Here is a 288,358-nt window from a genome sequence, read left to right as displayed (position 1 = left end):
AATAGTGTGAAGGGGAAGAATTTCTGAAGTGTGTTCAGGAGAACTTTCTTGATCAGTATGTTTCCGGCCCGACGAGGAAGTAGGCATTGCTGGATCTGGTTCTGGGGAATGAGGTAGGTCAAGTGGAGCAAGTGTCAGTAGGTGAACATTTAGGGAACAGTGATCATAGTATCATAAGGTTTAGATTAGCTATAGAAAAGGACAGGGAGCAATCTAGAGTAAAAATGTTTAACTGGGGGAAGGCCAATTTCAGTGGGATGAGAACGGATCTGGCCCGGGTAAACTGGAATCAAAGATTGGCACGCAAAACTGTAATGGAACAATGGGCTGCCTTTAAAGGGGAAATAGTTCAGGTACAGTTGAGGTACATTCCCACTAGGGGGAAAGGCAGGGCAACTAAAGTCAGGGCTCCCTGGATGACAAAAGAGATAGAGAATATGATGAAGCAGAAAAAGAGTGCGTATGACAGATGTCAGGTTGCAAATACATCTGAGAATCAGGCTATATATAGAAAGGTCAGAGGAGAAGTGAAAAATAAAATAAAAGGGGAAAAGAGAAGTTATGAGAATAGATTGGCAGCCAACATAAAAGGTAATCCAAAAGTCTTCTACAGGCATATCAATAGTAAAAGGGTAGTAAGAGGAGGGGTGGGGCTGATTAGGGACCATATAGGAGACCTATGCATGGAGGTAGAGGGTATGGCTGAGGTACTAAACGAGTATTTTGCATCTGTCTTCACCAAGAGGATGCTGCCATAGACATAGTAAAGGAGGAAGTAGTGGAGATACTTGATAGGATAAATTGATAAAGAGGAAGTATTAGAAAAGTGGGCTGTACTTAAAGTAGGGAGCATGGAATGCTTGAGGCCGGGACCATTGTATCTTAGAAGTATTATGTCCGTGTATAACTGAGACATGGACTGCAGGAGTTGATTGTAACAAGTCTTTACTGAATGGAGACAACCTGGAAACTGAAACTACAGAAGCCTGCTAGGGCCTTTTATACAGGGGTGGTCACTGCCGGTACTGCAGTCTGAGACCAGTTATTCCCTTAAAGGTACATACACAACAATTCCTCCCCTTTTAGATAAACAGTACATAACATTCATTTAACAACTAAATAATAACTAATTACAATTACAATTACGGTTGCTAGATACATTGGTTGAAGTTAAGCAATTATAAGTTCAGTCTTTGAGGAGGCTTCCTGATTCTGTCTGGATAACGCCTCTTTGGGATATCAGGTTCTTCTGGCAAGGTTGAGTCGGGATCAATGTCGTTGTTTGGTTCGTCTGCTTCCAATATCACCGATTCTGCGGTAGATGCAATTGGTACTTCGGTTTCATAGAAACATAGAAGATAGGAGCAGGAGTAGGCCATTCGACCCTTCGAGCCTGCTCCGCCATTCAACGAGATCATGGCTGATCATCCAAACCCTAGCACCTGGTCCCTACACCGACAGCCATCCCACCCAAGCCCTATCCACGTAACCCCGTAACCCCACGTATTTAATCCCCCCTAACACTAAGGGCCAATTTTTTATCATGGCCAATCAACCTAACCCACACATCTTTGGACTGTGGGAGGAAACCAGAGCACCCGGAGGAAACCCACGCAAACACGGGGAGAATGTGCAAACTCCTCACAGACAGTCACCTGAGGCCGGATTTGAACCCGGGTCCTGGCGCTGTGAGGCAACAGAGCCAGGTGTATCAGATCGTGGTGTGGAGTTGACGTTTTCCAGTGACTCTAGAATCTGGTCAGCATGGCGTCTTACAATGCTCTCTCCAACGTCCACGGCATACATTAGAGGTCCTTGCCGTGTACAGATCGTTCCTGGCTGCCATTTCTCTGTGCGGTAGTCCCGGGCCAAAACTGGTTGACCTATCTTAAAACTCCTGGTTGGCCTTTCATTCATATTCTGAAACTGCCTGTTCTCCACATCTCTTCTGACGCTTGGCTTAACCAAATCCAAGCGGCATCGTAGTCTTCGATTGAAGAACATCATGGCTGGAGTTTGGTTGGTAACCGCATGTGTCGCATTCCGGTAGGCAAACAAGAAGTTATCCACCTTGTGTTGTAGGGGTATATCTTCATTACACATTGCCTTGATAGCCTTCTTGAATGTTTGAACAAACCTCTCGGCCAATCCATTAGTGGCTGGATGATATGGGGCGGATGTGTAATGCTTAACACCATTGTTCTTTAAGAACCTCCGGAACTCTTCAGACACAAACTGTGGCCATTGTCAGAGCAAATCTGTTCAGGCAGCCCATTCCTGGCGAATATGGTTCGTAAGACTGTGATAGTTTTTTCTGTGGTGGTTGAGGACATTTTTATTACCTCTGGCCACTTTGAATGTGCATCCACTGCAATTAAAAACATCGAGTCCATAAAGGAACCAGCAAAATCAATGTGCACCCTTTGCCATGGAGATGAGGGCCACTCCCATGGATGTAGAGGGGCTTGTGGTGGGGCGATTTGGACCTTCTGGCATCCTGTACAGCTCTTGGTCATCTCTTTGATTTCTCTATCGATTCCTGGCCACCACACAAACGCTCTGGCTAAGTTCTTCATTTTTACCCCTCCCAGATGACCCTCATGAAGCTCATTGAGCACTCTATCCTTCAATTTGGGTGGAATTACTACTCTGGATCCACACATCAAGGTTCCCAGGGCACACTGACAGCTGTTCTCTTCTCGGCGAGAATGCTGGCAACAGTGGTTCGCCATGTGCTGGCCATCCCTTCACCGTTAAATCATAGACCCAGGAGAGTGTCAGGTCATTTCGTGTTTCCTTTTCTATGTTTGCATTCGTCACAGGGAGACATTCGACTATAGTCGAGTGGAATAGCTCCACTGGATCCCCTGCCAGTTCTTCTTCCACCGTCAGCAACGGTAGGCGCGACAATCCATCAGCATTCCCATGCTGTTTAGTTCCTTTGTACTCGATGTCATATTGGTGTGCCCCTAGGAAAAGGGACCACCTCTGTAGCCGTTGTGCCGTCATTATCGGTACGCCCTTCTGAGGGTTGAAAATGGAGACGAGAGGCTGATGATCAGTTAGTAGAGTAAATTTCTGACTGTGCAGGTAGTGATTGAACTTCTTCACCCCCCACACCAGGCTGAGGGCCTCTCTGTCAATCTGGACGTAGTTACGCTCGGCTGAAGTTAACGAGCGTGACGCAAAAGCTATCGGCCTCTCTGAACCATCAAGGAATTTATGTGACAGTACCGCTCTAATGCCGTAGGGAGACGCATCACACGCCAGTCTTATCGGTAGTGATGGGTTGTAGTGAGCCAATACTTCTCTTGAAGTGATTAGGTCCTTACTCTTCTGAAAGGCCCGCTTACATTCATCGCTCCATTTCCATGCTACTCCCGTTCGTAGTAGGGCGTTCAGTGGATGTAGAATTGTGGACAAATTCGGCAAAAACTTATGGTAGTAATTCACCAATCCGAGGAATGACCTCAGTTGCGACACATTTTCAGGCGCTGGAGCCTTAACTACCGCTTCAATTTTGTCAGGGGACTTATGCAACCCCTCTTCATCAATCACGTGGCCACAATACGATATCCGTTTCTTAAAAAACTCGCACTTGGGACGGTTGGCTCGTAGCCCATGTTCACGTAGTCTAGTGAGCACCTGCTCTAGGTTGGCAAGGTGTTCACTGTCATCTTCACCTGTCACTAGGATGTCGTCCAAGTAACACTGAGTCCCCGGAATCCCTTGCAGGACTTGTTCCATCGCTCTTTGCCATATCGCCAGAGCTGATGCTACTCTGAATACCAGTCGATTATACTGGTAAAGACCTTTGTGAGTGTTTATCGTGAGATACTTCCTAGAGGATTCTTCAACCTCCATCTGCAAATATGCTTGTGCTAGGTCAATTTTTGTAAAACGCTTCCCTCCAGATAGTGAGGCGAAGATATCTTCTATCCTTGGAAGAGGATATTGTGCTGTGTGAAGGACTGGGTTCACTGTCACCTTGAAGTCCCCACAGATGCGAACCTTCCTTGGCTCCTCAGACTTACTGTTTAACGTTTTCTTCATGACAGGAACGATGGGTGTCACCCACTCGCTCCAGTCTACCTTAGATAACACGCCTGCATTCTCCAGATTCTCCAGCTCTGCCTTGACGGCTGGGCGAATTGCATATGGTACCGGTCTTGCTTTGAAAAACTTGGGAATTGCATTCTCCTCTATTTTTATCGAGGCGGTTATGCCTTTAAGAGTGCCCAGTTCTTGTTGAAATACCTCTTTGGCGTCAGCTAAGATTGTTGACAATCGTCCAGGAGTGACGTCGTCATCCTTTTTACCAGCCACCGTCAGTGCCTGAATGGAGTGCCAGTCTAAACTTATCTTTCTGATCCATTCACGTCCCAATAACGGTGGTCCACCATCTTGCAGAATGTAGAGATACAATTTCCGTATTTTCTTGCCACTGTATTCGACAGGCACCCTTATTTTTCCTCTGGGGTATACTTTTTGCCCCGTATACATCCTCAAGACAATGGATGTCTCTCTCAAGGGTATGTGTGAGAATAGCCACTCGTAGTCTCGTCGATTCATGACGGTTAGAGCTGATCCTGTATCCAATTCCATTTTGACTTGGGACCCTGCTATCGTGAGGGTGACCCAAATGGTTTGGTGATCCTCTTTTGCGATTACGTTGTGAAGTTTGAGACAGCTTAGTCTCTTGTTCCCGGATTCACTATCGCTCATCTGGTCTTCAGAACGACTGTCCGTCATCTTTTGTACTTTCCTGTACGGTTCCTTAGTAGCCTTTTTGTTGTCGTCGGTCTTCTTCCCAGACCTGCAAACTCGTGCAATGTGTCCCATCTTTCCGCATTGCCTGCGTATTTTGTCCTTGGACCAGCAGTCCTTCTGGTCATGGTTTGTTCTGCCGCAGCGATAACATTTTGCAAATCCCCGTGTCATTTCGTGGGTGCCGTATTTCTGTGGCTTTTGTTGTATTTCCGCAGCTCCCCTTGCTGCTGCTTTGTACGATACTGCCACGCTGAAAGCCTTATCTAGCGTCAGCTCTTTCTCTGAGAGTAACCTCTTCTGGGTTCCTTCACTCAGGAGTCCACAGACAAATTTGTCCCGTAAGGTATCTGCCAGTCCTGCTCCGAACTGGCAGTGCTTTGATAGCTTGCGTAGTTCCGTAAGGTAATCAGCATTGCTCTCATTTTTATGCTGATTTCTCCTGTGGAATTTAAATCTTTCTGCTATCAGCAGCAGTGTAGGATTTAGGTGTTCCTGTAGGATAGCAACAATTTCGTTAAAACTCTTCGCCTTCGGTTTGGCTGGAGTAATCAGGTCCCGCAATAGGCCGTACGTTCTTGCGCCCATTAAATTTAGCAATACCGATGCCTTTTTCTCATAGGCTACTTCGGTTGCCTCGCAATATACCGCGACTCTTTCCGCATACGTGTTCCAGTCTTCTATTGCATTATCGAAGGCAGTGATATCGCCAGTCTTTGGCATCTTGAAAATCTAAGATGGCGCCTCCCGCGCTTTTCCTTCGTCCCCGATGGATCAAAATGGCGCCTCCCGCGCTTTTCCTTCTTCCCCGCCGAGTTAAGATGGCGCCTCCCGCTCTTTCCCGCCGCTGCCGCTGCTGCCAACGCTGTTGCTGGCGATTATATTTATTTTACTATCCTGTAATGGCAACGCCCTATGGTCTTCGCGCCTCCCCGATCGCTGCTGCCAACGCCGATCTCCGCGGTATTTTTATTTTTCTATCGCGCTTCAATATTTGCTCCGTTAATTGAAGAACCGTTCCCGTCGTGGCGCGGACCCTCTGAGACACTTCCTTCCCTCTTCTTAGGTCCGAACGCTGCCCGGCTTCGAAGCACCGGCCGCGCCCTGTGTGCTCCACCCTCTCTCTCTCTCTTTGCTTCCCGACTCACTGCCCGGCCCCGTTGCAGAGCCACCCGATCGAGCTCTAGCCCGCCGCAGCCCAGGAAGGATCAGTGCACTACCTGCCACCAGCCCGATTAGCTGGGAAACCACAGACTGGAGAACCAAGCCTGGCTCTCGACAGTCTCTCCTGCAACTTTTCAATTCGATGATTTGGAGGGCGGTTGCCCACGGTCGACGCCCGTTTCTCGAGTTCCTTTGGATTATTTTTTTTTCTTTCTTCTGGCTTCGACCTTCAATAACGTCGTCTGAGGTGCTGCCGAGTTGCAGGTAAGTTCGTTTCTTACTCGTCGCCAGTATTATGTCCGTGTATAATTGAGACATGGACTGCAGGAGTTGATTATAACAAGTCTTTACTGAATGGAGACAACCTGGAAACTGAAACTACAGAAGCCTGCTAGGGCCTTTTATACAGGGGTGGTCACTGCCGGTACTGCAGTCTGAGACCAGTTATTCCCTTAAAGGTACATACACAACGAGGAGCACTCTTATCTCAAGCCATCAGGAGAGGATTGGATACATCCTAGGATGCTGAGGGAACTGAGGGAGGAAATCGCGAAGGTGCTGGCCATAATATTCCAATTCTCCTTTGATATGGGGGTGGTGAGAGAGGACTGGAGTGGGACTTGAACCCACAACCTTCTGACTGTAGTGAGGGTGCTACCCACTGAGCCACAGCTGACACTAAGGAGAACAACCCCAGCTTCTCCAGTCTATCCATGTAACTGAAGTCTCTTGTCCCTGGAACCATTCTTGTAAATCTTTTCTGCACCCTCTCTAAGGCCTTCACATCCTTCCTAAAGTGCAGTGCCCAGAACTGGACACAATACTCCAGTTGAGGCCGAACCAGTGTTTTATACAGGTTCATCATAACTTCCTTGCTTTTGTACTCTATGCCTCTATTTATGAATTTAAAGAAAGTGAGGAGAGAGGTTAGGGGAAATTTATTTACGCAGAAGATTGTTGGGAGCATGGAATGCTTTGCTACATGGAATGCTTGAGGCTGGGACCATTGTATCTTAGAAGCAATCTTATCTCAAACCCGCAACCTCTACCACCTAGAAGGACAAGGGCAGCAGGCGCATGGGAACACCACTACCTCCAAGTTGCCCCTCCAAGTCACACACCATCCTGACTTGGAATTAAATCGACGATCCTTCATCGTCGCTGGGTCAAAATCCTGGAACTCTCTTCCTAACAGAACTGTGGGAGTATCTTCACCACACGGACTGCAGTGGTTCAAGAAAGAGGCTCACCACTACCTTCTCAAGGGCAAGTAAGGATGGGCAATAAATGCTGGCCTTGCCAGAGACACCCGCATCCCGTGAATGAATAAAAAAAAAAGGGAAAAGTGGATAAATATTTGAAGCAGAAGAGCAGCACTGGGGGGAGAGCAGACCAGTGTAATTAGTTTGGGACTCCTCCAGCAAAAGGCTGGCCCATACATGATGGGCCAAGTGGCCTCCTTCTATGCTGTAAACATTTATGGTCCTATGTTTTTACCTTCCCCCTCCTATGGTCTGATATCCAACTGTGAAATGTTTACTGTAAAAGTGCTATATACATGCAAGTTGTTATTAACTGCCTGACGTCCACAGAGACTACAGTAGTGGTCTAGGAAAAGGCAGTTAGTATAGAATGTGTTTCAGTCAGTGACATTGCCAGGGTACAATTTGTCCGAGGCTGGTGCTCTAAATTCTCTTTTAGCCTTCACACATTTAGTTATTAAACATAAATGTATGCTGTCAGACCAATCAGTATAATAAATGCAACACCCAAAAATTCTGAGGGTTTTTTGTTTCCATAATACAAGTGTCTTTATCGGCAAATAACCCGTCGCCAAAACAATGTCAAAATGGCAGTCATTCACCTGCTGCTTTGCCATTTTACTTTTTTGCAGGCAATATTTTGTTAGTGGCATTGCATTATGCCACAATTGCACTCGTGCAAAATAGCATGAACACACAAAGAGAGCACCAGTGCCTGTCAGTGAAATAGATCATATACAGGTTAAACAATGAAGCACATCACAATCTGCACTGGAACAGGACGCATTACCCAAAATTATTTTTGTACTTCAGTACAGAATCCAGCCTTGTATGCTCTACATGTTACTCTCTTGCTATGTATCTATCAGCCTATTTGTGTGAGTGAGTAGCTGAGTAGTGGCATAGCTTCCCTTGCACAAATATACAAAACAACATGCAGATACAGGATCTATTGTTGTTTAGAAATTTACATATGTATACATATACACACACACACATTAAATATTTCAGGTATTCTCACAGCATGATGGGAAACTAGTGAGTGAGGAAATAATGTGTAAATTCTGTATTAAATGACTTCATGTCAACTATTATATTTATGCCTCAAGAATGTTAATATGACATTGATTTAAAAAAAAAATTATTTATGTTTATTGTAAGAATGAAAAGGTGGCATTTCTGGACTAAAATATGTTAGTTCATATCCCTCTTTAAAGGCAATGTCTCGGGGATGTCATTTTATCTTCCTATGCATTCTTCCCAAAAGGAGAGCCCAAGACACTGTGGAATCGCTGTCTCACACATTACAGCAGGTCACATCAAGAAAATCCCTCCTCAGCACTGCAGTGACATCTGAGGTGTCGGACATTCTCAGACAAGTGCTGCATGATGCTCATAGCAGACACCAAGGTTGAATCTAATGCCAAGCACCCAGCCCCAGTCCAGCTAAGACTACCCCAAAAGTGGGAAATTAATGATTTTAAGAAAGGGGCAAGGGGTGAAGAAATATTCACAATTGTGGAGAAGAGTAACAGAAGAGGAATATCACAGATTGGAACAAGCTACAGGTCCATGCCACGGGAAAGTATCCTACTGCAGTGGTTCTCAAACTTTTTTGGTTGAAGGACCCCTTTTCAAATGGATTAGAAATCGCAGACCCCCCCTCCCACCTAAATTAAAATACGATATAATACTCATAATATGAAAGTGCTGCATGTAAAGAGTGCTTTAATAATGCTTTTAAGAAAGCAGGTATTTACTTACAGATATCAGTGAGATGGGTGGGCCTGCTTCTCACTGCGGGTCTACCTGGCGATCTTCGTGCCACTCTCAGCGCTCCTCCATGCGTGTTCCCCATCTATGTGAGACAGCCAGCCCACTCTGCCCTGCACATGTGGCCGCTGCACTCCGCTCCCGCCTCGCACCAAACCCGCCTTTTTTTGGCCACCATCTCCTCGGCCTGGCTGCACATATGTAGTGGTAAATGCAACAGCAGTAATGTCGCTGGTGTTTGTCTGATTGTAAGTGAATGAATGGCGGCCGGAGGCGGGCTTGGTGCGAGTCAGGAGGTGGGAGCAGAGTGCGGCCACCACATATCCCCTAAGACCAGCCGTGCTTGGTACTCACATTATCTCGCGGATCCCCTGGAAAGTTCCCACGGACCCCCAGGGATCCGTAGAACCCAGCTTGAGAACCACTGTCATACTGGACCTGGATTTCATTGAAAGTTGATGCAAGAGCACAAGGCATTAGCTTCAACCTTGGAGTATGCCATGAGCAGTGTAGGGCATCACAGCTGTGTGTGGGAGGAATTTGCCCAAATGTAAATTCTCATGAAGCATGTGGTATCTTAATGGTCATTGGCAGGGGATTCTCAAAGTAGCGAGAAACCAAGAGCAGAACAGCATTCTTTCAGGATCAGTGTGACTGGTGCCATTGAGACTGTGGACACACACTTCCTGGAGTCTGTTGCTGCTGGGTTGCAAATACTTGGAAACTGTTTGGAAAGAGCACTGATGACAAGATGGACCCACATTGGAGATATACTGTGGGCTGTTCCGATGCAGTTCAGAAGCAGATCTAGCACACCTTATACAGTCACCAAGGGATAGCACGGGTGTAGAAAATAGATATGGTTGGTTTTGTGCAGGCACATCAATAAATGATGACACTTTATTTTCCCCTTCACTTGGTGTTTCAATACTGTTTGAGGGGAACGATGAGCAACCTGCCAGGTCAGCATGAGAACAGGGGATGTATTATTTGTGGAGCCTCCATTATGTGGGAGATAATTGTTGAACAAATTATGGTAGAGTGCTTACTGAAAATAGTTCTGAATCAATGTGTTTCAGGCCACTCTCTCTGCTTGAACATCATGAACCTCCATCACTCCCTTCTCCTCTTCCTCCCCCTCATTGTGTAGGCCTGCTTCTCCATTGACCTCACCTTCTTTGAATTGCACAATTATGCAGTCTCCAAGCAGTCAGTGATGATTCTGTACACCTTTGAAGGACAAAACAAACTGTGCCCAACCAATTGGTCTAAGCAAGGGAATAATGCTCCTCTGACAATGAGCCACTCCCTCAGTACTTCACTGAAGGGTCTGCCCGGAGTGGGTCCTGAACCCATGAACTGACTCACAGGCTGGAGTGCGATTAATGAACCAAGCTGACACTTTGAAAGAAAGTTGTGTGGGCTCCGTTACGGACTTCCACGCCAACACCTGCCAGATTCACTACCTGGCCGGCAGACAGGAACAGGAATTTGGCCGCAGAAGGCCACAGCCAGGGACTGTTATCTTCATGCTAAGGTTGCTGACAAGCTGGGCATTCAGCAAGTGAAATTTCTTTTCATTAAGGAATGCGGCCAGCTTATGGAGAGTGCCCAGATGGCCACATGTGTGCATTCTGTTACCGCTTGCACTTGGGGGAAACCAGCAATTCCTCTCATGTTGGCTCCTCCTGTTCGTGGGGAACGATATGGTCTTTCAAAATAAGGCATCTGTCACATGCCAAATACAGGAATCGATAGCAGATTAGTTAATATGCACCTGATGTAGTTGAAAGATCCCAGAGGCAAAGAAGTTGAGGCCATTGTAACTTAGACAGCCACTGGCAAGGCATACAAACACTCCTCGTATGTTGGGCTTCAGGTCAGACTGCAGCAGGAGACACAATGCAGTTACAGCCTCATAGCTAAATCACAGCCTTCACAGGCATTGCTCATCTGAGAAGTTGAGGAATTGTGACTGTGGTCTAATAAACCCTCTGAACTGGGGCCTTCTTGTTCCTCCTCACTTCTTTGCAAGATTCCTGCAGCCTCCTCAGCAGTTTTGCCCCTCCATGTTGTAGGGTAGACAAATTCTCTCCTATTTTAATCAGACCTTTTACTTTCAAATTGGCTTCTCAAGTCCAGCAAAAGCCTCCAACAATTTCTCCCATTAAAAGACAGCACTCTGGAGAAGCCCATAATTCCTGCCAGAATAGAACCTATGATCCAGCTGCTTACCTGTGAATGCCCCTTTAAATAGCGCTCAAAACACATTCCCAACTTCCTGCGATACCCAGTTTCCTGCGATGCCCAGTTTCCTGCGATGCCCAGTTTTCCTGTGCAGGTCCTGCACTCAGATAGAATCCCTATTTAGATAACGCTGGTGCCAATACAGGCAGGCAGGCATCTGGGCCACCAGGGTCCTAATATAAGTCAAGATGGCAACAACCACCATGCAAGAGCAAGCAGGAAGATAAATAATGCACCACCATGTTAACTCGGTTACCACTCTGTTTGCACCCGTTGGAATGGCCCCAAATACAGATGTTTCATATAGAAGGATTGGAGGTGGTATAAACACTGGTGAAAAGGAGAGCTACTGAAGACAGTGAAGAAGAAAGTATAAAGTAAATGGAGGCAGCCACGTGAGAACATAGAAATATAGGAATTGCTAGATGGAAATAGACTAAGGACTATCTAGTTGGCCTTCTACCATCCTGGTAGTGGCATGATACAATGATAATGGAGTTGTTGGCAAATCATAGCAATCATTCACCATTAGTTAGTCTACAACAGACCCACACATGACTCGAGGAAAACCCCAATGGTGGAGAGCTTTGTGAACCATAGGTCCAAAGACACCTATTCCTCCCAAGCATGCTACACCTACCATAGACATGTCTCAAATTACTCATATACTGCATCCCAAAATGTTATTTTCTGACAGAAATCTATCTAATTTGCATTTGAATGAATCAATACTAACTGCTTCCACCATCTCCCTAGGGAACTTGGTCCATAGATTAACCACTTCCTCACTGAAATAGATTAGTTTTGAATTTACACCCCCACCCAACCCTTTCAAGCGGAGGCCGTGTCCTCTGGTTCTAGCTTATCATTGTCTAAACTATCTAGTCCCTTCAGAATCCTAAAAGCAGCAATCATAGCACCTCTCAATCTTCTCTTTTCCATTGAGAACATACCTAATTTACATAATTGCTCCTCCTAATCCAATCCCTCCATTCCCTCAATCATTCTGGTTGCTCTCTTCTGTGTCTTTTCAACAGCTTCAATATTCTTTTTGGACTGTGGCAACCAGAATTATACACAATATTCTAAGTGCGATCGCACTAATGATTTATAAAGTGGTAGGACTCCCTCACTATTTCAGCTCAGTATTTACCTTTTAGTAAATCCCAGTATCTGATTCGAGAAGGTTTTCAGTTTTCAAAAAAAGGAGAAAGTAGATAGTTAGGGCTAGATTTTCGGGGAGCCGTCAGGCGGGGTTTCAGGCATGTGGGGGGGGGGGGAAATCCCGAATTTGGGGGTCCCAACACCATCCCGCCCAAAACCCCGCCCCACGTAAGTTTCAGGGGCGGCGGGTACCCGCCCGCACTGGGACCCACCGAAACCAGGCGGGAAGGGATTAGTGCCAATTAACTGCCTGTTAACAGGTAGTTAACAGGCAGTTTTTAGCCTAATCCCTATTTTGAGGGGTTTTGTGTGGGTTTCCCGACGGCTCCAAACCACGCCAGGTAGAGCAGGCGGGCCGTCGGGTTGAAGGAGTTGGAGGGGTCGCGATGTCGGCGCTCAGGTGAGTGATGGGCGCATGAGTGCAAAGGTAAGTATGTTTGGTGTGTCTAAAGTGTGTAAAGAACTTTTACTTACCTGTACTTACCTTAACAGCCTTTCTTCCTGTAGCCGTCGGGAGTGCATCACTCAGCCGGAACTGAAAGCTGAACGGCTGCAATCTGTCAAAAGTGACAGCCTTCAGCTTTGAGTGCCAGTGAGAGTTCTAACTGAGTCTGTGCAGAATGACTCTGCTTAGAACTCAGAGTGTCAGTGTTTCACAGCTTCAAACAGCTGTGAGACACTGATATTTCATCTGTCAAGAACTCTTGACAGATTAAATTTCAGTCTGTGACGTCACCTGTTGCCGGGTGGCCCTTAATTGGCCTGCTGAGCCCGCTGGGCGGGCTCAACAAGGTCAATCAAGGGAAAATCGCGCGGATTGGCCGGACGTCGAAGTAGGCGGCTCAAAAACCCAAAAGGGAAGTCCCGCCTTCTTCCCGACAGGTTCAGCAAAATCTACCCCTTAAAGTCTACAATGTACACATTCTTGGTTAGAATTCCAACTTATTGTTCTGTCATTGTACAAGAATGCCAGTCATATTAGTGATAGTACTTGCAGCAAAAGTGGAAATCTCAAGAGGCATATTGATTTACACCATACACTATTGTGTTAGATAATGAACATACTAATGTACTAAACTTTACTGTAGCATTTGCGTGGCCATTACTATCAACACAAAGCACAATTCCATGCTCTGCGATACAAAAAAATCCATTATATTCAGCACACGAAACCTTGGCCAGTTTAAGAGAACAGATAAGCAACCCGTACAGAGCACCAGAGAAGAAATACAACAACAAAAATTTAAAAGATCATGGGGGAAAAATTGACGGCGCCCCGAAAAAGTTAGCGCCCCCGCTAAATTGAATGGTAGTGCCCCAGGCAGGAGGCGGGGGGAAGCGCTCCCCCTCCCTCTTGGGGCGCTCCAGTTCAATATCGTGGCACTACGTGCCACAGTGTCACGTTCGCCGGCACGTATTAAAGGGGAGGGGCCTTGTGCAGCGCAAACCGGGGTCCTGCTGGGCCAGCAGGGAGTGGGGTGCCGGCACCCCGCAGGAGGAGGGCAGAGGGGGCAGGTGCTGGCAGGCGGCCCACAAAAAAAATGGCCGACCGGCACCTCCCCTTTAAATATCACTGCTCCGGTCGCAAGTACGCCTCTCCTGACCCTGTTGGACATAGCGTCCGCCGGTATGTCAGGGGACGCAACCCAAGTTTGTGGCCAAGGCGCTAGCGGGGCGCTGCACATGCAATGACGCATTGCCGCAGGCACAGCACCGCGGGGCGCAACCGGCTACCGCCGCCACTAACCTCCCGCTGAATTTCGCAGGAGGCGTTAGCGGCACCGCGCCCGGGTGCTAGTTGCTTTGCACCCCCCATTATAACGGGAGGTGCAAAGCAACCGAATTTTGCTCCGGTTCCAAAATTCCTGCGACGTGATCCTGGTGGTTATGCCAGGATCACACCCATTGGTACCCTTCAACACTGACCCCACCATAGTTTACGGCATCAGTTGAGGGAACCTAATTTGCATGGGGCAGGTGACCGCAATTCAGGCACATCTGCCCATGTCCACAGAAACTTTGCCTTTCATCTGCCTGTGGTGAGGGGGTTTGCTTACAGCACCTCAACCCTGCCGATATCCCTGAGCAATTGGGCCAATCTGGGTGAATTCTTAAAAGACAAATTTTGGAATATTCAGGGATCCAGCCTGCTTACCCGAGCATACAGAGTTTGGAGAGTTTGAATAGTGATTACTGCAGCTGGGAATTACTTTTTGGAACAATTTGTAGCATTCTTGCTAGACAGCCTTGAACTTCCTTCTCACTACTGCTAGAAATCTGAGACCGCTGCAAAATGTGTACACCCCATCCTCTACCCACAATTAGGACATCTCATAAGCAAGGTATGGCATTCCTTATGGACATATCACTCTATGCCATTATAATGGAGGAGGAGCAATAGGGGGTGGAGGAAAGGAGAGTGAGCCAGCAGTTAAGGAGGATGCACCCCACCAGCTACTATTACAGGCAACACAGGTCCAATGAGGACTTTAGTGAGGAGAGTGCGATTCACCAAAGAGGCAATAGGGGAGCTCTGCCACTTACTGCACAAGGAACTGCCACACTCATCTGCTCTGTCTGTGGCTATCAAGCTGACAAGATCATTTCAGGCAGTTGCGGGGGAACTCTGTAGTATCAGCCAAGGTGCAGTATGGGCATGTATTTGTCAAGTGGCTAACGCACTTTACAGGAGACCTAGGGAATTCATCAACTTTGGCAACACAGCAAGGCAGTGAGATACGGCCATCGAATTTTATGTGGTTCTTGGCTTTCCCAAGATCCAATATGCAATGGACGGCACCCACATTTCTTTACAAGTCACTGCAGACAATTTCCTCTACAGAAGGGGGTTCTGTCCCTGAATGTACAGATTGCATATAACAGCATGCAAAGGATCCTGCATGTCAATGAGAGATATCCTGGATGTTGTCATGATGCATTTAGCCGTTGAAATATGGCCCTCCCTGACCTCTTCAAGAAATAAAATCAGCAGTTGTCAGCTTGATAGCCACAGACAGAGCAGTGGATGACAAGCCCTACCCACTACATCCATAGATAGTGACCCCACTCAGAGTTGCCCAAACAGCAAAGAGGAGCACGACAATGAACCACATGCCACTACAAGAGTTTTCATCAAGAAAAAAAAGGAAGATTTGCATTTACAGATCATCTATAGACATTCACTAGATCAGCAAAGGTAACAGGGTTTTCAGATGAGTAACAGGGCAGATAACTGAATCACAGAGAAGCACGTATACTCCCTGGAACAATAGTCAAGCATTGCCCTTTAGTGTATTAAATGGCACCATGTCCCATGTCCCAGAAGCAAAGTCACTTGGCAGCACTCATTTTCAGTATTTCACATACTGTAATGCATGCTTGCACACTGGAGTTTCACAACCTAGGTCCTTGCTCCCGGACACATACCTTACTACCGTCTGTTTTACAAATCTTGACAGCTTGTGACTGCCTGATCTGGAGACTACATCAGCCAATTAATAGTATTTATTCCTCTTGCAGGAGAAGCCAGCACACAATGCCATGGAACACCAGCCTACTGGAGGAAAACATGCCAACATCTTGGATTTGACACCATATGAAGAGGGAGCAAAGGCCAAAATTGGCTTTGATTCTGTCCTGGCAGTTGAGAATAGAGATGTGGATGTCTTTGTGCCTTCAGTGGGTTTGTGGGAATGTATACATTCTGGGGTAAAAATTTGAGTGCGACACAAAAGCTGTTGATGCCATTGCAGTTGCAGGTTAATGGCCGCCGAATATGGTGGCGCTGGTAGGACAGAAAAATTGGCACTTGGGACCAATGATTATTAGCCGAGTGCTAAACTCACCATGTAACGCCCTCCTGGTGGCATTCGTCCTGGCATCAGGCCCCAATGTGGCGTCCACAAACAGGGTTGCAGCTTCCAAAGCCTCTGAAAGCAAGGCTGTGAATTTTGCAAAGCATTGTGGGATCTTAAAAGGGTAATGTATTGTCGTTTTCTTAAAGGGGCAATGCCTTCTGAAATAATAAAAATTAAAATGACATAAAAATAGGCAGTTTTTAGCCATTACAGCTCAACTGCCTTCTGAAAAAAAAATTAACATTAAAAAGAATTCCCAAATGGGAGTCCTCAACTCTTAAAGCTGAATTCCCTACTGCACCTAAAAAAATGGGAAAAGTGCTTCAGCACTAACGCAAATGGCTCAGCAAGCCAGGGAAGGGGCACCCAGGGTCTTGCACGCAGCACTCCAGCTTTGTGCAGGGGGTCAACACTGCAAGAGAGGTCCTCTACCCACAGAGGCCAGGAGGCCCTCCAGAAAGAATGGTGTGGAACTAGATCACCGAGGCCATCACTGCCAGCAGTGTCACCCCCACCACCTGGCTCCAGTGCCCAAAGAAGCTTCATGACCTCAGACCAGTAGTCAAGGTCAATGAATGCATCTTCAAAAGCCGTCTCCTACCAACTTATCACTAACCTCACACACTGCTCAATGCACGACTCCCCTCCCGCAATCACTCATCTACCAACAGTCTGTACCAAGTACGAGGCACTCCTCCCATTCCTAGATTCACCTCTCCCCCTTGGAGGAGACGGTGCTGGCCTTTCTTGGCAGGGGCATGGCCGAGCCCTTGGCCGGCGGCGGAAGATGCTGGTATCCTCATACGTTATCCTCCTTCGTGCATGCACCTCTTGCTTTCCTGCCCTCCCCTCACCACAATTCCACTCTGTGCCTTCCTCATTTCACACACCCAAAAAATGCAGCCAGTGATTGACCAAGAAGAGGGAGAGAAGAAGAAAAAGAAGAAGAAGAAGAAACACAGTCATTCAATTTGACACTCCCAGCCACCAGCTCCTCAAGTTCAACCTGCAAGGCCATTTACAGTTGTCCCCCACTGAAAGTCAGCAGCCTTCCACCAGCCATGCTGCAGTCACTGGACATGATGCGTGACATCAATAGGATAGGCAAAGGCACACACAAGACAGTCACTACAGGGAATGCATAAGGGTGACGAGTTGATTTCTTGATGTCATATTGGATGGATAGATGTATAATGTTGTATTGGAAAGTTTGCTTTGTGGTGGTTTTTATTCAGCATCATGGCCAAGAGGATGCTGTGATGGTCAGTAACAGAGGGAAGGTAGGGTGTGGGACTAATGTTAAAAGGGGAATTGGGGTTGCGGTCACTGGTACCGCAGGTGGATGATTCCATCCCGGATATTCCGGCCAGAAAGGGGCTGTCTGTGTTGCATCCTTACGCCTGCTTCCTCTTCTTTTGCTTCCTCCTCCTCTGCTTCCACCCTTTCTGTGCCTTCCTCTTTGTAAGGGGTCGTTTTAACGAGCTTGTGGTGTGCGAGATCGGTTTTTGATTTTGCACTGCTCGTGAGCAGTTCCGAAGCGCTCCCCACTCACCGGTTCTAGACACTGGGCTTATTGCCAGACAACCTTGATGTGTGGCCCAACTTGTGACTCGGAAGACAAATGGATCAGGTGAGACAAGGTGAGTTTTAAATCAGAAATATCTTTATTTTCAAGGAGAATAAACACAGAGAATGCAAGAATCAATTTAGACAAAAATCATTAGCACGTCTCCCAATGGGAACTAAAATTTAACACACAAGGAATAACTTTGACTATCTTAAATCATACAACAATTCTTAATCAGCGGTATACTAAAACGGGGGTGGGTAAAGCGCATGGACACATCGAGGGATAAATCACACTCCTGAATTACAAACCCTTAATGTTACAAACCCTCCCGTTGCTAAAATATACCTCAACAACTATGTCAGTTAGGTAGAGTTGGGCCTTTATGCTCACCAGAGTTTTAAAACCGTCCTTAATCTTGGTACTCCTGTGACGTCCGGGATCTCCGATCTTCCTCATGAGACCGGCTCCTGAACCTGCTCTCCTGCACAATCTTGAAAGTCCTCCGAACTCCTCGAACCGTCTCCTTTCCACTCGGCCTTCGAACTCCTGATGGTCTTGGATCTGGACTGAACTTCTGAATCTGCTCTCCTGCACAATCTTGAAAGTCCTCCGAACTCCTCGAACCGTCTCCTCTCCACTCGGCCTTCGAACTCCTGATGGTCTCTGGACTTGGACTTCACTGCTTCTGGTGAATCTTGTGGATCTGTCTGAGTCTGGCTGAATCTCTCTCCTCCTGCACAATCTTGTGGGTCCTCCTCGCTCTGTCCTTGACCTTGTGTCTGTGTGAATCTGTGATGGATCTGTCTGAATCTCACTGAATGAAAAAAAGGTCTTGCTGTCGATTCTCCCTCCACAGTTATACTGTTTCCTTGTCCTTATCTCGGCGCCAAATCAGGGGTTTTCTTTTGTCAAGGTAATGGGCAGGCTGCTTTGACAAAAGCAAGTACTTTATTTTACTGTCTTGCAAATGAAACTGATGGGATCTGTCCTGTGTCCCTCTGAGTTTGGTACAGATAATGTTTTTTTTTCTGTGCTCAGCGATTTCAGAGATGGGTTTGCATTTTGCTAGCAATTAGCGCACCTCCAGGTGCAAATACTTTTGTTTACGAGTTCGTTACTGCTGTAACCATATTATCATATCAATAGCAGTAAGTTCTGGAATCTTCTAATCGGTGATGACTCAGGCTGCTGTAAGATACTGCTGGTGTGTCCTTTTGAACTGAGCCATGAGAACTGCCAACTCCATCTTGTGTTCTCACAATGTGGCCATTTCAGAGGTTTTACCAATCTAGACTGTATTTTCTGGATTTTGCGAATCCTACAGTCCCCCCTGTGATACAATGAACATCTCAAATCGTCTTTGTATCATGTTTCTTTGGGTGAGCATAAATCCGTCCCCCCCCCAACTGACCTTCCCCGTAGTTTACCTGACTATGGAGTGTACCTCGCCCACGCACTTTCCTCATTCCGACAATGAAGTTGAGTAAACATCTCCTATCGGAGAAAACATTCAAACAATGTACAGACTCGCCAAGAGTCGTAACATAATCTTATTTCAATAATACAAAACCATCCAATGTACAAAACAATCCAATGGAATACCTTATACATTCATTCTAAAATAACAATAACTAAGCCTTATTCTCCAAAACTATATATATCTATGTACATCTGCCGCCCGTCTCCGGACGGCCAGCTTATAATCTGCGGGGACTGTCGCAGGCCTCCCCCTGCGGCGTTCCCACATCAGTCTCAGCTGCTAGTCCCTGGCAGCCTATGGCTGCTGGCTGTGGACTGTTTAAATTTCCCGCAGCTTTCTTACGGGGGTTTCTTTTTGCGAAAACAGGCGACCAGACTTTGTCGGTTGTGGTTTTCTCTCTGACCGTCTGACGGTCACCACATATGAGGTTTCCTCACGGGTCGGACCCTTGGCTGGAGTTTTGGCCCTGGCTGCAGTTCGTGGCTTCCCCACGACTGCCGGCTGTGGGCTTCCTCCCGCAGGCTCCGCCTCCCTAGGCTCTGGGTTAGCGGCAGGCACCTCTTTGCTACCTGGGACTCCAGGTTGAGAGTCCCCGCCCCCAGACGCCACCTCTCTAATGCTACACTCAGGGGCAAGACCTAAAAACTCCGGCTCCTCCCCTTCGCCGCAGTCGGGGGCGGGACCTTCGTCCTCCGACTCGGCTTCATTATGACCAGGGACAGGACCTGGGACCTCCGGCTCCTCCCCTTCTGGCTAACCAGGGACAGGACCTAAGACCTCCGGCTCCTCCCCTCCTGGGTCCCAGAACAATGGGGGAGTCTCCCGTTTAGATGAGACCACTCCTCCCCTCACGCAGGCTGCACGTCCAGCCTGTGTGACCTGTGGCTGCAGCTCCCCTACAGCGTTTAACTCTTTACTGGCCTTTTCAGCCCCTGCTGTCTGTTTCCCTGCCTCCGGCTTAAACAGCTTGCACTGTTTAATATACCTGGCAGCTAGCCAGTAATCTAGTTTTATCTCCTCTTCCCTACCCACTCCTGTACTGGGGGCAGGTATCCCCTCACCACCCACTGCTGGTGGCTGAAAATCTTCATGAACCATTTTAAAAACCTTTAGCTGACCCTCTAAACTGCCAGCCCTCGCTGTTAACCTAGCGTTCTCCTCCCTTAAAGCCTGCTCAACTAACTTAGCCTCCGCAACCTGGCACCGCAGGTATTCCTCCATTTTACTGGAGGTCTTTTCCTGTGCATGTCTTTCTGGGGGACACAGGTCGACAGGCTGCGCTGGCTCTAGTCATTGTGGGGGGGCAGAGGTGGGGGAGGGAACTACAGCAGCTGTACTTCCCTGGCCAGTCAGAAGAGACCGCATGGCCTTTAAAAATGACTCGATCCCGGCGGGAGCAATTTCTGTCTCTACCTTTTGGACTGGGGCTGTGGGAACCTTTTCCCTTGTGTCCTTCCAGGGATTCTTACAGTCCCTGCGCCAATGCCCCTCCTTCCCGCAACCGTAGCATGTTTGCCTGCTTTGGTTGGGACGGCTCCCTTCCTGGCGCCACTCTTTACGGGGCTGGTCACCAGGCCTGACCTCACAAACCTCCCCTTTTTGCTGGGGTGTCTCACTATCCCTCCCGTTTCTAAAGGTGACAGTGAGTTGGCGGATTACCGTCGCCCCCGTGGTCAGAGGGTTTCGGGGGTCGAACCAGGCCATTGCCTGCATTCGAACGCGGGGCAGGGAGTTGTTCATAAGGCACCTTAGCCAGTGAACTAACTGTTCCCCGTTCAGGCGCGCTCGCGCCGGCATTCCCAGGCACGCATCCTGATAGACTGGCCACAGCCTGTCCGCGAATGCCTGCGGGAATTCCCCGGGGAGCTGGACTGTTTTCTCTACCCGGGAGAACGGACTCCCCTCATTCATCCCCATGGCCTCCAGGATCTCTTCCTTGAGCTTGCCATAATTCTCCTGACCCCTCTTACACTCATCGGGTAGCGTCTGGAGGAGATCGCTACCCAGGGAGAACAGCATCATTTTGGCCTTTTCTGCCTCGTCGCAGTCATTCACACAGGCCGCCTGCTCTATCTCCCTAAAGTGCAGAGAAGGGTCCCCCTTCATGGTGAGCTTGGGGATGTAGCTCACCATGGAACGCAATTGTTGCGTACCGGGTGGCACCAGGAATTGGTTCTGGATGTCCCCAGGTTCCCCGTCGTCACCGGGTGGTCCGTACCTCTGTTGTGTCACGGGGTACACCGGTCCCGGTCCCTGATTCCCTCTCGGGCTACCCTGGTCTACCTTGGGTTCTTCATCCTCCACCCCCTCCTGATCCCAGACCTCTGGAAAACTAGGGGCTAGGGGTGGTGGCTGTGAAAACTCTGGTTCCCTAACCCGTTTTGTTCTGGGGGCTGCCTGCGGGACTTCCCTGCTTGGGTTACTGTTGAACTCAGCCTGGCCAACCTTGGGGCTAATGAGGCATATCATCCCCTTTGCCCTGGCCAATGCCAGATTCAGGCTTTCTATTTCCTGCCTACAGGGGCCGTGGTCTGCCTCCTCAAACCCTTGAGCGCAGGCCAGCTTATAGGCTGCTTTTACTTCACCTACCTTTTCCTCCTGTGCCTTCAGTTCCCCTGTAAGGCGGCTAATCTCTGTTTTTAATCGCCTCTCTTTCTCCCTGGATTCTCTTGCCTGATACTCTACGTATTCTACCCTGAACCTAGCGCTCCCCTCCAGCTCAGCTATCTTGCCCTCCAACCTTTCTACCTTCCCCTGATGGTCCCGGACCATCGCTGCCCTCTCTTGGCTTATGGCCTCTAGAGCCACTAACACTTTCCCTTCCGCTGCAACCTTTTCCTTCAGCTCTTGGGACAAATGCTTAATCTTGGTTTCTTTACCAGCCACCGCGTGGTCCAGTACCAGAACCTGCTTTTTATAGCACATAAGCCACACCGCTTTCTCAATGCCCTTGCGGTGCTCTTTACTAGCCATCCACTGGGCAGCTGCCTTTAGGGGACGCTCGGCTCCTAACAGGTCATACACCCATTTTTTCGCTACATTTACTTTACCACACATGTAGGAGGCTAACCTATCTTCCATAACATCTGTCACACCCGAGTCTTTGTCCACCACACAAGGTTTCTGTAGCCAGTGTCCTGCCGCGGTCGCCATTCTGTAAGGGGTCGTTTTAACGAGCTTGTGGTGTGCGAGATCGGTTTTTGATTTCGCACTGCTCATGAGCGGTTCCGAAGCGCTTCCCCCCTCACTGGTTCTAGACACTGGGCTTATTGCCAGTCAACCTTGATGTGTGGCCCAACTTGTGACTCGGAAGACAAATGGATCAGGTGAGACAAGGTGAGTTTAAAATCAGAAATATCTTTATTTTCAAGGAGAATAAACACAGAGAATGCAAGAATCAATTTAGACAAAAATCATTAGCACGTCTCCCGATGGGAACTAAAATTTAACACACAAGGAATAACTTTGACTATCTTAAATCATACAACAATTCTTAATCAGCGGTATACTAAAACGGGGGTGGGAAAAGCGCATGGACACATCGAGGGATAAATCACACTCCTGAATTACAAACCCTTAATGTTACAAACCCTCCCATTGCTAAAATATACCTCAACAACTATGTCAGTTAGGTAGAGTTGGGCCTTTATGCTCACCAGAGTTTTAAAACCGTCCTTAATCTTGGTACTCCTGTGACGTCCGGGATCTCCGATCTTCCTCATGGGACCGGCTCCTGAACCCGCTCTCCTGCACAATCTTGAAAGTCCTCCGAACTCCTCGAACCGTCTCCTCTCCACTCGGCCTTCGAACTCCTGATGGTCTTGGATCTGGACTGAACTTCTGAATCTGCTCTCCTGCACAATCTTGAAAGTCCTCCGAACTCCTCGAACCGTCTCCTCTCCACTCGGCCTTCGAACTCCTGATGGTCTCTGGACTTGGACTTCACTGCTTCTGGTGAATCTTGTGGATCTGTCTGAGTCTGGCTGAATCTCTCTCCTCCTGCACAATCTTGTGGGTCCTCCTCGCTCTGTCCTTGACCTTGTGTCTGTGTGAATCTGTGATGGATCTGTCTGAATCTCACTGAATGAAAAAAAGGTCTTGCTGTCGATTCTCCCTCCACAGTTATACTGTTTCCTTGTCCTTATCTCGGCGCCAAATCAGGGGTTTTCTTTTGTCAAGGTAATGGGCAGGCTGCTTTGACAAAAGCAAGTACTTTATTTTAATGTCTTGTAAATGAAACTGATGGGATCTGTCCTGTGTCCCTCTGAGTTTGGTACAGATAATGTTTTTTTTTCTGTGCTCAGCGATTTCAGAGATGGGTTTGCATTTTGCTAGCAATTAGCGCACCTCCAGGTGCAAATACTTTTGTTTACGAGTTCGTTACTGCTGTAACCATATTATCATATCAATAGCAGTAAGTTCTGGAATCTTCTAATCGGTGATGACTCAGGCTGCGGTAAGATACTGCTGGTGTGTCCTTTTGAACTGAGCCATGAGAACTGCCAACTCCATCTTGTGTTCTCACAATGTGGCCATTTCAGGGGTTTTACCAATCTAGACTGTATTTTCTGGATTTTGCGAATCCTACATCTTCTGCATCTTCCTCTTTAGCTTCTTCCTCTTCCCCCGTGAGCAGGTGCTGTAAATCTGAAATAAAAGCATAAAATGCTGGAAATACTCGGCAGGTCAGGCAGAACCTCAACCGGAGACGTGAACTCTGTTTCTCTCTCCACAGATGTTGCCTGACCTACTGAGTATTTGCAGCATTTTCTGTCATCTCAGAGGCCTTTCCTTACCATCTGAGGTCTTGCAAGCATCCAGCAGCACTCCCTGCACACCTAAAAAACTTTTAGCATGTATTTCAGCAAGCCACTACTTCAATAAAATGAAAAAATCCAGCCCAAAAGCTTAAATGCAAACTTACCTGAAAGGTGTGCGTCCCTGTAAGAGGTGCTGACAGTGCCTCTGTCAGTCTGCGGAATGTTGGATTTTCATGGCGAGCTTAGGACACAGTGCTGAACTGAGCGCTAAGGTCCAAGTGGTGCTAAGGTCGGCGCGACGTCACCCTCTCCCCATTTGCATTTCCAGGGCCAGCACTTTTATCAGCAGCGCTGCCAGCCCTCGCGAAAAGACAGCCGCCGCGGGACTCACCACCAACTAGCGGAAGAGTGGCGGCTGCCGTTTTGTCGCCTTATTATGCCAGTAACGGGTGGCGTTAAACACCCACATTATTAGCCCTAAGTGGTTTAATGTTTTGATAAATTCTTCAATTTCTTTACCAGCTACCACCCCCTTTCCTTACAGGACCACTCTACCGAGGAGCCCATGGCAAAGAGTTAACCTGTCCCTTCTCCATCCCAGGGCTTGGGGAGCCTGAGAGAATTGGTGTGCTGACTAGCTCTGAGGAGCAAGTATTTTACATAGACCATTGAGAGTTTGGTGAGAGAAAGCAGATCTTTGATGAGCTGAGATTTCCAAATAATAGTGCTCTACTCATCTGTGACGGTGTGCCAAATTAGTCTATCATGGCCCTACTCTTCATGGCCCTACTCTTCATGGGCCTACTTTTCATGGGCCAGATCAACAGCATCAGCAATGTCATCATCAGACAATCTGGCATCCTTTGGGACATCTACCATCAGTCCTTTCTAGATTAGAAAGTTGTGAAGCACACAACATTCTACCACAATTCACAAGACAGTGCTGGGGATATACTGCAAGGCACCCCCAACTTATGCAGACACTAGAACTTTCCTTTGAGCATCTCAGTTATGTGGATAGACTGGAGAAGCTGGGGTTGTTCTCCTTAGAGCAGATAAGGCTAAGAGGAGATTTAATAGAGATGTTTCAAATCATGAAGGGTTTAGATAGAGAAACTGTTTCCAATGGCTGAAGGGTCGATAAACAGAGGGCACAGGTTTAAGGTGATTCGCAAAAGAACCAGAGGCGACATGAGGAAAAACCTTTACGCAATGAGTGGTTAGGATTTGGAATGCACTGCCTGATTGGGTAGTGGATACAGATTCAATAGTAGTCTTCAAAAGGGAATTGGATAAATACTTGAAGGAGAAAAAAATTGCAGGGATATGGGGAAAGAGCAGGGGAATGGGACTAGCTGGATTGCTCTTCGAAAGAGCCAGCGCAGACTCAATGGGCCGAATGGCCTGCTTCTGTGCTGTACTATTCTATGATCTCAATCACTTGCTCAATTGTTATCCTTGTCTTCATGTTTGCAGGAAAAACAGAAAGGCAGAGTATTATTTAAATGGTGATAGATTGGGAAATGTTGATGTACAAAGGGACCTGGGTGTCCTTGTACACCAGTCACTGAAAGCAAACACGCAGGTGCAGCAAGCAGTTAGGAAGGCAAATGGCATGTTGGCCTTCATTGCAAGAGAATTTGAGTACAGGAACAAGGATGTCTTACTACAGTTATACAGGGCCTTGGTGAGACCACACCTGGAGTACTGTGTGCAGTTTTGGTTTTCTTACCTAAGAAAGGCTATACTTGCCATAGAGGGAGTGCAGTGAAGGTTCACCAGACTGATTCCTGGGATGGCAGGACTGTCGTATGAGGAGAGATTAGGTCGACTAGGCCTGTATTCACTAGAGTTTAGAAGAATGAGAGGGGATCTCATTGAAATGTATAAAATTCTGACAGAACTAGACAGACTGGATGCAAGGAGGATGTTTCCCCTAGCTGGGGGGTCAAGAACGAGGGGGTCACAGTCTCAGGATGGGTAGGACATTTAGGACTGAGATGAGGAGAAATTTCTTCACTCAGAGCGCGGTGAAATTCTCTACCACAGAAGGCTGTGGAAGCCAAGTCAGTGAATATATTTAAGAAGGAGATAGATAGATTTCTAGACACAACAGGCATCAAGGGGTATGGGGAGAGAGCGGGAATATGGTATTGTGATAGAGGGTCAGCCATGATCATATTGAATGGCGGAGCAGGCTCGAAGGGCTGAATGGCCTACTCCTGCTCCTATTTTTCTGTGTTTTCTATGCATCATTGTAGCGCTCCTGTGCAGCACTGGTGGTCCTAAGAAGAAGCTTCATGGGCCATGGGAGTACAATGGGTATCTCTTGTCACACGGCAGCCATCCTGGCCTTTGCCTCTGGCGTTGAAAAAGAGCTAAGACACTAGACTGATGAAGTATAAAAGCATCATGACAGCTTCCAGCATGTTGTGAATTCACGTGCAAGAAGCTATGCCTGTCATCTTAATTAAGCTGCAGATTTAGGGAATGGAAGCCTCTGTCGTTGATATAAATGTGGGGGTTTATATTTGGGACACGCAATGTCACCTGCATACAATAAATAGCCCTGACAATCTTAGGGAATCCAGCAATTCTGAAAAATTTGGTGAACCACCCAGTCATCTGTGTGGGAGCACTGTCAAATTGTATAAATTGAGCTGCTCTGGCAAAGAAGCATTGGTGACTTAACCGATAAATAAGTGCACAACAAATTGGCTGATCTGACAAATGTCCCCTGTGGCTCCCTAGAGTGAGCCTGTGACATAAAACTTGAGAGCTGTGATCACTTTCTGTGCCACAGTCAGAGCTGTCCATGCTGTGGATCTTGGTTGCAGATCTGACTGCAGCAGCGAACAGAGCTCCTCCAAAGCTTCACGATGATGAGCAGCCTCCTAAGAGAATGGGTGACGTCATTTCATCCTAACTCCCTCATTTGCATGTGGCTGCCACTGTGATGGGCAGGCGCTTCTTCAGCCCACCCTGAAACTGAACAGAATTTCTACCAGAGCACTTCTGTCCTATTGGAGGTTCCTGGCCCTGCAAAAGCATAAAACTTGACTTGTTGCTTCAAGCGAATCTTTAGTGTGTCTTTGGAGTGCTTTTGTTATTCACCCTGTTTTCTTCTGCCATCCATCAGTTCTCCATAAAACACCTGCTTCAGCAGTTGTACGTCGTCACCCTAACAACATGTCCAGCCCAATCAAGCTGAGCATTGATTATGATAGCATCATTGATGATGATGTCAGTGTGTTCCAGTACTTCGTTGTTAGTGATCCAGCCCTGCCATCTAATACGAAGTAAGGTGCGGCGGTATCTTTGGTCAAACATTTCCAGCTGTTGAGTGTGCCTCTTATAGCATGTCCATGTTTCGCATCTATACAGGAGATTGCTAAGAGCAACTGCCTTATCATCCTTTATTTTAGTGGTAACCTTGATACCGTACTAATTCCAAACAGGCTTGCACAGTCTACCAAAGGCCACGCTTCCTCTCTTTATATAAAGTCATCATTTCCTTACTGATCCCTGCATCATCAGATAGAACTCCTTGACTGTATTCGATTCAGTTTCACCAATAGTGACCAATGGTCTAACATATGGCTTCCCAGGAGCTGGTTGACATATTCAGGCGAGTAGTAAGCCTGTAGCTACTAGCAGAAGCTGTCAGGGTTGGGGAGCCACGGGGCCGTGTAGATACGGGGCCGTGCTCGCTGGGCAAGGTAGGTTCTGGACCCAAGTGCAGAAACCAGGCTAGAGGCAGGTATACAATCTTAAGGAACAGTACTTTATTCATTACTTAACTAGATTCATACAAGGAACACAACAATAAACATAGAACTCGAGACAGGAACACCACATCATACATAGAACTCGAGAGAAGAACAATATACATAGAACTCGAGACAAGTTACAAAACGGCTAGTCAAGAATAGGAACTCAGGACAGCTTCCATGAGGCAACATACTTGTCCATACTGAGCTGGGATAAGCTTACCACAAGCGCAACCAGCTTGCCGAGACGAGACTCGAGACAAGCTATCACGAGGGGCTGCCGCAGGGGTAACAGGCTTCTCAATAGAGCTCAAGACAAGCGCCAGCATGGCAACACGCCAGTCCAGTCCAGCACCTTATCAAGACTAAGAAACAAGGACACAGACTTAGTTACATCTTAAATACAGAACTCAAGAGAACCATGGCAACCAGCTAGTCAAAGCCAGGAGCCACAGAACGGCGGCTAGTCCCCGGATTCCCCGGTTAGGACTGAGCACAGAGAGAAGAAACCACAGAACTTATATACCAAGAAAACCAGGTGAAACCCATGAACAGCTAACAGGCCGTTAAGAATTAACACAGGAGGCTAGGAACAATTAACCAAGGACTAGAAACAATTAACAAGGACTACAAACAAGTGAAGGTGCCATCTAGAGGTTACAGAGGGAACCGACTGGCACCCTCACAGAAGCTGGCTGTGAATCTACCCATCAGCAGCTCAAGGTCCTCTTCAGAGTGCACCACAAATGCGCAGCATACAAAAGTTCTTTTGTAATTTGATTGGAGACTTTAGTTGATGCTCACGCTATTAATAGATCAAACAGTTTTCTTGTTGTACAGATTTGTGACCCAACTCCTACTTGAAGGTTTGTTGTTGCATCATCCAGCAGAACTGCATTGTGGTATCTTGAGCGGGCCATAGATGGAGACAGACACAGGTTAACTTCATAACATGGTTTAATCAACTCTTGCACATAAAAGCTTCTGCCATGAGGCAGCATAAACAAAGAGTACAACAGTACAGATCAGCCTTAACTCAGGAGAGCAATTGCCACAGCACCACCTGGTGGATCAGGTTACTCATAACCTCCCAGGTTACTACACTCCTCCCCCCTTAAGATTGCTGTATGCAATTCTTAAACAATAACCCTTACTAGGTACTACGTTTTAATTAACCAGTATGCTCTAACCATGGTTAACCCCTGACTAATTTAACAGGTTTGTATAAGTCTTTCTGGTTGCTTGCGAATCCTTTGTGAACGTCTTAATTCCACTTGTGGTGGATTCTCAGATTCATTCGCACTTGAGATTGGAGTAGTCTCTGATGTTGGTTTTACTCTGTCCCGCTGTGGCCTGGCAGTACCAGTGTCCACTGGCACCTTATAAGCCGTGCTGGGTCCTGGAACAGCCTCCTCTACTGCCCTTTGTTCCATCTGAGGCAGTTCCCCCTGCTGCCGGCTGAAAAGCTGATCCACATGCTGACGAACCCCTCGACCATCCCCTAGTAACACGGAGTACGACACAGGTCCTGTAATGTCCTGGATTAGTCCTGGTATCCATTTAGGTCCATAACCGAAGTTCCGGGTGTACACAGAGTCCCCTATGGCGAAATGGCGAGCTTTAGTATGTTTGTCATGGTACGCTTTTTGGTTTGTTTGTTTTGTCTCAACCTTGCTTTTGAGATCTGGGTGTATCAGGTCTAACGTGCACCGCAACTTTCTCCCCATCATCAACTCAGCCGGAGAAAGCCCCGTGGTAGCTTGGGGTGTTATACGATAACTAAACAAGGCTCTATTGAGCTTGGTCTCCAGGGTGTCACCTGAGCTCTTCCTCATGAGCTCCTTAAAAGTCTGCACAGCTCGCTCGGCTAACCCATTTGAGGCTGGGTGATATGGAGCCGAGGTGACATGTGTGATTCCATTCCTTACCATGAATTCTTTGCTCCCTTCACTAACAAAACACTGTGCATTGTCGGATACAATCATTTCTGGAATACCATGTGTGCTGAAGCTGTTCCTGAGACAATTCAGTGTGGCATCAGTCGTTGCAGAGCTCACTGGATAAACGTCGATCCACTTTGAGTGAGCGTCAACCAGCACCAAAAACATTTTGCCCCTAAAAGGTCCCGCATAGTCTATGTGAATTCTCCTCCAGGGTTTGCTGGGCCACTCCCAGGGATGGAGTGGTGCCCCGGCAGGCGCTTTCCTCTGTTCCTGACATATAGTGCATGACTTTACCTTTGACTCAATTTCAGCATCCAAGTTAGGCCACCACAGGTAGCTCCTAGCCAGTCCTTTCATTCTAGTCATTCCTGGGTGCGATTGATGCAACTGTTCCATCAAAGTAGCGTGTCCCCGCTCTGGGACTATGATGCGTGCTCCCCATAGCCCACATCCATCTTGGACACTGAGCTCGTGCTGTCTCTGTCTGTACGGCGCGAACTCCGGTCCCTCACGGTGATCTGGCCAGCCTTTCAACACATACTCACGGACCCTTGACAGAACGGGGTCCTTGGCTGTCCAGCCCTGGATTTGCGCTGAAGTCATCAGGGGACTGATCTCCTGATCCAGCATCAGGACGTGCTCCTCAGGGGAAGTACTGCAAGGAGATTTTGAGAGGGGCAGACGGCTGAGAGCATCCGCGTTCCCGTTTTCCTTGCCGGCTCTGTACGTGATCACATATTCATAGGCTCTTAGTATTACTGCCCATCTCATTATTCTCTGTGATGCCATTTGAGGCACCGCTTTCATCTCATTCAGTAAGCTAATAAGAGGCTTGTGGTCAGTACTGATTACAAACTTCCTCCCATATATGTACTTACGGAATTTCTTTACTCCAAATATAATGGCCAACCCCTCTTTATCAAGCTGTGAATAGTTCTTTTCCGCAGCTGTGAGCGTGCGTGAAACAAACCCGATCGGCCTTTCTGCTCCATCTGGCATGCGGTGGGCCAACACTGCCCCCACTCCATATGGTGATGCGTCGCAGGACATTATCAGCTCCTTCTTCTCGTCGTAATGCACCAACACCCTGCTGGACTGAAGTAGCTCCTTTGACTGCTGAAACGCTTTCGCTTGCTCTGGCCCCCAACGCCATGGCTCCTCCTTTCTCAGCAGTTTGTGCAGGGATGCCAGCAGCATCGATAAGTTTGGAAGAAACCGGTTATAATAATTCAGGAGCCCTAGATAGGCTTTCAGTTCAGTCACTGAGGTGGGTGCAGGTGCATCCTGCACTGCCCGCACTTTCCCTGGTAATGGATGGAGGCCTGTGGCATCCACCCGATGTCCCAGGAATGTAACTTCCTTCTCCATGAAACTACACTTACTCCATTTCAGGCATAGCCCCGCCTCTTCCAGTCGCTGTAGCACTTTGTCCAGTGTTTTTAAGTGATCCTGACCGTCACTTCCTGTTAGCAGAATATCATCTAAGTACACGGCCACCTTTGGAATGCCCTGCAGAATGCCCTCCATAGTCCGTTGGAATATTGCTGGGCTAGAACTGACACCAAATGGTAACCTGGCATATGTGAACAGCCCCTTGTGCGTGTTCACTGCGACAAACTTTTTTGATTCTTCATCTAGCAATATCTGCTGATACGCATGACTCATGTCCAGTTTGCTGAATCTTTCTCCCCCAGCGAGCGATGTTAACATGTCCTCCATTCTCAGAATAGGGTACTGTTCCAGTGATGATACTCTGTTCACTGTTAACTTATAGTCACCACACACCCTTACGTTACCGTCGGGCTTCAATACCGGGACTATTGGTGCCGCCCAGTCTGAAAATTTCACTGGTTCTATTACTTTGTCCCTTAGCAGGCGATCTAGTTCCGCCTCAACCTTGGTTTTCATTGCAAAAGGTACCGACCTTGGTTTAAAGAAACGAGACGTGGCATCACTGGCTACATGAATCTTGGCTGTGGCTCCCCTTAAGGTGCCCAGTTCGTCCTTGAACACTAACTCATGCTTCATCAGCACTTCTTGCAGTGCCTCTGTACTGTCCTCCATTTTATTCATTGCCTGCCAGTACACACTCAACTCACTGATCCACCCTCGCCCAACAGGTTTGGCCCTGACCCTGCTATCACTACCACCGTAAGCTCTTTGGTGACTCCTTTGTGTTCCACTTGTACTTCAGCCGCCCCCAAAATGTCCACCTTCTGTCCTGTGTAGGTTTTGAGACTAATGGGGCATGTACCTAGCTCTGGTACTTTTGCTTCCCCCCATAGCTTGGCGTACTCAGTCTGCGACATTATGGTTACACTACATCCGGTGTCAGTCTCAAACTTTACTTGACCTCCGTTCACTATCAAATACTGAGTGAGAGGGGGTACGTTGGGCCTTGAAGTGTCTATACTGTATACAGTGAAAACCTCCTCACTAGACTCTTCCTCTTGTATGTAATTTGCCCGCTTTGTGTACTTCTCCCTCCCCCCTTTAGCATGCTTTGCCCCTTTAGCACTGCTTCTCTCACTCCCTGCCCTTTTACAGACTTTCTTTAAGTGCCCTATTTTTCCACAATTGTGGCACTTTGCCTTTGCAAACCTGCAGTCCTTCGCATAATGACTCGTCCCGCCACATCGGTAGCAATCCCCAACCCCGACTGGTGGACTTTTCGCGCCAGCTTCCATCTTGAAAACAGCTCCTCCCACTGGTTTACTCCATTTCTCCTTGCTCATACTGTTTAAGTCCTTAATGTCCTTGTTAGCCATCTCCATGGCTTGTGCTTTTTTAAGTGCCGTCTCAAACGTTAATCCTTCTTCTGACAGCAACCTTTGCTGTATACTGTCGTCGTTAACTCCGCATACTAGTCTGTCCCTTAACATGACTGTGAGCGTATTTCAAAAATTACAGTCCTGTGCGAGCTTCCGAAGCTCCTCCACATATTCAGTAACGCTTTCTTCCGGCCTCCTAATCCTCAAATTGAATTTCCATCTCTGTACTATTTCACTAGGTTTCGGATTGAAATGATTCTTTAGTAGACTCACCAACTCGTCAAAAGATTTTTCTCCTGGCCGCTCCGGGCTCAGCAGATTCCTCATCCGTGTATAGGTTTGCGCTCCCACACAACTCAGTAAAATGGCCCTTTTCTTTTCAGCACTGTCCACCTCGTTTGCCATAAAGAAATGGCTCAGTATTTCAATATACTCCTCCCAAGACTGCGACTTGCTGTCAAAAGGTGCCATGGAGCCTACCGTTCCTGCCATCCTTGGAGTCCGGTCACTTCAGCCAAAAAATCAAACTCTGTTTCGACTCCCGCGGCCTAGCCTCGTGCTTTTCTGACCAGTTTGCTAACCAACCCGAGCACCTCTTCCGAATACTCCAAAACTTTTCCGTCCTTTATTCTCGTCGCCATATGTGGTATCTTGAGCGGGCCATAGATGGAGACAGACACAGGTTAACTTCATAACATGGTTTAATCAACTCTTGCACATAAAAGCTTCTGCCATGAGGCAGCATAAACAAAGAGTACAACAGTACAGATCAGCCTTAACTCAGGAGAGCAATTGCCACAGCATCACCTGGTGGATCAGGTTACTCATAACCTCCCAGGTTACTACAGCATAAAAAAGTGTGAATAGAGCAGGGCAGGGTCCAGTACACACCCTTGCTACACACCATTCAAAACAGGGGAAAGTTTAGACAGGGTACCATCAATACACACTCTACCATGCATTCCATCATTGAGTGGTTTCAGAACCGAAAAGAACTTCTCCAGACAACTGCATTTCCTCATAAGTCTCCAAAGTCCGATCCAACTGATGGTGTCAAAAGCTTTGATCAAGTCAACAAATGCCATACACAGATCTTGATTTTGCTCCCCGCACCTCTCCTAAATTTGGCGAGCAATCAAGATCATGTCTGTGGTCCCTTGGCTGGCCCTGAAGCTGTATTGTGGTTCCAGAAGCGTCCTCTCCACTATATTCCGGAGTAGGTGACCAAGAAAAGAGATGAATCTCTTTTCGAACAGCAATCAGCACAGCTTTAGACAGGGAAGATCCTGCCTGACCAACCTCCTTGACTTTTTTGAGGAGGTGACAATCCAAATTGACTGTGGTAAACCCAAAATGTTGTGTAGTTAGATTTCCAAAAGGCATTAACAGCTCAACACAAAAGGTTACTGATTAAGTTCAAATCTGTGGGGATTTAGGGAAAAACCTGGGTATGAATAAGAAACTGGATTTAAAAGAAAAAAAAGTCTTGCATTTATCTAGCGCCTTTCAATTTCAATTTCAATTTCAATTTTATTGGTCACATAACTAAATACAAGAAGTGTAATCTAGTCAGTGAAATGCTTTTTTCTTGACGAGCCGAGAGCACCAAGCAGCGAGAACACTTAGCTGCCTGGTACGCACGGAGCTCGCAAGGACAGCAGCCATCTTCATCGGCGCCATCACAAAAAACCACATACCGACATATGCACGCATACATACTTTAAATATAAATAAAGCAGACATAAAATAAATAAAAGACATAAAAAAGACAGCACATAAAATGAACAAGCAATAATGTAAAAAAAGTAATTTCTACAGTAATTACATTGATATTTCTACCCAGGCTTCTAGAATAATCTCTGGTTACAGGGTGGCCGCACTGGGAGAGCATCGTGAGGAACTCACAACTTATAATTAAATAAATTTAATTAATTAATAATTAATTAATTAAATTAAATAAATAAAGTGCCCCCTCAGTCTTTCTCGATGTTTCCATCTTGGTCTCTCTGGATGTTTCCCCTCTCTCTCTCTCGATGTTTCCTCTGTCTTTCTCGATGTTTTCCCAGTTTTTTTTCTCGATGTTTCCCCTCGGTTTCTTCCACACACCTGGCTTGCACATTACCCCTGGCTGTCCAACTTGGCGTCCTGGTAACCGGGTTCCGTTCCAGCTCTCGACCTTCAAACTGTCACTCCAGCTCTCGTCCTTCAAACTACCTGCTCCAGCTCTCGTCCTTCAAACTGTCTCTCCAGCTCTCGACCTTCAAACTGTCTCTCCAGCTCTCATCCTTCAAACTGTCTCTCCAGCTCTCGCTCCTTCAAACTGTCTCTCCAGCTCCCGACCTTCAAACTGTCTCTCCAGCTCTCGTCCTTCAAACTGTCTCTCCAGCTCTCGACCTTCAAACTGTCGCTCCAGCTCTCGACCTTCAAACTGTCACTCAATCTCTCGTCCTTCAAACTGTCTCTCCAGCTCTGATCCTTCAAACTGTCTCTCCAGCTCTCGACCTTCAAACGGTCACTCCAGCTCTTGACCTTCAAACTGTCTCTCCAGCTCTCGACCTTCAAACTGTCACTCCAGCTCTCATCCTTCAAACTGTCTCTCCAGCTCTCGACCTTCAAACTGTCTCTCCAGCTCTCGACCTTCACGGCCTCAGGACGTCCCAAAGCACTTTACAGCCAATTACGTACTTTTGAAGTGTAGTCCCTGTTGTAATGTAGGAAACGCGGCAGCCAACCTGCTCACAGCAAGCTCCCACAAACACCAATATGATAATGACCAGATAATCTGTTTTAGTAATGTTGATTGAATGATTCCATTCTCCCAGTTTCTCCATCTCCGTCGCATCCATTCTGATGATGCCATCTTCCATACCAGTGCTTCTGATATGTCTTCCTTTTTCCTCAACCAAGCATTCCTCTCTACCATGGTTGGCATGGCCCTCGACTGTGTCCGTCCTATTTCCTGCACTTCTGCTCTCACCCCTTCCCCTCCTTCCCAGAACCACTATAGAGTTTCCTTGTCCTCACCTTCCACCCCACCAGTCTTCATATTCAATGAGTAGAGTTGGGCCTATAAGCTCTGGAGTTTAGAAGAATGAGAGGTGATCTCATTGAAACATATAGGATTCTGAGGGGGATTGACAGGGTAGATGCTGAAGGATTGTTTCCCCTAGCTGGAGAGTCTCGAACTAGGGGGCACAGTCTCAGGGTAAGGGGTCGGCCTTTTAAGACTGAGGTGAGGAGGAATTTCTTCACTCAGAGGCTTGTGAATCTTTGCAATTCTCTGCCCCAAAGGGTTGTGAATGCTCAGTCATTGAGTATAAGGGAACGGTAGCATAGTGGTAATGCCACGGGGCTAGTAATCCAGTAGATCTGGACTAACGATCCATAGACGTGAATTCAAAACCCAACCACGGCAGCTGGGGAATTTAAATTCAGTTAATTAAATAAATCTGGAATAAAAAGCTAGTAACTATAAAACTATCGGATTGTCGTAAAAATCAATCTGGTTCACTAATGTCTTTTCGGGAAGGAAATCTGCTGTCTTTACCTGGTCTGGCCTATATGTGACTCCAGACCCACAGCAATGTGGTTGACTCTTAACTGCCCTCTGAAATGGCCGAGCAAGCCACTCAGTTGTACACAACCATTACGAAAAACCATAATAAGAATGAAACCGGATGGACCACCCGGCATCGACCTCGGCACGGACTATGGACATGGCAACAGCTCACCCAGCCCAGTTGACCCTGCAAACTCCTCCTCACCAGCATCTGGGGACTTGTGCCAAAATTGGGAGAGCTGTCCCATAGACTAGTCAAGCAACAGCCTGACAGAGTCATACCTTTCAGCCAATGTCCCAAATTCCCCCATCACCATCCCTGGGTATGTTCTGTCCCACCGGCAGGACAGGGGTGGCTATACATTCGGGAAGGAGTGGTCCCGGGAGTCCTCAACATTGACTCCGGACCCCATGAAGTCTCATGGCTTCAGGTCAAGCATGGACAAGGAAACCTCCTGCTGATTACCACCTACCACCCTCCCTCAGCTGATGAATCAGTACACCTCCATGATGAAGAAGCACTGAGGGCAAGGGCACAGAATGTACTCTGGGTGGGGGACTTCAATGTCCATCGCCAAGAGTGGCTCGATAGTACCACTACTGGCTGAGTCCTGAAGGACATAGCTGCCAGTCTGGGCTGGTGAGAGAACCAACACGAGGGGAAAAACCTACTTGACCTCGTCCTCACCAATCTACCTGTCGTAGATGCATCTGTCCATGACAGTATTGGTAGCAGTGACCACCGCACAGCCATTGTGGAGATGAAGTCCCATCTTCAGACAGAGGACACCCTCCATCGTGTTGTGTGGCACTACCACCGTCTAAATGGGATAGATTCAGAACAGATCTAGCAGCTCAAAACTGGGCATCCATGAGGTGCTATGGGCCATCAGCAGCAGAATTGTATTCCACAACAATCTGTAACCTCATGGCCTGGCATATCCCTCACTCTACCATTACCATCAAGCCAGGGGACTAACCCTGGTTCAATAAGGAGTGCAGAAGAGCATGCCAGGAGCAGCACCAGGTGTACCTAAAAATGAGGTGCAAACCTGGGGAAGCTGTAACACAGGATTACATGCATGCTAAAAAGCGGAAGCAGCATGCTATAGACAGAGCTAAGCGATCCCACAATCAATGGATCAAATCAAAGCTCTGCAGTCCTGCCACATCCAGTCATGAATGGTGGTGGACCATTAAACAACTAACGGGAGGAGGAGACTCTGTGAATATCCCCATCCTCATGATGGTGGAGCCCAGCACTTGAGTGCAAAAGACAAGGCTGAAGCATTTGCAACCTCTTCAGCCAGAAGTGCCAAGTGGATGATCCATATCAGCCCACTCTTGAGGTCCCCACCATCACAGAAGCCAGTCTCCAGCCAATTCGATTCACACCAAGTGATATCAAGAAACGGCTGAGCGCACTGGATACAGCAAAGGCTATGGGCCACGACAACATCCCGGCTATCGTGCTGAAGACTTGTGCTCCAGAACTAGCCACGCCTCTAGCCAGTACAGCTACAACACTGGCATCTATCCGACAATGTGGAAAACTGCCCAGGTATGTCCTGTCCACAGAAAGCAGGACAAATCCAATCCGGCCAATTACCACCCCATCAGTCTACTCTCAATCATCAGCAAAGTGATGGAAGGTGTCATCGACAGTGCTATCATGCGGCACTTACTCACCAATAACCTGCTCACTGATGCCCAGTTTGGGTTCCACCAAGACCACTCTGCTCCCGGCCTCATTACAGCCTTGGTTCAAACATGGGCAAAGGAGCTGAATTCCAGAGGTGAGGTGAGAGTGACTGCCCTTGACATCAAGGCAGCATTTGACCGAGCGTGGCATCAAGGAGTCCTAGTAAAACTGAAGTCAATGGGAATCGGGGGGGAAACTCTCCACTGGCTGGAGTCATACCTAGCACAAAGGAAGATGGTTGTGGTGGTTGAAGGTCAATCATCACAGCCCCAGGTCATCGCTGCAGGAGTTCCTCAGGGCAGTGTCCTAGGCCCAACCATCTTCAGCTGCATCATCAATGACCTTCACTCCAACATAAGGTCAGAAATGGGGATGTTCGCTGATGACTGCACAGTATTCAGCGTCATTCACAACTCCTCAGATAATGAAGCGGTCCATACCCGCATGCAGCAAGACCTGGATGACATTCAGGCTTGGAATGATAAGTGGCAGGTAACATTCGCGCCACAGAAGTGCCTGGCAATGACTATCTCCAACAAGCGAGAGTCTAACCACCAACCCTTGACATTCAACGGCATTACCATCGCCGAATCCCCCACCATCAACATCCTGGGGTCACCATTGACCAGAAACTTAACTTGACCAGCCACATAAATACTGTGGCAACAAGAGCAGGTCAGAGACTAGGTATTCTGTGGTGAGTGTCTCACCTCCTGACTCCCCAAAGCCTTTTCGCCATCTACAAGGCACAAGTAAGGAGTGTGATGGAATACTCTCCACTTGCCTGGATGAGTGCAGCTCCAACAACACTCAAGAAGTTCAACACCATCCAGGACAAAGCAGCCCGCTTGATTGGCACCCCAACCACCACGTTAAACATTCACTCCCTCCACCACCGACGTACCGTGGCTGCAGTGTGTACCATCTAGAAGATGCACTGCAGCAACTCGCCAAGTCTTCTTCAGCGGCACCTCCCAAACCCGCGACCTCTTCCACCTAGAAGAACAAGGGCAGCAGGCGCATTGGAACACCACCACCTCCAAGTTCCCGTCCAAGTCACACACCAGCCTGAATTGGAAAAATATTGCCAATCCTTCGTCGCTGGGTCAAAATCCTGGAACTCCCTACCTAATAGCACTGTGGGAGTACCTTCACCACACGGACTGCAAGAAGACGGCTCACCACCACCTTCTCAAGGGCAATTAGGGATGGGCATTAAATGCTGGCCTTGCCAGCGATGCCCACATCCAATACACGAATAAAAAAAATCTGTATAGTCGGCCAAATCATTGCAACTGATGAAAACTTTGGCTCTCCCGCAGTAAGTACACTGTTAAATTCCCCAGTAAAAGTTAGACCCAAAGGGATTAGGTGTAACTGGGGTTCTGACAGTGTTATTACTGTTAAACAAATGGACCTGGAAAACTAATTTTAATTTTGTGCAGTGTGAAATTTATCCGTTTGAATAAAAATGTAATTTAAGAAACTGTTTTAAAAAAATTTACATTTTTTTTTAAAGTTTGTCCATCTTTATTTCAGGTTTGCCTTTTCCCCATGTGAGAGCCACAATCTTTCTTTTGCTCGCTCCAACTATTTAAAAAAGTTAGAATTTTAAGAGCTTACTCAATTCTTTGTTCGCTGTCTGTGAGAATTCTGTCTTTTGAATGGCTGCTTAGACAGCCTATTGACGTCACAGCAGTTCGCACAAGGGGATCCCCACTACAGTTGATTTGAATTGAAGTTCGGAAAACCTGAAGTTCTCAACACAGGGATTGCGAGATCCTTGTGCAAAGTGTATTTCAGGGCCAATAGCGAACGCCTTCGCTTCGCTGCTGACTTCAAATTCCAGGCCATTATGCATCACATATTGCTCCACCTTTAACATTGAAAATACCTATTACAGCTCCACCTACAGGAGTACCTGCAAATAGTTATACTGGGCCAGATTTTGCTCTGAGTTTGTTAGACTTGCACTTGCCCATAGACTTTCGATGGGGTTTTGCTTGGCAAGTTACTGTCAGCCAAATATCCAAATAGCACAGCGCCCTCTACAGAACATCTGGGACCTGTGTGAACAGGGAAAGCAACTGTGTGTCTCTTTAACCAATCAGATTGAAGAATCGTTAATGAGCAGTGCAAAATCTGAACCAGGAAGTGTCAGTTAGACTATTTAATTCAATATCAAATCAGGTACAGAAAGTGAAATAAAGAGAGCGAAAGAACGATTGGATTAAGAGAGAGAGATAAAAGGGACAGAAAGAAAAAGTAAAATTTTTTCTTAAACAATAGTTAAAAGCTGAAGGAATGAGACTCCGCACTTGTAAAAGTTAATTTTCAGATCCAGAGAGGTTGTTTGGCAATAATTAAGACTTACCGCACCATTAAAAGGGTATTTAGAGTGGAATGGACAAGCTCTAACCTTTTTTTGGCAAGTTTAGTCCATATCTATGAGGTAAGTACAGCAACTTCATGCCATTCAATACATTTGAATGGTGAGTCAGATGGTGAGATACTGTTTTTGGGAAGCTTTTGGAGGATGAGGGCGTCTCGGATAACAACGTTCGGACTTCTGCGTTTAACTGCGCATGTGCGGTCGCCGGGAGTTGCTGTCCGATTTGTACATAAATAATGGTGAGCGTTGTTAACCTCACCATTATTTTTACAGCAAAATCTGGCCCAATGGATTTTCAATGAAGCGCACACCCCATATACTGAATTTAATATATATGATAGATAAATAGATATATATTTGCACATTTTTAAATGCTTTATATTTGTTTTAATATTGTAACTACAGTTCAGTGAAATAATGGTAACTTATAGAATATTACAGTTTGTTGTTATCGGAACAGAACTAGGCCATTCAGCCCCTCAGCCTGTTCTGCCATTCTATTAAATCATAGCTGATCTGTACCTCAACTCCATTCACCTGCCTTTTCTCCATATCACTTGATATAGTTACCTAACAGAAATCTATCAATCTCAGTCATGAAAATTTCAGTTGATCCAGTATCCACACCCTTTTGGGGATAAGAGCTCTAAATTTCCACTACCCTTTAGTGAAAAAGTGCTTCTTCATTTCACTCCTAACTGGCCTAGCTCTAATTTTAAGATTATGCTGCCTTGTTTTGGATTCCCCCACCAGAGGAAATAATTTCTCTGTATCTATCGTATCGAATCCCTTTATCATTTTAAACACCTCAATCAGATCACCCCTCACCCTTTTAAACTTAAGGGGATACAAACCAAGTTTATGCAACTTGTCCTCATAATTTAACCCTTTCAGTCCCGGTATCATTCTGGTGAATCTATGCTGTATTCCCTCCAAGACCAATATATCTTTCCTGAGGTGTGGTGCCCAAAACTGAATGCAGTATTCCAGATGGGATCTGACCAAGGCTCTGTACAACTAAAACATCACTTTCTCACTTTTATATTCCAACCCCCTTGAGGTAAAGGCCAACATTCCATTAGCCTTTTTAATTGCTTTCTCTACCCATTCCCTAGCCTTTAATGGTTTGTGTACACGGACACCTAAATCCCTTTGCTCCTTCGCAGCTCCTAGTCTCTCACCATTAAGAAAATATTCTGATTTGTCCTTCTCAGATCCAAAGGAGATGACCTCACACTTTCCCACATTGAACTCCATTTGCTATAGTTTTGCCCATTCACTTAGTCTGCCTATGTCCGATTTTAACTTCTTTCTGCCATCCACACAATTTACTCTGTCTTTTAACATACTGTAATCTCAAACTTGGATAAATAACTCTTTATTCTTGCACCTTAGTCATTTATATATATGGTGAAAAGCTAAGGCCTCAGTACAGATCCACTTGTTGCGCTCTGCCAATTAGACAATGTTCTCTTCATCCCTACCTTCCGCCTCCTACCGCCCAACCAATTACAAAATCTATGTCACAAGGTTACCCTCAATTCTGTGCACTTTCATTTTTGATAATAATCTCTTGTGTGGAACCTTATCAAATGCATTCTGAAAGTTTATATAGACAACATCCACAGACACTCCCCTATCCACCATGAGAGAGGCCTGTTCAAAACATTCAATTAAATTAGTCAGACATGACCTATCTTTCACAAATCCATGTTAACTATCTTTGATCAGTTCATGCTGGACCAAATTTATGTTGGTTATTTTTATTAGCAGACAGTTATCCAGTTTTTTAGGTTCTCTTCCAGGCCGGTCTTGGCCCTTGCCTCAGCTCATCTACTGCTGACACCCTCATCCATGCCTTTGTTACCTCTAGACTTGACTATTCCAACGCACTCCTGGCTGGCCTCCCACGTTCTACCCTACGTAAACTTGAGGTCATCCAAAACTCGGCAGCCTGTGTCCTAACTCGCACCAAGTCCCGTTCACCCATCACCCCTGTGCTCGCTGACCTACATTGGTTCCTGGTTAAGCAACGACCCAATTTTAAAATTCTCATCCTTGTTTTCAAATCCCTCCATGGCCTCGCCCCTCCCTATCTCTATAATCTCCTTCAGCCCCACAACCCCCGAGATATCTGTGCTCCTCTAATTCTGGCTACTTAGGCATCCCTGATTTTAATTGCTCCATCATTGGCGGCCGTGCCTTCTGTTGCCCAGGCCCTAAGCTGTGGAATTCCCTGCCTAAGCCTCTCCGCCTCTCTACCTGTCTTTCTTCACACAGAACACACAGAAACCCCACAGTGCAGATAGAGGCCATTTCGGCCCATCGAGCCTGCACCGACACATATCCCACCCGATCCCCGTAACCCCTACACCAACACATATCCCACCCTATCCCCGTAACCCCACGTATTGAATCCCCCTAACACTAAGGGTCAATTTATCATAGCCAATCAACCTAACCCGCACATCTTTGGACTGTGGGAGGAAACCGGAGCACCCGGAGGAAACCCACGCAAACACGGGGAGAATGTGCAAACTCCACACAGACAGTCACCCGAGGCCGGATTCGAACCCGGGTCCCTGGCGCTGTGAGGCAACAGTGCTAACCACTATGCCACCGTTCCTTTAAGACGCTCCTTGAAACCTACCTCTCATCTACCCTAATTTCTCCTTATGTCAATTATGTCAAATTTTGTTTTATAACACTCCTGTGAAGCGCCTTGGGATGTTTTACTACATTAAAGGCGCTATATAAATGCAAGTTGTTGTCGTTGAGAAACATCCAGACCTCAATAAAATCAGGAGAAGAATTTTTTTTATATTGCATGAGCTATTATAACATCTCTGTCTAATGTGATGATGTAGGCATATGTTATGCATCTAATAATGAGTTGCGCTATTCAATGTTCCCTCTAAATTTTCTTCGTTTTGCGCGGCCTGTTAATTTCAATGCGTGGTACTTTAAATTTTTTTGCAGCGGCCCCGTATGTGCAGTATCTTAGAGGGAGCAGCTTGTGAGCGGCCTGCGTGGTATCTTGCAGATTGCTGCGCGGCCATGCACGCGCATAGCTTAGAGGAAACATTGGTGATTCTGTGGTTGCTATGCATGTCTTTAGGTGCTGTTTTTGATGTGATAGTAAAGTAATTTTATATATGTGAGATTTCACAAATATACTCTTTGTCTTTATTATATACCATGTATATTTTATTTATAAAAGTGGTATAGTTAAACACAAAACACCATATTTTACATTGAATTTTACTGCTACACTGATACCTTTTACTCCATTTTACATTGTTGGCGGGTGTAGGGAGCAGCATTATAAAGTTTGCAGATGATACGAAACTTGGCAAAGTAGTAGATTACTATGAGGATAGTTATAGGCTTCAGGGTGGCATAGACAGGATGGTGAAATGGGCAGAAGCATGGCAGATGGAGTTCAATGTGAAGAAGTGTGAAGTGATGCACTTTGAGAGGGCTATTATGGAAAGACAGTATATTATAAATGGCACGATTTTGAAAAGTGTAGATGAGCAGAGAGACCTTGGTGTCCATATACACAAATCCTTAAAGGTGACAAGGCAAGTTGATAAGGAGGTTAAAAAGCATGTGGGTTACTTGAGTTTATAAACAGAGGGATAGAATATAAAAGCACAGAGAACATGCTAGAACTTTATAAATCACTGGTTAGGCCTCAGCTGGAGTATTGTGGGCAATTCTGGGCACCACACTTCAGGAAAGATGTAAAGGCCTTAGAAAGGGTAAAAATGAGGTTTTATCAGGATGTTACCAGGGATGAGGGACTTCAGTTATGAGGAGAAGTTGGAAAAATTAGGACTGTTCTCCTTGGAACAGAGAAGGTAAAGAGGTGACCCAATAGAGGTTTTCAAGATGATGAGAGGTTTTGATAGAGTAGAGAGAGAAAAGCTATTCCCTCTGGCGAGTGGATCAATAACTAGAGGGCATAGATTCAAAATCATTGGCAAAAGATCTAGAGTGGAGATGAGGAGAAATGTTTTCACTCAGAGAGTTGTCGGGATCTGGAACGCTCGACCTGAAAAGGTGGTGGGTGGTGGAAGCAGATTCCATCAATAATTTTAAAAGGGAGTTGGACAGGTACTTGAGGATGAGGAACTCACAGGGTTACGGACAAAAAGCAGGGGTGTGGGACTGAGCACGACTGCTCTTTCAAAGAGCCAGCACAAAAATGATGGTCCGAATGGCCTCCATTAGTGCTGTAAGCTTCTATGATTATAGGCTGCATGTGGGCAATATTCCCAAACAAAAATGCTTATTTTTCTTCTGTACGCCAACAAATTATTTGTTAATAGTTACATGATACAGAAAGAAACATTTTTTGATGGTCAGTTTGTGAGTTTACTTTGGATATAGGAAGTACTGAAAATTATTTATTTAAAGGATTTGCAAAACTAGTTTTCACATGCAACCCAGCCTTATCCTTGATAGAGTAGTGAGTGTGTTTCATTATATCATCGTGATGAAAATTGTCCATGATTCTTTCACCTCCTCCAACAAAAAAGTTTTCCTGACTTTTCCATGAAGACAATGTCCCTTTAAATACTGGGCATTTTCCCCACTGTATTGAATCAATTTCTTATTGATCAGACTAAATTATGATTTGCCTTCTCATTAACATTGCTTTGGTCTTCTGTCCTAAAACATAATACTAATTTCCCTGAGGCAGCGTTGGTGGTACCTCTCCAGTGCTTTGAGGTGCCTGCTGTACATGGTCCATGTCTCTGAAGCAGACAGGAGGGCAGGTATCACTGCTGCTCTGTAGACCATGAGCTTGGTGCTGGGTTTGAGGCCTTGGTCTCTTCGCCGGGAGCAAGCGGAAGCCAAGCGCCAACAGCGGAAGGAGCGCACGTCAACCCAAGAACCCCAGCCACCCGCCCCTTCAACCACCGTCTGCCCCACCTGTCTAGGTCCCGCATTGGACTCATCAGTCACCTGAGAACTCATTTCTAGTGTCATCCTCGGTTCCGAGGGACTGCCTAAGAGGAAGAAGAAGAATTTCCCTGACTGAGCACTGGAAGCACCTACCTGGTATAAAATCTATCAACATCTAACAACTTTGTATAGCTATGGTGTGGAGATGCCGGTGTTGGACTGGGGTGGACAAATGTAAGAAGTCACACGACACCAGGTTATGGTCCAACAGTTTTATTTGAAATCACAAGCTTTCGGAGCGCTGCTCCTTCATCAGGTGAAGTGGAGAGATGCCTATAGACACAGATTATATAGTCAGAGAATAATGCCAGATGATTGCAGGTAATCTTTCTAACTGCCATTTATCACACCTCGGCAGAGAGATAATCACAGCAATCAAAGGTGTGACTGGTGTCCAAACAGGTCAGTCAGGGAAACATTACATCAAAGAACAATGAGGTGGGGTCACAAGGGGTAAAATGTTGCAGATGCTGGGGTCTGTATGAAAAACAAAAAACAGACAAAAAACATTTTCTTTGCTGGAAATCACAGCAGGTCCGGCCGCATCTGTGTGGAGAGAACAAGCCAACGATGACTCGAGTCTGGATGACCCTACGTCAGGTGGGGTTACATGTAGCGTGACATGAACCCAAGATCCCGGTTGTGGCTGTCCTCATGAGTGCGGAACTTGGCTATCAGTTTCTGCTCTACAATTTTGCGTTGTCGTGTGTCTCGAAGGCCGCCTTGGAGAATGCTTACCCGAAGATCGGAGGCTGAATGTCCTTGACTGCTGAAGTGTTCCCCGAGTGGGAGGGAACACTCCTGCCTGGCGATTGTTGCGCGGTGTCCGTTCATCCGTTGTCGCAGTGTCTGCATGGTCTCACCGATGTACCATGCTCCGGGGCATCCTTTCCTGCAACGTATGAGGTAGACAACGTTGGCCGAGTCACATGAGTATGTACCATGTGCCTGGTGGGTGGTGTCCTCATGTGTGATGATGGTCACAGAACTGTCACAGAGACCCCACAGTGCAGATAGAGGCCATTTCGGCCCATCGAGCCTGCACCGACACATATCCCACCCGATCCCCGTAACCCCTACACCAACACATATCCCACCCTATACCCATAACCCCACGTATTTAATCCCCCTAACACTAAGGGTCAATTTATCATAGCCAATCAACCTAACCCGCACATCTTTGGACTGTGGTATCTGTGTTGATGATCTGGCATGTCTTGCAGAGGTTGCCGTGGCAGGGTTGTGTGGTGTCGTGATCGCTGTTCTCCTGAAAGTTGGGTAATTTGCTGCGAACGATGGCCTGTTTGAGCTGAGGCGGCTGTTTGAAGGCGAGTAGTGGAGGCGTGGGGATGGCCTTAGCGAGGTGTTCGTCGTCATCCATGACATGTTGAAGGCTGCGAAGAACATGGCGTAGTTTCTCCGCTCCGGGGAAGTACTGGACAACGAAGGGTACTCTGTTGGTTGTGTCCCGTGTTTGTCTTCTGAGGAGGTCTACGCGATTTTTCACTGTGGCCCGTCGGAACTGTCGATCGATGAGTCGAGCATCATATCCCGTTCTTACGAGGGCGTCTTTCAGCGTCTGTAGGTGTCCATCGCGTTCCTCCTTGTCTGAGCAGATCCTGTGTATTTGCAGGGCACGTCCATAGGGGATGGCTTCTTTAACGTGGTTAGGGTGGAAGCTGGAGAAGTGGAGCATCCTGAGGTTGTCCGTGGGCTTGTGGTAGAGTGAAGTCCTGAGGTGTCCGTCTTTGATGGAGATTCGTGTGTCCAAGAATGAAACCGATTCTGAGGAGGAGTCCATGGTGAGTTTGATGGTGGGATGGAACTTGTTGATGTTATCGTGTAGTCTTTTCAGTGATTCTTCGCCATGGGTCCATAGGAAGAAAATGTCGTCGATGTATCTGGTGTATAGCGTTGGTTGGAGGTCCTGTGCAGCGAAGAAGTCTTGCTCGAACTTGTGCATGAAGATGTTGGCGTATTGGGGTGCGAATTTGGTCCCCATGGCTGTTCCGTGTGTTTGGGTAAAGAACTGGTTGTCGAAGGTGAAGACATTGTGGTCAAGGATGAAGCGGATGAGTTGTAGGATGGCGTCTGGAGATTAGCTGTTGTTGGTGTTGAGTACTGAGGCTGTCGCAGCGATGCCGTCATCGTGGGGGATACTGGTGTAGAGTGCCGAGACGTCCATCGTGGCGAGGAGTGTTCCTGGTTCAACTGGTCCGTGGGTGCTGAGCTTCTGTAAGAAGTCTGTAGTGTCGCGACAGAAGCTGGGGATTCCCTGTACGATGGGTTTCAGGATGCACTCGACGTATCCAGAGAGGTTCTCACACAGGGTTCCGTTGTCTGATACGATAGGACATCCGGGTGTGTTGGCTTTGTGTATCTTTGGGAGGCAGTAGAAGTCTCCCATGCGGGGAGTACGTGGGATGAGAGCGCGGAGGTTGCTTTGACGGTCTGGATCAAAGGTCTTGATCAGTCTGTTGAGTTGGCGGGTGTGTTCTTTAGTCGGATCTGCAGGTAACTGTCTGTAGTGTTCCTGGTTGTCCAGTTGTCGATATGCTTCTTTGCAATAGTCCGTTCTGTTCTGTATGACGATGGCTCCTCCTTTGTTGACGATGTTGCGGTTGGTCTTGAGAGCGTGGATGGCGTTGCGTTGTGCTCGGGTAACATTCTGGACTGTCTTGTGAGTGCGGCTGATGAATCTGGCGTTGATGCATCTCCTGACAGCTTGAGCATACATGTCAAGCTTAGGGCAGCGACCCTCCGGAGGGGTCCAATTTGACTCTTCTTCGGTTGCTGCACTGCGGATCCCTTTGTCTGCTGTTCCGGATCATTGGTTGTCTCATTGAGTTCGCTGCTGACATCTTGGGATTTGTGGAAAAATTCCCGGAGCCTCATTCTCCTGATGAATTCCTCTGTGTCTGCCGCGAGACCGATGGGGACCATTTTGGTGGTGGGGCAGAAATTGAGCCCTTGGCTGAGAACTTCAATTTTGTCTGGTTGAAGGGTGTGGTTGGACAAGTTGACGATGGACTTCCCTGTGGTTTCAACCATGGTACCGGGGGAGGCTTGGTTGCTGCTGGTGGTTATGCCGAGTTTCTCAAGCTTCCTGTTCTTGGTGTGCATGTAGGCAGTGTAGTTCCGTTGCCTCGTCTGTTTGGCGGTGTCTTGTAGCTGGTCTGCTGTGTCCTGAGCACAGGCTGAGAACATGGACTCTATCTCGGTTTCGAGGTTGCGGCGTCTGCTGTAGAGCTGGTGTACGAGATGGTTGAGGAGTGTATGAGAGGGGAACACTTCAGCAGTCAAGGACATTCAGCCTCCGATCTTCGGGTAAGCATTCTCCAAAGCGGCCTTCGAGACACACGACAACGCAAAATCGTAGAGCAGAAACTGATAGCCAAGTTCCGCACTCATGAGGACGGCCTCAACCGGGATCTTGGGTTCATGTCACGCTACATGTAACCCCACCTGACGTAGGGTCATCCAGACTCGAGTCGTCGTTGGCTTGTTCTCTCCACACAGATGCGGCCGGACCTGCTGTGATTTCCAGCAAAGAAAATGTTTTTTGTTTTTCATACAGACCCCAGCATCTGCAACATTTTGCCCCTTGTGACCCCACCTCATTGTTCTTTGATGTAATGTTTTCCTGACTGACCTGTTTGGACACCAGTCACACCTTTGATTGCTGTGATTATCTCTCTGCCGAGGTGTGATAAATGGCAGTTAGAAAGATTACCTGCAATCATCTGGCATTGTTCTCTGACTATATAACCTGTGTCTATAGGCATCTCTCCACTTCACCTGACGAAGGAGCAGCGCTCCGAAAGCTTGTGATTTCAAATAAAACTGTTGGACTATAACCTGGTGTTGTGTGACTTCTTACATTTATATAGCTACAGCATTAGCTTCCTAATTCTAGTGCTGACATGGAAAAAATATCGTGACAAATCTACCTGGTACAATATTCTTCATTTACCCTCAGTGGTAAAATCCTTTCAAGCATTGTAGAAAGGGATAGGTCAGGCCCACCTTGCTACCAATTTCACAAAACGCATTCTTACAGTTTACAGCATATGTTGGTTTCTACTTGGGCCAAATGGGGTTTACACAGTTCCAATGTTTTCTCTTTGGCTGCTGTTTCCTGGTATTATAATGAGGTAATTAGATGTAATAAATGTCTTTTATAAGCTCTTACAAATCATTATTTTTCTATTGAACATGTTTTAGAGAGATATCTCTTTCTATGTGATTTATAGAGCACCATTTCTGTATCTGTTGCTTTCTCTGTGCCTGATCTTTTCTCATATATAGCTGCAAAGCGTCTGATGATTACTTTAAATAAGCAACAGCAAATGTTTCTGTTATTTTCCCTCTGTTGCACCGTTTTAGAGATTGTTCTTTGTCTGGGTCGTATTGGTTTTTCAGAGATCTAGTTACATACTGTATGTTGCATCTGTTGCAAATGTCCCAATGCTTTTTCTGTGGCTTGCTCCTTCCCGTGTTATGATCCTGTAGTTACACCGCATGCAATATGCCCGATGCCGAGTTCCTATTACAGTAGCTAGGTTTGTTTCCCTCTATCTCTCGCACACATTTTATAGAAATCTTATTAAACCCTGTACGCTGCTTGGGGGAACAACGTACCTCTCGGCTGGCTGTTTCTCTTTCGACCACCCCCCCCCCTTCCCCTTTTCTTGTAGTTCGCGTTTAGGCGAACTAAAAACGAGTTCTTGTAACGAGCCAGTTCTTTCTGTGTGCGTGAGACACCGAGAAAGGAAAAATAAAGATATGCAGGATTGCTGTGTGTGTGCGCGCACATATTTTTATATGGGTTTTTTTTCGCAAGAAGAGAAGGTTAGTTAGACAGTGTATGTTGTGCATGTTTCTCCCAGTTGTTACAGTCTGTCTCTTTGGTTGCTCTCGGCTCTTGCTGGGGCCTGGCAACCAATGAGGGTCCCTGTTAGTGGCAGCTTCTCGCCCTCGTCCAAAGAGCCGGAGAGAGAGAGAGAGAGTGAGTGAGAGAGAGAGAGAGAGAGAGAGAGGGGGCCAGCAGGCAACTTCTCCTTCATTGCTGCTGACTGACTGACTGTCACTCACACAACACGGGGCAGCAGCAACAACAACAAAAAAAACAAGCGACTTTTTAAACACACAACTTCTCTCACCCAACGCCACCCCGAGCCGGGGGTGGGGGAGAACATACCACACATTAAAAGAGAGGAGAGAGAGAGAGAGGCTTTAAACGGCCGCCAGCGCCGGACGGGACCTCGGGCCGTCACCAGGTGTGTACCAGACAGGGTCGCATTCGACAATTTCTCAGTGACTTGAAACTTTTTTATAAAACAAAAATTAATAATAAAAAAGAAAAATCATTTGTGGCGTATTTGTGTGTGTGAGGGACCCAAGTAGGCCAGGAGAGAGAGCGGAGCTAGGCCAGTGTTATAACACCAGAGACTGTACACAAGTCCGAATAATAAAACGAAACTGTTACCAAAAGAGAAAAAGAGAGAGAGGGGAATTCTGACACAGCCAGGGCAAAGTGAGATTTGTGCTGACTTAAAAACTACAGCAGGGGCCATTTGGCATTTGTACTGAGGGGAGGGAGGGGAGGGGGGTTTAAGTGTTGAATTATTGTGGAGAGAGAAGGGGTTTCAAAGCCAGAGATTACAGGCAGTGAGTGCTGGCTGTCTCCATACCGTACAATAATGTGATGTTGTCAATAACTTGGGTGGAAGAGAGAGAACGAAAGGGAGGCCTAGTCCTTTAAGCCCTGCTGCTGCTGCTGTTGTTGTTGTTCTCTCACACAAAGTCTCTTGGTTTTTTTTCTGTCGCTCTGGCTAATCGTGGAGCGAAAGCCTTCTGCTCGGGGGCGAGATGGTGTTTTTTGCCTTCGGTTTTCTGTCATGAAAAAACAAAAAATAAATAACACGGGAGAGGAGGAGGGAGGGGAGGAGGGGTAGAAGAGAAGGAACGGGATACGACGCTCATTTCAGAGAGATCCGTGTGTGTGTGTGTGTAACGGCGAAAGATCAGCTGGTGCATTCAGCCCTGGTTATAGGAAAGTCTGTGTTTAATGTGTGTGAGAGAGAGAGACCCCAATTCACCACCTCTCCACCAGAAATCTGCAGCCAGACACCTCTTTTTTTGGGGGGGGGGGCAAGAGTTTCAGTTACCGCCGCGACCTCCGCTGAGAGAAAATGTGATGGATGATTAAGGTAGAGACAATATTGTGCAGATTCTCTGTACCTGCTTTCCTGCCCCCTTTTCTCTCTCCCTCTTTTTTTTCTTCCTGTGATCAAATCGCATTATCGCTTCCCACGAGATTTGGTGGTGAATATAGTCGTGCTGTGACAAGAGCTTAAACTCCCTTCTGTTTATTTTTTTAAAACAAAACGTTTTACGTTTGCACTTTTTTTTAAAGGTTGAGGATCGAGTTGACCCCCTTTTTGCGGGGGAGTCAGTCAGTGGGTTGGTGGTGGGGGGGGGGAGCTGAAACCATTCCATGTCCTGCAAATGACACGTTCAAGCGACACACACTCACGCCAGGGCACTTTTTTTTCCTCTTAAAATGTTATCAGTGTGCAAAAAATATACGGACAGATCACTGAATCGCCTCGTGATAATTCATCAGAGACCTAACCTTGCAACTAAAAGACAGTCGGGTGGAACCAGGATCGAGTAACGAGCGCTGAAATCGCAGCCAACGCCGTTTGTTTTGGGGAGTTTTTTCCTCTCCTCTCTCTCTCTCTCTCACTGAGTGAGTGAGGTTTGCACTTCGTTTCCCCGAAGCAAGATGGACTCTCTCGCTGTGTCTTGTCAGCCTTAGATCGACATTTTGCACAGCGATGCAAACTTGAGCTTGGCCTACTTTGCCCTGCAATAATGTGACGAGATTAGAGGAAATCGACAACATTTAAACGGTGACGCCTTTAAATTATAACTTCGCCACTGTACTTTTTGTTGCATTTGGTTCTGTCGAGTTGCCCTGTATCAAAGAGATTTGTGTGTGTGTGTGTATATGTGTTGTTGCAAGTAGTCCTTTTCCGGAACACCCCGTGTTTTGACGTACGGCTAGAATGTACCTGTGCTGCGATCTAACAAAGTGATTGATTTGTTTACACTTTTTATCATTCTTCAGCTCTGGAAACTGTAAAATTGCCGTATATTCTACTATTTTAATACGTAAGGCGTAGTGTACGTCCCATGTGCCGAGTATGTATAGCACTGTCGTGTGTAGCTGACAGGTCCTGTAACTACTGGCTGGGGCGAGTGAGCCAATAGCTGGTGCTAGATTTACAGTTGATCTTAAACAAATTCGTCGCATTTCGACATATTAACTAAATGCAAACAACATTTTTAGCCCATTATGACATTTGCAACTTGCACGGAGTGTCTTTCAGCATAGTTTTAATTCATACTTCTGTTAAATACAGGTGTAATACTGCAGTATGGATGAGTGTGTCAAAAATCTCAGGGTATACGGTTTCTTTTCAAAACTTCAGCTCTTCCAATAGAATAGTAAGTGGAAGATCAAGGAAGTAAAGAGTTCTTGTTTGAAGGAAAGTAAGACAAAGGAATCAAGTAAAATATTTTGCAATTGAAGTGGTGGCTATTTAATAGAAAATGTCTGTATATAAAGGGATTTAATTTCACAAATTGGTGAAAAGCACCTAACCCACAAGTGAAAAATAGTGTGTGGGTTGTTGGTGGTCTTCACAAAGCTAGTGCTTTCTTGATTAGCCATACAATTAGCCAATTAGAACAGTTGTTAGCCAGATTTGAAGTTTATAATTGAAGCATCAGTGATGTGGTTTGACATAGTGCATTATTTTGTTAGCTAGATGTAAACAATACCTTATCCCAACGTCCTTGGGATGACAGTAGCATTTTTGCGCTAAATTAAAAAAGGAATGCAATTGCATGTTAGTTAAGATGATATTTTGGATTAACATATGCTGTTGTGTTAATACGTTCATCCTGATTCTCTTCTCAAAGATGCCACAACTTCAACTATTAGTTTTGAAGATCTTGCATGAATGAAAACTTCTGCATGTTTTGAAAGTTTTAAAGAGCATTCTACACTCCAAGAACTGTACAGTTGTATTAATAATGGCATCTGAGATAAATGCAATGCATCCACTTACTATCGTTTTTTATCTCTTCTGTTTAGTATTTATTATATCTTGTAAGATCCCATGATTTTGTTTTTCTGCTAATACTTTTACTCTGTTGATATCATTTGTTCCAAGTACACAGGTACATCATTGCTATTTTCTTGTTGCACCACTCAGATGTAATAAGTCTTCTCCACTCCATCAAAATACCAATGCCGTCAGAATCTCCGCGAGCCACTGTGGCTGTCAGTACAAAAAAGTTGTGTTACAGTGTTTTAACTGCAATGTGGTTCATTTTAAATGTTTCTAAATCATTTTTCTATTGGCTAAAGACTGATCAGTCATGGCCAATAAGGTTCTATTGGACTAGTGTCAGTAATTGAAGGTGTTCTAATGGTTGTAGTAGAGACCCATCTGTAAAAACTAGCAGAGTGTACTACCCAGGTAAATGGTCTGAATGAACCAGTTTGCTCTGAGAAGGTGGATTCCACACCACATTGCTTGGCTAATGGTAGCACTGCAGGTGTAAGTGGTATTTATGCCAAATTCTTAAACGCTATTGTAGGGAAGGAGAGAAGAATGGTAACTATCTTGGTGATTATTGCAATAACTGCCAACTCAAAATGGAGCCAGGAAAAAATAATTTGTTTGAAGCATACATACCCTTGGTGCATTAGAGCATGATTGTCGATTCTATCCACAAGGAAGGGGATCCTAGTAAAATTGAAAATCACTGAGTAATCTTGTTGGTATCAATAACACACAGTTTTTTGGGGGGGAGTGGGGTCATCTTGACGTATACGTCAGATGTGATTGAGGCCTATGATGTAACAAAAGAGGAAAATGGTAGATTTTATTTTCCCGAGGAATGCATGGTTATAGCTTTATACAAGTTCGTCAAACATTGAAAGGCTCAGTAAAAATTCAGTTGTATTTTTATCAATTTTCATAAGGCTTTCAACCTAGTGTTTTGTGCAGCCCTCGTAAAAGACTTGATCTGGGATTACGTAGTTCAGCTCCACGACCCGGGTAAGGGCATCACTGAGCCAATGTCTCTAAGAGTTAAGATTGTGCATTGTCACCCATTCTGCTTAATGTCTTCACCACTGATGGTCTTGAAGTGTTGAGTCCTCGCATTTTTGAAAGAACCGTGGTGCTTTTCACAAATTACATGTTGGTGAACTTCCCTGTGAATCTATGTTAGGCAGTGAAATATTGTAGTGAGTACTGCCCCAAGTGTAGTATTATGGCTTTACACAGCGCATGAGGGGATCCTGGAGGTATTGATTGGAAGATACAAGGGTTTAGTTCCAATTGTTGATCAAATTGGTATCTGGAGTTTTTGTTGGAAACTAATTTAACTTTAGTGTAGTTGCTCAGAACTGCTATGAGAAGGAGCAAAGGCCACTGTTGTCTGTCTTGTCTCTCTCCAATAACAGTAAAATTCCAGTGTGAATTAAGCTTCTGGCATACATAATGTGTGTACAAACAGTTCTTCATGGTTTGAGCTCCTAGTCATGAAAAAGAGGGGCTGCCTAAGGTCATGTGCGAGACCCAGGACCAATCTGTAATGTGGATTGGTGACAAAAGGGGGAAAGAATAGAAGGTAGGGAGGGCTGTGTCTTACATCGAGGTGTTGTTTTGCACCATTAAGGGAGAGTCGGCTCATGACAGGCGCTTTCCTTTCCTAAAGTTTCTTACACAAAGATCTTGATTAAGCAATTAATAATGAGTTGGACTTCAAGATTTAAAATGTTGGGATGGCTGGTACATTGCAAGTTATTCTGCATTGGCCTTTGGACCAAGCTGAAGGCAGATATCCATTGTATAGCTGGGAGAAAAAAAAAGTGTGACTTAGGACAAGCTGCTGGAAGGTGTTACCTGGAGGGTGAGCGTGCATATGTGTATTCATATATCCAGGTTTTGGTGCCTACTTATATTAGGTTGCAGAGAAGTAAGCAATTGTTGCTGAAGCTTTATACCTTCAATTGGTGGGACTTCTGTTTGATGGGGCATGATGTGTATCCATGATGTGTTCAGGTGGCAGTGTGCTCACTCGCCCACTTTATGGTAAGTTTTAATGCTCACCATGGTGCTTGTGAGCAGTTCCTGGGACCTGCTGTCTGCTTAGTAAGGGCTCAACTAAAAAGTCTAAAAATGAACTAGTGACTGCTTTTCTTGGTGTTGGGAGAAAAGCAATGTGTTGCTTTGAGGTTGAGTTTGGTCCAAGATGATATGCCTGGCAATGAGAGATTGGGACAAAGATGATTTTCTGTAATCCAAAACCTAAGATGGGTAGGTCTGTAATACTCCAAGGCACTATATTAATAATTGACTAGCCAACCTGGCTCATTGATGGGATCTGTAGGACTTGTCCTGATACTGGATCATTGGCTTGAAATAACCCTGCAAACAACTGCCCTAGAGGGTAGGGTGGTCCTAACTGGACAAAGAGTGGGAAGTTTATCATTACTGTGTTGGCAAGTTGTGCAGTTTTAGTGGCTTAAACTGGAACAGTACTCTTACCCGCCTCGGCCCTTGCCTCAGCTCACCCACTGCTGAAACTCTCACCCATGCCATTGTTACCTCTAGACTTGACTGTTCCAACGCACTCCTGGCTGGCCTCCCACATTCTACCCTACGTAAACTTGAGGTGATCCAAAACTCGGCTGCCCGACTCCTAACTCGCACCAAGTCCCGTTCACTTATCACCCCTGTGCTCGCTGACCTACATTGGCTCCCCGTTAAGCAATGCCTTGATTTCAAAATTCTCATCCTTGTTTTCAAATCCCTCCATGGCATCGCCCCTCCCTATCTCTCTAATCTCCTTCAGCCCCACAACCCCCCGAGATATCTGCGCTCCTCTAATTCTGCCCTCTTGAGCATCCCTGATTATAATCACTCAACCATTGGTGGCAGTGCCTTCTGTTGCCAAGGCCCTAAGCTCTGGAATTCCCTGCCAAAGCCTCTCCGCCTCTTTACCTCTCTTTCCTCCTTTTAATACGCTCCTTAAAACCTACCTCTTTGACCAAGCTTTTGGTCACCTGCCCTAATTTCTCCTTATGTGGCTCGGTGTCAAATTTTTTGCCTTTTAATGCTCCTGTGAAGCTCCTTGGGACATTTTACTACGTTAAAGGCACTATGTAAATACTAGTTGTTGTTGTTACACTTGAACACAAGATCTAGGCTGACACTCTGAGGGAGTGCTGCACTGTCGGAGGTGCCGTCTTTTGGATGAGACGCTAAACCGAGGTCCCGTCTGCCCTCTCAGGTGGGCGGAAACGATCCCATGGCACTATTTCGAAGAAGAGCAAGGGAGTTATCCCCGGTATCCTGGCCAATAGTTATCTCTCAACCAACATCACTAAAGCAGATTATCTGGTCATTATCACGTTGCTGTTTGTGGAACCTTGCTGTGTGCAAATTGGCTGCTGCGTTTCTTATATTACAGCAGTGGCTACACTTCAAAAGTACTTCATTGCCTCTAAAGAGCTTTGGGAAGCCCTGAGGTCGTGAAAGGCACTATATAAATGCAAGTATTCCTATAAGTCTTTTTCGGAAACCATTTAACATTGACTTTTTCCAACTTGAACCTAAATTTTGTCATTTAATTGGAGTTTAATATGAGATGCAGATATGTATGCACTTGTATAAGGCAAACAGAAGTTCTAATTATTTCTCAGTAGTCTGGTTTCAGCAATCTTGGGTATGGCGATAGATTTCCACATGTGTCTGACAGCCAGCAGACCAAAAAAAAATATTTCTCCAGAGGAAAATGACATAATCATCATAAATGTATTGAAGTAAAACCCTTGTCACGCCGCATTCATTGTCGCTTTTTGTGAGATGGCAAATTGAAAGTGACAGTAACGGGAATCCACGTTCTCACATACTGAAGTGCGCTGATAATCCAAGATGGTTGTTGGAAACTTAAAAAAAATTAAAACAAGGTTCCCCCCAATAATTCTGCTGGTTAAGCAGCTGAGCCATACAAATCAAGGAAGTCCAAGGTTTGACTATGCTGTTTTGATTTCAGGGAGGAGTGGACCGGCTACCATTGGGCTCAGCACTCCTCCTGGTTTAGATCAGGCTTGCTGCTCCTATCCAGTGACTCCTGGTGGAAATGCACTCGTGCTGTCTGTGATGCCACTCATGGTCAGATAACCTGTTGACACTTTGTCTCGGTTCCCTATGAAGAATGGCTACTTGGGTGAGATGCAGGGGACTGACTAATGCCTGTTAAACTGTTCTCCAGGAAGGAGTCCATTTCTTGAGGGAAGAAATTGGTGTAAAAAGGAGGAAAGAATTATTCTGTACCTTTTTTATAGTTTTGAGTAGATGCAACAATATAGTTGTATTTTCTTTAGATTTTAAAAATGACAAGTTTCTATTAACAAAATGATTTCTGTTTTGGGAGGAAATCAGTTTACAGTACTAACATTTGACCTGTGCAGGATATAGGGCAACATGGGGTGTGCTTTGAATATGCAGTTATTGCAGCACACATGTCACATGCAGGTATAATAAGTATATATAGTTTAGCAAAGTTTAACTACGCTCTTAGTATGCATACGATTTGTATAGATATGAGTATGTTCAGTGGGGCCTGGAGTAATTCCTTGTAATGTCACAGGGCCAGGTATGTTCTGGTGTTTTGGATTGTTTTAAAAGTGATAATGGTGAATGAATTTGCATTACATTGTAATTTCAGTGTTTGTGAAACAGAAAATTAACCTGTTCCAGCATTCTAGGCCTAACACTTAAGTTATGTCAATTTTTTCTGTGTGAACTGATTTTCAGTAGAGGCCTTCAGTTTAACAGTGTAACTATTTTCCAACAAAACTAAATTTCAAAGCTTTATCTGCATGGAACAATGAACTTTTGGTGCCATTTTGGAGGAAAATTAAAAAGGAAATCCGAGGCTCGAGAAAAAGCAGCTTCAAAACCCAGTGAAACAAAACTAACTTTTAACTAACTTCATTGTTGAAGACTTGTCAATTAAATCAATGCACTGGGAAAAGCATTGGAGGTTTGAACTGTCCAGAAGTGTGCTCTTAGTATTAACAGTATGTACAGTATTGGTTTAACTGGCATTTACTTGGCATATTAACATGTAGCGTCTGATCGCTTCTTTTGTGAAGTATTGTATAACAGAAATGGAAATGAAAAAACAGAGATGATAAACCTTTTTGTCAATGATGGAGCATACTACATCAGAACAGGAGTAGGCCATTCAGCCTCTCGAGCCTGTTTTGTCATTCTCATGGCTGATCTGTATCTCAACTGCATTTACCCGCCTTTGATCCATATTGCTTGATACCCTTACCTAATAAAAATCTCTCGATCTCAGCCTGGAACATTTCAATTGACCCAGCTTCCACAGCCTCTGGGGGAGAGAATTTCAGATTTCCACTACCCTTTGTTGTGGAAAAATGCTTCCAGATTTCACTCCTAAACGCTACCTCTAATTTTAAGTTTGCACCTTCTTGTTCTGGCTTACCTCACTGGAGGAAATAATTTCTCTCTCTACCCTCTTGAATCTCTTTATCATTTTAAGCACCTCAATTAGATCACCCATCAATTTTCTACACTCTAGGGAATACAACCCAAGTTTATGCAACCTATCCTCATAATTTAACTCTTTAAACCCCGGTGTACCAGACAAAATAGTATTACCTGTATACCTGTTGGTATACAAATACTTTGTTATTTTAAAACAAAATACTGTATGTTGGTTCTGTCTAATTATCTTTGGTGCTAATGAGAAACCAGATGCATCAAAACTAAATAAGTCTGTTTGTAACTGCTGTTCAGTCGGGCTGTATTGAGGCCAACTTTGCAGCTATGTTGCTAGAAATTGAAACAAACAATGTACTTGCTGTACCTGATGTACAGGTGCTTACAGGAGGCACTTTGTAAAATCCCTATATGTGAAGCTTCTTGAGTGTCGGGAGAATGGTCCATGTATGAATGAATATATTCATTTGCCACTGGGTCATTCCTGATGTCACTGTCACTGGGTGAATTGTTTAATGTACAGGGCCCAATGCAATTCAGGACCATGCACTGAACCCAGATTTAAGATTGATCACTTCACTATTTTATGTCAAATTGCACTTTAATGTTGAAGGTTTATTAGTTGGATACTTAAATTTATTGCAAGGGGAATTGAATACAAAAGTAGGGAGGTTATGCTTCAGTTTTACAGGGCATTGGTGAGACCACATCTGGAGTACCGAGTACAGTATTGGTCTCCTTATGTAATGAAGGATGTAAATGCGTTGGAAGCAGTTCAGAGAAGGTTTACTAGACCAATACCTGGAATGGGCGGGTTGTCTTATGAGGAAAGGTTGGACAGGCTAGGCTTGTATCCACTGGAGTTTAGAAGAATAAGAGGTGACTTGATTGAAACATATAAGATCCTGAGGGGTCTGGACAGGGTGGCTGTGGAGAGGATGTTTCCTCTTGTGAGAGAATCTAGAACTAGGGGTCACTCTTTAAAAATAAGGGGTCGCCCATTTAAGACAGCGATGAGGAGAAATTTTTTCTCACAGAGGGTCGTGACTCTTTGGAATTCTCTTCCTCAGAGGGCGGTGGAAGCAGAGTCTTTGAATATTTTTAAGGCAGAGGTAGATAGATTCTTGGTAAGCAAGGGGGTGAAAGGTTATCGGGGGTAGGCGGGAATGTGGAGTAATCGGATCAGCCATGATCTTATTGAATGGCGGAGCAGGCTCGAAGGGCCGAGTGGCCTACTCCTGCTCCTAATTCGTATGTTCGTATTTCATCGAAGTGGCTAATTTATTTTTGTGATAGATTGTACATAAGAGCATAAAAAAATCAGGAGTGAGAAAAGGCCAATCGGCCCATTGAAGCTTCTCTATCTCATAAAATAATTTGGTATTATAGTAGTATGGCATTCTCTCCTAACTGAAGTTCTCATAGTACCTTGTACTGACGGTGGCAATCACATAAGAAACCTAGAGCTTGTAATCTGTATTTGTACTTACAGGCAGAAAAAAAAATTCAGCTCCTTGGTTGTGCAGTGCAAATCATGATTTGCACTATATAGTAATGTGTCGTGATATCATGACTGAGTTCAGATGTGCAGTTTTATTAGTTTTATGACATGATTGATATACAGAAGGGTGTGTGGTGTAGTGACATGATAATTTACACTATGGTATGTGTAGTGATATCATGACTGACACGGAGCATTGGAGAGATACAAGATTTTTTTTTTTAATTGTGTAAAATTGCAGTAATTTGGGGCTGATAATGTAATATTTTTAATCCACATTGATTTTCTTTTCCCAGTGCATTGATTTAATTGACAAGTCTTCAACAATGAAGTTAGTTTTGTTTCACTGGGTTTTGAAGCTGCTTTTTCTCGAGCCTTGGATTTCCTTTTAATTTTCCTCCAAAATGGCTCCAAAAGTTCATTGTTCCATGCAGATAAAGCTTTGAAGTTTAGTTTTGTGGGAAAATAGTTACACTATTTAACTGAAGGCCATTTCCATTTAATTTGTGAATGTTCAGGCATAGCGAAATAGATCTGTTTCCATCATTTTGTTTATATTTTTTGCAGTTTGTTTACCTACTTCCTTGGAGTGGCGGCGGGGGGGGGGAACATAATTATTGTAACCATCTTGAAACATCACCCCAAATGGAAATACCGTTGATAATTGTATGGGAAATGCAATAAATGCTACCATTAATGAAAAAGAATTGGCTCACATATTAGCACTTTCACCTCCGAGTGAGAAAGTTGTGGATTCCAGCCCCACTCTCAAGATTTGAGCAAAAATTACAGGCGGACACTTCATTGTAGTACTGAGGAAACGATACGTTGTCAGAGGTGCATCCTTTGAGTGCGATATTAAACTGATGCTCTGTCTGCCTCTTTTGGTGGTTCACGTAAATACATTAAAGACCCATAGCAATGGAAGAAGAGCTGAGATTTCTCCCAGTGTCTTGGGTCAATGCTCTTCCATCGACCAATATCATCAAAAATGTCATTCATAACATTGCTGTATGAAAAATGGCTGATGCGTTTACCTACATAACAGCAGTGATTGCACTTCAAAGTGTTTCTTTGCGAAGTGCTCTGGGACATTTCTGAGATGTAAGTCAAAGTTCATTCTTTCAAATGTGGCAAAGAGACAAGTGATTTTGAATACACACCTACCTGTCCCACTTGCTTTATTAAAATGGATACATTCATGGGATGTGGGCGTCGCTAGCAATGCCAGCATTTATTGCCCTTCCCTAATTGTCCTTGAGAAGGTGGTGGCAAGCTGCCTTCTTGACACTGCAGTCCGTGTGGTGAAGATACTCCCGCAGTGCTGTTAGGGAGGAAGTTCCAGGATTTTGACCAATGAAAGAACAGCGATTTAATTCTAAGTCAGGATGGTGTGTGACTTGGAGGGGAACTTGGAGGTGGTGGTGTTCCCATGTGCCTGCTGCCCTTGTCCTTCTAGGTGGTAGAGGTCACAGGTTTGGGAGGTGCTGTTAAAGAAGCTTTGGAGAATTGCTGCACTGCACCTTGTAGTTGGTATGCACTGCAGCCACAGTGTGCCGGTGGTGGAGGGAGTGAATGTTGAAGGTGGTGGATTGGGTGCAGATCAAGCAGACTGCCTTGTCCTGGATGGTTTTGGAATTTTTGAATGTTGGAGCTGCACTCATCCAGGCAAGTGGAGACTATTCCATCACACTCTTGACTTGTGCCTTTTAGGTGGTGTAAAGGCTTTGGGTAGTCAGAAGGTGAGTCACTCGCCGCAGAAACCCTAGCCTCTGACCTGCTGTTGTAGCCACAGTATTTATGTGGCTGGTCCAGTTAAGTTTCTGGTCAAGATATTGATATTGATATTGATGGTGGGGGATTTAGCGATGGTGATGTCATTGAATATCAAGGGGAGGTGTTTAGACTCTCTTGTTCGAAATGGTTATTGCTTGGCATTTACGTGGCACGAATCTTTTTTTAAAATTCGTTTATGGGACCAGGGCGTCGCTGGCAATGCCAGCATTTATTGCCCATCCCTAGTTGCCCTTGAGAAGGTGGTGGTGAGCAGTCTTCTTGAACCGCTGCAGTCCGTGTGGTGATGGTACTCCCACAGTGCTGTTAGGTAGGGAGTTCCAGGATTTTGACCCAGCAACGATGAAGGATTGGCGATATACTTCTAAGTCAGGATGGTGTGTGACTTGGAGGGGAACTTGGAGGTGGTGGTGTTCCCATGCGCCTGCTGCCCTTGTCATTCTAGGTGGAAGAGGTTGCGGGTTTGGGAGGTGCTGCCGAAGAAGCCTTGGCGAGTTGCTGCAGTGCATCTTGTAGATGGTACACACTGCAGCCACGGTACGCCGGTGGTGGAGGGAGTGAATGTTTAAGGTGGTGGATGGGGTGCCAATCAAGCGGGCTGCTTTGTCCTGGATGGTGTCGAGCTTCTTGAGTGTTGTTGGAGCTGCACTCATCCAGGCAAGTGGAGAGTATTCCATCACACTCCTTACTTGTGCCTTGTAGATGGTGGAAAGGCTTAGGGGAGTCAGGAGGTGAGACACTCGCTGCAGAATACCCAGCCTATGACCTGCTCTTGTTGCCACAGTATTTATGTGGCTGGTCCAGTTAAGTTTCTGGTTAATGATGACCCCCAGGATGTTGATAGTGGGGGATTCGGCGATCGTAATGCCATTGAATGTCAAGGGGAGGTGGTTAGACTCTTGCTTGTTGGAGATAGTCATTGCCTGGCACTTCTGTGGCACGAATGTTACCTGCCACTTATCAGCCCAAGCCTGAACGTCGTCCAGGTCTTGTTGCATGCGGGCATGGACCACTTCATTATCTGTGGAGTTGCGAATGGCGCTGAACACTGTGCAGTCATCAGCGAACATCCCCATTTCTGACCTTATGTTGGAGGGAAGGTCATTGATGAAGCAGCTGAAGATGGTTGGGCCTAGGACACTGCCCTGAGGAACTCCTGCAGCGATGTCCTGGGGCTGTGATGATTGACCTTCAACCACCACAGCCATCTTCCTTTGTGCTAGGTATGACTCCAGCCAGTGGAGATTTTTCCCCTTGTTTCCCATTGACTTCAATTTTACTAGGGCTCCTTGATGCCACACTCGGTCAAATGCTGCCTTGATGTCAACAGGCAGTCACTCTCACCTCTGGAATTTAGCTCTTTTGTCCATGTTTGGACAAAGGCTGTTAATGAGGTCTGCAACCGTGTGGTTCTGGCCGAACCCAAACTGAGCATCGGTGAGTAAGTGCTGCTTGATAGTACTGTTGATGACACCTTCCATCACTTTGCTGATGATTTGAGAGTAGACTGATGGAGCGGTAACTGGCCGGATTGGATTTGTCCTGCTTTTTGTGGACAAGACATACCTGGGCAATTTTCCACTTTTAGGTAGATGCTAGTGTTGTAGCTGTACTGGAACAGCTTGGCTAGAAGCACAGCTAGTTCTGGATCACATGTCTTCAGCACTACAGCCGGGATGTTGTTGGGGCCCCATATCCTTCGCTGTATCCAGTGCGCTCAGCTGTTACTTGATATCGTATGAATTGGCTGAAGAATGGCATCTGTGATGGTGGGACCTCCGGAGGAGGCAGAGACGGATCATCCATTCCGCACTTCTGGCTGAAGATGCTTCAGCCTTCTCTTTTGCACTCATGTGCTGGGCTCCGTCATCGTTGAGGATGGGGATATCCATGGAGCCTCCTCCTCCCATTAGCTGTTTAATGTCACGACTGGATGTGGCAGGATTGCAGAGCTTTGATCTGATTCATTGATCATGGGATCACTTGGTTCTGTTTCGCATGCATGTAGTCCTGTGTTGTAGCTTCCCCAGGTTGGCACTTCATTTTCATGTACACCTGGTGCTGCTCCTGGCATGCTCTTCTACACTCCTCATTGAACCAGGGTTGATCACCTGGCTTGATGGTAATGGTAGAGTGAGGGATATGCCGGGCCATGAGGTTACAGATTGTGGTGGAATATAATTCTGCTGCTGCTGATGGCCTTCATGAATGCCCGGTTTTGAATCATTTAGCATGGTGGAAGTGCCACATAACATGATGGAGGGTGTCCTCCGTGTGAAAACAGGACCTGGTCTCCACAAGAACTGTACGGTTGTTGCTCCTACCAATACTGTCAGGGCCAGATGCATATGCGACAGGTAGATTGATGGGGACGAGGTCAAGTAGGTTTTTCCCTCGTGTTGGTTCTCTCACCACCTGCTGCAAGCTGAGTCTGGACTCGATCAGTTCAGTAGTGGTGCTACCGAGCCACCCTTGAGGACATTGATTCAACCAGAGTATGTTCTGTGCGCTTGCAGTCAGTGCTTCATGCAAGTGGAGTACAGATTCGTCAGCTGAGCGAGAGCGGTAGGTGGTAATCAGCTAGAGGTTTCCTTGCCCATGTTTGACCTGATGCCATGAGATTTCATGGGATCTGGAGTCAATGTTGAGGACTCCCGCTGTCCCTCGGTGGGACAGGACATACCTAGGAATAATGATGGAGGAGTCTGGGACACTGGCTGATAGTCATACTCACAGAATCATACCTATGTTGGGCTGTTGTCGCTTGACTAGTCTGTGGGACAGCTCTCCCAATTCAAATTCACGGTGGGATTTGAACACATGTCTTCGGATTATTAGTCCAGGCCTCTGGATTACTAGTTCAGTAACCTAACCACGATGCTACCGTACCCCCCATTGCATTGAGATGGACTCTAGATGGGTGGGACTGCAGGTTAGTGGGTTTCCAGGAGCAGAATTGTGGGTTAGTATTGTGGCAGTGGGCTAGTTTGCCGTATTTTGTTGGTTTCAGCGCTTCAATACTGACAACGGAAGGTAAAAGAAGGATAATACAACCCTATATCTTTTGGGTCCTGTAATTTCCAGTATGTGTCATGTGACATGTTGCTTCAGTAAATCTCTTCTTGTACAGTGATGGGGGAAACACTTGCATAAAGGCTGCAGCGAGAATGACCATAGTAAATGGCAGATACCACACTGTATAGGGGTGAAATTGGGTGCCTTTGCGCCCCCCGTGGGTCACAAATGGCTTTGCTACCGGGCGCAGCGCTGACATCGACTCCCGCCATATTCGGCGGGAGTTTTGCAGTGGTGCTAAAGCGTTGTACCCCGACCGCCTTTGCCCGGAGATCGTGACACCATCCCCGTGCACATTGTCCCGATAGCACCCAGACCCGAAATTGAATTCCGCCCCCTGCAGCAGCGCCGGTCGAAAACGCCGACAGCTGCAGGAGGCGTGCATCGGGCGGCCGGCCGGCCGTTTCGGGGGCGATGATTAAAGGTGAGGTGGCTGAGGTAAGTAAAAAAAACTCTGCTTGAGTGCCGGGCTGATTGTGCGGGATCGCGGCTGCCTTGGTGGTCCAGGTTGGTACTTTGTAAATTGCAGAGCCAGAGCGATGGCCCTTCCCTTTAAGGGAGGGAAGGAGCCTTTGAACGCGGCAGTGCTGCACGGCCCAGTGTGCAGCGCTGCTGAAGGCTCCGCCCCACTCTCCGATGTTAGCGCCTTAAGAAGGAAGTGAAGAGCTTGATTTAGCGCTCCACTTCCCTCTTGGGGCGCTAAAACTCAATTTCGCGGTCGCCGGTGTTAATTAGCGCTGGTTGCTAAATTAAGTGCCCAGGCGATGTTAGCGCCCCAAAAAGGTCGATACCGAACTTTTCCCCCTATGTCTCTTATTAGCTATTAGGAATACCATTGGAGAGCCACTAGGATAAGTAATATAGTACACAAACTCCGTGTAATGTTCTAGGATGGGGAGAGATTTGCCTGCATCTGTCCTGATACCTTTATTAGAGAAGATATTCAACGGTTCAAAGTGAAACCATGTTCTTTATGGTTGTCCAGTTATCAAATCTAGGCTTCTCTAATTGAGCTTATGTTTGTTTTAAAGTAAATTGGGGACCTTTTATTCAAACTGTCAGTTGCTTCTATGCCTACGTATATTGCTATATGGGGGATGGCAGTCTGGACATTAAAATTGTTTTAGGCAATGCTAATGTCAGTTTTCAAATTCTGATGTAGGTTTAAAACATTGGTAAATATTTTGCACTCAATCACTGGAATGGGAATTGTGCCAGTCAATGGGGTGGAGCCAGTTAACTGAAGTTAGTTTTACATTTTACATTTAATAAAATATCATGCTAAACTAGCACTATATGCATCATTTATTTCAAGCCTCAATGCCAACAATCTAAAACCAATATTATTTCCAGTTTTATTTTTAAACATCTGACAGAAGTTGCAATGCAATCTGCTGTATGTGATTTATTAAATTGATGATTTTCTCCCACATTATTACAACTGCAATGTGTAAAACAAATCCAAGTGTAAATTTATGTGTGATGTAATAAAACTCACTACGCACTTGGTTTGAACATAAAGCAAGGCTTTAATCAACTTGTTTCAGAACATGGAAGTCTAGTTGTATTTCACTAGCTCCTTGTCTTACAAAATGTCCCTGGCAAGCTGGGGCCAACGCCCGAGTATTTATACTCCTTGGACGGCGCCACCAGTTGGCTGTCCAGCGTTATTTCATAAGTAGTTTCTTGATGAGATTTATAACAATGTGTATGATACTTTGGAATTGAGGCCACCTGTTGCAACTGGAATAATTCAAACCACTCCATGAATATATTATGATAGCAGGAGCCACAGCATAAAAGAGTAACATGTGTGACTGAACATTCCAGAAACTGTAACAGTTGTGTATAGGATGGTAAACATGGTGAAGGCTTCCCAGCGACAAAACCGGCACGGTGGGGAAAAGAAGATACTGGAGATCGAAGTGAGAAAAACCTCAAATTGCTTCAAGGAGCAGCAGATTTTAGAGGTACAGTGAACTTTCATTGTATTTTCAAACACATATCATTGTTGTTTCTTCATTGCCACCACATGCACAGTTTGTAGGTAGAAAAAAATAACTTGGAAAAAGTTCCATATTTTGTGCAGTGTTTACAATGCCACAATTCCAGTCATACTTTTCCAGAATGTACAATATGCCACTGAAATTCTTCTTCACTCTGTTCTCTTCACAGATCTATAAAATACTGGCAGCCGAACTTTAGGAACACCCGTCACTCAAAGGAATGTTATAGGAACGGGGGCCTAGGAGCATCTCAGAAATAGGAGTGCTGGTTCCAGAACCTCCATGGAAAGGTCATGAAAATGACCTTTCCGCATGGAGGAGATTTGCTGGTTTTATCGGCAGTACGGTGAGCTAAGGACTAGAAGGTTAACCTTCTCCACGAACTATGTTCATTGAGCCACATAATATGACACAAGGCCACCGTTCGGTGAGTTACCAGTTTGCACACTGGCATGAACGTTGTTCATGGCTCATGTGGGTTCATCTCTTCCCCAGCAGGCTCAAAGATGGCATTGGAGATGTTGAAGGGACATTGTCCGTTTTGTGTGACTGATGTCCCCTATGGACTGTTGTTACAAGACCTGTGGAAGATCTGGTGACAGGTGCAGGTTTGTCCTATTGCTTGACACCACAGCATGAAATCCGTATGTCGGTGGCATGACTTTGGCTGCATTCTAACCTAAGGATTCAACATACTCGTTTTCACTGGTCTCAAAGATGGTAACTGACACAAGATTGGATTCAGCAAACATGGATGAAGATGATTTATCTGGAGATAAAAAAAGGCTTTGTTTCTTTAATTACTTTGGATTACAGGTACACTGGAAATGTCAAAGGACTGCTTCTGTAGTCAGGGCAGCGATGCATAGAATTTTGCGAAGCAGAGGAATATGAACATGTGACTTTTTTTGCGCTTTATTGACTAATATTGGCAAGTGGATTAAGAAAGATGTGCACGACTTGTACCACATGGAACAGTGGTTTTCATACTTAGCAGACAGCTCTAACAGGAGATGCAATCTCCCTTATTGAAACGTTTGAAACATTTATTGTTTATCACTAAGGTCAGTTTGTTTTGATGTAGCTTGTTTGTTGTTGCAGTAGGTTTTCATTATTGCTATCCTGTTTAAGTTATTAGTTATGGCTCAAGGGGAGCTTCTGGGGAAGGGTAGACATTTTGCTTTCTGTATGCTATTATGGCCTCTTGCACCCTTCTGTGACTGGGAGACTTTTTTTTGCCAAAAGAGGCACTGGCCCAGAAATTCGGGTCGGAGGCTTCCCGCGGGTGCAAGCCTCCGACCTGCACTTACCTAGCACGCCGGCTGTTGAGCTGTGGGCCCGCGTGGTATTCCGATCCTGGGCCTCCGGCAACTGCCGGTGCGCAGTGCTTGTGTATCCCAGGGGCGCAGTTCGTTCGAAGCGTCCCCTGGGATCACGTGGGCCATGGAGAGCCAATGGTAGCAGGGAATGCTTCATTCATAAATTTGACAGGAAGAGCTGTCAAACCTATAAATACTATAAGCCCCAAAACATAACTAAAACTTCAAATACATTTTTTTTAAATCACATTTTTAAAATAACTAAATTACATGAAATAACTATTTCAAACAATTTAAATTTTTGAAAAAATTAATTACATTTTCTAACAGGGCTAAAAATAAACTTACCTTTCTTTAAAGTATTTAAAAATAATAAACCTGTGGAAAAAATGTTTTAATTTTAATTAATTCACTACTTACCTTGTTAAAAGCAGGCCTTGCGCCTCCTTTTTAAAAATGTAACTGCTGGAGACTTACCCTCCCGCAGAAACCTGCAAAAAAAACGTAAGTTCAATGTGCACGCGCTGCCTCTCTGGCGCACGCGTTCCACCTATCAACCCCTTCTTTCAAGGGAACGGAAGTTCCGGTTTCCTGCGCATGCACGAAACCGGCATTTTCGTTGGGCCTACGCGTGAGTACCCAGTGCGTACTCATGCGTGGGGACCCGAATTTCTGGGCCACTATGTTTTAAGAAATTACTAATCTTTGGTGCTTCTCATGGAGATGTTTGTTGTTGTTGTTGTTGTTGTCTCCCTGCAACTGTCTCTGTGTTTGTGTTCTAAATCATTCGTTCATTTTCTGTTGACCTTTTTCCCCTCTAGCTTTCACTTTTCTTTGTCTCTCCCTCTCGTTCTGACTTTGCTTCCTTCTTTTTGTAAGTCTGTGGGGAGAAAAATTGGGCTACTTGCTGCCACCGATTTGCGCCGGAATCCTGGAAAAAAAATGGCGGCCGCCGCTCTAATGCCTGCCCCTGGTGCAGGACATGGTGGCCGCCATTTTGGTGTGGGCCATAGCACTGCCCTCAACAGCGCTGGCCCTGGACATGCAAATATAGAGAGCGTGATGTCAGACTTAACGTGAACTTGGACCTTTGCGCTGAGTTTAGTGCTGGGCCCTAAGCTCACTCTGAAAAGCGAGCGAGCAGCAGACTGACAGACGCTGTCAGCACAAGGGACACACACATCTTTCAGGTAAGTTTGCATTTTAGCTTTTGGACTGGATTTTTAATATTTTATTGGTGCAATACATGCTAAAAGTTGCAGGGAGTGCTACTGGACACTTGCAAGACCTCAGATGGTAAAGGAAGGCCTATGAGAAGACAGAAATAGTTGAAAATACTCTGCAGGTCAGGCAGCATCCGTAGGGAGCGAAACAGAGTTCACATCTCAGGTCATGATGCTGCTTGACCTGCTGAGTATTTCCAGCATTTTCTGCTTTTATTTCAAATTTCCAGCATCTGCTCGCAGAAGGATGAGGAAGACACAGAAGAGGAGGAAGCAACCCATACAGCCCCTTTCTGGCCAGGATATCCGGAATGGAATCATCCACCTGCGGTACTAGTGACCAAAATCCCAATTCCCCTTTCAACATTTGCCCCACACCTTTCCTTCGCTCTATTACTGACCATCGCAGCGTCTTCTTGGCCACAATGCTGAAATAAAAGCCACCACAAAGCAAACTTTCCAATCCAACATTATACATCTATCCATCCACTATGACATCAAGAAATCAACTCATCACCCTTATGCATTCTCTTACTGACTGTCTTGTGCGTGCCTTTGCTTATCCTACTGATGTTACGCAGTGCTACCCCAGTGGCTGTAGCATGGCTGGTGGAAGGCTGTTGACTTTCAGTGGGCGGACACTAAATGGCCTTGCAGGTTGACCTTGAGGAGCTGGTGCCTGGGAGTATGAAATCGAGTGAGGTGTTCCTTCTTCCTCTTCACTCTCTGCTCCCTCTTCTTGGCCAATCACTGGCTGGGCAGGCTGGATTTCTTGGTTCTGTGAAATGAGGATGGCAAAAAGGTGGAGTTGTGGTGAGCGGAGGTCGGGAAAGCAAGAGGTACATGTGAGAAGGAGGATAATGTATGAGGATACCAGCATCTTGTATCCTTTCAGCCCCGCTGCTGGTCAAGGGCTCAAACCATGTTCCTGCCAAGAATGGCCAGCACTGTCTCCTCCGAGAGGCTAAAAACTGCCTCTTTTTAAATGATTTTTTATTTTTTTCATTTTAGAAGGCAGTTCCTCTTTATGTGACTGCACTGCTTTCTGAAATGACAGCCTTGCTTTAAGAGAAGGCTGTTCTTGCTGCAGTGACTCTACGGCCACGCTATGTTGGGCCTCCTGCTGAGGCTACCACCGGGAGAACCAGCCTTGCACAGTGAGTTTAGCGCTGCGCTAATGATAATTACCAAGCAGCACCAATTTACCAGTGCTGCCAGGCTATAAATTTCAGCGGCCGTTAACTGCCGGCAGGTTTCCAGCGCTCTTGAATGTCTATGCCTATGTCTGTGTCTCACTATCTGTTACACAGTTTTTCTTTCTCTTTCTCTCTGTATCTCTGTGTTTCTGTCTCAATTTCTGTAGTCTCCCACTCTTTCCTAGAGACTTGAAGGTAAACTTGGTGCTGCAACCCTCTAATAGCTGCAGAAATGCTTCTGTGCCTTCTTTGGTTGTGAAACCACGGCTCTCCTTTTTGGCATCAGGGCATTCCTGAAATTTCTTTCTGAATATTCTGAGCTCCACAAAGATATTAAGTTCTCGGAGATCACTGCCACGTGGCATCTCCTGATTGATCCGTTTAAAAAAAAATATATATTTTCTCGAATTCTTGTGGGGCATTTCTTTATCACCCTTTACTGTCGGCGTTGTACAGTGTCTTACTCATCAGTTTAGATCATGACCTTCATTTTTGCTTTGAGATATGCTCTAAATACAAGTGTGAATTTTCTTCCTTCTCTTACACCAGATATCCTTCTGTCTTCTTAACTTAGATAGCTAATTTAGCACTGAAGTTTTATAAGTTTTGTGCTTTGGGCCTGCACCCACTAGGAACTGGGTTGAAACTGCGCCAACTCATTTTGGGGGGAGATAAGTTAATGCTTTTGATGCAGAACTTTAAGCACTGGAAGCATGCACCAGAAATTTAGGTGTGGCGGTCAATGCACAATTCACAATTTTTTTGTCCAGTAATTTTAATAGACAAAATTGTGTGGAGTGTGTTGACTTCTGTACTTAAATTCCCAATTATGTTCTTCTGGCTTGTGAAGCTCAGTACTGGCAGTGCTGTACATGAAGGGTTAGATTTCATGAAATAATCAGCAGACATTTCAGTGTGGATCCTAGAGGCTGAAGAGGTGAAAGGACAGTGTGCTATTCCACTGTACCTCCTGGCACCACTTAAAAAAACAACACAGTTCTGTAATATCCTAGGCAACTACTGCTGTGTAATCCAGCCCATTTACTTTGCTGGATAGATTCCACAATAGTGGAGCAGGAAACGAACTACATGTGCCATTGTTTGAAAATCGCAATTTGTTTAAAAGTCACAATTCGTAGCTTTATTTCATGCTGCTGAAACTCCATGATGACTGGGGAAGGTCTGTGTAGACAGGTTATGTGAAAGCCACATTGATGGCTGTAGTGGGCAGGCTGAACACACTGGCTCCCCTTACTGGCCAGAAGAAATTGTGGCCCTTGAACTTAGGGACACCATTTATATATCTGTTCAGTGCTGCTATTTTGGAGATGATGGGGATTAATTTTTTTTAGGGGAGTCTTGGGGCCTCTGGAAATAGCCCCACAACTTAATTTACTTTACAGCATTGCTGTTGAACTTTCCTGTTGGCATTAACGCTGTATGGTAAAGGGAGCATAAAGTATCTTGATGCCTGACTAGCAGCAACTCTCTTCATTTCTATTTTTGGATATTGAGAGTATTTAAACACCATAATTATTTTTATTAATTTTTAATGTTGTACAGGTAGTTTGCTGTGGAGTTATGGTCCTTTATGCCCATCTTTTTAGACTTAAACAAAATACAGCCAGAATATTTTTAACCTATGTTGCTGTTGTTTTGCTCAGTTTATAATCACCTGGTTCTTCTGTGAATAAAACTCTCAAAAATGGAAGCAGGAATTTTTATAAATTACGAATCTCTGTGGAACAGTACGTTGTTTGCTAACGTACCATGTCATGGAAAGGTAGGTGTGGCCATGAGCCTGTGATTCCCCTCACACTGAGCTCCTGCTCTCAGTCAGGCTGTCTATTTAGCACGGGGAATGTCTTAAGTGGGCAGAGTGTGAAAACCTGAGTGAGACAATTTCACCGCTCACTGCCTTCGTAGCAGCAAGTTAGACTGTGCCTGTGTTCGAACCCTGAGAAGTAGTTTGTCCGTCTTCTGCAACAGCAGGATAAATTGAAAACTCTGCGGTCTGGGGGATGGCTGGAACCTGCAACCCACTATTCAGTGTAAGGGGACTGCCGAGGGGGGAGCAAAAATATTTGATAATGGTGTGGAGAATTCCATAATTAGACAACGTTCATAAATCACATCAAACCTGATTGCAATAAAAGTGTATATTCAGAGTACTGTCTGGCTGGTGAATGAGCTGAAACAATGTGGCAGGTGATTATAACTTTCTACAGAAGGTTGAACTGGATAGGCCAAATGAATCCCTGATCTGTACCCTGTAATAATTTGGGGCAATAAGAGAATGTTTAGTTTGGTAAAAGCAAAACTTGCGTTTCTTAGATATAATGCAGCGTACATTTGATCTTCGTAATAATTTGAGTTCTTAGTGTACAGGAAACTTTCTGGTATCCGGCACTGACGGGACCGAGCTGGTGCCGTACCATCAAAACTGCTGTAGAAACCAGCGCTAATGTTAAAACATACGGAGCTTTTGAGATCCGTGTGAATCAACAAACCCTGTTGCTTACAGCTTCAAAACAGTCGGCCGCAGCTTAAAAGCGTCTCTGTAGCTAAGCAACAGCTTCAGCTAGACCTTGCAGAGCCTGACTGGAAAAAAAAGCAACGAGAAGTTAAAAAAAACTTTTAGGAAACGGCTCCTGAATTTTGCTGGTAGATAGAGCTTTCCAGACATTTAACCTCCGGTTAAACGAAAGTTTCCTGTAATTACATAAAGGGCATATCCAAGTGCTGCCTGTAATTGTCTGACATCTAACTTGTATTGCAGCAGTTCCATAACTGCAGTGTCTGTGGTTTCTGTCTCCAGTAGACATGAAAGTAGAAGTGCTTGTCTGTGATAGAATGTAATATTAGATATGGCTTCAGCCAGAAGTATACAGGAGTATGAATTCTCCCCCCAGCTTATTGTCAGGGATTTGACTAAAACTTTTCAAGAGTTTGCATTATTGACAGATGGTAATTTATTTTTATAATGAATTTGTGCAGTTCTGCATTGAAGGTCTGCACTCAAGGGATACTCTTGGCATTTAGGTGTTTAAGCTCAAATCTGAGCTTAAAATCCAGTATTTGGGATCCTTTTCTTGGGGATACTGAAAAAACCGAGTTTATATTTGAAATCGATTATTGTGAAGATTTACTAATGTCATTTTGTTGCATGCTTCAACTGAAAAATTACACCAAATCAGGTATCTTATTTTTATGTTAAATTTTGCCACAAAACAAGAAAATTAGTAAAATATTGATTGCATTTCAGTAATTGATTTTCATTCTTTAGTCAACAACAACAACTTGTATTTATATAGCGCCTTTAGCGTAGTAAAACATCCCAAGGTGCTTCACAGAAGTATTAAAAGACAAAAAAATTTGACAGCGAGCCACATAAGAAGAAACTAGGGCAGATGACCAAAAGCTTGGTCAAAGAGGTAGGTTTTAAGGTGCGTCTTAAAGGAGGAACGAGAGGTAGCGAGGCGGAGAGGTTTAGGCAGGGAATTCCAGAGCTTAGGGCCTAGGCTACAGAAAGCACAGCCGCCAGTGGTTGAGCGATTATAGTCAAGGATACTCAAGAGGGCAGAATTAGATGAGCGCAGATATCTTGTGGGGCTGGAGGAGATTACAGAGATAGGGAGGGGGCGAGGCCATGGAGGGATTTGAAAACGAGGATAAGAATTTTGAAATCGGGACGTTGCTTAACCGGGAGCCAATGTAGGTCAGCGAGCACAGGGGTGATGGGTGAACAGGACTTGGTGCGAATTAGGACACAGGCAGCCGAGTTTTGGATGACCTCAAGTTTACTAGAATGTGGGAGGCCAGCCAGGAGTGCGTTGGAATAGTCAAGTCTAGAGGTAACAAAGGCACGGATGAGGGTTTCAGCAGCAGATGAGCTGAGGCAGGGCGGAGACGGGCGATGTTACGGAGGTGGAAATAGGCTGTCTAAGTTATGCTGCGGCTATGTGGTCGGAAGCTCATTTCAGGGTTAACTGTGACACCAAGGTTGCGAACAGTGTGGTTCAGCCTCAGACAGATGTTAGGGAGAGGGATGGAGTCAGTGGCTAGGGAACGGAGTTTGTGGCGGGGGCCAAAAACAATGGCTTCGGTCTTCCCAATATTTAATTGGAGAAAATTTCTGCTCATCCAGAACTGGATGTCGGACAAGCGGTCTGACAATTTAGAGACCGTGGAGGGGTCGAGAGAAGTGGTCGTGAGGTAGAGTTGGGGTCGTCAGCGTACATGGGGAAACTGATGCTGTGTTTTAGGATGATGTCGCCAAGGGGCAACATGTAGATGAAAAATAGGAGGGGGCCAAGGATAGATCCTTGGGGGACACCAGAGGTAATGATGGGGGAGTGAGAAGAGAAGCCGTTGCAGGTGATTCTCTGGCTACGATTAGATAGTTAAGAATGGAACCAGGCGAGTGAAGTCCCACCCAGCTGGACGATGGTGGAGAAGGTTGGAGTGGTCAACCAGTCTAAGGCTGCAGACAAGTGAAGAAGGACGAGGAGGGATAGTTTACCTTTGTCACAGTCACAAAGGACGTCATTTGTGACTTTGATGAGAGCTGTTTCGGTACTGTGGCAAGGGCAGTAACCTGATTGGAGGGATTCAAACATGGAATTGTGGGAAAGATTGGGCACGGATTTGGGAGGTGACAACATGTTCAAGGACTTTGGAGAGGAAAGGGAGGTTGGAGATGGGGCGGTAGTTTGCAAGGCCGGACGGGTCAATGGTTGTTTTTTTGAGGAGAGGGGTGATGATGGTAGATTTGAGGGAGAGGGGGACAGTACCTGAGGAGAGAGAACTGTTAACAATGTCAGCTAACATGGGAGCCAGAAAAGGAAGCTCCTCAAAGCCACAATGGAATAGGAATAACGACAGGAAGGCAGCCTGGGTGTTCTGCAAATTGCAATTTGAAGTTTGTAATGTGTTATTGCTCAAAGAAGAAACCATATTGGTGAAGTTAAAACAATGTTCTAAAAGTAGCGTGTCTAAAATTGCAATGTGCCTTTTTGTACCACCAGATTCTGGATGGCAGTACTGTTAACAAAAGGACATTCTGAAGGTTTATCAATAACTTCCCAACCCAATCTGCATATACTTACATATACACACACACTTGATTCTTTTGGAGAACTGTGTTTTTTTTGACCCATCATTTTGATTAATATTTTTCACATTGGCAGAATTACCTGCCAATATAAAAAGTTAGGACATTCAAAATTCATGTTTAATCTTCAGATTGTGGCGGCAGGTGAAGGTGACACTTATTGCAAGGTTAAATTGGAAATATTTTCAAACAAATAGGAAGGCATGTTTTCTGTCCTTGTTATAGCAGTTATTTTTTTTGTTGCCATCAACGACTATAGGTATTGTCTGAAAATTTGTGGTTACATTTAACAGTACAGTAATTTTCCTCTCTTCCTATTAACACAAAAGCAAAGAACTTGCATTTATATAGTGACTTTCATGTCCTTGCGCTCGCTCGTGCTCTCTCTCATGCTCTCTCTCGCGCTCTCATGCTCTCGCTCGCGCTCTCGTGCTCTCTCTCACTCGCTCTTGCGCTCTCGTGCTTTTGCTCTCTTCTCAGTTAACTTTTTGGGCCTGTAGGCTAAAGCAACCTTTTAAATGCTGCAGGTAAACACTATTTATTTCCCTTCCACTGGCAGGGCATCAGTTAGGAGCAGGATTCCCACTTTAAACCTGCCCTGCATACCAAGTTCATCCCCTACCCAGGAAAATGCTGTCAGTCACCGGCGGAATCACATGGGTGAGCAGAAGTCTCTCCCGACCACCTGGATTTTCCTGGGTTCATGGAAAACATGAAGTGTACAAGCTTCACCTTGAGCACAATGTTCACCAAAGCATTAAGATGAGAAAAACATAGCTAATTTCCCTCCTGCTTCAAAGAACTATTTCCAATTTAATTTGTTTTATTTCAGCTAGTTAATCCAGTGTAATGTATTCTAAATGGTGTACTTTCATCTTTTTCTCTTTTCCCCTTTTAAGAACACCTGAGAACACATTGAGTGACAGATATTGAGAACCAATGACTGATCTCATCATTTTGCAAGGGTGGGACTTCCTGCCGCTTTGATCAGAGTAGTTAGCACCAACTCCGCTTTTGCTAAAATAAAATTCCTGGGAGAAACGTAACTTTTTCTTTTCTTTAAAATAAACTGCCACACAGATAATTAAAGCGTGCTGTGGATGATAGAATTGCTTAAAGAAAAATACATACAACTATCATAAACTGCTGTAAAATAGTGCATATATACTGGCCATCTAATTCCTGCTAATCAATTGGGAGTTGTTTCTGGTTATGTTTGCAGTAATGACAGTCCAGTCATGAATTCTTCAGTGTGAATGCTTTCAATCAGTGATACAAAGCACACTAGCAGTTACTGTCTGTACTGCCAGCTGTTGTATGATACAAAACCTGACCAAAACTACCCATGAAGTTTGCATTACAAAATAGCATCCCTTAAGCCATATCCTGGCCATTACCTAATTTTGGGTTCAGTTAATTTTTCCAAAACTCTCTGAACTTCATTCTCAGCTTTTGTCATCTGAATGTGTCTTTGTTAACTGTCTTATAATCACCCCTAGCTATCCATTATTCTTTGTATGTAGATTTGCGAAATTGTTATCTTCAGCTATATCATCTTCAGACCATAGTATAGCCACAGTACAAATGACTTCTAACCAAAATTTCAGTGAAGCTTTTAATAACCTGTTTCAATTACATTGATAAAAATACCTTTTGAAAACCAGAACCATCAGAATTAAATTACTATATAGAAAATTTTACCGTAAGAACACTGGGTTTTGGGATCCTGACATGTATATGCCAAAGAACCAGATAAACCCTTAACACCTCGCTTTAACTCCTCACTAAAGAATGGTCTGGGGTTAACCGCCCAGTTGAGGTCTAGGAGTGAATAGTGCTGAAGTTGGCTCACCGTACTGCCTGATGTCACCCAGTTCTGATTGAGTTCACCTTACCACCATTAATTGGAATACCCACAATTTACTGAGTGAATGAATTAACTCTTTCTTGCCAAACTGCCAAGGAAGAAGTCAAACAAGTAAATGTACTAACAATTATTAACTACAAAATCACAATTATCACTTCTTAAAATTAAATAGATATAAATGGTTAGAGATAGGGTTACCTAGCAACTTGAATAACATAGTTGATAGACAATGGAGTTACTTAACAAAATGCATAACCGAGATTGTAAAGACAATTCAGTATATCACTGTAATTCAACATATCTGGATTGTTGGTTATCAAATTATAGTGAAGCTTGGTATCTGAGACTACAGCAAGTTGGTAAGATCTCCTTAGATAGGTAACAAGTTAACAGCATTGGTTAACCAGTCTACTGGATAGATTAGCAAAGAGTTTGAGTTTATACGACCTTGTCCTTATGGGTAGCGTGGTCAAGATGATCTTCTTTCACCCATGGGACAGCAGTGATAACTTCTGGAACATTGAGTTGATGAGCCCCTTCGTGGCAAGATTATCTGTTCCACTTGGATCCTTGGTTCTGACTGAATCCACCTTGTGTATGAGTGACAGTATCTGCTAGCTTGACGCTCGCCTTCCCTGATTTCATACACTTGTACTGTTAAGTGACACACTTCTCTTTGCCTGTAACTGGTTGGTGTAGCCATACACTTTGAATTATTCTCTCTGTCTTTGGAAATACTTTGTACATGTATAAGTACCCTTTTACATCTGCTAGGTAAAGGTTACTGCAGAAGAAGACAAAGAGAGTCTTCAAATTACAAACAGAAACTACATCTAATGAAGATAAGACAAATCAAATCTGCCAAGAGGCTTGCCAAGTACCTCTTAATATATCCAAAATTCAAGAAAAAAACCCCTTCCATACAATGGACCAATCTGATGGCAAATATGTACGAAGGATTCACCACTTTTGTTGTCGATCACTTCTAACAGTTACATAAAGGTTCTGGAATATGTCAGAATTAATGAGGCATGACACCTAAGTATACCCAGTTCTACTTTTTAACTCCCTCAACTTTCAATCTTCCTTTTAACAAAGGGTCTTACACAGGACCAGATAAGGCATGACATATTTATATCCTACTAACAAGCTCTTCCTGAGTGCAGCCCTCAATGTGAGCTGCTTTAATCACTCCTGTAAGGAAGGACCTGTGTGAATAAACATTTCCAGTATTTTAATTATTTTTGAGTTTTCGATTTCACAGCTTTCAATTTAACTACAGATTCCATATTGTATGGCCACTCTTAAGCTAAAACTCCAATTTAAGAACACAATTCAAGCAATTTACGGGGCATTTTCCCTACATTACGTGTCAACTTCTGCACGTATCTGGCCCATTTCTCGCATGTTTTGTATTTATTGGACGAATACTCTACTGCAGGTACATCTGTTTCTGCGTAATGGGTAAAAAGTTGAATTTGGTAACATTATTGATCACAATACAAATTTGAAAATATAATGGTGCTTTATCAGTATGATGACTGGGTAATAAATTATCTTTGAATGCCTTTTGATGGGGTTTCAGAATGGGCAATCTTGTATTTTACATGGATTAAATTTTAAAATGTGTTTGTGTGCCCTGTATGACACCAGCAGTAATGATACATAATACTTTGTCATAAGTTTTTATCCCACTTTTCTTTTGAGCATGTACAGAAGGGGAGGGATTTGTTATGGTGTTGTCTTTAGAATTGACTAGGGTAGTATTCGCTTAAATGTTAAAATGCTTCATCAGATTTTAATGAAACTTCATAAAATCTTAACCAGTGTTAAGTTCTCTTTGAAAGCAGCTGTACTCTGAGCTTGTTGATGTGTTGGACCATGTCTCTAAGTGTTCTTTAATTGAGTAATAACTTGAAAAGTAGGCACTTCAGTGGGCCGTTTTCTCATTAGACCCTTGATTGCTCTTGATATCAAATGAATTTCCTGACTGGAATTATGTAGCCCTAAATACAGACCTGATACGATTTTAATTTTAACTAAACTTACAAAGTGCATTAGTCTTGCTGCATTAGTCACTGGATTTATTTGTAAAATTGGTATAGTGTCGGCTTTGTACGATTGTAATAACTAGGTAAATATTAGACTAAATTTGAGCCATATAGCGCATTCGCAAACGTGGTTGATGTATTTTGTGCTGATACAAATGTCAACATATTTGCACCAGTGGGGGGGGAAAAATGAAATTCGTAACTAGGTTTGAATTCAGACTTGTATGAACCCATCCATTTTCAATTTAGATATTCAGTCCCTTTTTAACTCCGGATATATCTAGCTGGGCTTTGTAACTGCCTGGAAATGGGGATACTAATAGGGTAGTATTAGTGCTCTTCAATGTTACCCTGATGACACAGGTACTTTTATCTACACAACACGTTATTTCTATTTAGATGTCATCTATTGTTAGGGGATTGGAAAAATGTGTCACCCAAATAGTACCACACGGACTGTAGTGGTTCAAGAAGGCGGCCTACCACCACCAACTAAGGATGTGCAATAAATGCCGGCCATTCCAGAGATGCCCACGTACCAACAATGATTTTTTTTTAAAGTTTCGTACCCAGGCTCTGTGTGTGCATTCATTCCATTGTCAACATAATCACAACACTAAGCAAGCTCCTTAGCAGCATTTCCATCTTTCAGCTGGAGTAAAGCTGTTGTTACCTCCCTGTGGTTATAAGCCTGACCTAAACTTGAACATAGAAAAAGTACATTTTGGGGGTGGGGGTGGGGGGATGGGAAACGAGCATTTTTTAAGTAACCATGGGGTTAACAAAGCTAAACTTATTCAAAAAAGTACATATTATTATGGTTGAGACAGAACAGGCTTCCATAGCTATGAAATGGTGGAGTTTTGACTTTTTAAATTTTTTTTTGTTCAGTTTTCTTTTTTCATCAATTTACCTATTATAGTTAGGTAATATTGCTGAATTTTGTAGTCTCCTATTAATTTAGCTCTTATTTTCTTTTATAAATAAACATTATTTAGGTCCAGTTTGTGCCTCTAAATGGCTCAGATCAAGAAAAACGTACTATTTGGAAACCCATATATATTGTGGCTTTGAAAAGTATTTCTATGCTGTAAATTGGGTATTTGATTACTCACTAGAACTGTCATTGCTCCAGGTGCTTATGTGTTTGTATGAGTCCGACTCAGACCCAACGTAATCAGATACTGTAAATACTTAAGAACAGAGCACTTTAGAGCAGAGTTTCTGCTGAACTTTGCCAAAGTTATGATAGCAAGCCCCTAGGAAATGTGCGGCACAAGTTTTTTGTGATTGCTGTGGTGTTTTGTTTACTTCCTCCAAATTTCTCCTATTATTCAACCTCTTCAGAGACTGATTGTAGTTTAATGGATGCTAATGGCCCTCCAATATTTTACCCAATTGGTCTTTTCATGTGTGAACCTAGCATTTAATGTTGCCAGGCTGTTGAACCATGGGGGCTGGGGTGAGGTGGGTGGTGGGTGGCAGAGACTTCACTGATCCTGTCTAACTGATGTTCACACATGTATTTTCAGCAGGGGGCTTTGGAATTGCCATCCTTCCTTCCTTCACCCCATCTTAACCTGGAATAGTTGAGGTTAGTTGTAGCACCCGAGTATTATCCTGACTGAGGTCAGCTAAATCTGAACAGATAAAGGATCGAAACTAAGGTCTTCCTGTGATTCTGTACCACATCATACAAAGCAAAAGCATGTTCATAACATTTTTTTGTGGCGGGAAAATAAAACCTTTAAATTTTAAAATTATGTTTTAAACCAAATCCTCAGTGTATTTAAAGTCTTAAGACCCAGGAGCATCTTGTATTCAGTACACCTATAGTCTAAAGATGACAACTTGCACTTAACGTACGAAGAGTCCTAAGGAGCGTTACAGCGTAAAGGAGTAGATTCCAAGCCATGGAAGGAGAGGTTAGAAGTGGCGACTGAAAGCTTGTTTGAAAAGAGAAGTTTTGAGCAAGCTGTTAAAGGTAAAAGAGATAACTGGAATGGTTTACATAAGAACATGAGAAATAGGAGCAGGAGTAGGCCAATCGGCCCCTCGAGCCTGCTCCGCCATTCAATAAGATCATGGCTGATCTGATCCTAACTGCCAATCCACTATCACAGAACCATCTCCTGCATCTAACAGAATTAGACACACGAAATAGGAGCAGGATCAGGCTACACGGCCCCTGGGCCCGCTCCGCTAACCACGGGGCCATGACCGATCCGAACCTAGACTCATGTCCAAATTCCTGCCCGCTCCCCGTAACCCTTAATTCCCTTTACTTCTAGGAAACTGTCTATTTCTGTTTTAAATTTATGTAATGATGTAGCTTCTACAGTTTTTTGGGGCAGCATATTCCATGGACCTACCACCCTCTGAGTGAAGTAGTTCCTCCTCATCTCAGTTTTGAAAGAGCAGCCCCTTATTCTAAGACTATGCCCCCTAGTTCTAGTTTCACCCATCATTGGGAACATCTTCCCTGCATCCACCCGATCCAACCCCTTCACAATCTTATATGTTTCAATAAGATCGCCTCTCATTCTTCTGAACTCCAATGAGTAGAGTCCCAATCTACTCAACCTCTCCTCATATGTCCATCCCCTCATCCCCGGGATTAACCGAGTGAACCTTCTTTGTACTGACTCAAGAGCAAGTATGTCCTTTCTTAAGTATGGACACCAAAACTGTACGCAGTATTCCAGGTGCGGTCTCACCAATACCTTGTACAACTGAAGCAATACCTCCCTATTTTTATATTCTATCCCCCTAGCAATGAAAGCCAACATTCCATTGGCCTTCTTAATCACTTGCTGCACCTGCATACTAACCTTTTGAGTTTCGTGCACCAGGACCCCAGATCCCTTTGTAATTCAGTACTTTCCAGTTTCTTGCCATTAAGATAATAACTTGCTCTATGATTTTTCCTGCCAAAGTGCATAACCTCACACTTTCCAGTATTGTATTCCATCTGCCAAATCTCTGCCCACTTACTTAGCCTGTCTATGTCCCCTTGAAGGTTTTTTTATGTCCTCCTCACTCACTACTTTCCCCCCCATCTTAGTATCATCTGCAAACTTTGATATGTTACACTCGGTCCCCTCCTCCAAATCGTTAATATAGATTGTAAAGAGTTGGGGACCCAGCACTGACCCCTGCGGAACACCACTAGTTACTGATTGCCAGTCTGAGAATGAACCATTTATCCCAACTCTCTGCCTTCTGTTAGATAGCCAATCCTCTATCCATGCCAGAATATTACCCCCAATCCCGTGATTTTTTATCTTAAGCAATAATCTTGTGTGGCACCTTGTCAAATGCCTTTTGGAAGTCTAAATACACTACGTCCACTGGTTCCCCTTTATCCACCCTATATGTTACTTCCTCAAAGAACTCCAGCAAATTTGTCAAACATGACTTCCCCTTCATAAAACCATGCTGACTTTGTCCTATTAAATTATGATTATCCAAATGTCCTGTTACTGTCTCCTTAATAATGGACTCCAAAATTTTACCTACCACAGATGTTAGGCTAACCGGTCTATAGTTTCCAGCCTTCTGTCTACTGCCCTTTTTAAATAAGGGTGTTACATTAGCAGTTTTCCAGTCTGCCGGGACCATTGCCGAGTCCAGGGAGTTTTGGAAAATTATTACCAATGCATCCACAATCCCTACCGCCACTTCCCTCAAGACCCTAGGATGTAAGCCATCAGGTCCAGGAGATTTATCCGCCTTGAGTCCCATTATTTTACCGAGTACCACTTCCTTAGTGATTTTGATCGTGTTTAGCTCCTCCCCCCCCCTTTAGCCCCCTGTTTGTCCAGTGTTGGGATATTCTTAGTGTCTTCTACTGTAAAGACTGATGTAAAATATTAATTCAGTGTTTTTGCCATCTCCATATTTCCCACCATTAATTTCCCGGTCTCATCCTCTAAGGGACCAACATTTACTTTAGCCACCCTTTTTCTTTTTATATAACTATAAAAACTCTTACTATCTGTTTTTATATTTTTTGCTAATTTACTTTCATAATCTATCTTCCCTTCCTTAATCAATCTTTTTGTTATTTTTTGCTGTCTTTTAAAGTTTTCCCAATCCTCTATCCTCCCACTAGATTTAGCTACCTTATATGCCCTTGTTTTTAGTCGAATACTATCCTTAATTTCTTTACTTAGCCACGGATGGCTGTCTTTTCTTTTACACCCTTTTCTTCTCAGTGGAATATATACTTTTTGGAAGTTGTAAAATAACTCCTTAAATGTACACCACTGATCATGTATCGTCTTACCCTTTAATCTATTTTCCCAGTCCATTCTACTCAATTCCGCTCTCATACCTTCATAGTCTCCTTTATTCAAGCTTAGCACGCTTGTTTGAGATCCAACCTTCTCACCCTCTAATTGAATATGGAATTCAACCATGTTATGGTCACTCATTCCAAGGGGATCCTTTACTAGGACATTTTTAATTAATCCTGTCTCGTTACACAGGACCAGATCTAAGGTTGCTTGCCCCCTGGTCGGTTCAGTTACATACTGCTCAAGAAACCCATCCCTAATACACTCAATGAACTCATCCTCACGGCAGCCCTGCCCAATTTGATTTGTCCAATTAATATGATAGTTAAAATCCCCCATAATTATAGATGTTCCCTTATTACAAGCCTCAACTATTTCCTGATTTGGGAGTGAGTTCCAGAGAATAGAGCTTGGGTAACTGAAGGCCCTGTCACCAATCATGGAGCAAAAGGAGGGGAAGGGTGCACAAAAGGCCAGAGTTAGCAGACCTGGCGGAGGTTGTAGAGATAAGGTGGGGCAAGACCATTGAAGAATTCGAAGACGAGGAGTATTTTCCATTTAATGTGTTGAAAGACAAGCAGCCTATGAGTGAGTGAGGACAGGCGAGATGGGCGAGCAGGACATTATGTGGGACATGATATGGGCTGCTCAGTTTTGGATAAGTTTTGAGCTGATGAAGGGTGGAAGATGGGAGGTTAGCAAAGAGACGGTGGAGAAATCGGGTCTATGGATGGTATGAAGATATGAATAAAAGTTTTGGTGGCAGAAGGGCTGAAAGGGGCACAGGCAAGCAATGTTGCGGAGGTGGAAATGAGTTGTCTTGGCGAAGGATGGGGTGTGGGATTTGCAGTTCAGTTTTAGATCGAACAGTATGCAGAATACAAAGGTTTTGCATGCTCTGGTTTAGCCTGAGTGATCGGCCTGGGAAATCGTGGCATGGGAGCAGAGGTTCTGAAGTGGGGTGGAAACGGTGGGTTTGGTCTTCCTGATGTTTAATTGGAGGAAGTTTTAACTTGTTTGTGACTTGATATTGGACAAGCACTCTTGACAACATGGGGGTGGACGTATGGTCGAGAGTTGTTAGAGTGGTAGAGCTTGCGGACATCAGTCTATGTATGGATGTTACCCCATGCCTGCAGATGATGGCAGCACATAGATGAGGAAAAGGTGAGAGTCAAGGATAGATCACTGGGGGATTCTGGAGGTGATGGTGTATGGACAAGTAGAAAAGCCATTGATGTTTGGAGACATGTTACTTTTAAGAAACATTTTCTTGGGAGGGACTAAAGGGTGTCCTTATAACGGGGCTTCACTTTACTGATTAATATCTGTATAGTAAGGATTTTTGATTTGGCGAATTGTGTGCGCACTCTACTGCATAGACTTTGCTCAACTCTGTCTATCTCCATGTGGGGTAACCACCCACTGTAAATATTTCCTGTATGGATGCAGTTTGACAAAATTTTAGTCCAATAGACAGAATTTCAGACAACCTGCAGCAACAATCAAATTAAAACTTAAACTATCTCTTTGGTTTGGCAAGTTTATCTAATGTTCCAGGTCTGTTAGCTCATCTGAGCTGGGGGAGCAAGTGAGGTAGGAGAATTGGCATCAGCTTCTCTGGGCTAGGAAGGGAGAAATGGGCCAGGTTTCCTGCTCCTGATTGCTATCCAATGACCATTGCAGGGAGTGCTTGTGTGTAGATGGGTGGGGATAGGACCAGGTTGGGCTGTCATACCTCTAAGTGAATAGCCTTTAAACTCTCTGTTGAGGTTTACAGGTATGAACACCTTCAGGAGGGGTGGGGGTGTTGGGGAAGGAAGAAAGACTTGAAAAATTAGGTATCTTTTTGTTAGGAGGACACAGATTATGGGGCAATATAATAGAATGTTTAAAATTATGACAGGATGGAACAGGGTAGATAGAAGCAGACTGTTGCTAGTAGCTGAGGGGCAATAGATACAAGATTAAATGCAAGAGCTTTAGAACAGAGGGCAGGAAAGTTGTGAGGCTGTGGAATTAACTTCCAGGGTTAGTGGTCGAGGCAGAAGCTGTGTCAACATTTAATATTAGATTGGATAGGGGTTGAAGGAATATGGGAATGGGGTGGGCAAACATGATCAGAACAATTTGCTAACATGGATTGGTTGGGCTGAATGTCTGTTTCCATGCTGTAACTTCTATGTAGAACGTAAGAATTTAAATAGGGCATCTCACTTCAAATACCACGGCATTTGGGGTCCTGTCTGAGGCCTTTATGCCACTTGAGCTTGTTTGATACTGTTACTATCAAGTTTTGTTATTGTTTGTATGGGCTAATGGAAAGAACATTTCACATAATTTGATCACACAACCTTCTGTTGGCAGATTGCGTACGATGGATGCATTATCAGTGTCATGGTAAGTCTGTGTTTCAGGTTGCTCCGCCTACCAATTGAAGAAGGCTGTGTGATGCATTGTGCTTGTTGTGGGGAGATGAGGCGATAAAGTAGGGTGGGATGGGAAGTTTGGGTTTTAAAAACCTTTGACTAGATCGCATGTGTGGAGCTTAAATATTTGCAGTGATGTATATCACAGTTGTTGCGACAGTAGTACTGTATAGGCATGTAGATCTCATTATAACACGAGACCACATTATTCATCTTGCACGTTCTGTTGAATGATTCATTCCATAGTAATATCTGTTTCTTTATAGGTCGTGATCAAGTGAGAAGGATTTTGGAAAAGCTTCATCTTCATCACATCAATTCCCATTTCCATTGTTTGGGTAAGAAAAATGCAATGCTTTTTGATGCACAACTCCATCTAGAGTAAACCCCCTTACTGCAGACTCATTGGGTGTTGCAGAATACTTCTCGTTAGGGGTTCACCTTTATTGAACTCTTCTATTGACTGCAGAGCTATGGCAGGGATCAAGATTATTGCACTGAAGAGGTTTGTAATAATGGAGCTTGTTATGTCGAGGTTTGACCTATACATCCAATTATCAATTTTGTGTTAAAAGTTTTTGCTGTCAGAAGTTGTAAATCATATACTGAGTTTTCTTTTAGCTATTAGGGTATATCTGTTCTGCTTTTCTTCAGAGCTGTAACCTGTATTCTGTTCTTTTCAAAGAAAAAAAAATCAAATCTTTCTTCAAACGTTGCCCTGTATCAGGTTGGGGTGGGGAAGGAAGTGATGAGGGCAATCCATAAATTGTGGTTGATATAGAAGTTAACACAAAGGAACATTCTTGGCAGATCTTTGAGGAAGGAAGAAAAATGCTCAGATATCCTAAAGAGCACTTGAAGTTTCTAACAGCAACACTTTGGGTGCAATTAAAAATGAACAAAAGTAGAATCAGCTTAAATTAAACACAAATATAACAAAACTCTATTTACACTGCAGTCTCTCAATTAAACAATGGTGTTATTTCTATTGGCCTTCTAAGTACAAGTCTTGTAGCACAGGCAGATTGTGAAATGCATATCTCAGATCGCTGAGTCCACAAACATAATGCACTTGGAGGGGGAAAGAATCATGTTTACATCAGTAGAAATCCTCCAACTGTGTTTGGTTGCATAGTTTCCAGTAATCTCTTGAAGTCTGTCACTTTAACCAGAAAGCTGTTCCTATTTTAATGTCACACTTGTCTTAATACCTATATTACAACAGGATTCAGCTCATACAAAATTCAGATCAAATCAAATGAAACAAGGTCTTAAAATCACACTGTTCGTATCTTTTATTTTTTGTTTTTCTTCATGCATTTTATTCAAGTGAGATTGGTTTTCAGCTATTCCTCCCTGTGCAAATAGCCATGGTGGTAAACTAAAGACGGTTTCATACATTTGCTTTTGTAATTTAAATTTTCTCAGTAGAATAGTGCTATTGCATTACTGAGAATGAATGCAGTTGTAAAGTTCTTCTGAAAGGTTATACTTACATTTTATCCATTTCTAAAATGGTAATATTTGGACCATGTGGTAGATTAATATTTCAGTGAAGGAATGATCCTTAATAAAAGGGACATATAATGCAGATATATCTATGATGTACTCCGAACGTAAACATTTACGGTGTACTGCCAAGTTGGAACTGCTGCTTTTATCTAAAAAGCAGGACAAAGCAGTGGTAAATACAAAAATCTTTGTGTCAAACAATGTGGAAAGCCTTCATGGTAAGTAAAACAAAAAAAAACTTGATTTTGCATTGACTGAAATTCAGTGCAGTTGCCTTCACTACTTAACTTTTAACCTTGACAAGTATACAGATATTCCATGTATATATGCAATAAAATATTTTAAAATAGTAAAGTAATTCTTATAAATACAAGTTGTTGACCAGAGATAACATCTGTGCCAGCTAGGCCCTATGATGTTGCAAAACATACCTTGTGCACTTGGCTGAAACCCACACTGCACAGTGCTTGTAGCTTGTAAGTATATCTTGCTTCTGACATATGCGGCTAAGTTCATTCTCGGGTGGTGGTGGGAAGAGATGAAGTGACTGCACAGTGGGAGACATATCCCTTTTACCTGCAGTGCAATGTGGAGAATGCCTCCACGAGAGAGATTGCGTTGTGCCACCCAATTGTACACTTAAAGTTGTGTTCCCTACAAGCACTCTGTTTCTGTACCTATTCAGGCACACCAGACTTTCTTTTTATTCGTTTATGGGATGTGGGCGTCGCTGGCAAGGCCAGCATTTATTGCCCATCCCTAATTGCCCTCGAGAAGGTGATGGTGAGCTGCTGCCTTGAACTGCTGCAGTCCATGTGGTGAAGGTACTCCCACAGTGCTGTTAGGTAGGGAGTTCCAGGATTTTGATCCAGCGACGATGAAGGATCGGCGATATACTTCTAAGCCAGGATGGTGTGTGATTTGGAGGGGAACTTGGAGGTGGTGGTGTTCCCATGCACTTGTCACTCTAGGTGGAAGAGGTCATGAGTTTGGGAGGTGCTGCCGAAGAAACCTTGGTGAGTTGCTGCAGTGCATCTCGTAGATGGTACACACTGCAGCCACGGTACGCCAGTGGTGGAGGGAGTAAGTGTTTATGGGGTGCCAATCAAGCAGGCTGCTTTGTTATGGATGTTATCGAGCTTCTTGAGTGTTGTTGGAGCTGCACTCATCCAGGTAAGTGGAGAGTATTCCATCACACTTCGAACTTGTGTCTTGTAGATGGTGGAAAAGCTTTGGGGAGTCAGGAGGTGAGACACTTCTTATGCTTAACAAATCTGTTACAAGACTGCACTGGTTAGCTGTGATTCTGACCCCAAGGATGAATTTAGGGAAGATACATCTGCAGGTGTAAAAAGAAAAATGTTTTCCATAGTTTATATTTATCGATGTGGCAATAAAGCTTTGGAAATTTTTTGTCATTGAAGAGGACTAGTTTAATTTTACTAAAAGAAACAATTGATTATTTAAAAGACTTAAATTATGTATTATAGTGTGGCAGAGCCACCAGGGGAATCTGATCTAATGTACATAATTATCTTTAACAAATTATTAGCTACAGAATTAATCTGTATCTTTGTTCATATCATTGCATGTACATAGCGCGGTCCCTTTAAGAATGAGACCAAACGCAATGACGTCATCACGTTGATCACGTGATCCTCCAGCGGCGGGAAAACGTGATGACGTCAGGCTGGGGAGCCGCCCTAGCCAGTCCTCGTGGAGCCAGCAAAGAGTACAGACCTGTAATGTAGTTCTCCTGTGTTTTCGTTTTAAACTCTGTTAATTAGTATTAAACATCGTTTGTTTGATAGACTGACTGGACCTCAGTCCTTTAGTTAGGAATCTAGCCATTCCGACAGTGGTGACCCCGAATTTTCGTGAACAATTTTCGCGGAAGAAGCGAAGCGCAACGAAACATGGAAGCGAACTCCGTGGCTTTGAAGCTCCCACAGTTTTGGGAACAACAGGCGGCCTCCTGGTTCGTACAAGCAGAAGCTCAATTCGAACTGCGAAACATCGTCGCGGATCAGACCCGTTACCTTTTACGGGGTCTCCGCACTCGACAGCTCCACGGCCTCACGGATCATCAGCCTGCTCGAAAACCCCCCGGTCGACAGCAAGTATAATACTCTTAAAGTGCGGTTAATACAGGTCTTCGGGCTCACGAAGGCGGAGCGTGCCCGCCGGCTACTCGCTTTGCCCGGGCTTGGCGATTCCAAGCCATCTGAGTTAATGAGCCAGATGCTCACGCTCCTTGGCTCAGAACCACAATGTTTCCTCTTTTGGGAGTTATTCCTGAGTCAACTACCCGAGCAGGTTCAGGCTGCCCTCGCCAGATTGGAAACCACAGATTGCGCAGCACTTGCTGCAGAAGCAGATGCGATTTATGCGGTCACGCAACAATCCGCCGCCACGAGGCACCCCTACCCCGCGAACGCCGCCCCGACGCCACCATCCCCTGGCTTGTGCTTTTACCACGCCCATTTCGGCGCGAAAGCCAGAGGCTGCTGCCCTCCCTGCAGTTTCGCGCCTAAAAAAGAACCGACATCAACACCAGCAGCAACTCCAGAAAAGGAGGACCGAGTCTGCGGGACGTTCCGCGGCCGCGATGGCGATTGGAAATTCCGGGAAGCTCCTCTACATTACAGATTCCCTCTCGGGCCGGCGCTTTTTATGCGACACCGGGGCGTAGTGTCGCATCCTTCCTGCCTCAGCACTCTATATTCAGTCTGGGAGGCATGGCCTCTCCCTCGAGGCAGCTAATGGTGGGGCCATTCGTACCTTTGGCAAACGGCGGGTCCAGGTGTGCTTCGGCGGGCAACGGTTTCAGTGGGAATTTATTACAGCCAAAGTTTCGCAAGCCATCCTCAGCGCGGATTTCTTGTGCGCCAACAGCCTCTTGGTGGATGTAAGAAATCGTCGATTGGTTAACGCGGCTACCTTCCACTCCATCCCTTGCTTCCGTAGCTCCACAACGTCGCACACTGTCTCCTGCGCGTTGTCCTCGCCGGACAAGTTCACTCGCCTATTAGGTGAATTCCCGGAGCTGACCAAGCCCACTTTCTCCTCCTCGGCCACTAAGCATGGTGTCGAACACCACATTACTACGACTGGCTCTCCGGTTTACGCACGAGCTCCGTGCCTGGAACCCGGCAAGCTCGCGGCTGCAAAGGCAGAGTTTGCCACGATGGAACGGCTGGGGATTATTCGCCGGTCGAATAGTCCCTGGTCCTCGCCTCTCCACATCGTCCCGAAGCCAGGCGGTGGATGGCGGCCATGCGGGGACTACCGACGCCTTAATGACGCCACTACTCCCGATCGGTACCCGATCCCGCACATACAGAATTTCTCCGCCCATTTGGTGGGAAACTCAATCTTCTCCAAGGCCAACCTCGTCCGTGGCTACCACCAAGTTCCCGTACACCCGCAGGACGTCCAGAAAACGGCTGTCATCACTCCCTTTGGACTGTTTGAGTTTCTACGGATGCCATTTGGGCTCAAGAACGCCGCACAGGCTTTTCAACGACTAATGGACTCGGTCCTGCGGGATCTTCCGTTTTTATTTGTCTACCTTGACGACATCCTGATAGCCAGCTCTACCAAAGAGGAACACGTCTGCCATCTCCGCACCCTCTTTCGGCGCCTCAGCCAACATGGCCTCATAATCAACCCGGCCAAGTGTCAGTTCGGCCTACAACAGATTGACTTCTTGGGCCACCGCATTACTTCGGAGGGCGCATTTCCGCTGCAGTCAAAGGTCGAAGCAATTACGGCATTCCCAAGGCCGTAGTCCACCAAGGCTCTTCAAGAATTCCTGGGCATGGTGAATTTCTACCACCGCTTTGTGCCCAAGGCAGCACGACTCATGCAGCCTCTCTACGAGGCCCTCAAAGGCAAGGCCGGAAAGGATACAATAGCCTGGATGGGCGAAATGGACAACGCTTTCGACAACACAAAAACCGCTCTAGCCAATGCAACTATGTTGGCGCACCCTCTGCCAGGTGCCAGCATCGCCCTTACCACTGACGCTTCCGACTATGCCATAGGCGCTGTGCAGGAACAGTGGGTCAACGGGATGTGGCAACCACTGGCATTTTTCAGCCGCCAACTCCGGTGCAACGAACGCAAATACAGCACTTTCGACCGGGAGTTGCTGGCGCTGTTCCTGGCTATCCGCCATTTCCGTTTTTTGTTAGAAGGACGTCCCTTCACTGTGTTTGTAGATCACAAACCACTGACCTTCGCCATGGCCAAGACCGCCGAACCGTGGTCGGCTCGACAGCAGCGACAGCTAACTTTCATTTCAGAATTCACGACAGACGTCCAACACGTAGCTGGCAAGGACAACTTGGTAGCTGATTGCCTTTCTCGTGCGACCGTACGGGCGGTCCAGCTGGGCATCGATTATGTCCTCATGGCTACCGATCAGGCATCCGACCCTGAAACACAGGCGTATCGCACCGACACCTCTAGCCTCCAACCGGCCGATGTGCAATTCCACGCTGCAGGCACCTCGTTACTCTGCGATGTCTCCATGGGAGATCCCCGCCCGATCGTTCCTGGCGCCGCAAAGTTTTCGACGCCATACATGGGCTTTCACATCCTGGCGTGAAGGCATCTCAAAAATTAATGTCGGCTAAGTTCGTCTGGAGAGGAATGCGTAAGGATATCCGCGACTGGGCTAACACCTGCGTCGTCTGTCAAACGTCTAAGGTGCAACGTCACGTTAAGGCCCCATTGGCCACGTTTGCAGTACCAGAACGTCGATTCGACCATGTCAACGTGGATCTCGTCGGGCCGCTTCCACCGTCACAGGGGTTCACACACATCCTCACCATGGTCGATCGTACTACTAGATGGCCAGAGGCAGTTCCTCTGGCGTCTACTACGTCCGCTGATGTCGCCAGAGCATTCCTCTCCTCGTGGGTCGCACGTTTCGGCGTTCCGGCGGACATTTCTTCAGACCATGGTCCACAGTTCTCTTCCAAGCTCTGGAACGCTGTGGCCCAGGGTCTCGGCACCAAGCTTCACCGCACCACGGCCTATCACCTGCAAGCAAACGGTTTGTGCGAACGTTTCCACAGATCGTTAAAGGCATCGCTGAGGGCCAGCCTCCAAGGCGCCGGATGGGTGGATAAGCTTCCATGGGTCATGTTTGGTCTCCGCACGGCACCCAAAGAGGGCCTGCAATCGTCCGCCGCGGAGCTCGTGTACGGCCAGCCACTCCGCGTACCGGGAGATTTCCTGCCGCTTCCAACTGAGCCGTGGTCCGCAGCCGACCAACTCAGCAGCCACCGGGAAACAGCCAAGGCTTTTGCGCCTATCCCAACTTCGCATCATGGCTTTCCATCTTCACACATACCAGCGGAGCTAAAGAATGCTGAATTTGTATTCATTCGTCATGATGCCCATAGGGATCCGCTCAAGGCCCTTTACACAGGCCCTTTTCGCGTACTGGAGACAGGCGACAAGAGTTTATCTGTAGACATCGGTGGTAAACCCGACCACATATCCATTGACCGTCTCAAACCGGCACACCTGGACATCGACCGGCCAGTAGAGACCGCACAGCCACCACGACGTGGTCGACCTCCCGTTGCATCCACGCCAGCCCGCCCGCTGTTCAAAAACATCCACTCCAAGAATACAGGAGTCGCTCTGACAGGCTTGTCAGACTTCCTAGTTGATTGACTTTTACTGTTAAAGACAATTCTGGGGGGGCGCATGTGGTGGAGCCACCAGGGGACTCTGATCTAATGTACATAATTATCTTTAACAAATTATTAGCTACAGAATGAATCTGTATCTTTGTTCATATCATTGCATGTACATAGCGCGGTCCCTTTAAGAATGAGACCAAACGCGATGACGTCATCACGTTGATCACATGATCCTCCAGCGGCGGGAAAACGTGATGACGTCAGGCTGGGGAGTCGCCCTAGCCAGTCCTCGTGGAGCCAGCAAAGAGTACAGACCTGTAATGTAGTTCTCCTGTGTTTTCGTTTTAAACTCTGTTAATTAGTATTAAACATCGTTTGTTTGATAGACTGACTCGACCTCAGTCCTTTAGTTAGGAATCTAGCCATTCCTACAATAGCAATGTATTGTATGCAGAATCTAAGGGTAATAGCTAAAGCTGCAATACCCAAAGTACTGGAGGTGGATTAATAAAAGAAATTTAACAGAACTAATGGCATGGAATGATGGACCAGGTACTTGTCTCGTACGAAGTAATATTTGTGCATATCCTTTTTTCTCCATGGGCACATCTAGGTATTGGGTGGATAAAATTTACTTTGCCATTTGTAGTGAAATCACAAATGCGTTCATGATTTTGCTACAATTAACACATGGAGAAAATTTTACACATTTGTTTATTTTTTGTTGATTTCAACTTTTTGGCTATTTTGTAAAATTAAGTTGTCACCTTTGGCAGACTTGTTGATGGTTTTATTTTAGAAAGAAAGAACTTGGATTTCTGTAGTACCTTTCACCACCTTAGGATGTCCCCAACACTTCACAGCCAATGAAGTACTATTTTTTGAAGTGTAGTCACGATTGTAATGTAGGGAAATGCAGCAGCCAATTTAAACACAGCAAGGTCCCACAAAGAGCAGTTGCTGAATTTTAGTTTGGTTCACATCTGAAGCTGGGAGCTATGCGGTCAGCAGGAATTTCAATGATCCATGTACCAACATCACATTGGGAAGTGTACTAACTTTTCATCCAAAAGTCTTGCAGATTATTAGACTGTGTAAGAAATATGTTCCAAAGAACATACTTTAACCCATCATGAACTGACTTTATCTTTATTATTTTCTAAGTATTTTACCGTCTGTAACTTGCTGTAGCACTCTCTGCTTCTACGTGCTGTCTTACTTTTAAATACATCTATTAGTTTTAGCCTGTACATAAAGGGCCAACTGTAGGATACTTGCCACTCTTCAGAGGAAATGAGTGAACAGGGGTGTTCATTCTGTTGTAACATACTGTAGTTAACATGTAGGGCTAGAAATTGCTGGAAAAATAATGGTGAATTAACAGCGTTTGGCATTATTAGTTTGTAAAAAATCCAGCAATTTATGGCGAAGAGGAGCTTATGCCATGAGTTCCGATTCTCCACAAATTGTTGGATGATTTGCACCGCTCCGCTGTTAGTCTCGATAAAACCAAATAAATTTTATTCTCTCCATGAGCCCCCCTCCCATTGAAATTAATTGCATGTCATGAAATTGCTGGATTTATGCCGTTAATGCAAATTAATCTCACCGCAGCCATTTAGGGCTGATATTTTAGTCCTAGTTAATGACATGATTTTTGGTCCTGACCTGACACTCGCCCAGAAAGGGAACACAGAAACTGTGGTATCTCCCTCCAACAGGTAGTACATTTTTCCAATAGGTTTTTAAATGTTTTTGTGCCTTGGCAGTATTACCATCCATCTACCTGTTAGTGTCGGAAGGCAATCATTTTCACGATGCAAAGCTGTTTCGACACTCAAAAATGCAAATTCAGAAAATAATTTGGATACAATATACGAGTAATTTGAATGTGTTGAGTGTAGCATGTTTGGGAGGAAAAAGGTGATTTCGGACCTATGGTTCCCAGGATGGTGGAAAATGAACTAGATAGACCCTGGTCTCTCTTCATCAAACAATTCCGATGTTCCTATGAAAGCAATTCCACTGTTCCTGATCATGATGGACAGGGCCACTGGTTACATATTTCATGAGTCAAGAATGTTTTTACATTTCGCACACCTACCCTGCCATTCACTCATTAACTTCTCAAGGACCAATACAAGAATTCCCAAACATAACTTGGTTACAGTATCCTCTTCTGCTTGTTCGTTCTAATTTTTTAACTTTTGATTTCTGTCTCTTTCTCTCTTAATCCACTCTCTCTCTCTCTCTCTCTCTCTCTCTAATTTGACTCTCTTTCACCCTATTTCCTTCTCTGCCGTTCGCTGTTTATTTCTCATCCTTTTCTTTCATTGGTTAAGGAGGTTTTCCTTGGTTAAGGAGGTAGACCAATCAGGAACGATGCTCGTGCACTCCCTGATGCTTCATTGACGTCGCTGTGCCATTATGGCTTCAACGTTTCAGCAGTTTGCGGCGCAAATATAATGCGATCTGATGGGTCAGGTAAATTAGCAAAAAATATAAAAACAGATAGCAAAAGTTTCTATAGTTCTATAAAAAGAAAAAGGGTGGCTAAAGTAAATGTTGGTCCCTTGGAGGATGAGACCGGGAAATTAATGGTGGGAAACATGGAGATGGCAAAAACGCTGAACAAATATTTTGTATCAGTCTTTACGGTAGAGGACACCAAGAATATCCCAACACTGGACAAACAGGGGGCTCGAGGGGGGGAGGAGCTAAATACGATTAAAATCACTAAGGAAGTGGTACTTGGTAAAATAATGGGACTCAAGGCGGATAAATCCCCTGGACCTGATGGCTTACATCCTAGGGTCTTGAGGGAAGTGGCGTTAGGGATTGTGGATGCATTGGTAATAATTTTCCAAAACTCCCTGGACTCGAAAGGTCCCGGCAGATTGGAAAACTGCTAATGTAACACCCTTATTTAAAAAGGGTGGTAGGCAGAAGGCTGGAAACTATAGATCTGTTAGCCTAACATCTGTGGTTGGTAAAATGTTAGAGTCCATTATTAAGGAGACAGTAACGGGACATTTGGATAAACAAATGTCAAACTCAGCATGGTTTCATGAAGGGGAAGTCATGTTTGACAAATTTGCTTGAGTTCTTTGAGGAAGTAACATACAGGGTGGATAAAGGGGAACCAGTGGACGTAGTGTATTTAGACTTCCAAAAGGCATTTGACAAGGTGCCACACAAGATTATTGCTCAAGATAAAAAATCACGGGATTGGGGGTAATATTCTGGCGTGGGTGGAGGATTGGCTCTCTAACAGAAAGCAGAGAGTTGGGATAAATGGTTCGTTCTCAGACTGGCAATCAGTAACGAGTGGTGTTCCGCAGGGGTCAGTGCTGGGTCCCCAACTCTTTACAATCTATATTAATGATTTGGAGGAGGGGACCGAGTGTAACATATCAAAGTTTGCAGATGATGCAAAGATGGGAGGGAAAGCAGTGAGTGAGGAGGACATAAAAAACCTGCAAAGGGACATAGGCAGGCTAAGTAAGTGGGCGGAGATTTGGCAGATGGAATACAATACTGGAAAGTGTGAGGTTATGCACTTTGGCAGGAAAAATCATAGAGCAAGTTATTATCTTAATGGCAAGAAACTGGAAAGTACTGTAGTACAAAGGGATCTGGGGGTCTTGGTGCATGAAACTCAAAAAGTTAGTATGCAGGTGCAGCAAGTGATCAAGAAGGCCAATGGAATGTTGGCTTTTATTGCTAGGGGGATAGAATATAAAAACAGGGAGGTATTGCTGCAGTTGTACAAGGTATTGGTGAGACCGCACCTGGAATGCTGCATACAGTTTTGGTGTCCATACTTAAGAAAGGACATACTTGCTCTCGAGTCAGTACAAAGAAGGTTCACTCGGTTAATCCCGGGGATGAGGGGATGGACATATGAGGAGAGGTTGAGTAGATTGGGACTCTACTCATTGGAGTTCAGAAGAATGAGAGGCGATCTTATTGAAACATATAAGATTGTGAACGGGCTTGATCGGGTGGATGCGGTGAGGATGGGGTCCCAATGATGGGTGAAACTAGAACTAGGGGGCATAATCTTAGAATAAGGGGCTGCTCTTTCAAAACTGAGATGAGGAGGAACTTCTTCACTCAGAGGGTGGTAGGTTTGTGGAATTTGCTGCCCCAGAAAGCTGTGGAAGCTACATCATTAAATAAATTTAAAGCAGAAATAGATAGTTTCCTAGAAGTAAAGGGAATTAAGGGTTACGGGGAGCGGGCAGGAAATTGGACATGAGTCTAGGTTCGGAATGGTCATGGCCCTGTGGGTAATGGAGCGGGCCCAGGGGCCGTGTAGCCTAGTTCTGCTCCTACTTCTTGTGTTCTAATTCTGTGTTAGATTTCAGGAGATGGTTTTATTCCTGTTCCTGGCTGGAGTGGAGATCGCCTTTACAGAAGGTAAGTTCTGTAGAAAATACAGGGACAGAGTGATCTCCTGGACAAGTTTCGATTGCCTAGATGGGTCGGAGAGGAATTTCCCAGATTTTTTTCTCCCAAATTGCCATTGGGTTTTTTATCTGGTTTTTCGCCTCTCCCGGGAGATCACATGGGTTCGGGTGGGATGGAGAGTGATAGTAGATTTGAGGTTAGGATCAGATCAGCCATGATCTTATTGAATGGCGGAGCAGGCTCGAGGGGCTGATTGGCCTACTCCTGCTCCTATTTCTTATGTTCTTATGTAAAAAGTCCAATTAATGTCATTTGCTGCGAGGGGCACCATTGCAGTAATTTCTAGCCCCGAATTTTTAGTTTACACATGGTTGCAGATTTTGACTGTTAGGAGACTTTGGCTCGGATTTTGTGTTCTGCGGCGAACGAATGGTGGGAGCTGTTCATTACACTTAAACTTAGCCACAGACTTTCGACGGGCTTTTGCACTGGAACTTGCGTTAATTAGAAATTCAAAACCATGCAGCACCCTCTACAGGGCATCTGGGACCTCTGTGAACAGGGAAAGCAACTGTGCATCTCCTTAACCAATCAGATTGAAGAATCCTTACTGAGACACACGGGCTGGAATTTTCCGGGGGGTCCAGTGGGCGGGATCGCTGGTGGGTTGGGTGTGGGAAATGTTTTTTTGGACAACGGGTCGGGACCCTGCTGTCAACCAGTCGCCACGTGCCTTTTCCAATGGTGGGTCTGTCGGCACTGAGCAGACCCGACAGGCAGTGGCGGGCGACCCAATTAAACACACTACCATCTAGTTGCCAGATCATTATCAGACTTTTTTAACTTACCTTTTCACTTTAACTTCAAGGCCACAGGGACCACGGCTGTCAACCTGAGGTGGGAGTTCAGTGGCCTTTGCTCCAGCTGATTACTTGACAACTTCAAATGTACAGTAAAAGCTCCCACCTGACAGATCATCACTTTCCTCAGCCACAAGCGGTTTCTCAGTCCATTTCCAGCACAGATTCTGCAGGCTTTCCGCTTTCCACTCTCCATTCAGTATCACCTCATTGGAAGAACTCTCTCACCATTGATTGTGTCATCTCTACTTCACCTGCCATCTATTCCATCAACACGGGTGCCCTTTATACTGTCTCACCTCGGTCCTCAGAATCTGACCACGATCAGCCCCAACACCAGCAGCACCAGGCACACCAGCAACACCAACCTTCTCCGCAATCACCTGATGCTGCACAGGACAGAGAGCATCAGCACCTGAGCACATTGCTGCCCGGGTACCAGGGATGGCCTCACCATGGCCAGATATACTTCACTTGACGCTGTACACCCTGGCTGCCACATGATGCGCCAGGTTGGCACCACCCCACACCAACACCATAAAGCATCCCTACAATGCCCAAGCCATTCCTTTCACACTCATCAGCATTGAGGGGGATACTGTTATGTCTCACCATTCACTGCATCTCACTAAGCCACTTCCAAAGGTGCATACAAATCTGACCAAGAACACAAAGTGTTGAAAATAAAGGTTTAAATGTTTGACAGCACATAAACAGAAACTTTACATTAACATTGGGTAAAACACCCAAGTGGCTACCCTTGTGTGTTAGTTGGTATGATTGTACACCCATCGAAAGGGAAGAGGGCCTCCGTGTGTGTTCTGACTCCCTCCATAAGCATATAGAGGGACTCATGGGAGAACCTGGGTGCAGCCCTGCACCTCTGTGCAGTGCTTGTCAGTGTTTGCAGCATCTCAACGCTGTAGAACACTGACATCACAAATGTTAAAAGAAAGTTGGCCATGGTCCCTTTAAGGAAACCGGCTGATGACTCATCATGGATGACGTCACCAGACACGTTTCCTCTAATTGCACCAGCAAACGCACTGGGCGGGCTTAACGAGCCCTATCAACATAAAATCATTTTCCAGAGCGGGCTGGAGCCAGCGGCGGGGTTGGGACCCGCCATCGATGTCGCCCGCCCCGGACCCGCCAAGGTAAGTAAAATCTCGGCCACAGAGTCTGAACCAGGAAGTGTGAGTTAGAATATTGGAATTCAATGCCAAATCATGTACGGAAAGCAAAATAAAGAGAGGAAAAGAGAGATGGGATTAAAGGAGAGAGATAAAAGAGACAAAAGAAAAAGTAAAATAAATTAAATCTTTTTATTTTCTAGAATCTCCAACAGTAGTTAAAATCTGAAAGAATGAGACTCCACACTTGTAAAAGTTAACTTTTAGTGCCAGAGAGGTTGTTTGGCAGTAATTAAGACTTATCACGCCGTTAAAAATTCACTTGGACTGGAATGGACAAACTCTTAACTTTTTCTGGCGTGTTTAGTGGGCATCTATCACGTAAGTACCCCAACTTCACACCGTTGCATGTGTTTGAATGGTGCATGTCTCGGCGAGGTACCGGTGTAGTGAAGCTTCTGGAGGAGCAGGGTAACTCGGACAGCAACTTCATGATTTCCACATTTAACTGTGCATTTGCGATCGCTGGAAGTTGCTGTCCGACTTACACTTCGTGAACGCTGATAACCTCGCTGTTATTTTTACCGCAACATTTGGGCTTTTGTCTCCTTATGGAAATTTTTGTCTTGTTGTGGACATAAGTATTGTGAGAAAACCTAAACTGTAAGAATCAGAATAGCTGTAGAATACAACTCACTAACCGGCTATTTGGTTGGCTTCCCAAGACAGCCACTGTTGTAAGTGCATAATACTCCGTATACACTGGGATATGGTTAGGTCACAACTTTGTAAGTAATAAAGCACTAGAATCAAAGTACCAATGGAAAGTGCACAAAGTTTAATCCACCTAATTTGCGATTTGGACTGGAGTGAGACTGTAGACAGATAGTGCGGCAGGGATATAGCTAAGCTCTGGAATTCCCTGCCTAAAACTCACCGCCTTGCTACCTCTCTTCTCCTTTAATATGCTCCTTAAAACCTACCTCTTTGACCAAGCTTTTGGTCACCTGCCCTAATTTCTCCTTATGTGGCTCGGTGTCAAAATTTTTGTCTTATAATACTCCTGTGCAGTGCCTTGGGACGTTTTACTACGTTAAAGGCGCTATATAAATACAGGTTGTTGTTCAGTTACACGCACTCACTGATCTGTTGTTGCATTAGCTTTACTTAATTCCATGTTTTTTCCTCAATGCATATTGAATTGTTTTTCGCTTTTCTATTGTCTTAACCATGTAAAAAGAGAAAAATCCTTCCCACTATTCCACTTAACTTAATTTTACTTTTTAGCTTTAGGTAGCCTCATGCTGGGAATCATTTCCTGGCTCTATGACTGGCCACGAGGTGGTGTGTGACAATGACCTTGGTTGACATTTACTCCAATTTAATTTTTCCCCCTCTACCTCTTAGGCTAGTGCCAGTCTGTGCATGATTCAGCCAGTCTTTGCTCAATATCTCCACAGACAAATGGGATGAGATGAAAAGCTATATGTGAGAACTGTGATCTTTGTTCCACACCATGGTGTAGCACATTCTGCACAAAACCAGTGCTTTGCTGGGGTTCTGTTCAATGATTTTTAAGTACATTTAGTCAATAAAGGTGAGAGTCGATCTCTCAAAATGAGTGAAAATCTTTGTCAAGTTGTGAAAAATATGTAAGTGGAGAAGATGGCTGAGTATGCCTGAGTATTTGTGATTGTTTGAGAGAAAAGCAGTGGCAGGTGACATTATGCATTTCTTAATGGCGAGAAATCATCGAATGAAGTTGGGTTAAGTGGCTGAAAACTCTGATACATATTGTTCATGCTATAAATTGGGTATGATGTCCAATAAATGTAACTTATGTCTGTCTTACTTATGCAATTTTCTTAATGAGCTTTCTCAAATGCCGAGTTTAAAGGTAATTGAATAACTTGGAAGTGCTGAATGAAAAACATAAGATCACTATTTTCTCTAAATTATATACATTATCTGTTAAAATATAGGTGGTAGTAAACTGAAAGGAGTTGTGGTCTGCTCCTCAAAGTCCTTGACCCAGATATTAGTTGTTCAACAATATTAATATACACATACATTTATTTAGCATTCCTTTGCTTTTTTAACAAAGGAACTAACTTGATGCCGCTGATGATAGTGTAGGAAAGAATTTCATATCTACACATTAAGTGTTTGCATGCTTATATCCCATTGTTTCATTTCAAGACCTTTATAGAATCATAGAAATTTATGGCACAGAAGGAGGCCATTCGGCCCATCGTGTCCGTGCCGACCAAAAAAGAGCTGTCCAGCCTCATCCCACTTTCCAGCTCTTGGTCCGTAGTCCTGTAGGTTACGGCACTTCAAGTGCATATCCAAGTACTTTTTAAATGTGGTGAGAGTTTCTGCCTCTACCACCCTTTCAGGCAGTGAGTTCCAGACCCCCACCGCCCTCTGGGTGAAAAAAGTTCTCCTCAACTCCCCTCTCAACCTTGTACCAATTACTTTAAATCTATGCCTCCTGGTTCTTGACCTCTCTGCTAGAGGAAATAGGTCCTCTCTATCTAGGCCTCTCATAATTTTATACACCTCAATCAAGTCTCCCTCAGCCTCCTCCTGTTCCAAAGAAAACAACCCCAGCCTATCCAATCTTTCCTCATAGCTAAAATTCTCCAGTCCTGGCAACATCCTCGTCAGTCTCCTCTGTACCCTCTCTGTAATGTGGTGACCAGAACTGTACACCGTACTCTAGCTGTGGCCTAACTAGTGTTTTTTGTACAGTTCAAGCAGAACCTCTCTACTCTTGTATTCTATGCCTCAGCTAATAAAGGAAAGTATCCCGTATGCCTTCTTAAGCACCTTATCTACCTGTCCTGCTACCTTCAGGGATCTGTGGACATGCACTCCAAGGTCCCTCTGTTCCTCTACGCTTCTCAGTATCCTACCATTTACTGTGTATTCTGTTGCCTTGTTAGCCCTCCCCAAATGTATTACCTCACACTTCTCTGGATTGAATTCCATTTGCCACTTTTTCTGCCCACCTGATCAGTCCATTGATATCTTCCTGCAGTCTACAGCTTTCTTACAAAGATTGGCTGTGTGGTTGATAGTGAGTATCATCTGCAAATTTCTTAATCATGCCCCCTATATTGAAGTCTAAATCATTGATGTATACCACAAAAAAGCAAGGGACCTAGTACTGAGCCCTGCGGCACCCCACTGGAAACAGCTTTCTAGTCACAAAAATATCCGTTGACCATTACCCTTTGTTTCCTGCCACTGAGCCGATTTTGGATCCAACTTGCCACTTTCCCTTGGATCCCATGGGTTTTTACTTTTCTGACCAGTCTGCCATGTGGGACCATGTCAAAAGCCTTGCTAAAATCCATGTAGACTACATCAAATGCACGACCCTCATCAACCCTCCTTGTTACTTTCTCAAAAAATTTAATCAAGTTAGTCAGACATGACGATAGCAAAATACTGCAGATGCTGGAAATCCGAAATAACAACAGAAAATGCTGGAAAAACTCAGCAGGTCAGGCAACATCCGTGGAGAGAAATTTGAGTTGATGTTTCGGGTCGAAACCCTTTTTCAAAACTGGAAAGAAAAGAAAATAGATCGAAGGCAGGGCTGCGATCTGTCCTTGATTAATCCGTGCCTTTCTAAATGACGATTAATACTGTCCCTCAGAATTTTTCCCAACAATTTGCCCACCACCGAGGTAAGGCTGACTGGCCTGTAATTACTCGGTCTATCCCTTTCTCCCTTTTTAAACAACGGTACGACGTTGGCAGTCCTTCAGTCTTCTACACTTGTAGCCAGAGAGGTTTGAAAAATGATGGTCAGAGCCTCTGCTATTTCCTCCCTTGCTTCTCTTAACAGCCTGGGATACATTTCATCTGGCCCTGGTGACTTATCTACTTTCAAAGATGCTAAACCCCTTAATATTTCCTCTCTCACTATGTTTATCTCATCTAATATTTCACATTCCTCTTCAACTACAGTGTCTGCATCATCCCTCTCCTTTGTGAAGACCGACGCAAAGTATTCATTAAGAGCCATACTCACGTCTTCCGCCTCAACACCTTTTTGGTCTCTAATAGGCCCTACTCTTTCTTTAGTTATCCTCTTGCTCTTTATGTATTTATAAAGCATCTTTGGGTTTTCCTTGATTTTTACTTGCCAATACTTTTTAATGCCCTCTCTTTGCTTTCCTAATTTCCTTTTTAATTTCACCCCTGTACTTTTTATACTCTTCTAGGCTTTCTGCATTATTTATCTCTCGGAATCTGACATAACCTTCCATTTTTTGCCTTATCCTATCCTGTAAACCCCTTGACATCCAGGGGGCTGTAGATTTGGGAGTCCCACCCTTTTTTTTTTGTGGGAATATATTTGCTCTGAACCCTCACTGTTTCCTTCTTGAATGCCTCCCACTGTGCTCTGACACTGATTTACCTTCAAGTAGCTGTTTCCAGTCCACTTTTGCTGAATCACATCTCAGCTTAATAAAATTGGCCTTTCCCCAATTGAGAACTTTTACTCCTGGTCTATCTTTGTCTTTTTCCATAACTACGCTAAATCTAACTGAATTATGATCACTAACACCAAAATGCTCTCCCACTGATACCCCTTCCACCTGCCCAGCTTCATTCCCTAAAACTTAGTCCAGAACCGCCCCCTCTCTTGTTGGGCTTACTACATACTGGCTAAAAAAATTCTCCTGAATGCATTTTAAGAATTCTGCATCCGCTATACCTTTTACACTGATTCTATCCCAGTTAATGTTAGGGTAGGTGAAATCCCTTCCTATTACTACCCTATTGTGTTTGCACTTCTCAGAAATTTGCCGACATATTTGCTCTTCTATCTCCCTCTGACTATTTGGGGGGTCTATAGTACACTCCCAGCAGAGTAATTGCCACTTTTTTGTTCTTCAGTTCAATCCATATGGCCTCATTTGATGATCCTTCTAACATATCATCCCTCCTCACAGCTGTAATTGTTTCTTTAACCAATATTGCGACCCCCTCCCTTTTTATCCCCCTCTCTATCTTGTTTGAAAACCCTGTAAGCAGGGATGTTGAACTGCCATTCCTACCCTTTTATCCATCTTTTAGTAATAGCTATGATATACATTTCTATCTGTGCCCTCAGCTCATCTGCCTTATGCACTAGACTCCTTGCATTGAAGTATATACCATTTAGCACTGCCAAACCCCTTTTTATTGTCTTATTTTCTCGCCTTTGTTTCCTCTGCCTTCCAAACTCACTTACTAATTTACTGCCTTCCATTTCCAGCTTTGCTTCTCTCCCTTCTGAATCTACGCTCATGTTCCCATCCCCCTACCAAGCTAGTTTAAACCCTCACCAACAGCACTAGCAAACCGCACCACCCCCCCCCCCCCCCCCCCCCCCCGGCGAGGATATTGGTCCCAGCCCTGTTGAGGTGCAGCCCGTCCTGCTTGTACAGGTCCCACCTCCCCCAGAACCAGTCCCAATGCCTCCGGAATCTAAAGCCGTTCCTCCTGCACCATCTCTCCAGCCACACATTCATCTGCTCTATCCTCCTATTTCTGTACTCACTAGCACATGGCACCAGGAGTAATCCGGAGATTACTACCTTTTGAGGTCCTGCTTATTAATCTCCTGTCCTAGCTCCCTAAAATCTGCCTGCAGGACCTCATCCCTCTTTCTACCTATGTCATTGGTACCGATATGGACCACAACCTCTGGCTGTTCACCCTTCCCCCTCAATGTTCTGCAGCTGCTCAGTGACATCCTTGACCCTGGCACCAGGGAGGCAACATACCATCCTGGAGTCATGTCTGCGGCTGCAGAAATGCCTGTTTTTTCCCCTAACTATTGAATCTCCTATCACTGGTGCTTTTCTGACATTCCTCCTCCCCTCTCCTTCCCCCCCCCCCCTCTTGTACAGCTGAGCCACCCATGGTGCCGTGGACTTGGCTCTGGCTGCTCTCCCCAGAGGAACCATCACCCTCACCAGTATTCAGAGCAGAATACCGGTTGGAGCGCAAGCTGTACTCTGGACTCCTGCACTACTTGCTCTAGTCCTCCTTGTCTGTCTGGCAGTCCCCCATTCCCTCTCTGCCTGCAAACTCTTAAGCTGTGGGGTGACCACCTCCTGAAACGTGCTATCCACGAAGCTCTCGGCCTCGCGGATGCACTGCAGTGACACCAGCCGCTGCTCAAGCTCTGAAACCTGGAGCTCGAGTTCCTCCAGCTGACGACACTCCCTGCACATGTGGTTGTCCAGGACATGAGAAGTATCCTGGACTTCCCACATGGCACAGGTTTTGCATTCGACGGGACTGAGGTGCCCTGCCATGCTTCTATTTAATAGACTACTAACTAGACTTTAGTTTAACCCGCTGACCTAACAGAGAAAAAGACAAAAAATTATGTTGTTAATGCGAAAGATTAAAGTTCAGTTTACATTTTTGGTATTCACGAGTTTAAGGCCTTTCCTAGTAAAATTGTTGAAAGCATTGCCTGTCGGCTCTACTTACTTTATGAAGTAACTGTAGACTTCTACTGATCTTGTTTCGAGTTCACTTGGAAGGAACATGACTGACTGAGTTTTAATTTGTATCTCAGCTGAAAATCAAAATGCTCAGTTACTGTTTCCTGAACATTTAACAGGAGCATGATACAAGTATGCTAATAAGTCAGAAACCACTTTCTGCAACACACCACCTTCTGTTGCTAAAGAGAGACAAAATATTTAAGCTTCTTCATTATGTTTCTGTTCAGTAAGTGGCCTTTGCAGGTTGCCAAATGTGGATGTGTGGGACCCAAGAATCCAAAGAATTTTACATGAAAATCTTTGGTTGGAATGAACCATGATTTCACACCATGCACCTACAGTCTTGTCATACCCGGCACTCAGATTTTATGTTAAAAGTGAAGTAAAAACCAACATTGTATCAAATAATGATTCTTTTATAGCAGCTGTCGGCATGCACACGAGTAGCCAATCCCCTGTTTTGTTCTGGTGGAGACAGTGCCAAGCCTTTTGTCTCGTGACACAAATGAATAAACTGCTTTCCTCTGTGTTGAGTTGATCTAGACATGCAGAATGTTTTGTCTGTACAGATGTACTCCATGAGTAGCTACAGGTTTTAGAGATTAAGAATTCCATTGGTCCAAAGTCTCTGACCTATGCTTTTGTTAACCCTTCGATCCTTCCCAGTTTTCTATTCTAGTCTGGTGGACACAACCATGCTTCTTCCCATGTTCTTTCTAAAATGGCTGCTGCTACACAGCATTGCAAAGGTTGTCCAGCAGTGTCCCTTTTTACAATGGTTACAATCTTGTTTTCCAAGTATTTTTTGTTAATTTTATGTTTATCCAGTCAGTTAATGAGTGTTGTGATCATATTTTTCACAGCAATTGAAAACAGAAGATCCAGCAAAGATAATGAAATACTTCACTGGGGCTCATTCAGAAGCCAGCACCACCATGCACCATTGTTCTGAACATGTAACCTGAATGGTCAAGTTACCAACCATTTACATTTATATTATGCCACTAATATAAAGAAATGTCCTAAGGTGCTTCACAATAGTTGGTGCAAGAAAAATAGACGTCAAACAATTAGTTTTGAAATGGAGAGAGGCGGAGAGTTTGAGGGTGGGAGCTCCAAAGAGTAGGACTGAGATAGCTAAAGGCTCTGCCACCAACCTTGAAACAAAGGGAAAGACGATGTACAGATGGCTGGAGTCAGAGGAAAATAGTGTTCAAGATGGTGGGGGGTTGGGCAAACTAGGGGATAGGAAGCTGATGTGGGTCAAAAGAGACGATGGGCAAATGGAATTTAGTGCAGGACAGGATACTTATGATGTGAGGTCAGCCAGGGTGGCATTAAAGTACAGGAAACTTTGTGCTATCCGGCACCGACGGGACCGAGCTGTTGCCGTTCCCTCAAAACGGCCGGACACACCAGCGCTGATGTTGAAACATACGGAGATTTTCAGCTCCGTGTGAATCAACAAACCCTGTTGCTTAGCAACAGCTTCTAAACAGTCGGCAAGCGTCTCTGTAGCGTCTCTAGCTGAAGCTGTTGCTTAGCTACAGACCTTGCAGAGCTTGACTGTTGAGAGAAAAAAGCAACGAAAAGAGAAAAAACCTACGAAAAGAGAAAAAACCTAACGAAACGGCTCCTGATTTTTGCCGGTGGCTCGAGCTTGCCGGACATTTAGCCTCTGGATAACACACAGTTTCCTGTAATTGAGTCTTTAGGTGACAAAGATCCGTATAAAGGGGCTTCAGCGGCTGAAGCAGGCAAAGTTGTGGAGGTGAGAACAACTGATTTTGGTGATGGATAGGAGGTGGGATCGAACAAGACACCAAGATTGTGAAGGGTCTGGTTTAGCCTGAGTTAGTGGCCAGAGAGAGGGATGGAGTTAGTGGCAAGGAAGCCGAGTTTGTGGTGGAGGCTGGAGACGTTGTTTATTGTGGAAATTGTGTATTAATTTGATTTGGTGGTCCCTTCTAAAGTCTTCTTTGAAGGTTGGACAATGGTCAGGTTTTTTGTATGATTGCTGAATATTGTGCTAAATATTCCCTTTAACTTCCACATTGCTTGGAGTTGTATTAGCAGGCTATCCCACAGCGTGTGTCTAATCACCCCACAGGAAGCATTCCTAACCTATGCACTATCTGAGGTGGTGTCAAGCAGGATCGAGGCATTCCCCCATTTACAAAAGAAGAAAAAGTATTTGATAAGTGTATCAACCCAAGTCACTCTAATGCCTGAATACACAGTGAGAAATGAAATGAAATAATAAAATGGGTGAGCATGAGTATTGTGGGATCATAAACATGAACTCACTTTATATTACTGTGGCATGAGTTGTACTTTGAAGTAATGTGAAAGTTAAAAGGAACATTTAGCATAATACTTATTGTCCTCAACAAACAATTACCAGGAAAGCCGGGTCACACAACAGTCCATAATATTCAGTCATTTTTGAAAAATGTTTTATCGTGCTCTATTTGATGAATTGGAAGAAGCAAAAGCCAAGTATTTCCTTTCTTTATGGGCATAATTCAGATGTTGTAAGTTTATGAAGAAGTAATTAATATTATTAAAGAGTATCATTAGAGATTTTGCAACAATGGCTGAAAAGGCATATATGCATACAGCGTTTTACTGTGTTGTTCTTCCTTCATGCCAATTATTGGTGTGGTAACATGATCAATGTGTGCTGTACAATTGTGACTCCACTAAAATCATAGTTTTAAGTGATTATGCCAAATGTTTAATCGCTAATTATAGCATAAATACCATGCTGCTTTTGTAACATCATCTGCAAGGATGGGGTCAGCTTCCGTATGTATGCTAATCAGACCCAGCGCTACCTATCCATCACCTCTCTCGCTCCTACAACTGTCAGACTACCTGTTGATCTCAAGTCATGGATGAGTCAAAGCTTCCTCCACTTGAACATCAGGAAGACGCCTTAAACTGCACTCCCTTGCTACTGATTCCATCCCTTTCCCAGGTCCCTCACTGAGGCTGAATCAGACTGTGCGAAACAACTGAAATTCAAACCCTGCATCATCTTATTCAAAACCTCTTAATTCCACCTCGGCAACATTGACTGATTCTACCCTTTGTCGGTTCCTCTCCTATTGAAACCCTTAGCTGCGCTTTTGTCACCTCTAGACTTGATTTCTTCACTGTCTTCTTGCTAGCTTTACATCTTCCACGTTCCATAAACTTCAACTTGTTCAAAACACAACCCTCTGTGTCCTATCCTGCAATAAACTCCACTTGTTCTTTTATCCCCCCCCCCCCCCCCCCCGCCGCCAGTTCTCGCTGACTTACACACGATCCCTGTCCCCCGATGCATGAATTTAAAATTCTCCTTCAAAACCCTCCACAACCTCATCCCATCCGATCTCTGTAACCTCCTTTGGCATTATATTCCTCCCGTATCCTTTGGTATATCATTTATGACTTTTTGTTCGCCACCTTTGGACAGAATCTTCCGCCTCCTGGGTGCTGCTCTCTGGAATTCCCCCAACCCGTCCACCTCTCCACTTTCCTGTCCACTTCTTAAAAACCTTATCAAAACCTTTCTTTTCAAAAACAAGATTTTGTCCATCCCCCTAATCCCTCCCTCCGTAGCTTGGCATCTGTTTCCTTATTCTCTGTGAAGCACCTTGGGACATTTTCTACATTAAAGGCATTGTATAAATGCAAGTTGTTGTCACACCTCAAACCCATTTGTCCCATCAGTGTGTTTAAATGAATCAACGATTATCAGTAAATATAAATTCTGTCAGGTCAATACAGTACCACCATGTCTTTTGCAGCAGTTGGATGATGCCGTGACTATGCTACGTATACTTGAAATTGTCAAGGTCTCCTTTGAAAATGCAGCAAAACTTTGGGGTCGATTTTCCTGGAGCCGTCAGGCAGGGTTTCAGGCGTGTGGGGGGGGGGGGGGAAATCGCAAAAAAAGGGGGTCGCGACCCCCCCCCCCCCCCCGCCGCCTGATTCCCCGCCCCGTCTGACTTTCACTCCAGCGTTTCAATCCGACCCGAATCAGTCCCGCCCGCAGCAGGCGGGACTGGTCGTCGGGAGCCTAATCACCATAGTGGTTAGCACTGTTGCCTCACAGCACCAGGGACCCGGGTTCGAATCCGGCCTCGGGTGACTGTCTGTGTGGAGTTTGCACATTCTCCCCGTGTTTGCGTGGGTTTCCGCCGGGTGCTCCGGTTTCCTCCCACAGTCCAAAGATGTGCGGGTTAGGATGATTGGCTATGATAAATTGACCCTTAGTGTTAGGGGGATTAAATACGTGGGGTTACGGGGATAGGGTGGGATATGTGTTGGTGTAGGGGTTATGGGGATCGGGTGGGATATGTGTCGGTGCAGGCTCGATGGGCCGAAATGGCCTCTATCTGCACTGTGGGGTTTCTGTGATTCTGTGAATTGGCATCTATAATGCCATTTTAAGGGGCCCTTGCTATTTTCAGCCTTTCCCCACGTTAAACACGCCTGGTGGGAACCCCGCTGATGAAACCTGGCGTGAACCATGTCGGCTTGCTTACTTTCAGCTGCAGGTCAATCAGGAAAGAAGAGATTTAATCAGACAGCATTTGTAGGTTGCAGGACCTTGTTGTTTCAGGCTTGGGGCAACTTGTTCAAGGCTTAGGCACAGCTGTGGAAGGTTGGAGCCTCACACACTTCTCCAGTGTGAGCTCCTGGGAAGCCCCTCTCGCCACCCTCACTCAGCGCTTCCTCAACGGAGGCATCTACCAGAAGCATGGGAGGCCTTTTTTTCCTTCCCTTCTTGGCATTAGAGGATCTGCAACAGCAGAGGAGGCAGCAGCAGATCCAGCAACAACAGCAGCGCCAGCAACAGCAGCAGCGACAGGCTGCGGCTCAGCCACCTGAGGCAGCACAAGCCAGAAGGGGCCAGCACCATTACGCGAGAACATTGCTGGCCGGAATGCAAGGAATGCACTCGTTCTGTCCAGATTTGCTTAGCCTGGTACATCAAACACTGTAGCCTCGCTACTTCTCACCTGAGCAGGGACAATGGCCAATCCCTGTGCATTTCTACCTATTTGACCAGCTTGCTGACGACTGCAAGGAATCCTAAGGCCTCTATGTGAAATCCCCATTCGCCAAATGACAGACGCCACAACTGCAGCAGTTGCCATCAGATTTTTAATGCACAAGATACTGATGGCATTAAAACTATATACAAAACTTTTCACCCAAGTGACTACCCTTGTGATTAGTGGTGCTTTATTTTTCTCTTACGCGTGCTCCTACGTAGTGGTACCCCTGTGGCTTCAGCAGATGTGGAGGCCCCTTGCTCACTTTCCTGCTGCTCCTGTCTCGACACCTTTGGCGGGCGTCCTCTGGGGTGGCGAGCCTGTGAGGGCTCGCCAGCAGTCTGCTGCTTCTGTGGCTGTGCAGGGGTTGAGTCTCCTATCTCACTTGGGTGTGGACTCCGGCGGGGCTCTGACCGAGGGCTCTGCAGTGGCATGGAAGTATGAGCGCGTGGAGAGGAGCCCCCACTTCCTTGAGGTGTGCCAACAACCTCCCTCTCATGGGTCAGGTCCCCCTCAGCGCCTGCAAGTGGCTGGAGAGCACCTTGCTGCACATCAGGGGGGCCATGGGGACCTGTCTCTGCACTGGAAGTCCTGCTCAGAAGGACTTCCATGAAGGTCTGGTTTCTGTGCTCAATAGATGCCCATCGCTCCTCAAGAGATGTCATTCTATTCTGAGCACTCACCATGTTTTCCATACCCTGGCGACTAAGCTCCTCCATGGCCGCAGCCCTCCTCTCCTCGGCCGTAGCCCTCCTCTCCTTGGCGGCAGCCAGCCTTACCACGGAGGTAGCCATCCATTCTGTGGTGATGCGTTCATGCGCCAATGACTCCACTAAGGCTCTGCTCATGTTCGCTATGGACTCCTCCATTCGCTCCACACTCGCAGCGACCCTGGAGACAAAACCTGCCAGAGACTCCTGCATCTGTGCATGGAGATCCATCACCTCTTCTCTTGCGGATGGACCCAGAGGCAGAGGGTCAACATGCAGCTGAGCTGAGCTGGCAGAGGCCTGCGCCCTCCGACGAGGACTCTCCACTGCTGTCCCTGTCTCCACAATCTGCTGGTGCTCACTTGTGAGCTGTGAAACACCAGGTGACAACACTACTCTATGTCCCGAAGGTCCCCCCGAGGTGAGAGTGTCTGCGCTGGTGCTGGGTGCGCTTACTTTTGCTGACGCTGCGCCCTCAGAGGTTGGAGCTTCCTCTGAGGAGTCTGGATGCACAGCCTCTTCCTCCTCCACAGTTGGGACGGGGGCTCTGGATGGTCCTGTGGGGGAGTAAAGGAAAGAGTTAGAGATGTGATGCCAAGGCTACATGCACATTGGATTTTGCAGATGCTCATAAGTCCAAATGATGTAGCTTCAGAATCATAACAGCGACTCATGCTATGTCAATGAGAGAGATGGAAAACTATTCTGTCACCAGCTTGCAGGGATGCCCCTGTCTCTCCTTCCGCAGCCACATCAGCCCCGACAACCTCAGGCACTCCTTCCTCTCAGGGGGTCAGGTGGGCTACTGAGGGTGGTCCTCCTCCAGTCCTGGCTCGCTCTCTGTTGTGAGCTCTCTTTTCCTGCAATGAGGGAGACGAGTGGAGTTTGAGTGAGAGTGCAGGAGTGAGTGTAGAGATTGCATAGCATAGATACTTAGAGGGAGACAAAGATGGTGTGAGGCTGCAAGACCAAGGGCCCTCCCTGTGTGTTGTCAGTTGTGTTCAAAGCATCAGAGTGATAGGGAGTGTGAGGGCTGCATGGTGGAATAGTTATGTGAATGTGAGCATAGAGAGAGAGGGAATGGGTAAGGGTGCATGGATGTGACTGTGAAGTGGGATGTGGAGGAAGAGAGTGCTGAAGCTGAGTGCTGTAGGGGAAAGGCAATGGGGATCAGGTTGAGGGTGATGGAAACTTCATACTTTTCCTGTACGGTGAAGGTCATGGAATCGCTTCCTGCACTGCATCCATGTTCTTCTGGTGACTCCCAGAGAGTTGACATCTGTTGCCACCTGCATCCATGCAGCCTTGGTCTCAGTGGGAGGCCTCTTTCCCCCCTGACCTAGGGAAGAGGACCTCCCTGTGAGCCCTCACCCCATCCAATAATGTCTGTAGTGATGACTCGTCGAATTTGACGGCAGCTCGGGGTCTGGCACTGGCCACAGCTGCTGCAGGCTCCTCTGCCATACTGAACGGCTTGTTGGGAAGCCTGCAGAGGTTGCAATGCTTGCTATAGACTTTAAAAGCACCACAAATGATGACATCATACTGTGGGGCTTTCTGACTGGAAAGAGTCAATTAGCAAGGGTTCCCACACGCTGGAAATGAATTGGCCAATTGAGGGAAAATTGCATCAATCTGCCAGACCCATTTAGATTCGTGTGGGAACCCCAACATTCGGGGAACCCGACAAATCCCCGCACCTGCGGGAAAATCGACCCCTATGAGTTTAAATTCAGAAACTTTTGGATGAGAAGTCCTGTAAATTTTTATGGATTACTGTATTACTGCTATGTCACAGAATAGTAAATTCAACTTCCATGAATTTTAACCATCAACTCTTGAATACAAGTTGAGCAAACTAATTAAGTTTATATTTTGGAGGATAGATCTTGGCTACACTGTTTCTTCATTCCTCAGAAAGGTATGGCATGTGCTGTATCTGGTGCAGGTGCTGCCTTGTTTGCGGCTGGTGAATAGTTGAAAACTGCAGTGTTTCACAGTTCCCCTGTCACTTACCAATTGAAAGCATTTTCTTGGTCACCTGTTGTGAAGATAATTTGAGTAAATTTTGCAGCAGAGGTTAATTTTAGGAACACATGATTTGTACTTGCATAGTTGATTGCACAGTGTCCAGTTCCATTCGCAACTCCTCGGATAACGAAGCAGTCCATGCCCAAATGCAACAAGACCTGGACGATGTTCTGGCTTGGGCTGATAAGTGGCAGGTAACATTCGCATCACACAAGTGCCAGGCAATGACTATCTCCAACAAGCGAAAGTCTAACCACTGCCCCTTGACATTCAACAGCATTACCATCGCCGAATCCCCACCATCAACATCCTGGGGGTCACCATTGACCAGAAACTTAACTGGACCAGCCACATAAATACTGTGGCTACAAGAGCAGGTCAGAGGCTGGGTATTCTACGGCGAGTGTCTCACCTCCAGACTCCCCAAAGCCTTTCCACCATTTACAAGGCAAAAGTAAGGAGTGTGATGGAATACTCTCCACTTGCCTGGAGGAGTGCAGCTCCAACAACACTCAAGAAGCTTGACGCCATCCAGGGCAAAGCAGCCCACTTGATTGGCAATCCATCCACCACCTTAAACATTCACTCCCTCCACCACCGGCGTACCGTGACTGCAGTGTGTACCATCTACAAGATGCACTGTAGCAACTCGCCAAGGCTTCTTTAACAGCACCTCCCAAACCCACGATCTCTACCACCTACTAGAAGGACAAGGGCAGCAGGCGCATGGGAACACCATCACCTCTAAGTTCCCCTCCAAGTTGCAAACCATCCTGACTTGGAAATATATCGCCGTTTCTTCTTCATCACAGGATCAAAATCCTGCACCTCCCTCCCTAACATCATTGTGGGAGTACCTTCACCACAAGGACTGCAGCAGTTGAAGAAGGCAGCTCGCCACCATCTTCTCAAGGGAAATTAGGGATGGGCAATAAATGCTGGTCTTGCCAGCGACGCCCGCACCCCAGGAACAAATATATTTTAAAGTTATTCCTTCCCCTGGATGTTTAGCGGTGGCAAAGTTAGAACCCAGGGTCAAAGAATGAAGGTCATTTGTGTGAGTACACAAACTCGTGTGATTCTCATCCTGATCTCGGAAAAAGCATTAGTTTACCCAAGAGAAGAAAATATTTTGACAGATGAGCTTCTTTAGCTGTGACTGACACATCAGAAAATGTATAGGCGGTGCAATTATGGACCAGTCGCTTCAGATTTCATGTTCTCATTTTGTTTGCAAGGTGACTGACTTACTACTAATGTGTTAGCTTATTGTTGAGCTGCTTCAGGTACATGTGCCCTTATTCTAAGCATGCCACACAAATGTGAAAGTGTCCTAAATGGAGCAAAAGGTAATAGCATTGTCAGGAGCAAGCTAATACAGTAATGTACTTTTTTTGATGAAAAAGTATTATTGATTACTTTTAAGTGAAAAATGAATGTTGAAATAGTACGGACTATCTATCTGAATATCCTTTCAGTACTAAATAAACCTGTGCAGTGTCTCTCAATGTATTGAGTGTCTTTGAATCAGTTCTCTACAAGTGAGCTCCAGTTTACCTCCAAGCACAGCAGCAATTTTTACCATCAAAACATTGTCACACGTGTACCCGTGTAAGCACTTCAGCAAAGATCAGTTCAGTCACGACATTTATTTTTTCAAAAATCAAACCACTAAAAAGACTTAAGATTAACACTTTTTTAAATTAGTTTTTGCTCTTTGTATTTCAAAATACACGTTTCTGTTTTTAAAAACTAAAAGCTGACAGTATTGGGGAAACTGGCTTACAGCAGTTACTGAGTATAAAGCTGAATGTCAATGAAAAGAAGAGGCAGGAAACAAAATAGGGATGACCATAGTAACAATAAATAAGGAAATGTAAGGATTTTATAATTAAATGGGACATAAAGGCTGGAATTTTAACTTTGAGGCGGGTAGGGAGCGGGGGGGGGGGGCGGGGAGATGAAATGTGGTCAGGAAATCCGGGAGAACGGGTTTCCCTCCGGGCTTGCTGAATTTTTCGTTTCTCTGTTTCCCACCTGCAGCCAGTCAGATTGAGAGGCTGGCTGGCAATCAGGCGGGGAGCAGAGAGGAGGAAGGGATCGGAGGCCGGGGGGGTGGGGTGGGGTGCGAAGGCCTGGGGCCTGGATCGGAGGGTGTTGGAGATTGGTGGGGGGGAGGGGGCGGTTAGGAAGGCTGGGATTGGAGGGGGCCGGAGATCGGGCGGGGCGGGGGGGGGGGTGTGGGGAAGGAAGGTCAGGATCGGAGGCTCGATGGGAGAGAGAGATCGGAGGCCGGAGCGGCACGGGGGTGTGTGGTCCGAGGCCAGAGATTGTATCGGAGGCTGGGGGGTGGGGTTTCAAGGCTGGAGGTGGGATTGGAGGCCTCGTTTGGGGGAGGGGGGAGCTTGAAGGCTTTGGGGGAAGATCGGAAGGGATGGGGCTGGTGTGTCCGATTGTGGGGGGGCCGGCGAGGCAGGAACGCTGCATCCAGCAGGTAAGTGGAAAGACATTTACCTCCTGGATCCAGCAGTCCTCGCCTTCCTTTAGCTGGCGGATTTCCTGAGGCCTGGGAAACCCAGCCAGCCAGAATTAAATTTAAAATGGAGCTTCAAAATGAGGCACGCAGCCTCATTATAATATTTAAAGTGCCAAACCGCATCCTAGGAGCGGGTTAGCCCCCCCACTCTTCCCCTCCCCCCGTCCTACCTCTGTTCGAACCAGAAGTGGGCGGGTTGGTGTCGGGATTCAGATTCTTAACAATTTAACCTCTCAACTGACCTCAACCCACCTGTTTTTTGGGGTTATAATTCTCCCCTAAAAGAATGTTGTGTGTAGTTTGTAGATCATGTTGTACCCTCAAGATACCGAGAAGGCTATCTGGACTAAATGAGAAGGTTCTGCATGGTCTAATAAGTCTTATTTGTATTTGATGATAATTCTATTAATTACTAAAACAATTAATGCTCAAACGCATAAACCCAGGGAAACGCATAATCAATCATTAAAAATAGTTTCACTTCCTAATTAAACATCTGTGCCCTGCTCAGTAACCAGTTAATGCAATGCTCTTTGTTCCAGCAGATTCCGATTATCTGAATGTTGTACATGCTGAAATTAAAAATGTATTGCATAGGCAGTAATATTAAGATATGGCTACGCCTGTTACTAAATCCATTTTGAATAGCATGAAAGTGTGTCCAGCGTAAGGGGCTCACCCAATAGCTGGGAATGTGGTACAGTATTACAGCAATAAACCTAGGGGTTCTGCTAACATCATAAACTACAACTGTTCTTTGAGCAGAAAAGTGCCTGATCTCTAAGATCAAGTTTACCTTTTAAATGCTTTTACGTTTTCTTAATATTTAAAGGTACACCTTTGTAACAACTGCTCACATTTATATAATACAGAGAGACGTCTTAGACAATATACTTACACCACATCTCTAGCTTTGGTGAGAAAATGAACTGTTTCACACTGACACTATAGTTGTAGTGTAAATGCAGTACTTGAAATACATCCCAGTACTTTATTATCTGTGTTGATACCAGCTTTATATTACGTGGTTACTTTTAGTGGAAGGTGCAATTATTACATCAAAATCTTTTTCCTCTTCCAGTAAACATGACCCTGTCATTATATACGTGTGACTCGTATTTCCTTTTCTAATGTGCATTGATACAAATTTCAAGAACAAAATATGGGCAACAAGTATAAAGAAGATTCCTATTAACTCATCAAGTCTGACACCAAATAGGGGGGTATAGTTGATACTGAGGAGGACTGCGACAAAATTCAGGAAGACGTTTATAAACTTGCAGAGTGGGCTGTAAATGGCAAATTAATTTCAATATGGATAAGTCTGAGGTGGTGCGTTTCGTTAGGAGAAATAAGGAGCCCACAGACTCCTTGGAAAGTAAGAGTCTAGGTGGGGTAGAGGAGCAAAGAGATTATTAAAAGCAGCAATGCAGATAAACAAAACCATAAAAAATGCAAACTAAGCACTGGGGTTAATTTCCAGAGGAATAGAATTGAAAAGCGGAGATGTTATGTTAAACTTGTATCGAACCTTGGTTAGACCACACTTGGAGTACTGTGAACAGTTCTGGTCTCCATATTATAAAAAGGATATAGATGCACTGGAGCAGGTCCAAAAAAGATTTACAAGGATGATGCCAGAACGGTGAGGTTATAACTATCAGCAAAGACTGAACAGGCTGGGGCTCTTTTCTCTAGGAAAGAAAAGGCTGAGAGGTAACCTAATGGAGGTCTTTAAAATGATGAAGGGGTTTGATACGGTAGACGTAGAGAAAATGTTTCCGCTTGTGAGGGATCCAAAACTAGAGGTCATAAACATAAGATAGTCACTAATCAATCCAATAAGGAATTCAGCAGAAACTTCTTTACCCAGAGAGTGGTTAGAATGTGGAACTTGCTACCAGAAGGAGCAGTTGAGGTGAATAGCATAGATGCATTTAAGGGGAAGCTGAATAAGTACACGAGGGAGAAGGGAATCGAAGAATATGTTGATAGGGTGAGATGAAGTAGGGTGGGAGGAGGCTCCTGTGGAGCATAAACACTGGCATGGACCAGTTGGGCTGAATGTCCTGTTTCTGTGCTGTAAATTCGATGTAAAAATAAAAGTCTGCACAAGAATATAAGGGAAAAAAGTTACTTAACCTGCATTGATATGATCCTAGAATGTATGGAGCATATATGCAACATGGAGTGAAGCAAAGCCTAGTGACTCCAGTTAGAGTCATGTAATTCACTTGCACAAGCCTGAGCTTTTCTTTTGTAGGTTGACATCATTTGAATGCCTCAATTTTCTTAAACTCACTGTTATTAATAGACATTTAACAATGCCAGCTCGTCTTGACAATGTCGCTGACGTGCTTTCCATAGATCAAGTACAAGTTGCTTTACTTCAGTATTTGGAGTGCAACTGTGCATGTGTAGATTAGGGAAATTTCAGTCTGTATAACGATGTTGAGGTGCAATGGATTTTAAGGTACTGTGCTGGCTTTAGTTATGTTGGAGCCAATATGCAGGACTGCAGGCCCAGCGAACTTGATAGATGTGGTACACCTGAATCAGTATGTGAACTGGCTGCTCTACTAGGATTTTCAAGTTATTATAATATCTACAAGGCAGGTTATTTGCTTGTATTAGGTGAATAAATACAGGATGATGCATGGAGTAGACTGAATTCATGCTGCTATGAGTGTAACTTTGGGATGAGGCCCATAGTACAACAGGCACAAGTGCCCAGTAACACAAATCTCATGCATTATCCTATATTTATTCAACCAGTGCAGGCAGTTAACTTGCCTCATGTATGTTGTAATTTGAGTATCATTGCAACATAATGGTGAATGCTGTTTGTTTTATGTACATAAATGCTGCAGTGCCCGATTATTTCTTTTTTTAAAAAGCACTTTGGCTGTACTCGTCTAGTAACACTCGATGTATGTTGTTGATTAGCAAGAAAGCCCACAATAATAAACATGACATCATTACAGCTTCCACAAACCCATGTGTGATTGCTGGGTAAAGTCTGGTTTGAGTTCTGCTGTGTTGGCAACCCCCCCCCCCCCAGTCAAATATTACGCCAGCATTCACTGTTAAGATTCACGCGCAAATAATGGGCACAGGGATGAAGTACCAGAAGTAAGCCAACACTTGTGAAATTGTGCCTCAGTGGGTGAACATCTTCAGAAGAACGGTATGAGAGAAGTTGACCAAGGGGAAAAAAATGGAGGGGAAAAATAGTGAATTTATTTAAGAAAAGCAAAGTTGTGGAATATGGAGTGAAATGATATGGAATGTCAAACTGGATGTCAGGCAGTGTACCAGAGATACTAGACTCTCTTTGATTATGATTGGTGGTCTATTTAGTGTGTTTATCAAATGTCGCTTGGTTTTGAGTTTTTGGTCCAGTGTACATCCTGATTGTACTGCAACTTCTGCATTTTTCTATCTGTGTAATCACATTTGAACTCTAAGAGCGGTTTTACTGGTTCTCCATCATTTATTTTGTTTGTTTCTTTAAGTCCTGATATTCGTCTTTTCTCTCTAGACTCAGTAACCGTGTTTTCACATTTCCATATTGAATTTTTTTTGTAATAGCAAGCTGTTGAACTTGCCAGGTCTCCCCAAGGTGCAGTTAGTGTCTATGGCAATAAACATTTTTATCAGAACTCCTGTTGAAAAAATAATTGACAAGAAAAAAAATTGTACCCAGGGACTGGCTGACATTTTTACAAAAGCACTAACAATTGCAAGCATGAGTGGACTGATGAAAATCAGCAGCACTGATCTCTTCCTACAATATTACAAATAGAAAGAAGATGATTTATTGTTTCCAAAATTTTATGTTTTTTATTTAAGCTGATTTATTTGTTGTGAGGTGAACTCCCGAGGCTAACTTGTCAGCTACTGGAATATCTTTGTAGCTTAAAAGAAAAGCATTGAATTTTGGAAATCTGAAATAAAAGCAGAAAAAGTTGCAATGCGCTGCAGGTCAGTCAGTGCCTGAAAGAGAAAGGCAGGTTAACATTTTTGGTGGGAATCTTAATTAGAATCAGTTCTGATGAAGGTTCTCGCCCACAACTGTAACCTCTTTTCTCCTGCAGATGCTCTTGACTTGCTAAGAATAACTATTCCCCTCGTACTTCATTTTTAACCTGCTTTTTCCTCATTGGTAAGTCTGCAGAAGAATGGTGGCTGGACTTATTGGCACGGAATTTGTGGTGGGTAATAACAGCGAACGAACAGCTTTTACTGTCATTACCCCTTCGAAACTGACCGCAACTTCAGATTTAACGCACGCGCATCCTAACGCGGAAATCCTGAAGTTGCGGTCAGTCATTCACTGCTCCGACACTGGCTGCGCTGTGGCCCCTCCCTCCCACAGCCGGCAATCCGTGTAATTGTGAATCAGGGAAACTGACGAAAACTTTGGCTTTCCCACGGTAATATCGCTGTTAAATACCCCATTAAAAGTTTAGGAATTCCTTTAGGAATATGTGTAACTGCAGTTTTAACAGTGTAGTGATTGCTAAACAAAGGTTATGGGCCTGAAAAACTAATTTTCATTTTGTGGAGTGTCAAATTTATCCATTTTAATTTTAAAAAATTACAATTTTTAAGAAACTTTTAAAACTTTTTTTTTAAAGTCTGTTCATCTTTATTTCAGGTTTACCTTTTCCCCATGTGAGAGCCTCAATCTTTGATTTGCTCTCTTTCACTTTTTAAAAAGTTAGAATAAAAGGAGCTTATTCACTTCCTGGTTCCGGGTCTGTGAGAATTCGGCATTGTGATTGGCTGCTTAGACAGCTTGTTGACATCACAGCAGCTCGCGTTAGGGATTCCCCATTAACTTGCACTGATCTCAACTGAACGTCAGAAAAGCCGAACTTCTTGTCACAGAGATTGCGAGACCTTTGTGGGCAGCTTTCTTCGGGGCCTGTGGTGAGCGCCTTTGCTTCGCCACTGACCGCAAATTACGGGCCAGATGTTTTTTAAAAAAAAGCAGCAGCTGTAAACAAGCATCCTGGAAGCATTCCAGGTAGCTGTCAGCATTTCTTTGTCAAGAAACTTTATAAAGTACAATTAGGGAACGTGCTTTGTTCAAAATATTAAATGGTATTGCAGTTTTAAAATTGGAGGTGGCTCCTGTATCACTTGTGATGATGGTAGGTGCTGTCTGTGTTTTCCGATTGCAAAGTGTAAGATCCAAAAAATAAGGATGCAGAAATCTCTGTTCAGTGATGCGGCTTTTTTCTCTGGGCGGGATTGGATCTGTACTATAGAATTAATCAATTACGTACAGGTGCTTTTACAGTGAACGTCTGTTTACCACAAAAATGTTTCTTGTATTAAAAGCGGGTTGAACTGAGTGTTACTGACTGACTTTAGGTTCTGCTGAATACATGTGCAGCTGTTGTACTTTTAAATTGATTCCAAAAGTGATTGAAATTGTGAAAAGTTACTGTATTCCCAGCTGCTTCAAGTTCTGAGTTAAACTGACTACATACTTAAATGAAGGGATTGCTATCCTAAGACTTTCCTTTAGTTGAACCCGAATTATTTTTTTTAAGTGCAATTAGGAGCATAAACTTGTACACACAGCAAGGTGGAAGTGCTCTATGAATTCAAACACAAGCATCCATTGATCTGCGAACTGTGTGAAATTAGTCCATCTAGACTAAGTAAAAGGTTAGATTTTCATTGTAATGGAAAACCAGTTGCATAATAAGCAAAATGATGCACTGGAATTGTATGCAAAAACATGTTGTTTGGATTAATTAGATGATTATGCTCATGACATTGTTACTCTTTCAAATATCCAGTATCCTGGTAGAGTTCACTTTGATTTCCAAAAGATTTCTTCTCCAAGCAAAGTGAGTGGGTGAAGGCAGGAATACAACACAGCTACTGTATTTAAACAGAGAGTGGAACTGACTGGCTACAACCTACTTGCAGTTTAATTTAAATAAATCATTCATGTATTGTACACAAGAGATTAATTAAAGTTAGATTCAAGTATGCTGAGGATAGTTCATTTCACAAAGTGGTTTACATCAGGACCCATGGGGTATCTATTTATAGAATGGGTTATAAGTCAAAATAATGGAGAACCGGCATTTGTGTTTATGCGTCTCATCTCGAAATACTGCACTTGTCTATGCTAATGCGATGGTACATTGGCATTTAGAATTGGATCCTCCTGATGTGTGGCTGCAGCAGAGACTAGTTTTTGTTTCTTAGGGATTTTAAATAGCAGTTATACATATTTGTTTCTGTGTTGAGATGGTTGCATTTTAATACTTTATAAATTCAATTTTAATTTATATTTCACTCCACAGAAGGTGAATCTTGGTCACACACCAACTTGCAATCGCGTCTTGTGAAAATGTTTTCTGGCATCAAGCCAGAGACCACAACTATTGTATGAATGATTACAAAGAGTCTTTTCTAAATCTATAAAGCCATCTGTGCAAAAAATATGCATGTATGTGTGCGTAGTTAGTGTGTGACATTCCTCTGTGGCAGCATTAATCTGTTTATTTTAAAATAGCACATGGAAGAATATCATACAAACATAATAACCCATGTGTACTAATACTGCAAATAGTACTTTCTAAGTTTAAGTTTCTCAGCAGTTTCCCTGAAGGAAACTCTTTGCATATAATGGTTTGCACGTGTGACAGACTTTGAGCTCCAATAATTAAATGACTTTACACCATCTCCCCAGTTAGATATGCTACAATATTGACAGGAGGTTTTCGTGTCATTGATGTGCTGAGGTTATTTTCTTAAGAAATGGCTCTGAGCTTTTGACACATTATTGCCTTCTGTGTAGAAAGACCTCCAAGCTACGTACAGTGACTGGACCGCCAAATTGTTCAACTGTAACGAGTGCTTTTTCATCTCTTGAGTGGAGCCAATGTTCATATTTACACTAAAAACTAATTTCTGCTAAACAAATTGGGATTTTTTTTCATTTTGTCTATTGGGTGCTTGTAGAGTGTAACAAGTATATATTGGCCACAAGGTAATGATTTAATAATGCACTTAATTGGTATTTTGATCAGCCTTGTTAGAGAAAGGTAGAATGCAATTCCTTTCCTGCTTTGATTGCTATCATGCAGGTGTTGTTTCTCAGTGCTTTACAGCAGTAGACATACATTAACAGGATTGAAGGAAGAAGAAAGCAGCTTTCCAGATATCTGCATACAGTGAATTTGACAGCCTGTTAAAAAGGATTTTTTTGTGTGTGTTGTGAAATCCAAGTATTCACACAGATTGAATGAAATCATTTGTTAAAGTAATAATATTTGGAACTGAAATGGCTCACTGAACCTCCTGCTTTGCCATTGCTAACATTTTAAAAATGATGGTGACTCACATCTGGAGTGACAATAGCCAACTAACTGGGGCAAGAGACATGGAAGACCCCAGAAAAGGAAATGGATAAAGTCACTTTAAAAAGAAGCTCCATGCTCAAACAAAAAAAAATCCCTTGCATGTTATCAAACAGTGACATAAATCAGATTGTCCAGAGGAGCAGTTGAGACAATGTAAAAAAATTCAAGAGAATTGGATAGATATTTGAGGAATGGCGTGAATTGATGGTATAGTTTTGGGACTGGCTAGATGGACTGCAGAATCTTTACTGGTTCTGTATTTTTCTTTGTAATAATGAGGACAGTAGAATATCTGGCTTATTGCACTGATAGTTTCCCAACTTGTCAAATAAACTGAGCTTTCCACTCTTTGCCATTTTGTATCCTGTCTATACTGAGAATTACTGTATTTAATAGTACATCATTTTTTTGTCTTTAAATTTAATCTTGTTCAGGTTAAGATCATAAACAATTGAAAATTCATGTTGAAGAAAAATAAACATTATTGTTGGCTTTACCAATTGTAATATACCATATCAGATGGCTAGTGCGAGGAGCTCCTGAGCCAAGTTCGGAGGTGAGCGATTGGCCCAGAATAACTTGCTCTTTTTTGTTTTATCCTTTGTGTTAAACTTGGTTTCTTCCCATGATGATATAGCCAAGATTGGCAACTTTTTTTTAACGATATGGCATATTATGATTGAGAATCTGTGTCTACTAACGATGCATAGCTTCTTGTCCATTTCTGCTCGCTTCTGTTTCTCAATTTAAAAAAAATCTTTGCCTTTTTTTTTTAGCTCCATGTACAAAATCACCAGCCTTTTAAGAGTTTGAAAGCTCAGTCATGATGCATAAGCAAAGAACCATACAGCATTGGGGCACCTGGTAACTTTGGCCAGTCAGAGATGCCTTCTGTACATTCCCAAGCGTTCTCTGCTTGGTTTTCTGTGAATTAAGAATTATTTTTAATAGTGAACAGGATCCTGGTGGGGTGAATATCATCTCAAATAAGGATTAAGGAAATAATGATTTGCCTGTTATAATTTTTTCTGTGTCTATACATAAAACATCTTAGTTGTATTGGGGAGAGACAGAATTATTTTCCAGCACTTGCCCGGGGATAGCTGTTGGTTTCTGTAAGATTAGTACTTTCTTCCCGTGAAGCTCCCTTTTACTTACTTTATGATTTGAATATCACTTTTCAATTTGTAAAGTACATGTGCTTAATCAAAACAAATAGAAATTATAATTGTTCGTGATTCTGAATATATCATTTTTAATTTATTGTTAAAAAAAAATTATTGATGGTGTCACAAATCACAATGTCAGCAGAACACTGAGATTCAATTCCAGCCTTTGACTTATTGCAGCATCTTTGTTATTGTGTATAATAGGTTTTAAAAAAAGTTCTAACAACTTACTATGAAGCAAAGTGGAAGCCTGTTTGACAAGCTATGCTTTGTAGATGAAAGGGTAATAAAACTATTGGTTATATAGGACCTCAAGGTAGCATCACTTTACCACTCTGATCATTTTACCCAGCATTGTGTTACGAGCAAATCAACTATTGAATATATATATTGTATCACTTAATTTTGTACGTCATTGGATTTATTTTTTCATTCACCAGGCAAATGTTAAGTAGTAGTAGTAGTAGAAATAATAAAGCAGCTTAGTCTTGACTGACCACTCGCAGCAAGTGATCCAGAACAAATTTCCAGAACCAGTCGCTGAAGGTAAGCATGCAGGTGCAGCAGGCGGTTAAGAAGGGAAATGGTATGTTGGCCTTTGTAGCGAGAGGGTTCGAGTACAGGAACAAGGGTGTCTTGCTGCAGTTGTACAGGGCCTTGGTGAGACCACACCTTGAGTATTGTGTGCAGTTTTGGTCACCTTATCTGAGGAAGGATGTTCTTGCCATGGAGGGAGTGCAGCAAAGATTCACCAGACTGATACCTGGGATGGCAGGAATGACGCATGAGGAGAGATTGGGTCGATTGAGCTTATACTCACTGGAGTTTAGAAGAATGAGAGGGGATCTCATTGAAACTTATAAAATTCTAACAGGACTAGACAGACTGGATGCAGGAAGGATGTTCCCGATGGCAGGGGAGTCCAGCATCAGTGGTCACAGTCTAAGGATAAGGGTTAAGCCATTTAGGACACAGATGAGGAGGAATTTCTTCACCCAGAGAGTGGTGAACCTGTGGAATTCTCTACCACAGAAGGCAGTTGAGGACAATTCATTAAATATATTCAAGAAGGAGTTAGATATATTTCTTAAGGCTAAAGGGATCAAGGGATATGGGGAGAAGGCAGGGACAGGGTACTGAGTTTGGATGATCAGCCATGATCTCATTAAATGGCGGAGCAGGCTCGAGGGGCTGAATGGCCTACTCCTGCTCCTATCTTCTATGTTTCTATGAAATACACCCAAATATAACAGCGTATGACAGTTTGCTGGTGTGTTTTGGGGATCTTGTAATTTTTGCAAGATGCAACAAATATAAATGACTTCACCATGTCATGTTAAGCATCTGTTGATGACAAAGAAGAGTTGAATTGTATTTCTTCACAACCTTACTGCATTGTTGGTAACCCTTTCCAAACTCCCTTTCCAAATCATGGCCTTAACTGAAAGCTTAATAGAAATACTGTATTCCAATTAATAATCCAACGCACTTTAGAAAATAATGTTTACTTCAATTTTCAAAATTCTTTAAGCAAATGGGAGGTTAGCAATTAAAAATGAGTGCACTTTAGGATAACGACATAATATAATGATAGTTACTCTTTTGTATCATCTGATGGATAATGCAATGTTGTATATTTAGTGGCCTTTGTGCAAGTATGGAAGATAGTTGAGATGAGGGAATGAATGTCTGGTGGTAGGTTTTCAGGTTGAGATTATGTAGGAATATAAAACTTTTACTTTGTTGGGTGGATGCTGATTTTTTATTTTTCATGCCAATGTAGGAGAGCTGAGTTGGTGATGGTACAAAAATAGCTGCAAAGTTCGGAATTCTTAATCAGTTGGAAAGTAAGTACAACATGAAAATTGTTAAAGAATGTGCAGTGAACAGTTGGAGCAAAAGCATAAACCAGTGAATTCCTTACAATTTAGACCAAGTAGGAACTGATTAAAAACTTTGTAAAATTCTTTCCTTTTAGTTTGACCGCTCGTAGGTAAAATGCCTGGGTATTTGAACTCCTGGGCCTCAATTAAGTGCTACCCGCTGACGTCCCACCTGTTCCGGGGCGAGACCACAGCAGTGGAGGCCCTAGATTTTCTTATGGGGCCCGGAGGACCACTCCTGCTCTACCGTGTCCCACAAAGAATTTTTAAAAATGAAACCTACCATTTCAGCCCATTTCTGTACTGGGTAGACCTGGTGGGAAACTCCCTGCTGTTTCCCCCCTCAGGCTTCCCATAAAAATTGCAGTTTGGGTCCAAATAACGTTGGCTTTCGGCAGGTACCCTTGCCGCCTGCTCAGTGGAGCAGGTTAAAGTCGCACCAGGTGAGCTCCTGGTGGCTCCAGGGCGGGTAAGTGATTGGGTGATTTTGGGTGACTAACCACCGGGTGAGTAGCGTTAAAATCGTCCCCATGGTTTTTGTCTTTTTCAGATTTCCCAGGAGCCTAAGTGTTAACATTGGTTTGTATTTAGTGATGAGCCTCCACAAGTATAGCTGAGCAGGGGGTGGTGGAGTTGCCCCTCACTGTCCTGGTCACTTCCAGTCATTGCCCTTCGCAGTTCTGCAGTGTTTGGTGCAAGAGAACATCCCCCTCTCCTGCCTGTCTTTCTGCAGCAATGTTTCCACTCCCCATCAAACCACCTGACGCCTCTTTACCCTGCTGAATACCCAGCAGCCAGTCTGAAATCTCACATTTTTTCCTCATGCAGAAATGGTTTTGATGTTGCTCGCCCCGTGAAGATGCTGCAGGCCTTTTAATTCACGCAGTAGCACTTCCACCTCCCAGCCCATGGATTTAAGCCAATTGTAATACCCCCTACTGCTACCTTGGCTGAGATTAGCCAACTCCCCACAGACCTGTGGCCTTCCTGTAATGCGGGTTTCTGTTCTGAGCAGACTTCCTGGCCCAGGCAAGCATGTGTCGTGTGGTACTGCTGACACTTTTTTTCAGCTTTGGTGAAAATGGTGGAAGAAAGTACCCCTACTTTTTTGAATATTATCAGCTAAGGATAGGGGTAAATATTTTAAGCCCACCAAAATGGATGGTAATACAGGAAACTCTTTTTTACCGGCACCTAAATATCCAGAAATCTCTCTTAAACGGCAAAATTCAGGAGTAGGTTCAGGTAAGGTTTACTATATATTAGTGGCCGTGTAACCGGGGTTCCTGCACCTGTGCCCGTGCAACAGGGACTCCTGGATCTGTGGCCGTGTAACCGGGGTTCCTGCACCTGTGGCCGTGCAACAGGAACTCCTGGATCTGTGGCCGTGTAACCGGGACTTCTACACAAGTGCCGTGTAACCGGGGCTCCTGCACCTGTGGCCGTGTACGGGGCTCTCGTACCTTGGTAAGTATACCTCTCTGTAATCCGGACTTTTTGATCAGCCGGTCCCGTCGGTGCCGGATAAAAAAGAGTTTCCTGTAAGTACATATAATCAGTTTGAAATTGATATTTAATATATATCTTTAGTGCACTATACATTCCATAGTCATTGAAGGCCTGGTTTTAGAGTGCTGCACGAATAATACTGCTGTGAAACATGTTAATTGCTGTGGTTTCGTTTTAAAAAGATTTTTACATAACATCAAACTTTGCTTCATAAAAAATGTAGGAAAGGTTGGTAAATTAATTTATCTATGTTGGGGCCTGAACATTGGAGTAAAGAATCCAAGCAATTTACCTTGCATAAGAATGGCCTATCAACCAATTCTTACCTGCCAAAGGTTTTTTTTAGGGTGAAGTTGTAAATCTGCTGTATTGACATGGAAAAGTGTGTGGTGGCGGGGGGTGGGCAGGGGAGAGAAACTATATACACATGTATAGACCACACACCAAACTTGAGCCTTCTCCCAAGGAAAAAAAAAATTAACTTGCATACAGGTGGAACTCCAATTTAAAATAATTTTATATTTTTAAATATGTCTGGCCTGTATGCACGTTAATGGCCCGGATTTTGCGGTAAAAATAATGGTGAGGCTATTAGCGCCCACTGTTATTAAAGCATAAGTTGGACAGCAACTTCCAGCGACTGCACATGTGCAGTTAAACACGGAAATCAGGCAGTTGCAGTCCGAGTTGCTCTGCTCCTCCAGAAGCTGCGCTATACTTGCTGAGAGACTCAGCATTGAAATACAGGAAACCGCATGAAGTTGGGGTACTTGGGCGATAGATACACATTAAACCTACCAGAAAAAGTTAAGGCTTGTTCATTCAAGTGTAAGTGAATTTGTAACGGTGTGGTAAGTCTTAATTACTACCAAACAACCTCTCTGGCACTGAAAATTTACTTTTACAAGTGTGGAGTCTCATTCCTTCAGATTTTAATTATTGTTGGAGAGATTTTAATTATTGTTGGAGATTTAAAAATGTTAACATTTTGAACTTTTTCTTTTTCTGTCACTCTTATCTCTCTCTCTTCATCCCATCTTTCTTTCCCTTTCTTTAATTCACTTTCTGTACACGATATGGCATTGAATTCAGTATTCTAACTTGCACTAATATAATTGCAAAATACTGCGGATGCTGAGTATTTCCAGCATTTTCTGTTGTTATTTCTAACTTGCACTTCCGGGTTCAGATTGCGTGTTTCAGTAAGGATTCTTCAATCTGATTGGTTAAGGAGATACACAGCTGCTTGCTCTGTTCACACAGGTCCCAGATCCCCTGTAGAGGGCGCTGCATTGTTTTGGCTTTCCAATTGCCAGGGGTCACAGTCTCAGAATAAGGGGTCGGCCATTTAGGACTGAGATGAGGAAAAATGTCTTCACTCAGAGGGTTGTGAATCTTCTACCCCAGAGGGCTGTGGAGGCTCAGTCGTTGAGTATATTCAAGACAGAGATCGATAGATTTTTGGATACTAAGGGAATCAAGGGATATGGGGATAGTGCGGAAAGGTGGAGTTGAGGTAGAAGATCAACCACGATCTTATTGAATGGTGGAGGAGGCTTGAAGGTTTGTATGGCCTATGCCTGCTTCTATTTCTTATGTTCTTATACAACAAAACAAACCAGGGTAACTACAAACCTATCAATAACTGGCAAAATAATGGTATCAATCATTAGCAACAAACTATATAAAAATGGCTTAGTAAATTAGTATTCAGCATATTTTCAGAAGGGGGAAATCCTACCTGGCCAACCTCTTAGACTTTTTTGAGAAAGTGATATTGCAAGTGGAAGGTGATGTGAAATGAGCTAAGGGAGAGGCTGTAGAGAGCTGCCAATAATGGAGTACTCACGCTTGTGTGCAATCATTGTAGAACACCAGACCTCAAAGCAGAACAGCATGCTGAGCTATATTGCCAAATCAGCGAGTATAAGTCAGTTGCCATCATGGTGAAGCTATGTGGGGGGGGGGGGGTGCATAAGTGGTTTTCATTATAAATGTGGACATAGGAATTTATAATGGAAATATAAAAATTACAGAATGTATGACTTTAAAATGGAGACTGAATTATGTCTGTATGCCCTGGTCTAATTATCCTCTGCCCTTTTTAACCCTGCTTCACCTGAGGACTACACTTTGTCTTGCCTCTCCATTTATAATGCCAAGGAAGATTGACTGACTGGTGTTTTACTAAATCCGTGCAGCTTTTTTATTGCTGCGATTGTTTTTTGGTTGAATTTTTGGAGGAGGGGGAATTCCCCAAGTCTCTGCTTACTATTAGCTGATACGTATATTAGATTTGGCAGGGGGTGTGAACCTGGCCCTAATAGCCTCTGCCAGATTAATAAATAGAGATTGGAATGGATGCACAGATGGGAGATGACCTTGGCTGATGTTATCACAGCATACTTGTTTAATAATGATCTCCCTGCAGTGGATGTTCACAAAGGATCTCTGTAAATGAAGATAACAAAACAATTCTCTAGGTAATGACCTATTATTGATGGTAAAATAGAACACGTACAAGGAGAAGATACAATGTTGGACAATGCTGATCTTGTCTCCAATCTCATTAAAATGATCTGGGTAACTCTTTGGGTGCCCGTGATCCTTTTATGTAAGGTAGTGTCTTGGTTATTTTTTCAGGTGCAAGTTGAACTTCGTTTTTCTCAAGAGAATTACTACAATGCAATTTGTTTTCCTTTTTTTGATCTAAATCATATGATATTAACTATCACACTGCAATTTAGCCTTCCACATCCAACAGCTTTAAAAAGCCTCATTAATGGTTACTTCAATGCTTTGAACTGTTCTTTAGACAGCACTGAACCACTTACTTTCTTGGGTATGGCAAAAGATTAACCCATTTGTTAATATTTCAAGATTTCAGTATTAGGGCTTGTAGGGCTGAAGCCTTAAAATAATGTCAGGTTGATAACATAAACAATTTTAAGAGATGGGTATGACTACTGCATACAAGGTGGAATGATGCGACAGAATGTTAATGCTCCTCGTCATAGCTAAAGTAAGCATTCAAAAGATAAAGGAGATCTTGCAAGATGGGTGCAAAACTGATCTGAAAATAGAAAACCAAGGTGGCTATAGATTATTATTTGAGGGAGGCATTGATGACAATTGGATCTTGGTGACCAATTCAAGGCCATCTGCTGCTCCGATGCAATATTAGTGATGGCCTTGATGAGGTAGATAGTAAGCAAAATTTCTAAATTTGCAGAAGATATTGGCCTAGAAATTCAGTTGGGCCCCGTTTGGGGCGCCAAGCTCGCCTGGGCGCCGGAATTACCGCTGCGAGCGGAGCCACTTGCGCCATCCCGATATTCAGTTTCAGCGCCCCAAACGGAAGCGGGCCGCTACTCGAGGCTCCCCGCGCCCCACTTGGGGCGCTCACACTGAATATCGCCACGCTAAGGGCCACAGCGCCACACGCTGCGGCACGGCACGCTGCGGTACTGCAGGCCTTCCTCCCACTGTTAAGGGGGAGGTGCCTGCAACAGCGCGAGCCCCGCTCGTGAGTGCCGGCAAATGAGCCCGGCACCAAGGAGAAGTGCCGGGCTCTCGGGAAACAGCCGGCAATGCCGCGGGGGGGGGGGGGGCGGGGGGGTTTAGGAGGCCGGGGACGGAGGTGCTGGCAGGCGGCCGCCCCGCACCTCCACCTTAACTTGCGCCACTACCGCCACAGGTAGGCCCTGTGAACCGGTCGCGATTTGCGACCAGCGTTAAAGAGGTGGGCGCGACCAAATATGGTGATCGGGGCTGGAGCGGGGCGCTGCGCACACCGATGACGTCATCGGTGGCGGCGCAGCGCTACAGGCTAACGCCGCCATTAGCGCCCCGCTAAATATCGCGGGAGGTGTGGCCAGTGGCGCTAATGCCACTAAGTGCCCTCTTTGGGCGCTAACTGGCGGCGCAACCCACTGAATTTCTAGGCCATTAAGTTTTAAGTAGACTTATGGACACATTGAATATATTTAAAGCTGCTAAGAGTAGGAACTAAGCACAAGCACAGTGGTTAAATTTGCAGATGATACAAAGTTAATTAAAGTGGTAGACTCCAAAGCTGAACAGGATAAGCTACAGGAGGATATGAATATACTTGGGAATTGGGAAGACTGGTGGCAGATGAAATTCAATGTCGAGAAATGCAAAGTGTTTCACATGGGGACAATAAATCCAGGAAGGGACTATCACTTAAATGGAAAGAAAATAATATGCATGGAAAATGAAAGAGATTTGGGGGTCCTGAGTGACAATAAATTGAAGCTATTGCAACAATGATTGGTGGCAGTAAGTAAAGCAAATCAGATGTTGGGATTATTTAAAAGGTCAATATTGAGCTGAAATATTCAGGTAATTCTGCCACTTTACAAATCACTGGTGCAACTGCACTTATTATACTGTATACAGTTTGGTCGCCACAGTACGAGAAGAATATTGCAGCTATTGAAAAGATACAGAAGAGAGCAACCAGAATGATTCAGTTGATGGAAGAATTGGATTATGAGGAGCGATTATGTAAGTGGGCATGTTCTCGCTGGAAAAGAGAAGGTTGAGAGGTGATGCAATTTATTTTTTTAGGATTCTGAAAGGTCTAGATAATGTAGACTATGACGAGCTGTTTTACGTTCTCCAGAACCGTAGAACCAGAGGACATTGCCTACACTTGAAGTTGGGTAAATTCAAAACTAATTTGCGGAAACAATATTTCAGTGAGCGAGTGGTCAATCTATGGAACAAGCTCCCTAGGTAGATGACGGAAGCAGTTAGTATTGATTTATTCAAATGCAAATTAGATAGATTTCTTTCAGAAAATAGCATTTTGGGATACAGCACATGAGTAATTTGAGACATGAGGCATGATGAGTCTAGCATGCTTGGAAGCAACAGTTGACTTTGGACCTATGTTTCCCAGAGCTCTCCACCACTGGGGTTTTCCTCACGTCGAGTCTGGGTCTGTTGTAGACTAAGTGATAGAGATTTATTGCTATGATTGGTCAACAACTCCATTATCAGTGTTTCATGTGACGACCAGAACGGTAGAAGATGAATCAGATGGACCTTGGTCTTTTTGCGTCTAGCAATTCCTATGTTCATATGTTCAAAGAACCAGTGAAAATGATGTGATGATTCAAACCTCATTTAGGTGCACACACAGATATAAACTATAGAAATAGACTGACATTTTGAAATGTTATGTGAGAAAAGATAATCATGAGTCTATACCCCCATGGTTTTATTCTGAATCTTACTAATCGGGTTTTTTCTTGCACTCCTCCAATACTGCCTTGCTTTGTCCATCTGCTTTAGGCTACATGATATAGGTCATGTTTAAATGGCACTGCCTTTTTTGGGGAGGTGAGAGGACCGTTTTTAAAAATGCTTTTAAAGATGAGGGAAGTCAGTACTGGGAAATTGAACGTTTTCTTTTCTCTGCTTCAATGAAATGTTATAGTAGGGAATTTCCTTGAAGCCCAGTTCATTTAACATTTTTAATGAAAGGAACTCGCCAATTAAAATAAAAGTTCATTGGTGCGTACAGCTGCAGTGTAAAGTCAGACATACACTTCTGTCTTTTGTTTTGATTCCTTCTCTTTCTCCTCTCCCGTAATCCTAGCGCATATTTATTCTCCTCCCATTTGCTTACCCACCTCTGTGTAGCAAACTTAAGGAAAGGTGGGGTTGTTCAGGCCACAAAATAAATTTGAATGCCAGTGGAAAATTCCATACCCCATTTCTCCTGCCTGTGAATACGTTCCCAGTATCAGTACTTGGAACCCAGAGCTTCATATACAAAACTAGCTGCTGCTTGCATTCGGTCATTTTAAATCTGTAGGCACTTATTGGCACCCCAGTACTTTTTGTGCTCTCAGCAGCCATTAAGGATAACACTGATCATTATTACAATTGTTTTAAGTTAAGCACCTGTTATGTCACCTAATACTTGGAAACAAAATCTACCATTGGCATGTCATAATCAGCCAACAGGAGGCCTATTTTTTTTCTGTTGCTAAACTGGCAGTGTCTGTGTATGTCTCCCTCCGGTTAGAGTGCTTCACTGTCACAAGGCCATCGAGCTGCCTACACTGCCGAGAGCTGATCAGACACATCACAATTGAGGCTGGCGGATTAGTGCCAGACAGCAAGGGGACTGAGACCTGTGCCTTGAATTGTTGAGCAACAGATTGTAGTCCCACACTGTGGGGTTGACCTCTAATTTTGTAATGACAAATATCAAATTAATTTGGAATGTTTTTTTTCAGTAATGCAAGTTTCGTTTGTCTTCCCACTGCAAATCTTGCCTTGTCGGATAGTATGGTTCTTATACAGTAATAGGTCGGTGATTCACAACTGACGGTCCATTGGTTTATATTCTGAATACTCAATTGCTTGGTTACAGATTAAGAATGACAAAACTGTCAAGCTGTCAGAACTGCTCCCACTATAAATGAACCGTAAAATACTTTTAATATGGAAACATTCAATTATCACTATTCCCACATTAGCCATTTAAAGCCTACTATGTATGTCACAGCATGCTAATGACAACATTATGTAAATTTTTCTGGATGTTACCACTGAGGGATTTGTAACAGCTAAAGAGCTTTAGACACTGTCAACCTATGTATGATAACTTGACTTTAGCAATCAAACATCACATACTAAATGTCAAGTTGTTAATGAAATGGTTTAAAACACACTTGAAATCATTTTTGAGGGCTTGGTTTGAACCCTCAAAGCTCTTGTTGCTGCTGTTATTGCCGTGTTTAACACCACAGGCCTCTTTAGTTAGCAGGTAAAGGGTTAAGGATGCTGAATATGTGCTGCAATCTTTTCTTTTGTCAGTAGAGTTAAGTTTCTGAGCAGTATAACTTTGGTATTTGCAATTTATATTAAGATTTAAATGTTTATCCATTTAGAATAATATATAATTAAATGCATGCGCTTCAGAGACTGAGCTTCATGCACCTTTTATGGTTGACTGTTTCAATTTGTTGCAGGCAAAATTCATAAGTTTTCCACTCCTATCTTTCCTCCCCTTTCACCCCATCTCTGCAGTTATTTTATATTGTAAAAATACAGAAGAACAGCCGTTATAAGTTTAGGCAGCTAACTACTTTCACAGAGACAGCTGATGGGTTTAGTAGCTTGTAAGCATATTTTAAAACTCTGGGACATATGTAAAATGCTATGTACTATGCAGTCAGGCATTTGACAAGGCATTGGCAAGACAAAGGAGCGAGAGAGGCACGGCTTGAAAACAAAACCATGATATGCGAATGGCAAAATTGAGCAGGGAGACATCTATGTCCTAAAGTTGTTAAAGCTGCTGTTCAGACCAGAGACCTGAAGATGAGGAAGATGAGATGCTAGTGCTAGTTCTGCCATCCTGTATTGGAAACCGGTCTACAACATTGTAGCCCCAATTCTCTGACTTGCCCTCTCCAAGTGCAGCTCCCTGCTGGGAGCATGACATATTGGAATTTCCCTTACTGTTCCTTAAGTTTGTATCGGAAGAATGGAAAGGTCGGAGTCAGAATGGGAAGTGGAATTGAAAGTGGAAGCCACTGGGAAGTCAGGATTATACTTACAGACAGACTGGAGATGATGGTTGGCAAATCATCTTAATCTGTGTTTTGTCTCCCTAGTGTGAAAAGGAGCAGCAAATACAGTATATTACATTGAAGGGGATGCATGCAAATCATTCTCTCATTTTCTCAAGGGCAACTAGGGATGGGCAATAAATGCTGGCCTTGCCAGCGACGCCCACATCCCATGAACGATTAAAAATAAAAATGGAAGGAGTGTTTGGGGCCCTGGACAAAATTGTAGGATGAAACAATAGGACAAATGTTGCACAGGAAACTCTTTAGTATCCGGCACCGACGGGACCGGCGTGTTGCCGGTTGATCAAAAATTCCGGATGACGGAGAAGGTTATCTACCGAGGCTATTTTTAACAAAGAAAAATTTAAAAAATCAGGAAATGTGCAGTATACAGTAATTGGGTACTCACCTACAGAATGTTGTGTTAAATGGATGGTGGAAGATGCTTGATTAAGTACAGTATTGCCAGTTGAGGGCAATGCAATGACTACCAGCAGCGTCGGAGACACACAGTACCCCTGTAAAATGGCGGATCAGAAGAGGCTACCGGCAGCGCGGGAGAGTCTGACTCCTGTTACAGGGGTATTGAGGTGTTCCGACTTCCGACAGCGCCAAGAAGCCGAGTAGTGGCAGTTTGGAGAACTACCCCCACTGACTAACTCGGCCACCGCGGGAGACTCAGACTCTGACTCGGCAACATTGCCGGTTATTGAGGTGTTGTTTTCGGAGTGAGAATTTTGCCGGTTAATAGAGAATTCTGGATATTTAGGTGCCGTTTAAAGGAGAGTTTCCTGTATTGGCATTTTTGTATTTTCACAATTTACGATTGTTAATGTGTTCTAAGATAGTGATGGATCTCCTGTGATGTTGTTCATGGCGAGTTGGGGAAATAATTATTTGAAATGTGCATAAAGTATGAATGGAAAGTCTTACCGACAGTCAGCATTTCCTGGTGGGGTAGGAATCTGTTGGCAGGAACAACTGATTTCCTAGCCGATAGTGCTTAGCACGTCATGATTGGTTGAAGGGAAAGTCATCTCTTTTTGTGATCTTGGTCAAAGAAACTTTATAACGCTGCAGCATTACTTCACACAGACATGAGACTTAACACATAGCTAGCTGATGACATACATAAGAATCACAAATGCTCATTCTGAAAATATATAAATCGAATTCTTCTGTTCATTAGCATATGGCACTGCAGGCAATCTTTTTCTCACCATTGTTGGGAACCAGAAAGAACATGTTTATTTAGAGGGTGCTTTATCTGGTTTCTCTGTTAGCTTTGCATTTCTTTCAAAACCAGTAGGATGTGACATTGTTATGGTTGAAGAGGGTCTCCTATACAGAATAAGGATATTTCACAACAAACTCTACAATACACAATTTATCCTGTACTTGTTATGGGTATGGTGTTTCAGAGTGTGTCCCAGTGAAGGGCTCAGTTTGGTGATTAGTATGCTCCAGCTTGGGATGTGGGCAATGCTGGCGAGGTAGCATTTATTGCCAATCCCTAGATGCTCTGAGAATATTGAGATTCAACCACGTCGTGTGGGACTGGAGTCACGTGTCTGAGTGGCAGGTTTCTTTCCATTGCTGAACTGGTTGTGATTTTGCAACAATCTGGCCGCTTTCATGGTTGGTTTATTTTTCCCTGGTACTAGCCCACGTATTATTCAGTTTAACAGCTCGGTGGGATTTTGACTCATGACCTCTGGTTTGGTAGTCCGGTACCAGAACCACTAAGCTACCATAGTGTTCTACTTGTTTACTTTCTAACCGGTAGTAGAATGCTAGTAAGACTTGGGGCTGGATTTTCTCAATGGGGAGCTTTTGGAGGCGGGACTCCCACTTGTCGGGTTTTAGTCCCGCCTCCAATGACTTGTGGCCAACCCACGCTATTTTCCCTCGATTGATCTCATTAAGCCCGCCCAGCGGGCTCAGCAGGCCAATTAAGGGAAAGCCGGTTACAGGTGATGTCAGCGAGTGACGTTTCATCTGTCAAGAGCTTTTGACAGATGAAATGTCAGCGTTTGACGGCTCTGTGAAGCTGTCACACACTGACAATCTGTCCTCTAAGTTGAGTCCTTCTACTCAGACTCAGTTAGAGAGCTCTCCTAGGCAAAAAGCAGAGGCTGCAGCTTTTGACAGTTCAGCGGCCATTCTGCTTTCTGTGCTGGTGAGCTGAGGGACTCCCGAGAACTGCAGGAGAAAGTAAAGGTAAGTAAAACTTATTAAAACACTTTACACTCACCTCACACACTCACCTCTCCACACTTGCACTCATCACTCACCTGCACACCGGACATCTTGACCCTTCCGACCCTCGCAGACCGACGGCCCGCCTCGCTAACCCTGGCGAGGTTCGGCGCCGTCGGGAAGCCCACACTTCAGGGCTGAAAATAGGGATTCTCCAAAAAACTGCCTGTTAACTAATGTAACACCCTTATTTAAAAAGGGGAGTAGACAGAAGGCTGGAAACTATAGACCGGTTAGCCTAACATCTGTGGTAGGTAAAATTTTGGAGTCCATTATTAAGGAGACAGTAACAGGACATTTGGATAATCATCATTTAATAGGACAAAGTCAGCATGGTTTTATGAAGGGGAAGTCATGTTTGACAAATTTGCTGGAGTTCTTTGAGGAAGTAACATATAGGGTGGATAAAGGGGAACCAGTGGACGTAGTGTATTTAGACTTCCAAAAGGCATTTGACAAGGTGCCACACAAAAGATTATTGCTTAAGATAAAAAATCACGGGATTGGGGTAATATTCTGGCATGGATAGAGGATTGGCTATCTAACAGAAGGCAGAGAGTTGGGATAAATGGTTCATTCTCAGACTGGCAATCGGTAACTAGTGGTGTTCCGCAGGGGTCAGTGCTGGGTCCCCAACTCTTTACAATCTATATTAACGATTTGGAGGAGGGGACCAAGTGTAACATATCAAAGTTTGCAGATGATCCTAAGATGGGAGGGAAAGTAGTGAGTGAGGAGGACATAAAAAACCTTCAAGGGGACATAGACAGGCTAAGTAAGTGGGCAGAGATTTGGCAGATGGAATACAATACTGGAAAGTGTGAGGTTATGCACTTTGGCAGGAAAAATCGTAGAGCAAGCTATTATCTTAATGGCAAGAAACTGGAAAGTACTGAAGTACAAAGGGATCTGGGGGTCCTGGTGCACGAAACTCAAAAGGTTAGTATGCAGGTGCAGCAAGTGATTAAGAAGGCCAATGGAATGTTGGCTTTCATTGCTAGAGGGATAGAATATAAAAATAGGGATGTATTGCTTCAGTTGTACAAGGTATTGGTGAGACCGCACCTGGAATACTGCATACAGTTTTGGTGTCCATACTTAAGAAAAGACATACTTGCTCTCGAGCCAGTACAAAGAAGGTTCACTCGGTTAATCCCAGGGATGAGGGGATGGACATATGAGGAGAGGTTGAGTAGATTGGGACTCTACTCATTGGAGTTCAGAAGAATGAGAGGCGATCTTATTGAAACATATAAGATTGTGAAGGGGTTGGATCGGGTGGATGCGGGGAGGATGTTCCCGATGATGGGTGAAACTAGAACTAGGGGGCATAGTCTTAGAATAAGGGGCTGCTCTTTCAAAACTGAGGTGAGGAGGAACTACTTCACTCAGAGGGTGGTAGGTCCATGGAATATGCTGCCCCAAAAAGCTGTAGAAGCTACATCATTGCATAAATTTAAAACAGAAATAGACAGTTTCCTAGAAGTAAAGGGAATTAAGGGTTATGGGGAGTGGGCAGGAATTTGGACATGAGTCTAGGTTCGGATCGGTCATGGCCCTGTGGGTAGTGGAGCGGGCCCAGGGGCCGTGTAGCCTGATCCTGCTCCTATTTCGTGTGTCTAATTATGTTAGATTCAGGAGATGGTTCTGTGATAGTAGATTGGCGGTTAGGATCAGATCAGCCATAATCTTATTAAATGGCGGAGCAGGCTCGAGGGGCCGATTGGCCTACTCCTGCTCCTATTTCTTATGTTCTTATGTTAATTGGCACTAATCCCCTTCCCGCCTTGGGGAGGCAGCTCCCAACGTGGGTCGGGTACCCACCTCCTGGGAAGATGGCACAGAGGTGGTTTGGGTACCGCCCCCAGATTCTGCCATTTTTCCAGCAGTCCCGCCTCCCCAGGGCTTGCAAAATCGCCCCCTCGAGATCTCTCATCTAGATAACCAAGCTATTGGTCCAGAATTTGCTGGAGCTGGTCATTTTGTGGTGCGCCTGTTTGTTAGATTTTTTTCCCTCACCTTTCTGCTCTAAAAATTCTTGTGCCACAAACTACTGTAAGTGCAAGATGATCGCAGCATGGCGAGATCAAGGAGAATCGGGGACCTTGGTGAACGACCAGACCAACAGTCTGCTCTCCTTAACCATTGAAATTTAAGGTTAGAGGAAGAAACCGAGGAACGACAGAGAAGGAATTATAGTGAATTAGAGTCAAGTTAGATACAGAAAGAGAAATGAAGAGAGGGAAAGAAAGATTGGATTAAGAGAGAGAGAAAAAAAGAGACAGAAAGGAAAGTAAGTTTTTTTTCAAAAACCTATAGGAAAAATTTACTACCTGCAGGAATGAGACTCCACAGTTTAAATTGTTTCCTTTCTGGGGTGGAAAGGTTGAGTGGCATTGCAGAAACATAAATCTCGTCATTAAAAGGGTCCTTTCCAATGTTCCCTCTTTTTTGGGTGCTCGGCCCCTTTAAGTGGGTGCGCAGCCCATTCACAGTTTTGCGCATGCATGAAACTTTACCTTGAAAAGGCCAGTCCTGGGCTGTGCAGGATGGGCAGAGAGGTGCGCACCTTATAGGGAAGGTTGGTCCTTACATCGTTGAGTACCAGCCCTAACTTGCTGCAGCGAGTTTAAGCCGTTTTAACAGTGCAAATGCAGCAATTGAAACTCATGAGGTGGTTGATGGCGAGCTCCTGTTTTTGCGAGGCTAACGGGGTGGAGTGGCGCAAATTGTCCAACAATTTGTGGCGATTCGCAATTCATAGTGTATCTTTACCTCGTCAAAAATTGCTGGGTTATTTACACACAAATAAGTGAGTGCATTAAACTCGCTGTTATTTTCCCAGCAAATTCTGGGCCACGAAGCCTTGTATTGGGTGTATAAATGGCTTCTCACTGCAGCATTCTGTGGTATACCATGGCCTGTGATATAATGTATGGCTTATTGGTATTTCAAGACCTTGAATAAAATATCACACAGTAGGTTCATGACAAAGGTTTGGGCATATGGAGTCAGGGGATGGATGGCTAGCAAATTGGCTTAAAAAATAGAAAGCAGAGAGTAGGGGTAAAGGGTAGCTATTCAAATTGGAGGAAGGTAGAAAGCAGTGCTCCACAGGGATCAGTGCTGGGACCGCTGTTTTTAATGATTTGGACTTAGGAATAAGTAACACTTATCAAGATTTGTAAATGATACCAAGCTTTGGGGGGGGGGGTGGGGGTATAACTAACACTGAGGAAGGATGCAACATAATACAAGAAGACATTAGAAAACTTTCAGATTGGGCAATTAAGTGGTAAATGAACTTTAACATAGATAAACATGAGGTGATGCACTTTGGTAGGAAAAACAGAAACATCACCTACGCCTTAGAAAATATGAAACTGAATGGGGTAGAAGAGCAAAGGGATCTAGGGCTGCAGGTGAACAAATCATTAAAAGCAGCATCGCAATTAAAAATCCTCTCAAAGCACTGGGATTTAATTCTAGGGGTACAGAATTCAAATGTTCTGAAGTTATGTTAAACTTGTGTAGGACCCTGAACAGGGCTCACTTAGAATATTGTGCACAGTTTTGGGCTCCATACTACTACTACTTCATATGGCTCATGTAGATGTAGAGCAACAACTGTTATTTTTACATTTAGGTGGTTAAGCCAGGTAATTGCGTCAGGTGTAGTGGAGTGTGTTGCTGTGATTTGTATCTGTGAATCGGGCATGGAGTCATTACATGTTCCATGGTCTGCTCTGGGTGACCATGGTCTGCTCTGGGTGACCATGGTCTGCTCTGGGTGACCATGGTCTGCTCTGGGTGACCACAGTCGCACACTGGAGAGATTTTAATCCTCCATTTGTGCATCAAGTATCCGCAACTGCCATGGTTTGTGCGGAAGTGGTTTGCTATAAAAAGGACATAGAGGCACTGGAGAAAATGCAAAAAGGAGTTACAAGAATGGCACCAGAGCTTGAGAGATTACAGCTATTGGGAAAGATTGAACAGGTTGGGGCTTATTTCTTCAGAAAAGAGAAGACTTGGAGGAGACCTGATAGAGGTTTTTTAAATTCTGAATGATTTGGACAGGGTAGTTGTGGAGAGAATGTTTGCACTTGTGGGTGAATCCAAAACTAGGGGCCATAAATACAAGATAGTTACTAATAAATCCAATAGGGCAATAAGGAGAAATGTCTTTACTCGGGGAGTGATTACAATGTAGAACTCGCTACCATAGGAAATGGTTGAGGCAAATAGCTTAGATGCTTTCAGAAGGAAACTAGACGAGTACATGAGAGAAAATGGAATAGAAAAATATGTTGCAAGGCTGAGATGAGGTAGATGGAATGGGAGGATACTCATGTAGAGTATAAACACCAGCGCAGGCTAGTTGGGCCGAATGTCCTGTTTCTGTGCTGTATCTTCTATGTAATTTAAGTGCAGATATATGGCTCACTCGGTTTAGTACTTTGATTGCTGCATAATATACTTTGGTGATGAAGAATTTTATCAAGAGGGTCTGCTGCATTGTTCTGCTTCATTCTGCTCATGCATGTTTCTCACAGCTGCTTTCCCCATGCTCTGCTGATGCGACCTTGAAAAGGTTTTACCTCTTGACCAATTATAGTGGAATCTTGTTGATATTAATCATTGGGTAAGAAGCAAAACTAGGCCTTGGAAATAATTTGCATATATAGGATCTTTTTTAGGAATGTGGTTGTCTGGGTTGTTGGTGTGGATATAAGTACTGGTATACAATGCTAACTTGTGTTGCTAAGAATGCTGGGATTTAAATCCATATTAATTCACAGATATTCCCGTGCAGTTGCTTCCCAATTTTTATTTAGACTTGGAGGCCGTGATTTTGCCGGCAGTCAGAGGGCGGGTTTGGAGGCAGATCGGGAGTTAAAATCCAAATGATTGACGGCGGGTTGTGAACCTGCTGCCATCCCGCCTCCACGCAACTTTGTAAAGTGTTGGGTCTGCGAGTCCCGATCAGACCAGACACCAAACGGCGGGAGAGGCACTTAAGGCAGTTAATAGTTTGTTAATTGCCTAAATAATCTGATTTTAAGAGGCTCTTCCCATTTTATTACATTTTCAGCGTGTTGTATGTCGTGCGACAAACACGCCAGCTGATTGTGCCGGGTTCAGCAACTCGCTGAATTCTTGACAGCTGCACCTGCAGCATAAAAGCGGACCTGCAACATGACTGACTTTCAGATGCCAGAACTTTGTGTATTGAGATTTTGGAACACATTTTGCAGGTCTATTGAGCTTGTAAGTGTTTAAGCTGAGATCCATATGCACTGTGACCTCCTTGGAAAGCCCTCTCCCCACACTGAGCGCTTATAACATCTGTTCCTCAACTGAGATATATACCAGCAGAATGGGAACCATTTATACCCTCACATCCTGGTACTCAGAATTGGAGGAAGAACAGCCGCAGCAGCAGCAACAACAGGAGCGCCAACCTCCTCCTCACCCACCTGATGCTGCACCGCGCCGCAGGAGTTAATCCCAACACAGGGTTTGCAGGATGAGCTTCCTCAACATGAGTGAGCAGCAGTGCCAAAGGAAGCTGAGACTTTCGCGAGAGGTAGTCGCTGGCATCTGCACAATGCTGCACCAAGACCTGCAGCCCAGAGGAGCGGGTGGACACTCCTTACCAGTGGCTGTCAAAGTCACCACCGCACTCAACTTCTTTGCTTCGGGGTCCTTACAGGGATCAGCTGCAGAAATCAGCGGCATCTCCCAGCCGCACACGCTTGCATCACGCAGGTTACCGATGCCCTCTTTGCAAAGTCGCACATTTACATCCACTTTTCCACGGATGAAGCAAGTGTAACTGCACGTGTGGTTAGCTTTGCAAATATGGCAGGCTTGCCAAGGGTGCAGGACGTCGTAGACTGCACACATATGGCCATCACACCCAGTTGTATTTTGTGAACCACAAGGGCTTCCACTCCCTTAACGTCCAGCTGGTGTGTAACTACAGGAAGAACATTATGCATGTTTGCACCAAGTTCCCTGGCAGTTGCCATGGCTCATTCATCCTGCAGCAGTCGACTGTGCCTCAGCTGTTCAATCCGCCAACCCAATTTTCCGGATGGCTACTTGGAGACGAGGACTGTCCCCTGAAAAGTGGCTAATGACACCGATGAGGAGGCCATCAAACAAAATTGAGGAGCGGTACAATGTGAGCCACATTTCAACCAGAAGCATCATAGAGCAAACCATTGGCTTGCTCAAGATGCAATTCAGATGCCCCGACAGATCTGGTGGAGCCCTACAGTACGCACCAGCCAGGGTGTCCAGAATCATTGTGGTCTGCTGTGCCCTGCACACCATCGCACAGTAGCATGGCTTACCGCTGCCTGAGGAACAAGTGGCTCAGCGCACAGCCTCCTCGGAAGAGGAGGAGGAGGAGGTGGCAGATGAGGTACAACTTGCGGAGGCGCATGTGCCAATTCCACCAGCGTGCGACCACATTGCTGGCTGTGAGGCAAGTGATACACTAATTCATGCCAGATTTGCGTACGTTTACGCATCAACCACATGTGGCTGGCACATGGAAATGAATGTCTGGCCGAACTTCTTAACACACCTTACAGCATCTGTACAAAAAACTGTGGTTTCCTATCTCACTCACTACCATCATTACAGATGGAAGGCGCCCTGACCCCTCACTGTGCAACTTCCATTTCTGAGCACACATAGGCCAACTCTTTGAATCTTTGCCATCGCATTTCTTTAATTCAATTGAAATCATGATGACACACGTTACTTGGTATGAGATCAAAACACCCAAGTGAGTACCCTTGTAACTATTTGTGTGTTAACTTTCTCTTACGCGTGCTTCTACATGGTGCTTCCCCTGTGGCTTCAGCAGAAGTAGAGGCACCTTGCTCACTTCTATGCTGTGCCTGCTTAGAAGCCTTTGGCGGGCGTCCTCTGGGTTTGGGAGCCTGGGAGGGCTCCGCAACAGTCTGCTCCTCCTGCAGCTGTGCAGTGACAGAGACAGCGATCTCAGTTGGGTGAGGAATCTGGGACTCTGACCGAGGGCTCCGCAGTGGCATGGGAGTGTGAGCGCTTGGAGAGGAGCCCACACTTCCTTGTTGTTGACCACCAACATCCCACTCATGGGTCACCCGAACCTCACTGCTGGCAAGTAGCTGGAGAGCACCTTGCTGCACATCAGTGGGGCCATGAGGAGCCGTCTATGTACTGACAGTCCTCGTAACGGGGACGTCCATGTACCTCTGGTTCCTCTCCTCAATAGATACCCATCTATCCTCCATAGCAGACCATCTATTTAGAAGAGTCACCATGTTCATTTGAGTCTGGCGATTTATGTCCTCCATGGAGGTTTCCATGGCGGCACCTACATTCGCCATTGAGTGCACCATGGCATTGCTTATGTTTGAGATGGACTCCTCATTTCTCTGCACACTCGCAGTTACAGTGGAAGCAAATCCTGTTGGAGCCTCCTGCACTTGTTCCTGAAGTTCCAGCACCGCTCTCTTTCTGGATGGCTCCAGAGGTGCAACGCTTACATGCAGCTGAGAAGAGGTATGAGTGTTCTGCGACCTCCGACGAGGACTCCCCACTGCTGTCCCTGTCTCCACCATCTACTGATGCTCACTTGTGAACTGTGATACACCAGGTGACAACACTACTCTATCTCGCGAATGACCCATCGAGGTGTGCGCCTCTGCGCTGGTGCTGAGTGCGCTCAATTCTGCGCCCTCGGAGGCTGCAGTTTCCTCTGAGGAGTATTCCGGCTCTTCCTCCTGGACAGTGGGGAGGGGGGCTCTCGATGGTCCTGTGGGGGAGTAAAGGCATGAGTTAGACGTGATAATTAGGTAGCAGACACATCCTATTGTGCAGATGATCAGAAGTCAATCTGTATGAACGTCAGATGCCATATCAGTCACTCATGAAATCTAAATGAGAGGGTTGCAAATCTATTCTGTCACTAGCTTGCTGTACTGCGCCCGTCTCTCCATCTCCCACTTCCAACTCCTCTGCACCTCCGACGATCTCAATAGCAACCTCCTCAGCATTTGTTAAGTGCGCCATCGAAGGTGGGCCTCCTCCTGTCCTCCCCCTCCCTCTTATTGTGGGCTCTCTTTTCCTGCAATGAGGGACACAAGTGGAGTTTGAGCGAGAATGTTGGAGTGAGTGTAGAGAATCCATAGTATAGATGCTTAGAGGGAGACAAAGATGGAGTGAGGTGCCAATACCAAGGTGCCTCCCTGTGCGTTGTTAGTTGTTGTCATTGCATAACGGTGAGAGCGAGTGTGAGGGGTGCATAGTAAGATGGGGATGTGATTCTCTACCATAGAGAGAGAGGGATGGTTAAGGGTGCAAGTGATGTAAGGGTAAGGTGGGATGTGGAGGAGTAGGTTGACAATGCAGAGTGTCGGTGATGAGAACAGATGGGAAGTAGATTGAAGGTAAGTGTGATGTTATACTCACTTTTGTTGTGCCTAGCAGATCATTGAACCTTTTTCGGCACTGAACCCAGGTGCGTGAACACAACGACCTAGCGCTAACCTCCTCAGCAATTTGCAGCCAGGCTGCCTTTGTGTGCTGAGGAGGCTTCCTCCGTCCATTGGGAGGGAACAGAACCTCCTTGCGCCCTCTTACTCCCTCCACAAGAGAATGGAGGGAGTCATCATCAAAGCGAGGAGCAGCCTTTGCTCTTGCAGCAGTCACCTTGCAAAGACTAGTTTTCAGGAGCATCAGAAAGCAAATGAAATCCAAAGGCTGCATGGGCCCCTTAAATGCAGCTGAATGGAAGACATCAGCAGAGGCGAGCAGCAGACCCGAACCCACTGATTGGGCTGGGTAACGTGCACGGCGGGCTTCGTAAGCCCAGTTAAGGCAAAATAGTTATTTCAGAGCGGCTGAAACCGGCAGCGGGACCGGAACCAGCCAACCCGACTCCTGCCCACCTCCGCTGGGAAAATTGTGGCCGAAAGGATTTGAAACGACACTATAAGATTGATTAGGCACTTTACAGCCTTCTGTTAGATCTGTGATTCTTTAAATAGGATGTTTCCCCAAGAACTACACGGAGGCTGTAACTTAACAATCAACGGGTGTTTACTAGAGTAGAGTAGTCTCAAGACTGAAGTACAGAAGCTTTATATACAGGTGTGGTCACTACCGGTACTACAGTATACAGGAGCTGTAAAACAGTTCTCTCTTAAAGGTACATACACAACAATTCCTCCCCTTTTAGATTAACAGTACCATAACATTCATTTAACAATTAACATTTTTAACATGCAACATTAACTGAAAATAGTCCATTTATAAATTCAGTCTTTGGGGCGGCTTCCTGATCCTTTCTGGATAGCGCCTTCCCTGAGGTTCTTGTTCTTGGTGCGGAGGCGATTCTGGCCCCCTTTCGTCGGTTAGTTCATCAGTTTCCACTGCTACTGTTTCTGAGGTAGATGCTACCGGTATGTTGGGTTCATCCCCAGGTACGCGAGACATGGGGTTGACTCATTCCTGTGACGCTAAGATCTGGTCGATGTGGCATCTCACAATGTTCTCCCCGACATCCACTGTGTACATTAATGGCCCCTGCCGTGTGCATATCGTTCCGGGTTGCCATTTCTCTGTTCGGTAGTCACGGGCCAAGACTGGTTGTCCTACATTGAAGCTCCTTGTCGGCTTCTCATTGATGTGCTGGAATTGTTTATCCTCAACATTTCTTCGCACATTTGGTCTGAGCAAATCCAGACGAGATCTCAACCTTCGGTTAAAGAACATCATGGCCGGGGTCTGGTTGGTAACTGCATGTGCCGCATTTCTGTAGGCTAACAGGAAATTGTCCACCTTATGCTGTAGTGGAATTTCATCATCGCACATGGCCTTTATCGCCTTTTTAAAGGTTTGTACGAACCGCTCAGCCAATCCATTTGTGGCTGGATGATACGGGGCGGACGTGTAATGCCTTACCCCATTCCTTCTCATAAATTTCCGAAACTCTTCGGACACAAACTGTGGTCCATTATCAGACCAAATCTGCTCTGGCAAGCCGTTCCTGGCAAATATGGTCTGTAGGACTGCAATCGTTTTCTCTGTAGTGGTGGAGGACATTTTTATCACCTCAGGCCATTTCGAGTGCGCATCCACTGCTATTAAGAACATTGAGTCCATGAATGGACCAGCAAAATCAATATGCACCCGTTGCCATGGAGAGGAGGGCCACTCCCATGGGTGTAGAGGGGCATGTGGTGGTGCATTTTGGACCTTCTGGCATCCTGAGCAGCTCTTGGTTAGGTCCTCGATTTGTTGATCAATCCCCGGCCACCATACATAAGCCCTAGCAAGGCTTTTCATTTTTACCCCTCCCAGATGACCTTCGTGAAGCTCATTGAGCACTCTCTCCCTTAACTTGGGTGGAATTACCACTCGGGATCCACACATCACTGTCCCCTGGCATACTGTAAGAAGTCACACAACACCAGGTTATAGTCCAACAGCTTTATTTGAAATCACAAGCTTTCGGAGCGCTGCTCCTTCTTCAGGTGAAGTGGAGAAGTGCATAAAGACACAGCTTATATAGTCAGAGAATCATGTCAGATGTTTACAGGTAACCTTTCCAACTGCCATTTATCGCACCTCGGCAGAGAGATAATCACAGCAGTCAAAGGTGTGAATGGTGTCCAAACAGGTCAGTCAGGGAAACATTACATCAAAGAACAATGAGGTGGGGTCACAAGGGGTCAACAATGCGAAGAACATGGCGTAGTTTCTCCGCTCCGGGGAAGTACTGGACGACGAAGGGTACTCTGTTGGTTGTGTCCACCCTAACCACGTTAAAGAAGCCATCCCCTATGGACAAGCCCTGCGAATACACAGGATCTGCTCAGACGAGGAGGAACGCGATGGACACCTACAGACACTGAAAGACGCCCTTGTAAGAACGGGATATGATGCTCGACTCGTCGATCGACAGTTCCGACGGGCCACAGCGAAAAATCGCATAGACCTCCTCAGAAGACAAACACGGGACACAACCAACAGAGTACCCTTCGTCGTCCAGTACTTCCCCGGAGCAGAGAAACTACGCCATGTTCTTCGCAGCCTTCAACATGTCATCAATGACGACGAACACCTCGCTCAGGCCATCCCCACGCCTCCACTGCTCACTTTGAAACAGCCGCCTAACCTCAAACAGACCATCGTTCGCAGCAAATTACCCAGCTTTCAGGAGAACAGCGACCACGACACCACACAACCCTGCCACAGCAACCTCTGCAAGACATGCCAGATCATCAACACAGATACCATCATCACACGTGAGGACACCACCCACCAGGTACATGGTACATACTCATGTGACTCGGCCAACGTTGTCTACCTCATACGTTGCAGGAAAGGATGCCCCGGAGCATGGTACATCGGCGAGACCATGCAGACACTGCGACAACGGATGAACGGACACCGCGCAACAATCACCAGGCAGGAGTGTTCCCTCCCAGTCGGGGAACACTTCAGCAGTCAAGGACATTCAGCCTCCGATCTTCGGGTAAGCATTCTCCAAGGTGGCCTTCGAGACACACGACAACGCAAAATCGTCGAGCAGAAACTGATAGCCAAGTTCCGCACTCATGAGGACGGCCTCAACCGAGATCTTGGGTTCATGTCACGCTACATGTAACCCCACCTGATGCAGGGTCATCCAGACTCGAGTCGACATTGGCTTGTTCTCTCTACACAGATGCGGCCAGACCTGCTGTGATTTCCAGCCAAAAAAAATGTTTTTTGTCTTTTTTTGTTTTTCATACAGACCCCAGCATCTGCAATATTTGACCCCTTGTGACCCCACCTCATTGTTCTTTGATGTAATGTTTCCCTGACTGACCTGTTTGGACACCATTCACACCTTTGACTGCTGTGATTATCTCTCTGCCGAGGTGCGATAAATGGCAGTTGGAAAGGTTACCTGTAAACATCTGACATGATTCTCTGACTATATAAGCTGTGTCTTTATGCATTTCTCTACTTCACCTGAAGAAGGAGCAGCGCTCCGAAAGCTTGTGATTTCAAATAAAGCTGTTGGACTATAACCTGGTGTTGTGTGACTTCTTACATTTGTCCACCCCAGTCCAACTCCGGCATCTCCACACCCTGGCATACTGACAGCTGTTCTCTTCTGGATGAGAATGCTGGCAACAGTGAGTCGCCATGTGTTGGCCATCCCCTCACCGTCAAATCATATACCCGAGACAGTGTCGGATCATTGCGGGTCTCCTTCTCTCTCTCTGCTTGTTTTTCCTCGACGCCGCTCGGTTCTTTAACCCCCGGCCGCGCCCTGTGCGCTTCACCCTCTCTCTTACCCCGTCGACGCTGCTCGGCTTTTCTACGCCGTCGGTCAGCTCCCGCCGCCGCTGTCCGGGAAGGGTGTGCGCTGCACCTGTTGCCAGTCTGTTGCTGGATCGTCGTGGCTCTCAACAGCCACTCCTGCGATGTTCACTTGCTGCCGGATGACTGGATGGTTGCTCGTGGTCGACGCCCGTGCTTCTGGTCTCGACTTTCTTCCACCGTCCTCCCGGAGCGACTCCTTGATGGGAAATGCAGAGTTGCAGGCAGATTCGAATCAACCTCGTCGCCACTGTTAGATTCGTGATTCTTTAAATAGGATGTTTCCCCAAGAACTACACGGAGGCTGTAACTTAACAATCAACAGGTGTTTACTGGAGTAGAGTAGTCTCAAGACTGAAGTACAGAAGCCTGCTCCGGCTTTATATACAGGTGTGGTCACTGCCGGTACTACAGTATACAGGAGCTGTAAAACAGTTCTCTCTTAAAGGTACATACACAACACCTTCAATATTGAGTTCAACAATTTCAGATCATAACCTCGGCCCCTATTACATTTTTATATATTTTTTTATCCACACCTTTGTTTTGTGCCCTTCCCCCTTTTTTCTCTCCCACATGGCAGCTGTCTCATTCTGCCAGCCGCATTTCACACCTAATCTAGAGCCGTCTTTTGTCTCTTTACTAGTCCTATCACCATCTCGTCTCGTTTTGAATACCTCTTAGTGCCTCTTCACTTCTCTTTTGTTCTTTCATCCCCATTTCCCAGCCCTCAAACTGACCTTTTAATCGGTTTCATTTCCTGTGTTTTTTCAGTCTTGACGAAGGGTTTCGACCTGAAACGTTGACTCTATTTCCCTCTCCACGGATGTTGCCTGGCCTGCTGAGTTTTACCAGCATTTTCTGTTGTTATAAGATTGATACGTGTTTTGCCTGTGTAAATGTAATTTGTCTAGATTAGATTGTTGCAAAATTTGACCCAGTATTGAATGTCAGGCCACTATGATTTTAGAATTCTTTTTAAATTAGAAATATCCCAATAACACATTGGCTATCAAGCTTTGGGAGAAGTTTAAGCATGCATACTGCATATGGAACAGTGGAAAGCTGGTGGTCTCTTTGCTTATTGCTCGCCTTGCCTTATTACAGTTGAGCTAGTCTAAAATAAGCTGAGAAAAAATAATCATTCTACCAAATGAAAAATTATTAACCTCTTCAGAAATGTTTCATTTTTATAAAATGCAGTTTGCTTTTCAGATTTGCACACAATGCATGCCATTTAAAATTATTTAAAGGCTTTAAGTTTATGGGAACTTGCAGAAACCAGTGCATTCTGCCAAAATATAGAAATCTAATATTTTTCATCAATAAAGAATTTCAATTGGAAAATAAAATTTAAAGTTCACTGATGACTGAAATGCTGTGATCGGAATCCTCAGTGAGAGCACGGAAACAGTCCATTTGACCCATCAAGCCTACACTGGTGTTTTTCTCTACGTGAGCCATTGTCTAATCCCATTTTTCTTACTCATCATACCCTTTAATATTCCTCTTAGCCAAGCAACTATCTTAAACAGAATTCAGGGACTCTTCTTCAACAGAGGTTTATGGCACAGTATTCCAAATTCTGACCACCTTCAATGTGATCAATTGTTGTCCAACTTTTAAAAATTCTTTTTGTAATTATCTTAAATTTGTGTTCTTTTGTTACTGTCTCCCTGAACAGTGGACGAAAGAGAAAAGACAAGTTAATATTTGAGGTGTATATCCTTCAGCAGAACTGAAAACTAAAAAGTAAACAAGTAGTTTGGAAAGTTTCAAAAAAATTGAGAGAAAAAGGGGGAGTGGGGAATAATTGATGCTCCAGGGAGTTCATGGCTTGCGTGGCCTGCTAAACGGCTGATTGGAAAACTGTTAGGTGATATAAAGGATCCTTAGTGAAACAATGGAGAAACATTAAAGGAACAAAGAATGATAATTAGTTGAGGGTGAAGAGACATGGGAGATGCCCACATAAACAAATCGGTAGGAGAATGGAAGAAGAAAAAACCTTGCTAATGCAGAAGGTTTGCAATGAAAACAGAAGCTGATGGCAAAAAAGAGAAAGAATAGGCCGATACCACAGGTGTAGGTAGACGCCGCCCACCGGCACTGTGCTGTGACTTCAAAAGTCAATCCTCCTCCCGCCCTCTGAACAACGACAGGCCCACTTGCACCACCAGCACCAATTGCCGTAAAGAAAATGGAGGGCGTAGCTAAGGTCTGAAGCGACTAAAATCAATCTTCAGACTATACTGCCGCAGTACCCAGGAGAAAGCTATTAAATAATGTTCCTGAAGCTTGTGTGGTTTCTGGTTGGAACAGTGTAGGAGGCTAAAGATGGAGGCGAGACCAGGGTGGGAATGGTATCGGAAGTTGAAGTTGCATGCTACAGGGAGAGCAGGGTCAGACTTGCGAAAAGAACAAGGGTGTTCAAAGCAATTGCCTAATCTGCTTTTAGTGTCTCCAGTGTAGAGGAGACCACACTGTGGGCAGCAAATACAGTATACTAGATTGGAGGAAGTACACATGAATTGATCCCTCATGGTTCTTCCAAGGGACTGTTCCCTCCTGGATATGCTTGCTCACTCTTCTACCATCTTGCTTCCAGCTGTCCTTCCCTTGACACCTTCCTGTGCAACCACAGCAGATGCAACAGCTGTCCATTTAACTCTTCCCACACTTTTATCTAGGACCCCAAATGTGAGACCCGTTCTGTCAGACAGAGCCATTTACATAAACTTCCACCAGTCTAGTATACTGCGTTATGTGGCGGTACCACCGGTTGTCCCTTACATTGAGATACATAATTCCCTTTAACTTACCTTACTGTATGTGTCTGTTACTATACTCAGGCTTCTCTCCTGTACTCTGACGTCATGACATCAGAGCTCGGAACCTTCCAACAGTAGAGCTCGGAACCTGCTGGCAGTTGGGTTCGGAACCTCACAGAATCACAGAAAATCACAGAAACCCCACAGTGCAGATAGAGGCCATTTCGGCCCATCGAGCCTGCACCGACACATATCCCACCCGATCCCCGTAACCCCACGTATTTAATCCCCCTAACACTAAGGGTCAATTTTATCATAGCCAATCAACCTAACCTGCACATCTTTGGACTGTGGGAGGAAACCGGAGCACCCGGAGGAAACCCACGCAAACACAGGGAGAATGTGCAAACTCCACACAGACAGTCACCCGAGGCCGGATTCGAACCCGGGTCCCTGGCGCTGTGAGGCAACAGTGCTAACCACTATGCCACCGTGCTGCCCTGGCAGTTGAGCTGGGAAACTTCTAGTTAGTCCTCGTGGAGTCCCTGCTGGGACAAGAACTATACCACGGTGCTCCTACAGTCAGCCATCTTACCTGCTACCTTACCTGTTGTATTTAACCTGTTCCTGTAAATAAACAACTTATTTATAGTTCGGCGAAGTCGAACTCGATTATTTAGTGGTGATGCACACGAATCGCTACAGTTTGCTGTTTACAGTGCATTCTCCCTTATACTGGGGAGACCAAATGAAGATTAGGTGACGGCTTTGCCAAATACCTCCATTCTGTTTCAACCATCTCCATTTTTTTTTATCTTCATTAAAATGCTGGTTTAGCTTTTAGCTTTAATTTCTGATGAAGAGTATGCACTGGATGCTAACTTGTCTGTCTACAGACAGTAACTGATATGTACATTTCCAGCATATTCTGTTTTATTCCTAATTTCTCAAGTAATGTGTGCAGTTTTGGTTGCCTTATCTGAGGAAGGATGTTCTTGCCATGGAGGGAGTGCAGTGAAGATTGAACGAACTGATACCTTGGGATGGCAGGAATGACGTATGAGGAGAGATTGGGTCGATTGGGCTTATACTCGCTGGAGTTTAGAAGAATGAGAGGGGAACTCATTGAAACTTATAAAATTCTAACAGGACTAGACAGACTAGATGCAGGAAGGATGTTCCTGATGGCGGGGGAGTCCAGAACCAGGGGTCACAGTCTAAAGATAAGGGGTAAGCCATTTAGGACAGAGATGAGGAATTTCTTCACCCAGAGAGTGGTGAACTTGTGGAATTCTCTACCACAGAAGGCAGTTGAGGCCAATTCATTAAATATATTCAAGAAGGAGTTAGATATATTTCTTAATGCTAAAGGGATCAAGGGATATGGGGAGAAGGCAGAGACAGGGTACTGAGTTTGGATGATCAGCCATGATCTCGCTGAATGGCGGAGCAGGCTCGAGGGGCCGAATGGCCTACTCCTGCTCCTATCTTCTATGTTTCTATGTAAGACTTTCATTCTAACTGTAAACCACTATTCCTGGCAACATCCTAGTGAGTTTACACTGCACATTCTCCATTGCTTTCAATTGCTAGCTTGGGTTAGTTGGCAGCAACATTCCCGTTAAGCCACGTGGCCGCGCAGCTGTCTGGAGCTCCCGTGCACCCAAAACAAATTAAACAGAACATTGGTTGGTAGCACTCTGTTTGCAAATGCAAATAAAATATTGGCATCTTTAAGCAGATCAGTAGAATACAACTCTAATGCAGTGATATTTGGTGGAATTGGTAAGATCCATGTCCCTGTGCATAGCGAGACTATATCCCACAGCCAATGAAGACGAATGGGCCTGCTTTAGGATGTTCTGGCATGGATTGAGTGGGAATAAATGGGTCTTTTTCAGGGTGGCAGGCGGTGACCAGCGGGGTACCGCAGGGATCAGTGCTCGGGCCCCAGCTATTCACAATATATATCAATGATTTGGATGAGGGAACCAAATGTAATATTTCCAAGTTTGCTGATGACACAAAACTAGGTGGGGTTGTGAGGAGGATGCAAAGAGGCTTCAAGGCGATTTAGACAAGTTGAGTGAGTGGGCAAATACATGGCAGATGCAGTATAACGTGGATAAATGTGAAGTTATCCACTTCGGTAGGAAAAACAGAAAGGCAGAGTATTATTTAAATGGTGATACATTGGGAAATGTTGATGTACAGAGGAACCTGGGTGTCCTTGTACACCAGTCACTGAAAGCAAACATGCAGGTGCAGCAAGCAGTTAGGAAGGCAAATGGTATGTTGGCCTTCATTGCAAGAGGATTTGAGTACAGGAGCAAGGATGTCTTACTACAGTTGTACAGGGCCTTGGTGAGACCACACCTGGAGTACTGTGTGCAGTTTTGCTCTCCTTACCTAAGAAAGGATATACTTGCCATAGAGGGAGTGCAGTGAAGGTTCACTAGACTGATTCCTGGGATGGCAGGACTGTCGTATGAGGAGAGATTGGGTCGACTAGGCCTGTATTCACTAGAGTTTAGAAGAATGAGAGGGGATCTCATTGAAACGTACAAAATTCTGACAGGGCTAGACAGACTGGATGCAGGGAGGACGTTTCCCAGCATCTACCCTGTCGAGCCCTGTAAGAATTTTATGTTTCAATGAGATCACCTCTCATTCTTCTAAACTCTACGGAATGCAGGCCCAGTCAACCCAATCTCTCCTTATAGGACAATCCCCCCATCCCAGGAATCAGTCCAGTGAACCTTTGTTGCACTCCCTCTAAGGCAAGTATATCCTTCCTTAGGTAAGGTGGCATAGCACCAGGCCCATTGGCCAGAATTTGTTTTTTACCGAATGGCCACATGTCTCTGCGAAGTCATTAAAATGGATTAGCATGTTTGCCAAAGTCTGTTTTTGCCCAGATTGAATGGAGGCTGTCTTGCTGCAACACTGCAACAAGAAGCAGCAGCAATCCATGGCATAACTGCATTCCGCATGGCTCTCATGGGAGCCACATCAGTGGCTATTTCAACAACCCTTTGACAGGAAATGTGTTCCTAGGGGATAGATAGAGGAATTGTTGGAATTTTTTTTTGAAGAAAATCGGCAGAACATGCATGTCAAACCAAAAATGGCAGGATCCTTTATAATAGCCCGTTGTTCCGTCAACTGGTTATATCAAAGTCCAGTTCAACCCAAGTGGATTTTTTTTGTAGCCTTGCTTTTGACTGATAATCATGCCCATAATTTATGCCTAAAGGCTATGCTATTTATTAATGACTCGCTGGACATTCCTATTCTGCCTGGGACCCAGTATACGGGATCTCTGCTGGAGAATGTGGCATATGTGTAAGTGTCATTGCGGATGATGAATGTATATTAATGTACAAGGTATAAGAAAATTGGGGAACGAGAGTCATTTGTTAAAATAGGAAATCACAACATATAATAGGAGTAACTAAAAAGTGGCTGCAGTTGGGTCAGGATTGACAATTACATATACCAGGGTCTAAGGATTTGTGGAGAGATAGTAGGGAAGAGGGGTAGTTATATTAATTTGAGATAATACCATAGTACTAGAGTGTAAGGATTTAAATAGATAACTAGCCCAAACTCATTCCCTTTGGATTGAAAGTATTAAATTGGAGCTGTTGGGGGGCTAGGTAGCCAAGGTCAGTGAGAAAGAGGTGATGTGCAAGCAGGACTTGGTGTGAGATAGGATACAGACAGCAGAGTTTTGGAAGAGCTGAAGTCTACGGATGTTTGGGGAAGGGAGGTTGGACAGGAAAGTGTTGGAGTCATTGGGTCTGGAGGTGACAAAGGCATGGATGAAGGTTTCAGTGGAAGATGTACTGAGGTAGGGGCAGAGGTGGGTGATATGGAGGTGGAAGAGAATATTGGGTTGGAAGCTCAGCTCAAGGCTGTGAGTGGTGAAGGGGATGGCGTTGGTGGCAAGGATATGGAGTTTTTTGCAGGGGCCATAGACGATGGTTAGCAGGGGAAAAATCCAGCTAATCCAGGCTGGATGTTGGACCGCACAGTCAGTGCTGACCCCATGTCTGCAGATGATATTGCCAAGGGTCAGCATGTAGATCAGCAAAGGACCAAGGGTAGATCCTTGGAGGACTCCAGGGTAATGGTGTTGTGAAACTCTCTCCCTAAACTCCTTCACATCTCTTTTTAAACTTTTTGACTAAGCTCCTATCCACATGACCTAACTCTCCTTGGCGTCAATTCCATTTTAGTTTTCTTCTGCAAAGCAACTTTGGATATTTTTCTGTGTTTTAAAAAAAAATGGGCAATGAGGCTTCCGACCTGCAAAATTTCTACAAAAGTACCTGGTGGCCCGTGAAGAATGGCCTCTCCGGGTCTGCGCGGGCAGAGGCCCACGTATCCCGGGGCACATGCGGTTCGTAGGCGCTCTTGGAATCATGTGGGCCGGCCCAACCAATAAAAGAAGAGAATCCCCATTCATACCTTTGACAGGTCTGTACGTACAGAACTGTCAAAGTATGAATGGGGATCACTTAAAAAAATACACCAACACACTGTAATAATTTTTTTTAATTACATTTAAAATAATTAAAATGACATTTAATTAAATATTTTAAACAAAAATTAAATTTTTTGAAAAAAAATTAAATGTTTTTACAGGGCTAAAAATAAACTTACCTTTTTGAAGAATATTTTTACTTTATAAATAAAATTTTATTTTTCTATTTTTTAGAACTCTTATGCTGGTGAAAGTAGGCCTTACGCCTGTTTTTACCAAGCATAAGAATTTGACAGGCTTTCAGCGGGCAGAAGTTGTGCAAATAGCGCAACTCTCCACCCGCAGAGAATTATTGACAGATCGCAAGTGCCGGGTTTCAGCACATGCGCTTCGCATGCCTAAATCCGGCACTTGCGCGACCCCTACGGGCACGTACGCACCTCATACGCACTCCTAGGAGTCGCAAAATACGGCCCAAGATAAATGCAAGTTGTTGTGCAGAGAGGGAGGTTCCTCAAAGATGGGGACAAATCTGACCCATCCCTGGTGGTAGATACCTTGATTATTGTCTGCAGGTATCTGCTTATAAGGTTATAAACACAAAAAGGAAAAACTTTCTGCAATGGCCTTCTTCTAAAAAGCACAACGTGCATAAATACCTTATATTTACCATATCACTCAAACGTCTCAAAGCATGAAGAAAATTACTTTAAAGTACAATGACTGTTATGCGGCAATCTGAGAGTTGGTTAGTTCTGTCTCGTGATGTCCCACTTATTCTGGAGTATCGTCAGCATCTACTGAAGATTGATTTAATATTTAGTATTATTTGGATTTATGATGCAACACTTTCAATTTTTCATGATCTCTTTGCATTTGGTTCATGGCGGGGGGGATCATCGCCTTGGTTGGTGCCTCGTTTTATCCAAGCTGTTGGGAAATTATGCCCAGTTTGAGACTTTTTTTCCACATTAATGTACCTACCATTTGAACTTCTTTAAATGTATGAATTTACATTTCTTGCAGAGATATTTGCTGCTTACAGACTTGGGAAGCTACAAGTCCTTATTGTAGATCATTCATTTGGCAATATGCTACTTAGTCAGTGGTTTAACTTTGAGTCCTTGCACTATAGGAAACAAATAAGGTGTCAAGATTGCTTAAATTCTTTTGAATGAGAAACTTAATAACTTAGGGCTGTGTGTAGATTTACATCATGGAAGCGATATTCCAGTTCTGACTTGTGGGGTGGTGTATTTGATTTGGCATTCGACAATAAGGACTCATCCAGGATTTTACCTACAGCTGCTTCGCAGTTTTATTTGGGTTAAAAAAATTGTCCTGTTTTGTTCGCTGTAAGTTGGAACTGGAACATTGGGGGCGATTTTGTCAATGGGGGTGCGTTGGAGGCGAGACTGCTGCTTGTCGGGTTTTAGTCCCACCTCGATCGACTTGTGGCCAACCCACGCTATTTTCCCTTCATTGACCAGCGGGCTTAGCAGGCCAATTAAGGGGAAGCCGGTTACAGAGAACGTCAGCGTATGACATTTCATCTGTCAAGTTTTTGACCGATGAATTGTCATGGTTTGACAGCTCCGTGAAGCTGTCAAACACTGACATTATATGTTGTTTGATGAGTCCTTGTATTCAAGACTCATCAGACCTCTTTCTTTAGCAGAAATTAGATGAATGTTGCATCGGAGAATGCAGCAGCCATCTGTCATCTCTGCCGATGAGATGCGAGACTCTCCGCATCCCCAGCGTTTGAAGCCTGCAGGAAGAAACAAAGGTAAGTAAATATTTTCTAACACTTTCCACTCACCTCAACACTCACCTCTCCACACTTATACCCATCACTTACCTTCACAGTGCACTTTTGACCACTGCAGACGCACTGCTCGCCTTGGTGACCCTGGCGGCCCGCACCTCAGCTGGAAAAATGGGGATAATCCTCTTAAATGCCTGCTAACTACCTGTTAACAGGCAGTTAAGTGGCTGTTATCCCCTTCCCGCCTCCAGGAGACGGGACCCGGCGCGGGTCAGCTACCCACCTCCTGGGATGATGGCACGGGAGCGGGATGGGCACCAGCCCCCTGATTCTGCCATTTTCCCGGCAGTCCCGCCTCCCCAGAGCTGGCAAGATCGCGCCCATTGTTTCTGCTATGTAAATACAACTTTTCTGAGGTGAGTATTATTCAGAATTTGAATATGCACACTTCCTTATCGTTCCTTCCAAGTGTCAGCCTTGGCTCAGTGGTAATACTCTAGCCTGAGTCAGAGGTTCATGGGTTCAAGCCCCACTCCAGAGTTGAGCACATCATCTATGCATCCACTCGTGGGAATGATGAGAGCACCTGTGCTTTATTTTGTTTATACGGAGAATCTGAAAACAGTGATTGTTTACAGAAAGAATTCTCGATGGTAGGTGCTAATGAATATTGAAAGAGATATTCGTTTCATATTAGCACTTAATATATTTGTTCTACTCAAGACAATTGCACGTGCCCAAGTAGCATGCCAGATATTGTATTGTCTTGAATCGATTCTCAATGATTTTTTTTTTAGTTTATGTTTGATATGTTATGTTTTTCTTGGCGATTTTCAAAATATTCCAGTGAGCATGTGTTTGGACCCGTTTCCCTATTATCTGTAATTTTAGTTTTGAAGTCTGTATACTGAACTAGAATCAGTTTTCTAGAGTCTGCACCATTTAATTTAATTTAATTTAAACTTTGTCACTCTTAGACTTGTTAACTTATAGAATGGACTGATTCTGAATAGTGCTTAAAGTATTTAAAAAGAAATTGGCCAGATCCTTCATTCAGCAGGCAGTAAAAGGGGGTATGTGTGAGATATAACATTTTCAGTAATAGTCCTGTAAGAGCACATGAAGCTGGCTAGGCCTTTTATCATTGCTGCATTCTTATGAAATTGAAGTGCCTATTGTTCTATTCTGTATAACGTTGTTTAGTTCTCGTTACTACTTATAACCTCATTAATGGAAACAAAGATTCAATTACAGATGTGTTGTAAAGTTAAATCATTGAGTTGTTATTGGTCTACATAAGTCACCAAAGTGTCTCCCCTCTACCCAGAGGGGAAAAAAGCTGAATATTTTAAATCCAACGCATATTGGAATTGGGGCTTTAGTAAATACTGCATTCCTGCTGGTAGTGCTGCTGAAAAGAGACCTCCAACAGCTCAACTCTGCCACGAACAGGAACTTAAAAGTACTGGGGTCTGTTTTTATTTAAAAGAAACTTCCTATAGGACTTAGACAGTTGGAGGCAGCTGTAACAATGAGAAGTGTCTCATACAATTGACTCTGGTGTTTGACTTAAGAGAAATTAGAAGGCAGGATCATAGAGCTTGTTAAATTATATGCGTCAAATTTGCCTGCCCATCAGTGGTCACTGCACTCCAAAAATAACTCTGTGAAGTGCTTTGAGTGTTTCATGATGATAAAGTGCTGTATAATTTTATGTTTTTTAGATTATTATTGAATTATAAATTACTAACAAACTTCAGTTTTGCCAACTTATGGATCCTGTATCCCCCTACTAAAATTGCAATGTTTAGAGTTTATAATCTTGATATGGAGGGGAGGGCATTTGAGTTTTTATTGCTAAGTATGGGTTGTTCCCTTGTCTTGTCAAAAGTTGAATCTTGGCTGCGATTCTTGCATTCTCTGTTGCAAACCATTATATTCTGCAGAACAGTTGATATGAAAGGGGGCAATATAATATTAGCAGTAAGATTTCTGGTACAAAATTAAGCTTCTTGAATGCTAGATTCTAAGAAGTGACGCATCGATTAGTGGTCAGCAAACCAAAATATGTTGAGTCAGGGATTTACTTTAAAATTGGTGACATTTGATACCTACAAAAGAGAAATATCTTACAGTATATAGGAAAACAAGAGTGAACTGTGCAGCATGTTATATTACATGATTATCAGGGGAATATCATAATTGTATGACAATTCAGCTATGTTGGATCTTCCATTTCTTGTGCATGTTGCCTATGATGTACCTGTTTTGACTAAAAGGTTCTTCTACCTCATGGAGCCTTCACATTTTATGCCAATTTGGAAGCTGTGCTCTGTGGTGCAGTTTATGTTCTTCCAAGTGTTTGCACTGTTGCCTCACAGCGCCAGGGACCCGGGTTCAAATCCAGCCTCGGGTGACTGTCTGTGTGGAGTTTGCACGTTCTCCCCGTGTTTGCGTGGGTTTTCTCCGGGTGCTCCGGTTTCCTCCCACAGTCCAAAGATGTGCAGGTTAGGTTGATTGGCTATGATAAATTGACCCTTAGTGTTAGGGGGATTAAATACGTGGGGTTACGGGGATAGGGTGGGATATGTGTTGGTGTAGGGGTTACGGGGATCGGGTGGGACATGTGTCGGTGCAGGCTCGATGGGCCGAAATGGCCTCTATCTGCACTGTGGGGTTTCTGAGATTCTAAGTGAGTAAAGTGATTCTTTATAAACTCTTAAGTTCTAGTTGAGCGAATGACCTGGGAATCTCTGGTTCTTATCATGTAATAATGTATGTTTCACTAAACTGCTATTTTACAAAGTATTTGCTGGCTTAAGTGGTAATGGAAACTGCAACACGTTCGTTCAAAAATGAGTTTACATTGTTTTCTAAATCATCATTAAATGCTAAATTGTAAGTTTTAAATCCTTAATGCACAATCATGCCTTAAATTGTATTGTTAAATTGCATTTATTTACAAATGAGATAATTACACAGAAGCAGAAAACATCCAGCAGCTAACTAGTAGTACGATACTTGAAATATTTCCAAAACAATGAAGAGTCCAAAATCTTCGTAATTCTTTTCAGAATTTTTAAACTGAATTTCGAAGGAATGTTTGTGGATAGAAACATAGAAACATAGAAGATAGGAGCAGGAGTAGGCCATTCGGCCCCTCGAGCCTGCTCCGCCATTCAATGAGATCATGGCTGATCATCCAAACTCAGTACCCTGTCCCTGCCTTCTCCCCATATCCCTTGATCCCTTTTAGCCTCAAGAAATATATCCAACTCTTTCTTGAATATATTTAATGAACTGGCCTCCACCGCCCTCTGTGGCAGAGAATTCGACAGGTTCACCACTCTCTGGGTGAAGAAATTCCTCCTCATTTCAGTCCTAAATGGCTTACCCCCTTATCCTTAGACTATGACCCCTGGTTCTGGACTCCCCAGCCATCAGAAACATCCTTTCTGCATCTAGTCTGTCCAGACCTGACAGAATTATATAGGTTTCGATGAGATCTCCTCTCAATCTTCTAAACTCCAGTGAGTATAAGCCCAATCGACACAATCTCTCCTCGTGCGTCATTCCTGCCATCCCAGGTATCAGCCTGGTGAATCTTCGCTGCACTCCCTCCATGGCAAGAACGTCCTTCCTCAGGTAAGGTGACCAAAACTGCACACGATACTCAAGGTGCGGTCTCCCCAAGGCCCTGTACAACTGCAGCAAGACATCCTTGTTCTTGTACTCGAACCCTCTTGCTACGAAGGCCAACATACCATTTGCCTTCTTAACCGCCTGCTGCACCTGCATGCTTACCTTCAGCGACTGGTGCACAAGAACACCCAGGTCTCTTTGCACTTCCCCTTCTCCCAATCTATTGCCATTCAAATAATAATCTGCCTTCCTGTTTTTGCCACCAAAGTGGATTACCTCATATTTATCCACATTATAGTGCATTTGCCATGTTTCTGCCCAATCACCCAACCTGTCCAAATCGTACTGGAGTTTCATGACATCCTCCTCACAGCATACCCTCCCACCCAGCTTTGTGTCATCTGCAAATTTGGAGATATTACATCCAATTCCCTCGTCCAGATCATTAATATATACTGTGAACAGCTGGGGTCCTAGGACCGATCCTTGCGGTACCCCACTAGTCACTGCCTGCCACTCAGAAAACGACCCGTTTATTCCAACTCTTTGCTTTCTGTCCGCCAACCAGTTCTCTATCCAAGTCAATACCTTGCCCCCAATCCCATGTGCCTTAATTTTGCACGCTAACCTCTTATGCGGGACCTTATCGAAAGCCTTCTGAAAGTCCAAATACACCACATCCACTGGTTCTCCCTTATCTATTTTACCAGTTACATCCTCAAAAAATTCCAGTAGATTAGTCAAGCATGATTTACCTTTTGTAAATCCATGTTGACTTTGTCCGATCCTGTCACTGCTTTCCAAGTGCTCTGCTATTACATCTTTTATAATGGACTCTAGTATTTTCCCCACTACCGATGTTAGGCTCACCGGTCTATAATTCCCCGCTTTTTCCCTGCCACCTTTTTTGAATAGTAGGGTAACATTAGCTACCCTCCAATCCATGGGTACTGTTACAGAGTCTATCGAGTTCTGGAAGATGACCAGCAATGCATCTACTATTTCCAGGGCCACTTCCTTAAGTACCCTGGGATGTAGATTATCAGGCCCTGGGGATTTATCGGCCTTCAGTCCCATCAATTTTCCTAACACCATTTCCCTACAAATATTGATTTCTTTCAGTTCCACCCTTTCATCAGACCCTATGTTCCGCGGTATTTCTGGGAGGTTATTTGTGTCCTCCTTTGTGAAGACAGGACCAAAATATGTATTTAGTTGGTCTGCCATTTCTTTGCTCCCCATTATAAACTCCCCCGATTCTGACTGCAAGGGACCTACGCTTGACTTCACCAATCTTTTTCTTTTTACATATCTATAAAAGCTTTGAGTCAGTTTTTATGTTCCCTGCAAGCTTACTCTCATATTCTATTTTCCCTTTCTTAATTAATCCCTTTGTCCTCCTTTGTTGAATCCTAAACTGCTCCCAATCCTCAGGATTATTGCTTTTTCTGGCCAATTTGTATGTGCTCTCCTTGGATCTTATGCTAACCCTAATTTCCCTTGTTAGCCACGGTTGAGTCACCTTTTTTGTTTTATTTTTATGCCAAACTGGGATGAACAACTTCTGTAGTTCATCCATTCGGTCTTTGAATGTTTGCCATTGCCTATCCACCGTCAACCCTTTGAGTGCCATTCCCCAATCAATCCTACCCAACTCTGGATAGCACCTCTGGGGGACCCCTCTAGGGGACTTCCACATGGAAGCAGGTCGACAAACCAGAGAAATGAAAATCCTAGCGCTGCTGTTAGATATAGTCATGACTTTTTTGAAGTGGAGGAAGGCTTCTCTGAAGAACAAATGGTTTCTTTCTCAATAGCCTGGCAATTAGATTATTAATCATTTCTACTATTCAAGTAGATGAAGTAGGAATAGCAGTTTCTTGGCTTTTGCTTTCGACACCTGGCCAGAATAGAAACTATTCAGAATGTCTAACTTAGGCCTACAAGTTTTCATGCTTAAACGTTAAAAGCATGTGGACTGGCCAAACAAATATGACCTAATTGGATTCTGAATATAGTCAGTGAGATCGCTGAAGCCTGGTCGCCTTCCCAAGAAACTACCTGCCACTCTTGACGTTTTTGCCTTTCGTCTTTCTCTCCATAAAGGCTAAAGATAAGCACACAGCCAACCCAAGCTAGTCTTTAAATCACATTGGTTTGTCCATGAAAAACTCCCACATTTGGCATGATGGAGTGCTGTTTCCATTGCATAGCTCACTAGTATAATCTAGTGAGATAAATAAAGTAATAATACTGTATTGTCAGATATGTGTTTCATCTTGAGACGAGCCAGAGTATTACCGAAGAACATCTTTTGAACTCTTGTTTAGAAGAAAGTAAATCACAGATCAGTGACACGTGTATATCTACATACAGGCAAATATCTTCACAAAAATTATGGAATGCTGTATGAAAGTTAGCATTTATTTCAGCTTTAAATGGTTTCAGTAAATGCAGTAGGATAGGGGCACACTGCTAACATGTAAAATATAAGTTCATAAAATATGATGCTTTATCCAGGAGATAGAATTTGCATAGAGGCTAATTGGCTGGTTCAAAACCTTAGCAATGATACCGATTCTTACCTGGAATTTCTGTGGAGGCAGTGGAATCCCCAGAGTAATGGTGTAAAAACAGCTATTTACGATATTTCTCTGGGGGTTAAGACCAAGTTAGGCAGGAGGATGAGTGAACATCGCAGAAATTCAGGGACTCTATTTTGTTCAAAATGGGATAGAACTGAAGTTTTTAAATGGACTTGCAGACCATTTATTGGGCAAAAAGCAAAAAAATTATGTCACACCTAATGACTGTTATATACTAATGGCCCGGATTGTGTGGTCAGTGGTGAAGGAACTTGCTGTTCACCTCACTGACATCTGCCCACAAAGTGTTTGTGGGTTTTAGAGCGCAGGCTTGCTCTAATCTGGCGTGTGGTCCAGCATAGCGCCCTTTACAGGGGATTTATGGTATCTGTGAGCAGGTCAAGTAACAGCGAGGCTCTTCAACCAGTCAGATTGAAGTATCCTCACTGAGTCGCACAGAGTCTAAACCAGGAAGTATAAAGCAGGAAATATAAATTGGATTTAAATCATGTACAGAAAGCAAAATAAAGATTGAGAAAGATAAATGGGATTAAGGGAGAGGTAAAAGAGACAGACAAAGTAAAAAAAAAAAAAGAGGGTAATTAAAAAAAAATCTCCAACACTAATTATCTTCTGAGGGAATGAGACTCTGCACTTGTAAAATTAATTTTTCAGGGCCAGAGAGGTTGTTTGGAAGTATTTATTACTTATCACACCGTTATAAACTCACTGCTGAATGCACGAGCCCTAACTTTTCTGCCGTCTTTAGTGCAGAACTAGTGGGGAAGTACCCCAAGTTCACGCCGTTGCATTAATTTTAGTGCCGAGTCTACTGGCAAGGACTGTAACAGCGCACCCTGTGGAGGAGCGGGTTATATCTGACAGCAACTTCTGTTTAACTGCGCATGTGCGGACACCAGAAGTTGCTGTCCAATTTACCCTGTTATAATGGTGAGCGCTGTTAGCCTACCGTTATTCTTATCGCAAAATCCGGCCCATTATATTTGTGTGTTTATATCCCATCTGCCATCATTCAGATTCCCATCTGGCCAGCATAAATTCAATTCTTTGAAAGTACTTGTATATAATCAAAAAAGGTTAGGCAATTTGTAGACCAGTTGTCCAGCAGAATCTAGGATATATTTTTAGTACTGGATGGCCAGTAATACCAACGCTGAACAGGCAAGTGAGAATCAGGTGACGATCGCTCTTGCTAGATCTTTGCATATCTATGTCTGGCTAGCCTGTTAGACCAGGCTGCTGTGCTTTATGCCCAATCTGTGTGAGATCCTCATTGCAATATGAAAAAATATACTGAAATGAGTGCAGGCATGATTCCCCAGTGTTCTCATTGTGAATGCGTGTGCCTTCAGATTACCTGTATCAAGTGGTGGATCAGGGTCATACACCTTTTGGCTGAGGAAGTCTCGTTCGAAAGGGCAGCAGCTTATTTAGACCCATGTATGAAAGTGGCCTTTATACAGGAAACTCTTTGGTATCCGGCACCGACGGGACCGGGATGGTGCCGGTTGATTAATAATTCCGGATGACGGAGAGGGTTATCTACCGAGGCTATTTTTAACAAACAAAATTTAAAAAATCAAGAAATGTGCAGTATACAGTAATTGGGTACTCCCGGCAGCGCGGGAGAGTCAAACTCTGGTTATTGAAGTGTTCGGACTTCCGACCGTGTCAAGAAGCCGAGTAGTGGCAGTTTGGAGAACACCCACTGACTAACTCGGCCACCGTGGGAGACTCGGACTCGGCAACATTTCCAGTTACAGGAAACTTTGTGCTATCCGGCACCCACGGGACCGAGCTACTGCCGTTGCCTCAAAACTTCCGGATAGACCAGCGTCAATGTTATCAGATAGGAGCTTTTCATCTCCGTATCTGACAACAAAGACTGTTGCTTAGCAACAGCTTGTCAGCACTCGGCCCGTGGCTTGGAAGCGTCTCTGAAGCTGTTGCTAAGCTACAAAGACGCTTTCCAGAGCCTGCCTGTGAAAAGAATGCTAGGAGAAGAAAAAAAACCTAACCAAAACGGCTGCTGATTTCTGCCGTTAGATCGAAGTTGCCGGACATTCAACCTCCGGATAGCACAAAGTTTCCTGTATTGAGGTGTTGTTTTCGGAGTATGAATTTTGCCGGTTAATAGAGAATTCCGGCTAGGTGCTGTTGAAACGAGAGTTTCCTGTATTTGGATTTATGACAGCTGAATTGTTAAGTGTTATTTTTTGACATTTTGTTTATTTTTGGAGAACTATGTCCTAGATTCTTTCCAGCATGAATTATTGTTGCTACATTAAAGCCAGAGAGTTGGGAATTCAAATGTGGTTTCCCCTCTCTTATTTGGAGGAGGAAGAAGAGCATGAAGAAGAGATTCGAGGCAGTTCAACTGCATCTGCCCTTCACTGCAGCATCGCCTCTCTGGGGGTGTCTGAGGAAATCTGCCATCATATGCTTTGGTTCATCAAGGAATCAGTTGCACTGTGTGATTCAATCTACAGACTTTCTCCAGCATGGGGACGGATGGCACTGCTGGCACAGTCACGGTCACAGCAGCCTGAACTCTGGCTCATTACAAACTACTAAGGGGACATATGCAACATCAATCATTTTGCAGTGTACTTATGGATCCAGAAGGCCACAAATGTTTTGTTTACCAGGGCAATTAACAACATTGTTTTTCTTCGGCGATCTGGCATCAGAATCAGTGTGCCCGCAATCTATTCCACACTGTAGGGTTCTCCAACGCCCAGGACATTACTCGTGACACTCGGGTGGCCTGTACACAATCTGATGGCCAGCATGGACTGCAAGGGTTTGACTACATCATTGTCCAGGTGGTCAATGACGATTGACATAGAATTCTGCAGGTCAGTGCCTGTTTCCCAGCCGTGTTGCCTTCATTTTAGGACAATTCTCTATGCTTGGGCTATTTGAAGGAGAAAGCAAAACTCTAAAAGACCAAGGTTACTCTGTTCAGCCTGGCACATGACATCATTTGAGATAACAACAAACAGCAACTCAAACGTCTAGATAAGTCGGGATGTTTTACAATAAACTATGGCATATCTCCAAGATTATCATTGTCTAGTGCATGCTGCACATTTAGAATGGCCAAACAATGGAACAGGTGGTAGAGGAGGAGGCCCATCTGCAACCAAGGACAGAGCAAGAAGCTGATGATCAGCCAGAAGGTTTATATGCTGAAATGCTGTTGCAAGCAATGAGCCCTACAGCGACCTTCAGCTAATTGCCACATCTGTCCTTGCCACAAATGCACAATACAGTGGCTCAACAGTACATTCAACTACATTAGCCTCGGCACTAACTCAACTACCATAGATGTCAATACTTTGCTAAAACCTTATTCTACACTATCAGAAGAAAACACATTTGAAATAAAGTAGCATGAAATTTAATAATCTGAAAGTGAGGTTTGTATGTGGCTAGTGTTTTTTGCCGAAGTGCTTCGTCTTGCTGATGTATGTTCAACATCTTAAGCTTGTACTCTGGTCAGCTACTTCCCAAGTGGCACGGGTAAGTGAGGAGCCTGAATGTTGGGTGTCAGTGAGATGCTTTTGGGATTCAGGTGGCTGTGTACTTCCTGTACCTCATGAGATGATCCTGTAACCGGGGCTGCCACGTCCAATGCTGCAGTGGCTGTCTGATCCTGCCCACTTTCTGACATGACATTTGAGGAGTTGAGTAGATGTGACCGAATAAAGAAAGAACTTGTATTTACATTTTGCACTATAATGTCTTCAGACTATCCCAAAGTGCTTTTACAGTGAATGGATTACTAGGGAAAAAATGGGGAGTGAGGGAATAAATTAGTCATCAACTATAGTAGAAATGTAGATGTATTTGTAGAGGGTATCATTTATGCAGCTTTACATTAGCAGTGGTAAATATAATGAAATGTGGTTAATCATAATAAAAGCTGAAGTTTCTCCTTTGGACTTGAGTTCAAGCACCTAACTGGATGATTGCCCAATGGCTGAACAGGTAACTTCACCATCACCTTAGGCTAGGGAGGGGGAAAAATCATTTTGCAAGCTTCTTCTGAGTAACTTAGCAACAACTTGTACTTATACAACGCCTTTAATGTAGTAAAACGTCCCAAAGCGCTTCACAGGTGCATCATCAAACAAAATTTTACACCGAGCCACATAAGGAGATATTTGGGCAATCACCAACAACTTGGTCAAAGAGGTAGGCTTTAAGGTGTGTTTTTAAAGGAGGGAAGAGAGGTTTAGGGAGGGCATTTTAGAGCTTAGGGCCATTGCAGCTGTAGGCACAGCCGCCAATGGTGGAACGATTAAAATCAGGGATGCGCAAGAGGCTAGAATTGGAGGAGCGCAGATATCTCGGAGGATTGTAGGGCTGGAGAAGGGTACAGAGATGGGGAGGGCTGAGGCCATGGAAGGATTTGAAAGCAAGGATGAGAATTTTAAAATGGAGGCGTTGCTTACAGGGAGCCAATGTAGGTCAGTGAGCACAGGGGTGATGGGTGAACGGGACTTGATGAGAGTTAGGACACGGGCAGCAGAGATTTGGATTACCTCAAGTTTACAGCGGGTGGAAGATGGGATGCTGGCCAGGAGTGCATTGGAATAGTCGAGTCTTGAGGTAACAAAGGCCATGGATGAGGGTTTCAGCAGCAGATGAGCTGAGGCGGGGCGGAGTTGGGCAACGTTAGAGGTGGAAATAGGCGGTCTTAGCGATGGAGTGGATATGTGGTTGGATGCTCATCTCGGGTCTGGTTCAGCCTCAGACGGTTGCTAGGTAGACGGATGGAGTCGGTGGCTAGAGAGCGAAGTTTGTGGCGGGGACGGAAGACAGTGGATTCAGTCTTCCCAATATTTAGTTGGAGGAAACTCCTGCTCATCCAGTACTGGATGTCGGACAAGCAGTGTGACAATTTAGAGACAGTGGAGGGGTCGAGAGAGGTGGTGGTGAGGTAGAGCTGGGTGTTATCGGCATACATGTGGAAACTGAAACTGTGTTTTCGGATGATGTTGCTGAGAGGCAACATGTAGATGAGAAATAGGAGGGGTCCAAGGATAGTTTCTTGGGGGACACCAGAGGTAACGGAGTGGGAAGAGAAGCCATTACAGGTGATTCTCTGGCTGCGACTGATTCTCTGACTCCTCCTGGGAAATGTGTATGTGGATGGTTAAAGATATGAGTTGTGCTTGGTTGTGTTGCCTTTCACAGTTGAGCAGCCTCCACACACACACACAGACACACACACACACAGACACACGCTATTGAAGGCTTCCGGTCACTTGTGGACCCATACTTCAGTATGAGTCGCTGGGAGGGGGGAGGGCAACTGCAGTGAAGACAATTGAAAAACATATTATGTTTACTTATTGTGGTGCTGGTACAAAGTGTGTGCAGGATGTGGAAAGAAAAAGAATGATTGTTTTGGATAAAAAAAAATCACTTATGGAATCTGCCTCCTCTTAAGATGGCATATACAACATAACATACCATCTACCCCAATGTACCAATATATCCTTCTTTAAATACCCATGCACTGTCGTCAGCTGCACAGTGTCTTTCTAAATATATGTATGTAAAATGATGGAAAATAAAAGGAATTTGGGAAAATAAGGCAGACTTCAGAACTTCAAACCCTATACTGTAATCTGCTGTCATTCAGTCTTTCAATTTTACCAAATGCTCAGTAAAGCTCCACAACTACACTCACAGGCAGCCTAATGTCAACTAGTAATTTACATAAATAATGGAAGTATTCAAATGTTTAAGACTGATATTTATAAATACGGAGTGACTGCTGCTCAGAAGCATTCTGCGCATAAATGTCAGGTCCCAAATATCAAAAAGTAACGTTCAGCACAACAGACAGAGGAGCTGATAGCGATAGGCACACTCAGCAAGAGTACAATAAAACACTCTCAATCTGACAACATCCTAATATCACCTTCCAGTACAATTTAACGAGGAAATGTGACTTGAAGTTTTAGCAGTTCATTCTGATGAATGAATCGCACCGCTGTCACTCTCTCTCTCTCTCTCTCTCTCTCTCCTCGCGTTCCTTCTCCGTCCTCCCCAGTCTCTTTATATCGCGCTCCTCTCTATCTCTCTGCACTGTCTCTACTCTCTTTCTCAATGATCCTTTTCCCAGCCGATTAAATCCTAACACCCTGCGCCTGCATTCTGTTCACCAGCTGCGTGTTCAAACCACAACAAAGGACCTGATGGCGATAAACACGCTCCACGAGAGTGCAATAAAACTCTCTCAAGCTGACAACATCCTAATATAACCTTCAAGTCACATTACAGACCTCACAAAACCTGAAATTTCCACCTCTCACCTTTTTCTCTCTCTAATCTGTGGGAAGTCCGGCGAGAACAAACAAAAAAACCACTGGAACTGCGCACGCAGAACTACTTTATTTCGTTGGCAGCAGTCGCCTCCTTACAAATACTTTCCAGACCTTTTGATAGCTTCACGTACATTGGGATTCCTGTGTATTTAAGACAGCCACCTGAAAGTGTATCTGGGTTCACCAGTAAAGATGCTGTAACAAGGATTACTTAGCAGCACTAGTTAAGCTCTTCTTTCAATCATTCTGTTCCAGTGCACTACTGTAAATGTCAGATTTCAGAAAACATTGGAAGGGATTTTCATAAATTTGAGGTGTTGCTACTCTTTGCAGCTATAAATAGAAGACAGTAGTGGCATAAAACATAGCTACCGTTATTCATGGTGGTTTATGCATACACTTTTTTAATATACCGTCCCAAATTTCTCATTGCCTCAGAGCCCTTGGATTAGGGAAGAGAAATTCAGCCAGCTTCTGATTCCTGATTGAAATCCAGTACTCCCTACTGTAAGTTTTTGGGTGGACATTAGAAGAGGACAGGATCAGGCTTGGTTTGGCATGGCCTTTAGTCGAAAAGCCTGCTGACACTCAGTCAAGATTCACAAATGATTAGTGGCCACTTGGGCAAAGCACTTGAAGACACCAGCAGCTGTACCCCCATCCCCAGCAAGTAGTCCATGCCTTCAGGAGAGGAAGAAATTCATCACCAACAGTGAATTATTATTAAGTAGGTGTTCAAAATTTAACGTACTTGCTGACATAATAAAACTCACTATGCACTTGGCTTTAATCAACTTGTTTCAAAACATGCAGGTCTAGTTGTACTTCACTAGTTCCTGTCTTACAAAATGTCCCTGGTAAGCTGGGCCCACGCCCGAGTATTTATACTCCTTGGACGGCGCCACCAGCTGGCCGTCCAGTGTTATTTCATGAGTAGTTTCTTTATGATGATGAGATTTATAACACTTGCATTTATTATTTTAATAAATATTTTTGTTGTCAACTTCAATTTTTTTTGTGTGAAGAGATTTATTTCCAGTATCGTTTGACATCAATTCATCTTGTCGCATCTGTATTTAATTTGTGCAGTAGTAATGCCACTAATAAAAGTGCAGTAGATAGACAGGGGTTGCTAAATTATTAAGAGCAGAAACCAAAAGGAACATTTACTGAAACATGGTATAATTGGCAGAGCTAGAAATTAATGTTAGAGTAACCCTGTAAATAAAAACATTTTGAAAAGTAATTATTACCAAAAATAACAACCTGTGCTAACAATTCACAGGTCACAACCCTGGAATTAATTTCTCTTAATAACTGAAGAAGGAAAGTCCTCAAATCCCTGTACTGAATCATCCATTTGTTTGAATCTGCCACCAACCAGAAAAAATGTCCTTTTAGATTGCATGGCAGTGTGTAATCAGTAAACTCTTTCTTATCCGGCACCTATGGGACCAGGATGGTGCCGGTTGATGAAAATTTCTGGATAACAGAGAGGTATACCTACCAAGGCAATTTTGAACACAAACAAAAATAAAAACTACTGACTAACTCGGCCACTGCGGGAGACTCAGACTCGGCAAGATTACCGGTTATCTATTTTGCTGGTTATTAAAGTATTCCGGATGATTAAGTGCCATTTAAACAAGAGTTTACTGTACAATGATTTTTGTTTGTATTTGTCAATCATACTGGCAATCTGGATGTGGTTGACTGCTGTATCATACCTTCTGTTAAACACTGTTATAGTATTTAAAAGATTATCACAATTTCAGATATTTTTGAACCATTTTCTGGCCGGTTTCACAACAGTTCCCATAAGTGGATCTTGTCCGCTATGATTTGAAAACTGTACCTGCTCAGGAATTTGTTTATTGCAAATTTGGGTCTGCTCGGGTTCAGTAGTGCAGCCTGCCGGGGGCGGGGGGTAACAATACTATTGCATTATTACCTGAACTGGAAATTCATGTCTTTCACACACGTACTTCTTCAATCCCTCCAAAAACGGACTGCGCAAACACTTGGTGAGGTGAGGCCAGATATCAATAGTTAAGCTGCAACATACAGAGTGCCAGTTATAATTAAAACTCGCTTATTTTACCCAGCTTCACTTTGCTTCCTGTACATAAAAGAAATAATGCTCCATCTTGGTGAACCGTTTTACTCGTGTTACCTTCTTTCTGTAGACTGAAAGAGACCCAACAATCTTAGTAGACTCAATGCTAAGCATATCCAACCTGTGCAGAGCAGCAATCAACAAAGCCAGTAGGGTGTTAAACTATATAACCAAAACAGTAGAATATAAGTAGAGGTGATAATGAGCACACTTTATACTGGGCTAGTCAGACTACATTTTGAACACCATGTCCCGTTCTGGTTGCCAAGAAATAACAGACATTCAAATGCTGGGGCACTGCACAGATGAGCCACATGACTGATCCCCAGTGCCAAGGGTCTGAGTTCTGAGGAAAGACTGGAGAAACTTGTGCTTTTCAGCCTGGAAAGGAGGCATCAGAACTGATCTTAGAGGTATGCAAGATTGTTATGGGCATAGAACAAGTTAACCCCTACTATTACTTTAAACTGCGGGAGTAGAATTCAAGGACATGGGTTCAAACTATTAAAGGGCAATTTTAGGACTAATAGCAGGAAATTCTTCTTCACGCAAAGAGTCATCAATATGTGGAATAAGTTTCCAGGTAGAGTAGGAGAGGCAAAAATGCTCTCGTCAGGCTGCCGTTTTATTCTCCGATTTTAACATTGCTGGTCTGTAAAGAACTTACTTTACTGCCAGAATGGTAAAGTTATGATTGCAACTGCTGACAAATTGCATCATTTCTGCAATTGGTTTGGTGTTGCTCTGTCTATAAATCAGCAGTATAAATGGGGTATTCGATCGATAGGCATATAATATTTAATACATTTAGGCCTAGAAATTCAGTGGGCTGCGCCACCCGTTAGCGCCTTAAGAGGGCGCTAAGTGGGTCGCAAGCCACTGGCCACACCTCCCGCTAAATTCAGCGGGACGCCAGTGGTGGCGCTAGCCGTTAGCGCTGCGCCGCTACCGATGACATCATCAGCGCGCGCAGCGCCCCGCTGACGCCCCGGCCGCGATATTTAGATGCGCCCCCTGATTTAACGCCGGACGCTATGTGTGACCGGTTCAGGGGGTCTACCTGCGGCGGTGGAGGCGCAAATTAAAGGAGGTGCAGGGCGGCCATTTTTGTTGCTGGCCGCCTGCCAGCACCTCTCTGCGCTGCCGTCCCCGGCCTCCTGAGCACCACCCCCCACCCCCCGCGGAGTGCCGACTGCGTTCCAAGAGCCCGGCACTACTTCTTGATGCTGGGCTCTTTTGTCGGCACTCGCAATCCTCGGGGGCCCAGCTGGGCCCCAGATCGCGCTGAACAAGGCCCCTCCCCTTTAAGAAGGGGAGGAAGGCCTGCAGTACCGCAGCGCGACGTGCCGCAGCGTGTGGCGCTGTGGCACGTTGCGCAGCGATATTCAGTCGCAGCGCCCCAAGAGGGATGCGGGGCATCTCCAGTAGCACCGTGCTTCCCTTTGGGGCGCTCCAACTGAATTTCCGGCGGGCAGCCGCGAATGCTTCCGGATTGCTACTTTTAGCGCCCTGGCGAGGCTGGCGCCCCAAACGGGGCTATAGTCAATTTCTAGGCCTTAAAGTGTGCATCATACTTCAAATATGTCTGTGGCGCAAAAAAGTTTGTCGTTTTTGATTGGCAAACCAATGAAAAGAACACTAGCAGTATCCACTGATACGGATTGACTCAAAAGTTAAACTAATCAAAAAAGACATCACCACTATCCATTTAACTTAATTACCTTGAAATTTCCCCGGAACCAATCAAAAACACCGTACCACTATCCACTTAATTCACTGTCAGGCCACCTCTCTGAAAATTCTATTCTATCCTTAACTCACTGTAACCAAGCAGATTGTAAGAGCTTCTACAAGTATGTAAAAAGGAAGAGAGTAGCAAAAGTAAATGTTGACCCCTTAGAGGCTGAGACAAGAGAAATTATTATGGGGAATAAGGAAATGGCAGAAACGTTAAACGAATATTTTGTATCTGTCTTCACAGTAGAAGACACAAAAAGCATACCAGAAATGGTGGGGAACCAAGGGTCTAATGAGGGTGAGGAACTTAACGTAATTAATATAAGTAGAGAAAAAGTACTAGAGAAACTAATGGGACTAAAAGCCGACAAATCCCCTGGACCTGACTGACTACATCCTAGGGGTCTAAAAGAGGTGGCTGCAGCGATAGTGGATGCATTGGTTTTGATCTTCCAAAATTCCCTAGATTCTAGAATGGTCCTAGCGGATTGGAAGGTCGCAAATGTAACGCCACTATTCAAGAAAGGAGGGAGAGGGGAAACGGGGAACTATCGGCCAATTAGCCTGACATCAGTCATTGGGAAAATGCTGGAATCCATTGTTAAGGAAGTGATATCGGGGCACTTAGAAAATCATAAACATGATTAGGCAGAGTCAACATGGTTTTATGAAAGGGAAATTGTGTTTGACAAATTTATTAGAGTTCTTTGAGGATGTAACTAACAGGGTAGCTAAAGGGGAACCAGTGGATGTAGTATATTTGGATTTCCAAAAGCCATTCGATAAGGTGCCACATAAAAGGTTATTACACAAGATAAGGACTCATGGGGTTGGGGGTAATATAGTAGCACGAATAGAGGATTGGTTAATGGACAAAAAACAGAGAGTAGGGATAAACGGATTTTTTTCAGGTTGGCAGGCTGTAACTAGTGGGGTACCACAAGGATCAGTGTTGGGGCCTCAGCTATTTACAATCCATATTAATGACCTAGATGAAGGGACCAAGTTTGCTGATGATACAAAGCTAGGTGGGACAGTAAGTTGTGAGGAGAACACAGTCTGCAAAGGGATCTGGATAGACTAAGTGAGTGGGCATTAAGGTGGCAGATGGAGTATAATGTAGGGAAATGTGAGGTTATTCACTTTGGTAGGAATAGAAAAACAGAATATTTTTTAAATGGTGAGAAACTTTTAAATGTTGGTATTCAGAGATTTGGGTATCCACGTGCAAGAAACACAGAAAGTTAGCATGCACGTAAAGCAAGCAATAAGGAAGGCAAATGGCATGTTGGCCTTTATTGCTAGAGGGTTGGAGTATAAGAGTAAGGAAGTCTTGCTACAATTGTACAGGGCCTTGGTGAGACCACACCTGGAGTACTGGGCATAGTTTTGGTCTCCTTATCTAAGGAAGAATATACTTGCCTTGGAGGTGGTGCAACAAAAGTTCACTAGATTGATTCCTGGGATGAGAGGGTTGTCCTATGATGAGAGATTGTGTAGAACGGGCCTATACTCTTGGAGTTTAGAAGAATGAGAGGTGATCTCATTGAAACATTCAAGATTCTGAAAGGGATTGACAGGGTAGATGCTGAGAGGTTGTTTCCCCTGGCTGGAGTGTCTAGAACTAGGGGCATAGTCTCAGGATAAGGAGTAGGCCATTTAAGACTGAGATGAGAAGGAATTGCTTCACCCAGAGGGTTGTGAATCTTTGGAATTCTCTACACCAGAGGGCTGTGAATGCTGAATCGTTGAGTATATTCAAGCCTGCGATAGATTTTTGGACACTCGGGGAATCAAGGGATATGAAGATCGGGCGGGAAAGCGGAGTTGAGGTCGATGATCAGCCATGATCTTATTGAATGGCGGAGCAGGCTCGAGGGGCCGAATGGCCTACTCCTGCTCTTATTTCTTATGTTTTTATGTAACATCATGGGTAATCCACTAATGTATATGTTATTACTCTTCAGTTCAGTCCTGCTGAATCCTCTGTTCTATGAAATGCTTTCCATTTCCTGTTGTCTGATTATTAAATCCTTTTGTATATAGCTCCTGCTTATTTCTACACTTAGTATGTCCAACAGCAGCATTATGCTTATACAAGGATACTGCATATACCCTCCTAAAACGACAACCCCTCACTTTCCATCCAAAAAAAGTTCAAGCAACAGCAACCCTATCTTCAAACAGCAGCAAATTTAAATTCAGAAATTCTATTCCTAATGCAACACTAAGTTTGCCACGTTCTGCTCCATGTCTTTTAACATTTCTGTTCCAGCTATCCAGGGCCATGGTGAGACCACACCTGGAGTATTGTGTACAGCTTTGGTCTCCTTACCTAAGGAAGGATATACTTGCCATAGAGGGAGTGCAATGAAGGTTCACCAGACTGATTCCTGGGATGGGGGGATTGCCCTACGAGGAGAGATTGAGTAGACTAGGCCTATATTCTCTGGAGTTTAGAAGAATGAGGTGATCTCATTGAAACATACAAAATTCTTACAGGGCTCGACAGGGTAGATGCAGGGAGGATGTTTCCCCTGACTGGGGAGTCTAGAACCAGGGATCACAGTCTCAGAATAAGAGGTCGGCCATTTAGGACTGAGATGAGGAAAAATTTCTTCACTCAGAAGGTGGTGAATCTTTGGAATTCTCTACCCCAGAGGGCTGTGGAGGCTCAGTCGTTGAGTATATTCAAGACAGAGATCGATAAATGATTGAATATTAAGGGAATCAAGGGATATGGGGATAGTGCAGGAAAGTGGAGATGAGATAGAAGATCAGCCATGGTTTTATTGAATGGCGGAACAGGCCCGAAGGGCTAAATGGCCTACTCCTGCTCCTATTTCTTATGTTCTTATGTTATGTTCTTATCCCAATTTCCTGATTTCAGATTGTGTCTGTGTGAAGTGGTGCCAGCACGTGAAATGATCAACATAAATATTAAACCTAAATTTCCTAATCTTTGTAGAGCCACAGTGGCATATGCCAGGGGGAGATTGGCAATAGAGAAAGAAAGAGAGAGAGAGAGAGAGAGAGAGAACAGGAGCTACCAGGAGCAAAGAGAAGGCAGAGTAAGAATCTTGTACAAGATGACGCACTCTACTTTCGGTCCCCATTGACTTAGATTTCTTGCATTTTCTTTGCAACTACAGCCATAGTTCTGTGACTAGTATATCTAACCTGGCCACAATGTTCCCACATTGATAGACATTGAGAAAAATTACTCTCCATGTGCCCTATTATAAGAAAACTGTCATGGTTCTGTTTTTCGTGTTGATAAATACATTATTCTTGGATGTTGCTTTTTTGAAAAAAGAACCTGCATTCGTATCGAGTCTTTCATGACCTCAGGATGGCCCAAAGTGCTTCAGACAATGAGGTACTTTTCAATTGTAGTCGGTCTTGTAATATAGGGAACGTAATAGCCAATTTGTGCAGTAACAGCAATGACATATATGGCCAGATGATCTGTTTTAGCGGTGTCAGTTGAGGGTTAAATGTTGGCCAGGGCACTGGGAGAATTCCCCTGCTGCTGTTTTAATTGGACCACGGAGCGAGCAGACAGGGCCTCTTCAGTTTTAGGTACCATCCTGATGGAGGGGATAATAAAACACCTGAAGGAAAAAGCAAGAAAGAATTTGGATTTATATAATGCTTTTCAAGTCTTCAGGATGTCCCAAAGTGCTTCACACCCAGTGAACTACTTTTGAAGTATAGTCACTGTTGTTTTTATAGGCAAGTGTAGCAGCCAATTTGCACACAGCAAGGTCTCACAAACAGCAGTGACCAAGTAGTCTGTTTTGGTGGTGGTTGGCTAGGACACTGGAAAGACGTCCTGCTCTTCTATGAAATAGTGCCATGGGATCTTTTGTGCCCAGTTTAACATCGCATCCAAATGTGACTCCTCCAAACATGGAGCATTCCCTCAGTACTGCACGGAAGTGTCAGCCTCGACTATGCACTCTCAAGTCGTCACCACCAAAACTTACTGCGTAACAGCTATGTTACTGGTAAGTAAACTGCCCGCATCCCTTTGACATAAATCATTAGCAGTGTTGAAAGGAATTTTGAAGAGTTTTGTGGGAATTGTTGGATGGATTGGGTTTGTCTAGGATTTGGATGTGGTTGGGGGAATGAGAAAGCAAAATTAACTAATCATGGATCGCAGTAGTTTTGTCAAAACAAGCACATTTTTGATCGAATTTCTGGTTCTCAGAAAATGTTTTCAGTTTCTAAAATATTGTGTATATTAAAACAACGTTTCTATCACAGAATCACAGGTGTCAATGTGTGAGCTGAATATGTAAATATTTTAAATATATATCAATGTAAAATACATTTACACTTAGCAACTGGAATAAAGTGTTCGGACAGGAACACGGAGACAATGGAGCCAGTGAAGGGAACAACCCAAAGGAAATTTAAAAAAACCACAATAGTGGTATCATCATCTCTCTTCCAAGGAGAATTTTTTTTTACATTTCCCTCAGACAGAGCCTCAGGGATAGTTTGTGCACATTTGAATCTAACTATTCTCTATTTTAAAATATAGAGAATATAAATGAGTATAAAATTGCAGACTGCAATCTTTTTTTGTTTTTCTTCACTGAAAATCAGGATTTATTAGGATTTAACAGGAAGAGAAGGAACTTTATGATATGCTTGGCTGTGCTTACCATGCCAGTACCTTGATAGATACCATATGGTAAGGCAGTTGATGTGAATTTATGGGCGGGAGATCTTGCCTAACAAGTTTACTGGAGTTCTTTGAGCAAATGAAGGACCTTGTTGATGACTGAGATTCTGTGGACTATATTTAGATTTCTGCAAGGCTTTTGATACTGTGGCACACAAGTAGCAAGGCATGAGCGGGATTGAAAATTGGCTAAATTGGAGAAAGCAAAGCAAAGGATAGTTATGAATGGAGCTGCTTCCACATTACAGGAAACTTTGGTTTATCCGGAGGTTAACTGTCCGGAATGCTCGAGCCACCAGCAAAAATCAGGAGCCGCTTCGTTAGGTTTTTTTTCTTTTTGTTGCTTTTTTTTCACCAGTCAGGCTCTGCAAGGTCTCGCTGAAGCTGTTGCTAAGCTACAGAGACGCTTGCAAGGTACGGCCGACTGCTTAGAAGCTGTTGCTAAGCAACAGGGTTTGTTGCCAGATACGGAGATCCGTATGTTTCAACATTAGCGCTTGTTTGTCCGGCAGTTTTGATGGGACGGCAACAGCTCGGTCCCGTCGGTGCCGGATAGCACAAAGTTTCCTGTACCTGGTGCCACAGGGGGCAGTGGTGGGGCCATTGCTGTTTAGTGCATATAAATAATTTGGACTACGGACAGAAACAAAAAAGTTTGCAGATGACACCAAGTTGAGGAGGAAGGTTCAAATATTAGGGGACAGGCAAACTAAATAAAAAGGGATCTGGATGTATTGGTAAACTGGGGTGATGAGTGGCAAATGGCCTTTAATGTGGGCAAAGGCAAGGAAATGAGATCAGGCAGAGGAACTAAACAGCAGTAATGTAAACTAAATGACTCTAAGCTAAAGGCACAACACAGGAAAGGGATCTGAGAGTGCTGGTGAAACCAACATGTGTGGTAGCAGTAAGGAAAATTAACTGAATCCAAGGATGTCAAGCCAAAAACATAGTGCACAAATCCTGGGAGGTGATAATCACTGGTATGGCTACAGTTGGAGTACTGTGTACAATTCTGGTTATTGTACTGCAGCAAGGATATCAAAGCGTTCAAGGTAGTTTAGTTGCCCTTTTCTGCACTAATACCTAGCTTAAGACATCCAAATTATGAGGGGAGATTGCAGAACCTGGGATTGTTTACTCTGAAGAAGTGTAGGCTCGGGGAAGATATTATAAAGTGTGAACAATGCTTAATGAAATAGATAAATTGAACTCCAATAATTGCCACAATCTCTAGAATTAGGGACATGCGCTTAGGTTTTAGCACAAGGAAGATGCACAGACTTAGATTTAATCACTTTACATAGAAGGTGGTGAACATGTGGAATGGACTGTCAGAATGGCAGTGGAGATAGATGGTGTGGAAAGATTTATGGGACAATTGGATAGATATTTGAGGGAGTAGACGATTGAGAAGTATTAGTTTTTAGAAATGGCCACATGGACTGCATAGTTTTTTTTCCATGCATGTACTTTCTTATATTTCTATAAACACATTTGCTGTCTGTACACTTTGAATCAAAGGAGACCTTATGTCGCAAACATTGGAGATGTGATGAGGGATTTGTCAGAATGATGATAGTGATTGGCCTTTCAGCTTTTGATCGTGACTGGCTTATCCATCCATCACCACATTTGGCTGGGCCAGATCATTATCCACCATCAATCATCATCATCATCCTGCATTTATATAGAGCCCTTAACATAGAAAAAAGTCCCAAGGTGCTCCATAGAAACGTAATCAGACAAAAATCAACACCGCCGAAGAAGGAGATATGAGGATGGGTACTAAAATCTTGCTGAGAAGTGTGTTTAGGGGGGTCATTAGGGAGGTGGAGAGAAGGAAATTCCAGGGCCAAAGGCATGGCTGCCAATGATGGGGCGAAGGGATTTTGGGATGCACAAGAAGCCAGAGCTGGAGGAACAGAGAATTCTTGGAGGTTTGTAGGGCTGGCGAGAGATCCAAAGATAGGGAGGGGCGAGGCCATGAATGAATCTAAACACGAAGATTAGAATTTTAATCTTGAGGCATTGGAGAACTGGGAGCCAACGTAGGTCAGTGAGCACAAGGGTGATGGGTGAATGGGATTTGGTGCGGGAAAGGATACAGGCAGCAGAGATTTGAATGAGCTGAAGTTTATGGAGAGTGGGAGGTTAGCCAGGAGAGCGTTGGAATAGTTGAGTCTTGAGGTGGCACGGGGGGCACGGTGGCATAGTGGCTAGCACTGTTGCCTCACAGCGCCAGGGACCCGGGTTCAAATCCAGCCTCGGGCGACTGTCTGTGTGGAGTTTGCACATTCTCCCTGTGTCTGCGTGGGTTTCCTCCGGGTGCTCCGGTTTCCTCCCACAGTCCAAAGATGTGCAGGTTAGGTTGATTTGGCTATGATAAATTGACCCTTAGTGTTAGGGGATTAAATATACGTGGGGTTACGGGGATAGGGTGGGATATGTGTCGGTGCAGGCTCGATGGGCCAAAATGGCCTCTATCTGCACTGTGAGGATTCTGTGATTCTGAGGTGACTAAAGCATGGATGAATGTTTTCGATCCACAGAGGCGGGTCAGGTTACAGAACTGGAAGTAGGTAATCTTTGTGATGGAGTGAATATGGAGTTGGAAATTCAGCTCTAGTTCGAATAGAAAGCGGAGAACAGTTTGGTTCAACTTGAGGCAATAGTTGGGGAGGGGAATGCAATCAGTGGCATGGGTCTGGATCTTGTTTAACTGGTTGAAGTTGTGGCTTATCTAGAATTGGATGTCAGACAACCAGTCTGAGGAAAACGAATGCAAAAGAGGAGTCGAGAGAGGTGATGGCGAGAGAGAGCGTACATGTGCAACCTGACGCCATGTGTTCAGATGATATTGCAAAGGATGACGTGTAGATGAGAAAGAATAGGGGGCCACAGTTAGACTGATGGTGCGGGGGTGGGAAGAGAAACCATGGTGCATTATCCCTCCTTGGTGACCTTTCTGCAGCCTTTGACATTGTCGACCATACTATCCTCCTGAAATGCTTCTCCTCTGTTGGCCAGTTTGGTGGGACTGCCCTAGCTTGGTTCCACTCTTAATTATCCGATCATAGCCACAGCATCTCCAGAAATATGTTCTCTTCCTGCTCCTACACTATTACCTCGTGGATGAGCCACAGTTTCCTCCAGCCAAACTCTGGGAAGACCAAAGCCATAGTCTTCAACTTCCGCCACAAACTCTGTACCTTGCCAGTGATTCCATCCCTCACTCTGGCCATTTTCTCAGGCTGAAACAGACTGTTTGCAGCCCTGGCATCCTATTCAACCCAGAGCTGAGTTCTCCATCACAAAGGTTGTTTACTTCCACCTCTAACTTCGCTTGCCTCCTCCTCTACCTCAGCCGATCTGCTGCCAAAACTCTCATCCATGACTTTGTTACTTCCAGGTCCTACTATTCCAATGTTATCCTGGCTGGTCTTCCATTCTCCATATATGTAAGCTCATTCAAAACTCTGCTACCCATATCCTATCCCACACCACGTCCTGCTCGTCCATCACCCCAGACGTTACAGGCCTACATTGGCCCCATGGCCCACTAGCACCTCAAATTTTAAATTCTCATCCTCGTGTTTAAATGCGTTTGTGGCCTTCAACCACCCCTCTCCCCCCACCCCACCCTGCCACAAACGCTCTGTTCCTCTGACTCTGGCTTCTGATGCTTATCCCCCACCCTTCGCCCCGCCATTGACCACCGTGCCTTCAGTCACCTCGGCCCCACGCTCTGGAATTGCCCCCTTAAAGCTCTCCACCTCCATCTCCTCCTTTAAGACCTTCCTTAAAACCCACCTCTTTGACCAAGCTTTTAATTACCATTCTTGGCTCGTGTCCATTTTTTGATTGCACTTCATTGTATTTAAAAGACACGTACTTATTTTATGAAATGGCATTACAAATATTCTGTTCACTATTGTAAAGATGATCAAGAAACATGTACAATGCAACAAACTTGAAGCTTAAAGAGGAATGGAGCGTGTATGAATAAATAGAGAAATAGTATTGTCAGTCATTTGTTCAGGGCCTGTTTAATAGATATGGGTAAAACGTGCATTGTGCACATTTGTCAAAATACATGAATGGTTCTGTCAGACAAGTCATTAACCTGTTGTTACTAATTCTCTGCTGGTCTTGGTCTAGTGGGCCAATGTTAACTTCAAGCCCATGAAAACTGTTGGCAATTTATCATCAGTTTAAAAATAAAAATAAAATAATTGAAATCTCAATATGAAGTGTTAAAGATTTCATGTCTGATGCTTCCAGATATTTAGCGGTTCAGTCATCTGAAACCTGAATCCACCAACCATTATTGTGAGTTCAATGAAGTATTGCCCAGGCTGATAACTGGAATGCTTTGTGAAAGCATAATGTTCCACTGGTTTGAAGTGGGGGCACAAAAGCTTGGTCATTTCCTTTCTTTTGCCTAATCCAAATGTGTATTCTCAATCTCATTCTGTTTGGCATTTGGCCAACGTTGTGGTGTGACCCCAGAAGCTCAGGGCTTGGATATTCTTCCCCTTTGATCAGGGAAATGGTGCATTAAAAAAATTGAAGAAACAGAAATAGAGGAAAGCGTAGTGTAGAGAGAACTGGCTTGTTTGCTTCGACACGCTTTGAAAACCAACAATACAGAATTTTCACTCTTGCTTTTCCTAACCTGGTTGAACCACCTCGCCAGCACCCGCAGCTGGCTGATGAATAATTGGGGCAGTCAATAGTATTTTACACAACTAATCCTAGGTGGAGGATGCCTTACAAATACATCAGAATGAATCTGCCAGTGTACTGGAATTGTGCAGACAGTTACCCTGTAGTGCATTATTCATGAATTCACAGCAGTGAGTCTTAAATAAGAATTCTGTAGTTACATTTCATAAATGTTTTAATGACAGCGTGCTGTGTTTGAATATATCTGTAGATTTACCCTAGGTTTCAGTGACTAAAGAGATGTAATGTGCGACTGAGTGGTCATTTAATCCATTTAACCTGTTGATCATTGTAACTATAAAAGCATATTAACACTAGATTAAAACAATGCATTACGGCTTATTTTAGCACTGACTGGGATTTTTTTGTTTATATATAGAAGTACTCTTATTCTTACTGTTCTCACACCTAGAATTTCAGTACATTTTGAAATGTGCAGATCTAATAATCCTTTGTTGAAATTGTTGTTCTTGTCCCTTTTCCCAGTATTTGTTTTAAGCTGCAAGGCACACCTTTGCTTGTCTACAGGAATTCACTTTGTACAGTAGTTACACCAGGCTTGTGCCACAGAACACAATGAAGATTGACCCCTCAATTTTGTTTAAACGCACTAAAGCATGGTAGAGTGCAGTGCAATGTCAAAATGCAGTGCTATCACTTTGTTTTATGGTGCATTCTGTATATTGCATTGAGTTTCTAACTATATTCTGCAATACTAGCTCCCCGTGTTGTAAAAACCGCACCGTTTATATTGCTGAGAAGTTTCTACAGGAGCCAGCCCACTTTAAAACAACTGAACGTATACAATTATGCTAAAGTTGCTATTTACAACTATTTGATAGGTGGCGGTACCTTCCTTAATGGCTGCAGAAGGTTCTTACAAGCAAAATTGCACAAGTTGAGTTTTTCATTCTGCTCAATTCTCTGGTAGCCAAAAATATCAATATTTTATGTTTGTGTTGCCATTGGAGATTCTGGATGAAATAACTTTTGGTGGCATGCATTGCCTCTGGCTGCAGTAACATGCCTTGTTTCCATTGCTAGTTTGCTGATGATGACACTACTGGAATTTTTTGAGGATGTAACTAGTAAAATAGATAAGGGAGAACCAGTGGATGTGGTGTATTTGGACTTTCAGAAGGCTTTCGATAAGGTCCCGCATAAGAGATTAGCGTGTAAAGTTAAGGCATATGGGATTGGGGGCAAGGTATTGACTTGGATAGAGAACTGGTTGGCAGACAGAAAGCAAAGAGTTGGAATAAACGGGTCTTTTTCCGAGTGGCAGGTAGTGACTAGTGGGGTACCGCAGGGATCGGTCCTTGGGCCCCAGCTATTCACAGTATATATTAATGATCTAGACAAGGGAACTAGATGTAATATCTCCAGATTTGCAGACAACACAAAGCTGGGTGGGCGTGTGTGCTGTGAGGAGGATGCTGAGAAACTCCAGGATGATTTGGACAGGTTGGGTGATTGGGCAAAAGCATGGCAGATGCAATATAACGTGGATAAATGCGAGGTTATCCACTTTGGTGGCAAAAACAGGAAGGCAGATTATTATCTGAATGGCAATAGATTGGGAGAAGGGGAAGTGCAACGAGACCTGGGTGTCCTTGTGCACCAGTCGCTGAAGGTAAGCATGCAGGTGCAGCAGGCGGTTAAGAAGGCAAATGGCATGTTGGCCTTCGTAGCGAGAGGGTTTGAGTACAGGAACAAGGATGTCTTGCTGCAGTTATACAGGGCCTTGGTGAGACCACACCTTGAGTATTGTGTGCAGTTTTGGTCGCCTTATCTGAGGAAGGATGTTTTTGCCATGGAAGGAGTTCAGCGAAGATTCACCAGGCTGATACCTGGGATGGCAGGAATGATGTATGAGGAGAGATTGGGTCGATTGGGCTTGTACTCGCTGGAGTTTAGAAGAATGAGAGGGGATCTCATTGAAACTTATAAAATTCTGACAGGACTGGACAGACTAGATGCAGGAAGGATGTTCCCGATGGTCGGGGCGTCCAGAACCAGGGGTCACAGTCTAAGGATAAGGGGTAAGCCATTTAGGACAGAAATGAGGAGGAATTTCTTCACCCAGAGAGTGGTGAACCTGTGGAATTCTCTACCACAGAAGGCAGTAGAGGCCAATACATTAAATATATTCAAGAAGGAGTTAGATATATTTCTTAAGGCTAAAGGGATCAAGGGGTATGGGGAGAAAGCAGGGACAGGGTACTGAATTTGGATGATCAGCCATGATCGCATTGAATGGCGGAGCAGGCTCGAGGGGCCGAATGGCCTACTCCTGCTCCTATGTTCTATGTTTCTATGACACAATATTAAACAGCACAATCAGAAGTTAATGAAATGGAAGACCTAGGAAATGGTAGGCAAACAACAAGTGAGGGTGTTTGGTCCCAAGAATGTTAGTTTTTTCCTTCAGTTACCACTATGGTTAGCAGGTTGATGTGCACGAGTTGACCTTTTTTGTGTGTGGCGGGGGAGGAAAGAGACATAAAAGAACGGGTTATGTAAAAAAAAATGTAGCGAGTGGGGAAGAGTGTGCCCTGATTGTACCACATAAATGACAGGCTAATTACTTGCAAAGTGACCAATTAAAGTGTGGCATAGAGGTTGGTTATGCCATTACATTACTACCCCTTCCAGGTAGTAAGTTGTTTGTGCTAAGGATAGTCCATTATTGTCAAAACAAAAAACAATTACTTGTTGAATGTTTGTGATTCTACATTTTTAGTAAATTTGCCTATTTTGAGAGGTTACTGTTGTGAAATTAAAGCAGCATTGTGCCTATAAGGGTTTCAAAAATATTGTTAAGCTTTTTCCTGGCTTAATTATGCTGGTGTTCCATGGGGTGGCCAAGAACCGTGACCCATTATTATACAGTAATAAGCAGTGAGGGAGGTAAAGCACATCTCTCACTGCTGGAGGGTGCTCCAGCTAAGAACTTGTGCTTTTGGCAAAATATACTCAAGATAGCCACTAGAGGGAGCTCCATTAAACAGGGGGAAGGTAGCATCTGGTCACTGCCCAGGATGTTTTAGGATTTGAAATCTGCGGGATAAATCCACACCCCCTGAAGTTAAATTGTCATTTTTGATTAAAGCTTACACACTAAAACCTGACATCAGAGCATGCTATTACAGTATAATGAAAAACAGAATGTAATAATCTCTGTGATATCACAGAATCACAGAATCTACAGTGCAGATAGAGGCCATTTCGGCCCATCGAGCCTGCACCGACACATATCCCACCCTATCCCCGCAACCCCACATATTTAATCCCCTAACACTAAGGGTCAATTTATCATAGCCAAATCAACCTAACCTGCACATCTTTGGACTGTGGGAGGAAACCGGAGCACCCGGAGGAAACCCACGCAGACACAGGGAGAATGTGCAAACTCCTCTGCAGTGAAATTTGTATCTTTGCTCCTCACCTAAACTCTCTCATCCTCACCTCACGGGGCAAATATGTGGATCTTAAAGTATAAATTTAAGCCTCAATCTTGTGGACATCTGATCTTGTGGTCCTATTCACACTGTCATAAGAACATAAGAAATAGGAGCAGGAGTAGGCCAATCGGCCCCTCGAGCCTGCTCCACCATTCAATAAGATCATGGCTGATCTGATCCTAACCTCAAATCTTCTATCACTGTGCATCCACCCGAACCCATGTGATCCCCCGGGAGAGGCGAAAAACCAGATAAAGACCCAATGGCCAATTTGGGAGAAAAAAATCTGGGAAATTCCTCTCCGACCCATCTAGGCGATCGAAATTCTTCCAGGAGATCACTCTGTCCCTATATTTTCTACATTACTTACCTTCTGTAAAGGCGATCTCCACCCCAGCCAGGAACAGGAATAAAACCATCTCCTGAAATCTAACACAGAATTAGAACACAGTAGGAGCAGAACCAGGCTACACGGCCCCTGGGCCCACTCCACTACCCACAGGACCATGACCATTCCGAACCTAGACTCATGTCCAATTTCCTGCCCGCTCCCCGTAACCCTTAATTCCCTTTACTTCTAGGAAACTATCTATTTCTGTTTTAAATTTATTTAATGATGTAGCTTCCACAGCTATCTGGGGCAGCAAATTCCACAAACCTACCACCCTCTGAGTGAAGAAGTTTCTCCTCATCTCAGTTTTGAAAGAGCAGCCCCTTATTTTAAGATTATGCCCCCTAGTTCTAGTTTCACCCATCATTGGGAACATCCTCACCGCATCCACCCGATCAAGCCCCTTCACAATCTTATATGTTTCAATAAGATCGCCTCTCATTCTTCTGAACTCCAATGAGTAGAGTCCCAATCTACTCAACCTCTCCTCATATGACCACCCCCTCATCCCCGGGATTAACCAAGTGAACCTTCTTTGTACTGACTCGAGAGCAAGTATGTCTTTTCTTAAGTATGGACACCAAAACTGTATGCAGTATTCCAGGTGCGGTCTCACCAATACCTTGTACAACTGCAGCAATACCTCCCTGTTTTTATATTCCATCCCCCTAGCAATAAAAGCCAACATTCCATTGGCCTTCTTGATCACTTGCTGCACCTGCATACTAACTTTTTGAGTTTCGTGCACCAGGACCCCCAGATCCCTTTGTACTACAGTACTTTCCAGTTTCTTGCCATTAAGATAGTAACTTGCTCTATGATTTTTCCTGCCAAAGTGCATAACCTCACACTTTCCAGTATTGTATTCCATCTGCCAAATCTCTGCCCACTTACTTAGCCTGTCTATGTCCCTTTGCAGGTTTTTTATGTCCTCCTCACTCACTACTTTCCGTCCCATCTTTGTATCATCTGCAAACTTTGATATGTTACCCTCGGTCCCCTCCTCCAAATCGTTAATATAGATTGTAAAGAGTTGGGGACCCAGCACTGACCCCTGCGGAACACCACTAGTTACTGGTTGCCAATCTGAGAACGAACCATTTATCCCAACTCTCTGCTTTCTGTTAGAGAGCCAATCCTCCACCCACGCCAGAATATTACCCCCAATCCCGTGATTTTTTATCTTGAGCAATAATCTTTTGTGTGGCACCTTGTCAAATGCCTTTTGGAAGTCTAAATACGTTACGTCCACTGGTTCCCCTTTATCCACCCTGTATGTTACTTCCTCAAAAAACTCCAGCAAATTTGTCAAACATGACTTCCCCTTCATGAAACTATGCTGAGTTTGTCCTATTAAATTATGTTTATCCAAATGTCCCGTTACTGTCTCCTTAATAATGGACTCTAACATTTTACCAACCACAGATGTTAGGCTAACAGGTCTATAGTTTCCAGCCTTCTGCCTACTACCCTTTTTAAATAAGGGTGTTACATTAGCAGTTTTCCAATCTGCCGGGACCTTTGCTGAGTCCAGTGAGTTTTGGAAAATTATTACCAATGCATCCACAATCCCTACCGCTACTTCCCTCAAGACCCTAGGATGCAAGCCATCAGGTCCAGGGGATTTATCCGCCTTGAGTCCCATTATTTTACCAAGTACCACTTCCTTAGTGATTTTAATCGTATTTAGTTCCTCCCCCCCTAGAGCCCCCTGTTTGTCCAGTGTTGGGATATTCTTAGTGTCCTCTACTGTAAAGACTGATACAAAATAATTGTTCAGTGTTTTTGCCATCTCCATGTTTCCCACCATTAATTTCCCAGTCTCATCCTCTAAGGGACCAACATTTACTTTAGCCACCTTTTTTCTTTTTATATAACTATAGAAACTTTTACTGTCTGTTTTTATATTTTTTGCTAATTTACTTTCATAATCTATCTTCCCTTTCTTAATCAATCTTTTAGTTATTTTTTGCTGTCTTTTAAAGACTTCCCAATCTTCCATCCTCCCACTAGATTTGGCTACCTTATATGCCCTTGTTTTTAGTCGGATACTATCCTTAATTACTTTACTTAGCCACGGATGGCTATCTTTTCTTTTACACCCTTTTTTCCTCAGTGGAATATATATTTTTTGGAAGTTGTAAATTAACTCCTTAAATGTACACCACTGATCATGTACCGTCTTACCCTTTAATCTATTTTCCCAGTCCGCTCTAATCAATTCCGCTCTCATACCTTCATAGTCTCCTTTATTCAAGCTCAGCACGCTTGTTTGAGATCCAACCTTCTCACCCTCGAATTGAATATGGAACTCAACCATGTTATGGTCACTCATTCCAAGGGGATCCTTTACTAGGACATTTTTAATTAATCCTGTCTCATTACACAGGACCAAATCTAAGGTTGCTTGCCCCCTGGTCGGTTCAGTTACATACTACTCAAGAAACCCATCCCTAATACACTCAATGAACTCATCCTCAAGGCTGCTCTGCCCAATTTGATTTGTCCAGTTAATATGATAATTAAAATCCCCCATAATTATAGCTGTTCCCTTATTACAAGCCTCAACTATTTCCTGATTAATACTCCGTCCAACAGAGTTGCAACTGTTCGGAGGCCTATAGACTACACCCACTAGTGTTTTTTTCCCCTTATTATTCCTTATCTCCACCCAAACTGTTTCACTGTCCTGCTCCTTTGACCCAATATAATTTCTCTGTATTATAGTGATTCCTTCCTTTATTAACATAGCCACCCCACCTCCCCTCCCTTCCTGCCTGTCCTTCCTGATTGTTAAATAACCTGGTATGTTTAATTCCCAGTCATGGTCACCCTGCAGCCATGTTTCTGTAATGGCCACAAGATCATACCCATATGTCGTTATTTGTGCCGTTAACTCATTCATTTTGTTACGAATGCTACGTGCATTCAGATAAAGAACTTTCAAATATGTTTTGTAACACTTAGTTTCTGTTTTTTCCCTTTTTAGTACTTTACTTTTTGCTCCATACCTTCTGTCCCTTCCTGACACATTCTGTTTTTTAATTCCCCCACTGCTACCTAAGTCTATGACCTTCTCTGTTGTCATTTCTATTGTTTGCTCTCTAGAAACCTCCCCCCCCACTAATTAGTTTAAAGCCCTCTCTACAGCCCTAGTTATATGATTCGCCAGGACTCTAGTCCCAGCACTGGCCAAGTGGAGTCCGTCCCAACGGAACAGCTCCCTCCTGTCCCAGTATTGGTGCCAGTGTCCCAAGAAGCAAAACCCATTTCTCCCACACCAGTCTTTGAGCCACGCATTTAACTCTTTAATTTTATTTATCCTAGCCATATTCGCTCGTGGCTCAGGTAATAACCCAGAGATTATTACTCTTGAGGTTCTGTTTTTTAATTTGACCCCTAGCTGCTCATACTCCTTTAACAGAACCGTCTTCCTTGTCCTATCTACGTCGTTTGTACCAACATGGACCATGACAACTGGATCCTCCCCCTCCAAGTTTCTTTCCAGCCCAGAAGAGATGTCCTTAACCCTCGCACCGGGCAGGCAACACAGCCTTCGGGACTCCCGCTCTTGACTGCAGAGAACCCTATCTATCCCCCTAATGATACTATCCCCTACCACTACAACATTTTTTTTTACTCCCTCCACTTGAATGGCCCCCTGTACCACGGTGCTGTGGCCAGGTTGTTCATCCTCCCTGCAGTCCCCGCTTCCGCCCTCACAGGGAGTAAGAACCTCGATCCTGCTGGACAAGAACAAGGGCTGCGTCTCCTTCAACACTACATCCTGGATCCCTGTACCTTCCTCACTCGTAGTCACACCGTCCTGTCCCTGACCACGGACTACATCTGCAGTAATTAACTTCATAGGTGTGACCATCTCCTGTCAAATTTTATACTCTGAATTTGTTGGATGAGATAAGGCTGCGCTTCAGACAAGCATATAAGCCTTATTTAAATGGAACAATTGTTTAAACGAGGTCCATGTCAGGAGTTTTGACCAAGCACCATGACAAGCAGCCATCTTGCCCATATAAAATGGCCAGCAGACTGCTCAACTGGTCTGGTCTGCTTTTGTACAATCCTGAAAGCAAGGTTGGTGTTGTTGGAACTAGTGGCAAAAAAGATTTTTTGGCCGTGAGCTTTTATGTGGTAAGTAGTTCCCTCCCTTTTAGTGACGAACAATAGCCCTTTAAGAGCTGATACCTCATTGGATTTTGTACCCCAGCCAATCAGGCTACAAACTCCCTGTACACGTATTCCATGCACTGGGAATGTGTGAAAATGAAGGGAAGAGACAAACCTCTCAAAGTTCAGTGAGGCCAGCCTTTCCTACTGAAATCATGCCCATGTTACAAATTTGTAGAATCAGGGCTTAGAAATAAATTTTAAAGCCTGACTTTACAACATTTTAAAACTAGGCATTTTTCCAACTAGTCCACAGTAAAAAGAGAAGAGGTAAAACAGCGAGAGGAGAGGTATCTATGCCAAGTGATGGTTATTCATGTGCATGAGCACATGACGGTGAGTGTTGGAAGGTTATTTGCCCAGGAGTTGCAATCCTTCCCTTACCTCACTTGGCCTCCACAAATGCACACTTCCTGATGGCAATCAGGAGTGGCAATCATGGCTGATTATTTTTTCCTTTCATAACCCACCGACACTGAGGCCACTCATCGTACCCCTACCGCTGCCCTAGCTTGAGAACAGCTTACTCCACACAGACGGGATTGAATCTGGGACTTCCCTGGTGTCTGACTGAGGTACTCACTGGATAAAACCGCTGATCGATTTGGGAGGTTCTTAAACTGTTACAGTAGTTTGATTTATGTATCTACCTAAAATAGCATTTGGTACTGTTAAATGGTCTTTTGTGACATCTTCCTGGAAGTTTTGCATTAATTGCGGGAAAATGCTTAGTTTTCTTCAAATGAGAATGGAGCAACACAAAAATCTTGAAGCAATTTGACATTTAATTGCTTTTGATTTTACACTTATTTATTTCCTATTAATTAGGAAGCAGGGGCGAATTCTTGTAGCAATATTTTTAATAGTACAATTTGTTTTATTTTAAGGTGCCCTAAAACTCTTAATTGCTTTTAATTTAATAAGCAATTTTTCTGTTATGCTCCGAAAAAAGAATCCATGCCCTCGTCAGCTGCAGGTGGCTGCGGCTTCCTGCTCCTCTTGCGCTGCCTTCACCTTCCAATTTTTATGAGCATTCTTCTCCTACAAGCAAATCAAAATTCTGCAAGAAATATTTTAAATCCTACATGATTTGATAAGGTGTGCATTATCAGGTGGGTCTTTGAATGTGAGAGGCACTTTCACGGCTTCCATGGTAGAAAAAGAAATGGCTTCTGTGTGGGAACATGACAAAGAAACTGGCATGACTGAGAGGAAGAATGCCGCTGCAATGGCTAGGTCATTACACGTGTCCAGATCTGGGTATTTTTGAGCAGAAAAAGTCTGCACGTCATTCAAAATCTAACAGCATAGTTACTGTTTAAAAAAAAAAGTTCCACCATAATTGACATTCAAAACAATTCAGGGAGAGGGTGAGGGAAACAAAATTTTAAAAAGCTCTAGTTCGCGGCACTGATGTCACCCCACCCCATACTTGCCCGAGTACACGTTGGGTGATACATATTGCGCACCCACCCGGAACTGGAAATGCCTGAACTCGCCCAGGTTTCCAGGTGCATGCTGTTTGCTTCTGCCCACACGTTGCAACTTGGCCAGCCAGGGGTGGGAATTTGTTGCCCTGCCGGTTCTTCTTGCTGCTGCTGCAACCCTTAAAGGCCTGCAACTGCTTAACAGCAAAATGTTACTTTTCATTGTGGCTGCACAAGCCGCCTGTGGAGATGTGGGACATGGCCAGCAGGAACAGCAGGGGAAGCACAAGAACTCCTGCCCAGGTTCAAGGTGGAGGCCACTGAAGGTGCCAGGAGAGAAAAGGCAGAGTGACAAGAGAACTTGGTAGGAGGTGACGGATGCAGCCAATGCAAGCAGTGAGGATCTAGGTGCTAGGCGGGAATAAATACTCACCAAGAGTGGCTGAGTAGGGGCAAGCACCTCAATGTCATATTAATATAGTGCACCAACAATAACTGCATAGCACTGTTCCTTCCTAAATAACTCTTGAACTTCTTCTTGATTGCCACCAGTAATCACTTTTAGAAACTCACTTTTTCCAGCAACACTTCCTTCATTGCAACATGGCACGCTGAAGCCCCATCTACCCAGGACCTGTATGCTGTATGATTTTTGTCACCCCAATACCAACGCATAAATCACCCATGTAGAAATGCTACAAATGGCAACTGAGGAAAACATGGAGGGGAACTTGGAGATGATGGTGTTCCCATGCGCCTGCTGCCCCTGCCCTTGTAGGTGGTGGAAGTCGCACGTTTTGGAGGTGCTGCCGAGGAAGCCTCGTAAAGTTTCTGCAGTCCATCCTGTAGATAGTACACACTGCAGCCGCAGTACTGGAGGGAGTGGCTGTTTAAGCTAATGGATAAAGTGCCAATCAAACAGACTGCTTTGTCCTGGTTGGTGGAGAGCTTCTCAAGCGTTGTTTCAGCTGCACCTATCCAGGAAAGTGGAGAATATTCCATCTCACTCCCGACTTGTGGCTTGCAGGTGGTGGAGAGGCTTTGAGCAGTCAGGTGGTGAGTCACTTGCCACAGAATAACCAGCTTCTTACCTGATCGAGCAGCCACAGTATTTATGTGGCTGGTCCAGTTGAGCTTCTGGTCAATGGTGAACCTCCCCAGGATCTTGATTGTGGTGGATCCAGCAATGATAGTGCCATTGAATATCAAGGGATGTGGTTAGGCTCTCTTTTATTGGAGATGGTCATTGCTTGGCACTTATGCGGTGCAAATGTTACTCGCCACTTATCAGCCCAAACCTGGATGTTGTCCATGTCTTGCTGCATGTGGGTATGGACTAATTAATTACCTGAGGAATTGTGAATGGAGCTTAGCACTGCAATAATCAGCAAATAGCCCCACTTCTGATGGTGGGAAGGTCATTGATGAAGCAGCTGATGATAGTTGAGCCGAGTACACTGCTCTGAGGAACTCCTGCAGCGATGTTCTTGGGCTGAGATGATTGGCCCCCATGTATGACTCCAGCCACTGGAGAGTTTTCCCTCTCATCCCCATTGACTTCTCTTTTACTAGGGCTCCTTAGTGCCACACTCCGTCAAATGCTGCCTTGATGCCAAGGGCAGTCACTCTCGCCTCGTCTCTAGAATTCTGCTCTTGTGTCCATGTTTGGAGGTCTGTAGGCGAGTGGTCCTGGCGGAAAACAAACTGAGAATCAGTGCGCGGGTTATTAGCGAGTAAGTGCCGCTTGATAGCACTGTTCATGACTCCTTTCATTACTTAGCTCATGATTGAGAGTAGGCTGATCGGGTGGTAATTGGTTTGGTTGGAGTTGCCCTGTTTTATTTTGTGGACAGGACATACCTGGGCAATTTTCTACGTTGTGAAGTAGATGGTTCTGATTAGTCAACTATGTAATAATGGTATTGGTACTGTACTTTATTACCAGCTCTAGTGACACTTTTAATACAAGCCATTCTCCTCTCTTACCTAGCATTATAAGTGTGATACCACTTAGTGCCTTTTTCTCTGGTGTCCTTTATTCTGATATAAGTAATTTTGGAGCAGAAATCTATTTTGGTAGTTTCCTTGGTGAAACTTTCCTACTCCTGTTACTGTATTTGCTGTTTCACGTGAAAGTAGTATTCTGCTTGAGGTACAGAGTGCACTTTGTTTTGTATTCCATGTTAGATGTACTGAGATATATCTAGATGCAGGTAATAGGGATAATTATGGACTGAGATTAAATACGGCACTAGAGACAGTGGGTTGGATTTCCCTCCAGGGCGGTTTTGCCGCTTGAGTTTGGTCAGGGTGGTCTTCCACTTGCTGCCCCAACCACACCATGAACATTTTTCTGGGTTGGGCTGAATTACTACAGGGCGTTAAAATTGGCTGGTGCTGCAGCGGATTATTGGAAGCAACACCAGAAGGAGGAGGAGCCCAAATTCAAGGCAAAGTGCCCTGAAGATCTCAATAACAAGTTTCACAACAGGTTCGCTATGAGGGCAGAAGAGAGGTTAAGTTAGCCACCAACTGGCCTTCTCCCTCCATCAGGGCCATGAGCAGTCTTCCTGTTGCTGCCCCAGCATGTACTCTCCTGTCAATATCTGGGTTGGTGGTACTGCTGTGAGAAGGCGGTGGAATTGGACAGTTTCCCTAGCCCTGCACCCATGCTGTTATTTAAATTAGGCAGGACAGTCTAGGGTCAGGGAGGGGGGAATTTGTGGCACCAGTTTCAGGGTGGGGATCTGCCGCACTTTTCTCTCTGCCACTATACTGCCTGCTTTTGGGGCAGTATAATCGCGTAAAATCGAACCTAATAGTTCCTGAGATTCTGGGGCCAAGTGGAGATGGGATTGTATGTGGTGGGGCAGCCAGCCAGGTATAATAGTGTAGAGTAAATAGATGGGGTAGGAGCCGCATAGTATGGCCTCTACATGGTTCTGTGGAAGGAATGGGATGATGGGCCTTTTCTAATGGTTTCTGAGTGACGGGATGAGGAGCAATTGTACCCATTATGATAGGATGAGAAATACTTCCACTTAACATCATGACAGTTGACACTGAAGTTCCCTGATTCCTTTATGCACATATAGACTCTATTTCTCTATATCCTCCTTGCTGGCCTCCCATTCACCACCCTTTAGCTCTAACCTGCTGAAAACTCCGCTGCCAATATCCTGTCACGCTCTCAATCCTGTCTCTCACTGTATCAAGTTAACGTATCACCTCATACTTGCTGACTTGCACCGACTTGCTATCCTCCAATGCGTTGAGTTTAAAATCCTTCTCCTTCCATCGCCTCACCGCTCCCTTTCTCTGCAACCTACTCCAGCCTTGTACCTTCTGCTGCACCCTTTAGTCCTCCTAGTCTGGCCTTCTCTACATTCTTCCCCTCTCTTCTCCCCACTGTTTGTGGCAGAACCGTCAGGTGACTTAGTCCTACTCTAGATCTCCCTCCCTGAACCCCCCTCCCACAGCACTGTTAAAAACCTTCCCTACTAAACTTGTTCCCTCTCTTTCCCCCCCCCCCCCCCTTGGTAAAACTCATCGGGACATTTCCAAAATGAGGATGTTCTATAAATGTAAGTTGTTGTTGATTAAAGCGCCAATATTGATATTCTAGAAAAACCTCCGTTCACAAATTGACAAGCTCTGGAATCAATTATAAAAACAGCCACAGAAATGAACTAAACAAGCTGCTACCAATAGATTCTTATTTTTAAACCATTCAGACAGTATATAGAGACTTGTCATGCAGGAGGATGCTTCCCCTTTAAGAATCTCTGCAGCAAGCGAGCAAGTGCTGAGAATGCCGCTCCCTTATGTTTGTTACTGGCTGACAGCAGTGCACTAGAGGGAGCTGTTGCTTTCACAGTTCCCTCAAGAATATTATGAATCTTTGTAACAATGAGCTGTATCACAGTTGCTCATATTCCTGTAATTTGAAGATTAGTATCCATACCTGGGGTTAGATGTACTGGACTGTGCTGCCACGGTTCTGGTGTACCATGACACCCCGAGTTGCTAATCATGTGCTGTTTCTGTTTGTGTTATGCAGCGCAGCACCATGAAAGCCAGCAGCAGAAATAAAGACCACTCAGCAGATGGCGATGGAACTGGAAAAAGACCAAAGCGGAAGTGTCTTCAGTGGCATCCGCTGCTTGCCAAGAAGATGCTGGACTTCTCTGAGGAGGAGGAGGAGGATGAGGAAGATGAAGATATTGATAAGGTAGAAATGGGAATTCATATTATAGTCTACATAGTGCTATTTTTAAACTTGGGAACTGATTGGCCTACTCGTGCTCCTATGTTGATTGACACTTGTTTAGGGATGTTAACAATGTTTGCAATCATATAATATGCCATAGATACTTAAAGGAGTTTGAAGTCCATTAAGCAGCATAAGATTGATTTATTTACCCTCCCTGTCCTGCTCGACCTATGTGCCACTTCTGACAATGTCAGCTATTCAGTTCTCCTCTGCCTATTCTAAACGATTCATTTTCTGGGTCCATGCCCCTCTCTCCCAATGTAGCCATTTCATTTCCTTAGATGGTTTCTGCATTGTTCCCCAGGTTTCAGCCTTGGTCTCTCCATGCTGATCATCGACATGCAACTCCTCAGTGACTTTATCCTCAAACAGGGGTCAGCATTCACTTGTATGATGAACCACCCAACTACACTACTCCATCACCAACATTGATTCCAAAGCTGTCTCAGTTCTTTCAGACTATCACTCTGACACCAAGGCCTGGATGAATTGCAGTTTCCTCCAGCTTAACAACATTGTCAAAACCAAAGCCATTCTTTTTGGTTTCCACTACCTACGAGCCTCTGATACAGTTTCCATCAGCCGCCCTGGCTGTTCACACAGGTGGCCCTGCAACTTGACATCCGATTCAGTGCTCACCTTTCCACCCTATATCCAGTCAGTTGCTAAAGCTGCTTCCTTCCATTTAGAATCATAGCTTTTTACAGACGAGAAGGATGCCATTAGGCCCATTGCACCTGTGCCAGTCCTCTGAAAGAGCAACCATTTAGCCCCATTCATGCCCTTTCCCCAAGGAGGCCTTTGCCTTGATGCTAATTCCAGCAAACCTCTTCTTCATTTGCTGCCAGGTATGAGGAAGCCAGGATTGGCAATCATTAGCCATGCAGCTGGCATCAAGTTCTTTTACTAGACTGTTCTTCAGTCCCAAATTGGGCCACTGCATCAGCACCTCCAACGATAGCATAGTGGTAATGTCACTGGGCTAGTAATCCAGAGGCCTGGACTAATGATCCAGAGACGTGAGTTCAAGTGGGGAATTTAAATTCAGTTAATTAAATAAATCTAGAATAGCTAGTATCCGTAATGGTGACCATGAAATATTTGGATTGTTGTAAAAACCCATCTGGTTCACTAATGCCCTTTAGGGAAGGAAATCTGCCATTCTTTTCCGGTCTGGCCTATATGTGATTCCAGACCCACAGCAGTGTGGTTGACTCTTAACTGCCCTCTGAAATGCCTAGCTCAGTTGTAACAAACTGCTACGAAACACAATAATAAGAATGAAACCGGACGGACCACCCAGCATCGACCTCGGCACCGGCTACGGACACGGCAACGGCACACACAGCCCAGTCGACCCTGCAAAGTCCTCCTCACCAACATCTGGGGACTTGTGCCAAAATTGGGAGAGCTGTCCCACAGACTAGTCAAGCCAACAGCCTGACATAGTCACACTCACAGAATCATACCTTTCAGCCAATGTCCCAAACTTCTCCATCACCATCCCTGGGTATGTCCTGTCCCACCGCAGGGGTGGCAGCACAGTGGTATACAGTCGGGAAGGAGTGCCCCTGGGAGTCCTCAACATTGACTCTGGACCCCATGAAGTCAAGGAAACCTCCTGCTGATTACCACCTACCGCCCTCCCTCAGCTGATGAATCAGTACTCCTCCATGTTGAACACCATTTGGAAGAAGTACTGAGAGTAGCAAGGGCACAGAATGTACTCCGGGTGGGGGACTTCAATGTCCATCACCAAGAGTGGCTCGGTAGCACCACTACTGACCGAGCTGGCCGAGTCCTGAAGGACATAGCTGCCAGTCTGGGCCTGCGACAGGTGGTGAAAGAGTGAACACGAGGGAAAAACCTACTTGACCTCGTCCTTGCCAATCTAACTGTCGCAGATACATCTGTCCATGACAGTATTGGTAGCCATGACCGTCGCACAGTCATTGTGGAGACGAAGTCCCGTCTTCACACTGAGGACACCCTCCAGCGTGTTGTGTGGCACTACCACCATGCTAAATGGGATAGATTCAGAACAGATCTAGCAGCTCAAAACTGGCCATCCATGAGGCGCTGTGGGCCATCAGCAGCAGCAGAATTGTATTCCACCACAATCTGTAACCTCTTGGCCCGGCATATCCCTCACTCTACCATTACCACCAAGCTAGGCGACCAACCCTGGTTCAATAAGGAGTGTAGAAGAACATGCCAGGAGCAGCACCAGGCGTACCTAAAAACACAGGTCTACATGCATGCTAAAAAGCGGAAGCAGCATGCTATAGACAGGGCTAAGAGATCCCACAGTCAACTAATCAGATCAAAACTCTGCAGTCCTGCTACATCCAGCCGTGAATGGTGGTGGACCATTAAACAACTAACGGGAGGAGGAGGTTCCATGAATATCTCCATCCTCAATGATGGTGAAGCCCAGCACGTGAGTACAAAAGACAAGGCTGAAGCATTTGCAACCATCTTCAGCCAGAAGTGTCAAGTGGATGATCCATATCGGCCTACTCCTGAGGTCCCCACCATCACAGAAGCCAGTCTTCAGCCAATTCGATTCACTCCACGTGATATCAAGAAACGGCTGAGTGCACTGGGTACAGCAAAGGCTGTGGGCCCCAACAACATCCCGGCTATCGTGCTGAAGACTTGTGCTGCAGAACTAGCCGCGTCTCTAGCCAAGCTGTTCCAGTACAGCTACAACACTGGCATCTATCCGACAATGTGGAAAACTGCCCAGGTATGTCCTGTCCACAAAAAGCAGGACAAATCCAATCCAGCCAATTACCACCCCATCAGTCTACTCTCAATCATCAGCAAAGTGATGGAGCGGTCATCAACAGTGCCATCAAGCGGCACTTACTAATAACCTGCTCACTGATGCCCAGTTTGGGTTCCGCCAGGACCACTCGGTTCCCGACCTCATTACAGCCTTGGTCCAAACATGGATAAAGGAGCTGAATTCCAGAGGTGAGGTGAGAGTTACTGCCCTTGACATCAAGGCAGCATTTGACCGAGTGTGGCATCAAGGAGCCCTAGTAAAACTGAAGTCAATGGGAATTGGGGGGGAAAACTCTCCACTGGCTGGAGTCATACCTAGCACAAAGGAAGATGGTTGTGGTGGTTGAAGGTCAATTATCACAGCCCCAGGACATCGCTGCAGGAGTTCCTCAGGGCAGTGTCCTAGGCCCAGCCATCTTCAGCTGCTTCATCAATGACCTTCCCTCCAATATGAGGTCATAAATGGGGATGTTCGCTGATGACTGCACAGTGTTCAGCACCATTCACAACTCCACAGATAATGAAGCAGCCCATGCTCACATGCAACAATACCTGGACGACGTTCAGGATTGGGCTGATAAGTGGCAGGTAACATTCGCGTCACAGAAGTGCCAGGCAATGACTATCTCCAACAAGCGAGAGTCTAACCACCGCCTCTTGACATTCAACGGTATTACCATCACCAAATCCCCCACCATCAACATTCTGGGGGGGGTGGGGTCACCATTGACCAGAAACTTAACTGGACCAGCCACACAAATACTAAGGCAACAAGAGCAGGTCAAAGGCTAGGTATTCTGCTGTGATGGAATACTCTCCACTTGTTGGAGCTGCACTCATCCAGGCAACACTCAAGAATCTCGACACCATTGAGGACAAAGCAGCCCGCTTGATTGGCACCCATCCACCACCTTAAACATTCACTCTCTCCACCACCAGCGTACCGTGGCTGCAGTGTGTACCATCTAGACGATGTACTGCAGCAACTCGCCAAGGCTTCTTCAGCAGCACCTCCCAAAACCGCGACCTCTTCCACCTAGAAGGACAAGGGCAGCAGGTGCATGGGAACACCACCACCTCCAAGTTCCCCTCCAAGTCACACACCATCCTGACTTGGAAGTATTTCACCGATCCTTCATCGTCGCTGGGTCAAAATCCTGGAATTCCCTCCCTAATAGCACTGTGGGAGTACCATCACCACACGGACTGCAGCGGTTCAAGAAGGCAGCTCACCACCACCTTCTTGAGGGCAATTAGAGATGGGCAATAAATACTGGCCTTGCCAGCGATGCCCATATCCCATAAACGAAGCAGTGTTGCCCATGTATCTACCTCGTTATTGTGAATAATTTGTCCATTTTTATGCCACCATCACACCCTTTTATGTCAAGCTGAAGTCCAGTCTTGGCAGATTTTGTATTCCAGTTGTACTACTGGCCAAAATCTTAGAGCAAGCATTTTTACTATGCCAGTAGCCTATTTAAGTTGGGGGAAAGTACTCCCATAACTGGCCCACCTCCTGAGCCACTCTTGCAGGCGAAGGTATGCCATGGGCCAGCACAGCCCCATTTTTGCCTGACTTTCAAAATCAGGGCTTAAAAGTATACGGTGCACTTCCTGTCTTCCAGTAAAGTAACACTTTATTACATAAAAGATCGCATGACATTATTTCATGGCACCCTAGAGGAGAGATTGGGTGCCAGTCTGGCTTCTGGCAGATAGATAAAGGCAGACATCTGATGCCATCTTACAGGCATGGGTTGCCTGCTCCAAACATATTGGTGACCCCCATCCTCACAATCAGGGTTTGAGTCTTTCAATTTGGGTGGCCAACAATTCCACTCCAACTTGCTTGTACCGTGGAGCAGACTCATCAGAATGAGAAGAAATCCCAAGTGTTTAAAGGCCAAATTATTTAAAGTATAGTAATTATTTAGCCAAAATATCAACTGTTGTTGCCGTGCCCCTCAATAAACAGTAATACTTGGGAAGTGTAATAGCATGCTGAGTGAACATGCTTGAAATTCTACTTGAAACAATTAGCATATTGGATTATGTGTAAATAGTTGCAATCACTTGTGCATGTGTTCACAGTTTGAGGAGAAAAATTATTGCAAATAAATAAACCAATTAGTGCATATAAATAAAAAACCTTTTAAATACCAGCTAATTTTGTTAAGTCACTATGAGGATTGCTCTTTGAAAGGAGATCTTCTGTGTTACAAACGTAACTGTGAAGGCTGTAAATCTCCAAACCAAGTTTCAATGTGAAACTGAAGATTCCTGCTTTGCAGTGACGATCATTCTTGTTTTTCTTGTAAAACGTATTTGTATTCTCAGTTATGCTATTTTTGTTACAGGACACTTTGATGAGCACAGAGGGTCTCGAACACGAGGCAGATGAGACAGAAGACGACGACTCCTCTGAACAGCGAGCTCGCAGGCCAATGAATGCATTTCTTCTGTTCTGCAAACGCCATCGTTCTCTGGTTCGTCAACAACATCCTCGTCTAGACAACCGTGGTGCTACCAAGATTCTGGCTGACTGGTGGTCTGTTTTAGATCCAAAAGAGAAGCAGAAATACACTGACCTGGCTAAGGAGGTGAGCCAGCATAGCGCTAGGCAATTTTTTGGTTGCTTGTGGAATGATCTCCATTCCATGCATGAGACACGATGGGCCGAATGGCCTCCTGTGCCGTACATTTCTATGAAGACAATTGGCTTTTGAATCAAGGTGCTCAATATTAAAATTGTTATCCCTTACAGGAGAAAGTGTATGTAACTACATTAATTTCATCAATAATTGGTGATTAATCGGTTACCCTGTAGACACCCAAATACATCCATTTAATTTAATTATGGAAGAAATGAAGTGAACATCTATCAGTGAACTGCATCCCTGCAGAACTTATCCACTAGTTGGCATCAGCATAGGTCTCTTCCAGGCCAATTGGAAGCCCTTTTTCAAAACTTGCCAGAGACAGTTTTAAAAAAAAAACACCTGTACTCGATTGGTCTGGACAGAGACCAAATGGATTTTTATCTGATATCTTTTTAACAGTAACAGATGCACTCTGCAGGGATTCCCTTCACAGATGTTATTGGAGCTTCAATTACTTTCCTTTTTCCTCAACCGAGGATTCCCCTCTACTGTGGTTGACACGGCCCTCGACCGTGTCCGTTCCATTTCCCGCACTTCTGCTCTCACCCTTTCCCCTCCCTCCCAGAACCACGATAGGGTTCCCCTTGTCTTCACCTTTCACCCCACCAGCCTCCATATTCAACGGATCATCCTGCGCCATTTCCGTCAGTTCCAGCGTGACCCCACCACCAAAAATATCTTCCCCGCCCCCTCCCCCCCCCCCCCTTTAGCATTCTGAAGGGACTGCTCCCTCTGCAACACCCTGGTCCACTCCTCTGTCAACCCCCACACCCCTTCCCCTTTGCCCGGCACCTTCCCGTGCAAGCACAGGAGATGCAACGCCTGCCCGTTTACCTCCTCCCTTCCCACTGTCCAGGGCCCCAAACACTCCTTCCAGGTGAAACAGCGATTTACTTGTACTTCTTACAATTTAGTATACTGTATTCGCTGCTCATGATGCGGTCTCCTCTACATTGGGTGACCGCTTTGCGGAACACCTCCATCCAGTCCGTAAGCATGACCCCGAGCCTCCGGCCACCTGTCACTTTAATTCTCTGCTCCACTCCCACTCTGATCTCTCCGCCCTGGGCCTCTTGCACTGTTCCAACGAAGCTCAACGTAAGCTCGAGGAACAGCACCTCATCTTTACAGGCACTTTACAGCCTTCTGGACTCAACATCGAGTTCAACAATTTCAGACTATAACTTTGGCCCCTATATTTTTTTCCCCTTTTTGTCTCGCATGGCAGCTGTCGATCATTCTGCCATCGCCATTTACACCTCATCTGGAGTCATCTTTTGTTTCTTAACTTGTCCCATTACCATCTCTTTTTGCCTTGCACCATCATCCCTTTTGTCTTTTAATCTCTTCTGCCTTCCATCCTATCACAGACCCTTTCTTTGTTCTTTCCTCCCCACCTCCCTATTCCTCCCCACCTCCCTATTCCTGCCCCTGCACTTGCTTAAAAATCTGTTACTTCTCTAATCTTTTCCAGTTCTGACGAAGGGTCCTCGACCCGAAACATTAACTCTGTTTCTCTCTCTTCGGTGCTGTCTGACCTGCTGAGTGTTTCCAGCATTTTCTATTGTAGCTTCATTTACTCATCTGAACTGAATGACTTCAGAGTGAAGATCTGTCACCACTTCCATCGGCAGTGAATTCCAGGTCCTCACCACTCGCTGCGTATAAATTGTTTTTCCTCACATTCCCCCCCCCCCACCCCGTATCTCTTGCGCGAAACCTTAAATCTGTGTCCCCTAGTCCTTGTACCATCAACTAGTGGGAACAGCCTTTCTCTGTCTAGCCTATCCAAACCCGTCATAATCTTGTACACCTCTCATCACCCCGCAACCTCCTTTGCTCTAATGAAAACAAATCCAGCTTCTCCAACCTGTCCTTGTAGCTAAGATCCACCATCCCGGAACCATTCTGGTAAATCTCCTCTGCACCCTCAAGGGCCTTCACATCCTTCCTAAAGTGTGGTTACCATAACTGCTCTACTTTTGTACTCAGTACCACTATTTATGAAGCCCAAGATCCCATATGCTTTGTTAACCACTCTCTCAATATATCCTGCCACCTTCAGGGACCTATGCACAACTCCAAGGTCCCTCTGTCCCTGCACACTCTTTAAAACTGTGCCATTAAGTGTATATTGCCTCTCCCCAATCCTTCTGCCAAAATGCATCACCTCACACTTCTCTGTATTAAATTCCATCTGCCACTTGTTTGCCCATTCTGCTAGCCTTTCTATGTCCTGTTGCAGTCGATTGGTATCATCCTCACTGTTTGCCACACCCCCAAGTTTGGTGTCATCGGCAAATTTAGAAATTCTACTCTGTATTCCAGTATCCAGGCCATTTATATATCTCAACAAAAGCAGTGAGGACCAAGGTGAGACAGTATAAAGGGCACCCACGTTGATGGAATAGATGGTAGGTGAAGTAGAGATGACAGAAGCATTCTGTCAATGGTGAGAGAGTTCTTCCACTGAGGTAAGAGTGAAAAGTGGAAAGCCTGCAGAATCTCTGCTGGAAATGGACTGAGAAACAGCTTGTGGCTGAGGAGCTGTCAGGTGGGAGCTTTTACTGTACATTTGAAGCTGTCAAGCAATCAGCTGGGGCAATGGCCATTCAACTTGCGCCTCAGGTTCACGGCCGTGGTCCCCAAGCAGCGTGGACCCTGTGGGCAAGCAGTTAAAGTGAAAAGGTAAGGTTAAAAGCATTAAGGGTCTGTCAACAACCCAATAATTGGTTTAATTGGGTCGCCTGCCTCTGCGCTGTCAAAAAAAAATCAAATTTCCCACACGACCCGCCACCGATCGCGCCCACTGACCCCGCCCCCCTGTAAAATTCTGGCCTGCATGTCTCAGTAAGGATTCTTCAATCTGATTGGTTAAGGAGATACACAGTTGCTTGCCCCTTTCACACAGGTCCCAGATCCCCTGTAGAAGGCAGTGCGTTGTTTTGGATTTCTAATTACTGCAACTTCCAATGCAAATGCCTAAGTGTAAGTGTAATGAATGGCTGGCGCTGTTCTTTTGGTGCTGACCGCAAAATCCAGGCCAATGTAAGATGAATCGAAGAGTAAGTGCTTTATGTTCCCCGTACTTAACCAGCTATTTTTATAGAAGTAACTAGATGCTGTAAACTAGATTCTATTGTTCTATGTAATGACAGATGTGCTCTGTTGAACATTATGCTAAGAATTCATAAATCTGTTATGACAGATATGATATATCTTCAAAGCAGCTATGACCTGCCTTATTGTTTATTGGCATTTCTCAGAAGTAATTTCTCAAGTGTCATTAGAACCTTTACTTCTGATGTGCAAGTTGTATAGTTGAGGGCAATTTTCACCCTCCCTGCCCGCTGAAACCGGGTGTGTGGTCAGGTAAAATTGCGCTGGTTACGTACCCGCACTGGCGAGTTCATTTCTCGCCCGCTCGCGGCAGTATGAGAGCTGGCTGATTTAAATCCCGGGAGCTGACCGTTTGCGATTTTTAACCTGCTAGACTGAGCGGTTGGCAAGGACACTCACTCAAAACTGGCGGGGACCTTTTTTACATGTGCATGTCGGGTCCCAATGACCCCATTGGGACCCAACTGCAATTTTTAACTCGGCAGCCTGAGCGGGAAGCCGCAAGGAGTTTGTGCCAGGCCAACCGAATGGAGAAGAGGATCGGGACCAAAAGTGTAAGTTTTTAGTTTACACTTTCTTTGTGGGGAAATAATATATTATATATATGTTTATTATTGTATATAACCAATGGATAAAGTTATATGATTGATTGACATGGATGAAGATGACTCAACCCTGCAGGCATCTTTGTTTTCAATTTTTTCAGCTTCCTTATCTCATTCCAAGGTCTCAGTAGGCTAGTGTTTAGCCATGTTCTCTCATCGTCCATGCAATGATAAAGATGCAGGTGTTTATCTCAAGCGCTTTGGTGCAGAGAGTGTGCCTTTCTGTCTGTGTGCTGAAGCTATATTTTAACCCTTTCTTATCCACGTCTCCTAACACTGCTCACCCCCACATTGCTAGCTTTGCCTGGGCAAATGGAGTTGTTTCGGCTACACAACGATTTCTGTCAGTGTTGGCCTACAATTGATGATGAGCACAAGGCCTGTACCAAGTGAAGGCAGCTCCTTACCCCTTCCTCTCGATATGCAGTATCCCTCCAGGAGCCAACTGTCTGGCCTACACTGAATCTATAATAATACTTTTACAGAATGTACTGTGAGTTTGCTACATTGCCAGTAAAGCAACTGACCCAAAACAGGCTAGGGTTGCCTGTTACTTTTTTACTCCCAAGTGGTAGGTGAATAAAACAACTTTTAACGGGTATGGTTTTAGTTATCAGCTGGGCTACATGCAGAGAAAGTGTTATCTATTTAAAAATGTATATATTTTTTAATAAAGCCGTGAAACTAACAGCTGTGTAAAGTGGTGAGCTGCACTCCATCCATGTGCAGATTCAGTTGCTAAACCTAAATTTCAGTAGCACAAGCGGTTGTAGTCACAGTATGTGATAGTAGTAATGACATGTACGCTATTTATATCACACAGTGCCATTCATAGAATCATAGAATGATACAGCACAGAAGGAAGCCATTTGGCCCATCGTGCCTCTGCTGGTGGAGCTATCCAATTATTCCACTCCCCTCCCCTTTCCCCACAGCCCTGTTAATATTTTCCCTTCAAGTATTTATCCAATTCTCTTTTGAATGTTACTATTGAATTTGCTTCCCCTACCCTTTCAGGCTGTGCATTCCAGATCACAAGTCGCTGTGTAAAAAAAAAAAGTGTCCTCATGTTGCCTTTGGTTCTTTTGCCAATCACCTTAAATCTGTGTCCTCTGGTTACCGACCCTTCTGCCACTGGGAACAGATTCTCCTTATTTACTCTTATCAAAACAGTTCATGATTTTAAACACCCATCAAATCTCCTCTGCTCCAAGGAAAACAACCCCAGCTTCTCGAGTCCCTCCACATAATTCAAGTCCCTCATCCCTGGTACCATTCTAGTAAAACTCTTCTGCACTCTCTCTAAGGCTTGACATCCTTCCTAAAGTGTGGTGCTCAGAATTGAACACAATACTCCAGCTGAGACCTAACCAGTGTTTATAACGGTTCAACATAACTTCCTTGCTTTTGTATTTAATGCTCCTATTTACAAAACCAAGGATCCCATATGCTTTTTTAACAGCTTTCTCAACTTGCCCTGCCACCTTCACAGATTTGTTTACGTACAGCCCCAGCTCTCTCTGTTCCTGCACCCCCTTTAAAATTGTACCATTTAGTTTATATTGCCTCTCCTCATTCTTCCTACCAAAATGTACTACTTCACACTGCTCTGCCTTAAATTTCATCTGCCATGTGTCTGCCCATTTCACCAGTCTATGGCCACTTGAAGTCTGTTACTATCCTCCTCAGTGTTTACTACATTTCCGAGTTTCATGTCATCTGCAAACTTTGAAATTATGCCTTGTATACACAAGTCCAGGTCATTAATATATGTCAAAAGGAACAGTGGTCCTACTACCGACCTCTGAGGAGCACCACTGTATATCTCCCTCCAGTCTGAAAAACAACCGTTCACCACCACTCTCTGCTTTCTATCCCTTAGTCAATTTCGTATCCATCCTGCCACTGCCCCTTTAATCCCACGGACTTTAATTTTGCTAACGAGTCTATTATGTGATAGTTTGTCAAACACCTTTTGAAAGTCCATATACACAACAAACCCTCATCAACCCTCTCGATTACTTCATCAAAGAACTCGCTCAAGTTAGTCAAACACGATTTGCCTTTAACAAATCCGTGCTGACTTTTCATTTATGAGCCCAAACTTTTCAACCTGATGGTATCTGAAGTTGGCTGCACCATATCTCCACCAAGTGGCCTGGCTGAGAAATAGCTGATCATCTTGAATTTCTGATAATCAAAGGAGAGTTTAGTGTCGATCAGTGCTATGTTTCAAGTTTATAGTGGCCAGAACTCCTTTAATTGAAGTGTGCTAATTTAGGTTTGTGCATGTGCAATTGTTTGAATGTCACAATTATAACTTTCATTTCTGCCTATCAGACCTTCTCTATCAATTTTGCATAATTGATTTGTACAGGTAGGCTGACTGCTCAGGATGCCCATGCAAGAAAAACTGATGCCCAGCTCCCTTTCCCTCCTGGTGACAGGAAAAAAAACATCTTGTTCTCTGTGCTGCCTTGTTTATTTGTGGCGAAGAATTTTCCCCCCTTTGAAAGATCAGCCAAAACATAAATGTAGATTCTTACCCAACTTCAGCTGGTGCCAGTGTTTACATTTACCAGTACTGTTGACTCCAGTGGAGCCTGGGAAAACCTCATTAGATGATTCTCCATACTGTCAGAGGCAGCAGACCTCATGTACATTACGACAGTATTTAGAAGCTGGGGCAGCCAGCAATGCCAGTACTGTAAAGTGAAGCAAACTTTTTTCTCTGAGCTAGGGTGACTCTGGAGATATTCATCGTTCCTATATCTATGAGTTACTATATTTTAAGAGTAAATGACATTTCTGCAGATATAAGTATGGTAGGAGGAAAAGTAGATAATCTACAAGAAAGTGAAAGAGCGCAGCGATGTCTCTTGCCCTCCCAGTAAAAGAACAAGGACGCTGTATTGATTTCAAACTAAGATGTCACACAGTGTGTGAAACAAGCAAGGTGTATTCACCCACAGCGATGTAACTAGGCGGAACCAAACTAGCAGTTTTTGATGCATAGGCCTACTGTAAAAATGGCACTTTAAGGTAAATTTTACATTGCTCTCAGGCAAGTGGGGTGTTGTTTTAATACATGTTCAGTGAAGTATGGAAAAAATGTCATTACTACCATACTTTGCTTAGTGAGTTTCATGTTTGTGGGCCGTGTAATATTTTCCTCTGGTGACCATCCATTTTGCCTGTTGCGGTATACTATAGTAGCTTGCACCTACACTCAATGTATTCATTCCTGTTGACTTCACTTAAATCTAGCTCCATTAGTGAATGCATTTATATGTTTTGCTTTATTTTCAGCCCAAGTACACCAATACTGTGTAGTGTATTGCAGAACATTTTATTTCAGCAATTTCTTGAATTATGTAAGGTAATAGCTATACATAATAGTTTACATGTTGGAAACCCTTTCATCATATTTCAAACTTAATGTGACAATGTGTGACAAAAATTCTCATTTCATGATTAATTCATCCTACATAATGAAGTCTTGTAGCAATTGAAAGAGGATAGAGCAATATTTAATAGCCTATGTCACACCCTGGCCTTTTGAAGACAGCGCTGACTAATAAATCAAGCAGTGTACATACCTTTAGAGGCAGAAAACACTACCCTGTGAGGTGGTTTTGTTGCCTACCTCTGGAGGCATTGCACTACTGGCAGCAAAGCTAAGTGGCTGTCATTTCATTCTGCTTGTAGGTGGGTTGAGCTCAGTTTACCTGTGCATGCCAGAAATATGACGTCGACATTGTTGGATTTAGGTGGCATTTCCCGTTAACGAGGGAGGCCCATAATCAGAAGAGGAGAGTTTAAAAAATTTTAAGAGAGTTGGCTGGAAAGCAGAAAGCAAAGATTAGGAGTAAAAGGAAATTTCTTGGACTTGAAAGATATGGTCAGTGATGTTCCACAGTGGCCTGGGGTGGGGGGGTGACACTTATTTATTATGTACATAAATTATCTGGATTTATGAACTAAGGGAACAAATATTGAAATTTGCTGATGATGCCAAATTGGGGCATATGGAAAATTGTAATGAGGATTGTGAAAGATTGCAGGAGGGCATATTGTACCAGGTGGTGATGTGTAAGCCTGAAAGATGGTATTGGACTGGGACGTCTAGAACATTGAAGTGACAGGCATCGCAGAAACTGCCTTATAGGTCCTTCCACCACACTGAAGGCAGATGTGCATCAAATAGCTGATGAGGAGGAAACTTTGAGACTTGAAATTGCTGCTGCTTGAAGGTGTTACCTGGAGTCTGGGTATGAGGAGATGTTTTCATATATCCAGGGGTTGGTGTTACCAGGATTGGGTTGCAGAGAGGCTAACAGCTACTAAATTACCTTCCCTTCTACAGGTGAAGCATTATTTAATGAGGTATGATGTGTGTCCATGCTCTCGGGGATACTGTCAAAGCACTTACACATTTCTGGTGAGCTGTGTTGTTCACCATGCCACTCATGCGCTGCTTGTACCCGCTGTTGGCCTAGTGAGCGATCAGACCCATGTTTGTCAGTTATCCAATGACCAATTCGTTCTCTAGAGTGGGCTTGGGGGAAGATATCTGGGGTCAAGATGACATGCTTGTTGATGGGCATTCAGAACCAAGTCCATCCTCCATGGCAGGCAGTAACACAAAGCTCCTGTGCACTACCGATGATTGGCTGACTAGTCAAGCTGGCTCACTAATGGAACCATGGAGAAGTGGGATTTTTTCCATTTGCCCCCAGATAACCCTGTAGGCCAAATTCCAAATGCGTAGGGTGGTTGTAGTTGAACAGAATTTGGAAGCTAGACAGTGATCTGTTCTGGTAAGTTGCATTGGTTTAGCCAGGTAAACTCGAGCCATACACCTGTACAAACTTGGGGGCCCTAAACTTCAACTGTGTAAATCTACAACTAAGCTCTCTGGACTTAGTGAAATGGAATGTGTCCCTTTTGAGGAGAGAGTGTGCATTCCGCATTGGTCGAACAGAAACTCTAAAGATGGGTGTGGATTTCTTATTAGCTTGAAATAGAGGCCTAGAAATTCAGTTGGGCGCTGCAAGCTTTGCGCCCAGTTGCCGCCTAAAGAGGGTTTCTGCACCAGTATAAGAGGTTGCGCTGATATTCAGCGCTGCGGTAATGGCGGCGGTAGCTGGTAGCGCTGCGCCGACACCGATGACGTCATCGGTGTGCGCAGTGCCCCGGTACCGCCCCGCTTCCAGCCCAAACCCCATATTTAGTTGCGGCCGCCTCTTCTGCAGCGGCCGCAAACAACGTTCGTGAAACGGGGCCGTACTGCTGCGCTACTGGGGCGCTTTAAGGTGGAGGTGCGGCCGGCCGCTTTTTCGGCGGCCGCCTGCCCGCACCTCCCTCCCCGGCCTCCTCCACCACCCCCCCGCGGCATTGGTGGCTGATTCCCGTGAGCCCGGCACTTCTCCGTGGTGCCGGGCTCATTTGCTGGCAGAATCCAACGGCGATCTCACGGCTGCAGGCAGCTCCTCCTTAAGAGAAGGAGGAGGCCTGCAGTACCCCAGCCTGCCGCACCGCATCGGGTGGCGCAGCGGCAGCTGGAGCGCTGAAATTCACTTTCAGCGCCCCAAGCGGAGGCGGGCACACCCTGGAACAGCGCCCGGTTCCGACTTGGGGCGCTAAAAGTGAATTTCTGGCGGGTGCAACGGGCTCCGCGCGCAGCGCTAACTTTTGGGCGTTAGCCTGCTGGCGGGCCTTAACTGAATTTCTAGGCCAGAGACACTTAAATGTGTTGATGAGTTTAGACATGTGTCCGACACTCGGCTGCTTAAAATAAAAAGAGTTAATAGACAAACAAAGCAGCCAATTTGCACACAGCAAAGTCCCACAAATGGAAATGATGAGCTAATCTGTGTTCATATATAGGAATTTCTATAAACCCATTTGTAATATCCTACAGTTTTAACACAGAGGTTACTTGGTAGTGTTGGAAGATTCTAAAAGTTCAGACATGTTCACGTGTTGAGATTTTTCTTACTTGCTGAGGATTTTTTGTTAACATGCACTGACAGTGATTGTTTAGCCCTTTTCTCATTGTGTTATGGATTTGCTCACTGGCATTATTTCACTGATGAGTTATAATTTTAACTAATATTGGATGTCTTCTGAAAAGCTTAAGCGGTTGCAATTCTGCAAAGGGTAGTTCGACTGTGTTTTGATTGTTTTGTGCAAGGCTTAATTTTTAAGTTTCAAAGTAGGAAGTGCACAGCAGGACACTCAACAGCGACATCTAAAGGAGAAATTTAGACTGACGAATGAAAGGTTACACTCAAAATGTTAACTATTCCTCCAAATATGCTGATTAACCAGCTGTGTGCTTCCTTCATTTACATTTTTTTCCATATTTCCAGGTTTTATTTTTCTACGTTTATCATAAGCAGCAAGCATTTATTTACTCAGTTAGAAAACTGAACTAGTAAAGTTGACACTGATGGACAAAAGCAAGCTGCATTCTGTAGTTCTATATATTTCTTATACAATCAATAAATATTCTAAAAAGAAAACTGCTGTATGTCTGATTGATGTGCTAGCATGATGCTAAGTCTGAAGTGATGCGATTTTTCATTAAATGATTTGGATAGAGGAAATGGAAGGTAATTCTCAGTTTTTGTCAAAATCTTGGAGTATCTATCTGTGATTTGCACCCCTGTTAATAATTTCAGATCAATTACCTTTTGGATACTAGATGCAATTTGGAGGTTTTCCAAAATATACTCATTTTACTATATTTTTCCATTCTTCCTAATACCTTGATTTTTTTTTTAAAATACCGTTTTACATATAGTATGTGTGTGAATCTGTCACGGTGTTACACACAGTTAACTCAAAGGATATGGCGTTTCAAGGTTACAAGTGTTTTGTTATTAAGGTAATTAAGGCCAGTAGTGGGAATAAAATTTACAAACATTATAAAATCATGGTAATTTATTAAATGAAGGGGAGTAGAGGAAATACATTCTACTGAAATGTATTTACTTTTAAGATAGGTGGCATCGGGCATTTATTAATTTAACGATTGGACAATTTATAAAGGGGCAGCAATAGAAATGAAATTTATAGTGATACAACTTTTTAAAGATCTGTGGCGTCGGCTATTCATTTATCTCAAGGTTGGGGCATTGTTGATTTATTTCTTTAAGATTAGGGTTCTATTTATGAATGGGCTGCAATAGAAATGTAATTTAGAGAGATTTATTTATGGGGAAAGATGAGCTTTGGGGAGAAATATTAATGTTTTAAGTATTGAGTATTAAAATGTAGGAGCAGGTAGAAACTTTGTTGGAGGAATGCAGAGCTATTTAATTATTTTCAGCAATGCATACAATAATACAGTTCACAGATTTTCTGATGGCGGTCAAGAGCTCAGTATGCAGGAAAGAAAAAAATCAAATAATGCTCCACAGGAGAGAAAATGCCATAAAAGCACCAAAAAACAATTTATTTTTGAAGCAGGGTAAGAACTTTTTTTATAGAAAGCAAGATGGCATAGTGACAAGCTAAAATATTGTCTCGATGGTGGCAGAAAACACTTGTACTATTTCAGTTTCCTGAATCTTCTTGTTGATATTCACCCCCCAACAACCCCCTGCATTTTAGCCAATTTTAGCTTGGCTTTTTTGGGTAGAGATATAGGGGGGGGGGGGGAGTACTGGCACAATGGGTGTCATGAGGGTGAGTTTATGACCAGTTGGAGGAGAATTGGTTGGTGGAGGGGACACTAATTAATTTGGAAGCGGTCGAGCTAGTTTCTTCAACTTGATTTATCCAATTTCTGAACTGGGTGTGTTCATTTGGCACAGTAAATTATTAGAATATGTTTCCCAAAGCAACAATTAAATAAATTGTTTTACTGTTCCCCACCCCACCTGTTTCTATCCTAAGCGTAGCACCACAAGTGGTAGTAGCCCACTTGGTACTTTGCCCAAATGATCATTGATGGGTGAGCTTGAACAGTGACTGCTGGTGGGTTGTTGGATCGTGGGGATCATGGTTAAAGCTGACCCTGCCATATTTCAGGATCCAAACAATTCAGAAAGGGTCACTGGTTAGAGACCAGAAACTTTTTTTCCCCACAGCCTGGGGATAGTAAAGTGAATCATCGCACTTGCACAAGTGATCTGGGTTAGAATAGGCTAATTCCCTGCAATCTGCTTTAACATTGGATTGGCTCTGTGTGGACACTTGGAAGCTACCGTCTGTGTTCTGAGTCTTGTTACAAGTGGCTTAAGTACATAAGAATGCATGAATGGCAAGTTAATTCACTTCATCACGTTCATTTCTTCAAACAGACCATGTGCAACTTGTATTGTTACAAACTGTATCTAACTTAAGGGGTCATTGGAAATCTGTACTACAAAAATGATTACCAAGATCACACCGCTCACTGGAATATAAATCCCTCAGTATCTGTATTCCTGTTTGCTACACCTCTTTGTACTTGCTGCTGTTTGTTGGTCATTGACTAGGCTTATATTCACTAGAGTTTAGAAGAATGAGAGGGGCTCTCATTGAAACTTATAAAATTCTAACAGGACTAGACAGACTAGATGCAGGAAGGATGTTCCTGATGGCGGGGGAGTCCAGAACCAGGGGTCACAGTCTAAGGATAAGGGGTAAGCCATTTAGGACAGGGATGAGGAGGAATTTCTTCACCCAGAGAGTGGTGAACCTGTGGAATTCTCTGCCACACAGGGCAGTTGAGGCCAATTCATTAAATATATTCAAGAAGGAGTTGGATATATTTCTTGAGGCTAAAGGGATCAAGGGATATGGGGAGAAGGCAGGAACAGGGCACTGAATTTGGATGATCAGCCATGATCTCATTAAATGGCGGAGCGGGCTCGAGGGGCCGAATGGCCTACTCCTGCTCCTATCTTCTATGTTTCTACGACTATGAAATGTCATAGATGATTGCAACCATTAACATGAGCTAAAAGTTTGGAATTGACTCAGTAGCAAGGAATATAAGACTTGTCGGACTGTGCTTCCAGCTTAAATATCTGTAGTAAAAAGCCCAGTTCAGAGTCCTCTGGAGTACATATGTTAAATTACTGCAAATTACACTCAAAACTATGCTTTCTGAAACTTGTGCTGAGGTTTATCATGATTAATCATTTGGGAATTTTTCTGTTCTTGGGGTAGTTTGTTGTGACAGCAAGCTTGTAGTGGTTTAATATGGCATTTGATTGTTTTTGTCAATAACTCCTACTGTTTCTTTTTCTCAGTACAAGGATGCTTTTCTGAAGGCCAATCCTGGTTACAAGTGGTGTCCAACAACCAACAAGCCGCTGAAGAATCCATCACCTACTGTCACAACAAGGAAGAAGCTGTGGACGTTTCCAACAGAGCCAGCAAAGGACTTTCCCATCACCAAAAGGGTGGTAAAGACTGAGGAAATGCCACAAATCAACTTTGCCATGGCAGGTAGATAATCCCATTGATGATTTAAAAGGGTTCATCATTATTTTACAATCTCAGCAACTAGGACATCTTTGTTTTAACAAACAATCCTGTTCAAAGTTTTGTTCTCTCCAGTTCTTGGTTCATCTTTCCTTCTTCAGCATGTCCTACTCCTTGGAACCTGGTGGGTGACTTGTCCCCAGATTTTTTCTCATGGCACTTTGTAAGTAGCAACTGACTCCCCTCTCTTTCCCCCCAACCCTCCATTAACTTACTGGGCTGAATGGCTCCATTCCACACTACACCATGCATTTACCCATTATCTATCTAATGTTTTAAAAACAATGGGGGAGAAACTGGCCCATGTCACACCCGATTCCTGGGTGCTAAATGAGTGCTTTTGTGGGTTGAATTTCCATCAGCATAACCCCATGCCCAAATTCTCGCCCGCCAGAAGTCCAGCGTGCTATGTGCTTTGAATATGATAATTGGGGCCCTGTCACCAGTTATAGTACCCCCCCCGCTCCCAAATTCAACAGAAACTGGGCACATGCTCCACTCAGTTTTTCCAGGTCTATTGCAACCTAACCAGTGGTCCGGCTCGGTGTCCGATCTTGCGAAGGCCCCAACCGGCGAGCTGCATTAGGATGTGCGATTGGCGCACTGGTTTTATGGAAATGAGGTCTGAGGCCCAATTCAGAGCGAGCCTTGGGCCGAGGTATGCAGCGCGTGTCCCAGGTGTGTGGCCCACTTCGCCAGTTTTAAATGGGAATCCAATTTCTCAGCCTGTATGTCAACACTCCAGACGTCATACCTTGTTACGGATGCAAAACTATTTTTAGGATCAGCACATCCCAGTCTCTACAGTTCCCTAATCATTTGTGAGTCAACTTTGAGCTTGATTTTACTTAAATTTAGATCCTTTTTAAACTTAAAGATTCCAATCTGACCTGTAGTCGGCTCAAGCATTCATTTCAAGAATTCAGTGCAATTACACTTTGTAGCCTTAAAAGGACACACATGTATATTTTATCAACACAATAATAAATTCTGCATTACATTTAAGATCATTAAAGTTGTTTATTCCCAATTTTCCTTTACGCCACCCCCCCCATAAATTCACAGATTTTTTTTCGAGTTGGTGGACCAACAAAAATCAATTGTCAAATTTCATAGAAAAATTTATCTCTTTTTTGCTGAACATCAGATCCAGTGAAGTGTACGTAACTCTGGAGTCGATTTTAAGTGAGGGGAAAACCCCCCAGAGAATTCAGGTGTTTATGTTTTGGAACCCGGATTTTGCCCCAGTTAGCTTGCTGCTTTTAAGCACTGACTTTTTTGGAATTATTTTGGTAGAGGTGAAAGGCGTTTATTTTCAGTGACAGCCCTACTATTTATAAATGTCTGAAAATGATAGATGTAAAACATCAGCCAATGGCACAGTCAGTATTAGAAAGCTGTTCACTCATGGGGGCATCACAGCTGATCCAATCCTGTCGTCACCTGATGGACACACGCACAATTTTCTAATGGGGATCGCTAGATTGCTATCATGAGCGAGAACCTTGGGCTCAAATTTCCCCTCCCTAATCCAGGGCGGGGAGGCCAATTGTAGTGCACGCCCACTGCTTTCCTGGCTAAGATCTGCTAACTGAGCATAGACCAAGGATATAACTTGAGGTCTTTCTCATCTATATGTATCATGGCTGCCGTGTTTGTCTACATTCCAGCGGCTGCACTTCAAAGTATTTCATTGTACGTTTAGAGCTTTTGAACATTTCTTCGAGATATGATGAGGTATTGAAATGGAAATTTGTATGGCTCAGAACTACACCAATCCAGACTATTTACCCACTGAGCAATCAGGAGAATCCTTGTTCAAAATAGTACATTGTAACAATATTGGCAATACATTTTTTAGATTTTTCTTTGTAAGATGGTTGTTTACTGACTGACTTGCAGTTGTTAATTGGGTAACGTTTTATTGCCTGAACTGCATCCAGTTGTGACAGATCGTGTAATGGGATTACTTCAGGAATGAATAACGCATGCAAAAATCTCTTTACTAATAGATCCCACTCAAATGGGAGGACTCAGCATGCTGCTCTTAGCGGGAGAACATGCCTTGACAGCCAAGGAGGTAAGTTGATGGGATGGGCTTTGACATCATTATACACACATATATTCTATTGGTTTCATAACTTCAGCTAGTATAATAAAGTTTTACTTTACTGCACTTAAGTGTGTATTGCTGCAATGTTCATTGCCTTGTTAGTTCTGCCTTTTACTTGGCAACTTAAAATTACAATGAGGATAAGTAAATGCGTTCATTAATCTGAATAGTGAAGGGCAAGCTTGGCTTATAGTGACAGAAAGACAGTTGTTTGTAGGTCAATTCATATTGAACAAAATATGCTCTTGGTAAATAAACCCGTAGGGCTCAAACATTTCTTGCAGATCTAATTCTATCTTATGACACTCCTCTGCCTAACCACCCACCCCCTAGTCAAATACATCTACTACATTTGAATATTTGTCATACTGTTGAAATCCTGCATTGTTTATCATTGTTCACATTAAATAGAAACTCCCATTCGGTTGTCACATGCTCTTTTCCTATTCCACTGCATATAAGGCCTTATTCTGGGTTGTTGCCTTTAGTTTTTTTCTCTCCTGCTATTGGCAGCAGATCTCTTGTCTCTCACACCAAAAAAGTTTGTAATTGTTTGTTGGAATATAAACTCAAATAATCTCTTTACAGCCATAGAGCTTGTTGGGAATAATGTATTTGTTACTGAATTTCTCCAATTTAGTTGGCAAGTTCAGTCTGTAGGTGTTTGCACCAGTGTCTGGGATTTGTGATCAATCGCGAATTGTGCTTAACTCTGGATGTGCCCTTTATTGGAGAATACTTTTCTGCTGGAGATGGCTTGTCACTAGCCAACAGAATGCTCATTGATTCAGGCAGGATTGAGGATACCAGTGTAGAATGATGTTTGCATTGTGTATCTGATAGTGTTAGCCACATTGTGGTGCTGTATGCAGTTATTTATGCAGGCTCTACAGCTAAACTTTTGCACATTGATCTATTTGACCACTCTTCATTATCTTAAGACATTAGAGAGCATTCAATGCTCCCCCATTGGTGGGTATATAGACCTTTAGAATTATAGTTTGATTTAATTATAGGATCTGAGTCTGACTGTTTCCCAATATTTTCATGTTTTAAGCATTTCCTAGTGACGTCACCCACTTCCCATTTTGTACCTTAGTATGAATTTACTAGTCTTGTGTAATCACTCGCAAGTGGATACGCTGCATTTAATTATGTAGAAATATTGCTACTTATTATAAATTCTACTTGCCAAACTGGAAAGGTACTGGCTAAATAGTAGCAGGCAGCAAATTTTGAACTCTGCCCTTAAAGTCATCCTCGGTTCCGAGGGACTACCCAAGAAGAAGACTAACAGAATGTGAAATTTAGCACCCATTTACTCAACCCTGATGGTTAAATGCTCAAAACTTAATAAATAAATTTTATTTTGGTCACAATTCTTTCCTCTCTTGCTCCCAGAAATGTAATTGTTACAGTAAAGGGTATGGCAGTTCAGCTGAAACTGATTTATTTTATTCCCTCATGCAGATTTCCTCCAATACAGCACAGTCAGGGGTCCCTGACTCGACAAAGCAGTGTGGGAATTCAGCGTTGTTTCAGTTAGCAGAGGTATGCTTCCTGAGACTGGAATAATACATAAAGAAATACATTTATGTTAATTCTAGAAGTGGCTTGGAACTTCTACAGGCCACCGCTAGAATTGCTTGCTGTGGCCACTGGAGTGAGTGTGTGAGCTTATAGTGAATAAAACAACTCGTGAATAATGTTTAACAGAAAAATAAACCACGCTGTCAGTATGTAAACCTCTCGCCTTTGAGGCCTTTGGGCTATATGGTTCAAGTGAGAGTGCGCATGTGAAAAGCAACATAATCTTGATTATACAAAAAACGATTTAAAATACAATCCCAAACAATTCACAATACTCTGCAGTTGGTAGCATGCTGGATTGGTATTCAATTTATCAACTCAGCTACCAAAACGGAGTAAACTTTTGGTGCATTTTGAACATTCAATATTTATCTCCCAGTGCTTGTGGGTGGACTTGGATTGTGGAATTGCTGATGCATACACTAAATGTAATGAGGCATCAAATTTCGTCACCCATGGATGAATGTTTATAACCGCTGCTGACTCACCTGTGATCACAAGGGCTTGAAGAGAACAGGTTATATTGAGAGGTGCGCCGGTCCAATCTCCGCTAAATCATAGGATGAAGTTCCTGTTTCTCCTCCAGTTCAGTAGCTAAGTAAATATTTCACTTGACGGTGACTCTAATTAGACATGAATCTTTTTTACCCCCTTAAAGTGAACCACACCTTTCAGAGCTCAGTTCTAATTCCTCCAAGTTCAGACAGATGTCATTTAGCACTCATCCCAGCATCATTTTGGGCAAGACTTTGTTAGTTCTAATGGTGGTATTAAAATGCCTTGATGTTACCATGGCGTTAATTAGAATCAGTGGCAGCCACATTGCTGTTTAGCTGTTTGCATGCTGTGTTGCCAACCCTCCAGGAATACGGAGTCTCCGGGAACTGAAGATTAATCTACTGGACGCTACTTTGAGCAACCCAGGGGGGAAAAATCATGGCAGTAAAATAATTAATTGTTTTTTCATTTTCTTTGAACATTTTAATTTTAGTTATAAAAATAAAAGATGGAAAAAATAAAGTCTGTTTGGGTGGGGCGGTTAGAGATGGGAGGTCATGTGATGAAACCGCCAGGAATACATACAACCAGAGTTGGCAACCCTATTCGCATGCTGTCCCCCAATATCTTAAGTGGCAGTGAAAGTTTTAGGTTTTTTTTTCTAGTCTGATCCTCTGAAAATTCTGTTTAATTACAATGTATGTTTTTTGCTTCAGATGTGTTCGGACCGGTTGGTAACAGAAGGTGTAAAAAATGAGCCTACGACAGGTACCTCAGAGGATGGGCACGTGTCTGAGGTCCCCACTGTTAATTCTGGATTAGGTACAAAGAATAATGATGATATTAAGCCACAGGACTGGATTACTAATGACAAACCGTCGTCTTTGTTAACTGACACTTCTGTGACAAGTCTTAACAAAAGTGAAAAAATTAAAAAGAAGAAGAAGAAAAAAGTTAAACTCGAATCTACCAAAGTTGAAAAACAGACATTTAAAAAAAGCGGGAAAAAACGGAAATCATCAGAGTCTGACATGGAAAGCTTAATGTACACTATTGATGCTGTTGCTAAGGGTGACTGGGGCACTGACAAGCCTTCAGGAAGCCCAGTAAAAAGTGGACGATGCTCAGCAAAATCAACTGAAGATCTGTTACACTCTGTCTCTAGCCCACCAAAGAAAAAAATGAAACCAAAACAAATAAAATTACCTACTGAAAAGGTTTCAGAACTCAACAAACACTCAAAGGTTTCTGACCCCGAGAAGGTTACCATCAAAACTGAAACTTTTTCTGTTACTGAGCAACCACTTTCCCATAATGCACTAGGTGAAGTGAAAGCTGAAAACAAGGAAATCAGTAAAAAAACAGAAGCCTCTGGGTCCAGAAAATCTGAACGATCGTGTAAAGGTGCTCTTTATAAGACTTTGGTGTCAGAAGGCATGTTGACATCTTTACGGGCTAATGTTGACAGAGGTAAGTGAAGAGATTCTAAATCACAGATTTTACAAGGTACAGTAGCTCAGCTTGAATGTGCAATTTGTCGGGTTATTGATGTTTATTGAGGGTTATTGATGGACTAATGCACTACACAATGAAGTGAAGAATGTGATGTATGCTATCAGTTAATTTTTGATCTCAGCTGGAGAGGCAGACGCAGAAGTCAGGTACTTCTCCACAGTGAACAGTCAAATTCAGAGGGCGAGTGCTATCTCATGCTTCCTAATATCTGTTTGCTGAGCAATGTGGATAGATAACAACCAAAATAGGATGCTTCCTTGGGGTTTTAGTCCGGGTGTAGTGCATGGCATGTAGGTGGGGGGCATGAGAGAGTGTTAGAAATGTAGGTAATGGGATGAGTTGAGACATAAATTATAGATGGGGCACATGCACTATGTTTCCATTGCAAATAGATCAAATGTTGAATTGTGCATATTATCTATGTCATAATACAAATATGCCATTTTTTCTACACGAGTGCATACAACATTCACACATTGACCTTCTGACACCGACGTGGTATTGAAAGTGTTTAAAATAATTGTCTAAAGCTTTGCTCCATATCAACAATGTGTGCCCTGACCTATTCCATGTTTAAAAAATGACCACCAGTTTCAGGTCTGTGATTTTGGCCAGGCTAGATAGGATTACATAGGATGTAGCACAGAAACGCCATTCGGCCCAACCAGTTCATGCCGGCGTTTATGCTCCACTCGAGCTCCCTCATGTCTTTCCTCATCTGACTCTATCAGCATAACCCTCTATTCCCTTCTCCCTCATGTGCTTATCTAGCCTCCCCTTAAGTACAGCCATACTATTCGCTTCAACCACTCCCTGTGGTAGTGAGTTCCACATTCTCACCACACTCTGGGTAAAGAAGTTTCTCCTGAATTCCCTGTTTGATTTCTTGGTGACTATCTTACATTGATGACCTCTAGTTTTGCTCTTCCCTACAAGTGGAAACACTCTCTCTCTATCTACTCTATCAAAACCTTTCATAATTTTAAAGACCTCTATTAGGTCACCTTTCAGCCTTCTCTTTTCAAGAGAAAAAAGACCCAGCCTGTTCATCATTTCCTGATAGGTAAACTCTCGCATTTCTGGTATCATCTTTGTAAATCTTTTTTGCACCCTCTCCAGTGCCTCTATATCCTTTTTATAATATGGCAACCAGAACTGAAGCTATTTAAGCGAGTATCCCACCTATATTGACATTACACGTTGCATAGATTGTATAATTAAGGCACTTTTTTATATGAAGAGACCAGCGGTGACCTCTGACCCGGAAGTACTGGTGCTGATTTGCCCCATCACGCCGGCACAGCACAAGGCGGAGAAATGACCGAGACCAACGTGAAGGGGGAAAAAAAACACACACACGGGGAGACACAATGCTCACAAACCGAGCCGCCTGCCCCCGGGGGGGAGCCAGGAAGGGAGGGGGGGTGGAGAGAGAAGAGGCCCCAAAACCATCCTCCTCCCTCCCCCCAGCAAACAAAAGGCAGGAGAGCGTTTGCCGCCCGCTGCAGGCTACGAACCCTCCTCCTGGCTTTGGCGTCCGCTCCCCCACCACCAGCACCACCATCGATACCTTCCACCATGCGGGGGGAACCGTCGAAAAATTCCCCCTCCCCCGAGGGAGTGAGGTGGCGGCCGGTGGAGTGAGGTGCCGGGAGGGAGGAGGCCTCTCCTCCCCGCCTTAGGCCCGCTCCCGCCTTTAAAAAGGCCTTTTTTTCCCTTCCCCCTCGGTTTAAATAAAAAATGAGCAGCCCATTTGGCGGCCTTCGCCTCGGGGCAGCCGCCCGATATTATTGGTATTTTCCTTTTACAATATACAGTAATACCAAATGCAGAAAACTGAACTGGAAAGCAGATTGTCCAGCCCTTGGCACCCTTCGGCTGGTATTATTTCTGTGGGGAGTTAGGTGTGTCTGACTGCATGATGAATGGAGCTACGAGTAGATTATTTGACTTTATGGAAGGTACCTTTAGGCACAAAGAAGACCATATAAATGAGCAAAACACTTTGGAATCCTGTCTTAGCTATATTAAACCTTCTTTCAGCTCTTTCATTCCAAACTTGGAGTACTGCTAGCTTTTACATTGCAGCAGGAGCACAGCTTGCAATAGGCTGAAAAAAATGGGGGGGGGGGTGCGACATGGTTATCATAGGAGTGCGAGGAGGACACCAGCTGAAACTCACTACTGGGGGGCGCAACAAGCCGATCAGGGAGTCATCATCTTAGGCAATCCTTCGGAACCGAGGATGACTTGCTTCCACATTAAAAATGAGTTTGCAGGTGACTGATGAGTCCAATGTGGGACCTACAGTCTCTGTCACAGGTGGGGCAGACGGTGGTTGAAGGGGCGGGTGGGTGGGTGGGGTGCTTGGGTTGACGTGCGCTGCCTGCGCTTGGCTTCCACTTGCTCCCGGCGAAGAGACTCGAGGTGTTCGGTGCCTTCCCGGATGCTTCTCCACTTTGTGTGGTCTTGGGCCAGGGATTCCCAGGTGTCGGTGGGGATGTTACACTTTTTCAAGGAGGCTTTGAGGGTGTCCTTGAGGGTGTCCTTGAAGCGTTTCCTCTGCCCACCTGGAGCTCTCTTGCCATGCCGGAGCTCTGAGTAGAGTGCTTGTTTTGGGAGCCTTGTATCGGGCATGCGGACAGTGTGACCCGTCCATCGGAGCTGATTGAGCGTGGTCAGAGCTTTGATGCTGGGGATGTTGGCCTGAACAAGAACACTGACGTTGGTGCGCCTATCCTGCCAATGGATTTGCAGGATCTTGTGGAGGCAGCGTTGGTGGTACCTCTCCAGTGCTTTGAGGTGCCTGCTGTAAATGGTCCATGTCTCTGAGGCATACAGCAGGGCAGGTATCACTGCTGCTCTGTAGACCATGAGCTTAGTGCTGGGTTTGAGGTCCTGGTCTTCAATCACTAACAGGTGTAATGCCTGCAATATGTATTTCCTCAATTGGTGGCGCTGTCGTTCTCTGGCTGATTTCTGACTGCTCTCCCCAAAACTTGGCTCTCCCCTGCAAACAGTTCCAGCTTAAAGACATTTTTAATGCTTGTCAATTTAAATGTATTCTGTTCAGTTATGAAATGCAGCTTTTGCCACACTTGCGGCAAAGTAACACCAACAAGGGGAGCAGATCCAAGGAATTTCACAGCCAGTGTCTTCTAATAGGATTGGACTTCATATTGAAACCCCAAAGTGTAAGGGAACAGAATTAAAACAGCTAAAGTGATAAAACTGTGCAAATATTCTTGGCTACCAGCTATATCTACACAGATATTAATTATGCAAAAATACTGTTTCTTGCAAAGAGTGGGATATGAATTTCCGCATGAGACACGAATCTACGAAATTCAGCACAAATATTTTGGGAACCTCTGGTCTAAGAGATTTTCTTGAAATCTTAAGCCATTCTCTATTTACGCCTATTATATATATATGTAGCTCTGCTCACTTAATGTTAATTGTAAATTGTGATTAAAAAGTTACCTCAGCGTCACTCTCCCACATCCAACCCTCAGCAGGCATTCAAAAAGTTGCAGTCTACGGAGACATTGTACCTCTTCTAACCTCCCACCCTTTCACAGAGACACTCCGCCTCCTCCTCTTAATCCTCCCAGTTCAAACTGGCACTCTTCCCCATATCTCCCCTCAGCTCAACCTGACAGTCTTCTTTCATCAACACTTCCCCCGCTCCCATCGAGAAGACATTATTTTCCCTTTCCATGCTTCCAAAAGCTATATTGACTGGAATTTAATGCGTTTTAGAACACAATGTTGAAAAAAAGCCTTTAATATTTAATAACGTTTGATAAGATGATGTTCTTGCCACAAGGATGTGTAAGTTTTCATTTACGCAAACCTATCCATGACTCAGAGACTAGGGTACTGAATTTAAATAAAGGAAACTACAATGGTCTGAGGCGCGAGTTGGGTAGGATTGATTGGGGAATGTCACTCAAAGGGTTGACGGTGGATAGGCAATGGCAAACATTCAAAGACCGCACAGATGAACTACAGAATTGTTCATCCCAGTTTGGCATAAAAATAAAACAAAAAAGGTGACTCAACTGTGGCTAATGAGGGAAATTAGGGATAGCATAAGATCCAAGGAGACGGCATATAAATTGGCCAGAAAAAGCAGTAAACCTGAGGATTGGGAGCAGTTTAGGATTCAACAAAGGAGGACAAAGGGATTAATTAAGAAAGGGAAAATAGAATATGAGAGTAAGCTTGCAGAGAACATAAAAACTGACTGTAAAAGCTTTTATAGATATGTGAAGAGAAAAAGATTGGTGAAGTCAAGCGTAGGTCCCTTGCAGTCAGAATCGGGGGAATTTATAATGGGGAACAAAGAAATGGCAGACCAATTAAATACATATTTTGGTTCTGTCTTCACAAAGGAGGACACAAATAACCTCCCAGAGATGTCGGGGAACATAGGGTCTGATGAAAGGGAGGAACTGAAAGAAATCAGTATTTGTAGGGAAATGGTGTTAGGGAAATTGACGGGATTGAAGGCCGATAAATCCCCAGGGCCTGATAATCTACATCCTAGGGTACTTAAGGAAGTGGCCCTAGAAATAGTAGATGCATTGCTGATCATCTTCCAACATTCGATGGAATCTGGAACAGTACCCATGGATTGGAGGGTAGCTAATGTTACCCCACTATTCAAAAAAGGTGGTAGAGAGAAAACGGGGAATTACAGACCGGTAAGCCTGACATCGGTAGTGGGGAAAATGCTAGAGTCCATTATAAAAGATGTAATATCAGAGCACTTGGAAAACCGTGACAGGATCGGACAAAGTCATCATGGATTTACAAAAGGTAAATTGTGCTTGACTAATCTACTGGAATTTTTTGAGGATGTAATTAGTAAAATAGATAAGGGAGAACCAGTGGATGTGGTGTATTTGGACTTTCAGAAGGCTTTCGATAAGGTCCCGCATAAGAGATTAGCGTGTAAAGTTAAGGCACATGGGATTGGGGGCAAGGTATTGACTTGGATAGAGAACTGGTTGGCAGACAGAAAGCAGAGAGTTGGAATAAACGGGTCTTTTTCCGAGTGGCAGGCAGTGACTAGTGAGGTACCGCAGGGATCAGTCCTTGGACCCCAGCTATTCATTCACAATATATATTAATGATCTAGACAAGGGAACTAGATGTAATATCTCCAAATTTGCAGACAACACAAAGCTGGGTGGGCGTGTGTGCTGTGAGGAGGATGCCGAGAAACTACAGGATGATTTGGACAGGTTGGGTGATTGGGCAGAAGCATGGCAGATGCAATATAACGTGGATAAATGTGAGGTTATCCACTTTGGTGGCAAAAACAGGAAGGCAGATTATTATCTGAATGGCAATAGATTGGGAGAAGGGGAAGTGCAACGAGACCTGGGTGTCCTTGTGCACCAGTCGCTGAAGGTAAGCATGCAGGTGCAGCAGGCGGTTAAGAAGGCAAATGGTATGTTGGCCTTCATAGCGAGAGGGTTTGAGTACAGGAACAAGGATGTCTTGCTGCAGTTGCACAGGGCCTTGGTGAGACCACACCGTGAGTATTGTGTGCAGTTTTGGTCGCCTTATCTGAGGAAGGATGTTCTTGCCATGGAAGGAGTTCAGCGAAGATTCACCAGGCTGATACCTGGGATGGCAGGAATGACGTATGAGGAGAGATTGGGTCGATTGGGCTTGTACTCGCTGGAGTTTAGAAGAATGAGAGGGGATCTCATTGAAACTTATAAAATTCTGACAGGACTGGACAGACTAGATGCAGGAAGGATGTTCCCGATGGTCGGGGAGTCCAGAACCAGGGGTCACAGTCTAAGGATAAGGGGTAGGCCATTTAGGACAGAAATGAGGAGGAATTTCTTCACCCAGAGAGTGGTGAACCTGTGGAATTCTCTACCACAGAAGGCAGTAGAGGCCAATTCATTAAATATATTCAAGAAGGAGTTGGATATATTTCTTAAGGCTAAAGGGATCAAGGGGTATGGGGAGAAAGCAGGGACCGGGTACTGAATTTGGATGATCAGCTATGATCGCATTGAATGGCGGAGCAGGCTCGAGGAGCCGAATGGCCTACTCCTGCTCCTATCTTCTATGAAGGTTATTTTAGTCAATGCATGCTTATACTGGGGGAAATTCCACACAGTATTATCATGTCCAGTATTATAATGGACAATAGATGGCAGCATTGCAAAGGTTTCCATCATAATGGCTATTGTACGAGCAACCTTTCGGAAGGGTTTTCTGGAGAATCAGTGCATTGTGGCTACATTAGGCTCTGTTCTGGGTTCCCTTAGTGACTTAGAAGTAAGAAAACAGGGAACAAAAGACCAGATAGTCTGACATCAGTAATAGTGAAAATGCTAGAATTTACTTTTGGGACATGGTAACAGGGCACTTAGAAAATCATAATGGGGCAGTAATTCCTCCCCAAACGCGTGAGTACGGAAGGGGTACTCACGTGTCTGGCCGGAGGCAATGCCGGTTTTCAGCATGCACAGCGCATGTGCTGAAAACCGGCATTTCCTCTCCTCTAACCCAAGAGGTGAAGAGGCTAGCGCGTGCGCTGTAGGGGGCAGCGTGTGCGTCTTGGATTTCCTCTGTTTTGGGGGATTTGCGCATGTGTAAAGGCCTCCGGTCTTTACGCTTGTAAAAAGCACACGTAAGTATTTATTTTTACAGGTAAGTGGTGTTTTAGTGCAATTTAGAATTTTTTTTTCCACAGGTTTATTATTTTAAAGAATCTACAATAAGGTAAGTTTAGTTTTAGACCCTTTTAATTAAACATTTATTTTTTTCAAAAAAAAATTATGTTTAAATTATTTTTTAAACTTATTTATACTTAATTTAATGATTGGGATGTTTTTTAAAATTTTATTTAAAGTTTTAGTAGTGTTTTGGGGTGCAGTACTTCTCATGAGTTTGACAGTTCTTACTCTCAAACTTATGAATGAATCAAATCAAATCAAAATCAAATCAACTTTTATTGTCATTGTTAGTGCACAAGTGCAGTACAACGAAATGTAGGCTTGTGCCTCCCCTGATTGGCTGAACAGTGCTCACCTGATCCCAGCCGGCACATCGCACTAACTACGCCGCTGGGTCAGGTTAGCACAGCGCGCCGACATCAGAACCGGGCCACTGACAGGAAATCCACTGCGGGCCAGGTTTCAGATGTTGGCACGCTGGGTAAGTGCACATCGGGGGCTTGCACGCGCGGCAAGCCCCCGACACCAAGTTCTGGGCCAATATGATCAGACCGAGTCAACACGAATTTACGAAAGGGAAATCGTGTTTGACAAATCTGTTAGAGTTTTTTAAGGTTGTAACTAGCAGGGTAGACAAGGGGGAACCGGTGGATGTGGCGTTTATGGATTTTCAAAAAACATTCGATGAGGTTATTACACAAAATTAGGGTTCATGGGATTGGGGGCAATATATTAGCATGGATTGAGGATTGGTTAACAGACAAAGAGAGTAGGAATAAACGGGTCATTTTCAGGTTAGCAGGCAGTAATTAGTGGGACGCCGCAAGGATCAATGCCTCAGCTATTTACAATCTATATCAATGATGTAGGTGAGGGGACCGAGTGTAATGTACCCAAGTTTGCTGATAATACAAAGTTAGGTGGGAAAGTAAGCTGTGAGGACAATGCAAAGAGGCTGCAAAGGGATATAGATAAGTTAAGAGAATGGACAAGAACGTGGCAGATTGAATATAATGTGGAGAAGTGTGAAGTTAACCACTTTGGTAGGAAAAATAGAAATGCAGAATATTCTTTAAATAGTGCAAGACTAGGAAATGTTGGTATTCAGAGGGACTTGGGTGTCCTTGTACACAAATCACAGAAAATTAACATGCAGGTACAACAAGCAATTAGGAATGCAAATGATATGTTAGCCTTTATTACAAAAGGATTGGAGTATAAGAGTAAAGAAGTTTTACTGCAATTATATAGGGCCTTGGTGAGACCACACCTGGAGTACTGTGTACAGTTTTGGTCTCCTTATCCAAGGAAAGATATATTTGCCTTATATGGAGTACAATGAAGGTTCATTAGACTGATTCCTGGGATGGGGGGGATTGACCTATGAGGAGAGATTGAGTAGACTAGGCCTATATTCTCTAGAGTTTAGAAGAATGAGAGATGATCTCATTGAAACGTATAAAACTCTTAAGGGGCTTGACAGGGTAGATGCAGGGAGGATGTTTCCCCTGGCTGGGGAGTCTAGAACCAGGGGTCACAGTCTCAGAATAAGGGGTCGGCCATTTAGGACTGAGATGAGAAATTTCTTTACTCCGAGGGTGGTGAATCTTTGGAATTCTCTGCCCCAGAGGGCTGTGAATGTTGAGTCATTGAGTATATTCAACACAGACTGATAGATTTTTGGATATTAAGGGAATCAAGGGATATGGGGATAGTGCAGGAAAGTGGAGATGAGGTAGAAGATCAACCATGATCTTATTGAATGGCAGAGCAGGCTCGAATGGTCTACTCCTCCTATTTCTTATGTTCTTATGACACCATCTCTGAGATTGTACAGACCAAGAAGGTTCTAGTTTTAGCCAGGGTGCCTGTTGGAGGAATTACACTTGATTTCAACACCCCGAAGTTAGAGTATAGAAAACTGGCCAGGTCTGCCACTCCTGATCACTATTCAGCAGTCCTGATACAAGTGCACGTGAATGTTGGATGAGGGCAGGATCAGATTCCGCTGTGATATCCTCCACAGTTGAATAGCCTGTTGGAACTCACTGTAGAAACTCACATGTGAGGGCGAGCCTCTTGTGCAAAATACAGGAGTAAGATCACTGTGCCTTTGAGGGAAGGCGAAAAAATTGGAGCAAGAAGAAAAAGGTTATGTTCTGGACTAATGGGAAGCCATGCATCAGGTATTGTGCAAGATTTATCCTGTTAAATGATTTGATGAGTGAATATTACCTTCAGTTGCCAAAATAATTTGTCAGCTGGCCTTTGGAAAAGTTAAACACATAAAACATTACAGTGAACTTCACTAATTCCAGGTAATGGAGACGACCCCCTAGTGGCAGAGAATCAAGAGTTCTTAACGTACTGTACACTGTTAATTGCTTGGTCACACTGCACCCATCAGCGTAAGCCCTCACAAGCACAACTTGCCTCCATTTACTCAAGTGGCTCGTAGTTCCCACATGCAGTCACTCACTGCTCCAGCTGCTTGACTAGCCATAAACTGCTTGACTGTTCCAGTACAGCTACAATGTTGGCATCTACCCGACAAAGTGGAAAATTGCCTAGGCATGTCCTGTCCACAAAAAGCAGGACAAATCCAATCGGGCCAATTGCCACCCCAAAAGCCTACTTCCAATCATCAGCAAAGTGATGGAAGGTGTCGTCGACAGTGCTATCACGCGGCACTTACTCACCAATAACCTGCTCACCAATGCTCCGTTTGGGTTCTGCCAGGACCACTTGGCTCCAGACATCATTACAGCCTTGGTCCAAACATGGACAAAAAGCTGAAGTCCAGAGGTGAGGTGAGAGTGACTGCCCTTGACATCAAGGCAGCATTTGACCGAGCATGGCACCAAGGAGCCCTGTAAAATTGAAGTCAATGGGAATCGGGGAAAACTCTCCACCGGCTGGAGTCATACATAGCACAAAGAAAGATGATTGTGGTTGTTGAAGACCAATCATCTCAGCCCCAGGCCATCGCTGCAGGAGTTCCTCAGGGCAGTGTCCTAGGCCCAACCATCTGCAGCTGCTTCATCAATGACCTTCCCTCCATCATAAGGTCAGAAGTGGGGATGTTCGCTGATGATTGCACAGTGTTCAGTTTTATTTGCAATTGGTCAGATAATGAAGCAGTCCGTGCCCACATGTAGCAAGACATGGACAACATCCAGGCTTGGTCTGACTCACCTTCTGACTCCCCAAAGCCTTTCCACCACTTAAAAGGCACAAGTCAGGAGTGTGATGGAATACTGTCCACTTGCCTGGATGAGTGCAGCTCCAACAACACTCAAGAAGCTCGACTCTATCCAGGACAAAGCAGTCTGCTTGATCAGCACCACATCCACCACCTTAAATATTCACTCCTTCTACCACTGGCGCACCGTGGCTGCAGTGCGTACCATCTACAAGATGCACTGCAGCAACTCGCCAAGACTTCTTCAACAGCACCTCCCAAACCCGCAACCTCTACCACCTAGAAGGCCAATGGCAGCAGACGCATGGGAACACCACCACCTCCAAGTTCCCCTCCAAGTCACACATACCATCCTGACTTGGAAATATATTGCTGTTGCTTCATTGTTGCTGGGTCAAAATCTTGGAACTTCCTCCCTAACAGCACTGTGGGAGTACCTTCACCACACGGACTGCAGCGGTTCAAGAAGGCGGCTCACCACCACCTTCTCAAAGGCACTTGGGGATGGGCAATAAATGCTGGCCTTGCCAGCGACGCCCACATTCTGTGAATGAATACATTTTTAAAAAATATGGGAGCTACCCAAAAACACTTCCTAACTATCAACAATTGTCCCCAAGCGACAGAGGTGAGGTCTAAAGGGAATATGTGTTCACCTCCAGTGATACCTTCAGCAACCTGAGGTTAGTGGAGCTGGCAGTACAGAGCCTGCCTGTTTAAACACACCTCTCATCAGCAGATGAGCACTTTCAAAGAGACAGGGAGGGACCTGTGTACATTTTACAGTTGTTGAGTACTGCAGGGATCTGGAGGCTGCCAAAGGGGTCACTGGAATTGAGAGTATATTGACTTTAAAGCTCACCTCTGTAGCTGGGAGAAAGGGGCAAGATTCATGTAGGGGGAAGCATTTTGTCTATCACTCTCTGGTCCGTGGTTGATCTGGCAGCTGCAGTTTTAGGCAGTTGCTGTGAGACACGAGGTCAGCTGTTACAGTACTGCTAAAGGAGGACCGCAGATCTCGGAGCACAGTGCAGGCGATGATCTTCTGCAGTCAGGTCAAAATTGCAGGGTAGTGGATGTGGTTAATATTTCCCATTGAACACACGGCACAAAGATTTTGCTAATGAATTGTCAAACTGATTCACAATTTGGAATAATGACAAATTAAAACTCTTGGTTTAATAGTGTAAATTTCCCTGTATTTAAGCAGTCAGTTACAAAAAAAAACCTGGAGAAGTTGACCCCAGAAAGTCAAAAAGATATAAGCTAATTCAACACTGGGAAGTAAGAATGGGATTTTGAAAGAGCCAGTGTAACTTGGGAATGGCTTGCACACGGTTTGTATTGTGGAATAAAGATGCGACTTCCGTGTGTTCTCTGAATGGTACAGACGTGTATTTGTAATGCTTTTAGGTAAGAAAGCCTCAGGGAAAGGGGGTTCCTCTGATCATGAAGGATGTTGGAAGGAAGAAGATTGGACATTTTCAAATGTTGGGACCAGTGGAACCAAGAAGTTGAAGAAATTGAAACAGAAAGATGAATCTGCTCTTGGGTAAGAAATCAAATTCTTTCTCTGCTTTCCCCTCCACTGCTGTTGGGGATTTAACCCGGCCGCCTGTCTGCCATTCACTCATGTTTAGCTAAAGGATTTGTGTGTCGAGCAGTCTATTGTGTCCAACTTGCAAACTGTAATGTGAAATGGACTGATCGCTGGTATCTGATTTTCAGTGGGCCTTGAAAGAACTGATTATAACTGTGACACACCAGCAATCTGTGTGTGTGTAGGCTTCTAAATGAGACTGATCGCCTCGTATTATGTGATATTTTATCTGCACGGATGAAATGTCAGCTGTTAGAAAAGAGTACTTGGTTTTTCAGATCACCCTACCATCAAAACTATTTCAAAATTTGTTTACACCAGTTGGATTTTGCCTTCATAACTGAGTAATATTGGGGATTCTGGCAGTATTTTATTACATTTCCGACTTCTGTCAGTAACCTCTCCAATCCTAGTTCTTTTACATTTTGTGCATTACCATTATTAGTTTTAATAAACACCCTGTAAACCACAATTACAACACATTATTTTGCAAGCAAAGACCTTGTGAAAGTGTCCCTTTTGTCAATGTGATTTGTCTGCAGCTACTGAGCACTAGTACACAAGCAAGATTACATTGGGTGGGTGGGGGTGGGGGTGGAGCTCTACCTTTAAAGTGTATTTCTGGCCATGCAATGTGGTAAGATAAATAGACCACGGTGGAAAAATTCATTCTCGCCCAAAAAGCAGCCGCCGCGCTAAACAAGGTAAATTGGTGTGGGGGGCATGGTGGTAGGTGGCGCTGCGCTAACCTTCAGCGCAATGCCGTCCTGGTGGCGTTGCACGAGGGACCCAGGACCAATTTGTTGTGCTGGTGTGATGTTGCTGCTTCCCGGAGCGTCTGTGTGAGGCTGTGAAGCTCGTAATGTATTGTGGGCAGTGAGGATCTCTGAAATTTAAAGGGCCCTGCACATTGAAGCAAGGGAAAATAAAATGCACTGATTCAATACATTTTTCAGCTCTTTTTGTCTTTTAACAAATAATCAATATTTAAAAGAAGTTCCAAATGTCAATATTCAGCACTTAAAGCTGAATTATCTTCCTAAACTCGACAAATGGGAAAACTGCCTCAGCACTACCACAAATGGCTCAACAAGCCAGGGAAGGGGCACCCAGGGTCTCGCACGCAGCACTCCAGCTTTATACAGGGGGTCAACACTGCAAGACTGGTCCTCTACCCACAGGGGCCAGGAGGCCCTCCAGAAAGAACAATGTGGGAGTACATTACCAAGGCCGTCACTGCCAGCAGTATCATTCCTACCACCTGGCTCCAGTGCCCAAAGAAGCTTCATGACCTCAGACCACTGGTCAAGGTCAGTGAATGCATCTTCTAAAGCCGTCTCCTACCAACTGAACCACTAGTGTCACACACTGCTCAATTCAGGACCCCCAATCACTCACCTACCAACAATCTGCACCAATGACGAGGCACATCTCCCATTCCTAGCATCACCTCACACCTTTGGAGGAGATGGTGCTGGCCATTTTTGGCAGGGGCATGGCTGAGCCCTTGGCCAGCTGAAAGGATACAAGATGCGGGTATCCTCGTACGTTATCTTCCTTCTGGCATGCACCTCTAGGCTTCCACCCTTGTGCCTTCCCCATTTCACACACCCAAGAAATGCATCCTACCCAACCAGTGGGTCAACAAGAAGAGGCAGCCTGCCCAGCCTGTGGGACCGCAGGCGGATGATTCCATCCCGGATATGCCAGCCACAAAGGGGCTGTCTGGGATGCATCCTTCCGTCTGATTGCTCCTCTTCGGCTTCCTTTGCTTCTGCGTCTTCCTCTTCCCTCTGCAAGCAGACACTGTAAATGTGAAATGACAACATAAAATACTGCAAATACTCTGTTGGTCAGGCAGCATATCGATGTTACGTGACCTGCTGAGTATTCGCAGCACGCTCTGTCTTCTCAAAGGCGTTCACTTACCATCCGAGCCCTTGCAAGCGTCCAGCAGCACTCCCAAAACACTTTTCACATCTATTGCAGCAAGCCACCACTTCAATTAAAAAAAATGTCCAAACTCCTTCCATTCAAACTTACCTGATTGATGTGTGTGTCCTTTTAACAGCTGGATATCGCCAGTCAGCCTGCTTGCACGCCAGGTTAACCTGGCGTGCTTATGACCCAGCGCTGACTTGAGCACTAGGGTCGAAGTTCGCGTAGCTGACATTAAGTTGGCGTTGCATGCCGACTGACATCACCACATCACCATTTTTTTTCAGGGTGCTTCCAGTTACCGGCAGCGCAAAGGGGGTGACCAATATGGCGGCTGCTGCCCGGACTGCCTCCAGCTGGCGCAAAAGCAGCGGCCGCTATTTTTGCACGCATCGCTGGCGCCACCAGTTGGCAGTAAGGACATCAATTTCTTGCCCCATGAGTTTAAAAAGAGTCCTACAGGACCTCTTTGTTATCCAGTAAAGTCCATCTTGTTTAATTTGGAACTGAAGAAGAAACCTTGAAAGCTTGTGGATTTGACCAAGACTGTGGAAATAATGGGAATTTGAGAACTCTCTTGTTTTCCTTCTAGGTTAGGGAATCTAGAGCAGGAGTTTGAAAAGAAATTCAACAGCCTTCCACAATACAGTCCAGTAACCTTTGACCGCAAGAACACAACAGTGACGAGGAAAAAGAAAAAGAATAGGAGTGGATCCACTGAGCAACAAAAATGTGATAAAGGTAGGACTGGAGGGTATAAAGTAGTCTGGATGTATTTTGATGTTGAATGTGTAGTAGTAGAAGTGCCATGTATTGACTGCAGTTATACTGTTCAGCCCCAGTAGATTTCAGTGATAGAAATTATGTCACATCAGGCTACTTATATACCTTACAGAAAATGCTGGAAATACTCAGCAGCATCTGTGGAGAGAAAAACAGAGATAATGTTTCAGGTCGATGACCTTTCATTTGTTTATCTCTCCACAGATGCTGCCTGACCTGCTGAGTATTTCCAGCATTTTTTGTTTTTATTTCAGATTTCCAGCATCCGCAGTATTTTGCTTTTGTACTTGTATACCTTAATTAGACATGTTTAGTTACTTCCTGGATACCTACGCCTTTTGAAAGAAGGAAAAAAACAACGTGTTTTTAAATAGCACTTTTTAACATGGAAAGTTCCATGGTGCTTTACAGAGGCATAATCGGTCACAAGTAGTTGCCTAGCCAAAGGAGAGATTAGGAAAGGTCACCAAACACTTGGTAAAAGGTGGGTTTTAAGGGAAGGCCTTAAATGAGGAAAGGGAGGTGGAGGGATTTAGGCAGGGAATTGCAAAGTATAGTTCATACACAGCTGAAGGCATGGCTGCCAATAGTGGGCCAAAAATAAGAGGGGCTAATGCACAACAGACTAGAGTAGGAGGAACAGAGAGTGTTAGCGTGGTTGTAGGGTTCGAGGAGATTAGAGATAGGCAGGGGTAAGTCATTAAACATGAGGATGAGAATTTTAAATTGGCAGCGTTGGGGGACCAGTAACCAATGTCAGCAAGGACAAGGGTGATGGGTGAGCAGGATAAGGTGCGGGATAGGAAAACCGCAGCAGATTTTGAATGAAATTAAGTTTACAGAGCGTGGAGGATGCGAGGTCAGCCAGGAGAACATTGGAATAGTTGTGTCTGGAGACGATAAAGATAAAGAATACGGGTTTCAGCAGCAGTTGGGCTGAAGCGGGGTGGCGGCAGGCGATTTTATGGAGGTGGAAGTAGGCAGTCTTTGTAATGGAGAAGATATGTGGTTGGAAACTCAGCTGAGGATCAAATCGTACACCAAGATTGTGAACAGTCTAGTTCAACCTACGACTGACCGGGGGGGGGGGCGGGTGGGGGTGATGGAATTGGTGGCAAATGGATGGAAATTATAATGTGGGTCAAAGATGATGGCTTTGGTCTTCCCAATTATTTAACTGGAGGAAATTCAGCTCAACCAAGACTGGATAAGCAGTCTGATAACACGGAAGCAGTTGTGGGGTTGAGAGTGGTGGTGGAGAGGTAGAGCTGGGTTTGTTACTGTACATGTGGAAGTTCACCCCATGTCTTCGGATGATGTTGCCAAGAGACAGCACATAGATGTGGAAGAAGATATCCATGGAAAGTTCCTGGGGGACTTCGGAGGATGGGAAACAAAGCCATTGCTGGAGATATTCTGGCCGCGATTGGAGAGGTAAGAGTGTAACCAAACAAGGGCATTCCCACTGAGCTGGACAGCAGATGAGAGGTATTGGAGGAGGATGGTTTGGTCAGTCATGTCAAAGGCTGCAAAGAGGGATAGTGCACCACCATCACAGTCATAGAGGATATCATTTGTGACTTTGATTATGGCTGTTTCTGTGCTGTGGCAGGGATAGATACCTGATTGGAGAGATTCAAACAAGAATTTTTGCTAAAGATGGGCACTTTCAATACATTCAAGGAAAGGGAAGTTGGAGATGAAGCAAGAGATTGCAAGCGCAGAGTGACTTTATTTGAGGAGGGGTGTGATTACCATGGTTTTGAAAGGGAAAGGTACAGAGGATAGAGAACCATTTACAATGTCAGCTATCATGGGGGCAAGGAAGGTAAAGATGAAGTAAGATACAATTCTAAACAGAGCACAAGAAATACCTGCAAAATCTTTAACAAAGATCTCGCAAGGTCAGAATGAACATTTGTGTCGGTGATAATAAAAACAGAAAATGCTGGAAATACTCAGCCGGTCAGGCAGCATCTATGGAGAGAGAAACAGAGTTAATGTTTCAGATCGATTACCTTTCATCAGAACTGGAAAAAGTTAGAAAAGAAACAAAAAGATGAGTCTAGAAGTGGTGTAAATTGGAATGGCAGAATCATCAACAGCTGCCATCTGAAAAAATAGGGGCCGAGGTTATGGTCTGAAATTGTTGAACTCGATGCTGAGTCCAGAAGGCTGTAAAGTGCCTAATCAAAAGATGAGGTGCTGTTCCTCGAGCTTGGGTTAACTCATCTTTTGTTTCTTTACTTGCCCCATTACCATCTTCTTTTGCTTTGTAAAATTATACCTTTTGTCATTTAACACTCCTGTCTTCCAAGCTTCCACCCTATCACAGACCTTCCCTTTTGTTCTTTCCTCCCCTCCCCCCTTTCCCTGCCCCTACACTGGCTTAAATTCTGTTACATCTCTAACTTTTTCCAGTTCTGACAAAGGGTCATCGACCTGAAACGTTAACTCTGTTTCTCTCTCCACAGATGCTGCCTGACCTGCTGAGTATTTCCAGCATTTTCTGTTTTTATTTCAGATTTCCAGCATCCGCAGTATTTTGCTTTTGTATTTGTGTCAGTGTCTGTGCTGACAGAAATGTAATAAACTTGCTCTCATAGAAGCTTGAGACTGGTGTACACTGGAAGTCAGACTCAAAGCATATGAGCCCAACTTTATTACACTTTTGCCAGTACAAAATATGTCTTTTTACTTTGTTCAGATGGAAAATGAAACTTTCCACCAGCATCCTTATAATTGATGTTTTGGTGTTTCCCTTTGCGTGGCTGTCTGGTGGAGTGACCTATGGTTGGTAGGTTCTAGGTGGGTCGGCCCTCTTTGTGTACATTAATGATCAATTTTGTTGCTGAACACTTCGGCTAATCACAGATTTTCGAGTGCTGGATAGATCAGGAAGGAGGATCCAGCATATAACACAATAAAAGATGTATTATCAAATATGAAAAGCAACATTGTGGAAGATTGAATTTACGTCTATGACAACACAGGAGTCTTACAACAAGGACATGTTTCCTCTTATTTAATTTAGGGACTTGATCTCGGTACTTAAGTACAGACAGTGTTCATATTTTTTTGGAACACTATCCACTATGATGGCAGATGTGGTCAGAGTAATTGCTTTTGTGCCCTTACTGAGACCTACTCAAAGCCAACTAAATGTGTATATTTACACCTGGGCACTGCCACTACTGCTGTCACCACCACCACATCCTTCATTAATTCTACAAAGAAAGTTAGCAGGTATACTGTCCTTGTACTGAAAGTGACCAGTGGGCCAACACTGATAAGTAGTATAAGGCATACCTGTATCTTCATTTTCCATTAGTTGGAGCAGATTATGGGATTACCATGTATCCTGTTGGTATCAGGAACCTATTGGTGAAAGCCAGCATTTTCTTTTTTTTATATTTTTATTTATATTTTTTAGGATCATCTCCATCTCAGAAAATAGTCAGCAAGTTTAAACACCAAAAGGCCACACATCATTTAACTGATAAAGGGACTAACAAAGGTTAATTTTGCTATTTAGTAGAATGTATTTGATAGGGGTAAAAGAAGAGATGGCCCGAGCTCTTGAACCCTTTCAGAGGTATTGCATTGTCAAGCTTCCATGCAAGAGCTGTAACTGCAAATGTTCACATAGCAAAGCATGGATGGAAATAGGCGCATAAAACTTTTTAATTGTTCCCAGAGGATGTTACACACACCAAAACATGTATATAAATTTGTATATAATGACCTAAGTGCCCCTGTGGGACTGTTAGGTTGTATATTGTGACATAGCAGTCTGTTGGAATATAATTAAACCCATGGTAATCATATCTGGCTAATCTCTTCATATTACAATAATCATAAATTACAATAACTATGAAACAGGTTACATTAACTTTGAAGTGGAGCAGCCAGTAAATGGGTTACTGCAATAAAATTCTTCAAAGAACACTGCTACATTAGTAGACCTTACAACGTGCCCTGGTCAAAGTGTTGGCCAGTAATTGAGCCTAGCATAGTACCTCACCTATGTGGATAAAATAGAGCAGATTTGACCATTATAAAAAGGATCTTGGAATGGAATCTGAGCTTTCTCCAATGTCAGGAACCTAATAATAAAAAAAATTGTACTGTTTAAAATCCATTGGGTGCTGCATTATGGATAGAATTTAAATGTGCAGATTCTCATGCAAAAATACACGTTTCATTTCTAATAGATTCAAACCTTCTAATGTCCTCAATAATGTCACAGCCTCCAGTTAGAATAGCCATTTAGTAGTTTCTAATGTTCAGTTGAATCCAATAAGCACATCATTAATTTTCCATAAAGCAGCATGGCAAATCCTTGTACGACAGTCCGTTTAATCATTCAGCAACTCAACCTAACCAACAATATAATGCACTGAATAAAGCCCTATGTATAAAAGTGATCATATTCTTACTGTCTCTTGGTGAAAATTGAAATGTACCTACAGTGCTGAGTATTATATTAAATCTGTTAGTCAATGTGATATGCTTTTGTATTAAAGTTTTAAATTTGGCTCTGGAAATTCTTATACATATAGAAAGGCGTTAAGCACAAGGCATGTTCTAAACATCCAGCCAGTTATGTACTTATGTATAATCAGTTGTACCAAGGCCACTGATATTATACATACTGTATATGGCTTCCCTTCTAATTCAAAAGATTTCCTGGCTGTAATAATCTTTTGTTTCTGGCATATGTTTGTGTTGTGTAGAATTAATTTTAAAGGATTTTAATATAGGCCTGGAAGCGAGGAAAAATAATTCTACCAATTCCTGGTTTCCCATCTCAATATTTTATGATGATGTCATTTGATAATGAGGTTACACTTGCAAAACATTTAGCCAATGGACTGAATTTCCTTTCAATGTGTACCTTTTAGATCAAATTGTTTCTTCAGTTGGAGACACTAAGTAAAAATGAGCAATATAGACTATTTTCATTTGTTCAAAGTGCTGCAGAAATCAATAGCAAATTGGCAGAGTTAGATCAAGTGAGGGAGACATAACCAATTAGGTATATCTTGGCACTGGAAGCCAGGTTAATAGATGTCTACAGTATTCTCTAAACAAACTAACAGAACAATCTTGTTTTATGTGCATCGATATTGCTATCGTGTTAATAATTCAACTTAATTTTTTCTTATATTTCAGCCATAGTACCACAAGATACAAACTCTGAGGAACATGCGGAGAAGGTGGACCATGCACCATCAATTCCAAGCAGCCCACTAACAGCAGTGACACAAGAACCCCTCGTTGGCAGCCAAAAACGCAAGGCCAGAAAAACAAAAATAACACACTTAATAAGAACAGCTGATGGCCGATTGTCACCTGCAGGGGGTGAGTACATGACGGATTTTGCAGTCAGCGGTGAAGGAACGGCGCTCGCCATTCACTACGCTAACAGCTGCCCACAGACTTTTTGGGGGCTTTTGAGCGGCAACTTGCAGTATTTAGAGATCCTTTTCAGCCCGGCGTCCTCTATGGGGGATCTGTGGCATGTATGAGTAGGGCAATCAACAGCGCATCTCTTCAACCAATCAGATTGAAGAATCCTCACTGAGACACACAGGGCTGGATTTTGATACTGGCGGCGTGTAGGAGGCGGGACTATAACTTTTGGAGTTGTAGTCCCGCCTCCATCGAGTTGTGGCCAACCCATGCGATTTTCACTTGATTGATCTTGTTGAGCCCTCCCAGCGGGCTCAGCAGGCCAATTAAGGGCCACCCGGCAACAGGTGACGTCACAGATTGACATTTCATCTGTCAAGAGCTTTTGACAGATGAAATATCAGCGTTTGACAGCCCTTTGAAGCTGTCAAACACTGACAATCTGTACTCCAAGTTAATTCCTTCCTCTCAGGCTGATTTAGAGATCTCTCCAGAACAGAAAGCTGAATGCTGCAACTTTTGACAGCTCGCGGCCATTCTGCTTTCTGTGCCGGTGAGATGAGGGACCCCCGAGACCTGAAGGAAGGAAGGAAGGCTGTAAAGGTAAGTAAAACTTCTTTAAACACTTTACACACACCAAACACACTTACCTCTGCACTCATGCACCCATCACTCACCTGAACACCGGACATCTCGAACCCTCCAAGCCCTTCAGCCCGACAGTCTGCCTCGCTAACTTGGTGTGGTTTGGAGCCGTCGGGAATCCCACACTTCAGGGATAAAAATAGAGATTAGGCTAAAAACTGCCTGTTAACTACCTGTTAACAGGCAGTTAATTGGCACTAATCCCCTTCCCGCCTCGGGGAGGCGGCTCCCAGCACAGGTCGGGTATCCGCCTCCTTTGAAACTGGCATGGAGGCGGGTTGGGGGCAGTATGGGTTCGTGCCCCCCCGATTTTGCAATTTTAAACCCCCACACGCCTCCAATCCCGCCTCCACGGCCCAATGAAAATCCTGCCCACAGAGTCTAAACCATGAATGTAAAAATCATGTACAAAAATTGAAATAAAAAGAGGGAAAGAAAGACAAGATTAAGAGAGAGAGATAAGAGACAAAGAAAAAATGAAAAAAAAGTTATTTTAATTTTAAATTAAAAAAGAAGTCCCCAAGCATAGTTAAATTCTGAAAGAATGAGACTCCACACTTTTAAAATTAAATTTTCAGGGCCAGAGAGGTTGTTTGACAGTAATTAAGACATATCATGCCATTAAAAATTCACTTATACCTGAATGCACCAGCCTTAACTTTTTTTGGCATGTTTAATGGTTAAGTTGTGGATAAGTACTGCAACTTCACGCCCTTGCATGTCTTTTAATGCCAAGTCTGTCGGTGAGCTACTGGTGTAGCGAAGCTTGTGGCGGAGCAGAGCAATTTGGACAGTAACTTCCGGATTTCCACGTTTAACTGCGCATGTGCAGACGCTAGAAGTTGCTGTCCAACTTACTCCATAATAACAGTGACCACTGATAGCCTCACCATCATAAAATCCGGGCCATCAGGTGCATGCGTTGTTATAAAAGTGGCCGATGATACTCCTAGAGAATGGATTTCCGTGATCTTTATGTCTGGTAAACAAAACAGTTGAATGGGGATTTGATTTGTAATCAATGTATTTACTGTCCTTTTATTCTACAGATCACTGTACAGAAAGTACACCAGAAACCTCCATTAGTATTGGAAGTTACTGCATTAATTTTTGATGTCATTAAAACCTATGATATCAACTTCCATTTGGAACTATATTTTAATTTCCTGTAAAATATGCCAATTAATTTTGATTGGATTTTTTTGTGTTTGTGTGCAGGAATGCATTACACTTGCATTACATGTAGACTGTGATTATACTTAGCTGTCGATCTCAAATCAGTAGCTACAGTATTGATCCGCAAATGCAGCATTTTATTTGTTCATGGGGATGTCAATGAAGCTAACCAAGCTGCATTTATTGCCCATCCCAAGTTGCCCTGACAAGGTGACGGTGGACCTTCCTGTTGTGATTGTTTATACGTTTGAATGGCTTGCTAGGACACTTGAGAGGACATTAAGTAATTTACATAGTGTGAACTAGAGTTAAGTGTAGGCCAATTGAATTGTGGTGGCAAGTTCCCTTCCCTAAAGGACATTAGTGAAACAGTAGGGTTTTTACAACAACCTGGCATGGTCATTTGTTCTGGTGCTAGTCCACAAATTACCGGATTTATACCTCTGCGTTACTAGTTCAGTACCATAACTACTGCACCCAGTGTCTGACCATCATGAGCAGGAGAGAGCTTTACGTATGTGTGCTTACATACACACACACGTGCAAAGCTCTGCTCCCAGCCAGTAAATTTTTAAACATATTGAGATCCCAGGCAAGCACACTTGCTTCTCAAAACATTTAAATAGGCCCCATTTAAGTTTATAAAGTGCCCAGGAGGTCTCCCAAAAGGGTCTTGTACAAAGTGCTCTGGAGTCAAGTTCAACCCTAGCTCCGGAATTCTATGGAAACAGCAACAGAAAATAGAAGTATAACTGCACCTTAAGTGTCCCTTCCTCTGCCTATACCTAGTACCTCTTAAGATGGCTCCACAATATTTTTCAATGGTAATTGGTCCTCCATCTTCAAGTGATAGGACAAAGGTTTGTGCAAGCGATTCGTCCATGGTGAGTTCCTGATTTCTCTCATGTACAGGCAAAAATGAGAAGTGAAGCAGTTGCCCACAAGAATAGATAATGAGCAAGCCAAGCCACCCATTCTCCTTGCATGTATCTTCTCTGATTGGTATCAACGGTTGGTTACACAGTACCGTTGGCAGAGACCTCAAGCTATTTTCCCCCTCAGTCAAAGATGGATTTATGGAGTGGAATGACTTAACAAAGTGATGAAAGTAATTCATTTTTAAATGTGCTGTCATTTTTATGTATTTTTCCCTTTTCAATATTACCTATCTCAAAATTGCTTTTCAATTTCCGCAGATCTAACAGAGAAGATGCCATGTAAACAGGAGAAGAAAAAACATCCACGAAAGACAGACACTTTTGTTAGTGGAGTCAACTACAGTAGCTCAGAAACTGAGCAGGCGTGCAGTATTTCACCAGAAGTGCAAACTACATCTGCTATCCCAGCATTCTTCAGTTTAGCTGCCTTGGCAGAGGTTGCAGCAATGGAGAATGCGCACAGGTGAGGTGACTAATAAAGCATTGGCACTTTATAAAAGAATACTCTGAGTAACTGCAGAGTAATTGTTTTAATCTTAGGAAGAGGAATTGCTTACAAACTTTGAAGATTTTACTAATAAATTGGACAAAACCATTCAATACTATAACACAAGTTGTTTTAAAAAAAAAAAAAACTAGTTGATCACAGTGGTGTTCTTCACAGTAATTTTTTTTTAAAAATGTCTATGTATTGCAATATATTTAGTACTATTCCATTGGTTACCTGCCTATACGATATGGAGTTGATTTTCTAACCTTCTTCTCTGACTGGTGGTGGACAGGAGCATTGTACCCAAAGTGCACAGGAGCACTGGTATTTCCTCCATGGGAAACAGCTCTAAATAGCTCTTACATTTTTTCCACCACCTCCAAAATATTAAGTGCCAACTTACCATCCAGTCTTTGACCTGCCCGTAGGACCCTTGAGATCCTCTGGTTAGTGGGGTCCAGGCGAAGGCCATAGCGCCAGGTTTCACTGGGCAGCCCTGTCCCACGAAAATGAGACAAGAGGCTGGGATCATCCTTTCCAGCATGTCCAGCTCCACTGACCTTTGGGCTGAAGAAATGGGTATTCCCTGGGGGCAAAGGTAATAAATCTGCCCCCTATCTATAATATATTTAAAACTCTTGCAACTGTGAGCACTTCCTGACAACTTTTTCCGTTGTTACTATTTTCCACCTCTGCTTTCAAAATTGCCATAAGTTTTGCTGTTTAAGGAATAAGAATAGAAAAATCAAAGGCCTATAAATTCGGTGACGCCCCGCCAGCACGTTTGCGCCGGAAATTTAGCGCCCGCCGCCGAGCCAGTTGTGCCCGTCCCAAATTCACTTTCAGCGCCCCAAAGCGGAAGCGGGCGCTGGTACAGGGTGTGCCCGCCCCGCTTGGGGCGCTGAAAGTGAATTTCAGCGCTGCCGGTCCCGCTGCGCCACCCGATGCGGAGCGGCAGGCTGCTGTACTGCAGGCCTCCCCCTTCTCTTAAGGGGGAGGTGCCTGCAACGGTCGGAGCCCCGTTGAAAGTGCCGGCAAAAGAGCCCGGCACAACGGCGAAGTGCCGGGCTCCACGGAAACCAGCCGGCAATGCCGCGGGGGGGGGGGGGGGGGGGGGTGTGGAGGAGGCCGGGGAAGGAGGTGCGGGCAGGCGGCCGCCGAAAAAGCGGCCGGCCGCACCTCCGCTTTAAATAGCGCCTCTTAAGGCTGCAGCACGGCCAGGTTTTCAAAACGTTGTTAGCGGCCGCCAGGGAAGAGGCGGCCGCTACTGAAGATGGGGATCGGCGTGGTTTTGGGCGGTACCGGGGCGCTGCGCACACCGATGACGCCATCGGTGCTGGCGCAGCGCTACCGGCTTACGCCGATTTAAAGGCCCACCTAATTTCAGCGGCGACGCAACTTCCGGCGCAACCCACTCTTGCGCCCCTAAATGGGCGCAAACCCAAGGGAATTTCTAGGCCAAAGTATTATATAATACCAGTCTGCATGGAGAGACTAGAGAAATTGGGATTGTTCTCCTTAGAGCAGAGAAGATTATGGAGAGAATAGAGAGGTGTGCAAAATGATGAGGGAGTAAAGAAGGAGAAACTGTTTCCACTGGCAGGAGGGAGAGTAACCAGAGGACATAGATGTAAGATAATTGGCAAAAGAACCAGAGGGGAGATGAGGAGGAATTTTTTGACGCAGCAAGTTGTTATGATCTGTAGTGCGCTGCCTGAAAGCAGATTTAATAGTAACTTTCAAAAGGGAATTGGATAAATACTTGAGAAGGAAACATTTGCAGGGCTATGGGGAAAGAGCAGGGGAGTGGGACTAATTGGTTGCTCTTTCAAAGAGCCGGCACAGGCACAATAGGCTGAATGGCCTCCTTCTATGATGTATGATAAAAATGGGGACAGAATGTTTGACTGACAGTCCTGTTGAAGCTAGGCTATTTTTGCAAACCTGTCTCTATTTCCTAAAACAGGAAATGTTTATTTCCAGTTACTACCCTCATTTGATTCCCAACTAAAATTTAACGAGCAGATTCAAATTTCAGAAATGCAGGCCGCGATTTTACTTAACCTCGGCATATCGGTGGCGGGCCCCGACCCCGCTACTGGCTCCACCCCGTTCTGTGAAATGAATTTCCCTTGTCATATGCATATGGAGGGAGTCAGAGCATGCAGGGAAGTCCTCTTCCCTTCCCATGGGTGGAAGACACCTCCCCAGGACACCAAGACAGCCTGGTTGCACATTGGCCAGGAGATCACAACCAGGGCTACCGTCAGGAGGACCTGCAGTGGCGCAAACCTTTCAATGTTCTCTATCTACATTATCACATCCCCATCTCACTAACCACCCCTCACACTCACCCTCATCCTAGTGCAATCATACCAACTAACAACACACAAGGGTAGGCACTTGGGTGTTTTATCCAATGTTCATGTAAAGTTTGTGTTCATGTGTTGTCAAACATTGAAACCTTTATTTTCAACACTTTGCGTTCTTGGACAGATTTGTGTGCACCTTTGGAAGTGGCTTAGTGAGATGCAGCGAATGGTGAGACATAACGGTACCCCCCACAATGGTGGTGAATGTGAAAGTAATGGCTTGGACATTGGAGGGATACTTTATGGTGTTGGTGTGGGGTGGTGCCAACTTGGTGCATCATGTGGCAGCCAGGGTGTACAGCGTCAAGTGAAGTAAATCTGGTCATGGTGAGGCCATCCCTGTCCTCTGGGGCAGCAATGTGCTCGGGTGCTGATGCCCTCTGTCCTGTGCAGCATCAGGTGATTGTGGAGAAGGTTGGTGATGTTGGTGCTGGTGGTGTGCCTGGTGCTGCTGGTGTTGGGGCTGATCGTGGTCAGATTCTGAGGACCAAGGTGAGACAGTATAAAGGGCACCCATGTTGATGGAATAGATGACAGGTGAAGTAGAGATGACAGAGGTATTCTGTCAATGGTGAGAGAGTTCTTCCAATGAGGTGATACTGGATGGAGTGTGGAAAGTGGAAAGCCTGCAGAATCTGTGCTGGAAATGGACTGAGAAACAGCTTGAAGCTGAGGAAAGTGAAGATCTGTCAGGTGGGAGCTTTTATGTACATTTGAAGCTGTCAAGGAATCAGCTGGAGCAATGGCCACTGAACTCCCGCCTCAGGTTGACGGCCATGGGCCCCGAACAGCGTGGTTTCCGTGGCCATGAAGTTAAAGTGAAAAGGTAAGTTTAAAAAGCCTGATAAGCATCTGTCAACTAGATGCTAATGAGTTTAATTGGGTCCCCCGCCGCTGCCTGTTGGGTCTGCTCAGCGCTGACAAACCCGACATTGGGAAAGGTGCGTGGCAGTGGGTTGACAGCGGGGTCCTGATCCACTATCAAAAAAAAAACACTTTATACCCGTCCCGCCACCGATCGCGCCCACTGACCCCGCCCCCTGCAAAATTCCGGCTGCAGTCTTGGTAGTGTCCATGCAGTGTTTGTTTGCACTGTCTCGTGGTAAGGTTTGGGTACAAAATAAATGCATTATTTACAATACTTCACTGCAAATTCAATCTGATTTTATTTGAATACAGAAAGCTTCTCAGTAGATGCACAATGTGCAAGTCCCCAGGAAAATCTGGGCCTTAAAGTGCTGACAGTGAAGGTATTTTGTTTGTCAATGTGTGTATTTGTTGTATTGATTCTCATTGTTTCTTTCATCTGCAGAGGTCAGCGTGCAGTTTCTCTGAACCACGATGGACAGCCCAAGGAAATGGCACAAACCCCAGTACTTATCTCCTGTGCAGACCAATAATGCATTATTACTTTGTATCCCTACAAAGTCTGAAACACAGGAGATGGGTCAGTAAGACCTGATATTGACTGCATTGTGGGTGTCTCACCCTTCCATGGCTGGGTTCCTCACCGAACAGCCGGGAGACACTGGCTCAGCAGAGCCCCACGGACAGGCTCAGAAGTTGAGCATCAGACATTTACGAATGGGGCTAAATCAGTTTACTTCAGCTTTTGCTCCCTATCTGAAGACAACCTGGTTATATTAAAAAAAAGCTGTTACACAGATCAACTGCCCATGAAACCTATTGGCAATTCTTGCAGCTGCACGCTACATGATCAGAGTGTGAGCTACTCAAGTTTGCTGCAACTTCTAGCTTTTCTCAAGTAACACTGATGCACTGTGCTAGTGACTAGATATTGTCAACCTCTCTTTTTCTGTTTTTAAAGCACATTATGATTTGAGTTTCACAGAAACTGTTTAATCATGAACTTCTGCCTGATCACAGGAAAAAATATTATTGAAAATTCTTTACATTTGCCCATTACATTAAGATATTTTATTTCAACAGCACCATTAACAGCACCATTATTTAGTTGAAAATCTCTCTTAATCTATAGTTGAATTTAATAGCACAATCTGTCTCTGTACAGATGGTACCATGTTTTTTTACACACACAATCTTTTTGCTTGTTTGTGTTTTCCATGATGACTTAATACTATTGTTTTTGCTTTCTCTTGCTTAAACCTCACTGACCCTGCATTGGGCCAGTTTACTGGACATGACTGTTTTCCAATATACTGTTAAGATGTGTAAAGTAATTTGCTTATTTTTTAAGCAATTAGGCACTAATAGTGGCAGAAATCCTGCAAAGCTTTTTAGGTCCCAACTGTTGCACTGCTGTGTTTTTTACAGTGAATGATTATTATGATGGTTGTAGGGTTACTAATTCAGCAAATTACTGAGGAGATATTCAGGTTTTATTTCAGGTTGCAGAAGTATATCAGCACAAAGAAAATAAAGTCTTCTGTCAGACCAACAGCTAGAATTACTGATGTTTAGTACTGCTTAGCTTGAATGCAAGATATTTTTCTTCCCATATTGGTTGAAGATCATGTTACCAGAATGGAAAATAACGGGACTGTAAAGGAGGTTTCGAAGCAGTTGCACAAACTTGAGGGGTAGTAAAGTAATCAGCTCGCAGTCAAACACAGTTCCTATGCTGTTCAGTTAAGTCATAGTAATACAACACTAGTTGTTGTCTGTGCATCATGGTTGTTCGCTCAACATCCTTGACAACAACAAATGCCAGATATTGATTGTGCAAGAATAAGTCTATTTTTTGAGAAACCGGCAGGGTTATTCAGTGTACTGTATGTATTATACCCTTTTTTTTTACAAGCAGCACAGAAAGGAATAGTACATGCTGTTCACATCGGAGATGTTTTGCTCTTTTAGAAGATTGTGACTGGAATTTGCAATAACAAGCTGTTAAATACCATGAAATGGCACCATTATAATGGAACATGTATTAGGTGCACCTGTCTGAACTAAACAAAACTAGTTGGTACACTATATATCTTGCTGTCTGGATTAAATACATGTTAAACCTAAGCATGGTCTGACTCCAAGAATAAGATATTAATATACTCTTATTCAGTAGAAGTCCTAATCTTAAATATAACATTTCTTGGTAAATTGGTCATATTCATAGCAGGTTTCATTTGTAATGTTAAATTTTTGGCAACCATATTTATAATTCATAATTAAGATTGGTGGCCAAAAATATGGAATTAGTGAATCCAGAAGACCGGAACAGTAGGGAAGAATGTTGTCTGCATGTGATGGTCTTTTTGAGTTCTAAATTTATTTGTGGTTTTCCAGATATACATACACTTTTCTTTAATGTAACCTCTGTGATGGCAGTTATACATTCATTCAAAACGCCTCACTTTGAATTCCAGCCTTTGTCTATCGGATTAATTTGCTTTTTCACCCTCAGTGGATAAGCTTGCGTTGGCCTCAGCTGAGCTCCTAGCTAGACACTGAATATATGCAGTGCTTGCCCCAAAGAGGACTAAAATAGAAATAGTACAGTAGCAATATTAAACATATTGAGGATTTTTAAAACTGACAAATAGGTTTCCATTATGACTTTGTGAGTAAATGAATCACCTGATGCGATTCTAAGTGGTACAGACCATCAAGATCCCAGTTTTGATTTGTGATCTCACTGGTGGTTCTACATTTATTCTCTGCATCTCAGAGAGCATCAGCCAGGGTTCCTGTGCCTGATAGATTTCCAGTGATTCTCCCCACGCACCACCACCACCCCCCCCCCCCCCCCCCCCGCCACTGAAAATGTATACATGTGGGCACCAAATGAGGCCAGAATGACCATGGCGGGGGGTGGTGGTAATAATAGGGCTGCGGTCATAAGTAGAACCATACATCAGCATAAATTATTACCATCAGGAGAGAAAGAGCAAGGGGAGGAATTTTTAGGAAAATAAATTGGCCGAAGTGTGCAGAACAGAGAAACCTGGATAGATCTAGGTGCATGATTTCAGATTGGGTAAACATTTACTTCAGTGTCTGAAGAAACTTCTACTCATGGGGTTTGTGCCTTTTTATTATTAGAGACTTGTAACCTAATACAAGTTTCTCTGCAATTTTGTGCCAGTTTACAGTTCATACTTCAGCTTTAGATACAGTAGAGTGGAGCAAATAAAACTACCAACTAGATCCAAACAGTGTCCAGGCACGTAGAACTGATGCATTCAACTCCCTGAATCTCCAGACATCATTCAGAGAATGAACCTGCCAAGTTCTTTGACAAAATGAAGTATAGTTTTGGCTGGGAATGTGCAAACCCTCGGATGACTCATGGGACCGGCCCTTACACATCATTATCACTGGGTACAGGTGGGTGAACTTGCCTTCATTCTGTTCCTTACTCAGTCTACACATTTAAAACCCCAAGGTGAAAAATCACTGAATTGGCAATTCAGGTTTCAATACCAAAATAGGCACTTGGGCCCGGAGAAAGCTGTGGCTGCATTGTCGATGTGCTTTATTTTGAAGTTTTGGTCTTCACCGCTGACTGCCAGGAAATGAGCGCACTTGCCTCAACAAAACAATATGAACATGTAAACCAAAAATCCGTTCCCTGACTTGTATCTGAAGTTCACCATTAATTTATCCAACAACTGATGCTGTAGAGCACAGATTATAATTAGGCATAAAATTGCTGTTTCCATTTACAAATGGATTCTGAAACTTTCTGTTTACACTTGCTGGACTATAAGATTAACATTGAGTTAATTAAAGTTAATTAAATGGGGCATCAGGGTCTAAACTAAACTGTACAGTTAAACAAAAAATGGCCTTTGCTCATTAAGTAAAAGTGGCATATTGTGACTTTTATAGCCATAACCTTTGTAGAACTAATTGAAGTAGGACTGCATTATACTCAACTTCTGGAAGATGGGTTGGACAGTTTCTCAATTGGTTTGGGGTTTGCACATCTCTTTCACTGGCTTAACAAGAAAAGACTGCAACAGCCCATCCTGGTAACATGATCCTTTTGTGACTGCTTTATACAATATTTCATTTACTCTTTGTCACTCTAGCTGTAAAGAACATTTTGTTAAAGTTTTGTGCAATTGTCATCCTTTGCTTGTCATTAGAAATAACGTCTTTTCCTCGTCGTAGAAACCAGCTTTTGCCCAAAGTCTAGCTAATATTTAAAAATGGAAAAAAGTACACAAAAGTTACTGTATTTAAATGTTCACAATGCTTTTTTCACAAAAGTTGAGTATGAAAAAAATGTCTACTTTTTATGCCTGACCAAGTAGAATACAGTTCATTGTATTTTTGCATTATTTTGTTTCCTTTACCATTAAGTGACATTTCCGTGACATTGACAGGTGGGATATGGAGTTTAATTATGATCTCCTTTCTTTGAATTATAACAAAAGAGTGTGACTATTTTGAAGTATAGCTTATTGCACTTGATAACACTTTTTAGCATGTGAAAAGACCCCAAGATTTGGTCACCAACACAGATCTGTGTGAGTTCTTAAAAGTAGTAATGTAACATGTATCCTGGTGCTTATTACGGGAGTGTGCTCATTTGCTTACACTGAAGAGCATTAACATTCACGGATGAGGAGAGTGGACAACGCGGAGAATTGATAATTCATACGCATGTACTACTGTTTCTGTTTTCACTGCTATAAATTATTGTGTCAGAAGCAGTGAGAACAGCAAGACTTACCACAGAGTGAATTTACTATTCTTTCTACTTGTTATGCAGAAATGGACAGGAAGATGGGTATTGTTGTGTTTCAGGAATGACTCACTGTTTATTTTCCTTTTTCAAAACGTTAGCAGACTCTTAAATTTTGCCCTTGCACATATTTGAATGAATTTAAGAAGTCACTCAACACCAGGTTATAGTCCAACAGTTTTATTTGAAATCACAAGCTTTCGGAGCGCTGCTCCTTCGTCAGGTGACTCTGATGAAGGTGCAGCGCTCCGAAAGCTTGTGATTTCAAATAAAACTGTTGGACTATAACCTGGTGTTGAGTGACTTCTTAAATTTGTCCACCCCAGTCCAACACCGGCATCTCCACACCATATTTGAATGGATTCACCATGTGAGACTTGGAAAAGATAGATAAGATCTGTGCTGGAAATTTCCTCGAGGCTTCTCCTGCTCTTTGGGCACTCAATGTTCACTACTGTTTTTTTTTAAAAAAAGTATAATTTTGATCTTACGGCATTTGGTTTATTGAAGTATTAATGTTGAATACAACAATTGGACAAAGTATCCATGGAAAATTTATAGATTAGGATTGTTTAACTATAACCAGACATTATATTATTTTGATGAAAAAATGCATGCGCCATCATTAAGGGTTAAGCTAATAGGTCGATTAAGGGTGATTACTACAGGGGAAAATTCCTATTGTAATATCCCTGTTAAATGCGTGGCAATAATAATGGTTTATGTAAGACTTCTAAATTGTTCCACCCTCTGGAGTTGCTGTGATTGATAGTGTTACTAACCTGCTATAATGGCCCATGGATCTGCATTTGACACTCGGTATTACAATTTACACTATTAGTTGTAGCAGCTGTGTTGAATTTTCACAGAATAAACCAATAAAATGCACTAACCCAAGCATATTACAACATATAGTGTAATCTCCGACCATCTAATGAAGAAATTAAATGTCTAACCGTTCATTTACAAATGAAGTATTAGATTAAAGGAAGCAAATTTTATAACTATCGACAGGAGACATGTTGTTTTTCAAAGGGTTCAGAATGTCTGTTTTCATACTCCGTTTTTTTTAATACATTGATTAGAGGTGAAGGAAATTATCGGCAAGATAGTTATCAAAATTACCCAGTCGTATATTTTTTACAATAATATACTGGGTAATCATTGAAGGGCAGCTAAATCAAACTAACTGTTGGTGAGATGATGGGTGTGGTAAAGGAGCAGTTTTGACTGTGCCCAACTGCTTACTGTGTCTGATAATTGATAATAGAGCTGCGAACAGGAAGTTCTTTTTAACAGCATTCCCTCTGGTGGACTGAGAATTCTGTCACAATTTGATTTTTTTTTAATGTAACTTTCTTTAGAGTCATTTGGAAACACTTAAAAACAAATGCCAGTTAAGGCTGGTTGGCAATGCCTGCTGCAGGGAAGTGTTTGCAACCAAAAATTCCCATGCTACTGTCAAATCTTGCTTGTCAAAAGAAATGAAGTTTAAAGTATCACTGAAGTGGTTACTAATACACACTGACCATAATTGCAAGACACTTAGTAAAAAAAAACAGTTGTAATGTAAGTTTGGTTACGCCTAAAAGACCCATTTGCTCCTAAGAATTTCCATTATTCTATATGGGAATAGTCCAGGCAATTATAGCCTGATTTATACAAAAAGGATTGTCTAATCCTTGATGTAAGTGTTTTATTTACAAAGCATCATCCAAATAATTTATACTAGTGAATTCTAATTAGGGCTTTTAGTATTAGGAAATGCAATAACTGATCATTTACTGTAGCCCCTGAATAAATGGATTACTATCGCTTTTTCCATTAAGAGTGCAATGGGTGTGACATTTCTAAGAACGCCATTGTGTGTGTATTTGGAGTTCTTTCTTCTCTTGTATTGATGCAGAAAAGGGGGGAAACAATATAGCAGTCTTAAAGGTGTCACTCCATATCCTACATATGAAGACTGGAAATTTGACTAATTCCGATTGTAAACAGTTATCCTAGTTAATTTTATTTAAGACCAAGTGGACAAGTCGCTCGGTTAACGAAAGATAGTTTTGGGAACCCTTGTCATATAAGTAAGTAATTGCTGAGCCGAGAGTTAATAAGTTTGTCAGTAAACAATACTCTATAAATAGTGACTGAAATAGCAACAAATTATTACTGCCAGGTAATTAATGTTTCATTCAGACAACTGAACCTGGGATGTTGATCTACACTTTCATTGTGGTTGTGAGAATAAATTTCCTAACTCGGACCTAACATGCACATTTTTTTATCGTAGATGTTTATTTTAAATGAAGTTAGAATTTTAACAGAATGGATAATATAACTTGGAAAAAAAGATTTTTGTTTACGTACTATAGTAAGGCATATTTAACAAACACAAAATGTGCAGTGTATTCTAGGAGACACTTTTATTTGGCCTTAAAAATGTTTAGTAAGTTATTAAACTTTTTTTTGAATTGGAGTTGAAAACAAAGACAGCTTTGCAAAAGTTAAACTTTTTTTTATTGTGGTGATGTCTTATTTATAATTGCTGCAGTAACACCTTGTAGCCAAAGAGAGCATTCGTAATAGCATTTCTTACATATTATTTGATTCTGAATTGAGAAAAAGCTTAATTTTTGGAAAATATAGATTTGGAAGAAAAGATAGCCCAGTTGTGTGTACCAGCTAACATGTTTGTGTCTTACCCTTTTGGTCACAGGTTCAAGTCCTGGCCAAAGCAGCAAGACCAGTAGAGCACCCAAATAATGATAGAGAGGATGTACAGTAATAAAACATAGCCCACTACTGTATTAGAAGTACGGAATGTTGCCTACAAAGGGTTCGTAGAGAGCTGAGTGATACTCCTGTATTTTTGACCAAATGTATGATGCAGTTTAATATTTTATAAATTCAAATTTGTTTTAGGCCAATTAACAAAATGATTCCAGTAGTATATAATGGTGGTTCAACAGATAGGCTGAAATATTTAATTTTTTGGGAGGGGGAGGGTGGGATGGTGTAATGATGTACAATTGATTTTAATTTTAATACCAAAAATAGAGGGATGTTTCCTGATTCACAAGAAGTATTAAAGGAATTATATTTCATTAGAATAAAAGGCAGATACATAAATACTTAGTTTACAGTTGGACAGTCAAAAACGTGTTGACTAGCCTAGCAGACTGACATTAATCTTTGTAAACATCTGAACTGTAACGTTTGGGCTTTGGTTATGATACTCTGAGACTGTTTAAAGGAAGACTCCACTTGTTTCATACCAACAGACAGAGGTTTATGCATTCTTGTAATTCAGTCATTTTTTTCCAATTAAAAATTAAAATCTAATATTTTGAATTAAACAATGTAAATAAGACAGCAAAGTGGGAATTTGATGCTTAAAATGAATAATCAGATTATTTGAATTAAGCAGCTATGATTTAAGAGTAGACTGTACAGGTAAAAATGTATTCAGTTTGTAAAAAAGCGGAGCAAAGTTGCAGTTTAAACTTTACACGCCCATAGCATCAGTTGAATGACAGTTACTTGTCCATTGTAGTCTTGTGTCCAGCAGTGATCAAATAAATTAATTATGGGCCCCAAAAAAACTTTAATTAGATTAATTGTTTATCTGTTTTTTAAAAAAAGTTTGTTTATAGTTTCTCCTTGTGATTTTTTAATTAACATCCACTCTATTTGTTTTTGTACTGTTCACATAGTAATTTTTGATTCCAATTAAAGTCTAGATTGGTGGCCTTGTTTAAACAGTGCTATTATACCATATTTTGGATCGTAATTGTAATGCCAACTGCCCAATCTTTACAGATGCATGGAAAGGTGTGGAACACTTCCTTTGAACATTCATAGCAGGTGAACTTTCATTGATGTAGCTCCCGGAGGCTGGAAAGAACCCACTGGCTTACTTTCATTTTATTTTTTGGGTGTATGATGCAGGGAACTGGGCAACTGTCCACTAATGAGCCAATGGTTTTGATGTCAGCATTATATCAGCAACAGGCTATAACTGTGCAAATGTTCCTCCTTTAGTGAGATGGATCACAATCAGCAGTTCTTCAATTCAGTTTTTGGAGGCCTTTGATGATCCATATACTTCAAATTGTTTATATCAATAACATGTAAATAGAGTTTCAGATGTGTAAATGTAACCATTGATACCAGTAGTGTCGCTATGGCAGTGTTTTGGTGGCAAATGATCCATCTACAGTTTGAAAACTCAGGAAGGTGCTGAAACCTCTACTTACATTAATCAAATTCATGTATCAGACACTTTACATCATCACTTAATTCACAAGAGTATCCACATTAGTGACGCAATTATATTGCCCATAATAAGACTGTTTGTTTATACAGACCCAAAAGTCACAAGCTGAGGCTGACCAGTGTGCTTTTTGTAACTCAGCCCTGGTTCCTATTATACAAACTTGTTTAACAGCTTCCTTGAGTTATGTTGTTGTCCCAGTCAATGCACTTCCAAAGAGCTGGCTGTTCAATGACGAGCAATCCTGACATCAAGTGTGAAGTATTGAGATTTATTGCAGTAAGAATTAAGACTTAAAGGCCCTGTGTCGTCTCATGATTTGTTCTGGGTGGACCCACAATGTCTGAAAAGGGCTAATTGTGGTTCCTGTGGCAGTGGCATTTAAAATTACTTGTAGGATCAGTACACTAATAGGCATGCACAGAACAGATGTGACGACGTTGATGCTCAGCGACATCATCACTATACTGAAATATTTGCCTTTTTTCTCTTGTTGCAGGCAACAAAGTAGATGACATAGAGCCTTTAGCTGTACAATGTTCAATAGTGTACTTACAATTCAGAACATTAATTGAAAGGGTACATGGTGTGATTGAATGTCATCCTCCATTTAATCTTGCAGAGTGAATGTGGTTGTAAGCTATTTGGTTAAACACACTTACGGTGACTGGGAGAGTGATGTAGGTTATCATTTTGATGTTCCTAGAAGAGTAATTTCAGTGAAGTATAATTTTGAAAACGTGAAGCAAAATTCTTGGTGATGTTAGGATATCCCCATTACACGAGAATCAGTTCTTGTTACAGAAGGTGCCTGTGTATATAGCTCCTTTGTATTGCTTTGAGCAGAGTCCCTTATATATTTCTTACTAATATGCTCTGTAGAAATTGAATTCAGAAATTTTACTACTGATAATTAAGAGTTTAAAGCCACTAATTATATAAAAGTTGCATAATTTGACAGATGATCATTTTATATTGCGTACTGTTTATTGCCTGTCTGTTTAGTTTTGTGATTGAAACACAGATTTCCTTTTTCCTCTGTTATAATGCTGTATGCTGCTGCAGTGTTATTCTCTATCATTATTTCCTAGCAGGCAATAAAGCATATTGTATAGTATTATACAAATGAGTGAGATGATTATTTATATTAAAAAAAAAGAAATCTTGATTTACAAACAAAGTCAAGCCAAATTTAATTCTAACTACTGAATTACTTGTGCAGGACATTAAAAGAATGCGACTTCATTTACCTTCAACTAATTGATTCCGCATGAATAATTGATATATAACTTACACTTAATGTGTATTTTCTCACCAACGTAAAGGCTGACCATGTCAATTTGCATTCGATCACATTGTTGAGCCCCTTGGCTCAAGAATTGACCAGGCAACCTGCAATGCAATCAGGGTTGCCAACCTCCCGGATTGTCTGGGAATCTTTTGGAATTGAGGATTGATCTCCCGAGTACTGCTGTTAGCAGCCCGGGAGAAAAGTACTTTGTACTGGCAGTTTGTGTCTGTGTGCCCCTATAGTCCAGAGCTGCATTTCCTGCCCCCCACCATGGGGAAAGAGGGTCATCAGTGCAGCAAAGTTCACTAAAAGAAAAATGAAAGCACCTCACCACCTTCTCCGACTTCCAGACTGATGAGTAACATGCTGGAAGTGGATTGTATAACTTTTTAAAACTAGGCAAAGTTAGTGTCTTAATTTTAATATACATTACTTTAGTTATTAGAAAATGTATTCTTCTTTTGACTAGGAAATATCTCAGACTGGAAATGTCATAGCTGCAAGAGTTTTAAATTCCAAGACACTTTAGATATTTAAATTCAAATTAATCGATCCAGCTATCTGGACCCCTGCAATCTTTTAATGCTATTATATTTCCTCATCTCCAGCCCACCCCCAAAGTTTCTATGTAAACATTTCAAACCAACGGAAGCACTTGGAGTTTTGAGTAAACTACTAAGAGTTGCTGAAAATAGACTGTCTCCTGGTTTTTAAGAAATGTATCCTGTGTGCAGTTTATGTTTCTACAGTATTCAATACAGCGGGATCCATTGCAGAGCTGCATGCGATCCTTTGTTGGGTTTACACTACTGTAAGCGATGGGGAAAAGTCGAGTCTATTACAACACAACTTGCTACATTTTAGATGTTAATACAGCATCTCCATAGTGAAATAGAATACACATCCTATTAGTTTCTTTTTACTTACTTGCTTTTGATATGTCTCAACTTGTGGAGCAATGCAGTGTTTAAACAAATAGTCTCATTGATTTCCAAATTAAATATTGAGGGTATTAACTTCTAAAAAGAAAATAATTTCAATCATTGACTTCTGCCCATACATAGTACTGGAGTGAAGATTAAGTCGATGATTAAAATTGATCATTGAGCTTTGATATGGTGCAAACTTTAGATGGACCGTCTAGGTATTGCTATTCCCTCTGATGATGATTGGTGTAGGGGGTGTAGCGGAGAGAGAAATAGTATTACCCTGCCAAAGGTTAAGCAAACGTGCTTAGCATAGCAGCTTTTCTTAGGCATGAGTTTTTAAAGACATAGCTGGCGAACAGGAGTGGGAACGCTTGGCTGCTTTTCTCCCACCCTAACCCAGGGGAGCTGAAGCTAATTGTAGCGTCGCTACCACCACCCGAATTGAGGTGAGCTAGACTTTTGTTCCAGGTCTCTCTAGATCAGTTTGTTTGCATATTTACACTGATCGCCTCTTTGTTTGAGTACACAAGCATTGAATTAAGCCTTTACCGTCAACAGGGTGCTCCTGGGGGTATTCATGTGATCAAATGTCATCTGATCAGATATCATGTGATTGAATGCCATGTGATCAACCCTGTGAACATAGAATATCCTTTAAGGTATTTAGTTAAAACTAGTGAGTGGCAGGGTAAAGAGTTCATTCCAGCTCTCAAGAAACCATAAACACTTTGAAAGCACGTTTTAAAAAAAATATTAAAATCTGGATTCTGATCTGTATTGTACGAACATAATACCTGGTCGGAATGCGCTGAATTTCAGTTAGCACACCAAGTTACATAAATCCAGATCCTCACGGAGCATTGCACAGGGGCTTTTTTCTGCTGATTTTGAAAAGAGCAAGCGCGTGCTTAACTTTCACAGTAAAACATGAATATAATTTTACTTGATATAATTTCCCCAATGTTGAACAGAACAATACTTGCAGGAAAACATACAGTAACCCAACATGTGAATTACGATGCTCTGTTTCCTCCAGTGATGGAGAGATGGAGTCAGAAGCTGCAGGTTATATATTGGGACCCCTGACTGCTCCGGCTGAATTTTGAACACGTCTGTCTCTATTCAGTAAGTGGTAGAATTACTGGAGGACTGCGCTGTCTCTTAGGCAGTCCCTCGGAACCGAGGATGACTTGCTTCCACACTAAAAATGAGTTCTCAGGTGACTGAAGAGTCCAGTGTGGGACCTACAGTTTCTATCACAGGTAGGACAGACGGTGGTTGAAGGGGCGGGTGGGCGGGGTGCTTGGGTTGACATGCGCACCTTCCGCTGTTTGCGCTTGGCTTCCGCTTGCTCCAGGCGAAGAGACTCAAGGTGTTCGGCGCCTTCCCGGATGTTTCTCCTCTACTTTGAGCGGTCTTGGGCCAGGGATTCCCAGGTGTCGGGAGGGGATGTTGCACTTCTTCAAGGAGGCTTTGAGGGTGTCCTTGAAGTGTTTCCTCTGCTCACCTGGGGCGCTCCTGCCATGTCGGGGCTCCGAGTAGAGCGTTTTGGGAGTCTCGTATTGGGCATGTGAACGATGTGGCCCATCCATCGGAGCTGATCGAGCGTGGTCAAAGCTTCGATGCTGGGGATGTTGGCCTGAGCGAGAACACTGACGTTGGTGCGCCTATACTGCCAGTGGATTTGCAGGATCTTGCGGAGGCAGCGTTGGTGGTACCTCTCCAGTGCTTTGAGGTGTCTGCTGTACATGGTCCATGTCTCTGAACCATACAGGAGGGCGGGTATCACTACTGCTCTGTAGACCATGAGCTTGGTGCCGGGTTTGAGGTTCTGGTCTTCAAACACTCTCTTCCTCAGGCGACTGAAGGCTGCACTGGCACCCTGGCACTGGAGTAGTTAACTGCTCTCATCTGATGCAAGATGAGAAAGCACCGTGATCAGCCCTGCATGTCAAAGCTGCATTCACTGTTGGCTGAATAGAAAGCTGCACTGCCAAAGACGTGTGGAAATCTGCAAAGCATCATGACAGCTGGAAAATGGAGATTACATAGAATTTACAGCACAGAACGGGCCGTTCAGCTCAACAGGTCTATGCAGGTGTTTATGCTCCACAGGAGCCTCATCTCACCCTATCAGCATGTCCTTCTATTCCTTTCTCCCTCATGTACTTATCTAGCTTCCCCTATCTATGCTATTTGACTCAACTACTCCATGTGGTAGCAAGATCCACATTCTAATCACTCTCTGGTAAAGAAGTTTCTCCTGAATTACTCATTGGATGTATTAGTGACTATCTTAAATTTGTGACCCCTAGTTTTTGATTCCCCCACAAGTGGTGATTGATGAATGAAGTGCACAAAACTTCATGAAGACCTCAGACTTTAGTAAATTTAAATCAATTTTAATCTTCATACATTGGTGAGCTGTTTTTTAAATCAGTTTACAGGGTATTAGTAATTATATGACAGTCCAAATGCTATACAAGGATAGACTTAAGAAAAACTACTTTTTAAAATATACACACACCAGAAAATGAACATGGAAACACGATTAATTATGTTTAAACAAACAGTTACAATTCCTACATATCTCTAAGCTCAGTCCTAATTGTAATGGTACTGTAGAGATAGCATAGAGCACAAGGCCTGCCTCTTACTTTCCACACTACAGGAAACTTTGTGCTATCCGGCACCGACGGGACCGAGCTGTTGCCGTCCCATCAAAACTGCCGGACAAACCAGCGCTAATGTTGAAACATACGGAGATTTTGAGCTCCGTATCTGGCAACAAACCCTGTTGCTTAGCAACAGCTTCTAAACAGTCGGCCGTACCTTGCAAGCGTCTCTGTAGCTTAGCAACAGCTTCAGCGAGACCTTGCAGAGCCTGACTGGTGGAAAAAAAAGCAATGAAAAGAAAAAAAACCTAATGAAACGACTCCTGATTTTTGCCGGTGGCTCGAGCATTCCGGACAGTTAACCTCCGGATAAACCAAAGTTTCCTGTACATAGGTCGGCTGTGCAGGTCTTCCATCTTATTCTAAATGGCTATTTCATTAAGCACATTGTGATGTTCCGAGGTCATGAAAGGCGCTATATAAATTCAAGTCTTTCTTTCTAAACCATCTACAGTATGACAATACAGCTTAAATATTTGTGACTCTCAACACAGAAACAACCCCTATTAAGACATTGGTGTCCTTATCATGTCAAATGCATCCATTTGTATTAATACAATTCAGCTCCCTATTTGTGTAATGCATATGTCCATTATGAGGTTTGGGCATTTTCCCAGCAGCAGCCTAGAGCCCTGGCCATGCATTTCCTGATGTCCAATCATTGCAGGGGATAGATTTAGAGAACTGATGCCATGCCATTCAAAATGTTCCATGAGTTATTGACAAATTCACCTGTCAATAACGTAATATTAGTGGTTTAGTGTATGAGACATTAAACCGAAGCTCCATCTGCCCTCTTGGGTAGATGTAAAAGATCCCATGGCACTATTTTGAAGAAGAGCAGAGGAGTTTTCCCCGGTGTCCTGGCCAATATTTATCCCTCAACCAACATCACTAAAACAGATTATCTGGTCATTATCACATTGTTTGTGGGAGCTTGCTGTGCGCAAATTGGCTGCCACATTCCCTACATTATAACAGCGATTACACTTCAAAAGTACTTCATTGCCTGTAAAGTGCTTTGGGATGTCCTGAGGTCGTGAAAGCCCCAAACTGCCCCACTTATACGCTTAAAAATAAAAATCTGTAAATTGCAGGATGAATCAGGTGGTACAAGAGGATTATATATGAATCAGAGTTGGCTGAGCTTCTCCAGCAAGCATATCACACAGAATTTTATTCCTTTATCGAAATAAAGTGTCGGGTGCCCGGTCTCTCAAATTGACATCTGTTACCTCTAGAACACAATGAACAGCTTAAGGTGAAAAACAAAAATGAATAGCAGTCTGGCCACAATAGTGATTCAAAAGAATCTGTGAATGATACAAATGAAGGTTCACGTTTTGATCACGAGCAATCAGCTTTGTCAGCAGACAAGTTTCCAGTGGAAGTAAGATAAATCATACAAGTACTGTAAAGTATGCTTATGTTAAGTTGGAAACACCAAAATTGTCATCTTATTTCCCTATTAGACTGTTGTGGACCTCAAGGCCCTGTTTCCTGGCACTTGTTGCTTTAATGAGTTCTGTTTGTAACTGTTGATGTTTTTTCACTTGGCACAGGGAAGTTGATTCAAATTCATCATCAATATCCTAGAAATGAGGAACATGTTAGATGATTGATTATAGAAATGGGAAATTGTGAACAGCTTGGTAATATATTAATGCTCTGAGCCTGGGAGTGGTGTGAATACAGGTCCTTATACAGAGGGCTCCAGAATTTCAGATGGCTGTCAGAGGGAAGCTGAGCATAGGCTGGGTGCTTGGACCTGGAGAGAAAGTGATTTTAAAAAAGATAGCAGCCCTGATTTTTTGGAGTCACAATTGAAGGGCTTGGGATGTTACACTAGGTGCATGACCCTGTATGCCTGAATCACTGCATACTGCTATTTGCAATGGTCAATTTTGAGGGACAGAATGAGACTATGCTACAGGCAAGCATGAGCCTCGTTAATCTTGCATATTGATTAAAATTAGCTCCCAGACTGAACTTCATGACTTTGGGTGAGATATCCACATTGCATTGGGTGGCTCAGGCACAGGTGAAGGTCTTATCTATGAGAGCCTCTTGTTTAACTTTTCCTGTCTGTGAACATCTTTCAGTCAAGATGTCTTCTGGGCCATTGACCACCTCCTTCTCCATTGTTAGGCCTGTCTGAATGGTAAAGTTGTGAAGCATGCAGTAGACAACAATAACCTTTGAGATTCAGGCCAGTTTGCACTGTAATATGTCCCCTGATCTCTCCAGGCACCTGCAATGCTGCTACCAGATGTTTATAGTAGGCTCAAGAATTATCCTAACGACTGTATAGAGGTTTACAGTGTTCAATTTATTTTGAGTTCCATCTTTTCTTTTGACTATCTCATCTTTTACCCCATCTTCTGCCCCACTCCTGATCCTCTTCCTTTCTCCCCTTTCCCCATCCTCTACCCCGTATCCCTTTTCTCATCCCTCCTCACTCCCCATCTCATCTTCCTCCCCTTTCCCTTCTCCCCCGACCTCCTTGATGTAATTGTGTTGCTGGTTCCAATAGTGTGGCCAGATCCTCTCTGCTCCAACCCACTCTAAGGCCGCGATTTCGCCGGCCGAGGCGGGTTCAGGGCGGGAGAGGTCGTTGTCGGGATATGGTCCCGTTGCCTACTGAAGCCCGCCGAAAAAAAGGATTTTACGTTAATGGGCCTTGCTAAGCCCGTCGTCACGTTCCCCGACCCTATTAGAAAGTGCGGGTCAGGTGATGTCAGTGCTGACTCTTCTCTTGGCGGTTTATTTAAAGGGCCCATGGTGCCTCTTTATTCCACTTCCTGAATTTGAAACGACCATTGCTGAGATAGCTTGTTCAACTCCAAAAATTAGCTCACAAAGGCAGAGGGCTGCACCTCGATTCAGTAATGACTCCCTCCATGTTCTTGTGGAGGGAGTCAGAGCATGCAGGGCGGTTCTCTTCCCTGCCAGTGGTCAGAAGAGACCTCCCCAGCAGACCAAGGCAGCCTGGCTACAAATAGTTGAGGAGGTAACGGGCAGGTGTGTGGTGATGAGGACCTGGGTTCAGTGTCGCAAGTGTTTTCATGATCTTCTACAATCTGGAAAAGTGAGTATAAAGCCACACCTGCCTTCATGCTGCTGTGTCTGTTATCACTTCCCCATCACCAAGCATTCCCAACCCTACTCCTGCACAGCGCAACTCAATGCAACATCCCTTACACCTTCAGCCATCCCTCTCTAGCTACATTATTGCATCCCCAACTTACCAAACACCCACCCTCATCCTAATGTAATAATGCCAGCTAGCAACACTAAAGGAGGCAACTTGTTACATCCACCCCACTCCATTATTGTCTCCCTATAAAGATCTAACACATTCATTTCATCACTCTCACCCAACCTCCTCTTTCCCTCCTTGCAGGAGAAGAGAGACCACAACAAGGGGGAGAATGGGAGGTAGCCTCAATCACTGGCCATTCTGACTCTTGCAGAGGAGGCTGCCCTGGAGATCATTGGAGCGGTGGATCAGCCGGAAGTGGGGGACGGAGAGAGGGGCTCATCAGAACAACCTGGTGACAGAATCATTTTCCATACACCTACATGTCATTCATCAGTCACTCATATTAGGGCTGATGTTAACATGAATTGATTGCTCATAATATGCATATTGGTATCTGTATGCAATGGACACATCATTTATCTAACTGATGTCTTTACTCTCCCACAGGTTCAGCAAGACCCCCCCCCCCCATGGCCATGAGGAACATCAAGAGGACTCCTCAGAGGAAGCTCCAGCCTCTGAGGGCGCAGCATCACCTCTAACGAGGTAAGCCAGCACTAGCGCAGATACGCACACCTCGGTGGGTCGTACGTGAGATAGAGTAATGTTGTCACTTGGTGTCTCACAAGTCACAAGTGAGAAAGAGGAGATGGTGGAGACAGGGACAGCGGTGGAGACTCCTTGCCGGAGGGCGCAGGAGTCTCCCAGCTCTGCTCAGCTGCATGCAGACGCTGAGCATTGGGGGTCATCAACGAAGAGGGCGGTCCTGGAGCTGGAGCAACAAGTGCAGGAGGCTCTGACAGGTTTTGCAACCGCGGTGACTGCGAGTGTGCAGAGAATGGAGGAGTCCATCTCAAGCATGACCAACACCGTGGCGCATGCACTTGCGACCGTTGTTTCCTCCTTAGATAGGATGGCAACCTGCATGGAGAACATAATGTGCCAGTCGCTTGAGCACATGCTCTCAATTCAAAATAGATGGGCATCTATTGAGAAGAGAAACCAAAGGCTCATAGACGTCCTTGCTAGGAAGAATGTCAACATCGACATGGGTTCTCATGGCCCCACTGAGATGCAGCAAGGTTCTCTCCAGCTACTTGCTAGCAGAGAAGTGCAGGTGATCCATGGGAGGGATGATGGTGGGAGGGCACATACAAGTGGGGCTCCTTTCCAAGCGCTTACATTTCAAACCCCTTGCCTACCCCTCAGTCAGAGCCTCCACGGACAGCGATGGGCCGAATCTGCCACTGCACAGCCGCAGGAGGAGCACGCTTTAGCGGGGCCCACACAGGCTCCAAAACCCAGAGGATGACCGCCAAAGGCGTCTAAGCATATGCAGCACGGAAGTGAGCAGGCTGCCTCTACCTCTGCTGAAGCCACAGGGGTTGCACCACGTAGAAACACGCGGAAAAGAAAGATGCCACACAAATAAAATCACAAGGCTAGTCACTTGGGTGTTTCTTTCAATGTTATGGACAAATTTTTGTTAGTGATTTTGTCCATTAAATCTTTACATGCGTGAACTTTGTGGTTCTTGGCAAATGTGTGTTGACACTTGGAAGTGGCAGAGTGGATGGTCAGGGCTATTTTAATCTCCATCAATGGTGGTGACATTGAAAAGATAGGACTGGTCATTGTAGGGATGGTTAATGGTGTTGATGTGGGCTGATGCCAATGTGGCAACGCATGTGGCAGCCACATGTCTTTTTTGCGTGAACTTAACTAAATCTGGCCATGATGAGGTGATTCCTGGCCTCACGGGCAGCAATGTGGTCATGTACTGGTGGCATTGGCACTGGCGGCTGCTCAAGGTCTTCATCATCCTCATACTCAAACTCGTCCTCGTCCTCCTCCTCCGCCGAAGTGGCTGTGCGCTCTGCATCTTCTTCCTCCTGTATGGCTAATCCTCGCTGCTGTGCTATGTTGTGCAGGGCACAACAGACCACATCGATTCTGGAGACCCTGGCTGGTGTGTACTGCAGGGCTCCTCCTGATCTGTCCAGGCATCTGAAGCACGTTTTCAGCATGCCTATTGTTTGCTCTATGACACTTTTGGTGCAGATGAGGCTTTGATTGTAATTTTCCTCAGCATCGTTTGTTGTCCTCCTCAAAGGTGTCATGAGCCACGTCTTTAATGGATAGCCCTTGTCGCCAAGCAGCCAGCCGGAAAGACTGGAGGTCTGAAAAGCTGAGGGATGGTGGATTGGCGCAGGATGTAGATGTCATGGCAGCTCCCAGGGAACCTGGCACACACATGGACAATGATCTTCCTATGGTTGCAGACAAGCTGCACATTGAGGGAGTGGAAGCCCTTGCGGTTGATAAACACTGCTGGGTTATGATGGGGTGCCCTGATGGCCACATGTGTGCAGTCGATGATGCCCTGCACCCGTGGGAATCCAGCCAGAGCCGCAAAGCCAACCGCGCGCTCATGACTGGCTTCATCAGTGGCAAAGTTTATATAATTTGCTGACTTGTCAAATAGGGCATCGGTCACCTGCATAATGCATCTGTGTGCAGCCGACTGCGAGATGCTGCAAATGTCTGCTGCAGATGCCTGGAAGGAGCCTGAGGCGAAGAAGTTGAGGGCAAGGATGACTTTCACAGCTACTGGTAAGATGTGTCCACCCGCTCTTCTGAGCTGCAGCTCTTGCTCCAGCAATCTGCAAATGTCCACCATGTCCTGGCGCGATAGCCTAAGCCTTCATTGGCACTGCTGCTCAGTCATGTTGAGGAAGCTCATCCTTGGCCTGTAAACCCATGTTGGGGGTATCTCCTGCGGCACGATGCAGCCCTGCGCTGATGGCCTTTGCCCTGTGCAGCATCAGGTGATTGAGGAGAAGGTTGTCGCTGTTGCTGCTGGGGTGCCTGGTTCTGCTGGTGTTGGGGCTCTTCGTGGTCAGATTCTGAGGACCAAGGTGAGAAAGTGTAAACCGTACCCATTCTGATGTAATAGATGGCGGGTTTTCTACCTGCTGTTGGATCTTTGCTATTTTGACAGCTGACCCGCCCCCTGAGCGCCGGCAAAATCCAGCCCTAACATCCTGCAGCAGACTTTGATTCTTACTCCTGCAGGCCTCTAATTATCCTCTTTCAGGGAAATTAAATAAATAAAGAGCTGGCCTCCATCTACTGTCACCTCCTTTTAATACCTTTACCTACATGGCTGACACCACTGTAGCCTCAGAGACTTGGAACGCTCCACAGCAAATCAGATAATGACAGATTATCTGGTCATTATCACATTGCTGTTTGTGGGACCTTGCTGAGCGCAAATTGGCTGCCACATTTCCTATATTACAACAGTGGCTACACTTCAAAAAGTACTTCATTGGCTGTAAAGCGCTTTGGGACGTGCTGACATTGTAAAAGGTGCTATATAAATGCAAGTGTAACTAATAGCAGATGCTGTCAGATGCCCTGCTACAGACTGGAAAACTGCTAATGTAACGCCCTTATTTAAAAAGGGCAGTAGACAGAAGGCTGGAAACTATAGACTGGTTAGCCTAACATCTGTGGTAGGTAAAATATTGGAGTCCATTATTAAGGAGACAGTAACGGGACATTTGGATAATCATAATTTAATAGGACAAAGTCAGCATGGTTTTATGAAGGGGAAGTCATGTTTGACAAATTTGCTGGAGTTCTTTGAGGAAGTAACATATAGGGTGGATAAAGGGGAACCAGTGGACGTAGTGTATTTAGACTTCCAAAAGGCATTTGACAAGGTGCCACACAAAAGATTATTGCTTAAGATAAAAAATCACAGGATTGGGGGTAATATTCTGGCATGGATAGAGGATTGGCTATCTAACAGAAGGCAGAGAGTTGGGATAAATGGTTCATTCTCAGACTGGCAATCAGTAACTAGTGGTGTTCCGCAGGGATCAGTGCTGGGTCCCCAACTCTTTACAATCTATATTATCAATTTGGAGGAGGGGACCGAGTGTAACATATCAAAGTTTGCAGATGATACTAAGATGGGAGGGAAAGTAGTGAGTGAGGAGGACATAAAAAATCTGCAAGGGGACATAGACAAGCTAAGTAAGTGGGCAGAGATTTGGCAGATGGAATACAATACTGGAAAGTGTGAGGTTATGCACTTTGGCAGGAAAAATCATAGAGTAAGTTATTATCTTAATGGCAAGAAACTGGAAAGTACTGAAGTACAAAGAGATCTGGGGGTCCTGGTGCACGAAACTCAAAAGGTTAGTATGCAGGTGCAGCAAGTGATTAAGAAGACCAATGGAATGTTGGCTTTCGTTGCTAGGGGGATAGAATATAAAAATAGGGAGGTATTGCTTCAGTTGTACAAGGTATTGGTGAGACCGCACCTGGAATACTGCATACAGTTTTGGTGTCCATACTTAAGAAAAGACATACTTACTCTCGAGTCAGTACAAAGAAGGTTCACTCGGTTAATCCCGGGAATGAGGGGATGGACATATGAGGAGAGGTTGAGTAGATTGGGACTCTACTCATTGGAGTTCAGAAGAATGAGAGGCGATCTTATTGAAACATATAAGATTGTGAAGGGGTTGGATCGGGTGGATCTAGTTCCCGATGATGGGTGAAACTAGAACTAGGGGGCATAGTCTTAGAATAAGGGGCTGCTCTTTCAAAACTGAGATGAGGAGGAACTACTTCACTCAGAGGGTGGTAGGTCCATGGAATATGCTGCCCCAAAAAGCTGTAGAAGCTACATCATTACATAAATTTAAAACAGAAATAGACAGTTTCCTAGAAGTAAAGGGAGTTAAGGGTTACGGGGAGCGGGCAGGAATTTGGACATGAGTCTAGGTTCGGATCGGTCATGGCCCTGTGGGTAGCGGAGCGGGCCCAGGGGCCGTGTAGCCCGATCCTGCTCCTATTTCGTGTGTCTAATTCTGTTAGATTCAGGAGATGGTTCTGTGATAGTAGATTGGCGGTTAGGATCAGATCAGCCATGATCTTATTGAATGGCGGAGCAGGCTCGAGGGGCCGATTGGCCTACTCCTGCTCCTATTTCTTATGTTCTTATTATGTTCTTATATCAAATTATGGTCCATTAACTATGTGAAGAGTCATCCTTTATTTTCCACAATGAGTGTCTATTTTAGAGCAGAAGTTCACTGGGACAATAATCAAAATGGTAGCTATGAAAACTTGTACAAGAGTAGATCTGTCCTGGGAAAATGGGTTTGTTAGCTCTCTGTTATTTATTAGGGGTCAGCCTTGGGTCAGTGGTAGCACTCTCACCTCTGAATCAAAAGTTCATGGGTTCAAGCACTTTCTGGAGACCTGAGCATATAATCTAGGCTGACACTTCAGTGCAGTACTGAGGGAGTGCAGTATTAGAGGTGCCGTCTTTCGGATGAGACGTTAAACCAAGGCGCCATCTTTTCTCAGGTGGACGTAAAAGATCCCACTACTCTATTCAAAGAAGAGAACGAGATTTCTCTCGGTGTCTTGGTCAATATTTATCCCTCAACCAACATCACTAAAACAGATTATCTGGTCACTATCTCGTTGCTGTTTGTGGGACCTTGCTGTGAGCAAATTGGCTGCTACGTTTTCTACATTGCAACAGAGACTACACTACAAAAGTACTTAATTGGCTGTAAAGTGCTTTGAGACATCCTGAGGTCTTTAAAGGTGCTATATAAATGCTAAAGTGATTTCTTTATTTGGAATTCTGAACATCCTCTACAATCAAAGATTATAAATTAAGCATGTATGAACAAATGGGATATACTTTCCTCTGTTTGCTAATGTTATCAAAAAGGTTATTGATTTTAGAGTAGGTTTCATCACATACTCGCATGACTTTTTCACTAATTTTAGCGAATGGAGGGATATATACCTCACAAAGAACAAAATGATAAAAAGGCCATTCAGGAATCAAAAGATGTTCCATTGGGTACAATTGACATTGTCATGGGCTTTCTCTGGTTTGTTTAATCTCCTGATGAAATAATAACCACCCACAAAATATCAAAGAAGGACAAGCCCCAAAACACTATCTAATGCTATAATACACAACATAATTCTAGGGTGGTCAATTGTATTCTACATTTTATGACTAGATACTGATCCAGTTCACTTTTGAAGACGTTATTCAGTATGGTGAATTATTTCTTACGGGAGAATAGGGATGCTTTTCATACCTGGGGTCATTCATCCCACCGCCAGCGACCAGATATATAGAGAGCACACATCCTATTTTAAGCAGGCTGGTGAATTTGTGGGGTTAGGAGAACCTAATCCCAATGGAATACAAACAAATATCTCCCCTTAAAGATGCAACGCCACAAAAAAAAACCTGGGGGAGGGATTTGGCATGTCTGAGCTATTTTTAAAGCAAAAATTAAATAAATTAATTTAAAATAGTATAAATTAAAATTCCATGCAGTGCCCACTGGTCCTGGAAGAAATCTACTGACCCAGCAACATCACATAGTTCATAAAATGACAATAAATCCGAGTACTTACATGAAGTCTGAAATATAAAATAAATGCTGCCATCACAATCATTGTTGCCACAGCAAGGATAGCGACTCTTAGTACTATTGCCCATGTATTACTGTCATCATCACATTTAGCTGTGAAGAGGTATTGATAAAGCATCACATGACTATCCACCAATAGGCAAACATTGATATAACACTGTTTCATTATCAGCACATTGTCTTTAATGGAGATTTTTTTTTAACCATAACACATACATCTGGCTGCTGAAATTATGGGTATACAGGAAACTTTTGATTAACCGGCCACTAAATAACCGGAAATGTCGGTTAACCGGCAAAATTCAGGAGTCGGTTCAGATAACTTTTTTTACTTTTAGTTACTTTTTTTTACTCATTTCTGGCTGTGCAAGCGTCTAACTGAAGCTGTTGCTAAGCTACAGAGACGCTTGCAAGCTGTGTTGATTGTTTTGAAGCTGTTGCTAAGCAACAGGGTTTGTTGCTAGATACGGAGCTCAGAAGCTCCGTATGTTTTAACTATAGTGCTCGATTCTCCGGCATTGTTAATAGACCGGCACCAGCTCGGTCCCGTCCGTGCCGGATACCAGAAAGTTTCCTGTCATTAAGTTTTATTTTCTTCACTCTATAAAGCTATACTTAAAATTGGCATAATTCTTTATTGGCCATTATCTGTTGTATAAGCTCTCCAAACTTTCATGTGGGTCAAACTAAAAATGCACCAACTGATGTGTAAAAGTATCTATTTAACTCTGCTGTTTCCAATCCTTTCCACATCTGTAGCAGTTGCTGCCCCATTTATCGCCACTCAAAATTGACACCTGCTTTTGTGTAATTGTAAATTGTGTCAGCATCTCCTAGTGGTAGGAGGATGGTACTTAAACTACAAAGGGCAGACCTGCATGGTTATCTTGGGCACAGAAAGTGAGAAGAAAAACCGTGAATAAAGAAATGAAACAAAATAGAAATGACTGAGAGAAAGAAAGTAAAAATTAAAATAGAAGGAAATGAAAGAGAAAAAAAACGAGTAAACAAAAAAGATTTGTGGTGTAAACATAAAGCAAAACTCTTTTTTCTGCAGCTATATACATTTGGAATTGGATCTCCACTGGCAGTGTTCAGATTAGAAGTTCAATGTTTCAAAATAATTGAGATTTGAAAATGTATCTAAGGTTCAGATTCGATATTATGAAAATGTGATGCCAAGGCTTGGATCTGTGTGGATGGCTGTCTTCTGCTTGTAGTTCATTTGAATTTTGAACACAAAGTTAGCATTGTTTTGCTTTCCTTGAGAGCAATGCTGAGGAAGCTCTTTTACTTCCTTCTTGCAACATACACATTTTTTTAGGATATTTTGGAAATTTTACAAAGAATTAATTTTATGGATGTCAGCTTGACTCAGTTGGTAGCACTCTCTGCAGGACCTGAGCACACAATCTAGGCTGACACTTCAGCGAGGGAGCTGATGTCAATCTTTAGATGAGACATTAAACCAAAGCCCCTGCCCTGGTGGACGTTAAAGGTCTCGTGACACTATTCAAAGAGCAGGGAGTTTGCCAGTTGTCTTGATAATCATTTTTCTCTCACCCAGCACCAAAAAAACCAGATAAAGGATGCTGTTCAGTGACGCTAATCACCAGTTAAAGCATCAAGTCTTCAATCAATGTCATGTATTTTACTGGTAAGGTATTATATTTAATAACATCTGTACAATAGAACACACAGCTATTCTTACCTTGGTTACTAACAGAAATCCGTTCAGTGATGGGTGCAGACAGTGTCGAGTGGTTCACCTGACAGGAATAATTTCCACCTTTATTCCAGTCAAATACAGAAAGATTCAAGAAACTTGTGACGGAGAATGAGCCGTCTCTGTTGGAGTAAAGGGTCCCATTCTCAGACCCATTGGTGAGTAACTGTCCATCTTTAAACCAGGACACTTGAATGCTGCCAGGATAGAACTCCAATGATGAGCAGACTAGCTGTACACCTTCATTAGGGCAAGGCAGAGTCTCTGCTCTTAACTGGACTGTTGGATGAGCTGAAAATCAATTGTAACAGGTTATTAGACCTTCTATTTCCATTGTTCACGCTGCCTGTCATTTTTTTCCACTGCTTCTTCAATTGTTACTTTGTGCGATTTAGGAACTGTTTAATTAAAGTTACATTATGCTTTACTGTGAGACCTGTATTAACAAGCCAACTTCAGAAATAAGAAAATTGGAATAGGCTGCACTAAATTCCCCAGGCTTTCATCTAAATCTCCCATGCCATCTGCCCCATTCTCAGATACTAGGTCTGACTGGATCACTCCCATCCCACTTGTTTCTTCCAAGGCCTTGGCCCATGTCCTAGGCCATCTGTTTTCTCCCAGACCATAGCCAACACACCCTACTCCTGTTTGCTCCCAGCCTGAATGCCCCTGATTCTTCTTGCCCCTCAGGCCTCCGCACTCTTTCACCCACATGTGTTGCTGGTGGTGGGTGACTGGAATTACTGGTTTCCCTGAAGCAGTTTAGTAAAGGAGGTATCAAGATGAGGACCAACACCAGGACCAAGGCTATGATTGGAATGGACACTGGTTCTGTCTCAGCATCTTCAAATCTGTCTCCTTACTTTCTAAAACAAAAATTTTAAAACAAACCAGCCAGGTTGTTTCTCTCTCCACGGATGCTGCCTGGCCTGCTGAGTGTTTCCAGCATTTTCTGTTATTTCAGATTTCCAGCATCCGCAGTATTTTGCAATTATATAGGTTGTGTTAGATGTTGGTTTGGAAGTTGTCACCCAGGACACTGTTGGGAGCAGCCTCCTGCTCTGTAATTTAATTGATGTGTTTCAAAACTTGGATTCTCCTGAAAGTTGTTTTAGGCCTGAGAGATTTAAATATATTTGATTTAATTATGGATAACAATTTTAAAAAAATTATCCTTAACACTTTGTGCCTTCTGGCTGTTGTATTTTACCCACAAAGTTAATCTGCCTTTTTGGAGGGTGGGAAGTGAAAAATAACTTAACCTCAGAGAACAATCTTTGGATTAAATTACAATAACTGTTCATATGGATTCATCCGAGTATTTGTCCAATCTAATATAACCAAAGCAGATTTCTAAAATGATTTGGACCTCCTGTAAGGATTGCGGTTAATTCAGGGGAAGGGGACACTCATTCTTGTTGAAGTAGCTGTAACCATGTTTCTGATGGGAGTAACTGTGAATCCAGGTCAAAATCTGAGTTCATCTTTATGTTGCCATTACTTTTAATGGGGATACAGTTAATGTCAACAGCCTGATGTATCAGCACATGTTGGTTTATTTTAGTTACAGTTAGATTTAGTTCAGTTGAAAGGAGCTCTATCATTTTGCACAATATGGTGATCATGAAGTATAATGACCAAAACAGTAGCAGACTACATGAGCACTACATGCACAAAATGGCTGCCGTGTGTCCTCTTCCCCCAATTGAGTACGTGGGGCTTTAGATTCTTTAATGAAACAATATATTCCATTATCAGCATATCAAAAACCTACTGATACCGAGAAAAAAATTGTTTTTGAAACATACTGCTGTTTATTCAAGATGCTGGAATAGATTGTCCAGTGTATGCTTCCTGTCCTTATAGGTTCTGTTACTGAAACATACTGAGAAAATGCTGACTGCGAAGTAGAAACGGTATAAAATTAAAAGTGTTATAAATATATAGAACTCTTGAATTGTGAAAGTCCAACAAATCATTAGTTCTTACCTTTGATGGCACCATCTTTAGTCCTATCACTTACTTTTGAGTCAAAAGGTTGTGTATTTAAATCCCACTCTAGGACTTGACCACATAGTTATAGCCTGACATGTCAATGTAGTATTGAGGGAGTACTTGCAATGTCAGAGGTGCAGCCAAGGCCCTGTCTGCCTATTCAGGTGGATGTAAAAATCCCATGGTACTATGTAAAGCAGAACAGTAAATTCTTCTGGTATCCTGGCCAACATTTCTTCCTCAAATACTAATTAACTGGTCACTCATCTCATTTGTCGTTTGTGGGATCTTGCTGTGCGCAACTTGTCTGCCGTATTTGCCTATGTGCAACAGTGACCACATTTCAAAAAGTTATCCATTGGATGTGAAGCACTTTGGGACAATATAAAGCACTGCATAAATTTCCTTCCTTCCTCTATTGGCATTCACTATCTCCTCTGACTTCAAATGGAACTCCCTGATTTCCTTGAGTGCAAAAGCTGCCTCCAAGAAACTTAAGGGTAGATTTTCACCCTGAGCGGACTTTGGGCAGCCAGCGGCAGAGAGTGCCAGCCTGTCATCCGATAGTCCCGGCACATTTTGAGGGTCGGGACTCGTTAGCATTTGGCTGGCGGGCTTCGGGTACAAAATGAACACCCTCTGGGCATCCCGCCAGCTCCGGTCCACTGCAATATTGGGTGGCCTCTGGGCCGGGAAAGGTAGGTCTGTGGAGCAGAAGGGCGCTCTCAGGAAGGGAAAGGCGGGGGGAGGGGTGGCGGGGTGAATCAGGAACAGCAGCTGCCCAGGCTGGTGCTCTGGAGCCCAGAGGAACACTTCTGCTCCTCCCACCCATGTAAAAATGAACACCAACTTAGCTGTCACCTCCTCTTCATTGCTTATTATTATTCATTACTTCTTTGGCTGTAATATGCTTTGGGTCATCCTGAGGTTGTGAAAGGCGCTATTTAAATTCAAGTCTTTCTTTTCTCTTCAGATGGCCCACCAGTTGATACTGGGCAGAACATGGCCTTGTGCACGCTCCACCCAGTGCTTTCCTAAAATAAATGGGCGGCGTGTAAAACGGGCTGTCAATTGTCATTGCTTATTTTGCACTACCGCCCAAGATCAGTTTCACCCCCAAGCTTAACAAAAGTCTAAGTCTATTCTAAACCTGAACACCTGCGCTTATATCTCAGGAGGCTCTTCCAGCATCTCTCCCACACTTACTGAGAAGAAAAATTATAAGCCATCCTTTTCGCACTTCTAGCCTTCAAATTCTCAATCAGCTTTTTTGTTTTTTTTTCCATTTCATTGATACAACTCACTCCCAGGAAGGAAACCCCTCCCGTCAGTCTTCTCTTCTTACAACCTGCATGGTTTAAAAACCTAAGCTTGGTGTCATCTAAAAAAAAAGAAAGAAGAAAGAAAGGACTTGCATTTATCTAGCGCCTTTCAAGATCTCAGGATGTCCCAAAGTGCTTTACAGCCAATGAAGTCCCTTTTGAAGTGTAGTCACTGTGGTAATGTAGGAGCAAGTACTTCTTTCCAATTTTGGTGTCCGCTTCCATTATAGGCCATCACTAAGTTAAACTCACCTTCCACTGTTAGGTGTGTGCCAGTACCTTCTGCTGTTTGTGTAGGGGGAGGTATTTCAATAGAAGCCTGACAGAAGTAAATGTCGGAGTCATTTACATGCAGATCGTAGAGTATTAAAGAGGAGGAGTTTGTTGAGAGGTTCAGTGTAATGTTAGCACGTTCTAAACAATGCCATAATGTATATTTTGTTTTATTTTTATTGTAAGTATAATCGCAAAGCTCTTGTGTGCTGTCATTTTTTCTCCATTTAATCCTCAACTGTTCTCCGTTTTCATTGCTGTACAAACAGTTTATTTTCACTGTCTGTCCTTTTAGTGCTTTGATCACAGATGGCATCTGGGAAACTGTCAGCCTTTGGCTTTTTCCTTGGGGCAAAAAAAACATCAATTAGTTTGTGTAGAAAATCCAACATTAATAACCCATCACCCTGCTGACACATCACTAATCAACCCATTTAAAATCCAGGTTCAGTTCATTTTGGTGATAATCGCTCCACTCCAGTATTTACACACTGCTGATTCTATGTTTGTTTGCTAAGAGAGAGCAGCATATTCTTAATATTCTGGAAATCAGGTACTGAAGCACCCAAAATGGCCTTGGAAGTTCAGGAAAGCAGAACTCCTGCTCCTCCTGGTCCCACAAGGAAAGTCAAAAAAATGAAAAAGACTTAGCTTTTTGGGCCTCATCTGTCCCCTACTCTTCCTGGTAGGTTGGCCTGGCGAGATAGCCACAATGGCTTCTGGTTAAAATCGCATTCGGGTCTTAACAACATCCTCAGAACCCGATCTGCATATTTAAAGAAGGACCCCGCCACAAGTGTCTCTTTCACCTGCTCAGAAGAGCAGGTTAAAATCGGAACCCACGTGAAGACAGCAGGATCTCGGCAGGTAAGTCCCATGGGCGAGTTTAACTGCCAGCCCACCCTGTTTCCGTCAGGAGAGCAGTGTTAAAATCGCCCCAAATTAATCAGTATAACCTGTGGAGTGTTGTATAACCTTACAGTACGGTACAGGGGTACAACCCTAGTGGGCCATTGGACTGTGTACCTTGAAGTGCTGCTTGTCGCATTAAAACATCACACTGCAAAGCACCAAATTCACGGAATACTTTTATTTAGAAAATGAAACTTTCAACGATTAGAAAATTCATTTAAGAAAGCTCTCTGAGTAATTTAAGTTACTTAGATTTTGTCTATTCTCAGTTTACCAGAAGAATTTCTCTGCAGTTATGATATTAATCCGATTTTTTTGTGCACCCACTCATCACCACCACCAAAACAATCGGATTAATTGGTCATTCATCTCTGCTGATTCCGGAAACTTGCTGTGTGCAAAATTACAACCACATTTAACCATAAAGAAATAATTGCACAATGTAATTCATTCTATATGTCGTGCTTTGCGACATTTCTGAGAGACACGGTAAGTCACTGTATAAGTGCAAATTCATTCTTTCTCTATAATGTATGAATTATATTACAAATGTGATTTTATGCTCCCTGCACATGCTCAAATCTGTACCTGGAGCTGTCAATAATCGTGCAAAATTTGAGGGCTATTAAAATGACAATTCTGGTGCAATTTGCACCAGTTCTGAATCACACATTAGTAATGGAAATCAGCCATTATAAATTTTACAGAAACAGTATATGTGCATTTCCAAAGGAAATTTTAAATTGCACAGCACACTCCCTAGTGAACTCTATATTTATATGATTGCCGCCAGATAGTCAAAGAACAAACTTGAATTTATATAGTGCCTTTCACAATTGCTGTTGCAATGAAGGAAATGCGGCAGACAATTTACCTACAGCAAGGTCCCACAAACAGCAGTGAGATGATGAGCAGATAATCTGTTTTTAGTCATAGAGTCAAAGGGGGAAAAATTGAGTCGCACCCCTTTGGGGCGCTAACTTCACCGGGGTGCTCCCGAAAAAATTAGCACCCCCCCCCCACCGGCCGAAATTCACCGGTAGCGCCCCAAGAGGGAAGTGGGGTGCTACTGCAAGCGCCCTGCCTCCCTCTTGGGGCGCTGTGAGTGAATATTGCAGCACGTCGCGCCGTGGTACTGCAGGTCTTCCTCCCCTCCTTAAAGGGGAGGGGCCTAGCACAGCACAACCCGGGGACCAACTGGGCCACCAGGGATCAGAGAGCCGGCAAAAGAGTCCAGCACTCGAGAAGTGCCAGGCTCACTGGGGTGCTGAAGAGGAGGCCGGGTCGGCAACGGGGGCAGGTGTTGGCAGGCAGCCAGCAACAAAAATGGCCGCCCGGCACCTCCCCTTTAATTTGCGCCTCCCCGGCCGCAAGTAGGCCCCTGTGACCCAGTTGGACATAGCACCTGGCGGTAAGTCAGGGAGCGCTACCAAAGATCGCGGCTGGGGCGCTGCGCATGGCGATGATGTTACCGCCGGTGGCGCAGCGCCATGGGGCGCTAGCGGTTACCGCCGCCGCTAACCTCCTGCTGAATTTCACGGGAGGTGTTGGCGGCGCTGCGCCCAGGCACTAGTTGCTTTGCGCCCGTTAGCGCCCTCGGCGCTAACAGGAGGTGCTAAGCAACCGAATTTTTAGGTCATACAGTCATAACGGCACAGAAGGAGGCCATTCAGCCCATCGAGTCCGTGCCGACTCTCTAGAGCAATCCAGTCAGTCCTATTCCCCCGCTCTATCCCCGTATCCCTGCAAGTTTATTTCCCTAAAGTGTCTATCCAGTCTCCCCTTGAAAACATTGAGTGCCTCCATTTCCACCACTTCTGTCGGCAGCGAGTTCCAGGTCCTCACCATCACTGTGTAAAAAATTTTTTTCCTCACATCCCCTCCTGTATCTCTTGCCCAAAACCTTAAATCTATGTCCCCTAGTCCTTGTACCATCAACTAGTGGGAACAGCCTTTCCCCCGTCGAGCCTATCCAAACCAGTCATAATCTTGAACACCTCTATCAAATCACCCCTCAACCTCCTTTGCTCCAATGAAAACTGTTGTGTATGTAATATGTGTGCTACTTTAAACCTATGGACAGGACTGCACTACTTGTAGGGCGTAGTGATACGCAGTACCACTCCTGGCCATAGGGGTATAAATAGTACTGTGGGTACTGATCTCCCCTCAGTTCCCGCCTGTGGGCATGAAGTAAAGACCTACGTGTAGTCCCTACCTCCAACCAGTAAAGACCTGTTTGAGTTATACGTTTAAGTCTTTGTGTTAATTGTTCAATACAATACACATACTTAACACTGGCGACGAGTCAGATTCTTACCCTGCGGCAGTTATTCCACGGCGGCTTCGTCCACAGACAGGACGTTGAAGAGAGGTTTCAAACCGCACCACCCAACTGGAAGCGACAGGCATTAGGACCCTGAAGCCTCCATCAGCGACTGAAAACTGGAGGACAGAAGACATCCTGCAGCTTCTTTTTCAACCTTGGTGGTGGGTAAGCCGAGCAGCGTTGGCTGCAAAGACAGGGCTGGGGGAAGTCGGAGGTACAAGGGCGATCGCGATCGGGAGATAAGGGCCATCGATCGCAATCCCTGATAAGGGCCGCACTCGGGCTGAAAGGCGCAGCATCGGCAGACACTGAAGGCGCGAGAGCCGCGGTGAAAAGCGCGGGCCATCGATCGCGGCGGAGATAAGGGCCGCACTCGGGGCTGAAGGGAGACGGCGTCGGGGGACGGGTGAAGACCACCAAGCGCGGGAAAACCGCCATTTTGTGGGCGGAGGACGACGGCAAGAGCGGGAAGCTGCCATCTTTGATAACAAGTAAAGAAAATAAAATCTGAGAAATTGCAAATCTACAATGCCTAAACACGGGAATATTAGCACCTTTGATAGTGACCTCGAAGATTGGGCCATATATGTTGAAAGAGTAAAAAATTATTGTAAGGCCAATAAAATTCGTGACCAAGATAAAGCTCTAACATTATTAAATTTAATGGGTGCGAAGACATACGGGTAATTGAAACACCTGTTATCACCAGATGAACCGGCGGATAAGACGTTCGATGAGATTGTTACTGTCCTGAAAGATCATCTAAACCCCACGCCGCTGATGCTAGCGGAACGATTTAAATTTTACGACAGAAGGCAGCTACAGCATGAAAGCAATGCTGAATATTTGCTGGAATTGCGTAAATTAGCGAAATATTGCCAGTTTGGAACGGGACTGACAGATGCACTACGAGACAAATTTGTGTGTGGTTTATTTAAACAGGATACACAAAAGCGACTGCTCGAGGAGAATGAGCTGACGCTTGAGAAGGCGGTCACTATGGCAGCAGCACACGAAGCCGCAGCGAGAGGCACGGCAGTAATGCAGCTACGGTCACCGGAGCTCAGTGCACACAAATTGGGTGTGAGTTCTGGCAAATGTTATCGTTGTGGAAAGACAACGCATGATCAGAACCAGTGTTGGTTTAAAAACCAAGAATGTAGAACTTGTGGTAGGCTTGGACACATAGCTAGAGTATGCAGGTCAGGGAAGAAGACCAGCAACAAGAAGTCACCGCAAGGAAAATACGCAAAAGTACACAAGGTGGCCGAACAGGAGTCCGATTCAGACGCTAGCAGTAATGAACTGGCTGGCTTAAGCAGTATTGAACTGGCTAGCTTAAGGGTACTCAACGTGGGTAAGGGTGCAGACCTCCAGACAATTTGGGTCACTCTTCAGATAGAATGAGTCCAAGTAAAACTGGAATTGGACACTGGATCGGCATTGACGGTCATAAATAAGAAAGATTATGGAAGGTTATTCCAACATATTCCCCTACAGGATACCGAGCTCATATTGAAAACATACACGGGGCAAAGAGTGTACCCCATCGGGAAAATTGAGGTCACAGTGGTCCACAAGGGCGAAGAAAGTCAAATAATGGACTTATATGTGCTATCTGAAGGAGGTCCTCCACTACTAGGACGGGAGTGGATTAGGAAAATGAATATCGACTGGCATTTCCTACAAACAATAACGAGTGAGAACTCGGTGAACATAATCAACCCAGACTCTGGAACTGATGATGGTAAGACCAACCCGTGTGCAAAAGACAAAGTTTCAGCACAGAATTCCACTGAGATAGAGAATTCTGAGTCTGTCCAGTCTACTGACATGCACATTTCTGAGGGACACCGGGCGCGAACTCAACTCCATTTCAAACTGCAACAGCAATTAGAACAAATGATTCGCCGTTTTGAGCAAGAGATGAATGCGACGAAAGAGTTCTTTGATATAGAGTGGGAACATCTGGAAAGACAACAGAAGCAGCTGCTGGAGCAAATGGAGCAGGAGCACACAAAACGTCTGATGTCAGAGGAGTTAACGGTCAGCCAACTCCTGCATATGCTGAAGGACAGGACTCTGAAATGGGAAAAACTTGAACACGAACTTCAATATTCAAACGAAAGGGGTTCGGAGCTCTCAAAGGTTATTGGAAGAGCTGAGGTGGCAACACGGACTGAGATGACTGCAACAGAGCAGCCCTTGGATGCCAAAAGTACGCTGAATCACGTCAACGTAGAACAACAGACCGCTGAAACAGCTGCTCCGGTAGAGGGATTGAATAGTCCGATCAATCAATCTCCAAAAGAAGTTGAAGTAGTAAAATCTCAAATGAGGTCATTAGTAAACGACTTGCTGAAAGCCCAGAAAAAGCTGGATGAAGAGGTACGCATGAAGAAGTCTCTTCAGGAAAGATGTCTGGACTTGGAACAAAAGCTGGCTAACGCCCAGCTGGGTATGGAGGAAATAGAAGACCCTCTCGCTGGCCTAGATCAGGACGACACCGAATATTACCATGACCTATTGAGTGACACTGAATATTATAGTGACCTGGTCTGCCCAGCTTGTGATGAAAACTCCCAAAGTGCAGAAATCAGGATGAATCACTTAAAGTCTAAGGAACATAGGGAGATGGTGGCGCTACAGCTGGCAGCTGACAGGGGAGCCCAGAGAGTCTCTAAGAAGCAGAAAAGGAAAAGACGAAGCAGAAGATGATAACCATCTGAACCATTATCACCCCTACCAGATCACACACGTGGTCCCTCCGAACGGAGCCAAATCAGTTCGGAAGTTCAAGCTGTTAAATCCATGGAAGGACTATTGAATGAGTCACTCCAGCAACGTGAACCGACTACACCACAGAGACTGAATCTGTGAACTATTTTCCGCAGAGATTGAATCTGTGAACTGTTTTCCGCAGAGACTGAATCTGTGATCTGTTTTGACATGAAGTTATCTATGTATCTATGTTATTCTGTTATGTAAACCTGAAGTTATATATGTATATATGTTATTACGTTATGTTAAATGGGGAGATGACTGTAAAGCTAAGAAGGGAGGAATGTTGTGTATGTAATATGTGTGCTACTTTAAACCTATGGACAGGACTGCACTACTTGTAGGGCGTAGTGATACGCAGTACCACTCCTGGCCATAGGGGTATAAATAGTACTGTGGGTACTGATCTCCCCTCAGTTCCCGCCTGTGGGCATGAAGTAAAGACCTACGTGTAGTCCCTACCTCCAACCAGTAAAGACCTGTTTGAGTTATACGTTTAAGTCTTTGTGTTAATTGTTCAATACAATACACATACTTAACAAAAACAAATCCAGCTTCTCCAACCTGTCCTTGTAGCTAAGATCCCCCAACCCCAGAACCATTCTAGTAAATCTCCTCTGTACCCTCAAGTGCCTTCACATCCTTCCTAAAGTGTGGTGACCAGAACTGGACGCAGTACTCCAGTTGCGGCCTAACCAGTGCTTTATAAAGGTTCAGCATAACTTCTCTACTTTGTACTCAATACCTCTATTTACGAAGCCCAAGACCCCATATGCTTTGCTAACCACTCTCTCAATATGTTCTGCCACCTTCAGGGACCTATGCACATTAACACCCAGGTCCCTCTGTCCCTGCACACTCTGTGCCATTAAATGCATATTGCCTCTCCCTATTCCTTCTGCCAAAATGAATCACCTCACACTTCTCTGTATTAAATTCCATCTGCCACTTGCCTGCCCATTCTGCTAGCCTTTTTATGTTCCCTTGCTGTCAATTGGTATCATCCTCACTGTTTGCCACACCCCCAAGTTTGGTGTCATCGACAAATTTAGAAATTCTACTGTATTCCAATATCTAGGTCATTTATTTATATATATACATATATCAAAAAAAGCAGTGGCCCCAGCACTGACCCTTGGGGAACACCACTGTCTACCATCCTCCAATCTGAAAAACAGCCATTTACCACAACTTGCTGTTTTCTGTCCTTACGCCAATTCCTTATTCAAGCTGCCACTGACCCACCTATTGCATGAGCCTCAATTTTGTTAACCAGCCTTCTATGTGGTACTTTGTCAAACACCTTCCTAAAATCCATGTAGACAACATCCATTGCATTCCTTTCATCAAAAAATTCAATTCAATTAGATTAGTCAAACATGATCTGCCTTTTACAAATCCGTGTTGGCTCTCCTTAATTAGCTTAAACCTCTCCAAGTGCCCGTTAATTTTTTCCCTTGATTATTGTTTCTAAAACTTTACCCACCACTGATGTTAAGCTGACCGGCCTGTAGTTATTAGGAGTGTAGTTGGTTGAGGGATAAATAAATGGCCAGGACACTGGGGAGAACTCCCATGCCCTTCTTCGAATAGTGCCATGGAATCTTTTTCGTCCACCTGAGAGGGCAGACGGGGGCCTCAGTTTAATGTCTCACCCGTAATGGGTTCATGGGCCAAATGTGTTTTTTCCCATTTCATATCTTTAATATGTTTAAACAGCTACAGTACCACTAGAGTCTGTTTTTGTAGCAATTTCTCTCAACTGCACCACAAACAAGCATGAGTAATATTGCAGTCTGCATTTTAAATTATTTTGCAGAAGAGATAAAAAGAAAAGACGACCACCGTACTGAAAACTTGAAATTAAAGCAGAGAATGCTGTAAGTACACAATGTGTTAATCAGCATCTGAAAGAGAAAGTCAGTTCAATATTTCTGATGGAGCCTCCATTTCAACTGAAAATGTTTAAGTAGTCAGTTATAAAACAACAATTAACGGGATAAAAACCCTGCACCAAAACCAGCTACAATGCAACAATGGCGGGTGGGGGAGGAGGAGGAGAAGTGAGGCTTCTTCATCAATCAGCCAGCTGTAGAAATGCCAATCAGAGAAGGCAGGTCGGGGAGGGAGAGAACGAAGACCATGGATTTGGAGAATTAGAACCTTATTAGGTTTCAAGATTTGGTCATGTATTGTGTCATGTAAAACAATAGGGGAATATTTTTGTAACTTTCTAATGTGAATTAGAAGAAGACATTGTAAGCTCCCTTACCTGCACTGAGAAGGATATGCAGTAAAACAGGAATCTGGACTCCTTGATTTCCCAGCAGTAACATTATTTGACGAGTTCTGAAAATATAGAAAAGGAAACAATGAAGTTTGATAAGTAACTGTCCAGTAGATTTCCTTACACTTAGCAGTGAAGATCTGCTGATTTAGTGTATTTCAACCATCTATCTTTAACACTTAATTTTCATCTTTTAAAGCATGTTGTCAGTGTTGTTTTTGTACCCAGACGACATCAGGGCCGTCAACATTGAAGCAATATTGGAGTGAGACAGATTGCAAGTCCACTTAAAATGATTTATTTCTAAGAAGGCGATACGTTAAAATATCTGGCAATTTTAAACAAAATGAGTGATTTTCACTGAAAATGTGTGACAGATGAAAGGGTGACTCCAATTAATCAATCAAATGGAAATAGATACTGTTTTGGAAGTCACACTATGATATTGGCACTAGAATCGGAACAGGATTATTTGGTAGATACTATGATGTACCATCCCTTGTGATTAATACCAAAGTTCTTTTAGCGCCCAACGCTAATTAGCGCCGGCGACTGCGAATTT

General features: G+C 44.0%; 2 protein-coding genes across 5 annotated transcripts; one reads left to right on the top strand and one right to left on the bottom strand.

Moving 5' to 3' along the window:
* The first annotated feature begins 50,169 nt into the window (after positions 1-50,169).
* bbx (BBX high mobility group box domain containing) lies at positions 50,170-254,843 on the top strand. 4 transcript variants are annotated; one of them, XM_086006906.1, is made up of 13 exons: positions 50,170-50,434; positions 86,922-86,993; positions 199,724-199,894; positions 205,087-205,329; positions 218,363-218,561; positions 220,610-220,677; positions 222,181-222,261; positions 223,515-224,268; positions 235,639-235,777; positions 238,356-238,504; positions 243,722-243,910; positions 246,979-247,183; positions 250,895-254,843. In XM_086006906.1, exons 3-13 carry the CDS (start codon positions 199,733-199,735, stop codon positions 250,980-250,982), a joined length of 2,277 nt encoding a protein of 758 aa, XP_085863032.1. In that variant the 5' UTR covers positions 50,170-50,434; positions 86,922-86,993; positions 199,724-199,732; the 3' UTR covers positions 250,983-254,843. The 4 variants fall into 4 exon arrangements, with proteins under 4 accessions (XP_085863032.1, XP_085863034.1, XP_085863033.1 ...); XM_086006908.1 differs by lacking the exon at positions 50,170-50,434 and adding an exon at positions 51,143-51,367; XM_086006907.1 differs by lacking the exon at positions 50,170-50,434 and adding an exon at positions 51,645-52,072.
* Positions 254,844-265,875: 11,032 nt separating this feature from the next.
* LOC147107686 (immunoglobulin kappa light chain-like) lies at positions 265,876-287,845 on the bottom strand. Its single transcript, XM_086006074.1, has 6 exons — positions 287,782-287,845; positions 279,467-279,832; positions 275,880-276,185; positions 274,103-274,261; positions 269,462-269,598; positions 265,876-266,010 (listed from the first exon to the last, which is right to left on the bottom strand). The coding sequence occupies exons 1-6, from the start codon at positions 287,843-287,845 to the stop codon at positions 265,876-265,878; spliced, it is 1,167 nt and encodes a 388-aa protein (XP_085862200.1).
* Between the last annotated feature and the right edge of the window lie 513 nt (positions 287,846-288,358).

Source organism: Somniosus microcephalus, chromosome 14 (genome assembly GCF_052327205.1).
Source record: "Somniosus microcephalus isolate GS21.2 chromosome 14, FLI_Smic_1.0, whole genome shotgun sequence".
In the NCBI taxonomy this organism is placed as follows: Eukaryota; Metazoa; Chordata; class Chondrichthyes; order Squaliformes; family Somniosidae; genus Somniosus; species Somniosus microcephalus.
The sequence above is the reverse complement of the archived record's forward strand: the minus strand, read 5'-3'. Positions and strand labels throughout refer to the sequence as shown.

Coding starts and splice junctions, on each gene's coding strand:
- bbx (XM_086006905.1), top strand. CDS start 199,718: ATGCAGCGCAGCACCATGAAAGCCAGCAGCAGAAATAAAGACCACTCA. Junction 222,262..223,514: donor CGTTGTTTCAGTTAGCAGAG/GTATGCTTCCTG, acceptor TTTTTGCTTCAG/ATGTGTTCGGACCGGTTGGT. Junction 247,184..250,894: donor GCAATGGAGAATGCGCACAG/GTGAGGTGACTA, acceptor TTTCATCTGCAG/AGGTCAGCGTGCAGTTTCTC.
- LOC147107686 (XM_086006074.1), bottom strand. CDS start 287,845: ATGTTACTGCTGGGAAATCAAGGAGTCCAGATTCCTGTTTTACTGCAT. Junction 276,186..279,466: donor CACACACCTAACAGTGGAAG/GTGAGTTTAACT, acceptor ATTGATTTTCAG/CTCATCCAACAGTCCAGTTA. Junction 266,011..269,461: donor CGCCAGTGCCAATGCCACCA/GTACATGACCAC, acceptor CCTCATTTCTAG/GATATTGATGATGAATTTGA.